At 43.5% G+C, this 268,182-nt stretch overlaps 3 protein-coding genes and 2 non-coding genes across 7 annotated transcripts; 2 read left to right on the forward strand and 3 right to left on the reverse strand.

Moving 5' to 3' along the window:
• The first annotated feature begins 49,183 nt into the window (after positions 1 to 49,183).
• LYN (LYN proto-oncogene, Src family tyrosine kinase) lies at positions 49,184 to 186,797 on the forward strand. Of its 2 annotated transcripts, none has more exons than XM_025394508.1 (13): positions 49,184 to 49,468; positions 114,530 to 114,666; positions 119,060 to 119,105; positions 120,237 to 120,342; positions 123,059 to 123,157; positions 123,281 to 123,384; positions 124,563 to 124,712; positions 126,443 to 126,595; positions 139,705 to 139,887; positions 142,704 to 142,780; positions 171,893 to 172,046; positions 175,082 to 175,213; positions 185,303 to 186,797. In XM_025394508.1, the coding sequence occupies exons 2-13, from the start codon at positions 114,535 to 114,537 to the stop codon at positions 185,503 to 185,505; spliced, it is 1,539 nt and encodes a 512-aa protein (XP_025250293.1). In that variant the 5' UTR covers positions 49,184 to 49,468; positions 114,530 to 114,534; the 3' UTR covers positions 185,506 to 186,797. The 2 variants fall into 2 exon arrangements, with proteins under 2 accessions (XP_025250293.1, XP_025250294.1); XM_025394509.1 differs by having other exon boundaries at positions 49,198 to 49,468; positions 114,530 to 114,603.
• On the reverse strand, positions 72,679 to 72,811 carry LOC112630870. Its single transcript, XR_003120998.1, has one exon. It is a non-coding gene; the product is annotated as a small nucleolar RNA SNORA1 (small nucleolar RNA).
• A 54,923-nt stretch (positions 186,798 to 241,720) lies between the features above and the next one.
• On the reverse strand, positions 241,721 to 243,246 carry RPS20 (ribosomal protein S20). 2 transcript variants are annotated; one of them, XM_025393249.1, is made up of 4 exons: positions 243,049 to 243,246; positions 242,728 to 242,827; positions 242,361 to 242,434; positions 241,721 to 241,939 (listed from the first exon to the last, which is right to left on the reverse strand). In XM_025393249.1, the coding sequence occupies exons 1-4, from the start codon at positions 243,049 to 243,051 to the stop codon at positions 241,757 to 241,759; spliced, it is 360 nt and encodes a 119-aa protein (XP_025249034.1). In that variant the 5' UTR covers positions 243,052 to 243,246; the 3' UTR covers positions 241,721 to 241,756. The 2 variants fall into 2 exon arrangements, with proteins under 2 accessions (XP_025249034.1, XP_025249035.1); XM_025393250.1 differs by having other exon boundaries at positions 242,922 to 243,172.
• On the reverse strand, positions 242,502 to 242,568 carry LOC112630906. Its single transcript, XR_003121028.1, has one exon. It is a non-coding gene; the product is annotated as a small nucleolar RNA U54 (small nucleolar RNA).
• On the forward strand, positions 243,050 to 243,933 carry LOC112630160. Its single transcript, XM_025394329.1, has 2 exons — positions 243,050 to 243,540; positions 243,667 to 243,933. The coding sequence occupies exons 1-2, from the start codon at positions 243,050 to 243,052 to the stop codon at positions 243,719 to 243,721; spliced, it is 546 nt and encodes a 181-aa protein (XP_025250114.1). The 3' UTR covers positions 243,722 to 243,933.
• Positions 243,934 to 268,182: the final 24,249 nt, after the last annotated feature.

Consider the following 268,182-nt stretch of genomic DNA (forward strand, 5'->3'; position numbering starts at 1 on the left):
ACTCCATCTCAAATAAAATAAATTTAATTTAATTTAATTTAATTTAATTTAATTTAATTTAAATGCATAGAATAAAAGCCTAGAGGCCGGGCACAGTGGCTCACATCTGTAATCCAAGCACTTTGGGAGGCCGAGGCAGATGGATCATGAGGTCAGGAGTTCTACACCAGCCTGACCAACATGATCATACCCCATCTCTACTAAAAATAAAAAAATTAGCCAGACGTGGTGACGGGTGCCTGTAATCCCACCTACTTGGGAGGCTGAGGCAGGAGAATCACTTGAATCCGAGAGGTGGAGGTTGCAGTGAGCAGAGATAGCGCCATTGCCCTCCAGCCTGGGCAACAGAGGGAGACTCCGTCTCAAAAATAAATAAATAAATAAATAAGAATAAAAGCCTAGAATTACAGAGCAATCCCACTATATCAAAGTGGCTGTGAAAATGTCAAGAAAATATTGGTGGTATAATAAATGTGTGCTTTTTCATTAACACATTAACATCTACTGGAGGGTCTACTAGTACTACAATTTCAGTGGTGGTATTGCAGCAGCTAGAATATTACATTAAAATATCTACCTTTCTGTCAGTGGCAAAGCACAGATACTGCTAAAAGCTTTTTTTGTTTGATGTGTTGACATCCACGTTCACAGACCGCCTAAATCCTGTCCATGATCCTCTTAGTGGTTTGCAGTTTCCAGGTGAAGAGCCCCCTCTTAGAGAGGTCGCTCTAACACAGAAGAATTAGACCAGACAAGAAGCAGGGAGACCATATGCACCTTGAGGGGTCTGTCCCCCAAACCTGGGGACAGAGGGGAGGGGCAGATTTGAGAGAGGTTCTAGAGGCAGAGCTCACAGGACAGAGGCAAATTAGCATCAGCCCCATGGGCAATGCCTTACTCTTCCCAAACCATTATCAGTTTCTTGAAACCCGGTAAAACAAAGTTATCTTTTCAGCAAGAGAAAATAGGTTTATTCTCAAGCTTTGAATGGGATAGGCATTCTGTAATTAAGTGAGATCACTTGAGGTCAGGAGTCTGAGACCAGCCTGGCCAACATGATGAAAACCCATCTCTACCAAAAATATAAAAATTAGCTGGGTATGGTGGCACCTGCCAGTAGTCCCAGATACTCGGGAGGCTGAGGCAGGAGAATTGCTTGAACCAGGGAGGTGGAGGTTGCAGTAGAACCAAGATTCCACCACTGCATTCCAGCATGGGTGACAAAGTAAGACTCCATCTCCAAAAAAAATAAAAATAAAAAGCACATTAATGGGAATCATCTATATCTGCACTGTCTGATAGGGATATAATGTGAACCACAAATGTAACTTTGAATTTTCAAGTAGTCACATTTTAAAAGTTAAAACAAGTGAAATTAATTTTAATAATACATTTAACGCTACCCAAAATATCATTTCAACATGAAATCAATATAAACAATTATTGAGAGATTTTTACTGATCTTTTAAAATAAATTTTCGATATCCACTATGGGTTTTTTTGTTTTGTTTTGTTTTTGTTTTTGAAACGGAGTCTCACCCGTCACCCAGGCTGGATTGCAATGGCGTGGTCTGGGCTCACTGCTACCTCGGCCTCCCAGGTGCAAGCCATTCTTCTGCCCTCAGCTTCCCAAGTAGCTGGGATTACAGCGTGCACCATTACACCCAGCTAGTTATTTATTTATTTATTTATTTATTTTTGTATTATTAGTAGAGAGGGGGTTTCTCCATGTTGGCCAGGCTGGTCTCAAACTCCTGACCTCAGGTGATCCGCCCACCTCGGCTTCCCAAAGTGCTGGGATTACAGGCGTGAACTACTGAGAGGTGACAATGTGCTAGTAGCCCTCACTCTCAGCACCTCCTCAGCCTCAGCGTCCACTCTGGCGGTGCCTGAGGAGCCCTTCAGCCCACCAGGGCACTGTGGGAGCCCCTCTCTGGGCTGGCCGAGGCCGCAGCCACCTCCCTCGGCTTGCGGGGAGGTGTGGAGGGAGAGGCGCGGGCGGGAACCAGGGTTGTGCCAGGCACCCACAGTCCAGTGTGAGCTTCGGCCGGCGCGCACGAGGCGGGCCGCACACTCGGAGCGGCTGGCAGGTGCCGCCCGCCCAGGGCAGTGAGGGACTTAGCAACCGGGCCAGCAGCTGCAGTGGGGGCACAGGGTCCTCCAGCGGTGCCGTCTCCCCGGCCCTCAGCTGCCTCCCCGAGGGCAGGGATCCGGACCTGCAGCCTGCCATTCCCGACCCTCCCCCTCCCCGCCCCCGCGGTGGGCTCCAGGGCGGCCAGGGCCTCCGGGAGGAGCACCACCCCCTGCTCCACCGCGCTCCGTCCCATCAACCACCCAGGGGCTGAGGAGTGCGGGTGCACGGCGTGGGACTGGCAGGCAGCTCCCACCGTCGCCAGGTGTGGGATCCACTAGGTGAAGCCAGCTGGTCTCCTGAGTCTAGTGGGGACTTGGAGAACTTTTAGGTCTAGCTCTCTGTGTCTAGATAAAGGATTGTAAACGCACCAATCAGCACTCTGTGTCTAGCTCAGGGTTTGTAAACACACCAATCAGCACTCTGTCTAGCTAACCTAGTGGGGACTTGGAGAACTTTTATGTCTAGATAGAGGATTGTAAATGCACCATCAGCACTCTGTTAAAACAGACCAATCAGCTCTCTGTAAAATGGACCAATCAGCAGGATGTGGGTGGGGTCAGATAAGAGAATAAAAGCAGGCTGCCCGAGCCAACTGTGGCAACCCGGTAGGGTGCATTTCCACACTGTGGAAGGTATGTTCTTTTGCTCTTTGCAGTAAGCATTGCTGCTCACTCTTTGGGTCCATGCTGCCTTTATGAGCTCTAACACGGTGAAGGTCTGCAGCTTCAATCCTGAAGCCAGATGAGACTACAAACCCGCTGGGAAGAACGAGCAACTCCAGATCCGTCACCTTTGAGAGGTGTAACACTGACTGTGAGGTTCTGCAGTTTCACTCCCGTCAGCAAGACCACAAACCCACCAGAAGGAAGAAATTCCAGACACATCTGAACGTCTGAAGAAACAAACTCCAGACACACCATCTTTAAGAACTATAACACTCACCTCGAGGGTCTGCGGCTTCACTGAAGTCAGTGAGACCAAGAACCCACCAATTCCGGACACACTACCGCGACCGGGCCTTTTTTTTTTTTTTTTTTTTTTTTTTTTTTTGCACCACAGACTCTCCTTTTGTTGCCCAGCTAGAGTGCAGTGGCACAATCTTGGCGCACTGCAACCTCTGCCTCTCAGGTTCAAGTGATTCTCCTGCCTCAGCCTCCTGAGTAGCTGGGATTACAGGCAAGCACCACCAAGCCTGGCTAATTTTTGTATTTTTAGTAGAGACGGTTTCGCCATGTTTGGTCAGGCTGGTCTCAAACTCCTGACCTTGAGTGATCTACCTGCCTCGGCTTCCCAAAGTGCTGGAATTACAGGCGTGAGCCACCACATCCGGCCAATATGAACTATGCATTTTAAATTTAACAGCACATTTCAGTTTATACCAGCTACATTTCAAATTTTCACCAGCCACATGTAGCTATTGCTAAAGAATTCCATTTAGATAACGCAGATCTAAATTTTTGGAGAACAAAGAGCATACTATTTTGCACTTTGCAACTTTTGCTATTTTATAATTAAAGCTACAATGCTTAGGAATCTGGACTTCATCCTTAGGTGATAGGGAGCCACAGGATTTTAACCCAGAAAGTGAAACTACCAAATTTGCATTTTATAGCATAGAGGATGAAACACTGTAGATCCTCCTTAGACCTAGAAATATGGAGATCAGTCTTTTCATGTATTTAAAGTAAGAGTTTAGGAAGTCCTAAATTAGGGTTGCAACAATGCCCAGTTTACTCCAGTCCCAACTGAAGTTAATTCATGATTTTTTTAATCCTTCAAATAATTGAGAATTATGTGCCTGACATTTAAAATAGTAAATGTATATGCCAAAGGTTTTGTTAAACAGTAGTTTCCTCATCTGCAGTTTCGCTTTCCACAGTTTCAGTCTCCTCAGTCAGTCACGGTCGGAACATAGGTGAGTACAGTACAATAAGATACTTTGAGAGAGAGACCACATTCTGAAAACTTTTATTACAGTATGTGTTATAATTGTTCTATTTATTATTAGCTATTGCTCTTGATCTCTTCAAATTAAACTTTATCATAGATGTGTATGTAAAGGAGAAAACCATATATAGGGCTCTCCAAGGTTTCAGGCATCCACTATGGTTCTTGGAACTTATCTCCCACAGATAAGGGGAACTACTATAATTGTTACAGCCACTCCTTTTTGGGCCTAGACTGGATATGGGTCTTGGATGAAGTGTGCCTGAGTGTGCTGGGGTCCTAATTACCCTTTTCAGACCTTGAAATTACCCTTTTCAGACCACTCTTGGCTCCCCTGGGGTCTCTCATGTTTGTTTGAGGTAACCAAGGACAGAGTAGGACAATATAGATGTGCTGAAGACTAGCAAATGCTAGTCTATTGTGATAAATATCATTCACACACTCAGTGGTCATGCTATCACAAGTGCCTTTTGCAAAAACTATGCAAGATGGCTTAGAGCTCTTTAAAGCTCACTTCCAACCCAAGCCTGCGGTCACAGCTGGAGGATCCAAGTAGGTATCTTTTATTCTCATGCAGTTTCTTGTCTGGTGTCCCTGGCATCTGTCTGTTGCCTTGTTCCTACTCGACTCTCTATAGTGATGCATTGATCAGACTGGCTACCGAGCTGTCTATTTCCATTTAGCCTCCAGACACTGATTTGATCCATCCTGGCCTCTTGGTCTTCAGCCCTTGGTCCGGTGCAGCCTCGGTCCAACAGCCCAAATGTTCCATGGAGAGGTACAGCTAAGTAAATTTTATTGCCTCCATTCAATGTAGTGTTATGTAGTCCTTATGCAGTGTGACTATTAAGACTATGAAAACAAGATTGGGCATGGTGGCTCACGTCTGTAATATCAGCACTTTGAGAGGCTGAGGTGAGAGGATCATTTGAGACCAGCCTGGGCAACATAGCAAGACTGCCTCTACAAAAAATCAAAACTTATCTGGGCATCCTGGCTCGCACCTGTGGTCCTAGTTATTTGGGAGGCTGAGGTGGGAAGATCGCTTGAGCCCCAGAGATTGAGGCTGCAGTGAGCTGTGATCATACCACTGTCCTTCAGTCTTGGCAACAAAGTGAGACCTGGTCTCAAAAAAACAAAAAAAAGACTGTGAAAACAACATGCTTGTTTCCAAAATGTTTACAGTTCAAAAGAATCTCTAAGGCATATTCTGTGGCACAAAGTAGAGCACTCTGTGGCCCCTTTCTTATGTCTGGCTATCCCCTCATGGTTGACCAGAGTGGGTCCTGTAATTACTGTCTGCTCAGTTTTGCTCAGTTTTGCAGGGGCCATCACATCTATATTGTCCTACTCTGTCCTTGATTACCTCAAACAAACATGAGAGACCCCAGGGGAGCCAAGAGTGGTCTGAAAAGGGTAATTAGGACCCCAGCACACTCAGGCAATTTGTGCTCTTTGTGCCCCACTGCAGACTTACAACATGTATACATGTCCACAAAAGTTAACACCTGTGCTAGGAAAGATACTGTTCCTTGGAATGGCCCCATGCTCTTGTCTTAGAGAAAATGAAGACCCGTTTGAAACAACTGAGGCTCATCTCCCCAGAAATGACTTTCACACAAAGGGCTTTTAATTTTTTTTACTTTATCATCAGATTGCTAGTGATAGTAGCACCATTTGGTGTCAGAGTTCTCTCTAGAGATAAATGTTTTCTAGTTGCATTTTACCAGACAACTATAACAGGTGGGACATCATCTGATTTGAGATTTTGTATTATATGAAAATAAAACCATCACACAGTATATATAACATGAAAAGAGGCATAGAAAAAATGGACAAATTACTGCAGAGGGTATGAAAGGTAGATATTTGAACTGTCATCAGATATTCATTACTGCTTCTTAGTAATTCCATTTATGAGACATTAAAATATAATTTGCATTTTCCCAATTATTTTTTGAATTTTGCATCATTTTGAAAAATATCTTCTAAAATATTTACTAATGGATGACCTAAGTAAATGATATCTTTAACGTAAAGCATAGGACGGGCACGGTGGCTCACGCTTGTAATCCCAACACTTTGGGAGGCCAAGACGGGCAGATCATTAGAGCCCGAGAGTTCGAGACCAGCCTAGCCAACAGGGGAGCTCTCACCTCTACAAAAAATAATACAAAAAATCAGCCAAGCCTGGCCGGCCATGGTGGCTCACACCTGTAATCCCAGCACTTTGGGAGGCCAAGGCTGGCGGATCACGAGGTCAGGAGATCAAGACCATCCTGGCTAACACAGTGAAACCCCATCTCTGCTAAAAGTACAAAAACTTAGCTGGGTGTAGTGGCGGGCGCCTGTTAGTCCCAGCTACTCGGGAGGCTGAGGCAGAAGAATGGTGTGAACCCAGGAGGCGGAGCTTGCAGTGAGCCGAGATTGTGCCACTGCACTCTAGCCTGGACAACAGTGCAAGACTCCGTCTCAAATAAAACAACAAAAAAAGAAACCTTCCATTTTAATTACGTGAAAACTACCTTCTTAAGAATTTTATGATTTTTTTTTGCAAATTAGTATTTAGAGGCATTCTGTTAGAGTCGTGGTGTCTTAGAATGTGGAGAAAGGCAGAGAACAGCTGGGAATGGTGGCTCATGCCTATAATCCCAGCACTTTGGGAGGCTGAGGCGGGCAGATCACTTGAGGTCAGGAGTTTGAGACCAGCCTGGCCAACGTGGTGAAACCCTGTCTCTATGAAAAATTTTAAAATCTGCCTGGCAGTCCAGGCATGGTGGCTCATGCCTGTAATCCCAGCACTTTGGGAGGCCGAGGCAGGTGGATCACGTGAGGTCAGGAGTTCCAGACCAGCCTGGCCAACACGCTCTCTACTAAAAACACAAAAATTATCCCAGCATGGTGGCACATGCCTGTAATCCCAGCTACTTGGGAGGCTGAGGTAGGAGAATTGCTTGAACCCAGGAGGCAGAGGTTGTTGCAGTGAGCCGAGATCCTACCCTTACACTCCAGCCTCAGCAACAAGATCGAAACTCCGTCTCAAAAAAAAAAAAAAAAAAAATTAGCTAGGTGTGGTGGTGGGTGCCCATAGTCCCAGCTACTCGAGAGGCGGAGGCATAATTGCTTGAACTGAGGAGGCAGAGGATGCAGTGAGCCAAGATTGCACCACTGCACTCCAGCCTTGGGGACACAGCGAGACTCTATCTCAAAAAAAAAAAAAAAAAAAAAAAAAAAAAACCAAACAAATGAAAGAGAACAAGAAAACTGAGAGAAAAGGTAAAAGATTGAGTTACGGTGTTTTGTTATTTTGAATCTAAAACCTTCACCTTCCTGGTCACATTGCTTTAGTCATAAACAGTCCTTAATATTGGGCTTGGGGCTTTAAGACTGTAATTTGATCCAGTTTGGGCACTTACTCTATGATTTTCGACAATTAATTCAGTGTCTCTGACACTTTGCTCATGAAAATAGAATTAACAATTCCTGGCCAGGCGTGGTGGCTCACGCTTATAATCGCAGCACTTTAGGAGGCCAAGGCAGGCAGATCACGAGGTCAGAAGTTCGAGACCATCCTGGCTAACACGGTGAAACCCCGTCTCTACTAAAACATACAAAAAACTAGCCGGGCGCGGTGGTGGGCGCCTGTAGTCCCAGCTACTCGGGAGGCTGAGGCAGGAGAATGGCGTGAACCCGGGAGGCGGAGCTTGCAGTGAGCTGAGATCTGGCAACTGCACTCCAGCCTGGGCGACAGAGCGAGACTCTGTCTCAAAAAAAAAAAAAAAAAAATTAGGCCGGGTGCAGTGGCTCACACCTGTAATCCCAGCACTTTGGGAGGCCAAGGTGGGCGGATCATGAGGTCAAGAGATCAAGACTATCCTGACCAACATAGCGAAACCCTGTCTCTACTAAAAATACAAAAATTAGCTGGGCATGGTGGCGCACACCTGTAGTCCCAGCTACTTGGGAGGCTGAGGCAGAAGAATCACTTGAACCCAGGAGGCAGAGGTTGCAGTGAGTCAGGATTGCGCCACTGCACTCCAGCCTGGCGACAGAGTGAGACTCCATCAAAAAAAAAAAATCCCACTTTACAAAATTATCAGGAGGATAAATTAAGAGACTGTGTACTATGGTGCTTAAAAACTTTAGAGTCATCGGCCAGGCGTGGTGGCTTACGCCTGTAATCCCAACACCTTGGGAGACCAAGATGGGTGGATCACTTGAGGTCATAAGTTCAAGACCAGCCTGGTCAATATGGTGAAACCCCATCTGTACTAAAAATACAAAAATTAGCTGAGTGTGGTGGCGCATGATTGTAATCCCAGCTACTTGGGAGGCTGCAGTGGGAGGCTGCAGTGAGCCACGATCGCTCCACTGCACTCCAGCCTAAGTGACAGAATGAGACTCTATCAAAAACAAACAAACAAACAAACAACTTTAGAGTCATTAATACCTGTGTTTGTGGTTCAGTGTCTCCCTGAACCTCCTCTGCTTAAACTGTGACATGGTAATGATGCTGTACTGGCATGGAAGTGCTAAGAAAACACAGCTTATTGTTCCTATTACTTCCTAAACAACTTTTAAGAAATGGGGGCCAGGAGCGGTGGCTCATGCCTGTAATCCTAGCACTCTGGGAGGCCAAGGCAGGGGGATCATGAGGTCAGGAATTCAAGACCAGCGTGACCAACATGGTGAAACCCCATCTGTACTAAAGATAAAAAAAAATTAGCCGAGCATGGTGGCATGCTCCTGTAATCTCAGCTGTTCAGGAGGCTGAGGCAGGAGAGTCCCTTGAACCCGGGAGGTGGAGGTTGCAGTGAGCTGAAATTGCACCATTGCACTCCAGCCTGGGCAACAAGGCAAGACTCTGTCTCAAAAAAAAAAAAAAAGAGAAAAGAAAGAAATGGGACTCAGTGCAGAGCCAATATGAAGGACAGTTCAGGGCCCCATCCATGGACTTGTTCATGAATAGCTCCCCCACCTAGGAAACCTGCTAGTTACCACTGTACACTCAGGGTAGACGAGCTCCAGGTGTGGTCGCTGCATCATGCCCTCAAGTAGAAATGTTAAAACATTCATTGGTATGTGCTGCTGCTTTTTTAGTTTCACTACCGGAAAAGCCTGCTTGGATGGAAAGATTTCATTTGCTATGCTTTCTGCCTTTGCGTCTGGGTAGCATCGCAGGCAGGTGTTCCTTCACTCAAAACATGTTGTGGCCCTTGTTGAAAGCTGTCATGCAACAGGCAGCCAGTGCAGCCAGGGGACCCAGCAGGTCCAGACTCACCCATGGCCATCGCCAGTCTCTAGAAATACTTACAACAAGAAGCTTCGTCCTGTGGCTGGCATGCCATATCTTTTATACCTTGCACCAAGCAACCGTCCTTCCTTTTCTTGTAACCAAGCCAAAGATAGAAGTAAATATTTCTAATTTCTCAGTTCTAAGTCAGGAATTAGCCAACTATGGCCCACAGTCTGAGTCATTGCCCAACAGTTTTTGGATGGCCAGCAAGTTAAGAATGATTTTCACATTTATAAAAGGTTGAGACTAGGCGTGGTGGCTCACACCTGTAATCTCAGCACTTTGGGAGGCCAAGGCGGGTGGATCACCTGAGGTCAGGAGTTCAAGACCAGCTCCTGGCCAACATGGCGAAACCCCATCTCTACTAAAAATACGAAAAGTAGTCGGGTGTGTTGGCACATGCCTGTAATCTCAGCTACTCGGGAAACTGAGGCAGGAGAATCGCTTGAACCTGGGAGGCGGAGGTTGCAGTGAGCCGTGATTGCTCCATTGTGCTCTAGCCTGGGCAAGAAGAGCAAAACTTCATTGAAAAGAAAAAAAACTGAGGCTAGGTGTGGTGGCTCACGCCTGTAATCCCAGCACTTTGGGAGGCTGAGGCGGGTGGATCACAAGGTCAGGAGTTCGAGGCCAGCCTGATCAGCATGGTGAAACCCTGCATGTACTAAAAATACAAAAATTAGCCAGGCATGGTAGCGCTTGCCTATAATCCCAGCTACTTGGAAGGCTGAGGCAGGAGAATCACTTGAATCCGGGAGGTGGAGGTTGCAGTGAGCCAAGATCATGCCACTGCACTTCAGCCTGGGACAGAGCGAGACTCCATCTCAAAATAAAGAAACAAATAAATAAAAGTAAAATAAAATAAATAAATAAATGTTCATTGAGAACTCTTTTGAGTCAAGAGTTGAAAAAGGCCTAGATATCCCAAAGCCATGATTTTTTTTTTTTTTTTTAAATCTTACCCATTCAGGCCACACGTGGTGGCTCATGCCTATAATCCCAGCACTTTGGGAGGCTGAGACAGGCGGATCATTTGAGGCCAGGAGTTCGAGACCAGCCTGACCAACATGGTGAAACCCCGTTTCTCCTAAAAATACAAAAATTAGCCGGGTCTGGTGGTGGATGCCTGTAGTCCCAGCTAACTGGGAGGCTGAGGCAGAAGAATCGCTTGAACCCAGGAGGTGGGGGTTGCAGGGAGCCAAGATCACATCATTGCACTCCAGCCCGGGTGACAGAACCAGACTCCATCTCAAAAAAAAAAAAAAAAAAAAATAGGCCGGGCACGGTAGCTCACACTTGTAATCCCAGCACTTTGGGAGGTGGAGGCGGGTGAATCACGAGGTCAGGAGATCGAGACCATCCTGGCTGTCATGGTGAAACCCCGTCTCTACTAAAAATATAAAAAAAAATTAGCCAGGCGTGGTGGCGGGTGCCTGTAGTCCCAGCTGCTCGGGAGGCTGAAGCAGGACAATGGTGTGAACCCAGGAGGCGGGGTTTGCAGTGAGTGGAGATCGTGCCACTGCACTCCAGCCTGGGTGACACAGCGAGACTCCGTCTCAAAAAAATGAAATAAAATAAAAATAATAACAATAATAATCTTACCCATTTAAAGTCTGAGAATAGGTTGAGATCATTTTGGCCCCAGGACCTCTAATATTCACTTTACTGGATAAAACTGTGTGGGCTGGGTTTTGGGAGAGCACTAGCTGTCCTGAGAGAAACTTCTGAGGGAACCAGCTAGTAGATGGCTCAGTTAGTCTTTCACCCCTATACCCAGGTTGGACGATGGATTTGCAGGACAGGACTGCAATGGACCTCCACCAGAGTGTCCTCTGGCTTCGCCCTTCTCAGGCATAGTTCACCATCTTTGGGGTCCTAACACATGCACCTGTGCTTCACTCCCCTATACCAATTTCCCAACAAAACCATGAATTTTTAAATAGATGGTGGTTCATCCACATGGAGCAACACTATGTAGAAGTACTGTAGAGATGCTATGTAAAACTCAATGGAGAACTTCTGTGCGATCATTATGACAATCTGGCAGAAATGGATTTCTGGATATATCAATCTATTGGTCCCCAGTTTAAGGCCACCTCCTCTATTAAGAGGTTCCACGCCTCTCCTACCCTTCGGATAAGCATTTGTAGTCTGTGGCTGTAGTTACCACAGCCCATTCGTGGGCAAAAATCTCCACAGCCCATGGGGCCTCCTCATTCCAGAGGAATAAGGGAGGGAGAGAGGGAAAAGATAAAAATAATTAAGTTGCAATAAACATACGGTTTTTCACAAGAGAAGTAGTTTATTCAAATGATGATTTAAATATTTTTATTCAATTTGAATAGTTAATACAATATCCTGTAGACATAAAAATAAACCAGGAATTTTATTGAATTTATTTAAATAGAAGATAGCCAAATTTGTAGCACTAGTACAAACAGCATGAATTTGTAGTCAGCCTGTCACCAGAAGAACCCAAGAAGGATTGCATGTTTGGATCTTTCTGTAAGAAAACTCCTCTAACAGCATCGAAACTCTGGTTTGGTAATGATTATGCGCTGAATTCTGTCTCCCCAAACATTCTATTTGTCGAAATCCTGACCCTCAGGACCTCAGAATGTGACTGTATTTGGAGACAGGGTCTTTAGAGAGGTAATTAAGTTAAAATGGGGTCATGAGGTGAGCACTAATCCCATATAAGTGATGTCCTTATAAGGAGAGGAAATTTGGATAAAGGGGGAGCTACTGGAGCCCACAGAGGAAAGACCCTGCAAAGACAGAGAAAAGATGGCCATAAGCCAAGGAGGGAAGTGTCAGGAGAAACCTGTCCTGCTAACACGTTGAGCTGAGACTTCTGGCCTCCAGAGCTGTGAGAAAATTAATTTCTGATGTTTGAACCACCCCGTCTGTGCTACTTTATTATGGCACTCCTAGCAGACTAATGCAGTAATTAATCATTTGCTAGGGAGAGACCTCTTCCATTGTTCTTTCATAATTTGACATGAGTACCATTAAAAACTTCAAATGTGTTTTGTGTGGTTTTTCTCAACTAGATGGTAAGGTTCTTGAAGGTGTTGAACATAAACCAATTAGCTCAGTGTCTTGAGTAGAACTCACTAGATGTTTATTGATTAAATTCAATGACAAGATATGTAGCCTGGTTCTGTGAAAAAGAAGAAGTGAGAAAAGAGGGGAAAGTTAGTTGGGGGTAGACAGTGACATTTCTATGTGAGTGCTCCTTTCAGTTAATATTTAATGAAAGATTGAAATGGTGCTTTAAGGGTTTACAAAGTGACGTTCACAGACCTGATCTCATTCACACTTCACAACCCCGTCATTGGCTACATTTTGCTGAGGAGGAAACTGAGCTCAGAGCTGTTGCCTCCCAGGCGTGGTCACACAGGACCAGAGGTGCCTTAGAACTAGGGCATAGGTTGGCTCCTCTGTGGGATTCAAATGCTCTCCTGCTAAACCACATTCACTGAGCTCACCCCCGCTCTCCTTAAACACCAAGCTGAAGAGGATTCACAAATCGTGCACTCTCTGAAAATAAGAAAATAAGAAAAATTAAACTGAAAATAAGAAAAATTAAATATATCAAAAAATGTGTCCACTTACATTTTTTTTAAAAAAACCCTTTTTTACCTTCATGGACATAATGCCCTGATTATCATATAAATATATAAATACAAAACCTCTGGAACTGAAATGCTGAAAATTTAGTATAAGCTTACATGAAAGCTAAGAGGCTGTGGTCCCACATACAGCTATAACTGTTATAAAACTCTGTTCTGGTTTCTGATCATCCACTTCTTTGTATAGACTCCATGCCTCCACTTTGGTAAATACAAATAACCTGATCAAGCAACAGATCTTGAGCAGAAACTCTGTCCAGAATTTACTCCATGACCTTCTATAATGTGAAATTCATTCTTGTGCATAATAAGTGCTTTTTAGTTGAAGAATCTCTCATTAAAAGACAAATCCTTCTTGAAATAAAAACTCTCATCAATATCAAATAACAGTTGAAGTTAGCTAACAGCTGGTTAAGAGCAAAGCCCTAAGAGAACAGGATAGGCACCTTCAGCAAGAACATTGGTAGAGGAATGGTAGGGGTAAACTGTAAGGCAAGCAAAACGGAAAAAGAGCAAAAGAGAAGGGTATGAAGGAGTCCTGTTACCGTACAATGTCTCTGGTTGGGCTTTGAGAGCCATATACATTTGCAATCACTTTTCTTCACACATCTGGGTGTGATAAGAACGTAAAGCATCTATTCCACTCTGGTTTTGAACTCCTAATGTTAACCTGGAGGATGGGTAGAGGAGGCTGGCATGACAAGACAGGGAAAGGAGCAAGACAGCCCTTTGTAAGACTCCGGACCTCGTGCTAGCACAGGAGAGAGGTCGCTGCAATTAAAAAAACAAAGTATGTGCATGTTTTAAAATTCGGGTAAAGAAATTAAGCTCTGGTACTGATATTGTGCACTTACTGCAAGTTCTCAGAGTTTCTCGGGGCAGTTTTTCTTTTTCCATTCGCGGTTTTCCGGCCACGGTCAGGGTGGCTGTGCACTTAGTTACTTGGCTGAAACGTTCTCACTTCTCTCTTCCCCGGGCTTCCTCCTGAGTGACCAGCTGGCTAACAGCTGGCCCGTTCTCAGCAGACCTGCTAAGGCACTCTTTATGCGAAGGCCAGAGGGCGGGCAGCCCCCAGCTTTCCTGGGTCCCTCCCGCCTTTCTTTGGGGCTGCAAGCCCTCTTTTCTCTCATCACAAACTCAGTAAACAAATGAGAGTAGCTGCTAAACACTTTTAGTCAGGAAGGATTTATATGCTAATTAAGGGATTTTTTTTCCCCTCCAATAGTTAAGTGTTTGGGAAAATAAAATTAGATCTCCGCCTCCTTGGAAGCCCCCACACCCACCCGAGACACTGAGAAGACCTATCTCCACTTCCCTCCCCACTCAGGGTTGGGTGATGCAAACTAAAAACAATGCCGAAGACAGAGAACACTCTAAATATAACTGCCCAAGGGGTTCACCTTGCCCGCTGCCTAGACAGAGCCGATTCATCAAGACAGGGGAATTGCAATAGGGAAAGAGTAATTCACGCAGAGCTGGCTGTGCCGGAGACCCGAGTTTTATTATTACTCAAATCAGTCTCCCTGAGCATTCAGCCAGTAGAGTTTTTAAGGATAACTTGGTAGGTGGAGGGAAGCCAGTGAGCCAGGAGTGCTGATTGGTCAGGGATGAAATCATAGGGGGCCCAAGCTGTCTTCTTGCATTGAGTCAGTTCCTGCGTAGGGGCCACAAGATCAGAGGAGCCAGTTTATCAACCTGGGTGGTGCCAGCTGATCCATCAAGTGCAGGGTCTGCAAAATATCTCAAGCACTGATCTTAGGAGCAGTTTAGGGAGAGTCAGAATCTTGTAGCCTCCAGCTGCGTGACTCCTAAACCATAATTTCTAATCCTGTGGCTAATGTTAGTCTAGTCCCCAGGCAAGAAGGAGGTCTGTTTTGGGAAAGGGCTGTTGCGGTCTCGTTTAAACTATAGATCACAGTCAGGAGTTTAAGAACAGCCGGGCCAACATGGAGAAACCCCCTCCCTACTAAAAATACAAAAAAAAAACGGGCGTGGTGATGTGCGCCTGTAATCCCAGCCATTCAGGAGGCTGAGGCAGAATTGCTTGAACCCAGGAGGTGGAGGTTGCAATGAGCAGAGATTGCGCCACTGCACTCCAGCCTGGGCAACACAGCAAGACTCTGCCTCTTAAAAAAAAAAAAAAAGGCCGGGCCCAGTGGCTCATGCCCGTAATCCTAGCACTTTGGCAGGCAGAGGCAGGTGGATTGCCTGAGCTCAGGAGTTTGAGTTCAGCCTGGGCAACATGGCAAAACCCTGTCTCTACTAAAAATAAAAAAAAAACTTGGCCAGGTGTGGTGGTGCGTGCTTGTACTCCCAGCTACTTGGGAGGCTGATTCAGGATAATGGCTTGAATCTGGGAGGTGGAGGTTGCAGTGAGTTGAGATCATGCCACTGCACTCCAGCCTGGGCGACAGAGCGAGACACTGTCTCCAAATAAATAAATAAACAAACTATAAACTACAAACTACAACCTTTCTCCCAAAATTAGTTCAGCCTATGCCCAGGAATTAACAAAGACAGCTTGGAGGTTAGAAGCAAGATGGAGTTGGTTAAGTTAGAGCTCTTTCACTGCCTCAGTTATAATTTTGCAAAGGCGGTTTCGTAACCTTCAGGAAGATAGCTGATGCTTTTAAAGAACTTTCAAATTCGTTGCCCCCCACCCATCATTGCATTGCTTTGTCTTGTTTGTAATTTGGATGACCTTATGGTTATTATTAAGTTACCTTTTGGCCGGGCGCAGTGCCTCATGCTTGTAATCCCAGCACTTTGGGAGGCTAAAGCTGGAGGATCACTTGAGCTCAGGAGTTCAAAACTAGCCTGGCCAACATGGCGAAACCCTGTCTCTAAAAAAAATACAAAAATTAGCCAAGCATTGTCCCAGGAGGCTGAGGTGGGAGGATCCCCTGAGCCCGGGAGGTTGGGGCTGCAGTGAGCTGTGATTACACCACTGAACTCCAGCCTAGGTGACAGTGAGAGACCCTGTCTCAAAAAAATAAATAAATAAAAATCAAAAATAAATTACCTTTTAGATTTCCAGCTTCAGTCTCTAGCACCTGATCTTAAGTACCCTGTGTCTTTTTTTTTTTTTTTTTTTTTGAGACAGAGTCTTGCTCTGTCGCCCAGGCTGGAGTGCGGTGGCGCGATCTCGGCTCACTGCAAGCTCCGCCTCCCGGGTTCACGCCATTCTCCTGCCTCAGCCTCCCGAGTAGCTGGGACTACAGGCGCCCGCCACCACGCCCGGCTAGTTTTTTGTATTTTTAGTAGAGATGGGGCTTCACGGTGTTAGCCAGGATGGTCTCGATCTCCTGACCTCGTGATCCGCCCGCCTCGGCCTCCCAAAGTGCTGGGATTACAGGTGTGACCCACCGGGCTTGGCCAGTACCTCGTGTCTTAAAACAAAAATCCTGCCGGGCGCGGTGGCTCAAGCCTGTAATCCCAGCACTTTGGGAGGCCGAGACGGGCGGATCACGAGGTCAGGAGATCGAGACCATCCTGGCTAACATGGTGAAACCCCGTCTCTACTAAAAAATACAAAAAACTAGCCGGGCGCGGTGGCGGGCGCCTGTAGTCCCAGCTACTCGGAAGGCTGAGGCAGGAGAATGGCGTGAACCCGGGAGGCGGAGCTTGCAGTGAGCAGAGATCCGGCCACTGCACTCCAGCCTGGGCGGCAGAGCGAGACTCCGTCTCAAAAAAAAAAAAAAAAATCCAAAAATGCTCTTCAACTTCTAGCTTAAAAGTTTCTACTATATTCTGTAATTACCCTACCTTTATCTTTCTAACCTCACCAAAAATATGTTATGTACCTCTCTAGGTATATCTGCAATGCAATAGCACACTTACCTTATTTTTACTTTATCTAAGGTGCACTTTTATTTTATTTATTTATTTATTTATTTATTTAGACAGTCTCTGTCGCCCAGGCTAGAGTGCAGTGGCATGATCCTGGCACACTGCAACCTCTGCCTCCTGGGTTCAAGCAATTCTCCTGCCTTAGCCTCCTGAGTAGCTGGGATTACAGGTGTGCACCACCATGTCTGGCTAACTTTTTTTTACATGTTTAGTAGAGTCAGGGTTTCACCATGTTGGCCAGGCCAGTCTCGAACTTCTGACCTCAAGTGATCTGTCTGTCTCAGTCTCTCAAAGTGCTGGGATTACAGGCGTGAGCCACCACACCCAGCCCTAACGTGCACATTTAACCCTAAAACTCTCCGGGACCTTCTGTTGGTGGATGAAGTGCTGTCCACCCAGATACAGTGAGAGTCATCTTTGTGTCCCCAACACCTAGCAAGGTACCTAGAACAAAGTTGACCTCATGAAAGGCGCTGAGTGAATGAAGTCCTCTGAGCAAAAACTCAAAGTGTCTGAGGGCTGTGAAAAATGATCCCATATCCCTTTCCATTCAGCATCTGTCTCCATGTGCATATGTAAAATATTTTACAGATAAGAAGTGGACACTTTTTTTCAAAATTAAAGTAAAACCTATATACATCTACACATACACGTGAAATGTGTAGCAATGTGTTTAAACAAAGGGGTAATTACATAGTCTGAATTCTTAATCTCCCAGCCTCAGGCTGAGTCATGAGGAATCAGGGCAGGGTTGGAGAGATAGTGAGGAGGAAGATAGTGACTCTAACTGCCATGCACTCTCCAGAGAACCCTCTGATGGCTTCAAGGGACAGGGTGGAGGCCCCCTGAGATAAGTGTAGGTTTCTGAATGCCTTTCATGCAACTTCTCCTCCTTCCAGTGATCTCGCTGATTGCTGTTTTTGGTCTCAGACCATAGGACGATTTCAAAGGGAAACCCCAGTGGGATATCACGGTATCCCCGGCCATCCCTGCCAACTTCCCATTGTAACTCGATGAACGAGTCTCTGTTGTTCCCCATGAATGTGAACTCAGGGGAGTTCTGCAGAACAAAGAGAGGAGAAAAACTCCACAAACCAAGAGGAGCTTCCCCTGGGGAGAAGGGAAGGGCATGGTCAGAACCCGCGCTCTTCTCTGAGGTTTGCAGGAAAGCTCATTGACAGACCTGCATGCAAGTCCCGGTGCTGAAGTCAAAAGGGCAGGAGGTCTCCATTTGCTTTGCTAGTGACTGGGTGCTCTTCACTGGATTGGAACTTCTGAGCAAGCTGCCTCAGTTCTCAATTGCTGTTTTCCAAAAAAAGTGCTCTAATCCCAAGGCCTGCTCCCCAGAAGCACTTTAAATGGCTGTTTACAGTTTATGACATTTTCAAATGCCTGGTCTGCAATGAAGTTTGGACAAAAGGATTTTCTTTCTCAGGATTGTATTTTTTGTTTGTTTTGTTTTTACACACTAAATTACCTGTGAGCCTATTTTTGATTACCAGGGGAGTGTCAAAAGCTTTGCTCAAACAACTGATTAGTATAATTATTTCCTTTACTGCCAGGTCACCCTGTGTTCATTCACACTGAATGGTCCAGAAAAGCCCAGGGGGCTGCTCTGCCTGTCAAGAGGGTTTCTTTTATTGTAATTATTATTATTGTTGTTGTTTGTGTTTCTTTTGAGACAGAGTCTCACTCTGTTGCCCAGGCTGGAGTACAGTGGCACAATCTCAGCTCACTGCAACCTCTGCCTCCCAGGTTCAACTTGGGCTGCAGTGAACCCAGGTTGTGCCATTGCACTCCAGCCTGGGTGACAAAGCGAGACTCCGTCTCAAAAAAAAAGGAAAAGAAGCAGGGGAAATTAATTTCACTGTACCATATATTTACTCCCAAACACCTAAAATATTATTATGAAATGTGTAATTAATATAATAATAATCTTTTTGTTTTTGTAGAGATGGAGTCCCACTATGTTGCCCAGGCTAATCTTGAACTCCTGAGCTCCAGCGATCCCCCTGCCTCAACCTCTCAAAGTATTGGGATTACAGACGTGAGCTACTATGCCTGGCTAAGAATTATTAATATTCATATATTTTACACTCATTTTTTGTACCATTACTTCAAATCGAGTGTGTGTTTTCTTTTTTTTTTCTCTCTTTTGAGATGGAATTTCAATCTTGTTGCCCAGGCTGGAGTGCAATGGCATGATCTTGGCTCACTGCAACCTCTGCCTCCTGGGTTCAAGCAATTCTCCTACCTCAGCCTCCCAAGTAGCTGGGATTACAGGCATGCGCCACCACACCTGGCTAATTTTTTTGGTATTTTTAGTAGAAACTGGGTTTCTACAGGCTGGTCTCAAACTCCTGACCTCAGGTGATCTGCCCGTCTCAGCCTCCTAAAGTGCTGGGATTACAGGCATGAGCCACCGCGGCTGGCTCCAAGTGTGTGTTTTTGTCTTGGACTGGCCACATATTGCCCTTAGCCGCATGTGGCTTTAGCTGTCCTTCCAGGCAGGCTATTCCGGGGGCAGAGGTGACCATCCCTGTAACCCCGAGCTTCCAGCTCCTCTTCTGGAAGCAGAAAGCAGAGACTATGTCATTAGTACTATCAGAAGCCTGGTTCTTTGGACTGTAGTTACTTTTTTTTTTTTTTTTTTGACAGGCTCTTGCTCAAGGCTGGAGTGCAGTGGCGTGATCATAGCTCACTGCGGCCTCCAACTCCTGGGTTCAGGGGATCTGCATACCACAGCATCCCAAAGCTCTGGAATTAAAGGCGTGACCTCTGCGTCTGGCCTGTAGTTACTCTTTAAGTAGTTCCTTCTTTGGTTGCCCTCCTTTTTGTTTTATAAATGCCAGGCTGCTGTGTTGTCCTGAGTAAATCTTGGGAGTTCATTGTATGAACTTTTCATGGGAATACTTCAAATAATGTAGAGAGAAGCAGCCTCGGACTGGAGACATGCTGGGTCGGTGAGGAGGGAATCCCAGAGAGACGCACAGGATTCTGAGCTTCACTGGAGGATTTGTGACCCCTGCCTACTTGGGGCTCTTCCAGCATTTTCAGTGGAAACCCAGGAAAGCAGCCGAATCAACGCACTTCCAGGAGATCAGGTAAGTGGGACGTGGAAATAGAGGAACATGGAGAGAAAGGGGAATAAAATAAATGGTCATTGATGGAAGATAAAAATACAGAAACAGCAAGCTTATTAGTAATACAAAGCCAGTAGAAGCCACATGCTGGGACTGCCGCTCAATGTGGCACAAGTAATTCAGAGTGTGCTACAAACCACTGGAAAGAAAAGAGAAAGGTAGATCAATAATTACAATAAGGCTGGGTGCGGTGGCTGACACCTGTAATCTCAGCACTTTGGGAGGCAGAGGCAGGTGGATCACAAGGTCAGGAGTTCGAGACCAGCCTGGCCAATATGGTGAAACCCCGTCTCTACAAAAAATTAAAAATTAGCTGGGCAAGGTGGCACATGCCTGTAGTCCCAGCTACTTTGGAGGCTGAGGTAGGAGAATCACTTGAGCCCAGGAGTTCGGGGCTGCAGTGAGCTATGATTACACTACTATACTCCAGCCTGGTAGCCGGGGTGACAGAGCAAGACTCTGTCTCAAAAAATTGGAAGAAAAGAAAAGAACATGAAAAATGGTATGTGTGGCTGGTGGTATATTTCTGTTGGATGTTGCTGCTCAAACAATGGCCTTATCTCCTGCCTGGCAGATACCTTCTTCAGCAACTTGCCTACTTCCTGGAACCACAGAGTCAAAAATCCTCTGATTGCACCCCCCATCTCCCCCAGTCCGTTCTACTCTTCATTCAGAGGCAGTCATCTCATTCACAGCCAATCAGATGGATGGCAGTGATCGGCTACAGTCTACAGGGGAGGAATGGTCTGCCCCTTACAGGCCAGCTTCACTGTTCTGTAATCTCCAAAGCCCTACCATGAGGATTGTAACATCTCCTCCCCACACCCAAACTCCATATCCCTTTCAGGTCTTTTCTGAGGAAAATGCAACATCCAGGATGATCGTTTATTGCTGGATAGTTAAGGACCCCATTCTACCGACACAGCCTGTGCGTGTCTACATAGAAGAGCCACAGGGCCTCGGCACATCCTTTGGCACAGAGCTTAGGAGAGCAATGGTGACCTCAAGGAGCAGGCATCTCAGTTCTAGCCTTGTCTGAATTTCTGTCTAGTTTGAATTGTTTTCATTTTTCAAATTATTTTTAGAGACAGGGTCTCACTCTGTCACACAGGCTGGAGTGCAGTGGGTGGATCATAGCTCACTGCAGCCTCAAACTCCCAGGCTCAAGCAATCCTCCCACCTCAGTCTCCCAAAGAGCTGAAATTACAGGCATGAGCCTCCACATCTGGGCTATCTAATTCATATTTTTTTGGTGCAAATAAAGGGGGAAAATTAACTTCACATTCTTTTGGTGCCCATAAAGTGTAATCTTTTTACTATGACTTGCCCATGGGATAAGACTTTCTCTACCTTTTAGGGGGTTAGAATGATTGATAAATGATAAGAGACAGGGAGATAACTGACATGCTCTTAGGACAACAAGCTCTTAGGATGCATCTACATGATGGTGAACAGTTGGGTGTCTGGGAACAACTGAATGGTCCATTTTGTCTACCAAAACATCTGATTAAATATTTCCTTGCCGGGCATGGTGACTCATGCCTATAATCCCAGCACTTTGGGAGGCCAAGGCAGGTAAGTCACCTGAGGTCAGGAGTTCAAGACCAGCCTGGCCAACGTGGTGAACCCTGTCTCTACTAAAAACATAAAAATTAGCCAGGCATCATGGTGGGCACCTGTAATCCCAGCTACTTGGGAGGCTAAGGCAGGAGAATCACTTGAACCTGGGAGGCAGAGGGTGCAGTGAGCCAAGATTGTGCCATTGCAATCCAGTCTGGGCAACAAGAGCGAAACTCCATCTTAAAAAAAAAAAAAAAAAAAGCTTTCTTTTTAAAAGTATTTATTTATTTATTGTTCTTTTCTACAGAGGAGGTCTCCCTATGTTATCCAGGCTGGTCTCGAACTCCTGGGCTCAAGTGATCCACCTGCCTTGACCTCCCAAAATGCTGGGATTATAAAGGTGAGCCACCACGTCTGATTAAATGTTTGAACTTTTCATTTACCTATTTGGACCTGGTATAAAGACAGCTGTAGATTTATTAAAGTGGTATAGTCTGAAAAGACTGTAGGAAACTAGATTTATACCGACCACAGACAGCGCAGCACAGGCCAAGGCAGTTCCTGGTCATAGAAGCGTGAGGAAACAGACAGCAACACCCAAATACAGATGGCTTCTGATAATTGACCGGCCCCTTTCCAAGTGGCAAAAAGTTATTTCCGGAATGGAGCACAAAGCAAACCATCTGCTAAGGTTTTGGGAGAGGCTGCAGTTGGTCATACATGGAGAAGAACACAGCGTCCAATCCAGAGCCCTCTCCCCACCACCTGCTTTATTAAAGGGCTCTCACACTTGGGGCCATCATGTACCTGTTCTAATTGCCCAGGGCCAGGGACCAAACAACTATGGAACAGACCATATTCCCCAGGCCCCTGAAATGATCCAAGCCAGCCAATCCTAAGCCTGCTTACCCTGCAGAGTCCTTCCCATGGAAAGCACAGTAAAGTGGATTAGGCCCAGCTCAAGTTCAGCCACAGAACCTACTAGAGGTCTCCCAACCCCCAGGCTGACAGCAGGGTGGGGGTAGGGTAGGGGTGGGGTGAGGGTGGGGTAGGGGTGGGGTGGGGATGTGGAATCTCCAGGAAAATGTGGAAGTCTCTTGGAGGAACTGGTTCCTCAGTGGGGAGCCCGCAGGATGGCTGCAGTGACAGAGGGAGGTCTGCCAGCCAGCCCTCTCTTGCTCCGTTTGTCTTCAGGACATGCTACCTTGCTGTCTGTTTTCAGTCACCACAGGGCTGTAGCTTTTCCCCAAAAAGTGTTTCAAGGAATAGTGTCTCACATTCCTAGTTCCATAATCACACACGTCCTGCAACAGTTAGATGAGGCAAATTAGACAAGGATCATAACACCTAGCAAGTGGCTGTTTAATTTTGCAAAGGCTTGAAGGCAGTGAAGCTTTTCCAATATTTTTTAAAACCTGTATCCCAGGTGTAAAGTTCTGTTTTGAAATGATTGAAAGGTCAAACTGAACTTTAGTTTTGTAGAGACAAATTCTCACTATGTTGGCTTGCCCAGGCTGGTCTCAAACTTCTGGGCTCAAGTGATCCTCCTGCCTCAGCCTCCCAAAGCATTAGGATTACAGGCGTGAGCCACTGTGCCCAGCCTGAACTGACCTTTATAAACATAAACCATGCCTTGCCAGGTCAGACAGGCGGACATCTCCCTCACTGGCAGGGTCTGCCCCTGGTGGCTGCATTCCCTTCTCCTTTGGCCTGCCCCTCAGCACATTTCACATGTGGGGGCAAAACCCAAGGGATAGAAGAATAAGCCATAAAATACAAAAATATATGTATGCTGAAACAATATACCTTCATTCTAGATATTCTTTTTTTTTTTTTTAAAGTAGAGACAGGGTCTTGGTATGTTGCCCAGGCTGGTCTTGAACTCCTAGGCTCAAGAGATCCTCCTGCCCCAGCATACCAAAGTGCTAGGATTACAGGCGTGAGCCCCCTTGGCTGGCCTAGATTTGCTGATTTTTAAATTCGAGGTAATGCTTTCCCTCCCTTGCTTCCCACCTTCTATTTCCCTTCTTTCTGCCCCTCCCTGCTTTGCTTATGGCCTGTGCACCTGCACAGGCTGCCTGGTGCGTAACCCAGCTTTGGCATCACCTTCAAATATTCATGCATCTCCACACTTCCTGCATAGTTCATTATGGTTCTAGCTTCCATGAATGCCTCTAAAGTGACAAAATCATCTATCCACACCCCGCCCCTCATACAACATTCCACTCATCAGTTTCTCTCATCCTTGGTATCTCCGAGGGTGGCAGAAGGGCCTGTGATTAGCTGTCTTACATGTCCCAACCTACGGTCATCTTTGAACAGTAACCGACCAGGGAGCAGGGTCCCAGCCAGATGGCTTTCTGACCCCGGGGTTCCTTTTCTTTCCCATTCATCATCTTGGGGTGCCCTTCCTTCTTCTCCCCCTTCTTTCCCAGTCCACAACCATCCTCAGGACCCATGGAGGATTGGTCACTGGGAACGGAACATGATGTCCTTCCCTGGGCACCCTTTCCCTTCCTCCTCCTGTCAGCCTCAAAGCTGGCCTCATGGCAGCCCTCCCTGCTCGACAGAGATTCTGTTCCACAGCACATGCAAGAAACGCCACTGCAGCTCCTGTGATACGATGACCAGATGTGACAGAAAGTTCCAATTAAAATGTTTCTTTTAAAATTTTATTTACGAGCAGGTATGGTGGCGCACACCTGTAATCCCAGAACTTTGGGAGGCCAAGGCAGGCAGATCACCTTAGTTCAGAGGTTAGAGACCAGCCTGGCCAACATGGAGAAACTCTGTCTCTACCAAAAATATAAAAATTAGCTGAGTGTGGTGGCACACGCCTGTAGTCCCAGCTATTGGGAGGCTGAGGCAGGAGAATCACTTGAACCTGGGAGGCAGAGGTTGTAGTGATCCGAGATCATGACACTGCACTCCAGCCTGGGCGACAGGGTGAGATTCCATCTCCAAAAGAAAATAATAAAATAAAATTTTATTATTTATTTATTTATTTATTTATTTATTTATTTATTGAGACAGGGTCTTACTCTGTTGCCCAGGTTAGCATGATCATAGCTCAATGCAGCCTGAAACTCCTGGGCTCACTAATGTAAAATTTTCTGTTTGCAAATGCTAACTCTCATTTGAGAAATTACGGTCACTTGTCCAGTACAGAGCAGAATGAAAGGCTGCTATTAACACCTGTAAGATTAAATCTGATTTTGTACTTTTTAGGGTCTAAGTAAATGTCCAGTGGCAAAAGAAGAAAGAGGGAGAATCAGAGTTACATTTGACCTCTTGTACTTGCTAAAGAATCTTTTTTTTTTTTTTTGAGATGGAGTTTTGCTCTTGTTGCCCAGGCTGGAGTGCAATGGCACAATCTCGGCTCACTGCAATCTCTGCCTCCTGGGTTCAAGCGTTTCTCCTGCCTCAGCCTCCTGAGTAACTGGGACTACAGGCATGCGCCACCACACCCGGCTAATTTTGTATTTTTAGTAGAGATGGGGTGTCTCCATGTTGGTCAGGCTGGTCTCAGACTCCCAGCTTCAGATGATCTGCCCACCTCAGCCTCCCAAAGTGCTGGGATTACAGGCGTGAGCCACCACGCCCAGCCTAGAGAATCTTGAAAAACTAAGTAGACTGTGATTTAGGAGAAAACCCCAAGCTGTGACACCAAACTGTCCACCACATGAACAGAGAGAACAGAAACTGGTCAGGAGCTAACCACACATAGTGAACAGCAAGACCTTTTTTTTGTTTTTCTTTTGAGACTGAGTCTTACTCTGTCGCCCAGGCTAGAGTGTAGTGGTGCAGTCGCGGCTTACTGTAACCTCCGCCTCCCGGGTTCAAGCGATTCTCCTGCCTCAGCCGCTGGAGTAGCTGACACTACAGGCATGTGCCATCATGCTTGGCTAATTTTTATATTTTTTAGTAGAGACGAGTTTTCACCGTGTTGGCCAGGGTAGTCTCAATCTCCTGACCTCGTGATCTGCTCACCTCAGCCTCCCAAAGTGCTGAAATTACAGGTATGAGCCACCGCACCCGGCCTGACCCTTTCTCTTTCTCACTGATGCAGTCACTCTTTAGTTCAACCCTTATTGCGTTCATGCTATGTGCTCGAAAGTTCTGAACCCTTGGGGAACGCAGAGTGAACAAGACATTCTCCTTGAACAAGACATTCTCCTTGCCCTCCAGAAGTTAAATATAGCAGGGACAGTGGGTACAGTTGGAAATCATTCTCTTGTTTCTTTTTCTTTTCTTTTCTTTCTTTTTTTTCTTTTTTTTCTTTTTTTTTAGATGGAGTCTTACTCTGTTGCCTGGTTAATTTTCATATTTTTAGTAGAGATGGTTTCACCATGTTGGCCAGGCTGGTCTCAAACTCCTGACCTCAGGTGATCTGCCTGCCTTGGCCTCCCAAAGTGCTGGGATTACAGGCATGAGTGATCACGCCCGGCATTTGACTAATTTTTCTTTTTTGGCACGATCTTGGCTCACTGCAACCTCCTCCTCCAGGTTCCAAGCCATTCTCCTGCCTCAGCCTCCTGAGTAGCTGGGATTACAAATGCACGCCACCACACCCAGCTAATTTTCGTATTTTTAGTACAGACACAGTTTCACCATGTTGGTCAGGCTGGTCTTGAACTCCTGACTTTGTGATCTGACCGCCTTGGCCTCCCAAAGTGCTGGGATTATAGGCTTGAGCCACCACACCTGGCCTAATTAAAAAATTTTTTTTGCAGAGCTGGGGTCTTGCTATGTTGACCAAGGTGGCCTCAAACTCCTGGACTCAAGTGATTCTCCCACCTTGGCCTCCCAGAACACATTATAAGCATGAGCCACTGCACCTAGCCAAAAAACTCTTTGTCTCCTGATCTGTTGGCCTCATTATACCTAAATAAAAATAAAATCTGGCCAGGTGCAGTTGCTCATACCTGTAATCCCAGAACTTTAGGAGGCTGAGGTGGGAGGACTGCTTGAGTCCAGGAGTTGGAGACCAGCCTGGGCAACATGGCAAAACCCCATCTCTACAAAAAATACAAAAATTAGCCAGGCATGGTGGAGCATGCCTTTGAGTCCCAGCTACTCAGGAGGCTGAGGCTAGATCACTTGAGCCTGGGAAGCAGAGGCTGCAGTGAGCCATGATTATGTTACTGCACTCCAGCTTAGGAGACAGAGGGGGCTCTGTCTCTAAATAAATAAATAAATAAATAAATCCTATTTTAAAGCACTATCACCCTTTAATATTTTCTCTACAATTTCTACAAAATCACAGAACAAGGATAAAAATTGGGAAATTAACATTCATGTCTTACTTCCATCTAACCTTCAGATACCCTTTAGGTTTTGCTAGTTGTCCCAACCATGTCCTTTAGAGCAATACCTCCAGACCAGAGTCAGGCACTGCATTAAGGGAAGATCTCTTTAGTATCATTTAGACTGGGACAGTTCCTGGGACCTTGACCCTTTGGGAGATTACAGATCAGTTATTTTGCAGAAAGTCCCTCACTCAGGCCTGTCTTTTGCTTCTTCTTATTATTGACTCAGGCTCTGCTTCCTTGGTGATGCTGTGTCTTTCTGTGTGTCCTAGAAGATCGTAGCAATACCAGTTTGTCTGATTATTTTGACCCCTTGAAATTGATGTCTGCCAGGTTTTTCCACTGAACGTTTAACTCTTTTCCCATTTATAATACGTATTTTCTGAAGAGAAGCTTTGAAACTAGGTAAGTATTCTGTTCCTCATCAAGCTTCCCATTTAAATGTCAGCACAGGCCAGGCGTGGTGGCTCATGCCTGTAATCCCAGCACTTTGGGAGGCCAAGACGGGAAGATCACTGGAGACCAGGAGTTGGAGACCAGCCTGGGCAACATAGCGAGACACCCCGTCTCTACTGAAAAAAAAAAAAAAAAAAATTAGCCAGGCATGGTGCTGTGTGCCTGCAGTCCCATCTACTCCAGAGATTGAGGCATGAAAATCACTTGAACCCGGGAGGTGGAGGTTGCAGTGAGCCAAGATGGCGCCACTGTACTCCAGCCTGGGTGACAGAGCAAAACTCTGTCTCTAAACAAACAAACAAACAAACAAATAAATAAATGTAAATGTCGGCGTAGACTTATGGTTTGTATTTTCTTCTGCAGATTACAATCTATTTTAATTTGCTACTTTCATTATTTTATAATTTAACCAAAGCTGGTTAAATTGACCCAGCTTTGGCAAGTGGGAGCTTTTATAGGGTGGCCCTGGTATGCTTTTGGGACTGTTCCCATCATGTTTTGAGCACTCACTTTCAGCCTCAACAAGGTGTTCCAAGCTCATCTTGTACCTTCCTGGTCTCAGCCCTAGCATTGGCCTCTTCCCCAGGGAGTCCTGTATCTTCTTAGAAGTCAAGACCTGGGCACTGGTGTTCATTTTGATTGAGGTGCTGCATCTCCTAGGGCCTACTTGTGAGCAGAGGGAGTGTCTGTACATGCACTACATTTACAGTTATGGCTCCATCTGTGTATTTCTCCCTAATGTGATTTTTATCCTGGAAGAAGGACATGATAGGGGAGATGCTGCCACTGGGTTTGGAATCCTGCGCATTGAGTTCTTTCCTGTTTTTTTGTCTGTTTATGGGTTGGTTGGCATACTGGTTTCTAGGGCTGCCACATCAAAGTATCACAGACTGGGCCATTTCTCCAAATATAGTCATATTCCGAGGTACTAGGGGTTAGACTTCAACATAGGAATTTTAGTCAGACATTACTCAGCCTATAACATTTGGTTTACCAGAAAAATCAGCACGCAATTTGGCAAAAGTCTGTGTGTTCTAAATCAAGAGGATTTAGGCTTAAAAGAAACAAACAATAACAAAAATTAAGAAACAAACAAGATCATGATTCCCATGCACCCCGGTGAGTGAGGAGCCCAGTCTAAACTGTGCAGTGGGCCGAGCTCACCCTCAATTCATGACCTCTTTCCCTTCCAGGACACCCCCAGGCCAGCGGAGGCTTTATTTACCATAGTATGTATAATGTGGTTATAGTCAACTTATAATTTTAAATTTTGCTTTTAGCCAGGCGCGGTAGCTCACGCCTGTAATCCCAGCACATTGGGAGGCTGAAGCAGGCAGATCGCTTGAGCTCAGGAGTTTGAGACGAACCTGGGCAACTGAAAATAAAAAAATTAGTTGGGCATGGTGGCGCACACCTGTAGTCCCAGTTACTTGGGGGGCTGAGGTGGGAGGATTGCTTGAGCCCAGGAGGTAGAGGTTGCAGTGAGCCATGATCACACCACTGCACTCCAGCCTGGGCAAAAGAGTGAAACTCTGTCTCAAAAAATATAAATAAATAAACAAATAAATAAATAAATAAATTTACTTTTACTATCCTGAAAAGTGTCCTTTTAGAATTTGTTAATTTATTAAAAATTTATTATTTGACCCTAAAGCTAAGCAGATACAGTACTGAGAGAGTTCAAGTTCTCAAAAATTGTCTTTCTTGTTGCACAGTATTGCCAGTTCTACATTTAATCCAAAGTTTCACTTTTTAAAAAACATTTAAACCAGATCAGAAACAACATTTCTTCTTCATTTATTTTCATCTCACTTTTTTTAGAAACTACTATTCAATAGACTGAAACATGTCAGCAACCTCAAAGTCAACCAGAAAGTTATTTTTAGAAAAAAATTATCTTCTAATGAATTTATAGCTTCATTTGATGGTTAACCAGATACTTTGTTTTTTTTCTTTCCTAGTCTCTCTTTTCTCCTTGTGTCACGCTGTTTGAAAAAGACCAAAGAGTATTCCCTCCCTCTTGGGTTTCTGTATCCTAAGGAGGCAATATGTAGGGTAGAGAATGTTACCCTATAACATTATGTTACATAATGTTATAAAGGCAGCTGCAGAGGTGTCTTGTTTGGGGATGTCACCACATTTATTTGCATTTCACACTGGATAATACAAGTCTGGAAGTGTGTTATTTCATCTTCTGGCCAAGGCTAATTTTTGTTTGTCAGGACAGATTTTTCACAAAGTTTCTGTGCATCAGGTCAGCTGACTAGGCTGGGGGTGGGGTGGGATGGGGGAGTGCTCAGTGGACAAGCTGGGCTGTGAGCTGCGCTCCCACCTGCCAGCTGTGTTGTTAGGGGCAAGTGGCTCAATCTCATCTACATTTCATTTCCTCTGCTGCTAAACAAGGATCATTTCTACCTGTCAGAGCACTTGGCACACAGCAAACATTCAACAAGAACTTCATGTTGAATAAATATGGGAATGAAAAAGAGATAATGTGTGCAAATCCTTAGGCACCTTGCCTCTAGGATGCACCAACTTCTGCAAGAATACTCATTAGCCCAGGAGAGGAATTGGGATAAAAGACAGGTGAAAAAAAGAAATGTGTGGCAAAATGTATTATTCCTGTGTATAGGTATACAGTGTGTCTCACTCAGTTGAGGCTGCTATAACAAATGACCATATACTGGGAAGTTTAAAAACAACAAAAATTAATTTCTCACTGTTCCGGAGGCTGAAGGTCTGAGATCAAGGAGTGTCTGAGATCAAAGGTCAGGTTCTGGTAAGGGCCCTCTTCTGGGTTGCAGACTTCAGTCTTCTTGCTGTGTCCTCACTTGGCAGAAAGAGGGAGAGAGAGAGCTCTGAGGTCTCTCTCTTTTCTTTTCTTTTCTTCTTTTCTTTCTTTCTTTCTTTTTTTTCTGAAGCAAAGTCTTGTTCTGGTCACCAAGGTGGGAGTGCAGTGGCACAATCATGGCTCACTGCAACCTCGACCTCCTGGGCTCAAGCAATCCTCTTGCCTCATTTTATGATTTTTCTGTAGAGCCAAGGTCTCACTATGTTGCCCAGGCTGGGCTTGAACTCCTGGGATCAAGCAATCCTTCTGCCTCGGCCTCCCAAAGTACTGGGATTACAGGAGTGAACCACTGCACATAGTGAGGTTTCTTCCATCAGGGCACTAATCCCATTGATGAGGGCTCCACCCTCATTACCTAATCACCTTCCCAGGCCCCACCTCCTAATACCATTACACTGGGGTTAGGATTTTAATATATGAGCTTTGAGGCAACACAAACATTCAGTCCATAACAATAGGTAAAAGAGAAAGTAACTGCTATAAGAGCATAAGGTAGAAATCAGAGGAACTACAGCCCGTTTCCTATGGACAAACACTCCCCTATCCTTATCCTGATACGACAGGTCACACAGCTGTCATTCTTTCTTTCTATTTCATTTTGCACACAGGGCTGATGTGGAGTTGTGGAGCTGGGCTCTTTGTTGTGCAGATGTATTTGCATTTCCTCCCCCCATCAGTGAGCCGCCCCTCACCTGCCATGGCTGGAAGACAAAGTCTGAGTGGACAACACTCCACCCAAGATGGGCAGCCAGTGCCATCCCACGTGAATAGAAGGGCATTTCCTTCCCTTCCGGAGTTCCTCAAGTATGCATTATGTTGAGAGTATTATTCCATGCAGACTGGAGGCATTCAGACTCTGAGGCTGAATTAGACACAGTAGGAATGGTTTGAAAGGTTGAAAACAGAATGCAAAGTTCCTTTCTCTACCCAAGTGAAGCATTCCTTGCAAGTCCCTGTATTTTATCCTCTTCCCTTCTACCTCCTCTCCTTCTCCTTGGAGAAGTTCCCATGAGCCAAGCTACAGTAAGTCCTTTATGTGTAGCATGTAATTTAATCCTCAGGCCATATGAACCCCAACCCCATGAAATCCAAACCCTCAATGCCCAGGAATAGTGCAACCCTAGTGATGCCTCATGACAATTCTGATAATCAGTCCCCTCCCTGCCCCTGCCAGCCACCAGCAGTGACTCTCCACTGCTCATTAAATGGCATGTCAACTCCTTGCCTCGGTATGGAAGACTGCACAATCTGGCCTCCCAACTGTCACCTTTATTTTCTAATTTCACCTCAATCCCTTCCCATGGCTGGCCCACTTTTCAAAACTTCTTTCCCAGACATTACACTCTACACACACACACACACACACACACACACACACACACACATCCCTACACACATACACTGGTATCTGCATGCACTCAAACCTACATACACTCATATAACACCTCCCACATACATCCTTGCATGCCAACACTCCTGCATACACACAAACACCCTTACACACAACACAGCCCTGCACACACACACCCTTATTCACACAGGTATTCTACACACACCTATCTGTGTGTATATATCCCTGTACACACACTCCATACACACAGCTCTGCACACATACCTGTATTTGCACACAAAATACCATATACCTACACACATACAAATACCATCCCTACACACCTAAACACATACTCTACATACACACACATACCTGTACAGATACACACAAACACACACACACACAAATATGCCAATATTTGTTTGCATAAGGATGAAAAATGGAAGAAACGAGGGCCAAATATTATCATTTAACAATCCCAGTGACTAAGGGAAGCCTTTCTTTGTTAAATTGTTGGTTTCTTTTTGTTTTTTTAAGACTTGTTTGGCAATAAACGTACACTGAAAGGAAAAAGATCATTTGAGCTAACGTAATTGGGAAGCATTTATGCAGAGGAGACATTTTAGGCTTCCTGAATAAGATGGTGTAAACCAATATTAAAAAAACAAGAACGAGGCTGGGCACAGTGGCTCACATCTGTAATCCCAGCACTTTGGGAGGCCAAGGTGGGCAGATCACTTGAGGTCACTAGTTTGAGACCAGCCTGGCCAATAGGCAAAACCCTGTCTCTACTAAAAATAAAAAAATTAGCCAGGCGTGGTGGCATGTGCCTGTAATCCCAGCTACTTGGGAGGCTGAGGCAGGAGAATCACTTGAACCTGGGAGGTGGAGGTTGCAGTGAGCCGAGATCGCACCACAGCACTTCAGCCTGGGTGACAGAATGAGATTACCTTTCAAAAAAAAAAAAGAAAGAAATAAATAAAGAAAGAAAGAAAGGGAAGAGGGAAGGGGAGGGGAGAGGGAAGGGATGGAAGAGGAGGGGAGGGGAAGGGAGGAGAGGGGAGGGGAGGGAAGAAAGCAGCCCAGTACAATGGCTCACACCTGTAATCCCAGCATTTCACAGGAGGATCACTTGAAGTCAGGAGTTTGAGACCAGTCTGGGCAACATAGGGAGACACTATCTCTACAAAAAAACCAAAACAACTACCACAAAATAAATTAAATTTAAAGTAAACAAAAATAGCTGGGTGTGGTGGTGCACACCTGTAGTCCCAGCTACTCGGCAGGCTGAGGCCAGACGATCGCTTGAGCCTGGGAGTTGGAAGCTGCAGTGAGCTATGACTGCACCACTGCACTCCAGTCTGGGCAAAAGAGCAAGGTCCTGTCTCAGAAAAAAAAAAAAAAAAAGAGGAAGAGAACAGATATATGTGTTCTTCATTTTATTTTGTTGTTTTTTTTTAAGGATTCAGAAAATTGAATGCATGGAATTTGTTTTGCTTTATCACAATGAGAAAGTGTTGCCATCCCTTTTCATGTGAAGCTGCTCTTCTTACTATTATTAGATTACTGGTGAGTTTTTGCAATGCATCACTTTTGTATGGCTCAAGGCTAAAGAGGTTTTTCAATAGAGCGAGTGCTACCCCGACTTTGCCAAACAATGGTAAAATAAATCAATTTAATCAAGGGACATCTTCCTCATATCATTTATTATCATCTACTTAAGAAGGGGTAATTACCAGAGTTTCTGAGAGTTCTGAGACAAGGCTTGACTGGATGCTGTGTATACTTTCTGAGTTATCATTGCATAGAATTAACTTCTCACTTCAAAAAGAATTATAGCAGACACCTTTGTATTTGGACAAATATAGCTTGTTATCCTCAAATCTATGTGTTTAATATTTATGAAGAGAAAAGTACCATGCACAATAAAACCATTTCCGACATGTCAAGTTTTATAGTGAGTCACAGGTCTGTCTACTCAGATAAATGCAACAGGACATCCTGTAGTCGCTATGCAGTTTTTCCAATGCTTCTAATTTTTTCTTTTGGCCCTGCAAGAGATGCAAAGGCAACCACACTTTAGCCAAAGACTAAAACATTATACTTAGAGTTGCAATTTTGCACAAAAAGAAATAATTTTAAAGGCACTGTTGAAGGATACTATTTCTGATAAAATGCCTGCAAACTAGATTTTTATTTTAGAGTATAAATCTTCTTTTTATTGATTTTTGTTCATTTGTACTCTCTTCACCTCTCACTCCCACTCTTTATTATTATTATTATTATTATTACTATTGAGATAGGGTCTCACTCTGTCACCCAGGATGGAGTGCAGCGGCATGATCTCAGCTTACTGCAACCTCTGCCTCCTGGGTTCAAGCAATTCTCCTGCCTCAGCCTCCTGAGTAGCTGGAACTACAGGTGCACACCACCACGCTTGGCTAATTTTTGTATTTTTAATAGAGATGGGGTTGGTTTCACCATGTTGGCCAGGCTGGTCTCGAACTCCTGACCTCAGGTGATCCTCTCACCTCGGCCTCCCAAAGTGCTGGGATTACAGGAGTGAGCTACCGCGCCCAGCTTCACACCCACTCGACATTGGTTTTGGCTATTCCTTTTTGTTTTTAATGGGAAAATAGGTACTTCTCTAAAAAGCTAAAAGGTATATACTTTGCTTTTGGTAACATGTTATTTTACTCAGAGTTCTCATATCAATTTTGAAATGATTTTCTATTTCTTCCCAATAGAATGGTGAGAGAATCATCAGATAAATAAGCAACAGCTTACTGGGCTACCAGTCAAAATGGTAGAGGATTTGCAAGAATAGGACAAAAGTCAGCTAATATGTACAGAAAGAAGAAATACCTAACAAATTAATGAATTATTATTTTGGTTTTGCTTAAAGAACTAAATTTGTGGTTTCTTTAGCTACTGATGATGACAGAGACTATTAGAAAACACTAACAAATTAGATTGCACTTCACTTTCACAAGTGTTCTCAAATTTCTTAAGCATTTTATTTCATACCAGAAAGTTACATTTACCACTCTAATCCATAGGATAAAGGATGAATACATAATCTGTTCACTGTGATTAAACATTTGACTGTAGATATTAATATATTACACAGAGGCAATACAGGAATTGAGAATTATTTTTCCTGACAATTACTGGCTGTGTGATATTTGGCAGGTTACTTCTCTGAGCTTTACTTCCTCATCTGCGACCTAGGAATTAACAATACCAATTACAAATCATTGTGTGAGAAGGAAATACAACAACACAGAGCAAGTATTGTGGTTGGCAGGTAATGAAAAAAAGCAAGCATGTGGTGACCGGAGGATCATCAGCTCTGGGGTCAAAAAGGCATTGGTGGCTCACGCCTGTACGCCCAGCACTTCAGAAGGCCAAGGTGGTAGGACAGCTTGAGCCCAGGAGCTTGAGACCAGCTTGAGCAACACAGCAAGACCCAGCCTCTACCAAAATTAGTCAGGCATGGTGGCACATGCATGTAGTCCTAGCTACTTAGGAACCTGAGCAGGAGGATTGCTTGAGCCTAGGAGTTGAAGGTTGCAGTGAACCAGTCACCATGTCATTGCACTCCAGCCTGTGCAGCAGAGCAAGATCCTGTGTGTCTTTCTCTCTCTCTCTCTCTTCTCTCTCTTTTTTTTTTTTTTTTGAGTCAGAGTCTCACTGTGTCACCCAGGCTGGAGTGCAGTGGCATGATCACAGCTTACTGCAGCCTCAACCTCCCAGGCTCAAGTAGTTCTCCCACCTCAGCCTCCTGGGTAGCTGGACTGCAGGAGCACGCTAACGTGCCTAGCTAATGTTTTGTATTTTTAGTAGAGACAGGGTTTCACCATGTTGCCCAGGCTGGGATCCTGTCGCTTTAAAAAAAAAAAAAAAAAAAAAAAAAGCTGGGGCGGTGCCTCATGCCTGTAATCCCAGCACTTTGGGAGGCCGAGGCAATGGATCATGAGGTCAGGAGTTCAAGACCAGCCTGGCTAACATGGTGAAATCCTGTCTCTACTAAAAATGCAAAACTGAGCCAGGCGTGGTGGCACACACCTGTAATCCCAGCTACTCGGGAGGCTGAGACAGGAGAATCGCTTGAATGCAGGAGGCAGAGGTTGCAGTGAGCTGAGATCTCACCATTACACTCTAGCCTGGGTGACAGGGCGAGACTCTGTCTCAAAAAAAAAAAAAAAAAAAAGGCTATATTCCATCCCAGAACCACAGATTTGCTAGTTTAATGATATTAGATGAGGATATTTTACATCTCTGCACCTCGATTTCTTTATAGTGAGAATAAACATAAAACGAGCATGTGAAGCACCCAGTATCCTCCCAGTTGTGGCGGCAGCCGCTGTGCTCCTTCTCCTGTACTTTCTTGGCTCTCTGGTTCTCTAGTTATGACATTAAAGTGAAAAATGGCAACAAAACTTGACTATTTTTATTGGAAAGAAAAAAATAAATTGTTGTATTATACAGATTATTTCAGTCTGTAAGAGGAATCACAGTATCCCCCCAATTAGATCACAGCTTCATACAGATGAAGCTTATATTAAAAAGAGGTGATATCTAAGAGGTTTGTGTGGCAAATGCAGAATAATTATTACAGAAAGGATCCCTGACATTTGTAGCTTCCTTTCTTCCTTTCTTTCTTTCCTTCTTTCTTTTCTTTCTTTCTTCTTTTTTTTTTTTTTTCAGAGTCTTGCTCTGACACCCAGGCTAGAGTACAGTGTCGTGACCTCGGCTCACTGTAACCTCCACTTCCTGGACTCAAGTGATCCTCCCACCCCAGTCACCCGAGAAGCTTGCACTACAGGCCTGTGCCACCACACCTGGCTAATTTTTCTGTTTTTAGTAGACATGGGTTTTGCCATGTTGCCCAGCCTGGTCTTGAACTTCTGGGCTTAAGGGATCCTCCCACCTCAGCCTCCTGAGTACAAATACTGGGATTACAGACGTGAACCACAGAGCCTGGCTGATATTTGTAGCTTTCACTTATGTCCATTTTATCACCAACCCTATAGCTAGTTATTAGCCATTTCAACATTGTTTATGTTGGCTAGGCCACAGTTCGATTAGTACAATGCCAGGCATGCAAAATGTGTAAATTAATGAAAAAGCTGGAAACAATCCAATTTTCTGAAAACATGTAGTCTCTTGGAATTCTCTGCTTCTTGACAGAAGAACTTTGCCAATTACTGCCTTGGACTTAAAACCTACTGCTCAGAAATTTAGTCTGAAGCCTCCAGCTGTTTCCAATAGAGCCTTCTCAGGCGCTCCCATTTCTTATTCCTGTTTCCATACTTAAGTGACACATATATCATCACACATGAATGTATATGTGTATATCTACATATACATATATAGTATAGCCTCTTTAATTCATTTTAATACATTGTCCTAAAATTTGAATTTTTTCCCCTGAATCTGTGTTTAGCCTAAGGTATTTGATTACTATCGTTTATTTGATTAGTTCTCAATCATTTCCTGAGCCCATCTCTCTGGGACGACTTTCTCTTAGGGTTGAAAACTGGGTACTGCCAAAGGGATAAGTTACAATTGAAAAATACTCTCCTACAACTATTTATACTTTATCAGAAATGTACCTTATTCAGCTATATATTTTAGCAGTATTCTAAGTTTTCAGGTTCAGATCACAAAATGTTCTTAAAGGAACTTTAGAAGATGTCATGTTAGTTTTCTAGTCCCTGTAAGATCTTCTTTTGTTTAGCACAGGTATCTAGTTGGAATGGCTCATAAAAGATGGTGGAGGTTTAAGTTTCTTCATCCTGGCAATCTTCTTGCCACTGCTTTTGTATGCAGATGCCCCTCAAGTGCTTTTCCTTATTGAAAAGCAGCTTCCGAATTGGCCTAAGCAAAATTACTGCTTTACACTGCCCAATTCATTGCTCCAGGGCACAGTGAATCATTTTCTTAGGTAAAATTCCCTAAACTGGCAATGAAAGCCCTCACACTCAGTGTTCCTCTAAGAAGTATAGCATTTGAGACCTGGAGGTTACTACGGATGCCATCTGGACCAACCCCTCCTCTTAAAAATGAGCAAATCTGGGTTTCATAGCTAATACATGGTGGAGCTAGGGCCAGCACTGACATCTTATAATTCCTATACAACATTCTTTTTTTTTTTTTTTTTTTTTTGAGACGGCGTCTCGCTCTGTCGCCCAGGCTGGAGTGCAGTGGCGCAATCTCGGCTCACTGCAAGCTCCGCCTCCCGGGTTCACGCCATTCTCCGGCCTCAGCCTCCCGAGTAGCTGGGACTACAGGCGCCCGCCACTGCGCCCGGCTAATTTTTTCTATTTTTAGTAGAGACAGGGTTTCACCATGGTCTCGATCTCCTGACCTTGTGATCCACCCGCCTCGGCCTTCCAAAGTGCTGGGATTACAGGCGTGAGCCACCGCGCCCGGCCCCTATACAACATTCTTTTACTCAAAGAAAGGTTATTTTTGTGGCTGACTGACACCCTAGAGAACTTAGGCTTTAATCAATTTGTAAAACCATAAAATTACTTTGTTTATAAAATTAATCTTTAATACACTGAAAAATGCATTCATCTAACAGACATTCACTGGACATCTTTTGTGCCTGGCACCGAGCCAGGCACAGGAATGTAAAGATGGGCAAGGGTCTGTCCTCAACTTTAAAAGCTCAGGATCCTCTTGAATGTGCCTGTGAAACCCAGACTTGGGATGTGGCCATGTGCCATGTGCATGTGAGGTAAAGAAATGACAGATGAGGTGGTTCGTCTTTGAACGATGGCACAGAGACTGCTGGGAAGCACCCTGGTTCTGGCTCAGGAGGCCTGAATTGAGGTGCAGCTTCTCATTCACCAGCTGTGTGACCTTGAGCAAGTCTTATCATTTCATCTGTAAAATGAGGGACATTGTAGCCACACTGGTGTGGCTTTGAGGATTAAATGACATACATGTAATGCCCCTTGGATGATACCTATCACACAATAAATATTAGTTACTTTCTCCCTTGTTGAAAAACTGAGTGGAAATCACATCCACCCTCTCAGCCTTGTAGATTTATCAAGATTATTGAAATAATACATTCTAAAATAATTTGTAAAATATTAGTCCCTTTTGCCCCAATATTATTACAACCACCATCTTACTCCTTGTTTCTTTCCAGTCCAAGCATTCCAACCACTTAAACAAACTCCATCTGTGCGGCCCCAACCAGCCTTAAAGCCCACCAAGACCAGAAAAAGTAACAGGTAGGAGTTTAAACCAAGTCAGAAGCTGTGTTTCTATGTTCCTGACTGCATCTCTATTGGTCCAGTTAATTTTTCATTTACTAAGCTCCAACACAGATTACATAGTAATCGCATTTCATCTTCAGTCTACTTTTGTTAAGATTTTATTTTTGTTTTGTTTCTCAGGGAGCTGATTCAAAGACTGGCCTATATTTATAATAAAAATAAATTTAGCATTAAGCACAATACTTTTGTACTATGTTGAACCATGTACATTTGCCAATGTTCAATCATTTTTAACCTGTAAAAATGGCAGTGGTGGTGCTTGCCCTGAGCCGAATGAGCTGAGTCCCTGAGGCATGTCATCGAAGCTCTTGGAATCTCAGGTTCTCATGCCCAACAAGAGAGCTGGCACGAATGTGTTCCATTCCTGGAGCTTACAAGAAGAAGCCCGGCCCCATTCGCTACATCATAAAGGGCCCTGCTCTGCGTAGGCCCTCCTGTCAGGAGAGGAGTCTGTGGATTTGTGTTCTTCTGGAGCTCATGAACCTTCTTCCCAGGCCATGCTCTATGCACCACAAACCCCAAAGTCCCTGACCATGTGTTTGTGGGCTGACCAGGTATTTTGTAGATGAGATTAACATTTAATACAGTAAATATTAAATAAGGCAGATTACCCTGCATAACATGGTACAATCCAATCAGCTGAAGGTTTTAAGAGAAAAAGACTGAGGTTCTATGAAGAAGAGGGAATTCTGTCAGTAGACTGCCTCTGAACTTGAGTTGCAACATCAACTCAGCCTTGGGTCTCCAGCTTGCTAGCCTGCCTGGTAGATGCCAGACTCACTACCCCCAAAATCACATGAGTCACTTCCTTAGAATAAATCTCTCTTTTGAATAGACAGATAGATACAGAGATATCTCCTATGGATTCTGTTTCTTTGGAGAGCCTTAACTAATACAAAGGTACATTTAAGGCTGGGCAGTGGCTCATGCTTGTAATCCCAGCACTTTGGGAGGCTGAGGCAGGCAGATCACTTGAGCCCAGGAGTTGAAGACTAGCCTGGGCAAAATGGTGAAACCCAGTTTCTGCAAAAAATACAAAAATTAGCTGGGCCTAGTGATGTGTGACATGCACCTGTAGTCCCAGCTACTTGGGAGGCTGAGGTGGGAGAATCACTTAAGCTCAGGAGGTTGAGGCCGCAGTGAGCAGTGATTGCACCACTGTACTCCAGCCTGGGCAGCGGGCGTGAGATTCCATCTAAAAAAAAAAAAGGGTACATTGTCCAAGTAGAATGATAGACCATATTTTATTTAATATTTTGTTACTTGAAGGCTGGTCGTGATGGCTCATGCCTGTACCCAGCATTTTGGGAGGCCAAGGCGGGTGAATAACCTGAGGTCAGGAGTTCAAGGCCAGCCTGCTAAACATGGTGACACCCCATCTCTACTAAAAATACAAAAATTAGCAGGACATAGTGGCAGGCGTAATCCCAGCTACTCAGGAAGCTGAGGCAGGAGAATCGAACCCAGGTGGTGGAGGTTGCAGTGAGCTTAGATCATGCAGAATGAAACTCCGTCTCAAAAAAAAAAAAAAACAAAAAAAAAACCAAAAAAACAAAAAAGAACAACAACAACAAAACCTTTGCCACTTGATATACATAGATGAGACACATGGTATTTGGACCTCCATTTTCACTCTCACAAATTGCCCGCAAGTATTAGGGTTGAGCCTGAATATTCCTACAGTTCCCACTTTATGGAATACACAGGACCTATGTATGAGTGCTCTCAAGGTAGTTAATATCCCAGAAAGCTCCAGAAGAATCTGTACAATGGAAGGAGATGAGGAGAGGGAGCATGGCAGCACAGTAGAAAGGCCACAGGCCTAGCCAGTTAAGCCCATAGTCAGATCTTGACTCGATCACTCACTAGCTGTGAGTAACCTGTATGATCTTGTGAAACTTTCTTAACCCTTCTGTGACTCAGTTGCATTGAAAGTAAGACAGGGTTAATAGCACGTTCCACAAAGATTACTGTGAGAATTATGTGTGCGTATAAAATGTACAGAAGTGACTTGCCCAGCCCCTGAGGCAGACTGAAGACTCAATCACCATTAGCAGGTTTTTCACCACAAACCAAGCAAAATATTGCTTCTCTGGGTTCCAACACAGTAGGCGTTTCCCCTTACACCATACTAACCTTTCATTTAGCAAACTCGCTCTGAGTACCTTCTGCTTATGTGCACTGCACTGAATGCTTAGGGTAACAAACAATAATCAAAACGAAACCAAACAGACAGGCCCAGATCCTCATTCAGGAGTTCACCATCTGGTATTAAGAACTCTGTGTAGATAAATAACAATACTAGAATAAAGGTATAAACTGACAAGTGTCAACAAGAACTAGACATCACTTTCCATGAGATCCTTCCTTCCTTCCTTCCTTCCTTCTCTCTCTTTTTTTTTCTCTCTCTCTCTTTTATTTATTTATTTATTTTTGAGCCAGAGTCTCACTGTGTCACCCAGGCTGGAGTGCAGTGGCATGATCTCGGCTCATTGCAACCTCTGCCTCCCGGGTTCAAGGGATTCTCTTACCTCAGCCTCCTGAGTAGCTGGGATTACAGGCATGTGCCACCAAGTCCGAATAAGTTTTGCATTTTTTAGTAGAGATGGGGTTTCACCATGTTGGCCAGACTGGTCTCGAACTCCTGACCTCAAGTGATCCACCTGCCTCGGCCTCCCAAAATGGTGGGATTATAGGTGTGAGCCACAGCACCCGGCCTTTTGTATTTTTTGTAGAGATGGAGTTTTGCCATATTGCCGAGGCTGGTCTCCAATTCCTGAGCTCAAGGAATCCTCCTGCCTCTGCCACCCAAAGTGCTGAGATTACAGGTGTAAGTCATTGTGCCTGACCTTTCTGTGGGATTTCAAGGAAGGAAGAGATGTGCTGTGTCTGCAGAAGGCCTCCTTGGTGAGGTGGCATTTACACTGTCCCTGAAAGATGGGTAAGACCCAGCTGTGTGAGGATGGAGGTCAAGAAAGGCAGTGAGTGAAAACAAAGGCATAAAGGTGTCTGTTGTTGTGGCTTGAGCCACCCCAAAATACTCTCAATATTGTGTATACTCATAATATTAGCCAACCTCCTACTCCTCCTTCCACCTCCTCCTCCACCTCACACCATCACTTTTCTCCTTAGATTGGGAACACTGGGCCACTTGGCTACCTTCCCAGCACCTGTGAGAGCTAGATGTGGCTCATTTTATAGATGAGCAAACAGAGTCCTGTTGAGTATAGTTTTTCCAGTAATCACAGGTACAGAAAGAACCTCTTCTGACATCCTTGGGTCATGTAAGCAAGCAAATCAGGTTCAAAATCATATTAGTTTAGTCAAAACTCTTGCTGGGTTGGAAGGCAAATGAATATAGCTCCCTTTCTGACTTTAGGAGTGCAAGTTTTTCCATTTATAATTTTGCATCCTGTCCACAATCTGATCTGAAGAATCCCTAACTAAGAACCAAATACTATATGTCATAGGACAGTTGTATTTTTAGGATAGTAGTATTCTTGGAGATTAACAGTAACTAATCAAGATAAACAGGACTTCCGAGGAACAGACACATATAAACCATTCAGATCAATGAAAGGACGTGCCCAGAGTCAGAGAAAACCACAGCCCACCCTGGGATGAGCTTTACCTTATAGAGGGTGGCTGAGATTTTACTGAGTCACCTGGAGCAATGCTCTGCATTTTCTGGACTTTTCTGGAGGTGGAAGTAAGAAATGGAAAGTGACTATAATGAAGCCATCAAGGTGTCCTTAGCACTGTTGTTGGGCACATGATACTATGGGTCTGGGAAAACCAGCCGACGAAGTTCATATTAAAGCATACCTACACCTTTTCACCTATAATTCAAGATGTCTTATGGGGTATGAACGTCCAGCATTTCTGAATTTAGTTTAGGGTGACGATGAAACAACAATCAGCTTGGTGGCTCTGAGAGGTCTCTATCGATTTCTGTGAAATATCTCTTGTCTTACAGCAATGCTGGCCACATACAAGAAGTGGTAATAACTACATCATGCTATGAGGCTTAAGAACTAGGAGGGATTCAGTCAATGCCTCCGACCAAGCCAAAAACTAGAAGCAGCATTTGAAGTTTATTCAGAGGCAACATACATAGACAGGCTGGGTGCAATGGTGCATGCCTATAATCCCAGCATTTTGGGAGGCCAAGACAGGTGGATCATTTAAGGTCAGGAGTCAGAGACCAGCCTGGCCAACAGGTGAAACCCCATCTCTACTAAAAATACAAAAATTAGCTGTGTATAATGGTGCATGCCTGTCATCCCAGCTACTCATGAGACTGAGGCTGGAGAGTCACGTGAGCCTGAGAGGTGAGGTGAGGGTTACAGAGAGCCAAGAGCACTCCAACCTGGGTAACAGAGTGAGACTCCATCTCAAAACCAAACACACACACACACACACACACACACACACAAAACCCCATAGGCCAGGCACGGTGGCTCAAGCCTGTAATGCCAGCACTTTGGGAGGCCGAGACGAGTGGATCACGAGGTCAGGAGATCGAGACCATCCTGGCTAACACGGTGAAACCTCGTCTCTACTAAAAATACAAAAAACTAGCCAGGCGAGGTGGTGGGCGCCTGTAGTCCCAGCTACTCGGGAAGCTGAGGCAGGAGAATGGCTTAAACCCGGGAGGCGGAGCTTGCAGTGAGGTGAGATCCGGCCACTGCACTCCAGCCTGGGCGACAGAGCGAGACTCCGTCTCAAAAAAAACAGAAAAAAACAAAAAAAACCCATAGACAGAAACTGAACATCCAAGATGGCTACCAAACCAGATGCATACATACATGAAAACAATACAACATCAAACAAGGCAGACGATGTTACCAGAACATAAAATCATTATCAGTATTACACAAACATCCTCATTTGGCTCCATCATCATCTGATGGCTGCTACCAAACTGCTTTTGTATAATTGAATATGGGACCCCATCTTGTTCCTGGCACATAGGAGGTGATGAGTGAATGGAAACATAGTCTGGCTCACATGGTCAAGGAATAAATGAGAGGCAATGGTCCTGACTGGACCCTGAAGGGTCCCTGATAGTTCATCATGAAAGGTTACTTTGGACAAGCTCCATCCCCATAGAGTGATGTAAAGCTCAATGAAGGAGGCTGGGTTTGCCCTCATACTGGGAAAGGAGTGTAGGCACCTACATGTGTCACTTCCATGCTCACGATTTAAACTATTTTGCTGTCAGCCAGGTGCAGTGGCTCACACTTGTAATCCTAGCACTTTGGGAGGCCAAGGCGGGCAGATCACCTGAGGTTAGGAGTTTGAGACCAGCCTGACCAACATGGTGAAACCCTGTCTCACTAAAGATAAAAAATTAGCCAGGAATAGTGGGGCACACCTGTAATCCCAGCTACTTGGGAGGCTGAGGCAGGAGAATTGCTTGAACCTGAGAGGCAGAAGTTGCAGTGAGCTGAGATCGTGCCATTGCACTCCAGCCTGGGCAAAAAGAGTGAAACTCCATCTCAAAAAATAATAATTGTAATCCCAGCACTTTGGGAAGCCAAGGCAGGTGGGTCACAAGGTCTGGAGTTAGAGAACATCCTGGCTAACATGGTGAAACCCTGTCTCTACTGAAAATACAAAAAAATTAGCCTGGGCGTGGTGGTACACACCTGTAATCCCAGCTACTTGGGAGGCTGAGGCAGGAGAATTGCTTGAACCCGAGAGGCGGAGGTTGTGGTGAGCTGAGCTCGTGCCATTGCACTCCAGTCTGGGTGACAGAGTGAGACTCTGTCTAAAATAAATAAATAAATAAATAAATAAATAAATAAATAAAGCACATGTGCGCACACACACACAAAACAAAACCAAAAAAACTCCACTATTTTTCTGTGATGCCTATGCCAGTGGCCAAGGCAGCAGCACATCAGCGAGCACAGTTCCAGGAGCTCTGCTAGTGCCAGGTGGCAGTGATGCATGACATTCCTGCCCATTCTCAGCTGTCTTGCGGTGTATGAACATTCAGCATTTCTGAATTAAGTTTAGGGTGATGATGAAACAACGGCCAGCTTGGTGGCTCTGAGAGGTCTCTATTCACATTAATAGCTGTGTTTTCTCTTTGACAGCTGGTCCCAGGTGCAGCTTTCAGCAAATCCATCACCTGGGTATATGAGTTGGGACAAAAACATGCTTAGCCCCTTCATGGAGATTGATCTTGACATCACTGTGCTACAAGGAGCTTTGTGAGACTGGGTTCAGCTCAAAAAGTTGCCAAACCTACTTGACCATACATACTTTCTCCATGTAATACCTGTTAATAATGGATAAGCATTTTTTAAAAATCTGCCTGTGGCAATTTATGTATAATAATATTTTATACAGTTGTTAAAATTTTTTCGTAGCCTAAAATAATTCTTAGCAATTTTTCTGTTTTTCTTTATTAATTTCCTTGTATCTATAATCACTTGTGCTAAAGTCACCCATTTTCCCCAGTAATACAGGTTTAATATTCTCAATCCTTACCACTTTACCCTCACACATAGGCACATATCCTGGCTACTTTTTTTTTTTTTTTTGGAAACCGAGTCTCACTCTGTTGTCCATGCTGGAGTGCAGTGGCGTGATCTCAGCTCACTGCAACCTCCGACTCCTGGGTTCAAGCAATTCTCTTGCCTCAGCCTCCCAAGTAACTGGGACTACAGGTGTGAACCAACACGCCCAGCTAATTTTTGTATTTTTAGTAGAGACACAGTTCACCATGTTGGCCAGGTTGGTCTCAAACTCCTGACCTCAGGTGATCCACCCGCGTCAGGCTCCCAAAGTGCTGGGATTACAGGTGTGAGCCACTGCACCCAGCCACATGCTACTCTCTTAAAGACAGAGGAGCTGGGGGCGTGAGGGCTTGAGGAAGGTGGACATTGTTCAGAGAGGTGAGCTCCAGGCTAGGGGAGGGCAGAGCACACTCCACCAGTGGTTCCCAAACGTGGCTGCTCATTGGAACCACCTGGCAAGGTTTTCAGTCTCTGATAATTGGGGTTCCCCTCACCATCCCCATCCTCCAAAGACTGATTTAACTGGTCTAGGTAGAGCCTGGGCACGGAGATATTTTAGCAGCTCAGGTGATTCTAATGTGCCACCAGGGTTGAGCACCATTACTCTGTATTATTTGCTACTTGGTAGTTAGGTCTGTGGCTAAGTTTGCAAGAGTTGGATGTAAGAAGAGTAGAAGAGGCAGCAGAGGCAACCCACACAGTGGCAGTGGGATGGGTTGCAGCACAGATGATTTGGTGGACCGCATGAACAGGTGAGCAGCATGACCACTCGTGGCCTTAAGCGCCATGACCACGCCTGAGATGATGATGGCGGTGCTAATGAAGAAGTTTCTAGGGGTCAGATATTTCATTTTCCCACAATGGATGATGGGATGCTCTTGTATGCTGTCGTGTCCCATTATTTGCGGTAGTTACGTTCTATAGTCACTGTGAACACTGCATTAGCGAATACCGAGTCACCGCTTCTTAGGTTCCTGTGAGTCTCTGGACATAACATTTTCATTACATTATGATTAATACATAACCATACATGGTGTGTGTTTCTGTTTAATGGACACCTTATTTAATATATGGCTGATTCATTACATTGAGTTCACAGCCAATAGCATAGTAGCTCCTACCTGCAGGACGGTTCTCCAGCGGGCACACCACAGCCTCTGGTGCTTAGCAACAACAGATAGCACTTTAGTAAGCTCTACGCTTGGGACCATTTATTTTTTATTTTTATTTTTTTTTTTATGGGGAGGGGGATCTCACGATATTGCCCAGGCTGGTCTTGAACTCCTGAGCTCAAGCAATCCTCCCACCTCGGCCTCCCAAAGTGCTGGTATTATAGGCATGAGCCACTGCGCCCGGTCACTTGGGGGCCATTTTAAACAGCAAAATCACCAATGAAAAGCACAGAAGTGTGGAAAGCATAAACTAAATGGACAGCAAAAAGGATACAAGAAGGCAGAGAATCGCCTTGTCCCACTATAGCCGGGAGGGTGTGTGGGGGGCAAATCAAGATTTTTACTGCTCTGGGATGTGCGTGGCTATGAGTGACTAGGAAAACACCTCGAGCATTGATTTTGGGGTTACAAATAAATTTTAGCAAGTGGATAAATTCACAAACATGGTATCTGCAAAAATGAGGATACACTGTACGTAACATATTTCCAATACTTCCTTCTCTTGTCCCGACCATGGTATTCCTTCCTTTCTTCAAAGACCCACCTACTCTGTCAAGGAGCCTTAGTTGATTTGCACCCTGCCTCTGATCACTGCCTTCTGTACTCAATTGAGAGAAAACAGGTGAGATAAATCAGTCAATCAATCAATTAACCAATCAATCAATACTAATGAAGTATTTTAAATAACCCAACATAATTTCTGGGAGGTGCTTAGCATAATTTGTTGCGAAGCATAGTTTCTGGAATAGATAAATATAAAAAGCAGTGCCTTCCCAAAAGGAGTTTACCAGTAGTTGAGGAGAAAAGGCTAACATGGGCAAACAATGCTTAAAATTACCTAGGTCTAGCTTAAAAGAATGTTGCACACCATAAATGCTACAGATGCTTTAAAAAGTTGCCTATCAATAGGAGCTTTAAATAAAACTTTCCTGAGAAATAGAACTTTTATGGGATGTTAAGAAGGAAAGACAGATACGGAGAATGATTGAATGAAGTATTCAGCAAGTATAAATGCAGCCTAAGAAGTGGAAATTAGCATCGTATTTTTTTTTTCCAAATAAGAATGAAGAGATGAACTTAGTGAGGACACTTTCGTGAGGAGTTAGGGAGTTGGGGAGCTGGTGCAAGCTCAGGTCTGCCTGATGATGCTTTGTTCCTTACCCTGAGAGATGTCTTACCAAAAACACTGACAGATATTCCTGATAGATTAACCAATACCAAACGTTTTGAATCCTATTCTTATTAGCCACACACATTTAGCCAGGATCTGAAGGATTCCTCAGCAGCAGCAGATACTTTAATGTAGGGTGAATATATTTGAGAGGTCATTCTTAAGAAAAGTCCAGGCAAGAGGCCCTCAGGTAGTGAATTATTCCATAGGATTTTTTTTTTTTTTTTTTTTTTTTTTTTTTTTTTTTTTCATTTTTCCATTTTTCTCCATAGGATTCTTGACAGGTTTCAATTACACACCTTCCCATGGGTAACCCACCCCTTCTCTTCAGCAGTAAACTAACGACTACCTACCAGTGAACATCACAGGTATAAACCACCTTTCTTTTTTTCTTTGAAGGAATTAGTATGCAAACTTTAGTACTCCTTTCCTAGTAACAAATGACTGCTGTATCACATTGTGTCACAAGGCAGCTGCTTTGACTTATTGCTCTGTAGCTGGGGCCAGCCTCTTCAGAACATTGTTAATGAGAGAAAGGAAGTGCTTTGGGCAGTGTCTGGCCCATCAGGCCCTCTGTAAATGTTTGCTATTAATGCAAAGACCAAGTCTCCCACAGTGTCCAATTTGTTTCCTTGTAAATTTTTCAAGGTACTGCAATGCTGGGATCCCAGTGAACAGAATCTGGCGTAGAAGAAGTGGGTATCCACTGACCGAGCCTAATCTTACATCTTGGATTTGTAAGTGGCATTTGTTGAGTTGAACATGAGCTTAAGGACGCGGTCACACATTCTTTCAGCAAACACTGGTCAGGCACCTGCTACCTGCAAGCACTGCCCTGCATGCTGGGATGCAGCTGTAGTAGGAATGAAATAACGGCAGCATTCCTGCATGCGGCCAGTGCGTGCCCTGTACAGAAAGGTACACGAGATAGGCATCCTTACATCCATTGTCCTGGGAGGAAACTGAGGCTTTGAGAAACGGAGAACCTGCCGGGACCTTTGACTCCATGTCATCCCCTTCCACATCAATGCCCTGAACAGCCTCCTGTACACCCTTAAGGAACTTACCCGTATGATTATTAAGAACTCAACGAGACCCCGAGCATCACCTCGGCATATCGCGCGCGTCCTTTCTCTAGAGAACCCCAAATGTTGGAAGGCATCAGAGCGCACCTCCTCCGCTCCCGGGAGCACCCCCTTCCTAACACCTTGGGGATGGGTCGGAAGGAAAGGAAAGGAGACGCGAGAGGTATCGTCGATGTGCCTGCGAAGCCCAGGCTCCTCCGGAGATCCTTCCGTCCGTCCCTACAGTAGAAGGCTGGCCCAGGCTGTTCCACTCCCCGGAGCTGCAGACTGAGTCGCCAGGTTTCTGTGCCTTCAAAGCCCTGCGCGACGGCCACACCAAACACCCAAACCTTGGGCAGGGACCAAACGGTCACTTCCCCGCCCTCCGGGCTCGATATGCAAATCCGAGCACCAGGAAGTAGCTGGGACCTCTCGACCGAGCCCAGAGACAGCCAGTTCCTCTCCCGCCGCGCCGGGCCGCGCTGCCGCTCGCTCCCCGGCCGTGGCGCCTCCGGGCCCGACGCGCTGCAGCCTCCATCCCGCGGCAAGCGGGGCGGCCGCGCCAACCCCGGCCCCGCGCCAGCAGCCCCTCGCCGCGCGTCCCGCGTTCCCGGCCAGCAGCCTCCCGCTACGCAGGTCCTGCTGGGCCGCCCCGTCGCGCCCCCTGCTCTGAACTCAAGTCACCGTGGAGCTCCGCCACCCCGAAACTTTCACCGCGAGCGGGTGAGTCCTCTGCGCGAACCCAAGTGTGGGCGCGGGCACGCGGGCCGTGGGTGCAGGGGCCGCGGCTGTGCCACTAGCCAGAGTCCGGGCGCAGGGTCGACTCGGGGCCGGGGGCATCGGCGCGGCCCGCGGCGGCTTCCTGGCCGCACAGCCTCCGGGCCTCGGCGGCGAAGGCTCTCAGATGTCTTCAGCCGGCGGGTGACCGGGCCCGGGGGAGCCAGGGTGCGGGGACCGAGGCTCCGCAGGTGTCAGCGGCTGAGCCGCGCAGGGGAGTGCTGGGAGGTGCGGGCGCGGGGGCGGGCTCACCGCGGGTCCTTCCCGGCGAGGGCCCGAGGGCCGGCTGCTGTCCCCGCTCCGGCCGCTCCGCGCGCACGGCGGCGAAGCCCGTGCCCTTGCGGAGCGGGCGCGCGGCAGGGATACTGGAGACAACTCCTCGGATTGTGCAATCTGGTCTCCCCTCTGGACCCTGGGTCCCCTGGAAGTGGGAGATGGGGCTCGGCCGGCACCCTCTCGAGGCCCGCTTACAGCTGCCCTCCCTGGTGGCCCGGGGCAGGAGCGTGACGTCGAGGGTCTGCGGCGGAGGCTGGAGCTCACCCTCCCGCTGCGGCGCCTCTCGGCCTGCGGAGGAGCAGTCCGGTGCTTTTGCCGGCTGAGAGGAAGCGAGAGTTATTTTAAGAATTCAGGGGTTGCCTTTCCTTCGCCTTGGGGGAAGGGCCTAAGAGTCAGTTCCCACTTTCCTGCATTCTCTGGGCCCATGGTGGCATCTTTTGCTTGCGGTGCATTCGTAACTTTCCAACAGCCTGCCTGTCGTGTGAACTAGTGGTTGTATCTTCACTTCTTTGTATATCCGTGTGTGTTAATTATCCCAAATTCGCCCTTCTTCGCCGGCTCAGAATCCAGGCCTTGCACTTTTCTGGCTGTATATTTAGGGGACCGATTATTGAAATTCCCTGTTTGGGTTTCTTCATCTTTGAGAGAGCATATATACCTCAGGGACTGTTTAGTACACACAGAGACCCTAGTACATACCAAACATTTCATAAACGATGTTACTGTTATTTATTGCAGTGACTTCTATTCATATAAACGAGGCTTCTTGGTTCTTTGCAGCCTGGTGATATTGAACCTAAGACTACCATGTCTGATTTAGCCATCTGACCTTATTAGTAAATCTGCTTAATAAATACATGAGGGATTTGCTGTCCCAAAGCAGGGCCCAGTAGTCTGACTTGCCCTAAAGAACTAGCCAATAAACTGGTGGGCTACAGGGATGTTTTCTCTCTACAGCCAACAGCTAAAGCCATGCCCTGGGGAATAGGCACTGCAAGAGCCTAGGTCTTACTAAGCCCTTCTCTGTAAGAGTAAGCTTTGTTGGGAAAGGGTGGGATCCAGTTAGTCCCTCCATTCTCATTTGGAGGTAAGCAGGTAAGTGCTTTGAGACCTGAAGAAATTTCATTAGATCATAGAGTCTTTGGTGACTGGGTCTCTTTGGATGTGAATGTGTGGCCCTTTTGCTGAGTGAAGGATAGAGGGCAGCAGATGTAAGGGGAGAGAAAATTGGAGCCAGGAAACTTGGGTTTTGGCCTCTTCCATCATTTAATATACTGTGATTTGGGATAAACCACTTGGGTCATTTATTTAGCCAACATTTCCTTTATAGCAGCAGTCAGAGTTATATTGATTTGTCTGTAGGTTGATAGTCTGTATTCACCATTACAGTGGAAGCTCCATGAAAACCGCTTCATCTGTCTTGTCCAAAATGATAGCCCCAGTGCCTGGCACATAGTAGGTGCTCAGTTTGAGATTACTTGGAAGAAGGAATGAAGGCCTCCTGTGAGCTTGCCCTATGCAAAACTGAGGACATAGGGAGATGAAGAAATAGAGCTGGTCCCTAAAGTGTTTGAAGCCTACTGGCCCTTTCTGTTGTGGTTTCTAAAACGGGGATTTGAGAGGCTTTGTTGATTGTAAAGTTACCCAGCACTGAGTTACCCACATTTAGTGTTCTAAATGAAGAGTCTCCACTCAGCACCGCTCTTCTCTACTTATCACTGGAAGAGAAGTCCTGATGTGGGGTGGTTAAGATGTTTCCTGCAAAGGTAGTTGGCCCAATCCAGAAGACCCACATTATTTTAGAGTCATTGGTGTTACCAAGGTAGGTGGAAACTTTGTAATCCCGCCCCAGCCCCACCCCTCCAATAGCTTTCTTTTAGCAGAAAAGTGGTCCAGCACTGTTCAATGACTTTGAAAGCCTTTTACTTCTATCTGTAGTATTTGTTTTTAGAAATAAATCACCAAAAACATCTGAGATTCCAGTTGGTTCACATGACTATGTGTTGTAACTTAACAAAATTAAATCATATTATTAATGTACAAACCCATACTAACTTTATAAATAAGGCTACAATGTATCCATGCCCACAGCAGGGAACGTTGTTATAAGCTCACTCCTACTGATGATCTCAGTGATGCATGGATGAGTGTTAACATTGAAAGGCCACCACAATCATTAGTCAGCAATGATCAATGTCATATTGACAGCAGAGATAACCTCAGACCTTTTCTGGCTCTTCCTAGCGATGATGGTGAAAGTGTTAGCACCTTTCATTAGTTCAGGGCTCTGAAGTCTTCCTGAACTCGAATTTCATTTGAACCTCTTGTGGCTCCTATAGGATGGAGAAGGACAGATAAAGAAAAAGATTCAGGGGGTTGTCTAAGGTCACGGGCTTGGTTAAGTGGTACCATTAGGCGTAGTAGGTATGTTTTTTGACTCTTTCTACTTGTCCACCTTTGGACTTGTAGTGGGTGCTCAATTACAAATGCCTCTCAACTTACGATGATGCTGTGTCTCAATAAACCCAATCGTAAGTTGAAAATACTGAAAGTAGAAGATGCATTTAATACACTTAACCTACTAAACATCATAGATTAGTCTAACCTACCTTAAACATGGTCGAAACACTCACATTAGGCTACCGTTGGGCAAAATCATCTGACACAAAGCCTATTTTATAATAAAGTGTTGAATAGCTCATGTAATTTATTGAATACTGTATTAAAAGTGAAAAATGAAATTGTTGTATGGGTACTTGAAGTACACTTTTTACTGAATGCCTAATGCTTTTGCACCATTGTAAAGTTGAAAAATCGTTAAGTTGCGGACCATCTGTGCTTAAAAGCAAATAAATAGTTCATTTAACAAGCATTTTAAAAATGAAATCACGAGTTAATTTTCTTTTATCACTTGGTAATTTTCTGAACTAAGTGGCTAACTGCTCAGGACACAGCAGATGCACCATCAAGCTGAGCACTTAAAGCTATCTTCTAGAAATGAATTTCTGTGCTTTTTAGCACTGTTTCTTGCTTGGGGGTGGGAAAGAGTGGTCTCCAGTAACTGCTAAGATGACACCTATACTGGCTGCTATCCGAGCAGCTCTAGTGACTGTCTTGGGGGCAATCAGTTGCTTATTGGTTAATTACCTGAGTAATACTTTGCAAAGGACTTTCCCCTACCTCTGCTGGAAGTGTCTCCCTGTAAACTTTACCAGCCTCCTGTATGGTTGTTTTATCAGTGAGAGCATCATTCAAGTGAAAATATAAATTAAGGAGACAGGGCTCATAGGACGCACATGAAAACACCTGATCATTTTGAGTACCTGCTATGTGCAAGGCACTGTTCTAGGCCAACAATATAGATATACATTGCCTCCCATCTTTTAAGGCTGATAATGCAGAGAAGAACATGGAAGAGGAAGTTGGGGTTTTTTTCCAGTCAGAAATACTGAAAGATTTCTTACAGCTGCCTGGTTTCCTGATACTTAAATTGTGAAACTTTGAGTTCACTCCATTATCATTTCTAAAATTTATTTTGAATAAGTTCCCTTTCGGGGGAAACACCCACGTGTAGAAAATGGTATGGAAATCTGCCAATGGAGGGATTAGAAATTTTGTAACAGTTAGTTTAAAGACTTGAAGCTTATGAGGTTTTTGTTGTTGTTGTTTTGTTTGTTTCTTCTTTTTTGAGATGGAGACTCACTCTGTCGCCCAGCCTGGAGTGCAATGGTGCAATCTCAGCTCACTGCAATCTCCACCTCCTGGGTTCAAGCAATCCTCCCTGCCTTTGCCTCCCAAGTAGTTGGGATTACTTACAAGCATATGCCACCACACCCAGCTAATTTTTGTATTTTCTGTAGAAATGGGGTTTCACCATGTTGGCCAGGCTGGTCTTGAACTCCTGACCCCAAGTGATCCTCCCACCTCGGCCTCACAAAGTGCTGGGATTACAGGTGTGAGCTACTGCGCCTGGCCTCTCTGGGGTATCTTTGGCTTAAGTTAATTGGAAGGGCTCTCTTTATTTTTTATTATGCCTCCCACTGAAGAGACAGAGTTTTTGCTCCTGTCACCCAGGCTGGAGTGCTTTGGTGCGATCTCAGTTCACTGCACCTCCATCTCCCGGATTCAAGTGATTCTCCTGCCTCAGCCTCCCTAGTAACTGTGATTACAGGTGCCCACCACCACGCCTGGCTAATTTTCGTATTTTTAATAGAGATGGGGTTTCACCATGTTGGCCAGGCTGATCTCGAACTCCTGACCTTAGGTGATCTGCCTGCCTCGGCCTCCCAAACTGCTGGAATTACAGGTGTGAACCACCGTGCCTGGCCCTCTCTTGTAATTTAGAAGAGCAAGTTTAAATAATTATTTGGGATGATGTATTAAAAAGCCTCATCCATGGTGACAAGAGCAGGGCCCTGTAGTAGCCTTTGTTGTTTATCTTCTTCATCCTGTTCTGTACTTCATTTTCTCTCATTACTGAATTAGCTGGCAGCATTCCTTATTTGCCACAGAGCTATTTCTTGAAAGCTGTATTTACACTCAGGGTATAGTTTTCCTTGGTATAGAACTCTTCCATGGCATTGCTTTTTCACTGGGCTTTATTAACCCTCAGGCTTCCAGTATCCCTTCTTCTGCTCTCCCCAGTTCTTTCCCTATCATCTTACAAAGCCTTCTGCAACCAGGAATTGGCATGAGCTGACCGTGTAGGGGAAGAGATTGTCAGTTAATCTCATTATTGTGAATGCTCAGTGTTCAGAATGCTGCTACTTAAATGACATCCTATAGAACTGCATGAATTGGGATACATTTAAAGAACCATTTCAGTGGCTGTTTCTTGATAGTTGAGGCTCTGCTTTTGGGTTGTAGAACACTGGGAAGAAGTCTTCATAACTCAGAGAATTTTTTAGTTGGTCTCATTTCCTTTCTACAGTCCATGCTTCAGACAAACTTACGTATTGCTTGCCTGCCCACACCTTTCTGTGAGCATCTGAAATCTCACTCACTCCTCTTTATTGACACCAGACCATACTGGTTGGAAGCTTCTTTCTAGTCCCCGCCTTCCTGTCTCCGTTGGTAAAACACCTGGTGGAGAGGTCTTCGGTCGGTCTTTGGGCCTACCCTTGGGCGCTGGTACAGTGAGACTGGGGAGATGGGTGTGTGTTCATTCTACCTCCCACTGAAGCAATGATGTCATGTTGGTGTTTGTGCGTCTGGGTGCCCCCACTCTTCCTGTAAATGTTAACCCCCACAGAGGTGAGGGGAATGGAGAAGCTTGTCTCAGAGAGGCTCTCTGGAGAGGGAGGACCACTTCTGCTTTCCAGGGGGAAGCTGTGTCACGGAGAGCAGAACTGTAGCCCGATGCTGGACGGAGAAGGCCCCAGAGGAGGCAGGCAAGGAAGTGATACTTCCTCCTCCCCAGGCCCCAGGCCGGCCTGGGTCATTTGCCTGCAGCCCCACCTTCCTTACCACCCAAGGCTGCGTTTTCCTCGGGGTTCTTTCTACCCTCTGCTGCCTTCTGAATTTTCAGTTTGCCCTTAAGTGAGGGGTGGGGTAGGGGTGGGAGAGAGGAGGAGTCTGGAGTCATAGTGCAGAGCCTGCTTTGAAAGCCCACCCTGGCCATGCCTGACTTTTTCAGCAATGGAAAAAATGTACATTTTGAAATTCCCCGTCATGGAAAGTATTATGAAACTCTTGGGTAGATGTTTAGAAATCTTTAAATGTTCAGGCTACATAATAATTTTTAAATACTAACTATAATAATTCAGGACTATTTAAAAAATTGTTAAATTCCTTGTTAAATTCTTGGGATAGAACAGTGGCTGTCAAACATCTTCTTTTTCTTTTTTTTTTTTTTTGAGATGGAGTCTCGCTGTCACCCAGGCTGTAGTGCAGCGGTGCGATCTCCACTCACTGCAACCTCCACCTCCCAGGTTCAAGGGATTCTGCTGCCTCAGCCTCCCGAGTAGCTGGGATTACAGGCGTGCGCCACCACGCCCGGCTAATTTTTGTATTTTTAGTAGAGACGGGTTTCACCATGTTGGTCAGGCTGGTCTCGAACACCTGACCTCAGGTGATCTGCCCATCTCGGCCTCCCAAAGTGCTGGGACTACAGGCATGAGCCACGGTGCCCACCTGTTAAACTTATTTGACCACAACCCATAGCAAGAAACATTTTACCATGTGCTCAATAAGCATCTATCTGTAGACAAAACAAAATAGAAAAAGGAAAATACAATCTGGTGGAAGAGCCCCTCCCCTTAACTTGCTAGGGAATGTGGCCTGGAGCAGCTTTTCTGAGGTAGGCTTGGCCAACTCCATTAGAGTTTGTTCTTTGTTTGTTCTGATGCATAATAGATATACATAGTTTCAGGGCACATGTGATAATTTAATACATTCTTGTAATTTGTAAAGATTAAATCAGTGTATTTGAGATAGCCATCACCGTAAATATTTGTTTTCTTTTTAAATGCTAGAATCTTTTGAATTCTTCTAGCTGTTTTGAAATGCACGATAGTTAATTGTGAACTCTAGTCACCCTGCTAGGTCTTACTTCTTCTATCAAACAGTATGTTTGTATCCATTAATCAACATTTTTTCATCCCCCCCTTCCAATGCACAGAGGTGGGCAGTCCAGCAGGGAGGTTTATTAAACAAACACAAATTAAGTCACATTCATATAATGGGATGCTTTGTAAATATCTTAAAAGATAAAACGTTCAATTACAGTTACTAATATGAAAAACATTTTTTCAAAAGCCGAACAGGGCCAGGAGCAGTGGCTCTTGCCTGTAATTCCAGCACTTGGGGAGGGTGAGGCAGGAGGATTGCTTGGGCTCAGGAGTTCAAAATCAGCCTGTGCAACCCGGTGAGACCCTGTCTCAAACAAACAAACAACAACAAAAGAGCTGAACACAAACTAGTAGATGACATGTTACCATTTCTGAAATAAAATATTCATATATGGACACATCATCTATAAGCTCTGCATTTAAAACAATTTTTTTTTTTTTTTTTTTTTTTGAGACGGAGTCTTGCTCTGTCGCCGGGGCTGGAGTACAGTGGCCGGATCTCAGCTCACTGCAAGCTCCGCCTCCCGAGTTTACGCCATTCTCCTGCCTCAGCCTCCCAACTAGCTGGGACTACAGGCGCCCGTCACCTCGCCCGGCTAGTTTTTTGTATTTTTTTTTTAGTAGAGACGGGGTTTCACCGTGTTAGCCAGGATGGTCTCGATCTCCTGACCTCGTGATCTGCCCGTCTCGGCCTCCCAAAGTGCTGGGATTACAGGCTTGAGCCACCGCGCCCGGCCTTCAAACAATTTTTATACTACGGTCTTAATAGTGATTATTTCTGGTTGACAGTTGAATGCTGTTTTTTCTTTTATATATATATATATATATATATATTTTTTTTTTTTCCTGAGACAGAGTCTTGCTGCGTCATCCAGGCTGGAGTGTGATGGTGTGATCTCGGCTCACTGCAACCTCCCCCTCCCGGGTTCAAGTGATTCCTGTGCTTCAGCCTCCTGAGTAGCTGGGATTACAGGCACACACCACCACGTCCAGCTACTTTTTTTATTTTTAGTACAGATGGGGTTTTGCTCTGTTGGCCAGGTTGGTCTCGAGCTTCTGGCCTCAAGTTATCCGGCTGCCTCAGCCTCCCCAAATCCTGGGATTATAGGCATAAGTCATTGTGCCTAGCTCCTTATATGATTTTAAAATGTCAGGATATAAGCAGCAATGGAATGAAGCCAGTGGGACTGCAGAGGGCAGGTGGGAGCAGACAGGAACTTTGGAGCTAGAGTGGCTTGAAGGATGCTTGATGGATATAATTGTAAGAGTTCTGTCTCAGGAGAGCTGATGTGCTGTAAATGTAGTAAATAGACTATTTTCTTAAAGAACCTTCCACTGCTATGTTTAGTATTCAGTTTAGCAAACTTTTCCTGGGTAGCTACTGGGAGTCCCGCAGTGTTAGGAGTTGGGGTACAAGCCTGCTGTGTTGGTGGGAATCCTGAAGGGAGTCAGCCACACACCCTGGAAGAAGGGGCTTTCCTGAGAAAGGACAGCCCAACTGGGCATTACTGGAGCTTGTTCCAGAGAGGCAGTGGGAGGCTCCACCGGCAGGCTTGGAGGGTGCTTGGCCCTAATACTAAATGTTGGACTTCATGGCATCAATGAAGGAGAATCATTGGAGCCTTTTAGTATGAAGCTAAGTTTTTTGTCCATCACAGCCATCTTCTTGCCTAGACTCTTTTACAATATGGCATTTGTGACATAGCCAAGAGTGAAGACACATTGAACACTGACTTAATGCTTTGAGTAGGTGGAGAGTTGAATGACTCAAAGCTACTTCTCTAGAGATTAATTTGAAGCTAGAAAGTAACATTTATTTCTGTTTTCTGTGACAGCAATAGGCTTAAGCTTGTAATCGTTATCCACAAGAAGGTACTTGATACCTCCCCTAAGTGACCTGGAGAGTGACAGATACAGTAATGGGCACAATCCCTGGTTTTTTGTTGTTTTTAAGACAGAGTCTCACTCTGTCACCCAGGCTGGAGTGCAGTGGCGTGATTTCACTCACCAGGGATTTGGCCACCACACCTAGCCAAATACCTGGTTTTAAGCAAAATTTTAATATGGAGTTTATGGTTGTTAGTATAATGAAATGCGGCACCATAGCCGTTGATTTTTGTCTTTCAGAACCACACTGGCTTTTTGTATTGTTTCAAATTTGATAGATGCCCAATGTATATAACAAAATTTTTCCCTCATGTGTATTTATTTATTTGTTTGTTTATGTGTTTGTTTTGAGATGGGGTCTTGCTCTGTCGCCCAGGCTGAAGTGCAGTGGTGCAATCTCAGCTCACTGCATCCTCCGCCTCCTGGACCCAAGCCATCCTCTCACCTCAGTCCTGGGTAGCTAGGATTACAGACCCCGCCACCAGGCCTGCCTAATTTTTGTGTTTTTTTGGGAGGCCAAGGCGGGAGGATAACTTGAGCTCAGGAGTTTGAGACCAGGCTGCAATCCCAGGCTGGAGTGCAGTGGTGCAGTCGTAGCTCACTGCACCCTTGACCTCCTGGACAAAAGCCATCTTCCCACTTCAGCCTCCCAAGTAGCTGGGACTACAGGTGTGTGCCACTATGCCTGGCTTATTTTTTATAGAGATGGGGTTTGACCATGTTGGCCAGCCTGGTCTCAAACTCCTAAGCTCAAGGGATCCACCCACCTCAGCCTACCAAAGTGCTGGGATTACAGGCGTGAGCCACCGCAGCCAGCCCATGTATGTTTATCGAGTGGTGTATGTTAGTCATGATAGTGGGTGGTTTGGGGAAATACCAACATAAGTAAATGGGAGGTTTCTATCCTAGAGGAATTTGTTGTGCTCTGTTCTCTCTGGATTGTTCACAAACCAGAATGCTGATCAATGACTTTGCTGGGGTTGTGGGTGGGCAACTTGCTCAGGAGATCCCTGGCACCCAAATGAGAGCCCAGAAATCACTCTGAATGGTCAAAAGTAAGGCAGGGTAGGGCGGTAGAGCACAGGGTGTCGAATTAATTGCATGTGAGGGCTGAAATCCCAGGTCTGTCCCTTCCTAACTGTGGGCTGCTGCTGGCAAGGTGCTGGCCTTGCTAGCCTCAGAGTTCTCACGTTTAAACCTCAGCAGTTTGTTGTGAGTGTTCTAGGTTACAGTGGATTCCAAACTAGCCACAAGTGAAGCACATAGGTAAATGGTAGTCAGTGGTATTGTTATCAAAAGGAAGTTGCTTAGCTGGGTACAGCTAAGCAGCTGGGTGCAGCTCATACCTATAATCCCAGCACTTTGGGAGCCTGAGACGGGCGGATTGCTTAAAGCCAGGAGTTCAAGGCCAGACTGGGCAATAAAGTGAGAACCTGTCTCTATGGAAAAAAAAATAAGAATAAATAAAAACAAATAAAAATTACTCAGAGTGCCGTGATGTGAGCCTATAGTCTCAACTACTCAGGAGACTGAGGCAGGAGGATTGCTTGAGCCCAGGAGATTGAGGCTGCAGTGAGCAATGGTTACGCCACCACACTCCATCCTGGGTGACAGAGCAACAGCCTGTTTGTAGAATAATAATAACAATAATAAGAAAGTTGCTTAGGATGGCTACTATAAAAAATGAGAAATCATGATGAAATCATGTCATGTTGAAAAAGAACACAAAAACAAAAATCAGAAAATAACAAGTGGTGCCAAGGATGTGGAGAAACTGGAATCCTGTGCATTGTTGGTGGGAGTGTAAAATGCTACAGCTATGATGGAAAATCATATGGTAGTTCCTCAAAAAGTTAAACATAGAATTGCTATGTGATGCAGCAATGCTACTTCTGGGCATGTACCCCAAAGAACTGAATGTGGGGTCTCAGAGATGTTTGTATACTTGGGTTCATAGTAACATTATTCACAATAGCCAAGAATTAGAAGTAACTCATGTTCATCAATGGATGAAACAAAATGTGGTTTATACGTACATTGGAATTTTTTTTTCTTTTTTTGAAACAGGGTTTTACTCTGTCACCCAGGCTAGAATGCAGTGGAGCCATTACAGCTCACTACAGACTTGACTTCCTGGGCTCAGGTGATCCTCCCACCTCAGCCTCTTGAGTAGCTGGGACTACAGGTGCATGCCACCATGCCTGGCTAATTTTTTGTATTTTTTGTAGAAATAACGTTTTGCCATGTTGTCCAGGCTAATCTTGAACTCCTGGGCTCAAGTAATCTACCTGCTGTGGCCTCCCAAAGTGCTGGGATTGCAGGCATGAACCACCGTGCCCAGCCATACAATGGAATGTTATTCAGCCTTTAAAAAAAAGAAATGCTGGCTGGGCGCGGTGGCTCATGCCTGTAATCCCAGCACTTTGGGAGGCTGAGGTGGGCAGATCACCTGAGGTCGGCAGTTTGGCACCAGCCTGACCAACATGGAGAAACCCCATCTCTACTAAAAATACAAAATTAGTCGAACATGGTGGCGCATGCCTTTAATCCCAGCTACTCGGGAGGCTGAGGCAGAAGAATCACCTGAACCCGGGAGGCAGAGGTTGCAGTGAGCCGAGATCCTGCCACTGCACTCCAGCCAGCCAGGGCAACAAGAGTGAAACTCCATCTCAAAAAAAAAAAAAAAAAAAAAAAGGAAATGTTGACACATGGTACAACAAGGACAAAACTTGAGGACATCATGCTAAGTGAAATAAGCCAGACACAAAAGGACAAATACTGTATGAGTCCACTAATATGAAGTTCCTCAAATAGTCAAATTCATAGAGACAGAAAACAGAATGGTGTCTTCCAGGGACTTGATGGGGGAAGGAATGGGAAGTTACTGCTTAATGGATACAGAGTTTCAGTTTTACAAGATGAAGAGAGTTCTGGAGATGGATGGTGTGATAGTTATACAAGAATATGAATGTACTTAATGCCACTGAGTTATACACTTAAAATAGTTATGATATAAATTTTATATTGTGTTTATTTTACCACAACTTTAAAGAATGAAAAAAAAGTTGCTTGATGACAGAAATGTGTATAAATAGACAGAGGTGTCCTTGGGGATATTTCATTAAGTTTGATAAATTGCCCTTCTTCTGGCTGGGTATTTACCTACCAAGCAGGTGGGTGTTCACTTTTTTGGCAGAGAGGGGACAGGATCTTTACTCTTTGTCATTTAATACATTGCCACGTGGATTGCTGGCTGACAGTATATTGAAATGGCTGTGATGTGGGAGAGGGAATGATAATGGAGAAATTTACAAAGGCAGAGATCGTGGATTACAAAGTAAGGAGAAACTTCTAACAATCAAAGCTGCCTGCATGGGTCCTGGAGAAGGGTCCTTCTCCATCATTAAACGTTTGTCAGCAAAGGCTAAGAGATTCTTACAAGACCTTTTAGAAAAGGTTGCATTAAGGCAGGGCATGGTGGCTCACATCTGTAATCCCAGCACTTTAGGAGGCTGAGGCGGGCGGATCACGAGGCCAGGAGTTCAATACCAGCCTGGTCAACATAGTGAAACCCATCTCTTCTAAAAATACAAAAATTAGCCAGGTGTTGTGGCACGCACCTGTAGTCCCAGCTACTTGGGAGGCTGAGGCAGGAGAATCACTTGAACCCAGGAGGCAGAGGTTGCATTGAGCCGAGACCACACCATGGGACTCCTGCCTGGGCGACAGAGCAAGACTCCATCTCCAAAAAAAAAAAAAAAAGAAAGAAAGAAAGTTGCATTAGATGGCTGTAAAAGGTGCTTTCTGATTTGATGATACGGTTATGTTAATATTTCTAGCCATGCACTCATTGACTCTAAATTATATAATAAGAAAATATCTTTTTTTTTTTTGAAGCAGGGTCTTGCTCTGTCACCCAAGATGGAGTGCAGTGACACCATCATAGTTCATTGCAGCCTTGAACTCCTGGGCTCAAATGTTCCTCCCATCTCGGGATCCCAAATTCCTGGGATTACAAGCATGAGCCATTGTGCCTTGCCAAAGAAAGAATATTTCTGACAGAGTTCTTTCTAACAGGATTCGAGGGAATTTTTCAACAAGTTTTCCCAATGCGGGAGTGTGTGTGTATGTGTGTGTGTGGGTGTGTGTGTTTAAAATTTAAGTATAACACTTACGTAGAAAAGTGCAGAAAACAGAAGAATCTAGCCAAATGCAGAGTCTTGTGTAACCACCCCCAAGATCAAAAAGCAGAATGATGTTGACCCTCCCCCAAGCAGTACTCCCCTGAAAGGCATCTGCCATTCTGCTTCTAGTTTTTGTTTAGTTTCCAATGTAGGCTTTTAAACAATAAATTGTAGGGAATTGAAAAGCAGTACAAAGCCATTTGGTTTGGCAAATAAACAGATTTTCAAGCTGTGGGTTTGGCTACCACCGGCATCTCTCTGTGTGTGGAATTTACTTGCAATTCAACTGGAGAGCAAGACCTCTTCCTGTTTTACCCTGGCAATTCAGTTGCTAAAATTCTCACACATGAGTTTGATCTGAGCCTTATTTAAATACCTTTTTATTCATCCATTAATTAGTAAAATTAGTTGGCACAAGCCATATATAGCTGGTTTTTCTGCACATCCAAGTAAATTTATAAATGCAAATATGTGGGTGTGATAAGGGTAGTTTCCACTGACCCACATGTAATCAAACATCCTGTTATATGACACAGTGCCAGTCTGTGCATAGGCATTTGAAAGTACTGACTGGGTTTGTGAATTCAGTGATGCTATTCTTCAGTAAAATAAGGACTCGTTTTTCTGATGTTAAGGAACACAGCACCTTTGTTACGGACTGTTATTTCAACTTCTGCTTCATGTAGTTTTGATATTTATTTTTGTTGGGGGTGACAGAGAGAGGCATAATTGACCTGTGGCAATTGTTAATCCATGAAGTCATGCTTCACTTATGCATCATTCAGAAAACAGTTCTTGGATACTCACTACTCTTGAATATGCATGCATATGACTTGCAGTCAAAGCCATGAGTTCTCAATAACAAAACTGTTCCAGATATACTCAGAAAGTTAAAATGCTTAAAAAAACTAGGAGTATACTTTTTTAAAGAAAATTTTCCTGGTCGGGCACAGTGGCTCACGTCTGTAATCCCAGCACTTTGGGAGGCCGAGGTGGGTAGATCACGAGGTCAGGAGATCGAGACCATCCTGGCTAATACAGTGAAACCCCGTCTCTACTAAAAATGCAAAAAATTAGCCGGGCGTGCTGGCGGGCGCCTGTAGTCCCAGCTACTCAGGAGGCTGAGGCAGGAGAATGGCGTGAACCCGGGAGGCGGAGCTTGCAGTGAGCTGAGATCCGGCCACTGCACTCCAGCCTGGGTGACAGAGCGAGACTCTGTCTCAAAAAAAAAAAAAAGAAAAAAGAAAATTTTCCTTTTATTTTTGTTGCTGTTTTGTTTTGTTTTTTAGAAGCAAGGTCTCACTATGTTGCCCAGGCTAGAGTGCACTGGCCATTCACAGGCACGATTATCACTCACACGCTACGGTCCTGAGCTCCTAGGCTCAAGCAATCCTCCTACCTCAGCTTCTCGAGTAGCTGGGACTAGAGGCATGTGCCACTGCACCTGGCTTAGAGTATAAATTTTTGTGTCACACAAGATATGAAGGACATGCACAGGCACTGGACCCATCTGTGGGTTTATCTTTCTGTGGGACCCACTAAGGGACCCATCTTTCTGTGAAAAAGTCACAAGTGAAGTCTGGGCCATGCAGGGAATAACCATACCCCAGGAGAACATGCTGAGCCTGTAGTTTGCCTGTCTGCATCCCCGATACCCCCCAGATTATTTTTATTTTATTTTTTACTTTTTATTATTTTAGACAGGGTCTTGCTCTGTTGCGGAGACTGGAGTGCAGTGGCATGGTCATGGCTCCTGCAGCCTCCACCTCCTGGGCTTAAGTGATCCTCCCACCTCAGCCTCCTGAGTAGCTGGGACTACAGGTACATGCCACTGTGCCAGATTAACTTTTTTAATTTTTTTTTTTTTTTTTTTTGAGACAGTGGTCGCTCTGTCACCCAAACTGAAGTGCAGTGGCTCAATCTTGGCTCACTGCAGCCTCAACCTCCTGGGCTCCAGTGATCCTCCCAGCTTAGCTTGCCAAGTAGCAGGGACTACAGGCATGTGCCACTACACCTGGCTAATTTTTTTTTTTTTTTTGACGGAGTCTCACTCTGTTGCCCAGGCTGGAGTGCATTGGTGCTATCTTGGCTCAATGCAACCTCTGCCTTGTGGGTTCCAGCGATTCTCCTGCTTCAGCCTCCTGAGTAGCTAGGATTACAGGTGCCTGCCACCATACCCAGCTAATTTTTTTGTATTTTTAGTAGAGACAGGGTTTCACCATGTTGGCCAGGCTGGTGTCAAACTCCTAATCTCAGGTGATCCACCTGCCTCAGCCTCCCAAAATTCTGGGATTACAGGCATGAGCCACCACGCCTGGCCTGCCTGGCTAATTTTTGTATTTCTTGTCGAGATGGGGTTTTGCCATGTTGCCCAGGCTGGTTTCAATCTCCTGTGCTCAAGTGATCCACCCACGTGCTTCAGTCTCCCAAAGTGCTGGGATTACAGGCATGAGCCACAGTGCCAAGCCTAAAATTTTTTGTATAGATAGGGATCTCACTGTGTTGTCCAGGCTGGTCTTGAACTCCTGGGCTCAAGTGATCTTCCCACCTGCTTCAGCCTCCCAAAGTGCTGGGATTACAGACGTGAACCACTGCAGCCAGCCCCAAAACCTCTAGTTTAATTTCCTCCAGCCACAGTTCCTGATGCTTGGCATCTCTGCATTTTAACTGTCTCTGTTAGCAACGGCTGGATACTACAGAGGATTTGAACAAAGAGTGAATCTTGGGAATGGAGAGAATATTGGACCAAAGAGACTGGCCAGAGCAGAGCAGTTTCCAAGTGAAGAAGTGAGTCCCTCAGTTGGAAATAAAGTAGGAAGAGATGGGGAAGTAACTTGACTGAATTCCTTACTAATCTTGGTGAAGAATATAGGTATGGATTAGTAACACTGTAGTAGCTAATGAAAAATATTCCAGGTTGTGAACTTTGGGGTGTCTGAGGAGCAGCATGATGTCATAGTCACAAACTGAGAGTCAGGAATTGGTTTCTGGGCTAGGTGTGGTGGCTCACACCTGTAGTCTCAGCACTGAGGGAGGCCAAGGCAGGAGGATCACTTGAGGCCAGGAATTCAAGACCAGCATGGGCATCATAGTGAGACCTCATCTCTACAATTTTTTCTTTTCTTTTCTTTTCTTTTCTTTTTTTTTTTAAGGAATTGCCTTCTAGTCAATGCTTTGTCAAATACCAGTCTTGGGACATTAGATGAAGTTCCTTAAGCTCTTCAGGCCTCATTTTTCTAATACATAAAACAGTAATAACAGATTTTTGTTTGGTATCTCATCCAGTTGTTTCAAGGATTAAATGGGGTAATGTACCTGGGAGTTCCTTGAAGAGTCTAATTTTCTCCCCAGTTTTGGCTGTTGTTTTGGATTAAACTGTACTACCCTGAGCCTTTTCTTGATTTTGGAGGATCCCTGCCCACTCCCCACTCATGGTACCCCTGGCCTGTTTCAGTCGATTCACTCATGCATCATCACCAGTCGTGTGGGGAAGTGGAAATTTGGTGTACATACCAGGTGCACTTTCATTCTTCTGAAGATGTTATGACAAACAGCAAAGAGAACACCTTTTCTCTTATCATTAGATCATCCTTAAGCATCTCGTGAGGGGTAAAGCAAAAAAAAAAAAAAAAGTTTTAGCTAGATGTGGTGGCATGCCCCTGTCATCCTAGCTGCTCTGGAGGCTGAAGCAAGAGGTCCCTCGAGTCCAGGAGTTGGAGGCTGCAGTGAGCTATGATTATGCCACTGCACTCCAGCCTGGGTAACAGAGCAAGACTCTCATCTCTGAAAAAGAAACAACAACATCAAAGAAACAAAAGCAAGTTTATAAATAAAGAAACAGAATAGCAGGGACATGGATGAAGCTGGAAACCATCATTCTCAGCAAACTAACATAAGAACAGAAAACCAAACACCACATATTCTCACTCATAAGTGGGAGCTGAACAATGAGAACACATGGACACAGGGAGGAGAACGTCACACACCGGGGCCTGTCAGGGAGCGGGCGGCCTAGAGGAGAGATGGCATTAGGAGAAATACCTAATATAGATGACGGGATGGTAGGTGCAGGAAACCACCATGGCTCGTGTATACCTATGTAACAAACCTGCATGTTCTGCACATGTATCTTAGAAATTAAAGTATAATAATTTAAAAAAAAAAAAGAAACAAAGAATAAAAACCATGCCTAATTTAGTAAGAGAGGCATTCCCTGCAAGCTCCTCACCTTCGTTTATTTATTTATTTATTTAGATACAGAGTCTCTCTCTGTCACCCAGGTTGGAGTGCAGTGGCGTGATCTCGGCTCACCGCAACCTCTGCCTTCCAGGTTCAAGCGATTCTCCCTACCTCAGCCTCCTGAGTTGCTGGGACTACAGGTGCCCGCCATCACGCCCAGCTAATTTTTATATTTTTAGTAGAGACGGGGTTTCGCCATGTTGGCCAGGATGGTCTCAATCTCCTGACCTTAGGTGATCCTCCCGCCTTGGCCTCCCAAAGTGCTGGGATTACAGGCATGAGCTACGATGCCCGGCCTAACCTTCATGTAAATGATGAGGAAATAACTGCAATGGAGTGAGCTGGTTGGAGAACCATGTTACTCACCCGAACACCGACTTTATGCAGGTTCACTGTCCACAGGTATCTTCTGATTGATCACATTACAATCTTGACCTACTTTCTCCTGATAACGAGCTGAAAATCAAGCAATAGTACATTAGAACTTTGATTCATGTGACTCCTATCATGCCATATAAATGAAAATTCAGAGTTTAGATTAAGAACAGTAAACCTTTCTCTGTTGTACATTAAAAGGTACTCCCCTCCTCCTCCCCATAATAAGCTACATGCTTCTGAAAGTTTTACCAAGACTTGAGATCAGGAGATCAGGAAGAAGCATTCTGACGCTGAGCACACCTCCGACTTTGCACATGGTGGTTTCGAGGAGTTGACTGCACAAGACCCCCAGAGTCTAATACCAGTTCTGTCTTACTGATCAAATTTGCCTTTTCTACCTCAATTTTTCCTCTATTTTAACGGAAAACTTACTACTTCATATGTATCTAAAATATTTCAAAATCTTTAGTAAAGGGATATAAGCACTCTTAGCCATCAGAATAACTTTTAAGGTCAGGCGCAGTTGCTCACACCGGTAATCCTAGCACTTTGGGAGGCCAAGGCAGGAAGATCACTTGAGTGCAGAAGTTTGAGACCATCCTAGGCAACATAGTGAGACCTCATCTCTATAGGAAATTTAAAAAATTAGCCAAGAGTGGTGGCACGGACCTGTATTCCCAGCTACTTAGGAGGCTGAGTTGGGAGGATTGCTTGAGCCTGAGGGGTGGAGGCGGCAGTGAGTCGAGATCGCGCCACTGCTCTCCAGCCTGGGTGACAGTGAGACCCTGTCTCACAAACAGTGACAACAACAACAATAAAATCTTTTAAAGATTAGTAAGCAATTTTTTTCTTTGGAAAAAATTAAAATGAAAATAGATTTTAATAAAACTTTTTAAAAAATCAACTGTAAAATTTTGCTGTACAGCTCTATGAATTTTAATACGTGTGTGGATTCATTGAATTATTTTCATAATAAGAATACAGAAAAGTTCTGTCACCCCCCTAAAAAAAACCTTTCTTGTGCCAACCCCACCCCAATGCCTGGCAACTGCTGACCTGTTGTTTGTCCCCATAGTTTTGTGTTTTCTGTAATGTCATATAAATAGATTCATACCGTATGTGATCATTTTATTGTGTTTTATAATAACAACTTTATTTTTACTTTTAATTTTGTTTTGAGACAGACTCTCACTCTGTCACCCAGCCTGGAGTGCAGTAGCACAATCTCGGCTCACTGCAGCCTTTGCCTTCCGTGTTCAAGCAATCCTCCCATCTCAGCCTCCCAGGTAGCTGAGACCACAGGCACGTGCAACCATGCCTAGCTAATTTTTGTATTTTTAGTAGAGACAAAGTCTTGCCATGTTGCCCAGGCTGGTCTTGAACTCCTGGACTCAAGTGATCCACCTGCCTTGGCCTCCCAAAGTGTTGAGATTATAGGTGTGAGCCATCACACCGAGCCGAATAATAGCTTTATGGAGATTTAATTCACGTATTGTATAATTCACTCAAAGTATACAATCCAGTGATTTTAGTATGTTCACAGAGTTGTGCAATCATCACCACAATCAATTTTAGAACATTTTTAATATACGAAAAGAAATTCTGTACCCTTTAGCCCTCACTACTCTCTTGCCCTTGTTCTAGGCAGTCACTAATCTATTTCTATCTCTATAATAAATTCCAGGAAACTGGTTTTAATGATTTCCTTTTTTAAAATAGACAGTTTCTTGTTCTGTTGCCTGGAGTGCAGTGGCACAATCACGGATCACTGTAGCCTCTGACCTTCTGGGCTCAGGTGATCCTCCTGCCTCAGCCTCCTGAGTAACTAGGACCACCGGTGTTACACCACTGTGCCGGGCTAATTTTTAAATTTTTTTTTAAGGATGAGGTCTCCATATATTGCCCAAAATGTTGGGATTACAGGCATGAAACACTGCGCTCAGCTAAGTTTCTTTCTTAGTTGGAAGAGTTTTACAATAATGCCGGAACAATTACTACTTGTTTTACTTTACAGGCAATAATTACCTTTCACAGAAAATATAGTAAAAATAGCAATCCTTTATTAAATATTTGTCTTCTGTTAGGTAGTCAATTCCTTAAAAGGTGTAATATTGATATTCTTGTTATTGATAAGGAAACAGATGCTTAGGGATAATAAATATTATACTTACCTAACTACTAAGTAAATGGAACCCAAGTCAGCCTGACTCCTAAACTGATGTGTTTGTTTTATTTAACTTTGAAAGGTTATTTCTAAAAACTCACAATTATAATATGTGGAACATAATGTCCTTGATTTTAGTTTATCAAGCAGACTTTATACATTAACTTAAATGTAAACACAGGAATAAGATCACTTCTGGGAAATATGTAATAAATATAATGCAGGGAACATTTATTGAGTATACACGGTATGTCATTCATTCTTCTAAACACTCCTCAAGATCGTATTCAGCCAATCCTCATAACAACTGTGTGAAATTGGTACAGTTATCATCCCTTTTCTTTTCTTTCTTTCTTTTTTTTTTTTTGAGACAGGGTCTCACACTGTTACCCAGGCTGGAGTGCAGTGGGCATGATCTCAGCTCACTGCAACCTCTGCCTCCCGGGTTCAAGCAATTCTCCTGTCTCAGCTTCCCAAGTAGCTGGGATTACAGGTGCATGCCACCATACTCGGCTAATTTTTTTGTATTTTAGTAGAGATGGGGTTTCACCGCGTTGCCCAGGCTGGTCTCGGATGCCTGAGCTCAGGCAATCCACCTGCCTCGGCCTCCCAAAGTGCTAGGATTACAGGCATGAGCCACCGTGCACAGCCTTATCATCGCTTTTCTGCAGATAAGTAAAGATTAATTACCTTGCCAGTGTCATGTCCCTGTACGAGGTGGAGCTGGAACTTGGACCCAGGATGTTTGGCTCAAGCTTAACTCTCCTGCTCCAGGAATCTAATGTGCCGCCACTTTGACTTGAGGAAGACAAGAACTCAGACACTGAAAACCAGTCAGCACGGCCAAAACAAGAGAGGCCCCGGTTCTGCCAACTTGGTGCAGTTTTTACTGTAACCATAGCTTGGAACAATGAAGAAGAAAAAAAATTCATTGGAATTGCAATGAATATGTAAACATTACATCAAGTTTAAAGCATGATGAGTGTCAAGCCAGTTGAGCTTTTCTGCATTAACTTCAGCTGACAACTTAGTTTATATCTATTATAAGTGTCAGTATTTGTTGGGGGAAAAATAATTTTCCTCCTTTTTATTTTTAATTTTTTTTTAGAGATAGGATTTCATTATGTTGCCCAGGCTGAAGTACAGTGATGTGATCATTGGTCACTGCAGCCTTGAACTCCTTGGCTCAAGTGATCCTCTTGCCTTAGCCTCCCGAGTAGCTAAGACTTCAGAGTCACATCACCATGCTCAGCTAATTTTTTTTTTTTTTGGTGGAGATAGGGTCTTACTATGTTGCCCAGGATAGTCTCGAACTCGTGGCCTCAAATAGTCCTCCAGTCTTGGCCTCCAAAACTATTGGGATTATAAGTGTGAGCCATTGTGCCCAGCTTAATTTTCTTCTTTTGCCAAAGCAAAGCTACCAATTTATTTTATATCTAAGATTTAATTATGTTTGGATTAAACCTTTTCTTCAGTATGTATCTCATACTTTTCTTTTGCTAAACACTTGCGTTTTTTCCCACATTAAGGAGAGTAGCTCTTGGAAATCTTATATTCTCCTAACTCTTTACCTTAAAATGCTGCTACAAAACCTTGGACATTGAAAAGTTGTTAAGGTTCTAGTTGAGAGTTTACTAACAACAAAAAGGAGGATAATTGGCAAAGAAGATGTGGATTGAGTGAGCCACAGAGCCCCTTTCCTGTTCTGGTTTCTTGGTGGCATTTGCAGCAGTGCCTCTATGATGCCTGAGCAAAACTAGTTTATTGGGAAGTGATGGAAGCCATACTGCCAGTGCTTTTGCTCAGTCAGCACTTGGGCCCTTCATGGCTGTGTGTCTCATATGATGTTCCTAATACTTTTTTTTCCTCTCCCTCCCCCCATAATACTTTATAAATAGATATTTCCACTTCTGAATATTCTCTGATTAGAATAGCAGTTACAAAATGGATAAGACTTCACCTCGTCCTTTAAAACAGGAAAACTGATCGAATTCCCCCACCTCGTTTCATTACTGAGGCTGTCAGATGATCCTTTAAGCAAAACCCCAGTTTTCTCTTGTCTGATGAAGTCAGTGTTAAGTGGAGGTGTTTTTACATTGACTTTAATATGAAAGGAACTGTTTGATTGAACTGTTTAATCTCAAGGCCAGGCCTTGGACGACTTCTTGGACTCATGCATGGGATTCTTCTTTTGCACACCTGTGACCTCCCTGGAACTACTTCTGGTGGTTTCCCTGGACTTAGTAGTATCCCCAAAACCTGGCAGCCTAGGGCCTGGCGCCAGGCAGAGGAATGTATTGCTCCCGCTCTCTGGGGTCGGGTAGGGCTGGGGGAGGTCCTGAATGAATATTTTCAGTGCTGATTCAGAAAGAGCATGGGGCGTACACTTAAGGAAACCCTACCTGGGAGCTACAGCAGCACTGCTCTATCCTAGGCTGACCACTTCAGACCTTTCCAACGCAGAGCTGGATGTGGCTAGAAACCGGCTCCCAGCTGAATAGCTTGTGCTGAGTCATTATCAAGTTGCATTTCCTGGCTCAATCAAAGATAAATAGAGAAGAACCTAAAGCAAAAATGACATTTGGACTGTGATTTGGGTTAATATACTACCTCAGGACAGCAATGGAGTCATGACTGCACAAACACAGGAAAGGATCTGGTTGCCGAAGCCAAGTGAGTCAGTAATGATGTATTATCATTCTAAAAAACCTAACAGTGTACTTTCTTTTTTTTTCTTTTTCTTTTTTTTGAGAAGAGTTTCGCTCTTGTTGCCCAGACTGGACTGCAATGGCACGATCTTGGCTCACCGCAAGCTCCGCCTCCCAGGTTCAAGCAATTCTCTCACCTCAGCCTCATGAGTAGCTGGGATTGCAGGCATGCGGCACCACGCTTGGCTAATTTTGTATTTTTAGTAGAGACAGGGTTTCTCCATGTTGGTCAGGCTGGTCTGGAACTCCCGACCTCAGGTGATCCGCCCACTTTGGCCTCCCAAAGTGCTGGGATGATAGGCATGAGCCATCGCACCTGGCCATAACAGTGTACTTTCTTTCTTTCTTTCTTTCTTTTTTTTGAGACGGAGTTTTGCTCTGTAGCCCAGGCTGGAGTGCAGTGGCGTGATCTCGGATCTCGGCTCACTGCAACTTCCGCCCTCCAGATTCAAGGAATTCTCCTGCCTCAGCCTCCCAAGTAGCTGGAATTACAGGTGTGCTCCACAACGCCCAGCTATTTTTTTTTCTAGAAGTTGAATTGTACAAAGTACACTTGTATTTTGACACCTGATCCAAAACACAGTCATGCACCACATTACAATGTTTCAGTCAATATATAACATACGGAAAAAAAAAAAAAGTAGTCCTATGAGACAAGAACTGAAAATTCCTTATTACTTAAATGTTATTTTGTTTCTAATACTGAAAAGTCAACATTTTTCTCCTACATGTTTTACTCATAAGCATGGCAAAATGTTACAGGTCTCATTGTCACCACTGCAATATGCATACTGTGATGGAAGCATAACCTGTCTCAGTTTAGCCACATTAACTATTTTTGGACACCATGATCAACAATGCCCATTCTCATCTAGAATGAGGCTTTTTTTCTGAAACGGAGCCTCTCTCTCTGTCACCCAGGCTGGAGTGCAGTGGTGCGATCTCCGCTCACTGCAACCTCTACCTCCTGGGTTCCAGCAATTCTCCTGCCTCAGCCGCCTGAGTAGCTGGGACTACAGGCACGTGCCACCACACCTGGCTAATTTTGTATTTTTTAGTAGAGACAGTGTTTCACCATATTGGCCAGGCTGGTCTCGAACTCCTGACTTCGTGATCCGCTCGCTTCAACCTCCCAGAGTGCTGGGATTACAAGTGTGAGCCACTGCGCCCGGCCTACGCCCAGCTAATTTTTATATTTTTGGTAGAGATGGGGTTTCACTATGTTGGCCAGGCTGGTCTCGAACTCCTGACCTCAAGTGATTCGCCCGCCTCGGCCTCCCAAAGTGCTGGGATTACAGGCGTGAGCCACTGCACCGGGCCTGGTACTTTCTTGAATGGGAAGTTGTCTTCATTGTGAGCAGCTCTTCTTTGAGGTGTTTATTTAAAGTATTCAAAAGAACAGAGATTCCAGTAGGGAACAATGAAAATATTAAGGCTTCTGTATCATGCCCTGTGAGGGAAAGTAGACAAAGACGAAATAAACTTCAACAAGAGACTAATAAATTACTTGAGTGCTTTTGATTAGCAATTTTTCATGAGCTGAATAGGTTGAAAGTTTGCTGCTTTCCTAAGTTTTCCCTTTAACATCAGGGATAACTCATTTCCCGGAAGGACAGTTTTCACTGTAAGCTCTTTCTGTTTCTATGTTGATAATCTAATTTGAATAATTTAGGTTTATTGAGACCTTCCTTTTGAAAGTAACTTGTTACCTATGTATGATTAACCTGGCTATTATTCTAAATGTAGAATTTAAAGTGTTTTATCCAGGCTGGGCATGATAGCTCACATCTGTAATCCCAGCACTATGGGAGGCCAAGATAGGAGGATTACTTGAGCCCAGGAGTTTGACACTAGCCTGGGCAACATAGAGACCCTATCTTTACAGAAAATAAAAAGAAATTAGTCAGGCATGCCGGCATGCCCCATAGTCCCAGCTAGCTACTTGGGAGACTGAGATGGGAGGATCTGCTTGAGCCTCAGAGGTCGCAGCTGCATTGGGCTGTGATTGTGCCATTACAACAGAGTAAGACAGTGTCTAAAAAAAGAAAAGTGTTTTATCATTTATATAGAGCTTGGAGTTTCAAACATAAAGTAGAATTACTTTATCACTTGTAAAAAATTTGTTCTCTGAAGTTGATAAACAATGAGGTAGAATGACTCCTGAAATAAAAAAAAAAGAAAATAATAGCAGGACTTTTACAGATAAATCTGAAATAAGTACACTGAACAATTTTTTAAATAAAATATACCCTGAAGCTAATACTTTGTAAATACTACCATTTTCTTTATGGCTATAGTGTAACCAAATTCAAGAGTAAGTAACTCAATTATTTGACTGTCGGGTTGATGGAATGAAAATAAATTTCTTAGAATATGATATGAAATATGATATGAAATTCAACTTTACTAAACTTTACTGAACACCAGCAAATGTATTTACAATCCTGGGTTCTATTTGTCAATCACAGCTCACCCTTTTTTCTGAGCAAAAGATTGGCAGTGGATAAATTCCAGTCCCCACTCTTTAATAGGGCTGGAATTGTTATGCCACACAAGATAATCACAAGATAATTTCTGTATGTGTTACCCTGCAGATCTGCACCTATAAAAGATAAAGACATGGCCAGGCACGGTGACTCAGCGTATAATCCCAGCTACTCGGGAGGCTGAGGCAGGAGAATTGCTTGAGCCTGGGAAGTGGAGTTTGCAGTGAGCCAAGATCGCGCCACTGCTCTCCAGCCTTGTAACAGAGGGAGACTCCGTCTCAAAAAAAAAAAAAAAAAAAAAAAAAAAAAGATAAAGAAACATAGATGGTTTCCATTGCTATGATTTCAATTCTAAGGTGGAGCTCAGGGTTTGACAAGGTTCCCTGCCTTGTTGGACTGTGCATTTTACCCTTTCTCAAAAGCAGGTAAGGTTGTAGTGTGGGATGTCACCAGTGGTTCTCAACCCTGGCTACTATTAGAATCAGTGGGGAGCATTTAAACCTCCTCATGCCCAAGCTGTTCCCTAACCAATGAAATGGGAATGGTAGAGGACCCAGGCATCAGTATTTTTTAGAGTTCCCCGGGTGATTCTGCTTGTGTACCAAGGATGAGAATCATTTTACTAGATTCAGCTATGTGGGAGTCTTTGGGCTATTTTAGAAAACATGGTGATCTGGCTGGGTGTGGTGGCTCATGCCTGAAATCCCTGCACTTTGGGAGGCTGAGGCAGGTGGACCACCTGAGGTCAGGAGTTCAAGGCCAGCCTGGCCAACATGGTGAAACCACATCTCTACTAAAAATACAAAAAATTAGCCAGGCATGGTGGCAGGCACCTGTAATTCCAGCTACTCTGGAAGCTGAGCAGGAGAATTACTTGAACCTGGGAGGTGGAGGTTGCAGTGAGCCGAGGTCGTGCCATTGCACTCCAGCCTGGGCAATAAGAGCGAAACTACATCTAAGAAAGAAAGAAAGAAAGAGAGAGAGAGAGAGAAAGAAAGAAAAAAGAAAACATGGTGATCAGTGAATTAAGGTGGCCCTGTTAGTATCCAGTCAGTTCCCACCTGAATGTCAGATGTCCTGGAGTGCTGAGATGTGTCCAGAATTGCTAGCTACCCAGCTAGAAAAGCTACCGCAAGCTCATCTTGAGAAAAGGAAACTACAAAGGTCCCAGTTTAGAGGATAGATAGTTTCCCAGGGTTGGAGTCCTTTCTTTTCCTAGTCACCCCCAAACACTTAAGAGGCCTATGGGGTGGGCAGGGGAGCAGGGAGAGCCTCACTCCTCTGCCATCTGTTGGGAGAGCCTCACTCACCAAAACCCCATTGCCTTTCCTGTGTCATATGCATCATGTGAGTGCATGGAGCTTCCCTTGCTCCAGGGACTTCCCGTTCAGGCCTGGAGCGTCTCCCATGCAAAGAGCCCACTCCTCTGTTCCTGGGGCACACCTCTGGCAGTCCCAGAGCTCGCCCATTCACCCTGACTTGTGGAAAGAAGCCCATGGTGAGAAAGGGGCATGTAGTTGGAAACCACCAAGTGCAGCATGGTTCTACATAACTCGCAGCTTTCAGTGGTTCGATGGTGTTCTTTTTCTTTCTTTTTCCGTAGAGTAGTTCATCTGATATGTGCAGATATGCAGCACCTGTTTAGTTAGAGGGCTGGGATGGTGAGGTCGCCCTGTAAACTCTGGGCAAATTATTCCATTTCTGAGTCATCTTTTGCCATCTGTTAGAATTTCTTATCAGGATTTAATAGGGGTTAGTTGTGAAAGAGTACATGAAAATGCTTTGATAAAAAAGAAAATAAGTGGGCCAGGCACAGTGGCTCATGCCTGTAATACCAGTACTTTGGGAGGTTGAGGTGGGAGGACTGCTTGAGGCCAAGAATTTGTTTTTTTGTTTTGTTTTGTTTTGTTTTGTTTTTTGACAGAGTTTCAATGTGTCGCCCAGACTGGAGTCCAATGGTGTGATCTCGGTTCACTGCAGCCTCCACCTCCTGGGTTCAAGTGATTCACCTGCCTCAGCCTCCCAAGTAGCTGAGATTACACGCGCCTACACCACGCCTGGCTAATTTTTGTGTTTTTAGTAGAGACGGAGTTTCACCATGTTGCCCAGGCTAGTCTTGAACTCCTCACCTCAGGTAATCCACCTGTCTCGGCCTCCCAAAGTACTGGGATTACAGGCGTGAGCCACCGCGCCTGGCTGAGGTCAAGAATTTGAGATCAACTTGGGCAACATAGCAAGACCCAGTCTCTACCAAAAAAAAAAAAAAAGAGAAAAAAAAGAGAGAGAGAGAGGAGAGAGACAGAGAAAATAAATGAAATGAACCCCATTTAAACAACAGTTGAGCTGAGGTGTCAGCCTCCAGATGGAGGAAGAAGGAACAGCTCTCCTGTAAGCTGAGAGTCCTGTCCTTAATAACCCTGTCCTATTGATTTTTCCTCTTCCTGGATCATGAATGCTTGCTCAGTGAACCATTGCCATCCCTTACAAAACAGACTGACCAAATGCTGGCAAGGATCAGGAAGATGAGTATAAACAGGTATAGCCACTTGCAGGAAACCTTTTGGTCATTTCTTAGAAAATCCACATACACCTGCCTCATGACCAAGGAATTCCACTTCTAGGTATTAATCCAAAAGAAAGAAAAACATAGGTCCACGAAAAGACATGTACAGTTCTATATATGGCAGCTTTATTCATAATATTATACAACTCTGGAAATATCTCAGATGTCCATTATCAGAAGAGTGGTTCAAAACATTTTGATATATTCATAAAATGGGATACTACTCAACCAAAAAATGAGACACTGATATATTAAACACTGATTGAATCTCAAAAACTTTTTTTTCACCTATAATGTGTTCTTTGATAAACATTATTTTCAATAAAATAAGTCAAACAGATGAGAATATGCACTTCATTTCTGTGAAGTTCAGGAACAGTGGTCATGAGAGGGGATGCCTTAGAAAGGAGCACAGTGGGCCTGCGAGGTGGCAAGGAAACTCTGTGTCTGGTTTTGGAAGGTGATTACGTGGGCACATACATCTATCAGAACTGATGTCAGCACAGTTAGGATCTTTATCTTTCATTGTAGGTGCCTTTTTTTTGGTGGAAAATCAAAATTGGTTGGGCATAGTGGTTCACGCCTGTAATCCCAGCACTTTGGGAGGCCCAGGTGGAAGGACTGCTTGAGCCCAGGAATTGAAGACCAGCCTAGGCAACATAGGGAGACCCTGTTTCTACAAAAATAAAAAAATTAACAGGGTTTGGTGGTGCACACCTGTGCTCCCAGCTACTAGGGAGGCTGAGGTGGGAGGATTGCTTGGACCTGGGAGGTTGAGGCTGCAGTGAGCTGTGATACGGCCACTGCACTCCAGCCTGGGTGACAGAGTGAGACCCTGTTTCACATAAATAAGTAAGTAGTTAAAATAAATAAACACAACTTTTAAAAAATGCATATTTTAAAAATGCATATTTAAATTAAATATTTAATACTGTTGCAAACAGTTTATTACCTTAGCAGATCGTAAGGGTTGAAACCAAAACTTCAAGTTTTACTTCTTTAGAAACTCCAGCAGTTCTAATGAATAAAGAGGATTATAAAATCCTGGGAGGGATTAGCATATGCTGCTTGAGGACCTGGTCACACTGCTCGTTAGCCATGCCATGGATGATTTGCAGGCAGCCCATTTTTTCCTCCTAAGCTTGAAAGCTAAAGATAGAATTAAAGGTGATAAGGGCATCAATTCCCAGACAGCTAAGCTGTTTAAACTATTTATTTATTTATTTATTTATTTATTTATTTGAGACGGAGTCTCACTGTTTCACCCAAGCTGGAGTGCAGTGGTACAATCTCGACTCACTGCAACCTCCACCTCCCAGGTTCAAGTGATTCTCCTGCCTTGGCCTCCCAAGTAGCTGGGATTACAGGTGCCCCCCTCCCCCCCACCATGCCCTGCTAATTTTTGTATTTTTAGTAGAGTCAGGGTTTCACCATGTTGACCAGGATGGTCTCGAACTCCTGATCTCAAGTGATCTGCCCACCTCAGCCTCCCAAAGTGTTGGGATTCCAGGCCTAAGCCACCACACCCAGGCTGTTTAAACCATTTATAATTGCACATTCCTTTTTAGACATAATTTTCTTTCTTTTTTACTTATACAATATTAAAAGGTACAGGTGCAGTTTTGTTACATGGATATATTACACAGTGGTGAAGTCTGGGCCTTTAGTGTAACCATCATCTGAGTAGCACACATTGTACCCACTAAGTAATTTCTCTCTTACACCTTTCCCATCCTCTTACCCTTCAAAATCTCCATTGCCTGTCGTTCCACATTTTGTGTCCATGTGTGCGATTATTTAGCTCCCACTTATAAGTGAGAACATGCAGTATTATCTTAAGTGAAACAATTTATAAAGTCAAATACTGCATGTTCTCACTTATAAGTGGGAGCTAAATAATCTACACACATGGACAATGTGTGACGTTGAGGATTTTTTTCATATGCTTGCTGGCTATTTGTATGTATTTTTTTGAAAAACATGTATTCTTGTTCTTTACTCACTTTTTAATGGGGTTGTTTGTGTGTGTGTTTGTGTTTGCTTTTTTTTTTTTGAGTTGTTTGAGTTCCTTGTAAATTCTGCCTGTTAGTCCTCTGTTGAATGCATAGTTTGCAAATATTTTCTCCCATTCTACAGGTTGTCTGTTCATTCCTGTTGAGTATTTCTTTAGATGTGCAAAGCTTTTTAGTTTAAGTAAATCTCATTTGTCAACTTTTGTTTTTGTTGCCTGTGCTTTCGAGGTCTTAGTCATGAATTTTTTGCCTAGACCAATGTCCGGAAGTGTTCTCCCTAGATTTTCTTCTAGTATTTTTATGCTTTCAGGTCATACATTTAAGTCTTTAATTCATCTTGAGTTGATTTTTGTATATGGTAAGAGATATGGAGTCCAGTTTCATTCTTCTGCATATGGCAACCAGTTTTTGTAGTGTAGCAGGATGGGAGGCAGACAAAACTCCTCAAACACCGAGTTAAAGAAGGAAGGGGTTTATTCGGCCAGGGGCATCGGCAAGACTTCTGTCTCAAGAGCCAAGCTCCCCGAGTGAGAAATTCCTGTCCCTTTTAAGGGCTCACAACTCTAAGGCGGTGCGTGTGAGAGGGTTGTGATTGATTGAGCAAGCAGTGGGTACATGAGTTGGGGGCTGAATGCACCAGTAATTAGATTGGAACAAAACAAGATAGGGATTTTCACAATGCATTTCTTTCTTTTTTTTTTTTTTTTTTCTGAGATGAGTCTCGCTGTGTCGCCCAGGCTGGAGTGCAGTGGCCGGATCTCAGCTCACTGCAAGCTCCACCTCCCAGGTTCCTGCCATTCTCCTGCCTCAGCCTCCCGACTAGCTGGGACTACGGGCACCTGCCACCACGCCCAGCTAGTTTTTTGTATTTTTTAGTAGAGACGGGGTTTCACCATGTTAGCCAGGGTGGTCTCGACCTCCTGACCTCGTGATCTGCCCATCTCGGCCTCTCAAAGTGCTGGGATTACAGGCTTGAGCCACCGCGCCAGGCCTTCACAGTGCATTTCTATACAATGTCTGTAATCTATAGATAACATAACTGATTAGGTCGGGGTCAATCTTTAACTACCAGGCCCAGGGTGCAGCGCCGGGCTGTCTGCCTGTGGATTTCATTTCTGCCTTTAGTTTTTACTTCTTCTTTCTTTGGAGGCAGAAATTGGGCATAAGATGATATGAGGGGTGGTCTCCTCCCTTATTGGCACCATTTATTGAAAAGGATATCCTTTTCCCAGTGTATGTTTTTGTTGACTTTGTCAAAGATCAGTTGGCTGTAGATTTCTGGCTTTATTTCTGGGTTCTCTATTCTGTCCCATTGATCTGTGTATCTATTTTTATGCCAGTGCCATGCTGTTTTGGTGACTATATCCTTGCAGAATAATTCGAAGTCAAGTAATATGATGCCTCCAGCTTTGCTCCTTCTGGACAGGATTGCTTTGGCTATTTGTGCTCTCTTTTGGTTCCATATGAATTTTGGGGTTGTCAGACATAATTTTCTTTTTCTTTTTTTTTTTTTTTTTGAGGCGGAGTCTCACTCTGTCGCCCAGGCTGGAGTGCAGTGGTGCGATCTCGGCTCACTGCAAGCTCTGCTTCCCGGGTTCACGCCATTCTCCAGCCTCAGCCTCCTGAGTAGCTGGGACTACGCTCCCACCACCGCGCCCGGCTAATTATTTTTTTTGTATTTTTAGTGGAGATGGGGTTTCACCGTGTTAGTCAGGATGATCTCGATCTCCTGACCTCGTGATCCGCCCGCCTCAGCCTCCCAAAGTGCAGGAATTACAGGCGTGAGCCACCACATCCGGCCTGACATAATTTTCAAGATATGTTCAGGTTTCATTTTTGTTCTTTAATTTTATGTATTTTCTTCCCAATAACGCTATAAGCTTAAGTCAAAAATTGTTTTGCTTATAGCTAAAGAGTCCCTGCTTTCAGCCTGCCTTGTGATTTTTGTCTTGTTGCAGTTGAATTAGGTTTGTGGCATCTCTGCTTTTTGTAGTGTTTGTATCAACACCTTGTTTTTTTGGCTTTTTACTGACTTTTTTTTTTTTTTTGAGACAGAGTCTCGCTCTGACACCCAGACTGGAGTGCAGTGGCACAATCTCAGCTCACTGCAACCTCTGCTTCCCAGGTTCAAGTGATTCTCCTGCCTCAGTCGACTGAGTAGCTGGGACTACAGGCGCCCACCACCATGTCCAGCTAACATATATATATATATATAATTTTATTTTTTTAGTAGAGACAAGGTTTCACCATGCTTGTCAGGCTGGTCTCAAACTCCTGACCTCAAGTGATCCGCCCACCTCGGCCTCCTAAAGTGTTGGGATTATGGGCATAAGCCACTGCACCCGACTGGCTTTTTACTAAATTTTAAAAATTACAAGGTTAAAATACAATGAAACACTCAAGTAATTGCATCAACCATCTCTTTTGTACAGACTGAGATTACTCTCCTGGTGACCCTGAACTCGTAGGGGCAGCAGGCGGAAATGTGCATTCACTACTTGGTGGAAAGAAGTCTGAATTGGGGAAGTATTTATACGTATGTGAAATTCCAGTGTACTAGGGTGTCCTGTATTTTATCTGGTAACCCTGAGGGCAGTCCTGTGAGCTGTGGGGCACCTGCCCTGGAGACTGTGGCAGGGAGTCAAAGCGACATGAGTTGGGGATAGGTTTTGCATGTCTGTGGAAAGGCCTTCCTGATGAATTTGATTTGAAGATTGAGAAACAGAGGAATCAAGGGCGACTTCTTGGTTTTAAACTTCAGCACCTGGTGCCCTTTACTGAGATGGAGAAGATGGGAGAAGAGTGGGTTGCGAGTGTGTTGTGATATGGACAGGTCTTATTGACGGGGTGTGGTGGGCGTCCAAATGGAGATGTGGAAGTTTGATTCTGAGTGAGCTCAAGATCATCGTGGTGTGTTCTACCACATCCCTTCTAGCCCTCTCCCCGCTTTCTCCCATCTAGTGTTCCCTTGCTCAAATGGAAGGAGAGAGGCACAACTTAGAGCACAGTGTAACTGGGGCAAGCTACCTTCGAGATAATCATAATCATTTAAACACCAGATAGACTGCTACAAGAAAAGAAATGATGGTAAAAATAAATGTACTTCAACGGAATTTGACTAAAGAATATTTCATTGTGTAACAGATTTCTGTGTGCCCCTTTTGCAATGTATCTCTTAGGATGTGTTGCTAGGCATAATGAAACAAAATGTTTTTCCCAATGAAGTGGTTATTTTGCAATGAAAGCCAGTCAAGGAAAGAAATCAGGCTTGAATACTCCTAGTCACAACCTTTATATAAAATCTAACACTACGGTTAGACCATATCACGCCTGCACCTAAGTAGTTTTGGAAATTTTAACCCAAATAAGAAATTCTTGGCTGGGCATGGTGGCTTCTGCCTGTAATCCCAGCACTTTGGGAGGTCGAGGCAAGCGGATCACCTAAGGTCAGGAGTTTGAGACCAGCCTGGCCAACATGGCGAAACCCCGTCACTACTAAAAATACAAAAAATTAGCTGGGCATGGTGGCACACGCCTGTAATCCCAGCAACTCAGGAGACTGAGGCAGGAGAATCGCTTGAACCTGGGAGACAGAGGTTGCAGTGAGCCGAGATTACGCCACTGCATTCCAGCCTGGGTGACAGAGTGAGACTCCATCCAAAAGAAAAAAAAAAAATAGAAAAGAAAAGAAATTCTTTCATTATAAGAAAAAAAGAAATACACATAAGCACAGTTACAATGTTATATTTCCTGATTAAAAATATATCTTTTTTAATGGACTACAAATATTATAATTTCTCTTAAAATGGCCTTTATGTAAAAAGTTTATTCTCCTTGACTTTACTTTTATATGATAATGAAATTTCATAATTAAATCTATATTTTATATTATCAATATTTAACCACTAGAAGAATTGATGATGCTACTTATTAAAAATGACAAATGATGTAACAGAGTTAGTGGGAAGTCAGCCTGTTGAAACCATTTTACTAGGTAAGTATTTTGATTACAAAGGGGTTGAATATAAAATGGCCTCATATTAAAAAAACATTTTGCAAAAATCAAAACTGGATATATCCCATGACTGTTTCCTTTCCCCCAGCCCCTCTGTTAAAATCTTTTAGCAAAAAAGTTTTACCAAATAATTCGCATTGAAATTTAAATAGTTTTAAAGTTTGCTATGTTGCTTTCTTTCCAAAGGTATTCAGATTTTAGTAGGGGACAAAAGTGTACCCTAAGTCAAGTGAGTATAAGAATTACCTATATTGTTTGCTACAAATGCAAATGCCCACAGCCCCCATGTAAAGTGTCATTCAGGGGCTGCCTGCTGCAGGGCGCAAGAATCTGTATTTTTAACAGGTACTCTGGTCATTCTTGGAACTGGCAAATCTAGAAAACACCAGCTGGAATAAAATGATTAAAGTTGTGCTTGCCGAATTTCAACTACTTTAAAGGTACCAGTGGTGGAGGAGAAATAATTGCACATAAATTATTTTATTAATGAAATGATTTAGCAAAGTGTAAACGCCTGTAATGGGCTTGGCAGTGTCCTGGGTGCTGAAGGTACTGAGTGGAATAGGACATGAGACAAGTGCTCTACCTGAAATAAGCACAGACGTGGAAGAAGGGACGTGTAGTTTTGTCTGGGGATTCAGCACAGTTTTTACAGAGGATGTGGTCTGTGAAATGGGTGACTTGAAACATGAAGGAGGCTGCTTATGGGGTGGGTTATTCTGGGAAGCAAGCAGGTGCAAGGGCACCAGAAGGTATGAAGGGCCTTGGAGTACTAGGCTTCCTTGTGGCCAGGAGAGAGTATGAGAAGAAATGAGCAGCTTATGAAACCAGGAAGACAGGTTATTGTGGAGGAGTGACTTGCTAAGCTCTATCAGATGAGCAACGAGCAAGGAAACAGGGGAGAGATAAAATCATGACTGCTTTTGGAAAGATAAGTGGACTAGCATGCAGCATGGAGAATGACGAGGTGGAGGGTTGTTGGCGGGGGTGTGTGTGTGTGTGTGTGTGTGTGCGCGCGCGTGCACGTATGACAGAGAGAGAAAGAAGAGGGACTATGAATGGCATGGGATATAAGAGAAAGGCAGGCCAGGTCAGAGGGTTTTTAGGATGGCCGGTGAGGTCCAGGAGGGTCTGGAGGTCAGCCACAGGGTGGAGAAGAGGTTGAGGACTCAGGCACTAATCTAAGGGGAAGGGAGACACTGTGTTCTAAGGCGGCCAGCCCTGCTGCTCCCTGTAAGCACTTTACGTATTTGACATGAAATATACTGAGGCGGCCCCCATGCTTTAGGGTGCAAATGCTCCCCTAAGGTGAGAGTGGAAGAAGAGAAAAGGAGAAGGCTCTTATTTGCTCATATGAGCTGTGTAGAGTTCCTTCAGAGCTCAGAGAGGCACTGTGCAGTAATCAAGCCAGGTCAGCTGCTGGGACTAGGGGCCCGGGTAGGTCACAGCCCTGCCGGCCGGCCGCATGCCTTCTAGGATCAGCCCAATCTCTGGAACCTTTCCTGAGGTCTCCATTTTCAGGAATTTTGTTGGGAACCCAGATAACAGAATGGCCATAGTTGGTGATTATGTTCCTCCTACCTCTTTTCCATCAGCCTCCCTCACCTTCCCCTTCCAGACATGAGAAAACACTGTTTCACTACAACATCCAGTAGATTTACCTAACTGGTAAAATAAGAAAGGCCAAGGAAGTTGCTATTCTCTTCACTCCCACCTATCCTGTTCATTTTGTTTGTAACAGTGGAGCCAAGTTTCAAACAAATGTAGAAAAGGTGAGCAGTGCTAATGATGTGTTTCGGATGGGATTCAGGGACAACTCAACTTGAAATTGCCTCTTAGCCATCGGTTTGTGTGCCTGGGGGTTCACCTGCTTTGAATTAGGTTAATTTAATAATTGCCAATTAGACTGGGAGAGTACAAATGGTTTTGTTAGATTAAAAAGTTACATTTTATAATACTTATTGTATTAACCATGGGCTGATGACGCTGCTTGTACTCTGTGTTAAAGCCTTATCTATTATCTGTCCTTCCTTTTGAAAATCTCTTTTATTTCAGTTTCCATCAGTGTGTTGCAACTGTCCAATCTCTCTGGCATTCTAGAATGGATGCTGCCTGCCTTCCGTATTGCAACTCATAAGGTTCTTTGCCTGATGTTTTGTGAACATACACACTGCAATTCCAGATACCATTAAGCCTCTGCTATCCAGGTTTATTTACATTAACTATAGTTTTTTAAAATGTATTTTATTAAACTCAGTTTTTTAAAAAAACAAATACTTCTTGAAACCAGAACCAAACAAAGAAGAAGTATTTGAGGTCCTGGATCTTTAAATTTTATGATCTTGGACCTGGCTCACACCTGTAATCCCAACACTTTGGGAAGCTGAGGCGGGTGGATCACCTGAGGTCAGGTGTTTGAGACTAGCCTGGTCAACATGGTGAAACCCTGTCTCTACTACAAATACAAAAAATTAGCTGGGCATCGTGGCAAATGCCTGTAATCCCAGCTACTCCAGAGGCTGAGGCAGGAGGATCTCTTGAACCCGGGAGGCGGAGGTTGCAGTGAGCTGAGATTGTGCCATTGCACTCCAGCCTGAGCGACAAGAGCAAGACTCCATCTCAAAAAATAATGAAAAAAAAAAAAAGTAAATTCTCCTTACATATAAAACATATGAAGCAGTGCTGCCACAGAGAGAGAGAAAGAGAAGGAGAGAGAGAGAGAGAGAAGAAGAGAGGAAGAGAGAAAGAGAGAGAGAGACATCGAGGATAAGAGAGAACAAAGATTATGATTTCTGAAAAAAAGGAATGGATATTCAATAAGCATGTACTTACTATACACCATAAGCTCTAAGATATGACATGAGTATGTTTTCTATTTTAATACCTCTAAACTCACAATTAATGGCATCTTAATATTTTAAAGGGTAGCCATTGTTTTAAAAGCATATAAAATAATGGTATAAAAATTACAGCTATCTTAAGTTCAGTAAATATAGAACTTTGAGTAAGTCAATTTGATAATTCCCCTTTATGGTAAATTATCTCGTGATAGTTTCATGTTTAAATCTTCAGAAAAAAATTTTATTGAGTTGATCATTGGCTTAAAAATGGTAGTATTTTATTGGTTTTACAGAAACACTTATTTTGTTTTTTGAGGGGAAAGTGAATATTGAGGGAAAATAATGACTGTGTTCAATGTTATGCTTGTAACATCAGTAAACCGCATCTGATGAGGCTGTTTCCTATTGTCTACTGTTAAACGGTCCTGTTTTCTAACTTAAAAATAGTGCTTCTAAGGCTAAACCTTCAGTTTCTTCTGGACTCTGTCAGGTTACTTTGGGTGATTTTGAAAGATTTCCATACATAATACTGCTCTGGAAGGGTGCGTGTGAATATGGTTCACAAAAGCAGTGAAAACATGTACCTACACCGAGGACAGCGATGTGGGCTACAATACGACAACTGTTTTAGATGGCCAGCCTGTGTTTGACGATGATTCCCGAGTGCCAGACGCGAAGGAAGATATAAATCCCTCACCATGTCCTGAATTCCACAGTGCCTCTCCCTCCTCCCCTGGGAGTGGAGCCCAGGCTGACCTCTCTCTGGCTCCATCCTGGAAATGCGTGTGGGAAGGGCAGCATTGCTCTTTACCCCATGCCTAATACTGCAATGGCACCTTAGGCTGTGTGTGTCACACAGAAAAATAAAACATCAGATTTTTGTTAATTTTGGGTGATGAGTGAGGTCAGGGAGAGTTATTATTTTGAGACTGCTATATTTTTTCTCTTTTTAAAAAACAGATGGGGGCGAGGTGGCGGGCGCCTGTAGTCCCAGCTACTCGGGTGGCTGAGGCAGGAGAATGTCATGAACCCGGGAGGCGGAGCTTGCAGTGAGCCGAGATCGCGCCACTGCACTCCAGCCTGGGCCACAGAGTGAGACTCCGTCTCAAAAAAAAAAAAAAACAAAAAAAACAGATGGGGCTGGGCACAATGGCTTACACCTGTAATCCCAGCACTTTGGGAGGCTGAGGCAGGTGGATTATTTGAGGCCAGGAGTTCAAGACCACCCAGGCCAACATGGTGAAATCCCATCTCTACTAAAAATACAACAATTAACCAGGCGCCGTGGTGCATGCCAGTAATCCCAACTACTCAGGAGGCCGAGGCACAAGAATCACCTGATCCCAGGAGACAGAGGCTGCAGTGAGCCGAGATCACACTACTGCACTCCAGCCTGGGTGATAGAGTGAGACTCTGTCTCAAAAAAAAAAAAAAAAAGAAAAAAAGAGAGAGAGAACGAAAGATGGGATCTTGCGCTGTCACCCAGGCTGGAGTACAGTGGTATGATTGTAGCTCACTGCAGCCTTGAACCCCTAGGCTCAAGTGATTGTCCTGCCTCAGCCTTCCAAGTAGCTGGGACTACAGGCATACACCACCACACCTAGCTAATTTTTATTTTTTGTAGAGACAGGGTCTTGCTATGTTGCCCAGGCTGATTTTGAACTTTTGGGCTAAACTGGTCCTCCTGCCTCAGCCTCTCACAGTGCTGGAGTTGTAGGTATGAACCACCAAAAACTGCTGTTTAAAAGTGTTTATATTCTGGATACACTAACAGCATTTCGTCCAACTTGTGGAGTGGAGAGAGTGGGGGAGGGGAGGATAGTGCTAATGAACTGTGACAGGGGCTAGAAAGAAGAAAAGAAGAAAGTTCCCTAAATAAGCTTCTACTGGGTGTCCTCCCTTCACATGGAGCCAGGGCCTTGCCTTTTAGGCACTTACTCTTCCAGTGTCTATTTTATAATATGTTCAAGAAGGATCCCAGAATCAGAGATTCATAGAATTAGAGTTAAAAGGGATAGATATTTTGTTTGACCCAGAAAAAGTTAAGGAATATGCTTGAGATATTCAGTGGCAGAGGCTGGAATAGATATTCCCAAATCTCCTGATGTGAAGTTTTGTGTTTGTCAAACATGACTGTGTAAAAGATTAATTTAAATGTAATGACGTGTTGTATTCATAGAAGTTCTTTGGGTTTCTGTGGAAACCTCCTCTTGCTAGCTTAAACAGAAATGGGGGTTTTATTGGAAGGAAGCTGAGATATTGCACCAAACTGCACAAAATTGAATGAAGAGCTGACTAAGCAAGGCTGCATTGAGAAGGAACCAGGGTGGTCTGGGCTGTGGTAGCGGCAGCAGCAGCTTGCAGATCTCCCACCGCTGATGCTGCTCGACTCAGACAGCTCTCCACACTCTGCTGTCTGTCTCTGGCTCAGACAGGACCCTTTGTGTGGCTGTTTCCTTCCACAAGGCCTCAGTGGGAGCAAGCCAGCCTCCCACAGGCCTCTCAGACAGACCACCCCCTTCCTCCCTCTCCTGTTAACCTGCTTTTATTTCCTTAATTGCACTTATCACCATGCAGAAGCCTATGTGTGTGTTCCCCTGTGGAGATGTAAAAACACTGATGCCCAGGCCTGACTCCCAGAGACTCTGATTAAACTGGTCTGGGCTATGGAGCCGGGACATGTGCATTTTTCTTACAAGTTCTAATGTGCAACCAGGATTAAGAATCATTGCCTTCTGCATCGACAGGACAAATCAAAATGTGCAGCAACATACATGTTCAAGTGAATCAAGAAGACAGATCTGGAAACAATTGTTAAGGAATAATAATGCATTTGTCTATCACCACACATAAGTGATGCTGACCAGAGCACTCCCAGATTGAGTGGTGCCAGGTGCTCGGTTGAACCTTACTATGGCCTTGTGGGGTAGGGAGCAGTGTCCTCATTGTCCGTATTAGTCACTGAGGCGGAGGGATTCAGGCTCAGTGTATGCCCACAGTTCTTGGGCAAATCCCACCACCAGGTCAGCCAACTACACGGGGATTCTGACCGGCTCCTGATGGGTGCCCATGACGGGCTGTGCAAAAGTGGTGGTGAGATTTCTCCACCTTCATGGAGGTGTGGTACCCAGGGGAGGTGGACTTCAGCAGCAAGAATGGGCTGGGTGCAGTGGCTCGTACCTGTATCTCAGTACTTTGGGAGTCCGAGGCGGAGAATTGCATGAGCTCAGTTGTTCGAGACCATGGGAGACCCTGTCTCTACAAAAAAAAAAAAAAAAAAGATAGTAGTTAGACACTCCCAACAGGCAGGACTATTGAATGTTGGGCGGTGTCACCAGGAGATAACACATTTTAAGCAGAAATAATAGGGAAGAAAGAGGATCTCAATTATTTCAAGGAAAGCAGAACTTGCTGGGCTTTTGGGGCTAATTAAAGGAAATGGGAAAAATGAACATGTGTGAGAATCTAAACCTAACAGTAGTTTATTGAAAAGAAGAGAAAGAGTGGAGAGGGAAATGAAGTTTTGATTTTTGCCTTTTTAGGAAATTGAGATATAATTTAGTGTTTGTACTTTAAGTTAGTGTAGAGTTTGAGTGAGAAGAGTGAGGAACATAAATATGAATGCTCTGTCCCTATAGTGCTTTTCACAGAAATAATGGAATAGAATAGGCTTCACTGCCGCGTCTGGAAACCCTCCCTCTGTCAGGGTGATTTAGAAATTGACTGATTTTACCATGGAGGGGATGGGATGGGCCACAGGCTGGGGTTTGAAGAAAGAATCTATAATCCTTTTGGTCTTAACCATTAGGCAAATTTAGCTTCCTGGTCTCAGAAAGAAAAAACACACCCACAAAAAGAAAAACCCATGCCCGTGGGAACAAGTAACTTCCTCCTCCTGGGGCTGCTTGAAAACCCTAATCTTCCTCTCACCAGGCCAAGTCCCTTCCCTTCTCAGCGGGAGGCTGGCTGGGGCATCCAAGAAGCCACAACGGGCCCTGGGGAGGGAGAATGCGCACGTCTGGGTGAGCGGTTGAACGTGCATTGGCTGAGGTGTGAGGCTCGGGAAACCGCTCTCCAGGCAAAGACACTGCTTGGAGGCAGCGTCTTTATAATTCTTTGTACCTGGGAAAGTGAAGGGTTGGGCGGGGGGAGTGTGCGGAGGGGGGCGGGGAGGGTGCTTTGTCACGTGGCCCCCCTCTTTGCTTCTTTGTCTGTCCTCCAACTTAACATGCCTTGAGGCTGAAAAACAGAATTCCTCATTTTTTACTCAGTGACAAAATCAGAGAAAAAAGTCAATGCCAATTGAAAAAGACATATCTGCAAACACAGAACTAATTTTTCTGCCAAATATGTGAGCATGGGCTGTAAATATAGTAAAATAATTCAGCAGATGAATTGTGGGAAGGCCAGTGTCAGGTGGGGAAGAATCTGAAACCTGGACCACCAGAATTTCAGTAAAGTGAAGAGAGGGCTATTTTTGAGGTGGAGCTGGGGGAGTTGGGGACGCATCAGACATTATCTGGAGTGCTGTGAAAATTACACTGCTTTATTTTTTAGCAGGATTCCCATTCATAAAGCCTCTTTAGCAATTTTTGTTTAACAATTTTGTTCATGCAGAATGTCACAGGAGCTTTTCTTAAGTGTGATCATGTCACTATAACCTGGCTTTCCTTGTTTTGGAGGACAGGGAGGGATAATGGGAAGGAACACATTGTTTACTTTCTCTGGAAGAGCATTTAACATATGCTATTTCATTTAATCCTTATGGTGACCCTGATGGAGGACTATTATCTACACTTCACAGATGAGGAAAATGAAGTTTAACGAAGTAACTTGCTGATGTTTATATGTCTATTAATAAATGAAGAACAAGGATAGAACCAATTTCCCCTCATTCCAAAGCCCTTTGCTACTTTACTTCAGGAATTTTTTTTTTTTTTTTTTTTTTTTTTTTTTTTTTTTTTTAGACAGAGTCTCACTCTGTTGCCCAGACTGGAGTGCAGTGGCACAAATCTCGGCTCACTGCAAACTCTGCCCCTCCCCCGCACCCTTCTCCACCCCTGCACCAGGTTCCAGCAATTCTCCTGCCTCAGCTGGGATTACAGGCACGTGCCACCACGCCTGGCTAATTTTTGTATTTTTAGTAGAGACAGTGTTTTGCCATGTTGGCTAGGCTGGTCTTGAACTCCTGATCTCAGGTGATCTGCCCGCCTCGGCCTCCCAAAGTGCTGGGATTATAGGTATGAACCACCATGCCCAGCCAGGAAAATTTTTAAGTAAAAGATTTTCAGCCCACATTCATTGAATGATCTCAGATTCTCAGATAATGGGGGACATTTTGTTTATTTTCATGGTCTTGATATGTCTGAAACAAAAACAATTTTGGGAGTTAACATTTATTAATCATCTATTATAAACCAAATACATTGTACCTAATAATTAAAATATATTCCACTTACGGAATTGCTGCCAACCACAAACTATGGAATAAGCCCATGGAATTTCTAAGTTCACTTTAATTCAACACATGGCGCTTTGTTGCTGGCTCGGTAACCAGATAGCCCACTGTGTATGTTTTATTGAAGCAAGTTGTCTACAAAGAAGCGGGATAGACGGTGTCTGTCCTCAAGGGGTTTACAGTCTATCGAGGAGACAGCTATACACACATTAATGGATAGACAGCTCTAGAGTTACATAACAGATATAAAGTTGTACTATACAAGAGTTGTCCTGGGGCTTGGGACGAAATTCCAAATTGATTGTGGAGAGAAGAAATCCGAGGAGAGAAGGATGTGGGCTGCTGGAGACCAGGCAAGATGGGTTTTGAGTTACGTTTGGAAGACAGGTGAGATTTGTGTAAATGGGTAGGAGTGCATGAGCCAAGATGAGACGGCAGGTGATGCCACCATGCCAATTAGGAGTCTTACATTTGGAGTAACACAGGTGATGGTGAGGCAGGTTGAGGCCGGCCTGGGAGAGGCGGGGGGTGGGGCAGGTTGAATATTTCAGATTTTGTCCTGTTGGCAGGGGTGTTGATAGCAGTATTACAAATGATGGTATATTAGTAATAATAATGTTTAAAATTTATTGAGCATTTACTCCACTGGATACTCTTTATTCTACAGATATTTATGGAGCATTTACAAGTGCAGAACAATGTTTCTTGCACTGATAATACAAGGCTGTGCAAAACTGACAGGAATCCCTGCTCTTGTGGAGCTTACAGTAACAGAAGAGAGATGGACAGATGATAAAATAGGTACATTCTTCTGTGGGTGCTGTAGGGAAGCATAAGGACAGGAGTGGGTAGAGAATGAATGGATAAGGGAGATCACAGTTTTCTTTATTTTTATTTTTTCTTTGGGCAGAGTCTTACTCTGTCACTCAGTCTGGAGTGCAGTGGCATAAACACAGCTCACTGCAGCCTCAAACTCCCAGGCACAAGTGATCTTCTCACCTCAGCCTCCTGAGTAGCTGGGACTACAGGCGTGTGCCACCATGCCCAGCTAATGTGTTTAGATTTTTTATAGAGAGGGGGTCTCACTGTGTTACACAAGCTAGCCTCGAACTCCTGGGCTCAAGCGCTTCTCCCGCCTCAGCCTCCCCAAGTGCTGGGATTATAGGCATGAGCCACCACACCTGACTGACATCACAATTTTAAAGCCTGGTTCTGTGTGTGCCAGTGTATTAACTTATCTAATCGGGTAAATAATAGGTAGAAGACAGTCTCTGAAGAATTTTGAATATAGGCTGGGTGTGCTGGCTCACACTTGTAATCGGAGCACTTTGGGAGGCCGAGGTGGGTGAACTCTCAAGAGTTCAAGACCAGCCTGGCCAACATGGTGAAACCCGGTTTCAACTAAAAATACAAAATTAGCTGGGAGTGGTGGCACACGCCTGTAATCCCAGCTACTGGGGGAGCTGTGGCAGGTGAATCACTGGAACCTGGCAGGCGGAGGCTGCAGTGAGCTGAGATTGTGCCACTGCACTCCAGCCTGGCCAAAAAGAGCGAAATTCCATCCAAAAAAAAAAAAAGGAATTTTGAATATAAAGTAACGTGATGAAAATGGAATTCATAAAGATGAGTGTAGCAAAACGGGAGGGTGCCAGCTGGGAGGCAACCTCAGCAACCTGGGATGGTTAGACGTAGCAGGGCTGTTGTAGCAATTAATATTAGGTAGGGTTTAGGAGAGAAAGGAGACCAATCTAGGGAAAAGATATCAAAATTCACTATCTGCTCCATGCCTTTCCTGAGCCTAGAATCCAAGTGCAATTATATCGCAAAACTGACAGGGCTTGAGGGAGGGTGGACCTAATGAGTAAAATGTGACATGAAAGTGACAAGATGATGAGGGTTTCAGCCTCGGGTGACTGGGATGGTGAGAAAAAACAATTTTTGATAAGGAAGATGGAAATTCAATAGAATTGTCTGTCATACTATTTAAGTAATTTAAAAATTTTTTGAAACAAATCGGGGGTGGCCTCTAAGGTACTGATCCTTTCCGAGAGTCAGTAGTTTCTCCTAATGGCAGTGTGGGCAAGGTGAGAGGTAAAGCCGGTGGGTCCCGGTGCCAGGAGACCTGCTTCCCCTTCCCAGCACATCTGCCAGTTTCCACCTCTCTTTCAAGCTACACCTGCTTTGTCCTAACCTGCCTTCCACTGCTTCCCACTTCTTACTTGCTCACAGATTCCCCAATGTGCTTGCTTCACAGTACTCTGAGTGTCTGTGATTTTTTCAAGGCAACCTGAGAGCGGAAGAAATGCAGGAGAGTTTCAGTTAGTGAGTATTAGGTCAAACAACTGTTTTGTTTTTTTTTTTGAGACAGGGTCTTGCTCTGTCCCCCCAGACTGGAGTCAGTGGCACAATCTCAGCTCACGGCAACCTCTGCCTCCCGGGTTCGAGCGATTCTCCTGCCTCGGCCTCTTGAGTAGCTGGGATTACAGGTGCCTGCTGCCACACCCAGCTGATTTTTGTATTTTTAGTAGTGACGAGGTTTCACCATGTTGGTCAGGCTGGTCTCGAACTTCTGACCTCAAGTGATCTGCCCACCTTGGCCTCCCAATTGTTGGTATAACAGGCTTGAGCCACTGTGCCCAGCCAAGGTCAAACAACTTAATAAATGTTTGTTATAATGACTTAGTGCCATTTGAATATACATATATATATATTTCAATGTATATATATACATTGAAAGAAAAAAAATGTTTTTATATTATTCTTAAATGACCGCAGTTATTCTCAAATGGGATATGTACACCCTGCTGCACAACTTCTCCAACCTTAGAATCATATTGGACACCCACTTTCTCACTTTCTGCCCCATTTTGATTTTTCAGGTGGTACTTGTTTATTTTTTTTATTTTTTATTTTTTTAATGATAGCAACCACAGAAAACCCAGTTTTACAAATATGTGATGCTGTTGAAAGGAAGGTAGCATGATCTAATGTTGAAACAGTACTACCTTGAGTGAGTAGCTCTCACGATGTGTGAGAGATGTCATTGTGTTTCCCTTGAAAATTTGAAATATCCCAGGGCACCCCTGTGACTTCACCATGGCACCCTGGAGGGTCTCAAAACACAGTTTGGGAATTATGGTACAGGCCTGTTCTATACCATCTGTTTTCTTTCTCCTCAATTTTATGGCACTTCTTGGCATCCTCGTTTTTTTTTTTTTCTTTCTTTTTTTGAGATGGAGTCTCGCTGTATCATCCAGGCTGCAGTGCAATGGTGTGATCTTGACTCTCTGCAACCTCCACCTCCTGGGTTCAAGCATTCTCCTGCCTCAGCCTCCCCAGTAGCTGGGATTGCAGGCGTCCACACACCATGCCCAGCTAATTTTTGTATTTTTAGTAGAAACTGGGTTTCACCATTTTGGCCAGGCTGGTCTTGAACTCCTGACCTCAGTTAATCCACCTGCCTTGGCCTTCGAAAGTGTTGGGATTACAGGCGTGAGCCACCGCGCCCAGCCGCATCCTCATTTTTAAGAAAATAACTGGATCCAGCCATGACCTTCCGTTTCCTCTTTTTCACCTTTAAACTCCTAGAGTGAGTTTACAGTGACTCTCCAGTTCACTTCTAGTATCATATACTGCAGATGCGTCACTTGATAAGTCACTGCTTTGGCTTCAAGCTTAATTCCTTGATGCCAGAGGAACTTAGTTCCAAAGAATGGTTTCCTTGTTTGTTTGTTTGTTTGTTTGTTTGTTTGTTTTTTGAGACGAGTCTCTCTCTGTCGCCCAGGCTGCAGTGCAGTGGTGCGATCTCGGCTCATGGCAACCTGCGCCTCCCGAGTTCAAGCGATTTTCCTGCCTCAGGCTCCTGAGTAGCTGGGATTATAGGCACCCACCACCATGCCTGGCTAATTTTTGTATTTTTAGTAGAGACGGGATTTCACCATGTTGGCCAGGCTGGGGTGATCTGCTTGCTTCAGCCTCCCAAAGTGTTGGAATTACAGGCGTGAGCCACCGCGCCTGGCCTCCTTTTTTTCGTTCGTTTTGAGACAGGTTCTTATTCTGGTTGCCCAGGCTGGAGTGCAGAGGTGCAATCACCGCTCACGGCAGCCTCAAACTCCTGGGCTCAAGCAATCCTCCCACCTCAGCCTCTCGAGTAGCTGGGACCAAAGGCATACACCACCATGCCTGGCTAATTTTTAAATTTTCTGTCGTAGAGACGAGTCTCATTATGTTGCCCAGGCTGGTCTCGTACTCCTGGGCTCAAGCAATCCTCCCGCCTCACCTCCGAAAGTGCTGGCATTACAGGTCCGAGCCACTGCGCTCCGCCAGAATGTTTTCCAATTCTCATTCCACCATGTTTCTTTTGCGTTAAAAATCCTTGGCTAGGTTTTTTATCAAAAGTCATTGGCTGACTTTTGACCTTCGTACTTTACCACAAGCTCATGGATGTGCCAGGCCTTAAAGGAGAAGGGCTTTCTATGTCTTTGTCTTCTGTAAACCCATTTAAACTCCACCATAGCCGTAGGGAGATGGGCGTTATCATTACCCTTTTCATGGATGAGGAAGCAGGCCGGTGGTAACGCCAAGGCATCAGAATGGAACGGAAACACCACCTATGTGGACACAGGACAGAGGTGCTGCCTGTCCACAGTTATGGCCAGGTTCCTGAGGACACCCTGGACGCTGGTGACTGGTATAAATAAGTGTCTTGCTGTGTTTGATTTTTAATTTTTACAACTATAGTTTTATAAAAGTAAATCATTATAGCTCATTGTGGACACTTTAGCAATGAAGAAAAAGAAAAACCAACTCACCACAGAAGCATAAAAGTGTTTGTGTAAGCATTTTTGATTCAGTTTAATTTGATTTTAGTATTGCTTCCAAATATTTTTATTATGTAATCATAATGTATATAAAACTTTTTATCTTGTTTTACAAAAATTAAATTATAAGCATTTTTTATTTAATTATGCAATTCTTTTAGCCATCCTTAAGAAATTAATTTTTCTCACTTTCAAGGTGATTCTTGCACATAATTTAAAAACCAAATAACTACAAAGCTTTAACATAAAACAGCAGATTCCTGCCCTATCTTCCTGAAGCCCCTCCCACGTAGATTTACCCGGAGATCCAACCACTTTCTTGTCTTCAACTCAATGGCTCTGCGATATCCATTGAATGGCATCATGCAGTTTATGTACCTGCTGCTCATCCTGTGTTTACTTAATTGAGTTATTGAATGATTGATTGAGAGCAATGGTTCTGCAGGATTACTAAATGCTGATAAAGGCCTGTTCACTATGCATGTATAGATGTGTAAGTTCAGAGCCAAATTATCAGATGTACTTTGCCTTGCCATTTTTATAAGCCTAATTTAACTGTACATTTCATTTATCATAAATGGCTCTAGGTAGATTAGGAGTAACGACTTTATTATTAAACATTAATAGATCTCCCAGCTCTTATCAGTTGTTTTCCAAACCTAAAATTGAAGAAGTTTGGGAGTTAAGCCAAGAAGATCTAATGAAATTCTATTGTATTTTAAATTATAATTATTAAAACAGAGCAGGTAACAGCCTGCCCTTGATAATTGTAAAGACTACTGGGTGTTAAGAAGAGGCACATTATGTGGATACATGCAACTTCTCGTAGAATATTTTCAGACAGCCCTCTTTTTAAAAATGGAGGATCCCTTTTCTGAAATACTGATTCCCAAGCGTGTGGATTGGTGTCTGTATTGCCATAATATACTTTAAAAAAAATTAATAGGCTTTATTTTTTAGAGCAGTTTTACATTTGTCTATTTTTTACTGCTCCTCGTGGAGCCCGGCTAACTCCTAGGCAGTGCACCCAGAGTTGCAGTTTTAGATTTAGATAAATTAGGCAGAAAATACAGATAATTGCCATCTAGCCATCACTGACTTCCTACCCTCAACCAGCTTATTATTAACATATAATTAACTCCTATTATGAACATGTTACATTACTGTGGTACATTTGTTATCACTGATAAGCCAATGTTGATATGTTAATTAAAATCTACAGTTTTCGTTAGGATTCACTCTTGGTGTAGTACATTTCATGGATTTTGACAAGTGTATAATGACATATATTCACCATTACAGTCATATAGAATAGTTTCACTGCCTTAAAAATCCCCCGTTCTTCACATGTTTATTCCCCTGTTCCCCAAACCTCTGGCAACCACTGATCTTTTTAGTGTCTCCACAGTTTTACCTTTTCCAGAGTGTCATACAGTTGGAATCACACAGTATGTAGCCTTTTCAGATTGGCTTCTTTCACTTAGTAATATGCATTTAAGGTTCCTCTATGTCCTTTCATGGTTGATAGCTTATTTCTTTTAAGCACTGAATAGTGTTCTGTTGTCTGGATATAAAATGGATAAACATTTTATTTATCCATTCACCTAATGAAGGTCATCTCAGTAGCTTCCAAGTTTTGTCAATTAGGAATAAAGCTGCTGGCCAGGTGCAGTAGCTCACATCTCTAATCCCAGCACTCTGGGAGGCTGAGGCAGGCGGATCACTTGTAGTCAGGAGTTCGAGACCAGCCTGGCCAACATGGTGAAACCCTGTCTCTATTAAAAATACAAAAATTAGCTGGTATGGTGGCAGGTGCCTGTAATGCCCAGCTACCCAGGAGGCTGAGGCAGGAGAATTTTTTGAACCTGGGAGGCGGAGGTTATGGTGAGCCAAGATCATACCACTGTAACCCTGCCTGGGTGACAGAGTGAGACTCTGTCCCAAGGCGGGGGGGCAGGAGGGAAGGAATAAAGCTGCTATAAACATCTGTGTGCAGGTTTTTGTGTGTACATACATTTTCAACTCACTTGAGTGAAAATCGAGGGGCACAGTTGTTGGATCATATGGTAAGAGTATTGTTTAGTTTTATAAGAAACCGCAAGACTGTCTTCCAGAATGGTTGGGTCATTTTACTTTCCCCAGCAATGAATTGGAGTATCTGTTGCTCTACATCTTTGCCAGCATTTGGTGTATGTAGTCAGTGTTTTAGATTTTTGTTGTTTAATAGGTATATAGTGGTAAAGTATATCTCATTGTTGCTTTGTTTGTTTTGTTTTGTTTGAGACAGAATCTCACTCTGTTGCCCAGGCTGGAGAGCAGTGGTGCAATCTCAGCTTACTGCAACCTCCGCCTCCTGAGTTCAAGCGATTCTCATGCCTCAGCCTCAAGAGTTACTGGGACTACAGGCACGTGCCATCACACCCGGCTAATTTTTGAATTTTTAGTAGAGACAGGGTTTCACCATGTTGGCCAGGCTGGTCTCCAACTCCTGACCTCAGGTGATCCACCCACCTTGGCCTCCCAAAGTGCCGGGATTACAGGCATGAGCCACCACGCCGGGCCCATTGTTGCTTTAATTTGCAATTCCCAGGTGACATAAGATATGGAGCATCTTTTCATGTACCTATTTGTCATCTGTAGATCTTCTTTGGTGAGGTTTCTATTCAGATCTGTTGTCCATTTTAAAAATCAGGTTGTTTTCTTATTATTGATTTTAAGAGTTCTTTGTCTATTTCAGATACCATTCCTTTATTAGATGTGTATTTTGCAAAGATTTTCTTTTAATCTGTGGCTTGTCTTTTTATTTTCTTGAGAAAGTGTCTTTCACAGAGCAGAAGTTTTAGATTTTAATGAAGTTCAATATATAATTTTTTCTTTCATGGATCATTTTTTCTTTCATGATCATGGATCATTTTGATGTTGTATGTAAAATGTCATCACCAAACCCAAGGTCATCTAGCTTTTCTCCTATGTTATCTCCTAAGAGTTTTATAGTTTTGTATTTTTCCTTTAGGTCTGTGATTCATTTTGAGTTGACTTTCATAAAAGATGTAAGATCTGGATCTAGATTATTTATTTACATATTTATTTACTTACATGTGGATATACAGTTGTTCCAGTACCACTTATTGAAAAAAATATCCTTTCAGTGTTGAATTGTCTTTGCTGTTTTTGAAAGATCAGTTGACTATATTTGTGTGATTCTATTTCTGGACTGTTTATTCTATTCATATGTACTGAGTGTTTTTGTTCTTTCAGTGAAGATAAACTCTGTTAGTAGCTAATCTTGGTTTGACTTTGACTCTTAGTTTCCTCATGAGAAGCCAGGATCCACAGAATAGATCATTCTTACTGTTTCTTCCATCTTTATTGCATGAGATTAATTTGTGTCTAAGAATACAGTTGGAATGATGCTTTTCTCAAAGAAAGTCTCTGGGTTTATTCCAACAGATACCAGATCTGTGTACGTGTCTTTGTGTCTGTCTGTGTGTGTACAGGCATAGTGGCAGACATCTCTTTAGACATGATTTCTGGTTATGTTCTTTATATTTTATAACAGGATATTAAACTTACCATTCATGAATGAGTAAGAAAGCATATTATTTTGCTCCAATCTGTAACAGAAAATATTAATAATTGAGTTATTACCAGCAATTAAAACATCAGATTTCCTGGCATGAAGCTTTCATAAGGGGACATTTGGCAATGTTTGGAGACATTTTTGGTTGCCACAACTGGTAGCTGGGAGACCTGGAGAGGTGCTACTGGCATCCAGTGGGTAAAGGCCAAGGATGCTGCTAAGTATCCTAGAATACACAGAACAGCCCCCTAGAACAAATACTTTTCTGACTTGAAATGTCAGTAGTGTTGAGGTTGAGAAACCCTGTTGTAGAGAAGCAGATTTATTTATATCCATGGATATGTTTTCCTCTTTGCCTTGTCCTGTAGATCAGGCATCCCCAGCCCCTGGGCCATGGACTGGTACTGGTCTATGGCCTGTTAGGAACCGGGCCACACCTGGAGGTGAACAGTAGTTAAGCAAGCGTTACTGCCTGAGCTCTGCCTCCTGTCAGATCAGCGCCATAGTAGATTGTCACAGGGGCGCAAACCCCATTGTGAACTGCGCCTGCGAGGGATCTAGGTTGTGTGCTCCTTGCGAAACAGTTTCATCCCGAAACCACTGGCCCCCACCCAACCCCCCTCTGTGGAAAATTGCCTTCCATGAAACCAGTCGCTGGTGCTAAAAAGGTTGGGGACCGCTGCTCTAGCTAACCTAGACTCCTGATGATTTCCCATCTATAGCTAATAAGCAGCAGAAGCTTATGGTGTGATACAACATTCCACTTCTTTTAGGTGTCACGAGCTGAGTTTCACTTTTTGTAATTTCATAGTAATTTCTATTTGGTTACATGCATTTAGATAAGCTGACAACTCTTAAAGTGGGACATAAATACACTATGATGTATATTTCTGAATATGGGTGACTGGATTGTTGATCATAGAAATCTGAATCTGGAAACAAAGTTGATGTTTAATAACTCTCCTTGGTTGGTTGGATATACATAGTTCAGACTCTGCTTTGAATGTCCCCTTCTGGTCCTTTAAATGATCTATTTCCCTACCTTACATAAGTTTCCATGAGCTCATCTTGTTTTCATAGTGTTCCCTTTTATTGTTAAGAGAAACAAAACCAAAAAACCCCACTTGTTTCAGCAATGCCCTGTTGTGAAATTGCTCAACTAAGAGTTATGCAAATGGGGATGCGGCACGTGGTGGAGGCTTCTTGCAGCATGTTGATGGGGGACCAAGACCTGGTCTTGCCTCTTCCTCCTCCCCCAACTGGCTTCATTCCAGTCATACCAGCTCCTGCTGTGGCCCTCAGCTCATCCCAGGACCTTGACAGGGCCTGTTTCTTTTACCTCACACTGTAGCCCCAAGCTCTTAGGCTCCAGTAATCCTCCCAGCTTGGCCTCCAGTGCTCTGGGATTAGAGGTGTGAGCTCCCATGCGTGGCCCCTCTCTAAGTTCTTTACTCCCACAGACAATTAGAGTTTGAAGGACCTTAGGCCATGGGTTCAGATTATCTTATTTTGCTTCAAAATTTTAAAAACTTTTTTATTTTTCTATGTTATATACACATATATATGTGTATATATGTTTTATACATAACTTGTATATGTTACTTTATATATAGTAAAATATATTATTTTTAAATATATACAACTTGTACATAGCATATATTATATGTAATGTATCCTATACATAACCTGTATGTTGTACATAAATATGTATATTGTTTACCTATTATACTATACATACATATGTAACTTGTCTATATGTTATGTATTATAATAAAATACATTGTATACTTGTATATATACATAATTTGTACACAATGGAAAACATTTTTAAAATTTTAGCCTAAGGGGAACTGAGCACAAAATCTAAGGGCCTCCAAACTCTGATTTTATACATCTATAAAATTATATGTGTGTACATAAAATATACCTTTTTAAATAAGCTATATGTGATGGGAAAATTAAAAATTTGCAAGGGCAAAACTAAAAATAGCTGTAAATGAGCATTGTGGTAGTTCAGCATATTTGTTTTCAGACTTTTTTTCTATTCATTTGTACCTTTTCCCCTCACAAAATGCTATCATGCTATATATACTGTTTTTACATTTTTCATTGAAATATATTTTGAATATCTTTTTATGTCAATAAATATATATGTATTATAATTTAATGGTCACATAGTATTCTTCTGTGTTGAGGTATCATGTTCTACATCAACTTTCCAAAAGCCATTTACCAGAAGGGCAATTTGATGATTTCTCAAATGTTACACTGTACCAGAAGACTTGTTTCTTTTAACTACTTGAGTATTATTTTTATTTTAAAAACTTTATGCATTTTTAATGTGCTTCTGCTAGTTCTTCAAATGACATGTCAACATTGTTTCTGCAATTAGAAAAAATAAAATTTAAATTTAAATTTATCAGCCTCAAAAAGAAATTGTAAGTGACCAAAGCATTTCCAACACATATGACATGCTTAAACTTTAGTTTCTGAGAAGGTGAAATTAGGATGTGTTAACCTGGCAGCTGTTTGCAAAACCATTTGAGATGAAAGGATAGAACCATCCTGAAATATGGAAGGGAAGTGTCCCTGTGCATAGGGATACCAGAAAGAAGCAGAAGACTTGAATCTCAAATGTAATAAAAGATGACATTAAGGTTGAAGAATTTTAAAAAATTAAAATCCTAAAAATGTATGGAGAGGCAAAGCAAGAAGTGAATTCAGAAACTACAGAAACAACCATATCTCACATTAAACTTAAGCTACTAATTACTAGTAACAGGTTAATATAGTCCTAAGAAGACTCAATAATCCTTAGCTTTTTAACAAATAGAACATTCATCAAAAGAAATCTTCAAAATCTTTTAAAATGATTATATATATATACACACACATATATGTATGTATGTGTATATATATTAGATGTGTGTGTGTGTGTGTGTATATATATGTATATAAAATTTTTTTTTTTTTTGAGATGGAGCCTCACGCTGTTGCCCAGCCTGGAGTGCAGTGGCGCCATCTCGGCTCACTGCAGCCTCCGCTTCCTGGGTTCAAGCAATTCTCCTGCCTCAGCTCCCAAGTAACTGGGATCACAAGCACGCACCGCCATGCCTGGCTAATTTTTGTATTTTTAGTAGAGACAGGGTTTCGCCATGTTGGCCAGGCTTGTCTCAAACTCCTAGCCTCAGGTGATCCTCCTGCCCCGGCCTCCCAAAGTGCTGGGATTACAGGCATGAGCCACTGCACCAGGTCTAAAACAATTATATTTGATTAAATATACTACTCAGATACTACACAGCCATAAAAAAGAATGAAAATCATGTCCTGGGCAGCAATACGGATGCAGCTGGAAGCCATTATCCTAAGTGAATTAATGCAGGAACAGAAAACCAAATTGCAGGCTCTCACTTATGAGTGGGAGGTAGGCATTGAATACATATGGATATAAAGATGGGAGCAATAGACACGGGAGACGACTAAAGTAGGGGAGGGAGAAGGGAGACATTCACTAAAAAACTATTGGGTGCTATGCTCACTACCTGGATGTTGGGATCATCCGGACCCCAAACCTCAGCATCTTGCAATATACCCATGTAACACACCTGCACACATACTCCTGAACCTAAAATAAAAGTTGAAATTGTTTTTTAAAAAGAATTATTATACTCTTAAGCTATGAAAGCACCACAACTAATACAAACTGTTATAAACTTAAGCTGTTAAAACTATCCCATCTAATATGAAATTACATAAATGTGAATAATTAAAAGGTACAAATTTTGGTGAACTGATCATCTTGTGAGTTGAAAACCCTCACAGAACTGGCTTTGGTGATGTGACTTTTGAGAGCTGATCTGCATTTATTTAACCGCTGACCTATAATCTGGCAAACAAGCCTGTTTCTCTATAGTATTCCAAACAGTCCCACCATAAGTATTCTCTTGTATAGAGCTTCGTGTAGCCCCCAGTTATTTTCTTATAAGTAATTTATTTCAAGAAGTGGTCATATTGGGTTAAGAAGTGCATGCATTCTAACGGACTTTAATATGTAGTGTCAAGTTAAAGATTGTATCACTTACCCTCTCATGCCAAGCCCAATGATTTCATTTTATGGAGCGGTAGTTAGAGTCCAGAGAAAAGAGTGGTTTTGTCGATAATTACAGGACTGTCAAGGCTGGACTCCACAGACCGGCTTCCTGAGTTCACCACTGTCTCATTGTCCTCTCCGCACTCCCTTCAGGCAGAGCCACATTTCCCTTTCAGTTTCTCTGCTCTAGATGCCAATCTTCCAGGTATTTGACCCTCATCTACCTCTTTAATTGTCTTGCAATTCTTTTCTGGAAACACTCTAATAAATGCAGTGATTAAAACTGTACCCAGTGCTGCTACCCCTTCATGTCGTGGATGACTACATGACCCCTGGGTCTACCTACGGCTGTGCTTATGTCTTGTGGCAGACAATAAAGAAGGAGCTTCAGCCAGACACAGTGGCTCACACCTGTAATCCCAGCACTTTGGGAGGCCAAGGTGGGTGGATCACAAGGTCAGGAGTTTGAGACCGGCCTGGCCAACATGGTGAAACCCCGTCTTACTAAAAGTACAAAAATTAGCCAGGCATGGTGGCAGGCACCTGTAGTCCTAGCTACTCAAGAGGCTGAGGCAGGAGAATCGCTTGAACCCAGAAGATGGAGGTTGTAGTGAGCCGAGATTACGCCATTGCACTCCAGCCTGGGCGATAGAACGAGATCTGTCTCAAAAAAAAAAAAAAAAGAAGGGGCTTCAAACCAGGTAAACACAGCAAACAGACGATAAAATGTGTTGGATTTGAATCACAAAGGCATAAACAAAATTAATAAACAGGAAACCACTGAATATGTATATACAACCTTTGTCAATTAAATATTTTAAAATTTAAGGCTGGGTATGGTGGCTCATGCCTGTAATCCCAGAATTTTGGGAAGCCCAGGTGGGAGGATTGCTTGAGCCCAGGAGTTTGAGACCAGTCCTAGCAACATAGCAAAATCCTGCCTCTACAAAAAATAAAAAAAATTTGGCAGGCATAGTGGCACACGCCTGTGGTCTCAGCTACTCGGGAGTCTGAGGTGGAGGGCTGAGGTGGGAGGATCACTGGATCCTGGGAGGTTGAGGCTGCAGTGAACTGTGTTTGCACCACTGCACTCCAGCCTGGGCAACAGAGTGAGAGAAATTTTTTTTGTTGTTAAATTTTAAAAATGAATAAAATAGAGAAATCAGCCATACTGTATTATCTCTCTCTTTTTGGGGGATAGGGGACATTTTAGATTAATTTTGTATTGATAAAATTTGTATACCATAAAAGTCAACCCTTTAAAGTATCCAATTCAGTGGTTTTTAGACTTCTCTTAACATTGTATACTGTCACCACTTTTTCCAGAATCCACTGTATTTTATGTGTAGCAAATATATACACTGTAATTCAGCTGTGCAGAAAAAGAAAAACCACTTTAGATTTTGTGGCTATTCTCTTCTCAGCCTTCTGGATAGCAGCAGGTGAGAAAACAGCTTAAGTTTGCCAATAGGGTTTGAATCTTTTCCAGTGTAGTCTGTCTTCCATCATGACTGTTTCTTCTTCTTGCCCGCTACTCCTTTCCAATCTGGTGTTTAGGTAGGTACAGGGTTGCTGCTGTGCTATTTGGTAGAAAGAAGCCATGGGTTCTCTCCATAGTCTGTGTATGCCGTTCACCAGCCTGCTAAGATTTGACTGGGCACTGCTGATTCGAGGGATGTTAAATGCACATCCACCGTGCAAGTGCATGCAAGTGGGAAACTTGTGGATCCCCTGGAAACCCTGACAGGCAGAATGAGGGGAGCCCTGAGACAGCATCTGGCTGTTTTATCTTGACACCCCTTTCCTCAGTGCTCAACCCTGCATGAGACATGAAGGGAAGAGCCAACTCCTTCCTCAGACCCAGAAACATCCCTCCCGTGTCAAGAGAGGTGCACCCTGTAACTGGCTAGCTGGTCTTAAGCCCACTTCCCACCTCCCCTTTCGCAGTTGACCCTTAATAGTCAAAGTGGATGAAGGCTGGCAGGCACCTTGGACACAGGTTCTATCCCAGTCTTTACTCTTTCCAACACTCCTTCAGATACCTCTTTCTCACTTCTCATAAGTCATATCCTCCTCCCTTCTAGGGGGAGCCTGATGGCTCAACTTAGTCACAGACAGGAGCTGACACCTAACCACAGAAGCAGCTCTGTGGTGGAGGTGATGCCCACACCATGGACGCAAGCAGCTCCATGGGCCATGGTCATAGCCTGGAGGTGACGCCCACACCATGGAGGCAGCTCTGTGATCTGAGGGATCCCAGCACCAAAACAGCATTGCCTTAATTGCCCCCAAACACTGTTTCTATTACACATGACATTTAAACCTTAGGGAGTTAAGTTCATAATGTTAGGTTGCCTAAAGAAAAAAACAATAACAAAAGCAAACCGAAAAAGCCTTAAGTAGGGCCTTACGTTGCAGGCTGGTCAGATAGAGAAAGCCGTGGTATGGACCTTGGCCAGCCTGGGCTACCAGCTCACCAACTGTGCCCACCCTGGCTGCCGGGAGATTTTACTGAGGAAAAATATTGGAGAATGTATGAAAATAATGACCATGGTATGAAAGGGGAAAAATCTTAGTTGTTTAAATAAAGACAGTCTGGCTAGGCCCTTTTCAGTTGTCTCTCTTTTAAAAGTGATTTAGGTGCTGGGCGCAGTGGCTCACGCCTATGATCCCAGCACTTTGGGAGCCCGAGGCGGGAGGATCACCTGAGATTAGGAGTTGGAGACCAGCCTGGCCAACATGGTGAAACCCTGTCTCTACCAAAAATACAAAAATTAGCCAGGCATGGTGGCAGACGCCTGTAGTCCCCGCTACTTGCTACTCAGGAGGCTGAGGCAGGAGAATTGCTTGAAGCCAGGAGGTGGAGGTTGCAGTGAGCCGAGATCGCGCCACTGCACTCCAGCCTGGGCAACAGAGGGAGACTCCATCCTAAAAAAAAAAAAAGAAAGAAAGAAACAGACTTTGGGAAAATTAACACAAGACTGAGCTGCTTGAGTTGGGAATTAATGGGGTTGGTGGTGGAGCTTAGTGCTAGTGCACTCTCCAAGTCTCTCCAACACTGCTGAAGCTGCCAACCAGGCTATTGTGTCCCCATGTCACTTTGATAAGCAGTTTGGAGAAAGTATTCAACTCTTCTGAAGACTTTGTTTCTTTGATCTGAGTCTCCTTTCCGAAAGTAAAGTAAGAAGGACAATTAAAGCGTATCTAAAGGTTTCTGTGTTGGTGGGCAAAGTAAATCTCTTGAATTATAGAACTGATACTGGAATGCAAGTGTGTAGGGGACATACTTTTAGGGACAAATTCCTATAAATGATGCTTGAACCAGGCTTGGACCTAATTTGAAACTTAAGGTCACTTTTGTTTCAGATAGGCACTGCCCATCTCTATTTCCCCAGGCTTCCTTTCTCTTCCTGTTGTCTTTCTAAGCTCTCTAATTCAGAAAACTCTTGGAGTTGGAGCTCCCTCCATAGAGAGGCAGCAAGACCTTGCATCAGTAAAGAACTACAGCTTTTAGGCTGGGCACGGTGGCTCATGCCTGTAATCCCAGCACTTTGGGAGGCTGACGCGGGAGGATCACCTGAGGTCAGGAGTTTGAGACCAGCCTGGCCAATATGGTGAAACCCTGTCTCTACTAAAAACACAAAAATTAGCCGGGTGTGGTGGTAGGCACCTGTAATCTCAGCTACTTGGGAGGCTGAGGCAGAAGAATTGCTTGAGCCCGGGAGGCAGAGTTTGCAGTGAGCCGAGATCACACCATTGTGCTCCATCCTGGGTGACAGAGTGAGACTCCATCTCAAAAAACAAACAAACAAAAAAGAAGTGCAGCTTTTAGATAGAAGGAATAGCTTCTAGGTTCTACAGCACTGTAGGGTGACTATAATTAAACACAATGTATTATATATTCCAAATAGCTGGAAGAGCAAATTTTGAATGTTCGCAGCACAAAGAAATAATAAATTAAAAATAATAAAAGCAACAAAAAGAGAAAAAGTGCAGCTTTGAAGCCAGACCAAGTTCCAGTCGTACCTGAGACCTTTGATTACTTAGCACAGGTTCATCTCTGGGTTTTACTTTCCTCATACACAAAGTACCAAGGACAAAGTAGGCACATACGTGTTTATCCCTTTTCTACCCCCACGTATTTTGTCTCTGACCCTCATAGACATTTATAGCTACTCTGTTTGCTTTAGATGTGTGACCAGCTGATATTGCAAAGTCAGGCAATAAACTCAGCAGTTGAGTTCAGCAATCCAACTCCATAGTCCTTACTTCACAATATTTTGTGAATTGTATCGTGTCTTCTTTAGGAATTTCAATAGAAAATTTCTATACAGGATCTTTTACCTCACAAGTGGACTTTAGAACTTAACCAACAAGGTGGTGGATGTCCTCTTAGATTTTTTTCCTGTGGACATTAAATATACATACATATATATGGGTTGTGTACATATATTAGGTTGGTGCAAAAGTAATTGGCAAAAACCAAAATTACTTTTGCCTCAGCCTAATTTAAATATGTATATATAATTTTTTCAATCAGTAATTCTTGATTGTTTAAGAATGTCCAAATACACAAATCTATCTTTTTAACCCACTCATAATGTGTCACTTTGTTCTAACTTAAAGAACTAACCCCTCATGAGGACATCTAGATTGTCTCTACTATAAGTCATGCTAGTGGGAACATCCTTGTGCCCCAGTGCAGTGTATCTAAAGAACAGATTTCGAGAAGTGGAATTCCAATGCAAGATTGCATCTTTGTTGAGCAACTGGATAATGGTAAGGCATTGCTAGATTTTTACCAGAGGCGGTAACTAGGAGTTATAGTTCATCACCCTACTGCCTCTGGTAAGAGTGATTTTATGAAACCAAAACCCTACTGCCTCTGGTAAGAGTGAGTTTTGTTTTGTTTTATTGATGGAGTCTTGCTGTGTCACCCAGGCTGGAGTGCAGTGGCACGGTCTTGGCTTACTGCAGCCTCTGCCTCACAGGCTCAAGCGATTCTCCTGCCTCAGGCTCCTGAAAAGCTGGGACTACAGGCAAGTGCCACCACGCCCGGCTAATTTTTGTATTTTTAGTAGAGACAGAGTTTCATCATGTTAGCCAGGCCGGTCTCGAACCCCTGACCTCAGATGATCCACCTGCCTCAGCCTCCCAAAGTTCTGGGATTACAGTTGTGAACCACCACACCTGGCCAAGGTAAGAGTGATTTTTAAAAACCAAAAAATTATCCCAGAGTCTGGGAATAAAATAAAAGAGGGATTAAGATCACTCTTCTAATATTCTAAGGCTCTTAAATGAAGATGAGCCACCCCTAATGGGTATTCGTTCCAATGAAAGAAAGACTTTTTAGAAAGAGATATCTCCAGCCTCACATTTTCTGGATGGGTCAGTGGATGTTGCTTTGTAGTCAAAAGGCTGCCTGGCCGTTTGTGTCTCTTTAGACCATATTGTAAAACTTTTGCAGTGAACAGCCTAGAGTTGTATTTGCATGTCAAAGCCTCAGTTACTATCTTGTTTTAACCAGAAGTCTCTACCCATAAAATATGTCTTTATTTACTGTTCAAAATATGGTTTTGAAGGCACTGCTGACTACATCATCCACAGCACTTGATATAAAGTGCATTATAAGCAAACTTGGAATTCCTGTTGGGGACACACATTCCCATCAGGAGCCTGGTCTGCTTCCTCTCTCCTGCTGTGACTCACGGTGTCCCTGGCCCTTCCTGCCAGAACACCCAGGGCAAATGTGCAGGTCAGTTACAGCAGACCTGTTCCCCACAATGTTACCACATTCGCATTCTTCTCATTGCCTTGGCTCTGGTTTTCTGGTTTTATTTTATTAACTTCATTATTGACTCTTTAGTGGTAAAACATTTTAAAGCTTTTTTCTCTGAGAAAGAGATAGCCTGTAAAAATAATCTGTTTGGCATTGTTAATAAATAGATGAAACATGCATTTCAAAATAGCCATTGTGGTAAGAGCCCAGGCTGTAGACCTGGCTTCTTAGACTTGAGAGCGCATTCCTGTGTGAGTCCTAGTCCCACCTCTCCCAGCTGTGCTGTGCGCCAGTCATTTAACCTTTCTGAGCCTCAGTTTTCTCCTCTGTAAAGTCATCTGGCCATATGGTTTCTTCAAGGATTAAATGAGATGCTCAGTACATTATAAATGTGTAATAGAAGAATACTAAGGTGGAAATCATTGTACAGTGTAGCTCATATCACTTGGAACATGTAACCACTCTCAGTTTTTGTCAGGAGTATATTGTGTTTTCTACATTTCTGGTACTTTCATACAGCATAAGGAATTGCAAGACCTGTTCTGAGTTTGGGTTGCTCATCCCCATGTCACATGGAGGACCTCTCTGGAGGTTTCTGGTGGGAGAGTATCTGAATGGGGGACCCCACACACTTTGTGAGCAGAGATTGGCGCTGCCTGAGCAGTGAGGCCATGCTAACTCTCCACATGGCTTTAATTTTTTTCATTTACAGTACATACATTTGATGTTAAATTATCCATGACAACGGCAGGGAGAAAATAAGCATAAATAAATGACCATCTATCGATCTTCCTGTCTTGGATGTCGCCACCCCACCCACATCCACCCGCTTTTTGTTTCCATCCTTCCTCTTGCCAAGACCACTGCCCTTGTACGATCGCCTCCATCTTTTCCTCTGTCCCCTTTGGAGGCTAGGGGATGGATTTCCTTACAGTAGCTCGCTCTCCCCCAAACACTTCCTACAGACTTTCTGCTCAGAAATAGAGATCTCAACATGTCATTTCACAGTTGGAAAAATGTTCTGCCAATCCCAGCTACTCCAGAAGCTGAGGCAGGAGGATCCCTTGAGTTCAGGAGTTCAAGACCAGCCTGGACAACACAGGAAGACCCCCCTCTCCCCTTCTCAAAAGAAAAAGAAGAGAAAGAAAGGAAGGAAGGAAAAGAACAGAAAAGGAAAAGGAAAAGGTTCCGAGGCTCCCTGCTGAATGCAGTAAAGCCAGCACTACCTGGCATGCCACCTCAGTTAGCCTCCAGCCACGCGCTTTGCTAACGCATCCCCTGCCTTCCTGTGCACGACTGGGGTTTCTACCATCTTGATTTTTTTTTTTTTTTTGGCGTACAGTTGTCCATCAGATCCTCTTATTTTCTACCCTCCAACTTTTATTTTGACAATTTCAAATCTACAGAAAAAGAGATCACTTTCTTTAGAATCACTAATTTTTAAGACATTTTGATACATTTGTCCCTTCCTTTTCTCCCTTCTCATTTTGGCTGAAGTGTTGAAAGTTGCAGACACCATGACCCCTCACCCCCACCCGCCTCAGTTGCATCTGATGCACACTGGATGTTCTCCTGAATAACTACAGTACCATCATATTGCGCTTATAAAACACAACAACAGTTCCCTGATATCATAATCTCATGTGTAAGTCAATTTCAACTTCCCCAGTTGTCACGTATCACAGCTGTGTGTCCCCCTCAAGCCCCCAAGATTCCATCAAGGTTAGTACCTTGTCTCTTGGGTCTTCTCTGATATGGAATGGTTCCATCCCTCCCTCTAGCTGGAGTATCCAGGCAAGTTTTCTGTAGAAAATGGCACATTATGAATTTTTCTGATTATCTTGTTCCTCTCTTCCCTGTATTTCCCATAAACTAGAAGTTATTTTAGAGGTTTCTGTCTGTTTTAGAACAACAGACCCAGGTGGGTTTTGCCTCCTTTCCTTCTCCTCTCTCACCATAGTCAGGAGGGGTATTGATGGGCATGTGGGAGTCCCAAGCCCACCAGCCACAGCTCCTCCATCCTTTCTTTTTATTTTTTTAGACCAAGTCTGGCTCTGTCACCCAGGCTGGAGTGCAGTGGTGTGATCTCTGCTCACTGCAACCTCTGCCTCCTGGGTTCAAGTGATTCTCCTGCCTCAGCCTCCCGAGTAGCTGGGACTACCGGCGCCCATCACCATGCCGGCTAATTTTTTGTATTTTTAGTAGAGACTGGGTTTCACCATGTTGGCCAGGCTGGTCCCGAACTCCTGACCTCACGATCTGCCCACCTCGGCCTCCCAAAGTGCGTTTATTCTTACTCTTTGAGCACCTGCGTGGAGCGGGGCTGTTTTAGGTTCTGGGGGTACTGCAGTGAGCAAAGTAGACGGAAGCTGTCCCAGCCAGCTTAGATGCTAGCTTAGGGAGCTGACCCTAAATAAACTGATACATGATGGAATGTGGGTGGTAACCAGACAAGAGTGAGACCTGTCTGGGGCGATAACATTCCTGTAGGATCTGAGAGAGAGAGAGAGAGACAGACAGAGAGAGAGAGAGAGAGAGAGAGAGAGAGATGGAGCGAGGGGACGCTGAAGCAAGCAACGAGGGCAGGGGAACCGCAAGGACGCGGTGGGGCAGCGCCGCCCGCCCGGGCGTGCTGGGGGATTCCCTGTGCCCTGGTTGCAGCGCGGCTCGGTCAGGAGCTGGATGGAGCGGCCCGGTGCTCTGTGGTTTGGCCGCACCCATGCAGGGCGCCTGCCCGGGAGCTCACGGTGTGCACAGGGTCCTCGCGCTGCTATTAACCTATTTGCCCATTTATAAAGCATGATTTTAAGGGATGATGAGTTAAACACCGCTTTTTCGGGGAGGGTGGCGGGGCGTGGGAGGGATGAGACTGGTGAAAAAAGAACTCCCATACTTAACTTAGAGATCAACTCTAAACCCATGGCCGTTTCAGAAACTTTAGCCTATGAAAAAAATGTGCTGTTTTGAATCAAAAAAGTACTTGCTTCCCCTTTATTTTGGGAACTGCAGCTCGCTAGTTTCAGAAAGAGGTGTGGCTGCTCTTTAGAGGCTTCATACCTCAACTAATGAAATGATAAACAAGTCGAAGTTCCTGGACCAACTGGAAGCCTTCAGGACAACGCAGGCCTGGGCACGTGGCAGCGCTGTGGGAGAGAGAGGGCCGAGTTCCCAGAAGAACTCTTGAGGTTTCTTAGCACAATTCCTCCCCCACGAGGTATTGCCTAATCACACCACTTCTCCCCCTTCCCCAAACTCCTGTCATCTCTGCTTCCTCTAGACTTAACTCTAAGCCCTAGGCCGTGAGCACAGATTTGGCAGTGCTTCAGAATTACACATCACATGGGGAGCACCATGCTCCCACTGTGCCCCAAAAGAGTTTCCCGGACAGTGTCCAGAGAATCTATTCGGTGAGAACCACCTTCTAATGAAGTTCATGAGATTTTTCTTTTTTTTCTTTTTCTTTTTCTTTTTTTTTTTTTTTTTTTTTTTTGAGGCGGAATCTTGCTCTGTCGCCCAGGCTGGATTCCAGTGGTGTGATCTTGGCTCACTGCAACCTCCACTTCCCGGGTTCAAGCAGTTCTCCTGCCTCAGCCTCCTGAGTAGCTGGGACTACAGGCGCGCACCACCCCGCCCAGCTAATTTTTGTATTTTTAATAGAGACGGGGTTTCACCATGTTGGCCAGGATGGTCTCCATCTCTTGACTTTGTGATCCGCCCGCCTCGGCCTCACAAGGTGCTGGGATTACAGGCGTGAGCCACCGCGCCCGGCTGTTTTGCTTTTAGTGCATAGATTTGACCCCAAGGCTATACTGTAAGACAAGAACAGTGTCTGATTCAAATGTTCAAAATGGTGATTTTTGCCGTCCCCAGAGTGCGTGTGTAGTGCTCAGCCGTCCTGCGTTAATGGAATCACTGGATGACAGAGTTGGTGTTTAGATGTGCACCATGTGTTGTTCTGCACTGGTCAGGCACTAGCCCCCTTCTTGCCATGGTGGCGTTCCTCCACAGTCCTAGCATGGCTTGCAGAGGCCATCATTTTGCTTTTACCTTCACTAGTACTCCTGGTTTCCTGACTCAAGTAGCTTACTGGGTAGCCCTACTGGATTTGATCATCTGAATGTTTTCATAAGCATCTTCTCTCCCGTAACTGTGTTTCCTCATTTCATTTCCAGTCTTGAGGGAAGTCAGGCCATCTTCCTAGACCCCTAGCTATGTTTGGCTGGAACTGGGTTCTATAGGTTCTAGCTCTTCATCACCTGACCTTAAAGCCTCAAGGCCCCCCACCCCACTCCACCTTGCACACTGCAGATCGGGTGTGTCACTTGTCTTCAGAGTAAAAAATCAACCACTCAGCATCGCATCCAGCATGTGCCTCCCTCTCTGGCCCTGACCCCTGACCTTCCCTACCTGCTCATTGACTACAGTGTTTAGTGTTGTAGATAGAGCTCATTTTCTGGAGAGATCAGGTTGATCTAGCTCTCGGAAGGGGCCGTGTTATCTTGAGCTGATAGTGGTTGCATATGAAGTTTCTTCTTCCTGGAATCTCTTTGCTGACTTTGCAACCTGGCTGCCATCCCTCCCATTTCAACTCACAGAGCATTTCCTTTAGGAAGCTTTCCCTGACCACCTCCTTTTCCTCTTGCCTGAATTACATGTCCTTTCTTAGATCCTGTGGGTCCTCTGTCATCGAGTCTTTACACATCTTTGCCACAAGAATATGAACAGAGTTAGAGCTGAATTTGGTCTGGGTGATGGAAAATTAATGCTCAATAAATATTTGTTGAGTGAATTAATGGACAGGCAAACCTATTTGGGAATAGTATTCACATTTGAGTTTATTAATCTATATATGATAAAGAATAAAAGTATATTTTTTTCTACTCTTTAATGGAGAGATTTTGATGACTTGAAGCAGTTCTAGAATGGTAAAACAATGTTGTTGCTTTTATATTTCAACAGGAAATATGGGATGTATAAAATCAAAAGGGAAAGACAGCTTGAATGACGATGGAGTAGATTTGAAGACTCAACCAGTACGTAATACTGAAAGAACTATTTATGTGAGAGATCCAACGTCCAATAAACAGCAAAGGCCAGTAAGTAGATAGTCTCAGGGGAGAATTCCCACAGCAAGATCAAAGCATGGCTGCATAATTTAAACACCAATCTGTAATATGTGCATGCAAAAAAATCCCACTGATTACTTGGTCCTCAAATAATTTTTGATATGCTTTGTAACTTAGTCCTTTGAAGAACGTATAAACATTTTAGGGATAACTAGGCCACTCATTGTGCAATAAAGGGGCCTTTGGTCACATTCTTATGTGTGAAGAAAGCCATCTTTCATATTACTGGTGCAAAGACCCCACTATATATATATAGGTTTGTGTGACTCAAGATATGTAGTGAGAGGCTGGGCGTGGTGTCTCACGCTTGTAATCCCAGCACTTTGGGAGACTGAGGTGGGCGGATCACTAGGTTAGGAGTTTGAGACCATCCTGGCCAACACAGCGAAACCCTGTCTCTACTAAAAATACAAAAATTAGCTGTACATGGTGGCGGGCAACTGTAATCCCAGCTACGCGGGAGGCTGGGGCAGGAGAATCGCTTGAACATGGGAAGTGGAGGTTGTAGTGAGCCAAGATAATAGCACCACTGCACTCCAGCCTGGGTGACAGAACAAGACTCTGTCTCAAAAAAAAAAAAAAGATATGTAGTGAGATTAGCTCAGTGGTTTAGAAGCAAAAGGAAATGCGGGATGCAAGTCAGAAACTAAAATAGGAACTAATGTGTCTTTTGTTGTATCATACATTATCCTGTCTTGTCATTCCTTCAATTAATTCAAAATAGTACAGATCCTGAAGTTGTCATCTTTTATTTTAGTGAATTAAAATATTAAGGAAAAACACCTCTAATTCTGCCCCCTAACCTTAGAGAAATAGCTGGACTAGAAATATTTTATGAGTGATGTGCTATTTGGTGTATTTTGGAAATATTTGGCAAAGAAAGAAATAACATCGCATTTTATGGAAAGGAAGAACAGAATTTTGAACAACTATAACCTGAAATCTACTTCATTTCAAAGCTTATATCTTTTATATATGTATTCTCTCACTCTATACATATATATTGCCCATAGCCTGCTTTCTATGGAATTCTGCAGCATTTAAGCTGGAAACAGCTTATTCCAGATTAGCCCAAATGCCATTATTGAGAATTTCTGGGCCAGGCTCGGTGGTTCATGCCTGTACTTTGGGAGGTCACGAGGTCAGGAGTTTGAGACCAGCCTGGCCAACATGGTGAAACCTCGGCTCTACTAAAAGTACAAAAATTAGCTGGGCATGGTGGTGTGCACCTGTAGTCCCCACTACTCAGGGGACTGAGGTGGAAGAGTTGCTTGAACCTGGAAGGCAGAGGTTGCAGTGAGCTGAGATCACCACACTGCACTCCAGCCTGGGTGACAGAGTGAGACTCTGTCTTTAAAAAAAAAAGCATTTTTATAGTTTCTCTAGTCTGACATGTATTTAAATACTCAGGTGTTTTAGAAATATATTCCCATTATCAAGGCTTTCCGCCTGCCCTCCCCTCACTGTGTCCCCATTATCCTGAAGGTAGGAAATATCTTTTATATATCAAAGTCACATGTCATTGCTGAGACGAAGAAATCAACATCGGTCTTCTTAAGAAATGGAGATAGGCCAGGCACAGTGGCTTATGCTGTAATCCCAGCACTTTGGGAGGCCGAGGCGGGTGGATCACCTGAGGTCAGGAGTTCAAAACCAGCCTGACCAATATGGTGAAACCCCGTCTCTACTAAAAATACAAAAATTAGCTAGGCATGGTGGCACATACCTGTAATCCCAGCTACTCAGGAGGCTGAGGCAGGAGAATTGTTTGAACAAGGACTCGGGAGGCAGAGGTTGCAGTGAGCCAAGATTGCACCACTGCACTCCAGCCTGTGCTACAGAGCGAGAGTCTCCAAAAAAAAAAAAAAGGAAGTGGAGATAAAGAGTGGATGTATCATGCTATTAAGTTATCATACATTATGTTTCTGGATAAATTAGCATTGTAATTTTATGTATAGAAAATATATGTACTTATGTAACAAACCTGCACGTTATGCACATGTACCCTAGAACTTAAAGTATAATAATAAAAAAAAAAAAAGGAAAAGCAAAGTCATTACTGTGAAAAAAAAAGAAAAAAGAAAATATATATATACTTAAAGTGTATAAGAATAATACATTTAAATGTGTGATAAATATAAATATAAAATTAAAAAACTTATTACAGATTACAGGCAGTGAAAAAAGATTACATAAGTATATACAGATATCGAACCGTATAATATATAAATATGACTAATAGTGAAATAAGAGAAATTAGAGTCACAAATAGTTTTCTTATAGACATCAGAGTTCTCAAAAAAGGATCTGATTTTTCTCATACCATATGCCATAGATTTTATATGTTTTAAAACACAAGTTTTTTTCATTTTGCCTCTATTTATTTATTTATTTATTTAGAGGCAGAGATTTGCTCTTGTTGCCCAGGCTGGAGTACAATGGCACCATCTCAGCTCACTGCAGCCTCCTCCTGAGTTCAAGCGATTCTCCTGCCTCAGCCTCCCGAGTAGCTGGGAGTATAGGCATGCACCACCACACCTGGCTAATTTTTGTATTTTTAGTAGAGACAGGGTTTCACCATGTTGGCCAGGCTGGTCTAGAACTCCTGACTTCAGGTGATCTACCCACCTCGGCCTCTCAAAGTGTTGGGATTACAGGTGTGAGCTACCACGCCCAGCCTGTTTTTTGTTTTTACATGAACAAAGATGTCCTTTATTCAGAAAAGTAGAGGAGAATAGTGTACAAACCCATGCACCATTTTTTTCCTCTTGTTCAAAGTAAAGGGGATTAAAAATCAAGTTTGAAAGCAGAAGTAGTAACTGTGCTTGAAGTCTTTCAATTCCCTCCTGTATACCGTAAGTATTTCAGTTTTTCCCTTCTGTGGTCACAGATGCCCTCGCCTCATGAACCAGTTAGGTTGGCCTTATTCCATGGCCATAACCAACACTCTCAACCCTGGCCAGATATGCCAAACTGCATGCTATGGATTGATTAAAAAGGGAATCTGATGAGAAGGTGAGGTAGAGTTGATGCAAATTCAACAACATTCTAGAAAAAGCCATTTTAAGGAAAAATCTAGAGCAGTGGTATATGTGTTGCATATATGTGTTTTGGTCTTATAAAAAGCATATTAAAATGTTTGTAAGTTAAGGGCTTTTTGAGATTTGAAAAATCAGCTTGCTGCTTTTAAAATGATGTAATTAGTTTCTGGTTTTCTAGTTATTTCCTCTAAATCACATAAAAGAGATCATATATCCAAATTATGCAAATCTGAATGACTAAAAAATCAACATAAAACTTCCTGACATAAACATTTGAAGGATAGTATGCAGCCATGGGTTTTTCTCGTACCACAATGTAGTAATTTTCCCTGCCTCACTGAACTGGAGATTTTATGGGCTTTCATCAGAAATTTAAATTTCAGTACAAACTGTTTTGGTCCCATTCTATGAAGCCACTTTAATCAAAGAGAAACAGAAAAGTTACATGGCTTGTGGTATAGGCCTCTAACAGCATCTATCTTACAAGAGGCCCAGAGGCCTCACAGAGCCTCACGCGGCACTGTGAGAAAAAGGAATTTGATTTTAAAGGTAATTGAGGTGGACTTTTGTGCCACCAAATCCTTTCCAATAACTCACCTCCCCACTGAAATAACAGGGGATGCCATCTGTCCCTGCGATGGAGTCAGGGTCAGCCCAAGAAAGCCTGGATGGGATGGGACTTGCTCTCAGCCTCCAGGGACAGAGACCTGATCATGCAATTTTATACAGCTGGGGAAGCCTTGGATGGGCAGTCCCGGGCCGGGACGGCAACTCCACCAAGTCACCAGGGTCCCGCCACTTCCGTCTCCATCCTCCTGCCGCTGATTGTTTGGTTTCTATGTGAAGACTCCAGCCTTCACTTGTTTCTAGGGGGAGAGAAAGAGGCAAGGGAAAAGGGGAGCTGACAGCGAAGCCCTGTCCAACTGATCTGCGGACCAAAACTCCCTCCGCCCTCTGCCCAGGGCTAGAGAGTTTGGAAGCACACTCATTGAGCTGGGCAAACTGCCACCCCAGATAATATTAGGGTTCTGTCACCAAATAAGAGGAGGAGCTAGCATGAGGTGAGCACCTAGCAGCCCCTGCCCAGAACCTTGCTCCCTTCCTGCCACCCACAGCAAGTGGTAAAGGGCCCTGTCACTGGCTGAGCAGGGCAGGATGCACCTCGACAGGTTTTTCCCTCTGTGCTCCTGTTCTTTCTAACTTAATAAATGAGCCCATCCTAACAGCATCTGCTACTGTTACAAAAATCGTATATGCAACATGAATGTGAGTAAGAAAAGCTAACCAGTGTTTTTTTTTCTCTAACAAATATTCTCTCATAGGTTCCAGAATCTCAGCTTTTACCTGGACAGAGGTTTCAAGCTAAAGGTATGGTTTCCTAGCAACATAGTTAAAATTTTTTTTTCTTTACTATTAGAGCTTCTATAAAGTGATTGTCCTAAATGTTTTATTTTTTTATGGTGGGACGTATATAACATAAAAATTTACCCTCATAACTATTTTTAAGTATACACTTCTGCGGCATTTTGTACATTCACATTGTTGTACAACCAGTACCACCCTCCATCTCCAGAACGCATCTTCTCAAACTGAAACTGCATACCCATTAAACAATAAGTCCCCATTGCCTCCTCCCCCAGCCACTGGCAACCTCTGCTCTTTGTGTCTTTATGAATTTCACTACTCTAGGTACCTCCTAGAAGTGGAATCATACAGTAATTGACCTTTTGTGTTTGGATTATTTCACTTAGTGTGATATCCTCAAGGTTCATCCATGCTGTAGAAACTGTTAGAGTTTATTTCCTTCTAAGGGTGAATATTTCCTTGTAAGTATATGCCCTGGCCAGGCGCGGTGGCTCACACCTGTAATCCCAGCACTTTGGGAGTCCAAGGCAGGTGGATCACCTGTGGTCAGGAGTTTGAGACCAGCCTGGTCAACATGGTGAAACCCCATCTCTACTAAAAACACAAAAAATTAGCCGGGTGTGGTAGTGGGCACCTGTAATCCCAGCTACTGAGGAGGCTGAGGCAGGAGAATCACTTGAACCCAGGAGGTGGAGGTTGCAGTGAACTGAGATTGCACCATTGTACTCCAGCTTGGGTGACAAGACTGAGAGTCCGTCACAAAAAAAAAAAAAAAAAAAAAAAAAAGCCCCATGATGTTTATCCATTCCTCCATCAACGGACGTTTGCATTATTTCCACATTTTGGCTATTTGAAATAATCCTGCTATGAACATGGGTGTATCATTTCTTAAATATAGAGTTATATTATAGTTTTAGTTTTAAGTGATTTGCAATAATGAATACTGGACACAGTGTATACAGCAAGCTACTCTCTGTGAGCGTGCAGACCCTGAGCCCACTAGGCAGGAAGCACACGTCCTTCTTCCAGTCGCCCCTCTCTTAGTGCTTCCTCTCATCCTTTGCACCCCATGAGGTTTGTTAAAATGCTTCTGCTGATGGATTCCTACATATGTTCTCTTGTGTTCATTTTTAGATCCAGAGGAACAAGGAGACATTGTGGTAGCCTTGTACCCGTATGATGGCATCCACCCGGACGACTTGTCTTTCAAGAAAGGAGAGAAGATGAAAGTCCTGGAGGAGTAAGTGCTCTCAAGCATGCCACGGCTGCTCCTTTCCTCAGGCCACTGAGCCCTGCAGGCTGTCCCCTTGTCTTGCTTCTGGTGCTACAGCCATAGCCTAGCTCCCTTCCTGTAATGGGCATGAGGCCTCCTTGCTATCCACAGGGAGTGGGCAGTGGAAGGAATACAGCCAAAGGGATTTTCCTTTTAAGTCCGTCTGTGAGCGCTCTGCAGGGGGGTTCCCTTTGAAGACAGATGCTGGTTTTTCTTTAAAACAATTTTTTTTTAGATGGGATCTCTCTCTGTCATCCAGACTAGAATGCAGTGGCATGATCATAGCTCACTGCAGCCTTGAACTCCTAGGCTCAAGCAATCCTCTCACCTTAGCCTCCTGAGAAGCTAGGACTACAGGCGTGTGCCACCATGCCTGGCTAATTTTTAAAATTTTTGTAGAGATGGGATCTTGATATGTTGCCCCGGCTGGTCTTGAACTCCTGCTGTCAAGCAATTCTCCTGCCTTAGCCTCCCAAAGTGCTGGGATTACAGGTGGGAGCCACCACACCTAGCCTGGTTTCTTTCTTTATCCACTCTTGCCACCTTAAGAAATTTGGGTCTGTGTGGCCCATGCATGATATTTGAAATGGCACTTTTCTTTTGTTATATTACTCATGTTTAGACTGGGTTCATGGGCCCAGCCTAGTTTGAGTTCTAAGGGTGCTGAGCTACAGTAGCCGTGTTGGAAAATTCTCGACTCAGCAGCCACCATGCTTTTGTGAGGATGCCTGAGGGTCATCATCTCCTCGACCCCCTCTTGCTGACTCAGACATGTGGCAGTGTCAGACCATAGGCATGCAGGACAGTGCTCAGAATAAGAAACTCCAGTTGCTTTAATTCTAGCTTGTTTTTCTTACTAATCTTGCATTAAATGTCGTTATGACCTGCCAAATAGGGTTTGAGGGGGAGACCCCCTTATTAAGGACAAGGTGTTCCGTGGTTGACAGCAATGTTGCTTATGGGTTGAACATGAACTTAAGCCTGATCCTGGCCCTGCCACTTGATAGCTGTATGACCTTGACAAGACCGTTAAACTTTTGTACCTTGGTTTCTTTACTTATAAAATGGGAATGACAGTACCTAGATCATGGGGTTGATGTGAGCATGATGCATGTGTATAAACATAAGCAAAGAGGAGGCAGAGCTTAGTATTAGTTCTAGTTGTCTTCATGCCGTACAGACAAGGATCCTGTCTGTGTGTGGAATTTATAGAGGAGTGCAGTTAAGGCTCAAAGGGACCCATTCCTTCCCCCATTACCGGCTTACCTGCTTGCTTCTTCCAGTGCTGGTCCCTTCCTCCTCCCTGGCTCCATGCCTACCTTTCTGCTGAGGACTCAAGCATGGTGATGAGGCTCACTTGCTTGGAATTGTCTTATGGTTTTCTTTTTTTCATGGTGTCCATCTCTATGATAACTAGATGTTTGAACAAAGGAGTTTATAATGCATGAACTATGGACCAGTATTCCCTTGACTGTCATTTCTATAAGGCTTTGAAAGCATTTCTTAGCTATCCTGGGGCAAGTTACAAACCTTTTGCTTCTGTGAGATGGGAGCCATTTGTACCAACTCTTCTTTGTGCACCCCTGATCCCAGTGGCACGTGCTTTAGTTGTAAGTCTGTTTTTCTTTGCTTCTGTCTCTAAACATATTTTAATTCCATCACGAAGAGTGAATTTTCCCACTGGATTCTGGGGTTCCAGAGATGTTCTCCACCCACCTTCACCCTCCTAAACAAATATCTTGAGACAATTGCTATTATAGCTGTTGAGTCTTGGATATAAACACTTTTTTCCTTTTATTTTTAGTTGACATGGAATAATTATATGGGATACAGAGTGATATTTTGATACATGTATGCAGTGTGTACGGATCAAATCAGCATAATTAGCATATCCATCACCTTGAACATTTATTATTTCTTTGTGTTGTGAACATTCAAAACCCTCACTCCCGGCTTCTTTTCTTTCTCTCTCTCTCTTTTTGATAGCTTTATTGAGAATTCACAATACCACACAATTCACCCATTTAAAGTGTACAATTCAGTGATTTTTTTAGTGTAGTCACAGAATTGTACAACCATCACCACAATCCGTTGTAGAACATTTTAAATACCCCAAAAGGAAACCCTGGACTCCTTAGCTGTCACTTCTACTCTCCCATTCTCTCCAGCCCTAGGAAACTACAAATCTACTTTTTATCTGTGAAGACTGACCTATTCTGGATATTTCACACACATGGAATCATATAATATGTGGTCCTTTGTGGCTGCCTTCTTTTATTTAGCATAATGTTTTCAAAGTTCGTCCCTGTTGTAGCATCTCTCAGCACTCCGTTCCTTTCACTGCTGAGTAATATTCCACTGGATGGATATTCCAGATTTTGTCCATTCATCAGTTGATAGGCATTTTGGTTGTTTCTACTTTTTGCTTTTACAAATAATGATGCTTTGCACATTCATGTACAGGTTTTTGTGTGGATGTTATGGTGTCATCTTTCTTGGGTATAGGTCAAGGAGTGTAATTGCTGGGTCCTGTGGTAACTCCATGTTTTCTCTATTTTTAATTTTTTAATTGATACGTAATATCTGTACATAAATACATATTTATGGGATATCTGTGATATTTTGATACATGCATGGAATATGTAATCTTCTAGCTTCTTTTTGATGCGTATTTCTATTCTAGGCATGGAGAATGGTGGAAAGCAAAGTCCCTTTTAACAAAAAAAGAAGGCTTCATCCCCAGCAACTATGTGGCCAAACTCAACACCTTAGAAACAGAAGAGTGAGTCCTCATGTGTTGTCATCTTGGTGGCTTTGTTTGCCACATTGGATTTCTTGTTAATATTCTTCACCTTTTTCTTGCTCTGGAACATAATATGCATGAAATGTTGAAATGTCTTCACAGGTGGTTTTTCAAGGATATAACCAGGAAGGATGCAGAGAGGCAGCTTTTGGCACCAGGAAATAGTGCTGGTGCTTTCCTTATTAGAGAAAGTGAAACGTTAAAAGGTAGGAAATGGTTCAAGGCCTCTTTTAAAACACTATTTAGGAAATTATTTTTAGAAACTATTCTAGAATTACTCAAGGGGAAAAAAGGATATAGTATGCTCTGGTAGTAAAAGTTTTATAGTTTGATAAAAAATAACAAACTCCAATCGTTAGTTGTGCTACCAAAAGTAATATACTTGAGTGTGGTGGCTCACACCTGTAATCCTAACATTTTGGAAGGCCGAGGCAAGAGGATCACTTGAGTCCAGTCGTTGGAGACCAGCCTGGGCAACATAGCAAGACCCCATCTCTACAAGAAATAAAAAACTAGTCAGGCCTGGCAGTGCATGCCTATAGTCCCAGCTACTCTGGAGGCTGAGGTAGGAAGATCACCTGAACCCAAGGAAGGTAGGCTGCAGTGAGCTGTGATCATGCCACTGCACTCCTAGCTAGCCTGAGTGACAGAGTGAGGCACTGTCTCAAAAAAAAAGAAAAGAAAAAAGTACGGTAGAAAGCACACATGATTGTGGCCAGTTCTTAGCATGCTTTGTTTGCTGAGCCTTTTGCATTATTATTTAGAATAAATCCTGAAATTTTAAGACAAAGAAAATTAGGCTGGGCATGGTGGCTCAGGCCTGTAATCCCAATGCTTTGGGAGGCTGAGACATGAGAGTCACTTGAACCCAGCAGTTTGATACCAGCCTGGGCAACATAGCAAGAGCCTGTCTCTATAAGAAATTTAAAAATTAGCCAGGTGTGGTGGTGCATGATTGTAGTCTCAGCTACTGCAGAGGTTGGGGTAGAAAGATCATTTAAACCCAGGAGGTCAAGGCAGCAGTTAGCTATGATTGTGCCACTGTACTCCAGCCTGGGTGACAGAGCAAGAACCTGTGAAACAAAAAAAAAGAAAAAGAAAATCAAAATAACTTAAAAATTTTTTAATGTAGCTAAATAATAATTTTTAAAAATTATCATGAAGAAAGAAAATGGTATGTTGGCAAGCTACACAGCAAACAAAACGTGACTTCATTTGTCAAGTAGAATTTTTACAGGACTTTTAAAATTGTGCATTTTATACAACCTTCATATATATATATATATTGCATATTTTTAATCACAAAATGTGTACTGCAGTTGTTGTATAATGCAAATCTTATTTGTGAGTTATAAATATTTACTTATACCTTTCCCACCCATAGGAAGCTTCTCTCTGTCTGTCAGAGACTTTGACCCTGTGCATGGGGATGTTATTAAGCACTACAAAATTAGAAGTCTGGATAATGGGGGCTATTACATCTCTCCACGAATCACTTTTCCCTGTATTAGCGACATGATTAAACATTACCAAAGTAAGTAAAAACTGAACGTTCAACAAGACAAAATATATTTGTTATGATATATATAAGACGTCACACGCTATTTTTATATTAAAACTCTTTAGGCATCATATTTCTCTTAGATACAGTTGCAGGTCATATTCTATAAATGATTCTAAATTAATCTATAGTTAGGACAGGCACAGTGGCTCACGCCTGTAATCCAAGCACTTTGGGAGGCCAAGGCAGGTGGATCCCTTGAGGTCAGGAGTTCGAGACCAGCCTGGCCAACATGGTGATATCCCATCTCTACCAGAAAAAAAAAAAAATTAGCCAGGCATAGTGGTATGTGCCTGTAGTCTCAGCTACTCGGGAGGCTGAGGCAGGAGAATCACTTAAACACAGGAGGCAGAGATTGCAGTGAGCTGAAATCACCCCACTGCACTCCAGCCTGGGTGACAGAGCAAGACTCTGTTTCAAAAAACAAATAATAAAATAAAAGTAATTAATTCATCTATAGTTAAATACACAAAGTAAAATTTGATCCTTGTGATCCTCCCAGTCCTTCCCACCTAGTAGTACATGCTGTTTGACATTCAGTGTTACAAAATTACTAAGAGAAAAATATATGTTATCTTTGCATACATTTTTACAACACATCTGAATATCTGGGATAGGAATGCAGATTTGCAGATCTGTGTTTGCGTGTGTGTGTGTGTGTGTGTGTGTGTAAAAGTAATATATATTCTTGGTAAAGTCAAACAGAAATAACACTACCACTGAAATATTTAGAAGTGGCAGGTCAATGTCCCTGTCTCCAGTGCCACTTTGCAGCCCTGCAAAGCCTGGGCCTGAAACTCTGGGTCCCTTTGCTGTGTGACTGGAGTCAGTTGAGTGGTTGTTGCCCCGGCTCCTTTCTATGACCTGCTCGAAAGGAATGCATATTATAGGTTTGCTTGAGTCCCAAAACATGGAGAGAGCAACGTGCTTCCGATTTTGTAGATTCCTGCCTCCCTCTGCCCTCCCATTCCTGTGTGCATCCTGCACGTGCTGAGAGCTTGTGGTGCTCTGGCTCTGTTCTGGGGCCTAGGGTCCAGTGGTGACATGACCGACTCCCCACTATGGTACCCCGTGAAGCTTAATGTAGGCTCAGTAATCTGAAATCACATTTTATTAAGTGTGACAACCTGTCAGCCTGTGGTTGTCTGTTGGCTTTGTTATTTTTGTTCATGTATGTTAGCAGCGCTGATGAATACAATCAAGTATGTTTTCAATGGTTTTTCTTATACAGATTTCAGGCTGGTGGCTCACGCCTATAATCCCAGCACTTTGGGAGGCCGAGGCGGATGGATCACTTGAGGTCAGGAGTTCGTGACCAGCCTGGCCAACGTAGTGAAACTCTGTCTCTACTAAAAAATATAAAAATTAGCTGGGCATAGTGGCAGGCTCCTGTAATCCCAGCTACTTGGGAGGCTGAGGCAGAAGAATTGCTTGAAACCGGGAGGCGGAGGTTGCAGTGAGCTGAGATCGCCCATTGCACTCCGGCCTTGGCAACAAGAGTGAAACTTCATCTCAAAAAAAAGAAAAATAAACAAAAAACCCCACAAATTTAAAAAGTCACAATTATGTGAAGGGTGCATTTTAGTTCACAGACTGTGGCAGGTTGGACACTATAAGGCTCCTAGTTGAAACTCTTCTTTATAGACACAGGTGAAGTCCAAAGTATAGCATTTCTTAACCTTAATTTTTCCCTTTCAAATTAGAGCAGCCAGATGGCTTGTGCAGAAGATTGGAGAAGGCTTGTATTAGTCCCAAGCCACAGAAGCCATGGGATAAAGATGCCTGGGAGATCCCCCGGGAGTCCATCAAGTTGGTGAAAAGGCTCGGCGCTGGGCAGTTTGGGGAAGTCTGGATGGGTAAGTGCGTGGCTCGGGGGACTATGTCCTTCTAGAGATCGTGATAGAAGAAGTAAAGGCTCAAGCCAATTTCAATCAGCTTCTGAGCCAGACACTAAATTATGTCAGAGGCATCGTTTATTTTGTTTTCCTGTGTCCGTCGGGGTTGAGAACTGGCCTGCAAAATCTATTTACTTCAGCTCTTGCTCTTTCTTGCGACTTAGTAATTCTTTTAATGTTTGTAAGGAGGGGAGTAATGGGTATTTATCTTGAGCATCTGCCCATTTCTTCATGATTCCCTCATCGCCAGATTCTCTGGATGCACAGTTCAAGCGCAAGAAATTTGCTTCCATCTCTGGGAAAGGTTATCTTAGGGCTGGAACCCATTGGCTTAATAGAAAGCCTCAATGTATTATAATTTGAGGGTCACCAAGAAAGTTTCTGAGGTTCTCAAAGTCACATCCTGAATAAATCGTTTCTTACCATTAAGTATTGCCTTCTCAGGCTGGCAAGAAGTGCAGCAAGATTATAGCAGTGGCTTTTTCCAGGGGATTCTTTTCATCTACCTACTTTTAAAAAAGTTTTATAGTGGGCTGAGAACAGCGGCTCATGCCTGTAATCCCAGCACTTTGGGAGGCCGAGGCAGGAAGATTGCTTGATCCTAGGAGGCCGAGAACAGCCTGAGCAACATAGGGAGACCCCAACTCTACAAATAAAGAAATTAGCCAGTTGCCATGGTGTGTGCCTGTAGTTCCAGCTACTTGGGAGGCTGAGGTGGGAGGATCACTTGAGCCAAGGAGGTCGAGGCTGTAGTGGACTGAGATGGCACTCCTGTACTCCAGCCTGGGTGACACAGTGAGACCCTGCCTCTAAATAAATAAATAAATAAATAAATAAATAAATAAATAAATAAATGTTTTCATAGTGAATGCGAATATCTTTAGTGATAAGAGGTTTTTAGAACAAAAATGCTAAAGCATAACATTCTTTTAATGGTTCTAATGGAATGTGTGGTTATTTCTGGAAAGGGTAACATGTTAGGTCACACACATCTGACTGGGTCACTTTTTCTGTGTCAGCTTTGTGGAGTGAAAGCAACTGTGATTTCTAAATGAAAGGGGCAGATGGCTTTTAAACACTCTCCAGCCCCGGCAGAGCAGAAGCTGCAGCCACGTGGGCATGTCACCTCTGCATCCAGGTTTTCCCTCTGCAGTCTTGGCCCCTGGGATCACAGCCTTGCTCACTTTCTCCTGTTGGCCCCTCTTGAGCCGAAGTGTCTTTTAAACACAGCACATACTGAGCCAGCCTATCATTAATTCTTACTGCACTGTAAGTCTTTCTGCACATATTTGCAGAATTCAGGTAAACTGTAATTACATGATTTCACATTCTCCGTTTGGATTGGCACGTGTCAGAACTGGTTGGCAGTACAAATCAGGTCCTCCGTTTCTGTTCCACTCAGCAGATTCATGGGTGTGAGTGCTCACCCTGAATGTTGTCTCTTCCCAGGCACACTCTATTGTCTAAGTTGGAACATCTTCCTCCTCATTTCTCTATGTGCTCTTTTTTTAATTAACATGAAATTCACATGACGTAATTAATCATTTAAAACGAACAATTCAGTGACATTTAGTACATTCACAATATTGTGCAGCCACCACCTCCATCTACTTTCAAAATGTTTTCATCATCCCAAAAGGAAACAATGTACCCAATAAACAATCACTCTTCATTTCTCCCAACACTCAGCCCCTGGCAGCCACCATTGTTTCTGTCTCTATGAATTTAACCACTCTAGGTACCTCGTATAAGCGGAATCATTTATTTGTCCTTTTGTGTCTGGCGTATGTCACCTAGCATAATGTTTTCAAGGTCATCCATGTTGTAGAACGTATTAGAATTTTCTTGTTTTATGGCTGAGTAATATTCCATTGCATGACTATACCAGAGTTTGTTTATCTACTTATCCATTAGTGGACCTTTCAGTTGTTTTTACCTTTTGACTGTTATGAATAATGCTATATGAACGTTCACATACAAATTATTGTGTGGACACATTTTCATTTCTCTAGTGTATAAACCTAGGAGTTCAATTGCTGGGGCGTGTGGTAAGCCTCTGTTGAACTTTTTGAAGAACCACAAAACTGTTATCTGCTCATTAAAAAAATGACTTGGCTTCTTTTTTCCTCCGATGATGTTTATTTATTTTTTTTTTTCCAAATCTACAGAATGGAGCAGGAATAGTATAATGAATATTGTATACCCTTCACGTAGATTCACCAGTTGTTAATATTGTCCTAATTTTCTTATTCTTTTTTATTTACGTACACATACATAGATGTTATTATTGTCGTTGACCACCTGAGACTAAGTGCAGATGTGACTTGCTGAGTTTTGTGAAGAGTGTCTAAGCACCTAAGCAGTGCTGTGTTCTCAGTGCACCTGTCAGGAGGCATAGTATTAGCTGGTCCTATTCTTAATGATGTTCTATTTGATTTTGTCTACAGTGATCCACCATCACTTTTATTTAAAGTGATCCAAAAGTTTAAATGGACCATTTAAATTTAGTTTCTCCATGGCAACTTTTTACTCCCTTTTGTAATAAATAAATGCTCTGTGGGAAGTTTCTTTAAGATTGTGTAAAAAGAACTTTCTCCAAGTGGTTTCAGCAGGATCTGCGAATTCTCTTCCCTCTTAGAAGCCGCCACTTCTCTATAAAGCTTCAGTCCTTTCTGTCCTCCTCCCTCGCTCTTTGAACATGTCTGTTCCAACCCCACTGGCTCACATCAAGAACAAGGGACTTCTGCCTTCTCTTCCTCGCTTCCCCGTCTGTTCACTGAGAGTATTGGCAGGAAAACCAGGATCACAATCGCAGTTAATTGTGCTCTTAGTCCATCTGAGTACTTACTGTGACTTTGCGTGGGGAGAAGGAGGAGAAGACAGGAGGAAGGGACAAAAGAGTGCACAGGCTCTACGTGCCCTGCTCTAAGTGTATTTGCATTGACATTCTCACATACTCATTGCTGTAGCACTGCGAATGAGACAGGCGTTTCTGTGATCATTGAGATCACAGAATCAGATAAGCAACTTACTCAAGGTCATGCAAGGCAGTGAGAGAGGCAGGCTGCTCTGGCATCTGGGAACCCTGGACTCAATTATTTGCTATACTGTTTCTAACTTAATTTGACTTCCCTAGCCTCAGTTTCCACATCAGTGAAATGGACAAACTCCTATCTTATCAGTTGTTCAAAGGAAGAATGAGATTATGCACCTAGGATGTTTCCCAGAGTCTGACTCCATGTGCCCTATTTTTATTATCATCACTTTTTTGTATTTGATTCTAGTTATTGGAAGCTATATTTTGATGCCTTTTCCCCAATTTTAATCATAAAATAGAACTATAAATAATCCAATTAGACTTTCCTATGGATATTTGCTGGCAAAGTAATTAACATGTCTGTCATGAAAAGAAATGTAGAGGGAGGTTAACCAGGATGTACTGGTTCACCCTAAATCAGTAGCCCTGCATATAAAGTGATAGCTTGGAATTTTGTTCCAACCTCTCCTATTCAGCTGCAAAGCCAGGATAAAGCATCAAATTGCATGCTGTTTGCACCTGAGAGATAAGTACAGTGAACCAAGTACATTCAAATCCAACTGCTTGAGTGAATTATTTCTCAATAACACTGTTTTTAAAGATGCAGTTGTTGGCAAGGCACAGTGACTCATGTAATCCTGGCACTTCGGGAAGCCGAGGCAGGTAGATCGCCTGAGCTCAGAAGTTCGAGACCAGCCTGAACAACATGGTGAAACCTTGACTCTACCAGAAATACAAAGAAAATTAGTTGAGCGTGATGGTGTTGCACCTGTGTTTCCATCTACTCAGGAGGCTGAGGTGGGAGGATCGCTTGAGCCTGGGAGGTGGAGGTTGCAGTGAGCTGAGATTGCACCACTGCACTCCAAGCTGGGTGACAGAGTGAAACCCCATTTCAAAAAATAAATAAATAAATATGCAGTGGCTGCCAGCCTGGATGCCTGGCATCAAAAGTGCTGCTGTCAGCTGTGGTGTCAGTGCATCTGCCAGGGGGTGCCTGGTGAGGCTGGGGGCAAGAAGTCAGGATCTAGGCAGCCTGGGGCGCACACCTCAGCAGACCTGCTTACATCCCCTGTTCTGTCGTAAGGTGCAAGTCTGCACTAAAATTGTGCACCTGGAGCTTAAGAACATTGGTCCTTTCTGGGATTGGGAAAACCTCCTTTCTTCTAATTCCAGATACGTCAAATCCCCCTATTTCTCTTCCTTTCCTGCACACAACCTTGATTTTAGATAACTTTTGCTTATCATATATCCAGGTGGTGCCTGGGAGAAACAAGTTTAGAAGAGAGGAGAATGGGGTGTTGGAAAGTATGTGATTGTTCTATGCAAATTGTTACTTTTTAGACTGTCTGAAACAGGGTAAAAATCTTGAGAAAATACATCACTTGAATAGATTTGCTCATTCTGTTTTTAAAAATTGTGGTAAAATACACATGACATAAAATTTGCTTTTTAGCGATGTTTAGGTGTACAGTTCAGTAGGTTAAATACATCTACATTGTTATGCGAACAATCTCCATACTCTCTTTTCATCTGATAAAACTGAAAGACTGTACTCTTTAACACCAACTTCCTGATCCCTTCTCCCTCCAGCTTCTGGCAACCACAATGCTAGTTTCTGTCTCTATGAATTTGACTACCTTAGGTACCTCAAATAATTAGAATCATACAGTGAAAAGACTCTGCATGTGTCAGAATTTCTTTGCTTTTTAAGGCTGAATGATATTCCTTTATATGCATATGTAACATTTTGTTTATTCATCTGTTGATGGACAATTAGGTTGTTTCTACGTTTTGGCTATTGTGAATATGCCACTGTGAACATGGGTGCACAGATACCTCTCTGAGACCTTATTTTCCATTCCTTTGAGTATAAATCCAGTAGTGGAATTGCTGGATCCTGTAATTCTATCTTTAAAATTTTGAGGCACTGCCATATTGTTTTCTATATTAGCTACACCATTTTACATTCCCACTGACAGTGTATAAGTGTTCCGTTTCTCCACAGCCTCACCAACAGTTGTTATTTTCTGTTTTGGGGATTCTTTTTGTTGGCTGGTTGGCTTTTTTGATAGTTGTCATTTTAATAGATGTGAGATGGTATCTTACTGTGGTTTTGATTTGTGTTTTCCTGATAATTAGTGACCAAGCATCTTTTCATGTCCTTCCTGGTCATTTCTACATCTTCTTTGGAGAAACTTATGTTCAAGTCCTTTCCTCACTTTTTAAATTGTGTTTTTTACTTGATTTACTAATAATGTTTTAAATGACAGAGGCAGTAGAGCCTCATCTAAAGTGGGGTTTAATGGAACCTGTCTCAAAAGGATTGCATAACAATTGAAAGAAATTGTGCAGGTAAGTTCAACTGACAGCATTCAAAGTGCTGTTATTAAATAATATCTTTAGAAAGAAAATGTGTCATATTAGTGCAAAGGCTATATAGTAGAGGAAAGAAATTGCCCAGGGTTTCCCCACTAAATAGAAGTTTTTTGTATTTTTGCTTTTTAATTTTTTTAATTTTGAGATAACTGTGGATTTATATGTCATTGTAAGAAATAATACAAAAAGGATAACATATGTCCACACAGAAACTTGTACATGAGTGTTCATAGTAGCATTATTTGTAATAGCCAAAAAGTACAAACAACCCAAATGTCCATCAGATGATGAATGGGTCAATAAAATGTGGTATATTCATACAATGGAGTATTTGGCAATAAAAAAAAAAATGACCTGGTATGCTTCAACATGGATGCCATGTTGTTTTATGGATGACGTATAACAACACTATGTTAAGTGAAAGAAATAAGTCCAAAGGAGCACATATTATACCGTTCCATTTATATGCAATGTCCAGAATAGGCAAATCTAGAGTTAGAAAGTAGATGACTGGTTGCCTAGGGCTGGGGGGCTGGGAGTATGGTAGGAGTGACTGCTAATGAGCATGGGATTTCTTTTTGGAGTCATGACAACATTCTAAAGCTGATTGTGGTGATGATTGTACAATTCTGAATATGCAAATAACTGATGAACTATATACTTTAAATGGGTAAATGGCATGGTATATTAATTATATTTCAATAAAGCGGGCAAATATATAAAAGAAATGATACAGAGAGATCCCATATACCATTTACCCAGTTTCCCCCAGTAGTAACATCTTGTAAAACTATAGTACAACATCACTACCAGGATATTGGCATTGATCAGTGTTCATTTTTTACTTGTGCTTTTCTTCCGGTCTTATTTATTTATTTATTTATTTTTTTGAGACAGAGTCTTGTTCCATCGCCCAGGCTGGAGTGCAGTGGCGCGATCTCGGCTCACTACAAGCCCCGCCCCCCGGGTTCAATGCCATTCTGCTGCCTCAGCCTCCCGAGTAGCTGGGACTACACTCACCTGCCACCGCGCCCGGCTAATTTTTCGTATTTTTAGTAGAGACAGGGTTTCACCGTGGTCTCTATCTCCTGACCTCGTGATCCACCCGCCTGGGCCTCCCAAAGTGCTGGGATTACAGGCGTGAGCCACTGCGCCTGGCCTTCTTCCAGTCTTATGTTGAATGGAGGAAGGAAGGAAAAGAAGGGAAGGCGAAGAAAAGAAAATAGAAGAGAAAAAAATAGAAAATTTTGACTTGGGATCTTTTGCTTATAGGGACTGAGTTTGCCTGTCAGTCAGGGAGCTCCTTCTTCACTCCGGAAATAATTTAAATACGTTGAATACCCATAGCAGAGGAATATTGGGAATACAACCAAAAGAGTTGTGATTGGTGATTTTATATTACAAACTGGCTGAAGGATACCCCCTCTCCCAATTTTGAGCTGCCAGAATTTAGTTTTCTCTTATCCTTTTTAGTTTCTCAAAGGATAAGCAGGCCAGCTTTTCTCATTGATAGAAAAATAACAATTAAAATTCTATCACTATTAACCAAGTAAGTTAATATTTTTATTAAACATAAGGAATTGTTCACGGACAACCCGTTTCATTTTATGGTCTGCATTTTTTTGGCCTGAAATGCAGTGAACAAATACTAGGAAGTGACCTGTTCTTTGGGGGAAGGGGCTGGGTGGGGATAAAAGAAAGAGGTGTCTCTGCTTCAAGCTGTTTCCTCTTGTTTGTGTGATCCTTGTGACATCTGACTTGGGTGACATGCTTCCTCTGCGGATTGTCCTATTCCCAGGGAATCAGCTGGGCAGCTAGGCTAAGGACGATGTTTCCTCTGACTGCTTGGTCTATGAAGAGACCCTGAGGAAGGAAGGAAACTTATTTTAAATTGAATTTTGCTCGATAAATTCTCATTTGAACCAACTGCCTTGAGATTAATCACCAACCCACTTCCAAAATCAACTGCATGCATTTTTTAAAAGCCACTCTCCCTTTTGCGGTACGTGGGCACTTTTTAGCCAGCCAGTCACAGCCGGTACTAGAGCGCTCTCAAGATGCCACATCAGATTTCTTTAACTGTGGCAAAGTGGCACTCCACAAGACACTTTTTACTAGCTCAAAAAGATTTTTTTAACGTAATTTTTCATCCATATTGACAACCCAAATCTCCATGACTAGGTTAATTTGAACCTTCAAACTACCAGAGAGTATCTTGGAAAACTGTGATTTGATCCTTAGCACTGAATAAAAATCATGCCTTTAACAGAGGGATGAAAACCACCCTATTGTTTCAATGTCACGGCCCTAAGAGATCATCTGGGAGCTGCTGCCATTCTTGGACCATGTTTGACACAGCTGCTTTATCTACCACTCACCTCAAACTCCTTATCAGTATTTAAAATATCTGCAGCTGCAATATTTCCTGATAACTTTCCCCCCGACCTTGGAAAGCGTTTTTTTTTTTTCCGTCATCCTTTACTCATACTTTTCTATTGTATAAGAGTCTCCATGAGCTCCATTGTTTTTATGATGGCAAGAGGGAAATGGTTTAGTTTCTTTAACTTTTATTGCTATGTAATGTAACAAGCAAGCAGAAAATGCAAACACAAATATCTAATTTCACAAATAATTACAAAGCAAAAACTGGTGTGCGGACCTCTGAAAGGAAACTTGCTAGCCCCAGAAGCCCCCACCCTCCACCCATGCCCTCCCACCCACACCCTACCTGTCCCCCAGACACAACAGCTATTCCAACCTTCCTGATGGTTTCCTGACTTTTCTTAATTTTACCACTTTTGTATATGGGGATGTATGTATCCCCCAAAAACATAGCTCAGTTTTGCCTGTTTTTGTACTTTATATGAATGCATTTTACCAAATATGCTCTTTTATGTCTTGCCTCTTTTACTCAACGGGTTGGTGAGATGCATCCATGCTTTTGGGTGTGGCTACAGTTCATTCATCTTCATTCCATATGGTGTTGGTGAGATGCATCCATGCTTTTTTGTGTGGCTACAGTTCATTCATCTTCATTCCATATCATGTTTGTGAGATGCATCCGTGCTTTTGAGTGTGGCTACAGTTCATTCATCTTCATCCCATGTCGTGTTGGTGAGATGTATCCATGCTTTTGGGTGTGGTTACAGTTCATTCATCTTCATGCCATATGATGTTGGTGAAGTGCATCTGTGCTTTTGGGTGTGGCTACAATTCATTCATGTTCAGTCCCTATGGTCGGTGAGATGCATCCGTGCTTTTGGGTGTGGCTATAGTTCATTCATCTTCATCCCATGTCATGTTGGTGAGATGTATCCATGCTTTTGGGTGTGGCTACAGTTCATTCATCTTCATGCCATATGGTGTTGGTGAGGTACATCAGTGCTTTTGGGTGTGTCTACAATTCATTCATCTTCAGTTCCTATGGTCGGTGAGATGCATCCGTGCTTTTGGGTGTGGCTATAGTTCATTCATCTTCATCCCATGTTGTGTTTGTGAGATGCATCTGTGGCTATGGTTCATTCATCTTCATTCCATATGGTGTTGGTGAGATGCATCCATGCTTTTGGGTGTGGCTATGGTTTATTCATCTTTATGCTATATTGTGTTGTGCTGCATGTGTTTTCAAGATATGTGATCGTTTATCCATTTATTTCACCATTTACTGATGAAATTGGAGTTCGTGTTAGTCCATTTTGCTGTGCTAAAGGAATACCTGAGACTGGGTAACTTATAAAGAAAAAGTTTATTTGGCTCACAGTTCTGCAGATTGTACAAGAAACATGGCACCTGTCTCTGCTTCTGGTGAAGCCTCGGGAAGCTTCCATTCAAAAAGGAAGGCAAAACGGGGCGAGCATGTCACACAGTGAGAGCAAGAGAGTGACCAAAAGAGGTGCCATGCTTTTAGACAACCAGCTCTCTTGTGAACTAATAGAGCGAGAACTCACTCTTTACCACGGGGATGGCCCCAAGCCATTCATGAGGGATTCATTCCCATGACCCAAATACCTCCCTCCAGGCCCCACCTCCAACACTGGGGAACAAATTTCACCATGAGATTTGGAGAGGACAAACATCCAGACTATATCAGAGTTGTTCCCAGTTTGGGCTGCTATGAACAATGTGCTGCATATTTTTGTGCTGGTCCAAGCATGCGTGAGTTTCTCTAGGGTGAGTGGGAGTGGATTTGCTGGATCATAAGGTGTATGAATCTTCAGCTCTTCTAAGTTATTGCCAACTTATTTTTCAAAGTGCCGGTCCCAGCTTAGATTCTCACCAGCAATATGCCAGTCCCCATGTCCCCTTTCCCGACTAGCAGAGCTGTACTTAGAGAGATGTGGGCCCCAAGGCAGCACAGGCCGTAGGTGGTTACCCAGAAGGAATTATGCGCTCAGCATCCTTCACGGGCACCTTGGATGTTGTCACAGAAGTTCTGCAATTGAATTTCAGTGATGCTCAGCAAAGAACACAGAATGGGGCCTAGGGCAGCTGCCCCAGAGTCCCTCCCAAGGGGCAGGTGCTCAGCAGCACTTGATATTGCCAGACTTTAAAATTTTTTGCTAAGCTTGGCAGTGGTTTCTCATGACTTTATTTGCATTTCTCTGGTTACTAAGAAGATTGAGTACTTTTCACATGTTTATTAGTCATATGAATTTCTTCTGTTGAAATGCCCATCCAAGCCTTTGCCTATTTCTTCTGATTTTTCTTATTGATTTGTGAGAATCCTTTATATGTTCTGGATGCCAGTTCCTGGCAGTTATATGTATCATATATTTTATGTATTTTCATATATTTTATATCATGTATTTTCCTGTTGTGATTTGCTATGGATATGCTCATGTAACTTAGGGTTAGAGTTAGGGCTGGCTAGGGTTAGGGTTTATAAACTTTAAAAAAATTATAATAAACCCTTTTTGATTTAAATGTAATATTAAAAGTCTTTTGTTGGTGGAATGCACTTTAAAATAACTCTTAAGATCTACAGAAAATACCATATTGCTTGTAATTATGCATTTAGATGGCAGAACAATTTAATATATTCATAATTCCATTATTTTAGGTAGGTGGTGGCTTTTTAAAAGGACCTAGGATGTTTTTTGTCAGCTTTCTGTTACTATCTTCTCCATATGTTCTAATACTTATTTTATACTGCATTCTTCTACTTCTTTTCTTTCTTTTGTTTTAGAAATGGGAATCTCACTGTATTGCCCAGGTTGGTCTTGAACTCCTGGGCTCAAGCGATCCTCCTGCCCCTCAAAGTGCTGGGATTACAGGCATGAGCCACCTTGTCTAGCCTTATTTTTCTATAGAGCACTGCAAGCTCCTAAGTATTAACCAAAGTGGAGTACAAAATAAAACATTTAATAGAGGAATCAGTCTTCATGACCAGAAGAAACATCACTGGACAGGTTGACTGCTAGCTATAAATGAACTTTTTCTTACTTGTTTGAAGGCTTGGAAAGAGATGTATAATACATTTCTTTATTATTTAAAAAAATCATTTTATTAAAAAGTACATACTTGACTGGGCACAGTGGCTCATGCCTACAATCCCAGCACTTTGGGAGACCAAGGTGGGCAGATCAGCTGAAGTCAGGAGTTCGAGACCAGCCTGGCCAACATGGCAAAACCCTGTCTCTCCTGAAAAAAAGAAAGAGAAGAGAAGAGAAAAGAAAAGAGTACATACTCCTTGACAAATACAATCAGAATAGAAAAGAACAAGAGAAAGCAGAAGTCACTCCAAATTCTACCAGCCAGGGATAATCACTGCTGTTTTACTCAGCAGGCTTCCAGTCATCTTTCTATGCTATTCACATACAGATACTCTTGCACCCTAAAAAGGGGACCGTCCACTCCATGTCACCTTTCCTTAGGGCAGGTGCTATCCAGCTGTTGTGCACCAGGCAGCAGGAACCTGCAAGGAGATTTGCAGTGGCACCACCAGCTGCTACTCCCTTCCCCACTTTTTTTTTTTTTTTTTTTACATTTCAAGAGAAAGGTGGAAACAGAAGAGAGGACAGAAAGGAAGAATATGATTATTAATATTTCTGCTTTGCCAAATTACTGAGAAAAGGCTTTCCCAAGAGAAAGTCAGGGTTAAAGTGCTCAATCCCAGTCCCAGAAGGGTGGTGCCTCAGGGGGACCATACTAAGGAGTCAGTATTGCCCAGAGCGTGTTCCATGCAGTGTCAGAGGCTACTTGAACAAGTGTTCTGAGATCAAGAAAGTGTGGGAAATGCTGGGGTGAACAAAGGCAGGCTTTTCCCCTGAAGTCCTCCCAGGGCACCTGCTGCATCTCCTGGGTGGGGGCTGAGTGGAGGGAGGGGCTCCCTGTCCTTTCAGTGGGGGATCCTTTTTCACTAACAGTCACCCAAGTCCAGTTGTCTGCAAATTTTGGGAAGTGCTTGTTTGACTCTAGTATATTGTACTTTAAAGATAGTATATGTAAGTAATTTTTATAAAGAACACCTGTTTTAAAGAAAATTTGGTAAATAGTTAAAAGATATGGTAAGCAAAATTAAAATCACTCATAATTGCACCATTGGAAATAACCAGCATTTGGTGTATTTTGGTGTATTTTCTTCCAGACCATTGTTTATATGTGTGTGTCTGTGTATCTATAAAATACGTCTGCATTTTAAAATGGGGATTATAATGTGAGTGTATGCCTGTGTGTGTATGTATATGTATGTAAGGGATTATAGCATATAGAGAGTTTTGGGGGTTTTTTTGGTCTTGAATAAAGAACATTTTATTATTAGAGAAAAATATTAGTCCTCGGCTGGGCGCAGTGGCTCACGCTTGTAATCCCAGCACTTTGGGAGGCCAAGGCTGGCGGATCACTTGAGGTCAAGAGTTTGAGACTAGCCTGGCCAGCATGGTGAAACCCCGTCTCTACTAAAAATGCAAAAATTAGCCAGGTGTGGTGGTGGGCATCTGTAAACCCAGCTACTCGGGAGGCTGAGGCATGAGAATCACTTGAAACCAGGAGGTGGAGGTTGCAGTGAGCCAAGATCGTGCCACGGCACTCCAGCCTGGACGACAGAGCAAGACTTAGTCTAAAAATAAATCAATCAATAAATAGAGGACAAATATTAGTCCTCATGGTACAGTGCCAATAAAAACGTTTTTTACTATTATTTCATAGAAATCTTTTGATTTTTGAATAATTTAAACATTTTTTGGTAAAGAAAATTCCTAGATACTTTTCATCTAGCCTCCCTAATTTTATCACTACATAGTGTTTTAACTCAGGCTTTTTCTATCTGTAATTAAATTTTCTGCTAACTCTGCATCTACAAAGTGAAGTTTTAAATTTTTTTTTTTTTTGAGACGGAGTTGCACTCTGTCACCCAGGCTGGAGTGCAGTGGTATGATCTCAGCTCACCGCAACCTCCACCTCCCTGGTTCAAGTAATTCTCTTGTCTCAGCTTCCTAAGTAGCTGGAATTACAGGCGCCCACCACCACGCCCAGCTAATTTTTGTTTTTTTAGTAGAGACGGGGTTTCACCATTTTAGCCAGGCTGGTTTTGAACACCTGACCTCAGGTGACCCACCCGCCTCAGCCTCCCAAAGTGCTGGGATTACAGGCATGAGCCATTGCCCCCAGCTAAATTTTCTGTTTTATAAAGCATACCCATCTTCTTTTTTCTTCCTAGGTTACTATAACAACAGTACCAAGGTGGCTGTGAAAACCCTGAAGCCGGGCACTATGTCTGTGCAAGCCTTCCTGGAAGAAGCCAACCTCATGAAGACTCTGCAGCATGATAAGCTCGTGAGGCTGTACGCTGTGGTCACCAGGGAGGAGCCCATTTACATTATCACCGAGTACATGGCCAAGGGTGAGTTCCTCTCACTGCCCAGAGCTTGCAAGGGCTTCAAACTCAAAAAGTAAAATGTGTAAGTGTTCAGAGTCACTCAAATAGTTTAATTATCAAACAGTATACACACTACTGAAAAATCAGGAAATATGGGAGGACAAAGCAGTTTATAAACCTAATCACCGGAAGTAATCCCATGTCACAGAATTGAAGTCTAATCCTCCTGTTTTCTCTGTGTCTACCTGCATGTACCTATTGCCCCGAGGATAGTACCCCATATCTAGTCACCCCCAATGAATATTTATCAAATGAATTACTATGTATTTCAAAAAGGAATATTTTTTGTCATATGCTTAAAATGTGAGTTCCCAGAATTCTAATACTACAGATTTAGTACAGATTATTCAGTACCAAATTCCTCTTTCTTTTGGTTTTTTTGTTTTTGTTTTTGTTTTTTGGAGACGTCTCACACTGTTGCCCGGGCTTAAGTACAGTGGTGCAATCTCTGCTTACGGCAACCTCTGCCTCCCAGGTTCAAGCAATTCTTCTGCCTCAACCTCCCTAGTAGCTAGGACTACAGGCACATGCTGCCATGCCCAGCTAATTTTTTGTATTTTTAGTGGAGATGGGGTTTCGCCACGTTGGCCAGGCTGATCTCGAACTCCTGAGCTCAGGCAATCTGCCCGCCACGGCCTCCCAAAGTGCTAGGATTACAGGCATGAGCACCCAGCCTCTTTTTGCTCCTTAGCGTTATCTAATATTCATTTTCCTTTCCAGCATTATCTAAATGTTCAGGGTGTCACTTTTAAATATTAACGTTTTTTAAAACTTGTGGAGGTTAAAGTCCTGTGTAATCACAGAATTGCAGGAGAATAGACTTCAAGCAATCAATTTTTCTTCTACTGTGATCACCTTCATATAGAAGACTTCGAATCAACATCCTTCTTCCTGTGTTCCCCTCCAGTTCAGGAAACATGCTAATAAACTGCCAAATTATTTTTTTAAAAGTCCTCAGAAGTAATGAAGAAACATAAGCAATGATCCAGGATTAACAATCATTTCATGCACAATGGAGATGATAGTATGATGTCATAGCTGAATAGATTCAAAAGATGGATATTATATTTTCTTATTTAATATCTGTGAGTATTTCAAAATATCAGTCACTCAGAGTCCTTCCAAACAAGGACATTGTTTGTTTGTTTTAAAGCAAACAAACCAATTAGCTCTTGTGGCTTGGGTTGCTATAGCTCAGAATTCAGGCTCAGAGCCGGACACCTAATAGGAGTTCAGTAAATATTGTTGAATTAATTAACTTAGAATATTCTTAATGATAGATGTTAATATGAGTTTTCCTATGTAACAATGCCATATATATATATATATATATATTTTGAGACAGAGTCTCTCTCTATCATCCAGGCTGGAGTGCAGTGACACTATCTCAGCTCACTGCAACCTCTGCCTCCCAGGTTCCAGCGATTCTCCTGCCTCAGCCTCCTGAGTAGCTGAGATAACAGGTGCTTGCAACCATGCCCAGCTAATTTTTGTATTTTTTAGTAGAGACAGGATTTCACCATGTTGGCCAGGCTGGTCTTGAACTCCTGACCTCAGGTGATCCACCTGCCTTGGCTTCCCAAAGTGCTGGGATTATAGGCGTGAGCCACCAAGCCTGGCCAACAATGCCTAATATTTACTGAGCACTTACTATATACCAGACTGCTCTTGGTGCTTTCTATGGGTGATCTCACTTAGTCTTTTCAGCAACCTGAGGGCTAAGTACTATTGTTCTGTGTCATGGATGAGATTGCATAATGTTTACTGAGCATTTGCTACCTGCCAACCATCATGGTATGTGCTTTGGATGCAACATTTGATTCCAACCTCCCCAAAACTCTAATATAGCCTCTAGTACATGCCCATTTTACAGAGACCTAGATGAGGTAAACAACTTGACCAAGGCTACCCGTGAGGCTGGTACTTAAAGTTCTAGGGGAAAAACAGGTCTTGTTTTAGAGATGAAGCCGTGGAGGTTGGAGAGTTTGCTCAGCAGCACACTCCTTCTTAGGTAGGTTCCACTTTTTTCCAAAGCGCAGTTCACTCATCAAATACTCATTGAGGCCAGGCGTGGTGGCTCACACCTGTAATCCCAGCACTTTGGGAGGCCAAGGTGGGAGGATTGCTTGAGTCCAGGAATTTGAGACCAGCCTGGGCAACATGGTGAAATCCTATCTCTACAAAAAAATAAAAGAATTAGCTGGATGTGATGGCATGTACCCTCAGCTACATGGGAGGCTGAAAGTGGAAGGATTGCTTGAGCTTGGGAGGCTGATGCTACAGTGAGCTGTAATCATGCCACTGCACTCCAGCCTGGGTGGCAGAGTAAGACCCTGTCTCAAAAAACATTCATTGAGCACCTACAGTGTGTGCCAAGTTCTGTGCTTTTTGCTGGATACAGATGGGAGTGAACCTGGCTAAGTGTCTGCAGAGGGTAGGCCTTCCAGTGAGCTCGCTAAAGATTGGGAGGCTGCAGTGAGTGGATCATGGTGGCAAGTACTCTGAAATGCATGGTTCTCAGACACCTGTAGTGAGAAAAGTGGTATCCGCCCACATTCTCACCTGGAGCACATGCCATGTTTCACATCAGGTCAAAGGTAACAGATTAGAGGGGACTGGGTTTGACCAATGCCGGGAAAAGGCTTTATTTAACCATAGAGAATTGCAAAGCCAATCATATTGTGGGGGGTTCCCCTGTAATAATAATGATGATGTGAATTTTGTTTGGATTTTTTCTTGCGTGTTTGAACTGCACTAACTTGTTCTTTCTTTCTCCATAGGCAGTTTGCTGGATTTCCTGAAGAGCGATGAAGGTGGCAAAGTGCTGCTTCCAAAGCTCATTGACTTTTCTGCTCAGGTAACATATTCAGAAAGCCCCATGTGCATGTGCATTTGCAAAGACTTCCCTGCGTCAAATTCATGAAGGAGTTATTGCTCCAGGGAGAAGGAATTTCTGTTGAATGTTTCCCAGCAGCAGTTATGAGAAAAAGACCTTCCATGGTACAATTCTTGGAGATAGTAATAGGAGATTCACATGGATTGTGTGCACGTGTTGAGTTTTGACCTGAATATCATCTTCTATAAGCCGAGTCAACCTCTTTATGTTCATTTCACAAGTCACAGAATCAGTGCAGTTGAATCAATCGCTTTCTCAGCATTTGGGAGAGGCAGTTCCATACTATGTAAGCACCGCAGCTTTTAAATGATGCATACGTTTTATTTAAGTTACGAATAGAATGTATGCATACTTTTAAGTCTTCCGTATTCTTGAAAACAGAGGAACTATGTCCCTTTCCTGCTACACTTCTTCTCGCTCGTTCTCATTGGATGTGCCATCAGGATTCTGTGAAATATTCGTTTGTACTATTTTTAGAACTAGTCTAGGAGTTGCCTGTTTATTTACTTTGGAATAACATGTTTCCTGAAGTGTATTTAAGAGCAGAAGCAGGTTATCCAGAAGCCCCGCCATGTGCCCAAAATATCAAGGAAATGCACACTTGAATGATGCCAGCTGCTGACTTTTACTACTTTCATTGTGTCCATTAGTCATGTTCATTAATTTGCTTGCTTGTTTTTCAGTATTGGCAATGGGTGGTTTCATGAAGCCCAGTGTATGTAGCAAGAGATTTATAGAAGTTCTAGGGAAGGCTGGTCCCTGTAGTTTTACTCCCACTTCTTCCCTCACACCCTCTTTTGGTTAGGAAATTGCTACAGCCTTCTTGGGAATATGAGATCCAAGGAATGCATGAGTACAGAGGTGAAGCACCTCACATAAGGTAGGGCTGGACACAGGTTCTGTAATAGAGCATCGTGGGCTAAGCTGGCATTCAGAACCTGGAGACTGGAGTTTGTGTCCTGGTTCTGCCACTCGATAGCCATACCGCTTCAATTTTGGAAGCCCTTTACCTATTTGGGCTACTTTATTCACCTATAAAACAGAAAGGTCATTCCTACTGTAAGGAGATGTTGTTGAGGGTCACATCAAACACAGATGTTGTTGTGTCACGTGCTTGGCACGGGCACAAGCACCTCAGAGCCTGCTGGTGGAAGCTGGGAAAACCCAAGGGAGGGCAGTGCCCATCCTTCCAGTAAAGGTGTGTGATGGGTGAGTCACACTGCTCAGGCATCCTCTCCACCTCCGGGACTCGACAAGCCTAACAGGTTCCTCATCTGAGTTAGAAATTCAAGTGTGCCCTGAAATGCCAACATCTAATAAGAAAGAAGCATAATTGCTGTGGTGGAACAGAGGGGTAAGGAAAGGACCCAGCAGCCCTCCCTTTTTAACCCTGTCCTCAAAGTCTATGCTGGCCCCTGGGATGCTCCATGGGATTCCAAGGTTTCCAGAACTATAGTTTGAAAACCACGTCTCTGCAGTAGGAGGAATAAGCGGGGTTGGGCACAGCTCTAGAACCTGTGTAGAAAACAGATCAGGAAATGGAGAAAGCAGAAGGTCTGATAAACTTGGGTCATACTTACACGGATCAATGAGGCCCTCTACTCAGGTGGTGATTTAGGTGTCCCCATGGGTCAAGAGACTTGAGGAGTGTAACAAAGGTTTGTCACACTTGGACAGGGCTATGGAACATTGGGACACACGGCCTGGAGGGCCTGAGTGGTCACAGCCATTCCATCTGCTGGGGGTCTGATCTGTGCCCACAGTTCTTTAGGACAGAAATTACACACATTTGGGTACGTACTATACCCAGACAATGACTTTATTTTGTCACATGGGTATTTTGTATTGGGTTTTGCATGGCTTATCTCATAAGACTTTATCTTGACATAGTCGAAACTTTTAAGGTTCAAGTCAAGGCCTCTATGCTGAGTCTTTAATTTAGTGAATTACTACCATTACCTCAAAGAGTAATTTTTCTAACCTAGAAATGAATAGGGGGAGAAGTTACTTTCTAGACCTTCGTAGCTTATGAGGAAGGTTACCACAGAGTCTGGCATTGACTATGACCATTGTGCTGTGGATTCCAGGGGCTTCCGTTGACTCTCCTGTCAACTCTGATGGGGCTGAGGCCCCTTGGTGATAGGAGGGGCTGGGGGCAATAAAGGCCAGCACCACTGGTCTCCACCCAAGCCAGTTTACCAAATCCAGCCCGTGCCAGGTGAGCTCACGTTCACAGGTCTAGGGTCTCTTTCCTAGCAGTGGCCCCTTGGTGGAACCCATGGAACATCTGGCTCAAGTGCATGAACTGCTCAGTGTCACTGGAAGAGTCACGGGTCAGCAGCAGCCGGCAGGACCCTAAGTGTGTTCATTCAGCACAAAATTCATTTTCTTTACAACTAAGCACTGGCTCCTTTTGAGTTCATCTTTGCTCAAGCTGCAAACCTCACTCAGACTCTTTCCCAGCCCTTCCCTCAAGGTGGCGCTGGTGAGACCACCTGTTCTCCATCCTTAATCATTATCTGCTTCTTGTACCTGTGGCTTTTCTTATTATAATACAGATAATTTGAGAAGGGGGTCTTACCCTTGGCAACAAGGAGTAGGGCGTGTACGCTTCAGCTTCAGCCTGAAATCCCATACCTTCCACTTCCACTTTCTGCTCACTGCGCCTGCTCCCTTGTCCTCCCGGAATGCCCTCACTGATGACCACTGCTGCCCAGTGCTCCTCCTCCTCCTTCACACACCTTTCTGAAATGATCTGTCTGTGCCAAGAAGGCCATCTCTGCATTATCTTACCTTTCCTTCTCTATCATGTGCCACTAATTAACTCTATCACTTTTCCATAGTGAATATCATGACAAGAGTAAGTATTATTAAAGTTGCCCAAGGGTGACAGAGATAGCTGGTGCCCAGATACTTCGATAATCCAACCTTTTCTATACCTTACCCCCACTTTACTCTTTAGGGTGGGAATTTAGGGATAAAGCAGAAGAGGAATTACAGAAGTCCATTTGCTGTGTTAGCTCTAACTAAACAGTTAGTATGCTATGCGATAATGATGTGGCTTGCTGTCTTCCATAACCCTCGTCAATAGCATCAGAGTTGGGAAATTTAAGGTTCACAGGGGGTAGTTAAATTCAGCAGATTTTCACAATGAAAGATTGGTCATTGGGAGTAGAAATAACCCAGTTTACTTAATCCCAGCCCTAGATGAATAAGGGAAACTGTGAGGGGCAGAGTTGGGACTTTTCCCACCGTCTATATCTGGCCTCTTCTTCCCGCTCCCCACTACCCACTTCCCCATGCCCTACTCTCCCGTCCATATTCCCCTGTTGCCCATTGAGACAGGAAGTGGCTAGTGCACATGACAGTCTCACAGTTCGTGTGAGAGCTGATTTCATCACTTCCTGTCGCAGGATGAGTTCTGAAAGACTTGTCTTAGCCCAAGTGTAATAATCCACACTCTCCAACAATCCGTAGCCCATTCAACGTAGATCAAGAAATCCTGACTAGAGCAGCTTTACCCATTGCTTTTCTCTTTGTATTAAATTAAGCAATTTAGTGCTTTTTGTGCTGAAATAGGAAAATACCTCTTTGCAAAGGAAGTTTGATACTTTCAGAGCAGAGAGACTTTGCATAATTCCCTTCCAGCTTTTAGGCCCCATGTCAGAGAAGAAAAAATGAGCTTGGAAAGACAAGGGGTTAAAACCAGTGGGGATTTCCTTCATCAGAAGCCGAGATGGAATCATAGACTTGTCAAACTGAGAGGAAAAAGAAGTGAAAAATTTACAGTTGCAGTTTGGAGAGCAAATAAATCATCTTGTAATCCAGACCAAGTGAATCAAAGCATTTATTACTCTTTGGTGGCAGTATCTCAAGTGCAAAAATTACTAAAAATGAAACAATTGTTTGTGAGTTAAATGTCAGTAAAAACTGCAAAATCAAGCCAAGAAAAGTGGCATGCACCTATGGTCTCAGCTACTTGGGAGGCTGAAACGGGAGGATTGCTTGAGGCCAGAAATTCAGGACCAGCCTGGACAACATGGCAAGAATCTACAAAACAAAGCAAAACAAAAAAATTGCAAAATCAGAGTTGTTGTTATTATCATGGCAACAAGTAACATTTATTTTAGCTTCTTCTGGTTGATGCGACACTTACACCTCCATTATCTAATTTGAACCCAACAGCCTTGAAAGCATATATTTTGTTGTTTAGTACCTCTTACAGATAATGAGGTGAACTTGGACTTGTCTGAGGTTACTGAGCTAGTATGCAGAATTGCTGGGACTTGATCCGGGACTTCTGACTCAAGATGACTGATTCTTTCCTCTGCAGCCTGCTGTTGTCTCATGGTTACAGTTGCTGCTATGGTCATTTTGCACTCAACACTACTGTGATATGCATTTTCCCTGTTATGGATTTTGACCATCAAAATTAATATTTTCTTTAGAGTTTTCCACCTCAAAAGTCTTTATTGCCAAGGTAGAGGTTATGCTCAAGGTATATTTTGCCCCCAGTATTAAATTTAAAGCCACATTTTAAAATGGAAATTGGTAAAATGAGGAAGGTAGGAAAACTCTGTCTAGGAAGTTCTCGACCTTTTTGAGTAGGAGGGCCTTTTAACAGCAGAGCTTTCTGAGCACATCCTCATAGTTGTAGCTACTGAGTGAGAAAACAGTGTATAGATTTGGAATCCCTTGTAATATCTCTTGGTTGAAACTTACCAGTATGTTGGTGGTAAATCAGGCTTGAAGGGTCTAGAGGGGCAAGTTTCTGGAATATTTGCCAATACCATCCAAAGTGAGTCTCTTCTTCTGTCTCTTTGTCTGGAACGTAAGAGATGTGTTAGATGCTCATATTCCACCTCAAGGCTATAATCTCAGTAAATCATCTGCTTTATCTTCAAAGCTTTTTTTAGTAATAACCTTTGATTGATAGTGTCCTCATGTTTAGTTCACTTAAACTGGAGAGAGAGTTGCATTGAGATGTCGAGTCAGATGTGATGGCAAGTAGAAGCCGCAGGTGATTGACGTGGTTTGTGGTTTAACCAGGAGGCCAGATCCACTCCCCACTCCACATATAATCTCCCCTCCACGTGGAAATTCTCATACATGACTCTTACTGAGGCCTACACACTCCCAATCACTCTTTCAAGCGCAAGAGCCTCCTTAGAGAGAAAAACAGCCAGCACTGAAGAAGGCATTCATGAATTTCATAGAGGAATCTGAGCCGGGTGCTGCTCTGGATACAGGGGCCACATAGTGGTCAGGATGTGGTGGTCCCTGAGTGGGCATCACTTGGAGCTTTCTCAGTATACAAATGTTAACACAACTGGTGATTAGCTCTTTCTCAGAATTTGAGAAATGTTGCTGTGATTTTTTAAATGGAGCCTAGATGATGTTAATGATGGAGAAATCAGAGCCAAGAACCGGAAAACCTGCTTCTGCGTGGGGAAAATCACTTTGTGGGCCCCAGTGTCCTCATCTTTGAGATGGGAGGCACGGATTAGGTTTCCCACAGCCTCAGCTCTAATATTCCGTGACTAGGGACCTCTCCTTCTATTTAGACTATCTATGTAAATTGTCACCAAAAGCTTCAACTAATGATTCTGAGGCTATGCAGATGACATTGATATAAGATTTTAACATTGCTCTAAATAAAGGAATACAAATATATCACGTTAATGCAGTACCCACATGTTGGGCACTTAAATGCTCTATTTGTCTTTTCTGAATAATGAGTGTTATGTTTTCAGCTTAAACGTTGACCATGAAAACTTAGAAAATGGACAAATGAAACTAGAGTTACTGTCAGAATTGCAAAAGTGGATCATACGCAGTTTCCTTCTGAAAAAGCCAAAGGAATAGGAAACTGTCATTTAAAAATAGTATAAAACAGGAACTCTTTTTTTGTTGTTGTTAAGGTAGGGATGGGGCTGTTTTGCATATTTAAGCAAGAGGAATCAAGACTGGCTGTTAAAATAGCAAATAAGGCAGAATTTATTTTTGTTTTAAATTTGATTGGGAAGCTTTGGGTTAGTATATGTCGAAGGTGGTGGCGCTTTTGGCCTGCAGGCAAGATCTGTCTCTTATCTTAATGTTACTTTGACCAGAGGTGGCAATTTCTGGTGAGTGCTTACTGTAAGTCACAAAATACTATTCTCTTTGGGTACTCATCGTGGAAGCTTGCAAGGCTAGAATTGAACTGAAGTGGTTTAGGAGTGGGCAGAGTTTATCACCAGCTGGTCACAGTTGAAAAGTGGAGATGAAAGCAGTTTGAAATTAACCGGGCTTGGTGGTGCGTGCCTGTAATCCCAGCTACTCCGAAGGCTGAGGTAGGAGAATCACTTGAACTCAGGAGGCAGAGGTTGCAGTGAGCCAAGATCACGCCACTGCACTCCAGCCTGAGTGACAGAGTGAGACTCCATCTCAAAAAAGAAAAAAAAAAAGAAAAAGAAAAAAAAAGAAAGGAAGGAAGGAAAGAAAGCATTTTGAAGGGAGCAGTGGAGGGTAAATTCCAGCTGACCTTTGTCTCCAGCACATGGCTTGCTCTCCCTGAGCCCCCCTCACCCTTTTGGTGTGGCCCCCTCCCTTTCACCCACACACCTGTCCTGAGCACAGCCAGGCACTGTGTCAGGAGGGATGAGCAAAGGGCACATGGTATGGAATTGGGGGCAGGTAAGTTGCAGGAAAAGACAGGGTACAGCCCCGGGATACGGCAAGGGCTGTCAGAGCAGGCACCACATGCTACTTTCAGAATACATGGAGGAGAATGGAGCGTAGTAGGGTGGGCTAACAGGCGGAAGGTGGGCTTTCTGGAAGAGGTGACCCTGAGAGCCAAGATTAGCCCTGCTAGCTTGGGAAGAGGTGTGGATGCAGGGATGGGTCTTCAGTTGTAGGAACCTGGTGCATAAGGGCACAGAAAAGGAGTACATGGGGGTGCAAGTGGGGGTATATGAAGAGAACAACTTGGGGGGCACTCTGAGAGACATGGACCTTAAGGAAACTAGGCCCAGCACAGTGGCTCATGGCTGTAATCCCAGCACTTTGGGAAGCCGAGGTGGGTGGATCACCTGAGGTCAGCAGTTCGAGACCAGCCTGGCCAACATGGTGAAACCCTGTCTCTACTAAAAATACAGAAGTTAGCTGGGTGTGGTGGTGTGTGCCTGTAGTCCCAGCTACTGAGGAGGCTGAGGCAGGAGAATCGCTTGAACTGAGAAGGCGGAGCCAAGATCGTGCTGCTGCACTCCAACCTGGGCAACAAGAGCAAAACTCCATCTCAAAAAAAAAAAAAAAAACACTAGACCTGTTCACTCTGAGTTGTGGAAGAGTAAACTGTTTTGTAGATAACTCTAAGTTTAAAAAATGTATCTGTACAAAATAAAAATGCTTGTACTCAGCAAATAGTTTCAACAGGACTTACAGTTTTACCCTTTTAGTCAAAGTATGCCTTTTAGTCATTAGTGGATGCTTTTTGTACTTACTGTAATATATATTCATGTTACCTCTGTTCTCCTTCAACACACCAAGGTGTTCTTTATAGAAATAGGTCTGTTTTGACTATTGGAGAATCACAGAGTTCTCAGCTTTTCATGCTCCTAAGATTCTGTTTTATTACTGTTTTTGTTGCTGTTTTTGTTTTGTTTTTTAAAACTGAGACCAGGAAGGGTGGGATGGAAAAGGAATAGGAGAGTTTGCGTTCTAGCCCAGAGCTCGTCTCTGCCGGGCACATGCCTGTAATCCCAGCACTTTGGGAGGCTGAAGTGTGAGGGTTGCTTGAGGCCAGGAGTTTGAGCCCAGCCTGGGCAACACAGTGAGACTCCTATCTTTACCAAAAAAAAAAAAAAAAATTTAGCCAGGCGTGATGGTCGTGCCTGTAATCCCAGCTACTCAGGATCCTGAGACGAGAGGATCAATTGAACCTGGGAAGTTGAGGCTCAAGTGAGCTATGATCACGCCCACTGCACTCCAGCCTAGGTGACAGAGCAAGACCCTGCCTCTAAAAAAACAAAACAAAAGCAAACAGAGCTCGCGTCTAAAGGGTACACCCTGAAATGGACAGGACTTATTCCGAACTTTTTCAAATCAGAGCTAGATTCTTAGGCCCTCTGCCCACCCCTTCACTAAAGCCAAGAAGCACCCGAAGGAGTTCAGCCCAAGTCCGGAGATAATTAAACCTCTCAACCAAGTGGCTTTCCTGGTGCTGCCCCTGAAGCAGGTGTGAGGCCTGAGTTATGAAACTGAGGTGAGTTGCCTGGGGATAATGGGGATCGACTGAGCATTTCAGCAGCAATGTGATAGGATGAGACTTGTGCTTTAAAAATTGCCCCAGCGACCGTATACAAAAATGATTAGAAGGGGTGAAAGCTAGAGTCCAGGGATGAGGGAGGGAGGATGGGCCTGAGCGAGGTCAGTGTCCCCTATCACAGGCACATAGAAATAGAGAAGGAATGTGCGTGGGGCAACTGAGGGCTGCCATTGCGGGCACGGGGTTGAGGTGGCTGATGAAATTAGCTTTGCTATACTGGGTTTGAAGTGCCATGAAACATCAGCTACAGATGGGCAGCTAGCACGGACAGGTGTTTTAGTATAGGGGTCTGGGGCTAGAGGCTTCAGGGAGGCTGGCGCCGCAGACAGTCATATAAATAGGGGTTGGATGAGGTCCCCTAGAGAGTGTGGGAAGGGACAGAGGATATCCCCAGACAGACCCCAAAGAAAGGGTTGAGAGGGTCAAAATCAGAGAGTAAGCTGGGGACACCAGACGCACAGTAGCCTGTAAGGAGGAGGTGGGGTTGCAGTGCAGGTGACAGGGAGTTCTGACGCGCAGTCAGAGAACAGGGAAACTGCCACGGGACTTTGCGACAGGGAAGTCTTTGAGAACCTAACCAGACCCTTCCCAGTGACACGGTTTGGGTGGAAGCCAAGCCCTCGGCCTCTCTCCCTCTTCCTGATTCCTAGAACCCTGTTCTCTGCCTGCACAGCCTTCTCCCTAGCCCTGGCTGACTCCCCTTCCTCTTTTGCTTTCTCCTCTGCTGCTGCTTTTCTCTCCATGCCTCCCTGACCACTTAGTACACCTCATTCTTGAAAAAAATGTGATTTCTCTTTGTACTTAAATGGAACCATGCACTTTTCATTCTTTTTTTTTTTTTTTTTTTTTTTTTGAGACAGTTTCACTCTCGTCACCCAGGCTGGAGTGCAATAGCACGATCTCGGCTCACCGCATCCTCCGCCTCCCAGGCTCAAGCAATTCTCCTGCCTCAGCCTGTGAGTAGCTGGGATCACAAATGTGTGCCACGCCCAGCTAATTTTTGTATTATTAGTAGAGATAAGGTTTACCATGTTGGCCAGACTGGTCCTGAACTCCTGACCTCAGGTGATCCGCCCACCTCGGCCTCCCAAAGTGCTGGGATTACAGGTGTGAGCAACCACGCCCAGCCTCATTCTTATTTTTTAAAGTAGGTTCATACCGGCCTTCTTCTGTGATGGAATAAAATGAAATAAAATTATTGAGAGAGGAACTTAAATTATTGATTTTTAAAAATACATAGTTTTGTAGACTTCTGTAGAAACATAGCATTCTTTGCCCACCCTCGAAGCACGTGCTGGAAGCGTTTGTGTCTGTAGCTATGCAGCTTGTGGGGCTTTGTGAAACACAATGAGAAGCATTTAAAAACTGAGTCACCAAAAGTAGCCCTTGCCCCCAATTAAGACCGGTTTGACTTAAATGTGTATTCTGAGGTCAGTTTGGTGCCTGGAATGCGTTTCCCCAGGTTTCACTGAGGTGCGGATCTCAGGCCTCCACCCAGCGCAGCTCTGCAGATCTCACCCTGATTCTGTGTCACCCCAGGAAATGATGTGTCTGGGTTCCTTGGTGTGGTTTCTAAGGCAGCTCCTCTCTGCCCAGCAGCAGCCTGACACCCTGCCCAAGGCTTAGAGGGATGCCACAGCGTCTCCAGGGCTGCCAGAGGGCCACCTACCCTGGTGCGGAAGACCCCAACAGAGCTCCTGCCACAGTTGCTGCCTCCTGGCCTCATCCCCTCCCCACAGCAAGACCTGTTCCTTGGAGATGAGGCCTGCAGCTGACAGCCCTCCAGAGGCCCTGCCTCAGTAGGGCTCAGAGCCCATGTGCACAGGCGGCATTCCACCTAGGCAGGCCACAGTCCCCGGGAAGTGGCCACACAGGGTCCCCCTGAGCCATAGCTTTGTCAGTCAATGGTCTGCCCAGCCCTCCTCACTCATAAGCAAGTCCTCTCATTTCTTCTTCCAAGATAGATCTCCCTCCTCCAGGTCACCATTGTCTCTCATCTGCACTATTGCAGTTGCTACTTTTTGTTTTTTGAGACAGGGTCTCTCTAGGTTATCCAGGCTGGAGTGCAGTGGCCATTCACAGGCATGATGCCACTACTCCTAAGCACAGGAGTTTTGACCTGCTCCGCTTCTGACCTGGGCCGGTTCGCTCCTTCTTAACCAACCTAGAGGTCCTCCACTCCCAGGGGTCACCATATTGATTCCGAGCTTAGTGCAGACACCAGATGGGCATAGCACACTGCATCCCAGAGCTCCTGGGCTCAAGCCATCCTCCCGCTTCAGCCTCCCAAGTAGCTGGGATTACAGGCACACACCATCGTGCCCCACAGTTTCTTCTTTTTTTTTTTTTTTTTTTTTTTTTTTTGAGACGGAGTCTTGCTCTGTCACCCAGGCTGGAGTGCAGTGGCCCCATCTCGGCTCACTGCAAGCTCCGCCTCCTGGGTTCACGCCATTCTCCTGCCTCAGCCTCCTGTGTAGCTGGGACTACAGGTGCACGCCACCACACCCGGCTAATTTTTTTTTTTTTTGTATTTTTAGTAGAGACGGGGTTTCGCCGTGTTAGCCAGGATGGTCTCGATCTCCTGACCTCGTGATCCGCCTGTCTCAGCCTCCCAAAGTGCTGGGATTACAGGCGTGAGCCACTGCGCCCGGCCCCACAGTTGCTTCTGAACTGGTGTTGTCCAGCTTGGCAAACAGAAGAAATCCAAGGTATACAGTCAAATTTGGATTTTGGATAAACAATAGCTTTTAACAGAAGGGTGCCCATTTGTCTTCCCAGGCAGCCCTGCTCCTAATGGGCCTCCCTCCTGTCTCTTTGGCTACCCTCTTTCCAGGGTCCAAAAAGTAGGCAGGGACAATTGGATGGTTTTAAAATTTTTGCCTTTTTAAAATTGTGGTGGTAAAATAAACACACATTACACCATTTTAACCATGTCTAAGTCTATGGTTGTTGGCAGTAAGAACATTCACATTGTTGTGAAACCATCACCAACATCCACCTGCGGAACTCTTTCATCTTCCCAGAGAGCAACTCTACGCCCACTCAATGCCAGCTTCCCACAGCCACTTGCTAGCCCCTGGCCACCCCCGTGCTGTTCTCAGTCTCTGTGAATCTTATAGACTGGATGGTTTTGCATCCCTGCTTAGCTCGTTCAGTGGGTTCCCACTACCCCCACAGAGACTCCCAGCACCTGTGCCTGTGACTGATACCTCAGCACTGAGCCCACCACACTCTTCCCTATCCCAGTGCCTCTCCAGAGCCCACTTCCTGGAAGCTGCTACCTTTTGTTCTGAGCCACACCACACCTCTTATCAAAAGACGCCTTCCTTGGCCTCCTTCTGAAGCAGTTCTATCCCAACTCCTGCTTACTCCATTCTCCTCAGTCTCGGTCCCCACCCATTTCTTCCATAGCATGTACTGCAATTTGAATGTTTTGATAAGTTCTTGTTTACCTTTTTATCCCCAGCACTTAGTGCAGTGCCTTATATACAGTAGATGCTCAAAAATGCTTGTTGGATGACTATATTGGCCACTTAAAATGGGATTGACTATATTCGGTTTAAAACAAATTGTTTATTCTCTGTTTCATACAGCTCTGAATGAGTAACTGGAAGAACATATTTTTTGTGTGTTTAAAAAATTTTTTTAAATGTAGAGATAGGGTCTCACTATGTTGTTCAGGCTGGTCTTGAGCTCCTGGGTTCAAGCAATCCTCCCACCTCGGCCTCCCAAAGTATTGGGATTATAGGTGTGAGCCACCGTGCCCTGCCGGAACACATGTTTTTAAAAAGGTTTTCTGGCCGGGCGCGGTAGTTCACACCTGTAATCCCAGCACTTTGGGAGGCCGAGGCGGGCGGATCACGAGGTCAGGAGATCGAGACCATCCTGGCTAACACGGTGAAACCCCTTCTCTACTAAAAAATACAAAGAATTAGCCAGGCGTGGTGGCGGGCACCTGTAGTCCCAGCTACTTGGGAGTCTGAGGCAGGAGAATGACATGAACTCAGGAGGTGGAGCTTGCAGTGAGCCTAAATCACGCCACTGCACTCCAGCCTGGTCAGGTGACAGAGCAAGAGTCTGTCTCAAAAAAAAAAAGTTTTCTGAGTCATTATTCAGGTGTATTTAACCGTAAAGTATTTTCTTCTTCCCCTTCCTCTATCTATGGGTTTACTTTCCTGCACAAAACTTACCTCATTGGTTGAAGTAAAAGTGAGAAAAGAAGAAGGATGTAGAATATAAGTATCTGGGCCTGTGGGAAAAACAAAGTGCCCCTTTGTTTCACATTCCTTGTGGCGTAAAGAACACCAGGAGGAATGAGAAACTATAAGTGAAGTATTTGACATTGAAGCCAATGGCAGATGCATTCCGCTTAATTTGGAGGGAAAAAAAAAAACCCACAACTGAACAGGTTTGTCCTCCCCCAGTGTCATGCAGGGCCTCTCATGGCCTCTCCCTGGGCACTGAACAGAGCCGTTTCTCAGCACCTGTTGGCAGAGGTTGATGCTGGAGTTCCCAGGGTGATGGGCTGGCAGATTCTTCACAAAGTCAGGATTTCCAGCTCTTGTTCATTATCCACCCGGCGCCCCCAGTGTCTGTAACATCATTACCTGGCAATGTTAGATGTTACAGAGCCAACTACTTGCATGGTTATTAAGATTACATTTATACTTCAGGTTAAGTATCTTATTCAAAATGCTTAGGTCCAGAAGTGCTTCAGATTTGGGTTTTTTTTTTTTTTTTTTTAAATCCTTGGATTTTGGAATATTTGCACTATACTTACTGATTAACCATTTCAAAAAGTTTTGAATCTTGGAGCAATTTGGATTTTGGGTTTTTGGATTAGGTATGTTCAACCTATAGTATTGTCAATGGGACCAATGGCGTGCTGAAGTATCTTTGATGCATTACAAGGAGCTGTACGGCTCGATCTTCTTTACCATTTCCAGACCTTCTACCTCCCCAACCCAGGACCCCCAGCTTTGGAGTCCACGCCATCAGACTGTGCCAGTCTAACTCACCTCTCAGCTGTGGTCCTTGGATCCCTGACCACTCCTCCTCCTTGCTGTTCTCAGCTACGGCTGGCTTGCTGTTCCCAGCACAGCCCTGTCATCATTCCATCATTTGTAGCCATCCCCACCTTCAAATGCCAGCTTATCTGTGTCTTGACTTCCTCCCCTCCAAGACTCCATCCTCTCCCCTCGAGCCACTCTGCAGGCTGACCAGTTCCGCTGCCCTTTGCTTCATTTGATCGTTTCCACTTCAGCCATCACCTCCCTTCTGTCTGCTCACCCTCCAGTGCTCCAGCCCCTACAGCCTCAGCCTTTTGCCAGTACTTCCCGTCCCTTGAACCTGCCTGTCCCTACCTCCCCTCCGCTCCTGCTTCTCTTCTCTCCTCCTCTAGCTTGGAGACACTCATTACCCCTCCCCCATGTCATATGCACCTGGCAAAATCCCAGCCCTATGGAAGTCCGACCCTTCACCTATTTTACCCCCACATCCACACAACAGCTGTGACCTGCACTGAGGTACCTAGCAGCTTTCTGCATTTCCAGTTCAAGAGCACCAGCCTGAGGAGCCTCGTGAACCCCAACATGTGCCCAGTCCACTCCCTCTCACTGCCTGCTAGAAACAATGGCCCATCTTCCCCTTCTCTGCCCTCAAACCTTCCCCTGCATGCCTCTCTCTCTGTGGATTCCCTGCTGTCTCTTTCCCTGAGACAGGAGAAGCTGTCAGTCAAGAGCCCCAACATGCACCGGGTCCTGTGCTCTCTTGCTGCTTCAAGACATTGTTCTAGAAATTCCGCATTAGCATTTTCCCTCACTTCTGCACTTTCTGTAGAAATCAAAGTAAAGCCTTCACTTTCCCCTACATCCCTCTCCAGCTACTTCAGCCTCCAGATGTCTCCTCCCCCAATGACAAAAGTGCTTGCAGGACTATGCTGTTTCCCCAGTTCTCCCCCACCCACCCTCTCTTGAACCTCCCACCACTCGACCCTAGCAGTGCAAGTCAACAGTGACCCTCAGGACACTACATCCAAAGGGCACCCATCTCTCAGCGTCTTCCTAGGTGTCTACCAGCAGGGTCTGCTGCCGTGGGTCTCACTCCTCCATGGCACGTTTTCCTTACTTGGCTTCTGGGACACTGTTCTCTGCTTTTCCTTCCCCCTCACCAGCCAGCTCCTCATTTGCCCAGTAGTTAAACCTTGCAATGTCCCAGAACTCAGTCTTTCAGCCTCTTTTTTCTCCACACTAAGTCTCCTAAGTGATTCCACTGAAAGCATTGTATTCGTTTCCTGGGGTTGTCAGGGGGCTTAAAACAACAGAAATGTATTTTCCTACAGTCCTGGAAGCCAGAAGTCTGGAATGAAGGTGTAGGCAGGGCTGTGCTCCCAGGTTCTTGGGAAGAATCCTTCTGTGCCTCTTCCAGCTCCTGGCAGCTCCAGTGTTCCATTCCATGTCTTGTTGGCCGCACTGCTCATCTTCCCGCCTGTGTCTTCCTGTGGCCTTCTCTGCGTCTCTGTGTCTCAGACCTTCCTCTGCCATTCTCTCATAAAGATACCAGTGGTTGGATTTAGGACCCACCCTAAGTCCAGGGTGGGATTTCATTTTGAGATCCTTAATTAAATCTGGAAAGACTCTATTTCCAAATAAGGCCACATTCTGAGGTCCTGAGTGGTCGTGAGTTTGCGGGGGACATTAGTTAATCCAGCACAACTGTCTAGACTCCGGCCACTCCAAAGCTTCTAGCTCCAGCCCAAACTGCTCCAGTGAGCCCCTGCTGGCTCAGCATCTGCCCAAAGATGTGCGTTGGGCATGCCAAACTCAACGCACCCCAGCTCAGTGCCTATTATCCCCTTTTCCAAAACCTGTACCAGCTGCCATCTTCTCCCTTTTGTTGATGGCAGCTCTGTCCTTGGAGTTGTCAGGTCCCAACACTCAAAGTCATTCTTGACTCTCTTCCTCTTACATTGCATATCCAATTCCTCAGCAAGTCTGGGGTTCCACCCTCAAAGTAGATTCACCTTCCTCACTCCTGCACATGGTCACTCTGACCCAACTTGAATACCCACTCAAAGTGAGTAATCTAGGAGCCGGCCGTCTACTCCTGTGCTCAGCTGTGGCTCCCCCCAGCCCAGTGGTCACACAGCAGTCAGAGCAATGCTTTGAGGCATAAAACAGATAACCCCCTCACTCTCGGCCCTCCAGTTCCTTTTGGCCTCACTCAGAATGCAAGGGGAAGCCCCCATAATGGCCGTTTGCCTGCGGTGTGTGTCAGTCATGATGTAGATTTGCTTTCAGAAGTTACTCCTTTTCATGCATTTTTTATTGTTTTCTTTGTTTGGAAATCTATGTTTCAGGTTTTCATATGCTTATCATTAAACTCACCTTGGATTCTTGTTTAAAATCTGCAGGTGTCTAGATAGGTCCCTCTCCCTGTTCGCAGTCATTAAAGACTAGGGCCCTGAATAAGCCGCAGGGGTCCTGTGGGCTTCGATAGTCAGGAACCACTGTTGTTGAGAAGTTGCTGAACCGAGCGAGTGATCGTTTTTCTAGGTCACGCATCTTGCAAGGGAATGCTGCTTTTCCCCATTAGAAAGCTGCAGTGCTGGGGAGGAACTGTATTCCTCTCACTGCTCTAAGTGAGTGAAGCCCAGTAATGGTTTGCCCAAATCACTAGGCATGAACAAATCCTACCTGGTGAGCAAAATGCTTGACCTTGCTTATTCCTCAGCTTCAGCCCTTGCAGCTACCCCCACCCACTCTTGCCCCCACATCCTTAGGAAAAGGAAAATGCAGGAGCAGCCACAGAGAGCAGATGTCACAGACTTCCCTCACAAACACGGTATTTTGAAAACGCACTTCAAAGGGGTTGAAATATAAATAAAGATGATAGCAAATCTGTTTCGGGTATACTTGGAATTTCTTAGATCTTGTTACAGATTTCCTTTAAGTTTGTCACGGGACAAATAAGTCAGGAATTGTTTTCGGAGCCCAGGCGCTGTCTTTGCACTGGAATTCTTTTCAGAATAATACACGTCAAGTTCTTTTTTTTTTTTTGAGACGGAGTCTGGCTGTGTCGCCCAGGCTGGAGTGCAGTGGCCAGATCTCAGCTCACTGCAAGCTCCGCCTCCCGGGTTCACGCCATTCTCCTGCCTCAGCCTCCCGAGTAGCTGGGACTACAGGCGCCCGCCACGTCGCCTGGCTAGTTTTTTGTATTTTTTTTTTTAGTAAAGACGGGGTTTCAACGTGTTAGCCAGGATCGTCTCTATCTCCTGACCTCGTGATCCGCCCATCTCGGCCTCCCAAAGTGCTGGGATTACAGGCTTGAGCCACCACGCCCAGCCTACGTCAAGTTCTTTAAGGTATTTTGTCTTAGTTGAAATATAGCACAGCTGCCTGCTATGTATTTTCTTCTTCTCAGGTATCTGACATGATGTATATTCATGTGCTGAATTATTACTTTCTGTCTTCCCCCATTAAAAGTAAACTCTGAAGGCAAGGACTGTGTTTAGTGGACCTGCAACTGGGTGGCGCTTGTGGGATACAGACAGGACTGTGTGTGGTTGGATGGAAGGGGATGTCAGTTCTCGTTAGCTAATAGAGATACCTTGACCTTCAGTCTTTTAATATACTAAGGGTGGCTGGGTTCAGTGACTCATGTCTGTAATCCCAACATTTTGGGAGGCTGAGGCAGGAGGATCACTTGAACCCAGGAGTTCAAGACCAGCCTGGGCAATATAGTGAGACCTCATCTCTACAAAAAAAAAAAAAAAACTGTGTGTGGCAGTGAGCACCTGTGGTCCCAGTTACTCAGGAGGCTGAGATGGGAAGATTGCTTAAGTCCTGGAGGTTGAGGCTGCAGTGAGTTGTGATCCTGCCACTGCTCTCCACCCTGGGCATCACAGTGAGAACCTGTCTCAAAAAAAAAAAAAAAAAAAAAAAAACCCCACCAAAAACACCAAAAACAAAAAAAAAAAAAAAATCCTACCTTATATATATACTAAGGGAGTAGTCATGGCATAGCATCCTAGTGACATTACAAATAGCAGCCGTATCCCTTTATATTCCTGCCAGCAGTGTGCGAGATTTCCAGTTTCTCCACATCCTCACTAACACTTGTTATTTTCTGGGTTTTGATAATATCCATCTTCAGGGTAGTACAGTGAGTTTTGAAATATCCAACCCAATGACATAGTCCAGTGAGTTTTTGCAAGAGAAAGTAAACGGGTATTCATTGACAAACTTTTCTTCCTGTTTTCTAAAGAAGGTAATTCTGTTTCGTGGACACTTAATGATTTAAATATGGGTATTTGGTGAAGCTGTCATTTTGAAAATCATCTCTCCCCAAGGCATTGCGGGTCCTTGCATGCTGATGGATTGACTAGATTTTGAGCAGTCACAGAAATCTCCACCAGCCCTAAGCTTGGATATGCCAAGCACTGCCTCATCTTTTAGCTATGAAGGTAGTCTACAGACTGCAAGCTTTAACTTGACTGTTTGTTATGATTATTATTATTTTAGAGACAGAATCTCTTTCTGTTGTCCTAGGCTACAGAGCAGTGGATGTGATCATAGCTCACTGCAGCCTCAAACTCATAGGCTCAGGCAATCCTCCTGCCTCAGCTTCCTAGGTAGCTGGGACTACAAGCATGTGCCACTACACTCGGCTAATTTGTAATTTTTTTGTAGAGATGGGGTCTTGCTATGTTGTCCAGGCTGTTCTGAACTCATGCGATCTTTCCTGCGTGTCCTCACAAAGCATTGGGGTTACAGGTGGGAGCCGCCATATTTGGCCTAAGTTGACCACTTTTTAAATTATCTGGTTTTCTTATTTCTTTTTGCCTCCTTTTTTTCCACTGCCAACTTGGTGAGCATTGTATTTTTAGAATAGAATAAAAAGAATCTTTTCTTGCCAGGCGCAGTGGCTTATGCCTGTAATTTCAGCACTTTGGGAGGCCGAGGCAGGCAGATCGCCTGAGATCAGGAGTTCGAGACCACACTGGGGAACATGATGAAATCCCGTCTCTACTAAAATACAAAAAGTCAACTGGGTGTGGTAGCACATAGGTCCCAGCTACTGGGGAGGCTGAGGCACAAGAATTGCTTGAGCCCCAGAGGCGGAGGTTACAGTGAGCCAAGATCGGATTGGGCCACTGCACTTCAGCTTGGGCTACAGAGTGAGACTTCATCTAAAAAATAACAAAATTATATATATATTCTGTTTATTTTTTTATTTTCAGACAGAGTCTCACTCTGTTGCCCAGGCTGGAGTGCAGTGGTGCAATCTTGTCTTGTAACCTCTGCCTCCTGGGTTCAAGCCGCAGCTTCCTGAATAGCTGGGGTTATGGGTGCCCGCCACCACACCTAGCCAAGTTTTATATTTTAGTGGAGACAGGGTTTCACCACGTTGGCCCTCGAACTTCTAGCCTCAAGTGATCCACCCACCTCAGCCTCCCAAAGTGCTGGGATTACAGGCATGAGCTACCATGGCCGGCTCAAATCTTTCTTTTTAAAGGAAGGAACCAGTGTGCATGAATGCTTAAGAGCACAGACTCTTAAGCTTGGACCAGCCAGGCTCAGGCTGGAATTCTGACCTTTCTAGGGAAATTGTAGCCTCTCCAAGACTCCGCTTCGTCCTTATTACTATGAATATAACCTACTTTATGGGCTTGTTTTAATGATTAACATGCCTAGCAAGTGCCTGGGCAAGTAGTAGCTAATACATGGTAGCTATCATCATCATCATCAAGGTATAGATTTCACTATTTCTTAGCAGTTATACTTGGAAGAGGAGACTATTATGATAATCAAATAAAGCTAAAATAAAATTTCCAAGAAATTTTGATCCCAAAAAAGTAGAGTACAAACAAGAATGCATGAGCTCTCTGTTACATCCCTTTCCTCCATCCAAATTATGGATTGAAGATTAGAGGGATCTAGTGTTGGGGAATCAATGAATATTAACAAGTAGAAAAGTGTTTCTGTGACAACTGTTGAGAAGCATAAAACAAATGCTGTCATATTTGCAATACAGACAAGATGTGTTCTTAAACTTTCTTTTTGCCAACTCCCTGGTGTGCGTGTGTGTGTTTACATTCTATTTTCTGTTGTTATTAAATGGTCTTTTTAGGTCAGTTTGGGATTGATTCCAGGGGCTTCCTGTTACAAAAAATCCTTTAGAGAGACTGTAGGTTTTACTCAATTGCTACTTATTTTTCAGTTCCAACTTATTAATATTGTTATTTTATAGGCTTTCTAGGGCTTTTGAACATCATTAATTATGTGAATTCTTTTTCTCAAGCATAAAAAGACAATACATCCTTAGAGAGTAAAGCAAACAGTGCCTACTAAAACAGGTGAAGCACCAGGAAAATCAGATCTTCGCTTTTCCTACTTTTTGACAGGTTTCTCATTTAATTTTTCTCACTGCTTGTCTAGATGACAAATGTTTTCCAAGCAGCCAGTTCTAAGACAGGTTGCATTTTCAGTTCCAGTTTCTCATTTAGGCTGGAATTTCCTGGGGGTAGATTTTAGCTTTGCTTGAGAGATCACATTCAGCCCCTCAGTAAGGTTCCTTTGATCCCTTTTTTCCCTCGGTCATCTGACAGAAATGGGGGTTCTTCTCATTAAAGTGGGGAAAAAAAAAAAAAAAACCTCACCGAGCAAGATAGCCTTCCTTGTCTTTGCCAATTTCTCAAAAAGCAATAGTAATTAGGATGAACAGAAGAGCACTAAAGCAAGATTTCCAGAGTGAGGTCATCCACACAACACTTCATTATTTGTCCAAAGCATTGCTCATGTTCTCTGGTGGTAGCAGCCGGGTATGTATGCTGAGCAAACAGTCCACAGGGCACATGCCCAGCAAGGCTGGTGATGGTTCAGAGCCTGTGCCTCGGGTGGGAGAGAGCTTGCTGGAAGCCGGTTTCACTGTGTGGGGTGCTGGGGTTGACAGATTTCTCATTGGGCCTTTGAGAAAAGCAGGAAAAGATGAATGACCTGGATGGTCATCACTAGGAAGCTACTAGGCAGGGGCATTATTTGAGCTCTGCTTGGGTTTGTAAAACATAATTGAGATTTCCCTCTCCATCAAATCTGCATAAAAGAAGTCCATCTGATATATTACCTAGGGCCTTGGTGGTTAGGAATTTCCCATTTCTGTCGTGGCCACAGGCAACCCCCTTCTCAGTGGGTGTATTTGATGACACAAAGCCACAGTCTTTCATGAGGGAGAGCCCAGTTGCCTTTTCTCGAGGCGGTCCAGGCAGGTGCATGTGGATGGGGCTTGCTGAGCCTACTCACATGGGCACTCCCCATTCAGGAAATAGCAACTTGGACTTTCTGCTTTAACATTGTTAGAGGAGAGGGAATTTAAATGAGTGCATTCCACTCAAATGTTTTCTAAAACTTTGGTCTGATTTAACCGGACCAAAAACTATCTGAGATAGGTCTCGATCAATTTAGAGGTTTGTTTTGCCAAGGTTGAGGACCGTGGCTCATGACATAGCCACCAGAGATCCTGGGAACATGTGTCCAAGGTGGCTGGGATACAGCTTGATCTTACACATTTTAGGGAGACAGTGGTTATAAGCAAAGACATAAATCAGTACACATAAGGTGTACATGGGTTCAGCCCAGGAAGGCGGGACATCTTGAAGCTGGCAGGGGAGGCTGCCAGGCCATAGGTGGATTCAAAAATCTCCTGATTAGCCAGGCACAGTGGCTCATGCCTGTAATCCCAGTACTTCGGGAGACTGAGGTGGGTGGATCACCTGAGGTCAGGAGTTTGACACCAGCCTGGCCAATGTGGCAAAACACTGTCTCTACTAAAAATATAAAAATTAGCCAGGCATGGTGGCGGGCACCTGTAATCCCAGCTACTCAGGAGGCTGAGGCAGGAGAATCTCTTGAACCCAGGAGGTGGAGGTTGCAGTGAACTGAGACCGTGCCACTGCGCTCCAGCCTGGGTGATAGAGCGAGACTCTGCCTCAAAAAAAAAAAAAAAAAAAAAAAAGGTCCTGATTGTCCATTGGTTGGAGGAGTTAAGTTTTGTCTGAAGAGTTGTAGTAAGCTTGAGTTAAGGTATGGGAAGTGGTGGTTGTAGAAGCAAAGGTTCTTGTTATGTAGATGAAGCCTTCAGGTAGCAGACCTCAGAGAGAACAGATGTGAATGTCTCTTATGGGACCTTAAAAGGTGTCAGTTAAATCTCTCCCGGATCAGGAAAAGACCTGGAAAGGGAATGGGATTCTCTACAGAATATGAATTTCCCCTGTAAGTGATGACTTTGCAGGGCCATTTCAAAATATGTCAAAGAAATATATATTAAGGTAAAATAATTTGATCTTCTTTAGAACCTGTTATCTATCATGTGATGATATACTAAAGTCTGGTTGGAATTTAGTATCTTGTTGCTACAAAGAGTCTGTTCTATTAGTCTCAAGATCTCTATTTTCATGTAAATGCTGGTCATTGATGTCTACACTCCAAAAGGAAGAAGGGCACAATGAGTCATGTCCAATTCCCCCTTCTCATCATGGCCTGAACTAGTTTTTCAGGTTTCTTTGAAATCCCCTGGGCCAAAAGGAGGGTCTACCCAGTTGGTTAAGAGGCTTAGAATTTTAATTTTGGTTTACATATTTTGAACGTCATACCCTGGGGAAAAGTTATTTGCAAAGTAAATAGGACTCTAAATTTTGTATTCTGTCCCCACCCTGCCCAGCATAAGTGTCTATGTAAGTGTGTCTGTGTGTGTGTGAAATCGTACTAGAGATGTGAATATACCAACAAATAGAGACACGCTGGCAGCACTACCATGTCGACTTAAGCAGCTGTGTCCCTAGTGACCTCTGAGATGCTGCTTGGGGTCTGAGGTCTATCCCTGTTCCCACTCTGCCACCAACCCTGACAGCTAGGTTGCCTCCACCTGGAGGAAGTGGCACCTTTTCTCACCTGTTGTGGCCCCAAGGGTGTCTCTGTTGAAGGGTTGACACTTCCTGTTTCACACCAGCAGTGGGGGAGAAAGTCCTGCCCCTTTGGGGTCAGAACGTTGGGTAAGACCTAACTTCTGTCTTTCTCTGGTCCACGTGTGCCTCTAGCTGCCTCAAAGACCTGACTTGTGGAAGGCATCTGTTCAGCTGATTGGCAGTGGAGGAAGAGGCAGACACTTGGTTACTAACTCCTTTTCTTCTCATTGTACATTAGAAAGGCCATTCTGGATGACTGGAAGTCTATCTATCCAGCCAAACAAGATAAGGCTGCCCGTTAACTCAGTAAATATTATTATTAATATGTTCTGTGTACCTAGACTTTTCACTGTGTACAAGATACCGAGAGTTTCACCAGAACCCTCCACCCCCAGGATTTGCTCTCTGACCCAGTAGTTCTGTGCCTCCTCCCAGGACAGCAATGGCCTCGGCACGGTGTTCTGTGTCATTGGCTTCAGGCACAGGCATTTTCAGGAAACAGTTGCCTTGCTCCACGCTCAGAGTTTTGGTCATAGTGCACCCCCACAGGCTCCCTTATCCCTGTGCTCAGTAAACCGCTTTTTAAAAATGAAAATGAAAAACACAGAAACAGCAAAGGTAGAAAATACCATCATATGTTTTCACTGAAGGCAAAAAAAGGAACTAAAAAATGTGCGTTAGCCATGCTATTTGAGCCAAAGAGCATGCGAAACATCAGCACATCTCAGCTTAAGTCAAGAGTACGGAAACCTCACTGACATCGTCTCTTTACATGATTAGTCTCATTCTTGGTAATGGGGATATTTTTTATTTCAGACTTCCAGTAGCTTCACGCATCAACTTTCTAAGACAGAGTTAGACATCAGCACCAGATGAAAGAGGCAGTTTAAATTAGTTCTTTGGTGTCAGCAGGTGGTTCAGAAAGTTGGTGTTTTCTTGTCTTTGTTCACCCCTGGGCCTGACCTTATGATGAAGAGAATCACGTGGCCTAAGATGAAGAGAATCTCCTCATTTGATTTAGAACCAAAAGATTGTATCGGTTTCCCAAGCCCTGTGAGTAATAGCTCCAGGCCCAGAGCCATGATAGGGAGGGAGAGGAACTGGGGCCTGACACTGTATCCCCTGCCTCCAAGCCATGAGGCCCACAGAGTCCTGACCTAAGTTGCAGGAGAAACAAGCTCAAGCCATGTGTTCCGAACAGTCGATGGGCTAGGAATTCTTCCAAGGTATTTCGAGAACTTTCCTCACCTGCCCCTTCCCTCACCCCATCTCCATAATGGAGCCTCCTCCTCCCTGGCCTGGGCTCCTTATGCTGGCTCCACACGTCTTAATCCTTTTGTTACGCTGAGTTGCATCCGGACTTCCTCTCCAACCATTATGAGGGTAACAGTCCACCTCTGAGGTTGCTCAAAGGCAATATCTTGAGACTAAGATTTTATTGCAATCCTGAAATAGCTTAAGCTTTCAAGCCTATGATCTAGTGCTGTGCTTCTCAAACTTTAAGCTCTGGAGGCTGGGAAATCCAAGATCAAGGCACCAGTAGATACAGTGCCTGGCGAGGTAATTCTTTCTGTGTCCTTACATGGAAGAAGGTGGAAAGGCAAAAAAGGGTCAAACTCTGTGTGAAGCCTCTTTTATAAGGGCCTTAATCCAATTCATAAGGGAGGATCTCTCATGACCCAATCACCTCCTAAAGGCCCCACCTCTTAGTGTGATTGCCTTGGAGATTAAGTTTCAACATGAATTTAGAGGGACACGTTCAGATCATAGCATCATGCATTTGCAATCGGGGTAAGATTGCCCCCAAGGGAGCAAAAATTGATCCCTTAGGGGTGAGAAAATCTTAGATACTACAATAGTTTGTGGCCCTCCAAAGTTACCTAATACAACCTTCTTTCCTCATACTTAATTTCTCCTGTTAAGGATGCCTTAACTTTAAATTTTAATTTTAATTCAGTAATTCTTCCTGGAGGAATGATAATGGAAAAAAAGTTTGAGAAACAATGTTCTAGATAGAGACAACCTAAACAAAACTTTGCATGTACTTCCTGAAATGGGAACCAGAACTTGGCCTGGGGAGAGCTTGTGATTCCCTTTCTGAGGGGTGAAATTTGGACTTAACAACAATGAGAAGTCTCTTTTTATCTTCTTAGAGAAGAAATACTCTCTCAATGAAATCTTTGGGTTCCAGAAGCATTTAGTTAACTCTTGGTACTGAGCTCTCTTGTGGGTCTGACATTCTGGAGTGTGGTGTTAGGAACGTGGACTTTGAGGTCAGACACACCTGGTGTAAATGGGAGCATTCCCCTTCACTCTGCGGCTTTCAACTGGTTCTTTAATTTCTCAAAGCCTCATTTGCATCTGTACAACGGAAGTAAAACCTACCTGGTCAATTTGCTATTAAGATGAAACATGAATTGAGTGTAAAGGATGTGAAGCAGTGTTTGGTGTATAGTAGTGTTCAATTAGTGGGGGGGGAAATGGTGGTTATTAATATCCATCTACCTACCCACCTACATATCATCGTCATCTTAGTAAAATGTATGTGGGCAAAAAACAACAAAACAGTCTTCTGAATCAAACACATCCTCTTCTCATCAAGCATGATCAACTCTATGTAACTCCCACAGAAGTCAGGCTTTCCAACCTGCTGGAACAATAGGAAGTGGGAGTCCCTGGGGACAGCTGAGCCTTGCTTTATGTATTTATGTGACAGCTCTTTCTGCAGTGCTGAACGCTACATGGCCCTGGAAGAGGAAGAAGGTATTCCATGAAAAGTTGACCCTACATTCAATTAGCCAAAGGAGTCTCCGATTTCTTCCTGCTGTTTGAAATAGAGCTGGATTTACTTTAGCTGTAGTAAATAGACCGACTTCAACAACAACAATTAAGGTTTTTAAAAAAAGAAACCAAGGAAGAACAATACACAAAGACCAGGGAAAGAATAAAGAGAATGAATTAATTTTATGTAAGAGGAGAGTTGTGATATTTATGATCTGAAAAGCAAATCATATCTGAGAGCTTTTATTTTGCTCCCATATTCATTATTTATTCTACTTGGCTAATGCTATTGTTTCAAATCTTGCCTTGGTGAACGCTTTTATTACCATTTAGAATCTGAGCTCCTTAAAGCACTCTGGCATGGAAAAGAAGGCCAAAATACACTAGGCTTGTTGCAAGTCTGTTATTATTTCTGAGAATCATTTTTTAAAAAGCACTCAGATTTATGCAAATACGGGATGTAGGTAGGTGTGACAAAAGCCTTACTAACAAGTCCCTGGAGTGCTTTTTGTAATGAGTTGATCATCAAAATCTGTTCCCGAGAAGGAGCGCCATGTGTGTCCTTGTTGCTGTGTGGAAGGCTGGGTCCCTGCCACCGCGCCCACCTGTGTGGCCAATCAACAGCCTTGGGAGAGGGGCCAGCACAAGGTTCCTGGTTGCTATTGTCAACTGCGGTTTCAGGCCCAATTTGGGACTTCAGCCAGCTTTGGCTTCTTTGGGTTCTTGGCCTAGTTTATATATAATTATTGGAATGTTAGGTAGATAAGTGTCTAAGAACTAAGAATTTTTAAAGGCTGCACTACCATGGAGTGGAGCCGGGAGGCTGGAACAGAGTCAGCTGTGACTGCTCAATTGCTGCTCTCTCATCTGGGCTCCCGTAACCAACTCTAGTCTGTTTGAGCCAGGCATGGTGGCTCTATCGCCAAAAGCCTACTTGGTTATAATCATACACTCCTTTCTTTCACACATGCTCAGCCTGATCTTCGCTCTCCACTTTTCCCAGTGTTACTGGCCCTTTCTAACAAGTCTTGTTGAACTTGGGTTACCAGCAGACAAAAGGAAACAGAGGCAGGGCTCCTCTCTCCCAGCCGCCACCAAAATTGCCACCCCGTGTCATCCGTTTCAGTAGTGCCCACTCTAGAAGGAGCTATCCTGAACTTTCTGACGCCCTCACCATGCCACTCCCTGCTGTTTCTGGGCAGCAGAGGCTTCCTAGAGCAAGTCAGACTCGGAGGAGCTCTGCCCTTACCTGATTGTCACCACTGCCCACCTTCTGTTGACTTCCCAAAGAGGCTGTTTGAATCTTTTCCAGGGTCAGGTAAAAGTTGTGCATCTCCCCAGTGCTCAGAGTTTGTGACAGTTGGGAGAAAGGCAGGGGACACGAGGTCACTGCTCTCCGAACCTGCCCTGTCCTTTTCCTGCTATCCGTGTGGTTTCTGCCCTGCTCAGCCCCTGTCCTACTTCTCAATTTCCTCATGAAATCAAGCCTCCTGCTGTGCTCAGTGCCGGGATGCAGGAATGCGCATGCCCTACACCTTCCTTGGGTTCATGTTCCTGTAGAAATTGTGGACAAGTAGTCAGGTGAGGAGCAGGGAGCGCTGGGGACGCACGCACACCTGGCAGGAGAGGGTGTGCCAGGCATGGCTTCCGGGAGAAGTGAAATCTCAGCTGAGACCGGCAGACTGCTTAGATCGGGTGAAAGGGGCAGGGAGGGAATGAACGTTCCACACAGAGGCAGGGGGTGTAGAAGCACAAAGGAGGGGGTCATGGTGAGGAAGTGGAAGGTTGAGCGGGGGCCGGGTCATACAGGGCCTTGGCAGCAGTGCAAAGGAGCTTGGACCACATTCTTTGTTTCCACTCAGAAGCGAAATACTGGACTGAACAGTCTTTGAGACGGATGTAGGCCACACTGATTATTTTACTTGAGATTTTTGTGACCATGAGAATGTCATCTGCCAAATCCCTGCAGTAGTGGGCTAACAAGATAGTATTCTGGTCATATGAAAACCCCAGTCCATTTCCCTAAGGACTTACTTTGTCTCTGATAAGAGATTTGGTGACAAGTTTGAAGGTTCCAATGTGTACAAGTGAGAATAGAAAAGATATTTTCAGCCCTGGTGGTGTTTATCGACTGGCCAACATGACAACACTGAGAGCATTAAACAGCATAAAAATAATGACAAAGCTATGATCAGCAGCTACAGATGGTTTTTGTACACATTGACCATCTAGGGCAAGTAAAGGGGAGTTCAGGGAAGGCCCACGGAGCAGAAGGTGAGGCCAGGGATTGGCCTAGAGGGGAAGGAAAGGCAGACCCAATACTAAGGAGCTAATCTTTTGCTAAGCAACGTGGTCTGCAACTGGCTGCCGGAATTGCTTGATCACCAGAGATGCTATATCAGATGACTGGGGAAAGTCAGATCCTCCAAGCTGAGCCATCTGCAATTGAAGGTAGAATCTGGCAGAATACATTCATTCCTGCGTGAAAAGTTCGAATCAGAGTTTTCTCTAACTGCTTACCAGATACACTACTACTTGGCTTTCTTTCCTTCTTGCCCTTTTTCTTGCTTCTTACTTCCCTCCCTTCTTTCTCTCTCCTTTCTTATTTCCTTCCTTCGTTTCCTTGTTCCTTCCTTCTTTCCTTGCTTGCTTTCTTCCATCCTTCCTTCCCTCCTTCCTTTACTTTATTCCTTCCTTCTCCTTAACATTATAATTTGGTAATGTCTTCCTTAAAAACCTGACTTTGGAACAATACTACACTTTCTATTCAGCAACGAGTAGTAGTTTTGCCTCCCTATGTTATTGTTGTGTTTAAATCCTGGATTCTTTCCTGCTGTCATACTTTGTCATGAGAGTGAATCTTGCTGGGTGTGGTGGCTCATGCCTGTAATTTCAGCACTTTGGGAGGCTGAGGCGAGTAGATCACCTGAGGCCAAGAGTTCGAGACCAGCCTGGTGAAACCCCATCTCTACTAAAAATACAAAAATTAGCCAGGTGTGGTGGCACATGCCTGTAATCCCAGCTACTCGGGAGGCTGAGTCAGGAGAATCACTTGAACCTAGGAAGCTGGAGGTTGCAGTGAGCTGATATCGCACGACTGCACTCCAGCCTGGGGGACACAGTGAGACTATCTCAAAAAAAAAAAAAAAAAAAGAATGAATCTTTCTGATTATCCTGGAGGGAATATGCAGAGAGAACTTGGAGAACCAGTTCCATGGGCTGTTGATTAACCTGACAGAAAGGACATCCTGTTCTTGATAACTCAATAATTTATTTGTATTAGCATGTCACTTTCTCTAACTCTATTTTTAGAGTTGGTTCGGGCTGCCATAATAAAATTCCATAGACTGGGTGGCTTAAATAAGAGACATTTATTTCCCACAGTTCTGGGAGCAAGGAAAGCCCTGGCAGGTTTCGTGTCTGATGAGGGGCCATTTCCTGGTTCATAGATGGCACCATATAGCTGTGTCCTCACATGGTGGAACGGGCAAGGCAGCTCTCTGGGGTCTCTTTTACAAGGGCACTAATCCCATTCGTGAGGGCTCCACCCTCATGATCTAATCACCTGCCAGGGCCCTACCTCCTAATAACTATTGCCCCCGGGTCAGGATTGCAACATTTGAACTTTGGGATAGGGGGCAGGGAATGGGACACAAACATTCAGACTGTACTATCAGTTTTCTGATTTGAAAAACTGGCATAATGACATCTATATATTTACGTGGATGAATTTAGCAGGGTCTTAAAAAGATTCTTCACACATTAGAAAATGTTAAGACTTGTTGCTAATTTTTTTTTTTTTTAAGGATGACCGTTATTGGAGATTTGGCGGGGGGTGGTCAGTTATTTTAGAAAGGGCTCAAATGGTGATTGCCATTACCCACTACCCACTGTCTTCAAAACCTGAATGATCGAAATAGTATACATGAAAATATTTCAGGAATTCATAAGTTTTCTGGTCTTCCTTGATGGCCCTTTCCAGTCATCTCCCCTACATATGAAAATGAGAGCCTATTTCTGTTTTCAGATTGCAGAGGGAATGGCGTACATCGAGCGGAAGAACTACATTCACCGGGACCTGCGAGCAGCTAATGTCCTGGTCTCCGAGTCACTCATGTGCAAAATTGCAGATTTTGGCCTTGCTAGAGTAATTGAAGATAATGAGTACACAGCAAGGGAAGGTATGTTCCAGTAACGATCTTTAGATGTTTTATTATTGTGTTTTATTTTGTTTTTGTCTGTTTTTGACAAAGCAATTGCAATAGTCATCATTAAGAAAAACTTATTTGGTACAACATTTAAGCTGTACCATAATTGTCTGCTTACGGTTCTATTCTAATAGTTTCTAGAAAGTACTCTCTTGATTAACTCCACATGACACTTTTGTTAGGCTTACAAATGCTATCAGTTGTATTTCAATTAAGCAATACAAAACACAAATAGATTCAGCAAGATCAAGATTCTTGTTTATTTTACATTGTTAAAGTTTTCACTCAAACAATGAATATATGGGGCTGTGGAGGAAATATTTGTAACATTAATTCTATGTTCTTTATTCCAGCCTTTTAATTACAAATTAAAACATGAACATTATCATACACACAGAACTAAATATAATGCAAAAAATCTACTTCTTTATTTTCCTACATTCTGTATTATATATGGGAATCAAAAATGCACAGAGAGGCCTAAGTTTCCCAGCTTGTGGCACACTGTCCGGGAGCCGAGCACGGTCGGGACTGCACAGGCCTTTCTTGGGCTAGGATTGCCGGTGCGGTTATGACTGAGGATTCTTATGCTCTCACCCATGAGAGCTGAGCCAATATGTTTGCAGTGCTCACTCTCTTCTGGAAGAAACAAGCACTTTCTTGAAATTCCTGAGCATTGCTGAGCAAGGATTATTATTATTTTATTTTATTTTTTTGAGACGGAGTTTTGCTCTTGTTGCCCAGGCTGGAGTGCAATGGCGTGATCTCGGCTCACTGCAACCTCTGCATCCTGGGTTCAAGGGATTCTTCTGCCTCAGCCTTCCGAGTAGCTGGGATTACAGGCGTGCGCCACCACACCTGGCTAATTTTGTATTTTTAGTAGAGGGGGTTTTTTCCATGTTGGTCAGGCTGGTCTTGAACTCCCGACCTCAGGTGATCCACCTGCCTCAGCCTCCCAAGTGCTGGGATTACAAGTGTGAGCCACTGCACCTGGCAAGATTATTATTATTTTTAAATGACGTGTTTGTTATTTCTGGAAGAGGTAATAAGCAGATTGATTTGATTTGTTGAACATCTCCTGCTTCCATCATGTGTAGGATGGTTCCCTTCCTGCCTCAAGCATATGTTCTCGAAAGTGGATTAACTTATCCTTGACCTCAATGATTATCTCTAGCAAAAAGGCAGGCAAAGGAGAATGATCTAAAGAAAAGGAGTTAAAAAAATAATAGCTAAGGCCGGGCGCAGTGACTCACGCCTGTAATCCCAGCACTTTAGGAGGCCGAGATGGGCGGATCACGAGGTCAGGAGACCGAGACCATCCTGGCTAACACGGTGAAACCCTGTCTCTACTAGAAATACAAATAATTAGCTGGGCGTGATGGCGGGCACCTGTAGTCCCAACTACTTGGGAGGCTGAGGCAGGAGAATGACATGAACCTGGAGGCGGAGCTTAGAGTGAGCAGAGATTGCTCTACTACACTCCAGCCTGGGCGACAGAGCAAGCCTCTGCCTCAAAAAATAAAAATAAAAAATAATAATAGCTAAAATGTATTGAGCATTTATGATGTGTAAATGGGCTTTTCATACATTATTTCATTTATCTTTACAATAATCCCATATGATAGATGTTAATATTATCATCACTATTCCCAATTTACAGAGGAGGAAACTGAGAGATTCTGCAAGTTTTTGAGGTCCCACAGTAAGTGATAGAGCTAAGATTCAAAGCCAGGAAATCTAACTTCAAAGTATCTGAACTAGAATTGGTTACACTGGTTTTATTGAATCTAACAAGCTGAGAGTTTCACAAAAATAACTGTTCTCAGGCAAAGACCATGGCTTAGTGCAGAGCGCATGTTCTAGATCTAACAGCATCCTCTTCCTGGCATATCTCAGGATGACAATAATGATGCTTACCTTCATTGGTAAGTACCATTCATTGGTACCTTCATTACCATACTTGATTGGTGTTTACACTGTGCCAAGCCCACAGATCAACCCATTTAATCCTCACAGCAACCTAGGAAGGTTTTGTTGTTTCCTCAGTTTACACATGGAAGCACCAAAGCTGCACAAAGACAGCAAGTGACTTGCCAGGATCACACCAAGCAGAAAACAGCAGATGCGGGATTCAAACCAGGGCTGTGGGGTGCCCAAGCCAAGCTCCAGCCATGGTCCTGCCTGCTGTCTCTGCACACTGCTGCTCCAGGCAGGCAGGGGGTAATGCAGGAATGTGTGCCATTGCCTCGCATACAACAGACACCCAGGAGATTCTCTACTGTCCTTACTGTTCTTACTCCAATTTCTAGTTTGTGTTGGGGACCAAAAAAATTTTAAGCCAAGGCATAATAAAGGCAAAAATTTTTTTTTAAGTGGTAGGTAGAAGCCCCTAGCCTTCCAGGGTGCCAGAGTAACAGCCTGTGCCTGAGTCCCTGCCTTCCTCAAGGGGACCCTGCATGTCCCCTTGGGCTGGGTCTGCCTGTCCCCGGTCAGTTGGCCTCACCAGCTCCTTGTGAGAAATGTAGTTTCATCACGAACTCATTCTGTATTTTATACTATGTGTATGTGTTACTTATTCAAAATAAATAATTGAAATTTAAAAAAAAAGAAATCAAAAGAAGAAAGAATGGTCTGGGTGCAGTGGCTCATGCCTGTAATCCCAGCACTTTGGAAGGTCAAGACGTGCAGATCAGCTGAGGTTAGGAGTTGAAGACCAGCCTGGCCAACATGGTGAAACCCCATCTCTACTAAAAATACAAAAATTAGCTGGCCGTGGTGGCAGGTGCCTTTAACCCCAGCTACTTGGGACGCTAAGGCAGGAGCATTGCTTGAACCTGGGAGGTGGAGGTTGCAGTGAGCTGAGATCACACCATTATATTCCAGCCTGGGTGACAAGAGTGAAACGCCGCCTCAAAAAAAAAAAAGAAAAGAAAGTGTGGGGTCACATGTTCATGACTTTTTGTTTAAGCTTAAGTACCCAAGTAAGAACCACATATCTTCTTCCTTAGGTGCTAAGTTCCCTATTAAGTGGACGGCTCCAGAAGCAATCAACTTTGGATGTTTCACTATTAAGTCTGATGTGTGGTCCTTTGGAATCCTCCTATACGAAATCGTCACCTATGGGAAAATTCCCTACCCAGGTATGGTTTACTTAGCTATTTACAATCAAGTGGTATAAATGAGAAAAAGTCAGGTTGCATGAAGGCATTAAAAAGTAATAATAACTTCATCTACCCGATAGCAAAGAATAAGTGCTTTGAGCCAGAACTTGATTGTCATGGGCCGGGAGTGGTGGATCACGCCTGTAATCCCAGCACTTTGGGAGGCCAAGGCAGGCGGATCACCTGAGGTCAGGAGTCTGAGACCAGCCTGACCAACATGGAGAAACCCCGTCTCTACTAAAAGTACAAAATTAGCCAGGCATGGTGGCGCACGCCTGTAATCCCAGCTACTCGGGAGGCTGAGGCAGGAGAATTGCTTGAACCCGGGAGGTGGAGGTTGTAATGAGCTGAGATCGCGCCATTGTACTCCAGCCTTGGCAACAGAGTGAGACTCTGTCTCAAAAAAAAAAAAAAAAAAAAAGACTTGATTTTTATTTTCACTATCTTTAGCATAAATTGTTCTAAAAGTGCTTAGACACTTCTTTGCCTTCTTATTTTATTGAATGTGTGTTCTTTTTCTGCACTGATTAATTCCACCACATACTAGAATGTTCCTGGCATGGTTGTTGGTATTGAGATGAGGATGGATAGACTCAGGGGCTCCTCCAAGGCAGTCCCCCTGACGGAGGAGGAAACCCATATGGAGACGAGGATTTCCAATGCTTCACAATTGGTTTTGTAATAAGTGCCCTGGAGTCTCTCTCTCTTCAGGAAATAACTACCTTTGTTTATCAGTGCAAGGCCCTTCTGCTCTTTAACATACTGGTATCAGTGAGGGCATCATTCAGTATTTATTTCCAGATTCCTAACACCTGAAGCCTGCAGAGCCAGATTCTGTCCATCCCTCCCTTTTTCCATGGTCTGTGCTGGCATGGTTAAGAAGAGGGATTTCGGCCAGGCGCGGTGGCACACACCTGTAATCCCAGCACTTTGGGAGGCCGTGGTGGGCGAATCACGAGGTCAGGAGTTCAAGACCAGCCTGGCCAACATGGTGAAACCCCGTCACTACTAAAAATACAAAAAATCAGCTGGGCGTAGTGTTGGGCACCTGTAATCCCAGCTACTCGGGAGGCTGAGGCAGGAGAATCACTTGAACCCAGGAGGCCAAGGTTGCAGTGAGCTGAGATCACTGTCTGCCCTGGCGACAGAGTGAGACGCCGTCTCAAAAAAAAAAAAACAAAAAAAAACAAGAAGAGGGATTTCTCCCAGAGCTTTCATATTTTCATTCATGTTTGACTATTAACAAAATGTTTGCATGAGGGGAATTTAAAATTAAGTTTTTAATATTTAAATCATTCTCTTCTTCAAAAAATATTTGAGTATGCTAGGCACTCTCAGCTGCTAGGATGCCATGGTATCTGCCCATGTCCTTCAGAGTGAATGCTGTAGTGGAGAGAGACTGATGGTTGTCAAACACACAGCCAGCCTCTAGGATGGTGAGAGTGGTGTGGAGCCTGCATGGAGTGGCTTAGGGATTGGCAAGTACTCACAGAAGGGGGTGGGGAGCTGCTGGTTTTATTCCATGGTCCTGGCAGCAGCAGGGACTCAGAGATGTGAGGGAGGGAGCCTTGGGCTCTCTGAGGTCTGCATGTCCCCATGGGGAGAGCAGCCAGAGCATGGACTTGACCAACAGGAGCAGGAGGCCAGCGTGGTTTGGGCCTCTGTGAGTATTTGATGGATGGATGGGTGAATGAATGAATGAATGAATGACTCACCTAGGCCATTTGATCTCTAGACAGTCAGTGGATGAGAAAGCAGAAGGCTGTGGAGCTGGGGGTTAGAGTGGCTCAGGGAGAGACTTACTGGCCATGTGAGAGCAGTCCCTCTTACTCTGCTGAGATGCAAGCCAGGGAAGGCTTTTAGACAAAGCAGCCACACAGTCTGCATGCTCCCATCACTACTGCTGCATGTGGGGATGAGCCACAGAGAAACTGGGGCAGGGACCAGCTGGCAGCTGAAAGCCTTTGGGTGGTGTCTGCCTGCACAGTGGACCGGCAGTCCCAGGAAATCCCTTTAGTGCCAGCATTTCATCTTCCAGCTGCTCTAGACACTGAGGTTAATGAATTAATATTGCTGCAAAATAGGAAACATATTTCTAATCAGCCCTGATGTCTGATGTTACATATGTCTATCTCCATCTATGCCTACATGTCTTTCTACAATCTGTAGAGAAAGATTATATAGTCAGATTAGGTATATAATCTGACACCTGATAAAATAAACATATAATATCATAAAAGAATGTTCTGTGATACATGTGGTGTGCTGCATGTGACGTGCCGCCACGGCCCCTGAGGCTTGAGAAGGTGATTGAACCCCTCGCTGGTGGCAAAGCTGCTCTGAGCCCCAGATCCGTGTGCCTCTCAAGACCCCTCAGCTGATGTGAGCAATGCCCAGGGTTTGGAAATATTTGGGGTGAAAAGTCATTTTTTTAAAAAAAGGACCAGCCAGGCGGGCGGCTCACACGTGTAATCCTAGCACTTTGGGAGGCTGAGGCAGGTGGATCACCTGAGGTCAGGAGTTCAAGACCAGCCTGGCCAACATGGCAAAACCCCATCTCTACTAAAAATATAAAAATTAGGCCGGGTGCTGTGGCTCACGCCTGTAATCCCAACACTTTGGGAGGCTAAGGCAGGTGGATCACAAGGTCAGGAGGTCAAGACCATCCTGGCTAATACGGTGAAACCCCGACTCTACTAAAAATACAAAAAATTAGCCAGGGGTGGTGGCAGGCGCCTGTAGTCCTAGCTACTCGGGAGGCTGAGGCAGGAGAATGGCATGAACCTAGGAGGCGGAGCTTGCAGTGAGCTGAGATCGCACCACTGCACTCCAGCCTGGGTGACAGAGTGAGACTCTGTCTCAAATATATATATATATAAATAAATAACTAAAAATAAAAATTAGCCAGGCATGGTGGCACACGCCTGTAATCCCAGCTACTCAGGAGGCTGAGGAAGGAGAATCACTTGAACCCAGGAGGTAGAGGTTGCAGTGAGCTACCATTACGTTTATAAACATAAGCAATCCTATTTACTTCACATGAGAGGACTTGATTCATAGAGAGCATAGAAATTGGTAAACATTGCCAAAACATGCCATTTTCCACACTGTTGTAAAACTGCGTATGGGAGAGAATCTACTGATTAATGGAATTATCTGAAAGTATTTTCTTTACCCAGTAAACTGCTGGCTATGTTTTGTTTGTTTTTAAAGTACTTTAGAAGCTATACAGGCCAGGTATGGTGGCTGATGCCTGTAATCCCAACTTGGGTGGATCACTTGAGGCCAGGAGTTCGAGACCAGCGTGGACAACATGGCAAAACCCTGTCTCTACAAAAAATACAAAAAAGTTTAGCCTGGCGTGGTGGCGAACGCCTGTAATCCTAGCTACTTGAGAAGTTGAGGCAGAGAATCACTTGAATGCTTGAACCCCGGAGACAGAGGCTGTAGTGAGCCGAGAAGCGCCACTGTACTCCAGCCTGAGCGACAAAGCAAGACTCTGTCTCAAAAAAAAAAAAAAAAAAAAAGAAGAAGAAGAAGCCATATCATATACTTAGCTTTGTAAAATAAAAAGGAAATAAAAGAAAGCAGGGAAAACAAAAAAGAAAAAAGAAAGTCACATACAAAGCAAACACATTTTTAGAGGAGAAAGAAAGACTAATATAATATACCAAAATGTTGTTAACCTTGGGTCAAGAGATAATAGATTATATTAATTTTCTTCTTGATGAATTTCTGAAATTTCTAATTTTTTTACAGTGATATTTTTATTAAATATTTTATTCTTATCTAAGTAATATATGCACATTTAAAAAGTAGTACAGAAAGACTTTTTTTTTTTTGAGACAGTCTCGCTCCGTCACCCAGACTGGAGTGCAGTGGTGCGATCTCGGCTCACTGCAACCTCCACCTCCTGGGTTCAAACAATCCTCCTGCCTCAACCTCCCAAGTCACTGGGACTACAGGTGTTCACCACCACGCCCAGCTAATTTTTGTATTTTTAGTAGGGATGGGGTTTCACCATATTGGCCAGGCTGGTCTTGAACTCCTGACCTCAGGTGATCCACCCACCTCATCCTCCCAGCAGGAATTACAGGCATGGGCCACCGCACCTGGTCACAAAAAGACTTCTAATGAAAAATTGCCCCACACCTGCAGGAGCTCCTCAAAGGAATCTACTTTCAGGAATTTTGATTCCTTATTCTAGCATTTGCTGCATATAGTTCTAAATATTCTACTCATAACTTTTATCTCTTAAGTTTTTTCCACTTATTATTAGAGAAGAATATGGCCACATACTTTTATTTTTCATTTATTTGTTTATTTGACAGGGTCTTGCTCTGTCACCTGGGCTGGAGTGCAGTGGCATGATCATAGCTCACTGCAGCCTTTAACTCCTGAGCTCAAGTGATCCTCCCGCCTAAGCCTCCTGAGTAGCTGGGACTACAGGCGCATGCCACAACACCCAGCTAATTTATAAATTTTTTGTAGAGACAGGGTCTCACTATGTTGCCCAGGCTGGTTTCTAACTCCTGGGTCAAGTGATCCTCCCTCCTCAACCTCCCAAAGTGCTGGAATTACAGGTGTGAGCCACCATGCCTGACCAGCCATATGGTGTTAAATTCAAGAGATACAAAGAGGTATAAGCTGAAAGATCCTCCACTCTATTCCCAGCCACACAATTCTCTCCCCATAGGCAACCAGTGTTCTCAGTTTCTACTCTAGAGACATCCTATAAGGAGAGTCATACAGTTTTGCCCTAGTGTCTGGTTTATTTCACTCAGCATAACCCTCAAGGTCCGTGAATGGTGTGGTCCATGTCTTCAGCCTCTCTCCTCACTCCTGGTCTTCCATACCATGCTTTCCCCACCTCCACTTGGGCCCAGCATTCCCTGCATGAAGCTTCTCCATTGTTTCTCCTAGCATTCACCTGGGCACTGCCAAGTGGGCTCCAGGTACTGTCCTGCCCTCGGCGCTGGCCTCCCTCCCTCGTGGTGTGTGCTGGCCACACAGTGTGCACCTTCCCGGGGTGAGTTGGGATGGGCCATCTTGCCTGTTGTCAGTGCCCCTCTCTGCAGGCATGATGGTTGCACTTTCTTCCTCTTGGCTCAGACCACTTCTTCCTCTGGCTGCCAGGTGTCTCTTAGCATCATCAGAGATGGAGTTTAAGTTTCTATTTCTTGTTCTCTTTTTTGTTTTGGGATGAATTACAGGAAAAAAAAAAAAAGTGGGGAGGAGGCAAAAGATCTTTACTTCATTATCTTAAAACCAAAACTATGATTATATTTCTCTATAAATTTTATACAGAAAAAAAGAGGGGTCTGGCTGGGCATGGTGGCTCATGCCTGTAATCCCAGCACTTTGGGAGGCCGAAGCAGGTGGATTTCTTGAGGCCAGGAATTTGAGACCAGCCTGGACAACATAGCAAGACCCTGCCTCTACAAAATAATTTAAAAATTACCAGGGTATGGTGGTATGCACCTGTAGTCTCAGCATCTCAGGAGGCTGAGGTGGGAGGATCACCGAGCCCAGGGAGTTTGAGGCTGCAGTGAGCTATGATCACACCATGTACTCCAGCCTGGGCAACAGAGTGAGATCCTGTCCCAAAAAAAAGGTGGGGGTGTCTTGTTGGGTCCTGATTGGGGTCTTGTTTTGCTTTGTTTATACAAAGCGAAAGGTTTGAAAGTGAAAAAATTTTCTGAAGCATCATGTCTTTTCTGGCTGTTTCTGACTGGATATATCTAGCATCTTAATGCCAGCTGAATGAGAATTAAAAAATGTGTCCTGCCACAAACACTCACCGTGATCACAAGCAAAACTCAGAAAATAATAATAGTAATAATAATTTGCCCTTTTGAAAGGAGTGTGATTGGGTGGGAGACTGTAGTCCCAGGGTATCTGGCTCTTCCTGATACACACGTGCAGGGGCCCTGTGTGACTGAAGATTGTCATAGTTTGTGGTGCAGCTGGGCTCCTCCCTGTCGCTAGCTGTCTGTTCCTTTTCTCTGCTGTGCCACATTTTTCTCTTTCTTCTGCTCCTTTACCAACTTGTAGTCTCTGCTGATTTCTACCCACTCCAGATGCCACCCCCTGCTCCCCACCACCTCCTTCTAGTGAGGACACTGTCCCGACTGGGCTGTGTGTCATTTGAGGACAACGCTCTGTCTTAACTATCTCTGCATGTCTCAGAGCTCAGTGCTAGTTTATGACCCGCAGTGAGGACTCAGTAAGTGCTTGTCGAAAGGAGGAAGGATGGAGAATGAAACTGTGTTCACCAGCCAATGCCAATGGGTGATCACCAGCCAATGCCAATGGGTGTTTACTTTTTTTAACTTAGCAACAGGCCAACGCCAACTATCACATGTAACCTTAGGGTCTGGTTGAGGTCCCTCTCCTCTTCTATTTCTTTCTTTCACAAGACTTGTCATTTAATACCGGATGTCATTTGTTGCTTTACTTGTACATAAAAAGATAGGCTTCCGATTCCATTCTTCCAGTTCTTCTTATCAAGTCGAATTCCCCGAACAGGGTGGAGCATGTCCAGCCTTTACCAGCATCATTGAGAGTCCTTCAGAGCTAGGAGAACATACTGGAACCAGGAAGAAAAAAACCTGCTGTGGGGCTAGGGTGACCTAGAAAGCTTTATCTTCTGCTGTGGCTGCATTCTGACCTTTTATGCAAATGAAGTTTCTCCAGGAAGGAAGTGAAAGAGATATTCCAAACTGAGTTTGCAGGTCCAGTTGCTATTTATACTATACTGGATGTTAGTCCTCCCACCACGATCCCAGAATTTCAACCAAGAAAGTAGAAGTATACACAGATCTTTCTCCTGAAATTTATCCAAGTGAGCTTGGCTAGTTAAAAGAACCAGAGCAATGCTGAGGTCGTATCATTTTACAGAGACTAAAACTTCCAAATAAAGAGGATGATACAAATCTGTCTTTGGCTTTGAGCAATGAGAATCAAATGAAGTCTTTTAGTTAGAAAATTCTAGTCACATAAATATTTGAAGATAGACTCAGAATTAGACTTAGGAAAATTGATTTGCTGTATAAATAATTCTCAAGAGATCTGAATCATTATAAAGTTTGTGTGGATCTTTCAATTTCAAAAACAAGGGCTCTTCCAAGACAGAAATGATCATGTCTTCTTTCAGGGGTTTAAATTCAGGAAAGGTCACTGTGTCCTTAGATGAAAAAAGGTAAGTTGAAGGCAGAGGATCTCAAAGTTCACTGGCCATAAGGCATTGTGAGAAATACACAGAAACCTACTCTGTATATAAAGCAAATGTTTCATAAAACCATATTGACCTTTCCTATGTGCAGTGCTTTCTGACCTTTTCTGTTTTATTCTGTTATAATTCATTTTTTAAAATACTGGTAGTTGGCTGGATGCGGTGGCTCCTGCTTTTAATCCAGCACTTTGGGAGGCCAAGATGGGCAGATCACTTGAGGTCAGGAGTTTGAGACCAGCGTGGCCAACATGGTGAAACCCTGTCTCTACTAAAAATATAAAAATTAGCCTGGCATAGTAGTGGGCACCTGTAATCCCAGCTACTTGGGAGGCTGAGGCAGGAGAATCACTTGAACCTGGGAGGGGGAGGTTGCAGTGAGGCGAGATTTCACCACTGCACTCCAGCCTGGGTGAAAGAGGGTGACTCTGCCTAAAAAAAAAAAAAAAAAAAAAAAAAACTAGTAGTACCCTAAAAAAATCAATTTGTTGATCCCAAATTGTTGATCCCAAATGCGGATAGTGCCGCGCAATTTGGAAAACACTGATTAGAGAATACATTCAAAACAAGGTTCTGTTTCAAATCTGGTAAAAACCATTTCCCCTAAAGCTGCCACTTATTTCGAATCCTTCCAGTGACCACGGATGGTAAAATATACAGCTTTGAAAAAGAGATAGCTATGGAAAGGAAATTAGTTGTGATGAATGCAGCCCCTCTCATGTGCCAGAAATTGTATATACTTTGCGTGAAATACAGTCTTCTCTAGAGTTCACATCCTACAGAACAGGGTATCCACAAAATATGCAAAACATACAGGTGTGGATAGGTACTGCTAGATAAGGATATAATTAAAGGATTAATCTCCTTTATCATGCAGGAAAATGTTATTATTATAATCTTTTTTACCCCTTGAAGCTATTCTCAGGATCAAAGATTGACAGTTCAGTTTCTGAATTACTCTGAGACATTTGACCACATTTAAAAATCCTCTATTACCAGGCCTTTTGCAGAGCTCTAGAGGAGTAATGAGCACCTTACTTCTCTCCTGGAGGTCAAGAATATGCAAATCCAGAGTCAGAGTGAGCTGTCACTCTGGCCAGGTACTGCAGATTGGAACAATTTACTGTGTCTGTGAAGTAGCTCCACTTGAGACTATGATTGGGGTTCAGTTTTCCTCCTCAATTAATATCTTGCTCTTAAAAGACAGTGACATCCACGAGATATGTAGTACAAACTACAGACAAGTGTCCTTCAGATTAACTGAACCATCATTATTTTCCAAATTAATCCCTACGTTTTTAACTATTTGGCAAGCATGTAATCAATTGGTCGGGCTGACTTAAGGATGTTGACTTTAAGTAAATGAAAATACCAATTATTAAATGAAAAGCCAATTTTTGAAAAATGTCTGTATAAAATAATATATGGTAAAATTTGTTTTTAATATAAATACACTACAGGTTGAAGCTGAAAGAATGCTACCCCGCAAACGTAATTAAAGTTAAGAGTTAGGATTGAATTTAGGGCCGGGCGCGGTGGCTCAAGCCTGTAATCCCAGCACTTTGGGAGGCCGAGACGGGCGGATCACGAGGTCAGGAGATCGAGACCATCCTGGCGAACATGGTGAAACCCCGTCTCTACTAAAAAATAAAAAAAAAAAACTAGCCGGGCGAGGTGGCGGGCGCCTGTAGTCCCAGCTACTCGGGAGGCTGAGGCAGGAGAATGGCGTGAACCCGGGAGGCGGAGCTTGCAGTGAGCTGAGATCCGGCCACTGCACTCCAGCCTGGGCGACAGAGCCAGACTCCGTCTCAAAAAAAAAAAAAAAGGATTGAATTTAGGTGACTTATGTGAAATGTCAGGCAAGTCCAATATCCTTTTGTTATTAAAGAGAACTTGGCTGTGGCTCCTACTTAACAGATTTTGGCAAACTGAATGCTGTCTTGATCCCCTCCATACTAAAATTTATTTATTGAGTTGCTTGCAGAAATTTCCTTAGCTTCTGTATTAGTTGGCAAGGGCTGCCATAACAATACAACACACTGGGTAATTTAAACAACAGACATCTATTTTTCCAGGGTTCTGGAGTTTCAAAGTCCAAGGTCTAGGTGCTGGCCGGGTTGGTTTCTCCCAAGCGAGGCCTCTCTCCTGGACTTTTAGATGGCCGCCTTCTCCCTGTGTCTTCACATGGCCTTTCCCCTGTACTAGTCTGTGTTCTAATCTCCTCTTATAAGAATATTAGTCATATTGGATTAAGACCCACCCAAATGGCCTCATTTTATTTTATTTTATTTATTTTTGAGATGGAGTTTTGCTCTTGTTGCCCAGGCTGGAGTACAATGGCACGATCTCGGCTCACCGCAACCTCCACCTCCTGGGTTCAAGGGATTCTCCTGCCTCAGCCTTCCCTAGTAGCTGGGATTACAGGCATGCGCCACCATGCCCAGCTAATTTTGTGGGTTTTAGTAGAGATGGGGTTTCTCCATGTTAGTCAGGCTGGTCTCAAACTCCTGACCTCAGGTGATCCCCCCACCTCAGCCTCCCAGAGTGCTGGGATTGCAGGCATAAGCTACCGCGCCTGGCCATCATTTTAACTTGGTTACCTCTATGAAGGCTTTATCCCTAAATATGGTGCAGTCAATTCTAAGGTGTACTGAGGGCTAGGACTTCAACCTAGGAATTTTGGGAGGATGCCGTTCAACCCCTAACAGCTTCAGTAAAGCTTGTTTCAATCATGGTTACAGGACGTCAGGAGCAAAAAACCACTGCAGTACTTGACCCTCTGCCAGCTTTCTAAACGGCATGATTTTTCTTTTTTGTTTTTGTTTTTCCCACCCTAGGGAGAACTAATGCCGACGTGATGACCGCCCTGTCCCAGGGCTACAGGATGCCCCGTGTGGAGAACTGCCCAGATGAGCTCTATGACATTATGAAAATGTGCTGGAAAGAAAAGGCAGAAGAGAGACCAACATTTGATTACTTACAGAGCGTCCTGGATGATTTCTACACAGCCACGGAAGGGCAGTACCAGCAGCAGCCTTAGAGCACAGGGAAACCCGTCCGTCTGGCAGGGGTGGCTGCCTCATTTAGAGAGGAAAAGTAACCATCACTGGTTGCACTTATTATTTCATGTGCTGGGATCTTCCGCCGTGCCTGGATCCTGAAATAGAGGCTCAATTACTCAGGAAGAACACCCTCTGCATGGGAAAGTATTCTGTACTCTTAGATGGATGCTTCACCCAGTTGCAACTTGTACTTGTCCTCAGCAGCTGGTAATCTTACTCTCCTTGACAACGTCTGAGTGCAGCCTTTTGAGAAGAAAACACCTATTCCCTCCAAAAATACACCCAGCTAGCTCTATGTTTACAAATGGACATAGGACTTAAAGTTTCAGAGACCATTGCAATGAATCCCCAATAATATCAGAACTAAACTCATTTATAAAGCTAAAATAACCAGATACATAGCATGACATTTCTTTGTATTTTTCTCTATGCTTTGGCTTACTTGTTAAAAAAAAAAAAAAAAAATTACTAATCCAACCTGTTAGATTTTGCAGGTGAAGTCAGCAGCTTAAAAATGTCTTTTCCAGATTTCGATGTGTTTTTTTTTTCCCTACCTCCCAAAATCTGAGACTGTTAAACATTTTTCTCCCATGAACACTGCTCAGACCTGCTAGACATGCCACAGGAGTGGCGCGCACATCTCTGTCTCTTCCAGCAGGAAGAGCCCGTGAGCACACACAGCTGCCGTGCCGTGCAGTGTGCACCCGAGGGCACCGGGCTCACCTGGACCTCCCAGGAAAGGGAGAAGAGCCTCAGAAACTGCTCTGTGTTTAGAAGGAATATTTTTAAGGGTCCAGCTTTTTCATTTCCACAATTTCCTATATCCAGATTTGTTTTTGACAGTGTAGTTTGGAAGAACTAAGATTCTAATCTCTGAAGAACCTTATAGGGCCTTCTAAAACATAAGAGTTTCCTTTGTTGCTTCAAAGATTTGAACATTATGTTAAAGATCAAGTATTAATTTTAGTTGTACTCTAGAAAGTTAAAGTGCCACATTTGGGGCTATTTTTATGATTCAGCAATCTTTTCTAAATTGTGTAGCATGTGTATGAGACTATTTATACCTAAGGATATGAAGGAACGTAAGTGACTAGGAGGCTCTAGTGAGCCGTGGTGGCGGGAGGTTCAAGCCGTTTTGTTTACTAAATTTTTCTCCTGTAAGCTTTGAATGGAAACTTCTGTATCACATTATGTGTTTCACTTATGCTGTCGTGTATATACCTAATATTTCTATTTTTGATTTTATTTTAATACACCTCGTCCAATAACATCTCAAGCTTTTTATTTGTGTTTACATTTTCAGCTGTGGTCAGTGTAAAAACTGGTCATTAGTTGGGGGTGGGGTGGTTAGAAGTGATTCAATAGAGCTACATACTTTAAACTTGCCCAAGTTCTACCCCCTTCCTTTGAGCATTTCAGATTGGAGAACCAAGGCGTTGATCACCTCAACATCTGAACATCCGTTTATGGGGGCCAGATAGAATTTGTTTTCAAATAGGCTTAACAGGCATCATTAAAATTTCATTCTGTGTGTTTTGTTTAGGCTTGAGGTGCTTAGAAGATGGGATAAAATATTCTACTTTTCTCTAAATTTTAACTTCGTTTCCTATGTGATTTTTTTTAAATGTCCTTTCTAAAATATTCTAAAATTATTGATTCACAAGTGCCATGTTCACAACGATAGAATATTATCATTACATAATGTCTGCACAGTTGGTCCCTGGATTCATGGTGGTAAGTTTTCTGTGTACACCCCCTGATCGCATTTTATTTCAGAACCACAAGTATTACCCAATATGTTACATGGAGTGGAACTATAAAGAATCCCTAAGGCAAAAAGAAGTCTCTAGAAAATGACTAAAGTTTTTTTTTTAGCATAACAAATTTATTTAAAGAAAATTATTAAATTTGTCTTCACCTTGTTTTGCTTCTCCCACTTCCTCCTTCCTCTTCTTACCATTTTCCACTTGACTTTCCCTCTCAATCAAGCATGTGATCCTTCCCTCCATGTGGGCCTGTCACCAGCTTGGGCCTCATCTCTGGTGTCCATCATGTGTGGAAGTCACATGTTCCCTTGATGAACAGCACACACAGTCTCTTTCCTTAGCTATAGGTTTCCAGCCTCCCTGTGACAGACAGGCATAATGAGGGGCTGAGTAGGTGTTTGTAGCATTTTAGGGTCTCCAATGGTGTGCAAAATGGCTCATGTCATCACACCTCAGGTTATTGTACAGAACTGGAAAGACAGAATCCGTACTCCCTACCTCCAAGGTTCTGACTTAGCTGTTGTGCAGTGGGGGATGTATGTCAGTCTATTTTAAAAGCTTCCCCAGTCAACTAGACTTAGTGGCTCATGCCTGTAATCTCAGCACTTTGGGAGGCTAAGGCAGGAGGATTGCTTCAGCTCAGGAGTTAGACACCAGCCTGAGCAATATAGCAAGTCCCTGCCTCTACAAAAAATTTTAAAAATTAGCTAAGTGTGGTAGCACACACCTGTGGTCCCGGCTACTTGGGAGGCCGAGGTGGGAGGTTTGCTTGAGCCCAGGAAGTCGAGGCTGCAGTGAGCCATGGTCGCACGACTGCACTCCAGCCTGGGTAAGAGTGAGACCCTGTCTCAAAAAAAAAACAAAAAAACAAAAACCAGAACCAAAAATCCCTTCCCTGGTGAATATAATGTATGCTCAGTCTTGAGAGTTACCACTTGGTTTGACCCATATTGCAAAGCCCAGCCTTCTTTTTTCTCAGATGGTTTCATTTCTCAAAGGGGAGTGGAAGAGAAGGAAGGAGGAAAAAAACGTGCCTTCCTTCCGGTGAACACGAAGCTCACTGAACCTAAAGGAGATTCACAGGCTGGAAACCGGTGTCCTTAGTAATAGGGGCCACATGGGGCTTCCGTGGCTCCTCCAGGCATCCCTCCCGAGGTTCTGCAGAATCCCCTTGCAGAAAGTACTTCTGATGAGCCACTGGGAATGTGTACTGTCCAAGCCCCGTTCTAGGGGAAATTCACTGCCACAGAAGCCAGCAACCCTAGCTGTCCCAAGGTGCATAAAAGGATAATAAATAAAAGGAGGGAATTAATTTTGTTGCCTACACCAGGGATAGATCAAGGGCACTGAGAGCATTATAAGTATAAACTCATTTCCATGTCAGCTTGTGGGGTCGGCTTTCTCTCTCTCTGTTTTGTTGTTGTTGTTTTGTTTTGTTTTGTTTTGTTTTGAGACAGAGTCTCACTTTGTCATGCAGGCTGGTGTTGCAGTGGTGTGATCTCAGCTCACTGCAACCTCCCCCTCTCTGGATGGAGCGATTCTCCTGTCCTAGCCTCCCTAGTAGCTGGGACTACAGGTCGCCTGGCTAATTTTTGTATTTTTGGTAGAGATGGGGTTTCACCATGTTAACAAGGCTGGTCCCGAACTCCTGACTTCAGGCAATCCGCCTGCCTCGGCTGCCCAAAGTGCTGGAATTACAAGCCTGAGCCACTGTGCCCAGCCAGGGTCTGCTTTCTCTTTATTTCCCTTCCTCTCACAAACTACATCCAGGGGCGGTAGCTGCTAAAAAGGACCCAATTCTGCAACCTCAGCTTCTGACACCTTCAAATAAATTAAATATTGGTCCTAGGGCTCATTCCCCAGTTCTTCTGTCTGTCACTGCCAGGTTCTACAGCTGGTTCTCGGACGTCTCCTGCTTCCTCACACCTCTCAGATGAGATCAAACTGCCCAGCTTTCCTCTTAGCATCTTCCTTTCTTTTCCACTTCTGCTTGGTGGAAGAGAGATTGGAGTTCTCTATTCCCTATATTTTAACGCCACAGATATTTTAGATTAGGTGAAGTCTTGCTGTTCTTCCTGATGGAAATGGTAATTATAAACATACAAAGATACCCACATGCACATCCTTTACTCAGGGCCCTCTTGTGCTTTGGCAAATTATAAAAATTATCTCTAACTCACACAACAACCCGGGAAGATCTGGACAATGCTATCGCTGTTTCACAGCTGAGGGATCGGGAGCGTTTAAAGCCACAGAAGGAACAGATTGGCTTCACTTCATATTGTTTCCGTGTGAAATAAAACCAGCGAAACACCTTTGTGTAGAATATTCCTGACTCAGTTGAGTGTTCTGAGTAGGCAAGGGTATTACTTTCAAGATGCACTACTTGAGCCCACACAGATGGGAGGGGAAAATTTTCCTTAAGTAATTTTATTTGGGAAGAAAAGTAATGCAAGAATTTAACTTAACCATTCACACTTTTAAAGACAATTTCTAGAGACTACACTTCAGAATAAAATGTTTTGGCCAGGTACGGTGGCTCACACCTATAATCCCAACACTTTGGGAAGCTAAATCAGGACGATCACTTGAGGCCAGGAGTTTGAGACCAGCCAGGACAACATCATGAGACCCTGTCTCTACAAAAAAAAAAAAAAGAAAGAAAGAAAAAAATAGTTAAGTTTCAATAACATTTATGTTCCATTTCATAACATGAATATGTACTAAAGCTGATAAAAATTTTATCCCAAAAAGTTTTAACTTGATAGATAAGTAAGAGGAAAGCCTTCCAATTTAATTTCCTCTATTAAATACTTCAAGTCAGAGTGCCAAAAAGTGTCACAGAATTCCCAAGATGGCCACAGATATTCACGGATCTTGAATATTTCTCTTTAAGGGGGAAATGACAGGGAATCGTGGCGGCCTCTATCTCTAGGTCTTTGGAAGGCCTTTAGAAATAATCTAGATTGGCCAATGTTCAATGTTAATGCAGAATTTTAGAAATAAAAAAGGCCTTAATCTACAGCCCCAAAAGTAGATACCATGTCACACAGCAAGAAAATGATCTGTGGTTTTTTTTTGTTGTTGTTGTTAGACTTAAGCTGGGCTTTGATAATAGGTCCTTTATCCCTTATCTACCACCCTTAGGGTCAGGTATGTTTTTGATTTCAGGTTTTTTAAAAAAAGATTAGGGCCTGGGGGCGGTGGCTCACGCTTGTAATCCCAGCACTTCAGGAGGCCGAGGCTGGTGGATCACCTAAGGTCAGGAGTTCGAGACCAGCCTGGAAAACATGATGAAACCCCATCTCTGTTAAAAAATACAAAAAAAATTAACTGGGCATGGTGATGCATGCCTGTAATCCCAGCTACTCAGGAGGCTGAGGCAGGAGGATCGCTTGAACTCGGGAGGCGGAGGTTGCTGTGAGCTGAGATCATGCCACTGTACTCCAGCCTGGATGACAGAACAAGGTTTCGTCTTGAAATAAATAAATAAATAAAAATAAAAACAAATAAAAAAATTAATACAGTGAGTATATTGAATATTTGGTGGTAAAGCCTCAGTGAACACTGAGGAAGAAATCTTTTTTGTTGTTTTGTTTTGTTTTGAGATGGAGTCTTACTCTGTCGCCCAGGCTTGAGTGCAGTGGCATGATCTCAGCTCACAGCAACCTCTGCCTCCCGGGTTCAAGCGATCCTCCTGCCTCAGCCTTCCGAGTAGCTGGGATTCCAGGCATGTGCCACCATGCCCAGCTAATTTTGTATTTTTTAGTAGAGATGGGGTTTCACCATGTTGGCCAGGCTGGTCTTGAACTCCTGACCTCAGGTGATCCACCTGCCTCAGCTTCCCAAAGTGCTGAGATTACAGGCATGATCCAGCACGCCCAGCCGAGGAAGAAATCTTTAATCAAAACATATCTGCATAAAAATGCCTGAATGTTCACACTAAGTGGAATGACTATAGCCTATAAATAGCTTCAGCTCAGGTTTTGCCACCAAATGAGTTCTTAAAAGATCTTTTGGATTGTAGCATCTTTTGGATTTCAGCATTATGGATAAGGGCATGTGGACCTGCACCCCAACAGCTTGAAGAATATGCAAGACCTTTTAGTCTCATGGGTGGATTTGATTCAAACGGAGGACATCCAGATTGTGATCCAGAAAAACCCATTTTATGTATCCACATTCAAATATGCAAAAACATGTATGCTGCTAATCATATCTGTATGCTATTAACCATATAATCTCTGATCAAATACTGCCCTGGCATAGTCTGAGATGTAGCAGTCTAGGTGGAGGGTGAATCTGGTGGTTTCAGCTGACCACAAGAGAGCACAGCGTGGTATGGGAGCTCAGACCACGAAGAAGCGCAGTCCTGGGCTACATTACGAGTGCTGAAAGGCCACGTGCACGAAGAGATGCTCCTCTGTCACATGGAAGTCAGACCACACAGGAGCTAAATGACTGCTGTAAAGACCCGATCTCCAATTGCAGTCACACTCGGAAGCACTGAAGCTGAAGACTTTGATGTATGAATTGTGGGGACACATTCAGCCCACAACACCCAGTCTCTCAGAAAACAGAGGCAGCCAGAGCACATCAGACTGTGCCAGAGCGTGAGGACGCCAAGCTTTCCCCAACTCAGCCCTAGCCTCCTGTGGGGACAGTTCACAGCCTGGTCACTGCCACGGCCCCTTTTGCAGCCCAGCCACAGGCCCTGGGCCTGGCTGGCCCATGTGAGCCTCCCTGAACCTGGGTTTACTGAAGACTTGCCCTGCCTGGTTTGGGGACCGTTGCATCTCAACTCAGAAAAATGATTTGAGGCCAGGCACGGTGGCTCACGCCTGTAATCCCAGCACTTTGGGAGGCCGAGGTGGGTGGATCACCTGAGGTCAGCAGTTCAAGACCAGCCTGACCAACATGGTGAAACCCCATCTCTAAAAAATACAAAAATTACCCAGGCATGATGGCAGGTACCTGTAATCCCAGCTACTGGGGAGGCTGAGGGAGAATCGCTTGAACCCAGGAGGTGGAGGTTGCAATGAGCCACGATCACGCCATTGCACTCAAGCCTGGGCAACAGAACAAGACTCCATCTCAAAAAACAAAAAATAAAAGATTGGTGAGTGCCCATTGGACTCTGTTGTTCCTAGCAAGTCGAAAGGGGTATCACTAAAATCACTGCGAACACTGGGTAGTGATACAGTTTACAAGAAGGAAATATGATTGTGGAGGCCAGTGCGGTGGTGCGGCCTCACTGGCTGTTTCGTGGAGGCTGAAAACCAGGACAGTTTAAGCCAGAGAGAGAAGCAAGAGAGGGGCAGCGTCACCTCAAATACTCCTTTGGCTCCCTGAGCAGGTGCCCCGCTGGGCCTGTCAGCTCCTCAGGCAGCAGGACGCCAGCTTCTTCTGGGGATGGGATGGTGGAGTCACAACTGTGCGAGGGTTGTGCCACCCCCTTGATAGCCACTCACCTTTCTTCCGGTCATGGAAAAACACTAGGTACACATGTGTGTCAGTCACATTCTTGCACCTACATAGGCAGAGGTAGTAATTACTGTCCCGAGTGATCACCTTCCATTACGCCATTATTCCAATGGGCATGTAAATATTCCAGGCTTTTTTTTTTTTTTTTTTTTTTTAACATAAAATGATTTCGGGAGCCAGAACTCTTTGCTATGATTTTCTGGCACAATTCTCAGAGACTGTGTATTTTGTTGTCAGTGTTTTCGTTTAAAATCATTTACCTTTCCTAAAGAAACCAGAACTCTTGGACAGGAAATAGGAGTGAATTGTTCTCAATTATGGAAAATGTATAACAATAGAATGCCATAATTTCATGTATCAGTTTATTCAGTCAACTAATATTTATTTATTGGCCAGGCAAAGTGGCTCACGCCTATAATCCCAGTACTATGGGAGGCCGAGGCAGGTGGGTCACTTGAGCCCAGAAATTTGAGACCAGCCTGAGGAACATAGAGAAACCCCATCTATACTTTAAAAAAAAAAAAAAAATCACAAAAATTAGCCAGGCATGGCGGTGCACGTCTATAATCCTAGCTACTTGGGAGGCTGAGGCACGAGAATCGCTTGAACCCAGGAGGTGGAGGTTGCAAAGACCCGAGATCATCCCACTCCACTCCAGCCTGGTGACAGAGAGAGACCACATCTCAAAAAAAAAAAGAAAAAAAAGTATTTATTATCTAAAATAGAGACAGGATCTCACTATGTTGCCCAGGTTGGAATGCAGTAGCTCTTTACGCGTGAGATCCCACTACTGACCAGTACGGCAGTTTTGACTTGCTCCGTTTCCAACTTAGGCTGGTTCATCTCTTGTTAGGGAACCTGTTGGTCTCCTATTCCCAGGAGGACATGAAATTGATGACAAACAGTGCAGACAACTGATAGGCATAGCACACTACAACCCAGAATTGCTGGACTCAAGTGATCCTCCTCCCTCAGCCTCCCAAGTAGCTGGAACTACAAGCAGACCACTACACCCAGCTATTTATTTTATTTTATTATTATTATTATTTTTGAGATGGAGTCTCACTCTTGCTGCCCAGGCTGGAGTGCAATGGCACAATCTCGGCTCACTGCAACCTCCACCTCCCGAGTTCAAGTGATTCTCCTGCCTCAGCCTCCCCAGTAGTATGAGCCACCACGCCTGGCTAATTTTTATATTTTTAGTAGAGATGGGTTTCACCATCTTGGCCAGGTTGGTCTTGAACTCCTGACCTCAGGTGATCCACCCACCTCAGCCTCCCAAAGTGCTGGAATTACGGTGTGAGCCACCACGCCCGGTCCCCAGCTATTTATTTTTAAGACAGGTTCTCATTCTGTCATCCAGACTGGAGTGCAGTGGCACAATCGTACCACATTGCAGCCTCGAACTTCTGGGCTCAAGCAATCCTCCTACCTCAGCCTCCCAAAGCACTGGGATTACAGTTGTGAGCCCCTGTCCCCAGCTTATATTCATTGATGACCTACTGTGTGCCAAGCCCTGTGCTGGGTGGTAGGGCTAGTTGGAATGTACAGTGATTTAGGGTATAATAATCTGTTTTGGTCAATGATGATGGTCTCGTAAGATTACAAAGGACCTGAAAAATAGCCGTCATAATGTCTATCTTACCTGTTTGTGGCAATGCTGCTATGAACAAACCTACTGCACGGCCAGTCATATGAAAGTACAGTGTGGCTGGGTGCAGTGGCTCACGCCTATATCCCAGCACTTTGGGAGGCTGAGGTGGGCAGATCACGAGGTCAGGAGTTCGAGACCAGCCTGACCAACATGGTGAAACCCCGTCTCTACTAAAAATACAAAAATTAGCCTGGCAAGGTGGCACACGCCTGTAATCCCAGCTACTTAGAAGGCTGAGGCAGGAGAATCGCTTGAACCCGGGAGGTGGAGGTTGCAGTGAGCCAAGATCATGCCACTGCACTCCAGCCTGGGTGACAAGGGGAGACTTTGTCTCAAAAAAAAAAAAAAAGAAAGAAAGTACAGTGCATAGGATTGTGCACAGCACATAATACTTGATAATGATAATAAACAACAGCTCCTGCTTTCTGTATTTACTGTACTATACTTTTTATTGTTATTTTATTTTATTTTTTGAGACAGAGTCTCACTCTCTCATCCAGGCTGGAATGCAGTGGCGCCATCTTGGCTCACTGTAACCTCTGCCTCCCGGGTTCAAGCAATTCTCCTGCCTCAACCTCCTGAGTAGCTGGGATTACAGGCACCTGCCACCACACCCAGCTAATTTTTGTATTTTTAGTAGAGACAGTGTTTCACCGTGTTGGCCAGGCTGGTCTCGAACTCCTGACCTCAATTGATCCACCTGCCTCAGCCTCCCAAAGTCCTGGGATTACAGGTGTGAGCCACTGCACCCAGCCTTTATCATTACTCTAGAACGTACTCCTTCTCCCTCAGGCAGGTCCTCCAGGAGGTGTCCAGAAACAGCACTGTTATCACAGGAGATGACAGCTACATGCTTGTCCTTCCAGTGAAACAAGATGTGGAGGTGGAAGACAGTGGTATTGATGATTCCCGACCCAGTGCAGGCCTAGGATAATGTATGTGTTTGTTTCTTCTTGTTAAAAAACAAGAAGGTTTAAAAGGTTAAAACTTTTTTTAAAAATAATTTAAAAATAGAAAAAGCTTATAGCATAAGGATACAAAGAAAATATTTTTGTACAGCTGTACAATGTGTTTATGTTTTAAGCTAGGAGCTATCACAAAAGAGTCAAAGAGTTTAAAATTTTAAGTTTATAAATTTAAAAAGTTAGAGTAAACTAGAGCTAATTTATTATTGAATAAATTGCTTTCATAAATGTAGTGTAGCCTAAGTGTGCAGTGTTTATAAAGTTTACAGTGGTGCACAGTAATGTCCTAGGTCTTCACATTCACTCACAACTCACTCACTGACTCACCCAGAGCAACTTCCATCCTGCAAGCTCCATTCGTGGTAAGTGCCCTAGACAGGTGTACCATTTTTTATCTTTTACGCCATATCTTTACTGGACCTTTTCTATATTTCAAGATGTTTAGATACACAATCATTTACCATTGTGTTACGGTTGCCTACAGTATTCAGTACAGTAGCCTGAGGTACAGCTTTGCAACTTAGGAGCTATAGGCTGTACCATATAGCCTAGGTGTACAGTAGGCAGGACCATCTAGGCTTGTGTAAGTACACTCTATGATATTCACATGACAAAATCACCTAATGACACATTTCTTAGAACGTATCCATGTGACACATGACTGTATTTTAAAGACTACCTAGGCACAAACATCACCCCCCGCCCCCCCCCCCCACACACACATACACACAAAATCCCACAGTGATTTATGTTATTTAGCTCTCCGAACAGCAGCTTCCCATCTGTCTTTAAAAATATTCTAACCAGGCCGGGCCCGGTGGCTCACACCTGTAATCCCAGCACTTTGGGAGGTTAAGGAGGATGGATCACCTGAAGTCAGGAGCTCGAGACCAGCCTGGCCAACATGGTGAATCCCCGTCTCTACTAAAAATACAAAAATTAGCTAGATGTGCTAGCACACGCCTATAATCCCAGCTACTTGGTAGGCTGAGGCGGGAGAATCGCTTGAACTCGGGAGGCGAAGGTTACAGTCAGCCAAGATTGTGCTACTGCACTCCAACCTAGGTGACAGAGTGAGATTCTGTCTTAAAATATATATATATACACATATATATATATTTCATATATAAAAGATATATATATATTTCATATATAAAAGATACATATATATGTTGGAACCATATTCTACATTCTCTGCAGTCTTGGTAGGAAATAAAGGAAAAGGAAGTATGAAAAACATAAAAACTAGATAATTAGATTAAAACTGTCAACTCCAAAGAGTCAGATAAAAATACTTTTCTTCTTCTTAATTAATAAAGTCACAAAGCATTCCTTTAGGAAGTGAATTCACAGATATACAAACTTCCAGGCAAGTGCTATGGACTAAAACAACAGGGCCTTCTTTCTAGGACACAGCCTAAGCCTGAGGCTGAGGAAGAAGGAAAAACCGCCGCAGCTCCTCACAGAGGAGAACCTGAGGGGGATGATTTTCCCCCAGACGCACATCCTAAACCAACATTTAACAACAAGCATGAGATTGAAAGTCTTATATAGGTCAGGTGCGGTGGCTCAGGCCTGTAATCCCAGAACTTTGGGAGGCTGAGGTGGGGGGGATCACTTGAGGTCAGGAGTTCGAGACCAGCCTGGTCAACATAGTAAAACCCCGTCTTTACTAAAATTACAAAAATTAGCCGGACTTGGGAATGGGTGCCTGTAATCCCAGCTACTTGGGAGGCTGAGGTGTGAGAATTGCTTGAACCTGGGAGGCGGAGGCTGCAGTGAGCAGAGATTGTGCCACTGCACTCCAGCCTGGGCAACAGAGTGAGACTCTGTCTCAAAAATAATAATAATAATAAATAGAATAAAATAAAATAAAATATTATGTAAATATAAATGTAAAACTCCACAAGGAACTCCCATGTTGTTACACCAAGGAATGCCAAACAAGGACTGGACTGATCTTTAAGAAAAGAATACTTTTTATACTTAAAAAAGTCAGAAAGAAATCTGTTTTCATTTCTTTGATATACCAGCTCCTATCCAATGTACAAGTTTAGCTTCCAGAGTTCTTGGAACTCGATCTCAGCTCACTGCAACCTCCACCTCCCAGGTTCAAGTGATTATCTCACCTCAGCCCCCCAAGTAGCTGGGATTACAGCTGCACTACCACCATGCCCAGCTAATTTTTGTATTCCTAATCGAGACGGGGGTTTCACCATGTTACCCAGGCTGGTCTCGAGCTCCTGACCCCAAGTGATCCTCCCGCCTTGCCCTCCCAAAGTGTTGGGAGTCCAGGTGTGAGCTACCGCGCCCGGCCTCTCTGGTGTTTTCAGGCATACATGTTAACTTTGTAATGAACATTCTGGACAGCCAGGCAGAGATCACAGGGAGAAAGGGAATTCTCAGTGAAGACTGACACTGGCCTCCGCTGTTCTGCCCACCTGAGAGAGCTGTGGAGAGGCTCGGCGACCCGTGCTGCACAGGACATTGGTTATTTTCCTGTTGTCTTTTGTTGAACTGTGTTGAATTAAATCAGCTGCACAAATTTCCTTGAGTCTCAGCATAGCAGATGAGAATGGGAGCTGAGAAGGGCAGTGCTCAGGCTTTGAATTAGACTTTCTAGTAAGTGTTATTTCTCTCTCTTTTTTTTTTTTTTTTTTTTGAGACAGAGTCTCGCTCTGTCGCCCAGGCTGGAGTACAGTGGCTGGATCTCAGCTCACTGCAAGCTTCGCCTCCCGGGTTCACGCCACTCTCCTGCCTCAGCCTCCCGAGTAGCTGGGACTACAGATGCTGGCCACCTCGCCTGGCTAGTTTTTTGTATTTTTTTGTAGAGACAGCGTTTCACCGTGTTGGCCAGGATGGTCTCAATCTCCTGACCTCGTGATCCACCCGTCTCGGCCTCCCAAAGTGTTGGGATTACAGGCTTGAGCCACCGCGCCCGGCCTAGAAGTGTTATTTCTCATTAATCAGCTGGTTTTGTTTAGATTCTCAACCACTGACCCTTTGCTTATTTGCATAGACTGGACAATATCCTTCCCTTTCTTTCCTTGGGTTAGTCTCATACAACTTACCCCATTTGTAAAATTTAACTATGAATCCAAAGGTTTAAAAAATTGGTGCTATTATTGGACCCAGCTCACCTTCTACAAATCTTAAATATGCAAAATAATGTACAACTGCTTAAATAACTCTAGGCTCAGATGTAGTAATTGCATCACTATTTATGATTCAAAAATATTGAAACACAGCCAGGCACAGTGGCTCACGCCTGTAATCCCAGTACTTTGGGAGGCCGAAGCAAGAGGATCGCTTGAGCCCAGGAGTTTGAGACCTGCCTGAGAAACAAAGTGAGACCCCATCTCTATAAAAAATTAAAATTAAAAAAAATTAGCCAGGCATGGTGGCACATACCTGTGATCTTAGCTACTCAGGAGGCTGAGGTGGGAGAATTGCTTGAGCCTGGAAGGCAGAGGTTGCAGTAAGCCGTGATCACACCACTGCACTTCAGAGTGGGTGACAGAGAGAGGCTCTGTCTCAAAAAAAAAAAAAAAAGAAAAAAACTGAAATTCTCTAAATGGTTGATTCATCCAATCACTATGTAGTAAAAGTCAGCTATGTGTCCAGAATCATGCAATGTACTGAGGATACTTAAGGGCCAATGTTAGTCAATTATAAAGGGAAGGTTAATTGAACTATGTAGAATATTTTATATAAATGTAAGAAAGTGGAAAAATGTTCATAGTATATTGTTAAACAGAAATAATCAGAATACACATTATTTAGAAAAAATAATTGGACCTATTTTTAAAATAAAGTTAAAAAGTATGCCAAGTAATACAAATGAAAACAGAAAATAAGAGAAGAAAAATAAAACATTTCGAGGGAACGCACTGAAATAATAACAAATATTTTTCTTCTTCCTTTCATATATCTTTCAATTTTCATTATTATATAGCCCTTTAGTAATGGAAAAGAGAAATGCTCATACAGCAATAGGGCCAAATTCTATTTGTAGACTAAACAAAAACTGTTTATTAAAAAGTAAAAAACTGTTTATTAAAAAGAAACAAAAATCCACGATGATAGGGATTTGTCAGTGGGACACAGGATGGGACACAGGAGCCAAGTAAAAGAGTCTCCAGGGGCCAAACGTAGAACAGTTTGAGTAACAAGATAAATAAAATAGTATTGGATTATAATACAGAGTGTAAAATAAATATCCACGAGTCCACACTAGTATAAATAAATAAATAAATAAATCAATGGGAGAGAAGAGAAAAATTTCCCATGCAGAAGAATTCAAATAATTTATGTAGATATTTCACCCTCAAGGAGCTGAAGCATAGCTCCCTGCTCCTTACATGCTCACTGTGCAAACCGGCTTCCTTCCAGTGTGGAGTGAGGGAGGACGGTAACTGTGCGGTGGAGAAACCCGCAAACGCTTCCCCAGCCAGGGGATCAAGGTCAACATCAACAGTGATCTGTCACGTGGATACTATGCACCCTTGACATGATGTGATAAAGACACACTTTACCTCTGTCACCTTCATCCTGTAACCTCTCGCTAATCATGAGAAAAACATCAAGCTCCAATAGAGGGGCATACATACCCAACCAGTAGCTCTCAAAACCAGCAAAGTCATCAAAAACAGTCTGAGAAACTGCCCCTACTGGGAAGAGCCTAGGGAGACATGATTGATGACTCAAATGTAATGTGGGATCCTGAGACAGAAAAAGGACAATAGGTAAAAACTAAGATGGTCTGAATAAAGTGTGGACTTCAGTTAATAATAATGAATGAGGCCAGCCACTGGGGAACACGCCTGTAATCCCAGCACTTTGGGAAGCCGAAGCAGGAGGATGGCTTGAGACCAGGAGTTTGAGATCAGCATGGGCAACAAAGTGAGACCCCCACCTCTACAAAAAAAATTTTTTTAATTAGCCAATGGCACATGCCTGTAGTCTCAGCTACTTGGGAGGCTAAGGTGGGAGGATTGCTTTGGCCCAGGAAGTTGAGGCTGCAGTGAACCATGATGATGCCACTGCACTCCAGCCTGGGTGACAGAGCACTAAACCCAGTCTCAAAAAAAAAAAAAAAAAAAAAAAAAAAAAAACTCTTGGTATGCAATTCTAGTCAATTCCTTCGAGGAACAGTGCCACCTAGTGCTCTGTCACATAAATGACCGACGGTGGTTCTGGTTACATGACTTTCCACGGCCGTACATTACCTTAAGCCCTCCTCAAAAGTGAAAAGAATAATGATTCGAAAATGTGTTTCCCTCCATCCTCCCCAGAAAGCATTCATAATTTCAAATAACTGCTGGGTAATTACATTTATATTACTTGGATTTATTCACAACCTCATCCTAGAATCTTTGTTTATAAAATATCTATTTCTATTTTCAAAAATCCAGTACAAAATAATGTGAATCAGAAACACAAGCTCACAAAAAAGTAATAGAGTAATAGCATATTATAAATTAATACAGTAACTTTTTTATCTTTTATTTTTATTTATTTATTTATTAAAATAGAGATGGGAGCCTCTCTATGTTGACCAGGCTGGTCTCAAACTCCTGGCCACAAGCGATCCCTTCATCTCAGCCTCCCAAAGTGCTAAGATTACAGGCATGAGCCACCGGGCCCCACTGAGTCAATTTTTTAAAGTTACAAAATAGCTTAAGCTTTATAAGATAGTTGATCTCAATTACAAAAGTCAGTTCTAGAAACTGTAAAGCTACGACAAGTTAACATTGTTATTTAACTTTAATCCAACACTCACATAAAGTTCCCTTGCTTAATAACTGCATGGTTATTTTAATATCAGATTGTTATTTATAAAGTTAAGCCTTTATTAATAAACAGTAAGAGGAAAATGAATTTGATCAAAGTCTAAAACAGGCAAATGAAAAAAATCAAATGATTAGCTAATATATATTGTTTATTGAACCTGAATAATTTTCAAAATATGTCATGAAAGAAAGAAACGCAGCTGAAATAACTGGCACCTGGCAATTGCAAATTACCAATGTAGCCAATGTAGCAGTTGCTTACAACATAAATGGCAAGAATTGGCCTTTTCCCCTTATTTCCTATACACTTGGCAATATGGAATTTTAAAAAACCCACTCTAGTTAATTTGAGTGCCACTTCTTGCCCTCTTCTGACCACAGTGGCATACTGAGATAGGCCCTTAAAGAGATTATCTCTGGCCGGGCTGGTGGCTCAGCACTGGTAATCCCAGCACTTTAGGAGGCTGAGGCAGGAGGATCATCTGAGGTCAGGAGTTCAAAACCAGCCTGGCCAACATGGTGAAACCCCATCTCTACTAAAAATACAAAAAGTAGCTGGGCATGGGGGCAGGTGTCTGTAATCCCAGCTACTCAGGAGGCTGAGGCAGGAGAATCACTTGAACCCAGGAGGTGGAGGTTGCAGTGAGCCAAGATCATACTACCACTGTACTCCAGCCTGGGCGACAGAGCAAGACTCCGTGTCAAAAAAAAAAAAAAAAAAAAAGAAAGAGAGAGATTATCTCCATCACACTTTGGACTAAGAGGTGTACCCATGTGTAGGAAATCATCTTCAAATAAGTTTTTTTTAATTATTATTGGGTTTTTTTTTTTTCCAGATTTCACTAATAGTTGGTAGAGAGCCTAAAGGCATTGCTAGCAGTGTGTCAAGGTTATTCTAGGTGTTTTGGTTTGGCTCTTCACATAATAATTTATTTTAGATTGAAGCTTTAAAAAGTTTTCCTGAAAGCAAGAAACCTACTGCCCAACTTAAATAATGACATGTGTCTGCTAATAATTTGCGCTATTAGCTGACATCTTTGTCCTGGAAATATTAAAACTATTCAGGTAATATACAAAAATCAGTAGCATTTCTATATGCCAACAGCCAGTAATCTGAAAAAGAAATCGAAGAAACAATCCAATTTACAACAGCTACAAAAAAATAAAATGCCTAGCCAGGCTTGATGGCTCACGCCTGTAATCCCAGCACCTTGGGAGGCTGAGGTTGGCGGATCACCTGAGGTCGGGAGTTGGAGACCATCCCGGTCAACTTGGTGAAACCCCATCTCTACTAAAAATACAAAAAATTAGCCGGACATGGTGGCAGACGCCTGCAGCCCCAGTTACTCGGGAAGCTGAGGCAGGAGAATCGCTTGAACCCAAGAGACAGAGGTTGCGGTGAGCCAAGATCATGCCATTGCACTAGAAAACATTGATGAAACAAGTTGAAGACGACACAGAATGATGGAAAAGTATCCCATGCTCATGAATTGCAAGAATTAATATTGTTTAAATGTTTATACTACCTAAAACGGTCTACAGATTTAACGCAATCCCTATCAAAATACCAATTACATTCTCCCTGGAAATAGAAAAAAAAATCCTAAAATTCATAGGATCACAAGATTCCAGCTAGCCAAAGCAATCCTAAGCAAAATGAAAAGCTGGAGGCATCACATTACCTGACTTCAAGATATGCTGCAAAGCTAGAGTAATCAAAACAGCATGGAACTGGCATAAAAACAGACACATATACCAATGGAACCAAACAGAGAACACAGAAATAAATCCACACATTTACAGCCAGCTCATTTTTGACAAAGACACCAAGAATATATGTTGGGGAAAGGACAGTATCTTCAATAAATAGTGTCGATGAAACTGGATATCCATATGCAGAAGAATGAAATGAGACCCCCTAACTCTCACTATATACAAAAACCAAATGAAAATAGATTCAAGACTTAAATGTAAGACCTGAAACTATGAAACTACTGAAAAAAAATTGGAGAAACTCTTCAGTACATGGGTCTATGCAAAGATTTATTGCGTAAGACCTCAAAAGCACAGGTGACCAAAGCACACATTGACAAATGAGATTACATCAAGCTAAAAAGATTCTGTACAACAAAGGAAACAATGAACAAGGTGAAGAGGCAACCCACAGAATGGGAGAAAATGTTTGCAAACTACCCATCCAACAAAGGATTAATAAGCAGAATATATAAGGAACTCAACTCAATAGCAAAGAAACAAATAATCTAATTTTAAAATGGGCAAATGATCTGAGCAGATATTTTTCAAAAGAAGACATACAGGCCAGGCGCGGTGGCTCACACCTGTAATTCCAGCACTTTGGGAGGCGGGCGGATCACAAAGTCAGGAATTCGAGACCAGCCGGACCAACACGCTGAAACCCTGTCTCTACTAAAAATTAGCTGGGCGTGGTGGCGCGTGCCTGAAATCCCAGCTACTCAGGAGGCTGAGGCAGGAGAATCACTTGAACCCAGGAAGCAGAGGTTGCGGTGAGCTGAGATCGTGCCATTGCACTCCAGCCTGGGCAACAGAGTGAGACTCTGTCTCAAAAAAAAAAAAAAAAAAAAAAAGACATACAAATGGCCAGTAGGTATATGAAAAAATGCTCCACTAATCACCAGTGAAATGCAAATCAAAGTCACAATAAGATATCATTTCACCCCAGTTAAAATGGTATTATAAAAAAAAAAAGTAATAAATGCTGGCAAGGATGCAGAGAAAAGGGAAGCCTTGTACCCTGCTGATGGAAATGTAAGTTAATACAACCACAATGGAAAACAGTATGAAGGCTCCTCAAAAAACTAAAAATAGAGTTACCAGCAATCCCACTGCTAGGTATATACCCCAAAGAAAGGAAATCCATGTATCGAAGAGATGTCTGCACTCCCATGTTTATTGCAGCACTATTCACAGTAGCCAAGATATGGAAGCAACTTAAGTATCCATCAACAGATGAATGGATAATGAAAACGTGGTACATGTGCACAATGAAATATTATTCAGCCATAACAAACAATGAAATTCTGTCATTTTCAGCAACATAGATGAAACTGGAGGACATCATGTTAAGTGAAATAAGCCACGCACAGAAAGACAAATATCACATGTTCTCACTTGTACATGGGGTTAAAAACAAAATAATCTCGTGGAGGTGGTGAATAGAATGGTGAAGGAGAGTGGGGAAGTGGAGGAAGAGGAGTTGGTTAAAGGGTACAAAAATCTATTGATATGGAAAGGGTAATTTCCAGTGTTCATCAGCACAATACGGTGACTAAGTATTACCACAGTACAAGAATGTGGACAAAGTTGATTTGACAGGCAAACATGATGATTACTGGAAATTTTTCCTCTCCAACTATGCCCTTGCCCTGAACCCCTTCTTACCTGGAGCTTGCCACTCACTCTCCCCATTCAGGGTGACTCCCACCCCACCCAGATCCACCCTGAAATCAGGACTGCAAAGAGGCACCCCTGAGCCAGGTGCCTTTCCATTGTCCACAGCGCCAGAGGAATGACGCTTCGTTCTCCAGGTCTTGTCTTATTCATGATAACATTTACCAGAAGGTATAAACAAAGCTGGTTTTCCTTGATATATAAAGAGAAAGCTGAATAGTCTTCCTGGTGATAGAAATGAACAAAAAGTGAAGCCATCTGAGAAAGTGATGCCTCTGACTGAGGAAATAAGGGCATGGGAAAGTCAGTTGTCTGGCTGGGCAATGTCTTTGACATGCAGTAGGAATCTGCACAAACCAAGAAGCAATTGACAAATCTTTTACCACAAGGCTCTAAACAGTGCAAACGACAGGTAAAACTGCTAAAAAGGCTACACACAGGACACAGGTGACCTGCAACAGAGCTATCAGGCAGAAGGCCCTGTTTGTACCAATGCTCCAGACAAGTCCCCAGGGACACAGATCTAAGGGCTTCCTCCTACCAACTTCTCCCGGGGCACAATTCTTTTAAGTCCTTCCAGAAACATTTTCCTTTTCACAACATGAACACATCAGAACAACTATCAACACTCGATCACACTGCTCTCCCTCCTGAGCTAAAGCAGGTCCAGGTATAAACTGGAGCCAATACCTGACAGAGCCCACAACTGCCCGAGGTACAAGAAACACTCCCGAGACTGACCCTCTAGGCCCCAGAAGGAGAATAGAGCCTGGGTTTTATGATGACCAAAGATAGAGAACTTTTGTTTTACAGTAACACAGGTTTTATGAGTATAAAGAGTTTGCTTTTTTTCCCTCAAAGTCCAGGACACGGTAAAGAAAAGACAGGGACTATTTGTGTGTTATCAGGCTAATAAAAGCATGGGCAATGGTGCATTTCTGTGGAACCAGTGTTGTAAATGCTCTGTACTCTGATGGTTTCCACTGATTTCAGGGTTTCCAGACCTTGAGACCTGTTGGTGTCAAGAGTGTTGGCACGTGGAGAAGAGAATGAAACAAGCCTCCAATGCATGCAACAGAGAGGCAGTTTTTCTGGGCTGGGAAAGGTGTACAGGACGGAAAGGAAAAATGTTGTGAGATGGAGATAGACTCCACAGCCAAGTTCCGCAGAAATAGAAAACAACGAAGTGTACTGGTCGGGACTTCAAGAAGAAAGGCCTGAGAGAATTGGCATTTTGCTGTGCCAAGTTGTGCTTACTAAGAACAGTGAGTGGGTCCTTGGTGAGGAAGACAGAATTAATCTCACCAGAGAGCAGAGCCAGCAAAGCGCCAGGAGAGCTGCCAGGCCATGAGGAGATACAGCAGCGAGCCCAAGGGGCACACCACAGGGCTCCCTGCAGTGACGCGTGGGCTCCGTGGGACTCTCCAGTCACCGTCCACCAAGGGCAGAGGTGACATTTGTTGTTACTGCATTTTGTTGGTTACACCCCATCTCTAAAGTGGGGATAAAGCCATCTACCTCAGAAGGCCATACTCAGGGGCCAGTGCATGTGAAGATATTTAACACAGGGCCTGACACAGAACAGTCACTCAAAAAAGATTGTAAATTTCATATCTAAGAAAGTGATGATAAGGATACTTGCAAGTGACTAATGCCAGGCTATAATTGTCATGAGTAGGTCTTCCTTATTTTGTTATATGTTTGTGTGTCTGTATACATAGATTATTTCTTTCCTCTCTTGTTCCCTTATCATGTAACATAAGATGCAGTGACTTTAGGCCAGGCACAGTGGTTCACACCTGTAATCCCAGCTCTTTGGGAGACCAAGGTGGGTGGATCACCTGAGGTCAGGAGTTCGAGACCAGCCTGGCCAACATGGCAAAACCTCTTCTCTACTAAAAATGCAAAACTCAGCAAGGCGTCATGGTGCTCACCTGTAATCCCAGCTACTTGAGATGCTGAGGCAGGAGAATTGGTTCAATCCGGCAGGCAGAGGTTGCAGTGAGCTGAGATCATGACACTGAGATCATGCCACTGCACTCCAGGCTGGATGACAGAGTGAGACTCTGCCTCAGTTAAAAAAAAAAAAAAATTAAGGCCGGGTGTGGTGGATCACGCCTGTAATCCCAACACTTTAGGAGGCCGAGGTGGGCAGATCATGAGGTCAGGAGTTCGAGATCAGCCTGAAAAACACGGTGAAACCCTGTCTCTACTAAAAATACAAAAATTAGCAGGGCGTGGTGGCAGCGCCTGTAATCCCAGCTACTCAGGAGGCTGAAGCAGGAGAATCACTTGAAACTGGGGGATGGGGGGATGGAGGTTGCAGTGAGCTGAGATTGCACCACTGCACTCCATCCTGGGTGACAGAGCGAGACTCTGTCTCAAAAATAAATAAATAAATAAATGTATTGACTTTATGTCAATATGTAAGTATTGTTAATTTTATGTCATAGCATTTAATTTATGAAATATCAGGAGAAGAGTAAACATCACTCTAGGACTTTGCCTCCTCCTCCTAGGAAGGAGTTAGCGTGTTTCTCCTGGTACACAGTGGAGTTGCATCACGTTACACCCAAGTATGACCTTGTTACTGTCTTTATTTGGAGATGGTTTATCGTTTAAGGAGATGGTTTATCGTTTAAGGAGACGATAAGAAGTGGACAAGAGAAGGACTGAGCTGGTTAACTTTCTGTGTCCACTTGACTGGGCTGAGGGAAGCTCAGATCGTGGGGAAAACCATATTTCTGGGTGTGTCTGTGAGGAGCTTTAGAAAGGCTGGTACTCGCATGGGGAAAGCTGAGTGAAGAAGCTCCCGCTCACAGCTTGGGTGGGCATCACCGATACACTGGGGGCCCGAACAGAGCAAAAGGCAGAGGAAGGTGCATTGGCTTTCTCTTCTTGAGCTGGGACATCCATCTCCTCCTGCCCTCAGAGATGGAGCTCCTGGTTCTTGGGGCTTCAGAGTCCGAGACTGAAACTGGAAACCTCAGAACACCTACGATTGCAGACGGCAGGTCATGGGACTTCTCGGCTTCATAACTGTGTGAGACAATTCCCAGAATAAACGTGTGTGGAGGGGTGTGTGTGTATTTATATACACACCTTACTGGTTCTGTTTCTTTGAAGGACTCTGACTAATACAGCAACCAGTAGGCATATTTTATCAGGTGGGGCTCCAGCCAAGTGAAATATGACCTCCCCCATTTCCCACAGGGCAACCAAGCACCCTTAGGCCATGGCATGGGGAGCACTTTCTACTCCTCACCTGCATCTTACGCCCAGGCAGCTCCCTGTCATCTCCTCTCTTCTTTGCAGAATGTACCGGGGATACCCAAGAATGAATTCCTCTGAATGGTGCCACCGCTGAGTCCACGCTTTGGGCTTTTGGCCTCTGAAACAGGATTCTCCTCAGCTCTCACTTCTTGCTCTCTCCAAAGATGAATACAAGGCCCTTTCTACTTTAAAGATTTCTTATCATAGAGGAACAAAAATGATGAAATAGTCACAAACTCCTGACATAGTGACTGCTGCTCTGTAGTGCCCAAATTCTGAGTCAACAGAGAAAAGGTCCAGTGGACCTGGGCTGTCCCTTTGTGTCCCCTGAGAGAGTGAGCTTTCAACAAGTACACCTCCCTTCTCTGTCAACATCAGAAGGTGAGGTGCATTTATTGGAATTTTCTTTGCAAAATGTTTATAAGGGTCAAGAGCAGTGGTTGATGCTTACAATCCCAGCATTTTGGGAGGCCAAGGCGGGTGGATCACTGGAGCTCAGAAACCAGCTTGGGCAACATGGGGAAACCTCCCCTCTACAGAAAATACAAAAATTAGCCAAGTGCAGTGGCATGTGCCTGTAGTCGCAGCTACTTGGGAAGCTTAGGTGGGAGGATCAATTGAGCCCCAGAGGCAGAGTGAGCCAAAATCCCACCTAGTGAGACAAGATCACACCACTAGTGTGATCCAGCCTGGGTGACAGAGCCAGACCCTGTCTCAAAAAAAAAAAAAAAAAAAAAAAAAAAGGATATTTATGAAAGGACATATGGTCATATCCTTTTATAAATCAACTTGTAAGTCAATTTAAAAATAAGTAAAATTTATAGACAGCAAAAGTGTTTCCTTATGAATGAAGTATGATTTCAGTTGTAATGAAACTCCTCACCATTTTGATGTTTGTTGAACAATAATTTCAGAAATTATTCACTGGTTTTACAAAATGTCACACATAACTGAAGTTATAAAGCTGTCCCTTAAGAATTGGGTAGATTTAAAACATTACAGCATTGTGATGACTTTCAATGCCATGGGTAGGTGGGTTGAGGTCCCAGAGATTTATAATGGAATGAGGTCTGGAGTGTGACTCCCTACAAGTGTGCACACATTCCACTGACTGCTCGGGCAGATTCCTGACCCAGGGTTATGTTATTAAATTTTCAGGGAAAAAAAAATCCCCTCAGGAATCTCTTCAAAGTTGAAATTAAATTGTGCAATGATCTAAATGTGCTCTAATAAATGTTATACCAATCCTGAATCCCTGAGTTTCATAAAAACATAGAAAGGTAGATAGTGCTGTGAGTGAATTCTGGGGGCTGAGGAACTAGAGACATTTCAAAGAAACAGGATGGGTGGAGAGGGAGAGGGGACCTTGAGAGCTGGTCTAAAACCCCACTCCCAGTGAGGGGCCAGCGAGTGCCAGCACAGGACACCGTAGTCTCCGATCCCAGCAAAACGGCGCATGAGAAGGAAAGCCTGAGCACCCTATTTAGAGAATGTGGGAAATGGAGCCAGGGGTGTTGGTCTGATTCCCTTGGTTCTTGGGCAGATCCAGTGAGGAGGAGGAGAAAGATGACCTCAATTCCAGATTGATTTCGTTACTACAGTGTATTGGAGACACCCTCCACAGCACCCTGGGAGCCTCAAGGGAGAAAGAGAAAAAATAAGCAAAGCAGTTGGCTCCACTGAGTGGGGCTTCTTCTCTTTGGTCAAATCCAGGACATTGGACCATGGATTTCCAACAAAGGAATCCACAGCCCAGGAGATGCAGGGAGGCAATTACAGACAGGCAGTTCTGTTTGCTCCCCATGGCTCTCCCAGCTGTTTTCACGTGAGGGCATTTTCACTTTTTATTATTGATTACATACACAATCCGATATTTTGACATGTCTGTGCCATCATGTCACTGCAACTATGATCAATGTGTAGAATGTTTCCATCATCCCAAAGAGTTCCTCCCTGTTTCTTTCCACCTTCCACCCTCACCCCACTCCAGGCAACCGTCCCTCTATCTTCCGTGCTGTATTTTTGCCTTTTCTAAAATTTTGCAGACATGGAATCATATGGTGCAGACTTTTTGCTTCGTTTTTAGGGAAAAATTACTTGGGGGTTCACCTGTCCTTTCCTGGGTCCCTGTGGCCCTCAGATTTCATCACGGTTCTGGCAACCCTACCCTCGTGGTTGCAAAAGCCCCCCAGTCACGTTGCCAGCTGGCTGCCCTGCAGGGTCAGAGCAGACAGGAGTCTTGCATGTTCTTCAGAAGGGACCCCTAGAAGACTTCTAGGACTCTCTCAGCATAACTTGGACAACTCTTCTCTCTGCCTTTTCAAAGATCTCCCTCCCAGCCTGGCATGAGGAGGGAAAGAAAAGAGTGATGATGTCCAGGCACAGCAAACTCCATCCTGGCCTGAGGATTTCGCAGAGGTGACAGAGGCACTGAAAGCCACCATCAGGTTACATGAAGTGAGTGTGTTGGGCGGAGGGAATAAAACACCAGTGCAAAGTTGGGTTTGTCTGTATCCTCCCGAAATCGCACAACAACTTACATTCTCATTGAACAAAGCATCTTTTTGAAAGACTTGTCCTGAGTGAAGAGAGTGGGAGGAAAATTCTTCCTCAGGATTAAGTCCATGATGAGGCAGAAGAGGCTGAACAGGAGAGAGTGGTATCATCTGAAGAGTGCTTTGACAGACAGGCCAGAGGCCAGGCTCAGCCAATGACAGGCTCCCGCCTCGACCTCTGAAAGTGTGGAAAACTCAATCTGGGCTGAGATGGGTGCAGCCCATGGGTGCCCCAGAGCCATGCGAAGGCCTAGAGAGAACGGCTCCTGACAAAATCAGATGGACCTTCTTTCAAGAAGAATCAGCAGAGTCAGAAAGCAAGAAGGTTGGGTTTTGTTCTCATCTTTTCTAGGGAAGGGGATAGAAATCAACAGGTGCAGTTCATCCGCTCTATGTCAGGAACTATGCTAAGTGCTTTATGATGAGAACTTATCTATGTTCTCATCAAATTAAAGAAAAAAATAGTTTTTCCATTTTTTTAACTGTTTATTTTTCTTTTTCTTTAAAGACTGGGTTTCTCTCTGTTGCCCAGGCTGGAGTGCAGTGGTACAATCAGAGCTCACTGCCGCCCCCATCTCCCAGACTCAGGCTCCAGCTTCAGCCTCCCAAGTAGCTGGGACCATGGGTGTGAGCCACCATGCCCAGCTAATTTTTATGTTTTTTCATAGAGACAGGGTCTCGCTATGTTGCCCAGGCTGTTCTTGAACTCCTGGGTTCAAGCGATCCTCCTGCATTGGTTCCAAAAGTGCTGGGAATATGGGTGTGAGCCACTGCCACTGGTCCTTTTTCTTTTCTCTTTTTTTTTAAGAAGGGAACAGCTGACATGGCAATGAAAAGACTTTTATTTTTTTTTTTAAAGTGAAAGTGGAATAATAAAGAAGGGATGAGAAAAGCTAACCGTTTATCAATATGGGCTGCAGGCTCATAGCAGGCAAGCTCTTACACTCTGCTTTGTTTTGACCAGATCAGCTCTATAGGATGGATTGATGAACAATAGAATTTTTACATTCAATTAAGGAAGGTAGAGCTTTTTCCAGGGTACTTATAGATAAAAGGATATCCAAGAGTCCAAGGTTAGCCTCACCAGTCACTCCCAGAATCACACAAGAGAGAACCATCTTAAGCCAATTAAGCCAAGAACAGCCATAAGTCATACATTTCTGTGGACATTTCCGTCACATACAGTTGACCCTTGAACAACACAGGTTTACACTGCAAAGGTCCAAAATATATTGCTTGCCAGTGTATTGGTGTGTGCCTGTAACCCCAGCTACTTCGGAGGCCAAGGCAGGGGGATTGCTTGAGGCCAGGAATTCTAGACCAGCCTGGGCAACATAACGACACACTGCATCTCTTTCTCATTCCTTTCTTTCTTTCCCCTTTTTTTTTTTTTTTTTTTGAGATGAAGTCTCAATCTTGTCACCCAGACTGGAGTGCAGTGGCACTATCTCGGCTCACTGCAACCTCTGCCTCCTGAGTTCAAGCAATTCTCCTGCCTCAGCCTCCTGAGCAGCTGGGATTACAGGCACCCACCACCATGCCCGGCTAAGTTTTGTATTTTCAGTAGAGACAGGGTTTCACCATGTTGGCCAGGCTGGTCTCAAACTCCTGACCTCGTGATCTGCCCACCTCAGCCTCTCAAAGTGCTGGGATTACAGGCATGAGCCACTGTGTCCGGCCGTCTGTCTTTCTTTTCTTTTCTTTTCTTTTCTTTTCTTTTCTTTTCTTTTCTTTTCTTCCTTCCTTTCTTTCTTTCTTTCTTTCTTTCTTTCTTTCTTTCTTTCTTTCTTTCTTTCTTTTCTTTCTTTCTTTCTTTCTTTCTTCTCTCTCTCTTTCTTTCTTTCTTTTCTTTCCTTCTTTGTTTCTCTCTGTATATATCTAGATATATGTGTATATATGTACATATTTAGAGAGAGAGATAATTTTCATATATATATGAAAATTTTTTTGAGATTTGTGAAAATTTGAAAAACTCAAAGATGAACCTCATAGCCTAGAAATATCAAAAAATTAAGAAAAACTGCCAGGAACAGTGGCTCACGCCTGTAATCCCAGCACTTAGGGAGGCCAAGGTGGGCAGATCACGAGGTCAGGAGTTTGAGACCAGTCTGACCAACAGGGTGAAACCCCATCTCTACTAAAAATACAAAAATTAGCCAGGCGTGGTGGCGCACGCCTGTAATCCCAACTATTCAGGAGACTGAGGCAAGAGAATTGCTTGAACCTGGGAGGCAGAGGTTGCAGTGAGCCGAGATTGCAATAGAGTGAGACTCCATCTCAAAAAAAAAAAAAAATTTAAGAAAAACATAGGTATGTCATGAATGCATAAAATGCATGTAGATAGTATTCGATTTTATTATTTGCTACCATAAAATATACACAAATCTATTATAAAAATCTATCAAAACTTACATGCACATGCTTACAGACCATACACAGCACCATTTACAGTTGAGAGAAATGTAAACAAATGTAAAGATACTGTATTAAATCATAAATATATAAAATTAACTACAGTACATGCTGTACTACTCTAATAATTTCATAGCCACCTTCTGTTGCTATTGCATTGAGCTCAAGTGTGTGAGTATCCACTTAAAATGCCCTGTCCCGCTAATCGTCTTCCCATGAGCAGTCTCTCCAGTAAATTGCATGCAGCAGTAAAAAGTGATCTCTCGTGGTTCTCTTGTCTTTTTTATCCTGTTTAGTGCAAAACTGTAAGCCTTGAATAACACAATGGGACCCATACAAAATGCCACTAGTGATGATGTAAATGATCCCAAGAAGCAGACAAAAGTGATGATATTACAAGAAAAAGCTGAATTGCTTGATATGTACCATAGATTGAGGTCTGCAGCTGCAGTTGTAGGCCATTTTAGACAAACAATTCATCTTATAAGCACACAAGATAAACTTAGATCAAGTACTGTAAATGTATTTTCTCATTTTTATGATTATTTTTCTTTTCTTTTTTTTTTTAGAGACAGGGTCTCAGTCTGTTGCTCCGACTGGAGTGCAGTGGCTATTTATAGGCATGATCATACCACGGGAACATCAACTCCTGGGCTCAAACAGCAATTACTTTTACACCAACCTAATAAAATGGTTAGTATCTTTGGTCTCACCTGAATGTATAAATGATGGCCTAATGGTTTGTGGACAGGGCCACGGGGTATGCACCTTCTATGTAGTATATAGGATTGGGGAACCTCCTAGTTCTAAGACATAAAACTTCTGTCCTGGCTGGGTGAGGTGGCTCATGCCTATAATCCCAGCACTTTGGGAGGCCGAGGCAGGAGGATCACCTGAGGTCAGGAGTTCTAGATCAGCCAGGCCTACATGGTGAAACCCTGTCTCTACTAAAAATACAAAAATTAGCAGGGCATGGTGGCAGGCACCTGTAATCCTAGCTACTCGAGGGGCTGAGGCAGGAGAATTGCTTGAAACTGGGAGGCGGAGGCTGCAGTGAGCCAAGATCACTCAACTGCACTCCAGCCTGGGTGACAGAGTGAGACTCTTGTTTCCAAAAAAAAAAAAAAAATCTGTCCTTATGTAGCGTTTACAACCATATACATTTTTGCTTAATTTCTTCTTGCTTAATTTCTGTATAAATTTTTGCTTAATTTCTTCTTCAGTGCCTTCTCGGTTTTGTTTGTTTTTTGTTTTTTGTTTTTTGTTTTTGAGACAGGGGCCTCGCTGTGGCTCAGGCTGGAGTGCAGTGGCACTAGCTGGGTTCACTGCAACATCCACTTCCCAGCCTCAAGGGATCCTCCCACCTCGGCCTCCCGCGTAGTTAGGACTACAAGAGTGCTCCACCATGCCCAGCTAATTTTTTATTTTTATTTTTTGTATAGAGAGGCCTCTCTATTTTGCCAAGTCTAAAAAAAACCCAAAAACTTGTTTTACTGAATGTTACTAGACTCTTTGCTATGGCTACTTTAAAATAAAAACTTGTAACACTTCTCTAAACTTGTTAATGCCAATACTCTCGGTTTTCTAGTCAGAATTCAAACAGTAAGACCTCTTGTAATTATTCATAGAGCATAATAACATCACCGCTATTAATTGTGGTTTTTTTCTTTTTATTTTCCTTTTTTGAGACAGGGTCTGTCTCTGTTACCCAGGCTGGAGTGCAGTGGTGCAGTCTCAGCTCACTGTAACCTCCACCTCCTGGGTTCAAGCGATTCCCGCGCTTCAGTCTGCCGAGAATTATAGGCGTGCACCACCAGGCCTGGCTAATTTTTGTATTTTTAGTAGAGACAGGGTTTCACCATGTTGGCCAGGCTGGTCTCAAACTCCTGGACTCAAGCGATCCACCCGCCTTGGCCTCCCATAGTGCTGGGATTACAGGTACGAGCCACCGTGCTGGCCACTAATTGTGTTTTATAGCCAGAAGAGAAAATAGGCATCACATCCACTTGGGATCATGGAAAAATGATTTATCTTCAATATAATCATAGAATTCTGGAATTTCAAAGCTGAGAGGGACTTCTGAGGTCATTTAGTTTAAACCTTCATACAGCAGGTATCTGAGTCCCAGAGAGGTTAAATGATTTGCTGAAGGACCAACCTGAGGGAAGAACAGGAACTGGAACCCATGTCTTTCAATACCAGATCTCGTGATCCAAAAACTCCATGTTGCATGTTTGATTACAAATATATAATCACAGTTTGAATGCTGCTGCTATATTATCGACACGTACTTCAATGCTCTCTCATTCTACCAGGATGTAATTATCAGGATCTGCCTCTGTTGGGCATCTTTCCTTTTGTTCATTGATTTCACAGTCCGTCACTTGGTAATATTATTGATAATATTCTCCATTCCCTTGTCATTTCTTTCACCATTGCTATAATGTAGTAAACCCCAATCTTGGATTCATACAACAATTTGCTTTCCATGTGTCTGAATCTTTTTTTTTTTTTTTTTTTTTTTGAGACGGAGTTTCACTGTTACCCAGGCTGGAGTGCAATGGGCAATGGCATGATCTCGGCTCACTGCAACCTCTGTCTTCCAGTTTCAAGTGATTCTCCTGCCTCAGCCTCCTGAGTAGCTGGGATTAGCCACCATCATGCCTGCCTAATTTTTGTATTTTTAGTAGAGACAGGGTTTCACCATGTTGGCCAGGCTGGTCTTGAACCCCTGACCTCATGATCTGCCCTCCTTGGCCTCCCAAAGTGCTGGCATTACAGGCATGAGCCACCGCGACCGGTCTTTTTTTTTTTTTTTTTTTCTGAGACGGAGTCTCGGTCTGTCACCTAGGCTGGAGTGAGGTGGCGCGATCTCGGCTCACTGCAACCTCCACCTCCCGGGTTCAAGCAATTCTCATGCCTCAGCCTCCTTAGTAGCTGGGATTAGCTGCCATCATGCCTGCCTAATTTTTGTATTTTTAGTAGAGACGGGGTTTCATCATGTTGGCCAGGTTGGTCTTCAACTCCTGACCTCAGGTGATTCACTTACCTCAGCCTCCCAAAGTGCTGGGATTGCAGGCATGAGCCACTGCGCCCAGCCGCCCTGTGTCTAAATCTTGATCACCAAGGGCAACTGGAGAAAAAAAATAACAAAGTTGCTCATATTGGTGCCACGGTAAAAACGAGGTCATATATCCCAGTAATCTTTCTGTTTTCTGATCAGTTCTATATCGCTCCTGTTCACCCCCAAGCTTTTTCAAACTTCTTGCATGCTCTGGCAATCTTAGATCCCACCAGACCCCTCCTAATTTAGTATCTGAGGTTTTCTCTTATTCACAGAGACACTGGGAATCACATAGGAGAACTTTCTGAACTCTGGGCATAAACAAGTGAACTGACCTGCCACAGGCCTTGTCCTGACCTCATTCCTTCTAGTTACAACCAGAAAGGGATTGTGGTATCCCCCTCCTCTCCTAGCTCATCCCCCTGCCAACTTAGATTCCATCCCCACCACATTCTCAGGAGGCTCACTCCGTTAATCTCCACACTGTTCACCTCTTGTCTCCCAACTCCCTCCTTCTCAACAGCATTTTTTTTTTTTTTTGAGACAGAGTCTCACTCTGTCACCCAGGCTGGAGTACAGTGGTGCGATCTCAGCTCACAGCAACCTCCACTTCCTGGGTTCAAGTGATTCTTCTGCCTCAGCCTCCCAAGTAGCTGGGATTACAGGTGCCCACCACTGCACCCGGCTAATTTTTGTATTTTTAGTAGAGAAGCTTTCACCATGTTGGCCAGACTAGTCTTGAACTCCTGACCTCGAGTGATCCACCCATCTCAGCCTCCCAAATTGCTGGGATTACAAGCGTAAGCCACCATGTCCGGTTCCCCATCAGCATTTAAACAGTTAAAACCTCATCTGAAAAACACAAACCTTGCATTGCTGCCTTCCAGCTTTTGCCTTTTTTTTTTTTTAATTAATTTACTTTCAGAGATGGGAGTCTTGCTATGTTGCCCAGGCTGGCCTTGAAGTCCTGGGCTTGAGCAATCCTCCCACCTCAGTCTGCCAAGTAATTGGAATTATAGGAGAGCCACCACGCCCGGCCTCTTGCTCTATCTCTTATCTCCTCTAGAGCCAAACGTTCCAAAGGATTTCTTTGTGCACTCTCTCTCCATTCTCTCAGCTTCCTCCCACTCTCAGTCTTCTTCTGTCTGCCTCCCATCCCCACACCTCTTTGACATTATCTCTGTACAAATTATTGCTAAATTTAAGACTCTTATTTGTGTTGCACTTTATCTGACCCAGTTGATACCTTGTTCATCTTGAAATATGTCCCTTGGCTTCCCTCATTCCGCAATCCCTTAGTTTTTCTCCGTTACACTTATGCATTTGTTTCCTCTCAGGACTGGTGTCCTGCAGGGCTTCGTTCAGCCCATCTTCTCATCTTATTCGACACAAGCCTCCAGGGCCTCTTGTCCATCCTCCGTACCGCCATTATCATCCTTGTGCAAGGTCCCCATACCTGCATCACTCTTCATTTATCTGTCTTCCTCAGATTCAACTGATTTCCAAATATAGTAGATTATACTTCTGAAAACATCTCATAGTGATAGTGCTTTCTCTATCCCAACGCCCACTATTTTAGTTCAAGTTGCATTCAGCTCTGGCCTGAACTCCTGTGATGGTCTCCCCAACTTCAGGCTTCTCTCTCCCTTCCAACTTCAGGCTTCTCTCTCCCTTCCAACTTCAGGCTTCTCTCTCCCTTCCAACTTCAGGCTTCTCTCTCCCTTCCAACTTCAGGTTTCTCTTCTCTCTCTCTCTCTCTCTCTTCCTTTAGCCTTTTTTTTTTTTTCTTTTTTTTTTTTTTTTAACAGAGACAGAGTCTTTCTCCTTTGTCCAGGCTGGAGTGCAGTAGTGTGATCTCAGCTTGCTGCAACCTCCACCTCCAGGGTTCAAGCGACTCTCATGCCTCAGCCTCCTGAGTAGCTAGGATTACAGGCGAGTGCCACCACGTCTGGCTAATCTTTGTATTTTTAGTAGAGATAGGGTTTCGTCATGTTGCCCAGGCTGGCCTTGAACTCCTGACCTCAGGCAATCCGCCCGCCTCGGCCTCCCAAATTGCTGGGATTGCAGGCATGAGCCACTCCTCTTTAATAAGGGTGTGAACTCCATTCCTGAAGACTACACCCTCATGACCCAATCATCTCCCAAAGGCCTCATCTCCATTATAATACCATCATCTTGGGGGTTAGGATCTCAACATAGGGGTTTTGGAGGAACACAAACATTCAGTCTGTTGCAGAGTACCAGATAAATAAATTGTGCTCTAATCATACAATGGAATCCTGGGTAATCACTGAAAAAGAATAGTTCTATAAACACAAAAATAAGATTTTTCCAAGATACATTAAGTGAAAAAAAGCAGTGTATAGACAGTGCTATAATTTGAGTGTGATACAAGCCTCACGGGCTATTTCCGTAGTGGGCAGTTGCATTTCACTCTGAATTTAGCTATGCCCCATGCTCAGCTCAGACTAAGCCTAGTCCACAAGACTAGGGCCGCTTTTGCCATCACTTCATTTTTTTAGGAGTTGCAAGAGTAACATCTCAGCCCGTTTCATTCCCTCTGAGAATCCATTGAAAGTTTTGGATCTTCTATGCAGTAAAATCAGTCATTTTTATCTATCATCTCAAAGTGAATTAACTGAAGTCCATCCACAATTTATAGAGATCCAAAGATCCTAAGTTACAAGCCTTTTGTCAAACAAGAGCTCAAGGTACAGTACCATACAGAATACAAAGAAAGTGACCAGGCACAGTGGCTCATGCCTGTAATCCTGGCACTTTGGGAGGCCGAGGCAGGCATATCACCTGAGGTTGGGAGTTCGAGACCAGCCTGATCAACACGGAGAAACCCCATCTCTACTTTTTTTTTTTCTTTTTTTTTTTTGAGACGGAGTCTTGCTCTGTCTCCCAGGCTGGAGTGCAGTGGCACGATCATGGCTCACTGCAAGCTCTGCCTCCCAGGTTCACGCCATTCTCCTGCCTCAGCCTCCCTAGTAGCTGGGGCTACAGGCACCCACCAACAAGCCTGGCTGATTTTTTGTATTTTTAGTAGAGAAGGGGTTTCACCGTTTTAGCTAGGATGGTCTCCATCTCCTGACCTCATATCCGCCCGCCTTGGCCTCCCAAAGTGCTGGGATTACAGGCGTGAGCCACTGCGCCCAGCCTCATCTCTACTAAAAATACAAAATTAGCCGGGCATGGTGGCGCATACCTGTAGTCCTAGCTACTCGGGAGGCTGAGGCAGGAGAATCGCTTGAACCTGAGAGGCGGATGTTGAGGTGAGCCGAGATCATACCATTGCACTCCAGCCTGGGCAACAAGAGCGAAACTCTGTCTCAAATAAAAAAAAAGAATACTAAGAAAGCCTATGGCTGGGCCTGGATGGTCGTGAACACTCTCCTGAGTTGAGTGGCTGTGCAGCCCCAGATATGCCCTCAAAGCCTTGCCCTCAAGGCTGACCAGGGACCTCCATGGGTTCTAGTCCACTCCACTCCTACTTGCTCTACTGCTCCATTCCGTTTGAGAGCTAGGGTAATCCGCTAGGCATTATGTCATTGCAGAAGATGGCCTTTAGAGGTTTTCCTGAAGTAAGAAAATAATAGCTAGATTAGCATATCTTTAAATGAGTTCAAGGGCTTCTCCTGGTGCAGTGGCCCTTAAGGACACGATGGTCTTCAAGCACAGTGCAGCAGTGCAAGTTCAGAGGATCCGCTAGCCTATACACACGTAATTATTAGTATACTCTATTTAACAAAGCAGGGAAAAGTATAGCGCATTTCAGAAGCGTTCCACTGGGAATTGATAAAAACAAAGCTTTGGAAATTATGGGATTAAACTTTGATTGTCTGAAAAATTATTTTTCAGAATGCAATATTCCCTACTTGAGGTGTTTATCTATTTAACTATTGATTATTCAGATGATTTACATTAAACTCATGAGACCGAACTTGTTTATAACTTGACCGATACAAATTACTATATGATTACATAGTAAATATTACAAAATACAGAGGAAACTTAGAAATTATAAAGAATGAAAAATATTTAATTTGTCTTAGCAACTGCATCTGGCCTAGGAAAGCAAATGATTGCATTTTGTCTCTCTCAGCAGGCCCGCATCTATCCCTAGATTTCAAGCTAGTTGATTGCCTTAAGATCTCAGCTTGGCAAGGCGTGGTGGCTCACACCTGTAATCCCAGTACTTTGGGAGGCCAAGTCAGACGAATCACTTGAGACCAGCAGTCAGAGACCAGCCTGGCAACATAACAAAACCCCATCTCTACTAAAAATACAAAACTTAGCTGGGTGTGGTGGTGCACACCTGTGGTCCCAGCTACTCAGGAGGCTGAGGCAGGAGAATCACTTGAACTCAGGAGGCAGAGGCTTTGTGTGCTGAGGTCACGCCACTGCACTCCCACCTGGGCAACAGAGCGAGACTTTATCTCAAAACAACAACAGCATGGTTGGATGTGGTGGCTCATGCTTATAATCCCAGAACTTTGGGAGGCCGAGGCGGGCAGATCGCTTGAGGTCGGGAGTTCAAGACCAGCCTGGTCAACATGGCGAAACCCTGTCTCCACTAAACATACAAGAATTAGTGTGATGGCGATCGCCTGTAATCCCAGCTACTCAGGAGGCTGAGGCATGAGAATTGCTTGAACCGGGGAAGCGGAGGTTGCAGTGAGCTGAGATCACACCATTGCACTCCAGCCTGGGCGACAGAGCAAGACTCCATCTCAAAAAAAAACAAAACAAAACAAAACAAAACCGAAAACCAACAACAACAAACCAACCTCAGCTCCACTGTGGGTTCAAGAAAAGTCACAAACTTGCAGTTCGTTCAGGTGAAGGTGATTCCCTTTCTAGTTCTGTATATTGTGAGCAGAAACTAGAAGTCTCTATTACAGAAGTTTAAACAGAAAAGTTACATGATCTGATTTAAATATGTGAAAGATAATTTTAGCCTCCATTGAAAACACAGAATGAGCCTGGGGATGGGGGCAAGGGTGAAAGCAGGAAGACCAGCAAAGAAGCCATTGCAACAGCCCAGGCAGGAGGCTCTGGAGGAGCGGACTAGTCGTTGCAATACCACAAAGGAATTCCTGTGGGAATGAACAGTTTGCCATTGCACAATATAAACCCACATTTCAGAATCTCTTGCTACTTTAAATGTATGTATACAATAATTTACGGATTTCATTTCAGTTCGAACAAAGTAGATAGAATATAATTTTTGTGTACACACACGTTTAAGATATGTGGCTTCTGTGTGTGTTTTTAATAATCATAGTCAAACATGACTTTTTCTTTTTGAGACAGGGTCTCGCTGTGTCATCCACGCTGGAGTACAGTGGCATGATCTCGGCTCACTTCAACCTCCACCTCCTGGGTTCAAGAGATTCTCATGCCTCAGCCTCCGGATTAGCTGGAAGTACAAGCGCATGCCACTACGCCTAGCTAATTTTTGTATATTTAGTAGAGATAGGGTTTCGCCATGTTGTCCAGGCTGGTCTGGAATTCCTGGCCTCAAGTGATCCACCAGCCTGGGCCTCCCAGCAAGACCTTGTCTTGAAAAAAAAAGTCTTGGTTGACTAAAAGCACACACAGAATTCACGTGTCTTAAACATGCGTGTGTATACAAAAGTGATATTCTAATGACCTTGTTCAAACTGAAATGAAATCAGTAAATTATTGTATAAATACATTTAAAGTAGTAAGAGATTCTGAAATGTGGATTTATATTCTGTAATGGCAAACTGTCCGTTCCCACAGGAGTCCTTTTATGATTATTGCAACTACTAGTCCATTCCTCCAAATCCCAAAGTGCTGGCATTACAGGCCTGAGCCACCATGCCCAGCCCCTTTTCCTTTTCTTTTTCTTCCCCTTCCCTTCCCTCCGTCAGCAATTCAGCCCCTGCATGCGACCATCCTTACAGGGCAGTAAGGAGCCGCAGTGGCCCTGCTGCAGTGTCAGAGCCTGAGCTGGCCCAAGTGGATATCTGTGGAAGGGGCTCCCAGGTGCAGGCTGCTGGTGCCCCAGGGGGTAAAAAGGGTGCCTATATGGGAAAAGGGGACAAAGAGTCAGCCTTGAGTGAGGGGCTAGAGCCTGAGTGGTGCCAGGACGGGGTCCAAGTGGGGCAGTGCCTTGTCATCTCCTAAAGTGTCAAGGCCAGGAAAATCAAAGGCAGGCGGAAGAGCTCTTCTGAGCCAAATGAGACCAAAGAGACCTGTTAACTCAGTGTGATGCTTGGTTCTCATCTGGATCCTTGCACTCTAAAGGCAAGTCAAAGACAATTGGTGAAATTGAATAAGGAGGACTAGGTGCAATGTGTCATTGTAATATTCCTAATTTTTATGTTTGCATTAGGGTTGGAACGGAGAATGCATGTTTGTGTAAAAATATATGTTGAAGTGTTTGGGACGATGGAGCATCATGTTAGCAACTTATACATAATGGCTGAGAAAAATGTTCCGTGTACTGTTCTTTCAGCTTTTATGTAAATTTGAGATTGTTTTGAAAGAAAAATAAAAAGAAGAATCTTTAAAGAACTTGTGCTTGTCAAGATTATTTTCTGGCATTGTGGTAACTGAACTGTGATAAATCAGGCTCACAGCTTTTATAGCACTGGTTTATTTCTCTTCCCTCATTTTTTTTTTTTTTTTCTGAGACAGAGTCTTGCTCTGTCACCCAGGCTAGAGTGCAGTGGTGTGATCTCAGCTCACTACAACATCCACCTCCCAGGTTCAAATGATTCTCCTGCCTCAGCCTCCCAAGTAGCTAGGATTACAGGCCCCCGCCAACACGCCCAGCTAATTTTTGTATTTTTAGTAGAGACAGGGTTTCACCATGTTGGCCAGGCTGGCCTTGAACTCCCGACCTCAGGTAATCCACCCATCTCAGCCTCCCAAAGTGCTGGGAATACAGGCGTGAGCCACCATGCCCGGCCTCTTTCCTCAATTTTAAGAGACAAAATACTTTCTGCTCCTGTGAGTTTTCCCTTATTTTCTTTAAAGCAAAGCTTAATGGATTTGTCTTCGAAAAAGATTCAAGCTCACAGTGTGACTCTTGGAGATGAAAACACTTGAGACTTCATTAATACACAAAGTGATAAATCTCAAGTGAACAAATAATAAGAAATATATAATTTTAAAACATCTGACAAATCACTTATAGGAAAACAATGCACAGTTCTTTTTTTAATTGCAGTTTTGTTAGAACTATGTCTTATGCTAAATATGTTATTATGGGCTTTTTGTTGAACTTAAATAGGTAGAGTTCTCACTTTCCCCAGGCTTTCGCTGAAATATTATGAGAATGCAATTATTAATACAAATAAAAGGAAACAGATGTTTGGAATTTATTTCATTGAGTGTTTCTTTGCCAGATTGTTTCTCTCGCTTCTATTAGTTGGACGTATGATGAATTCATTTCAGTGGCTACCAAGGTGCCTGAGTGTCTTCTCAGGGATACACACAGTTATTCAAATAGAGAAAAATTTAGTTTTTATTAACCACCTACTGAACTGCAAAAGCAGTCACTCCAGGTTGATTTCTTTTTTTTTTTTTTTTTTTTTTGAGACCGAGTCTCGCTCTGTCGCCCAGGCTGGGGTGCAGTGGCCGGATCTCAGCTCACTGCAAGCTCCGCCTCCCGGGTTCACGCCATTCTCCTGCCTCAGCCTCCCGAGTAGCTGGGACTACAGGCGCCCACCACCTCGCCCGGCTAGTTTTTTGTATTTTTAGTAGAGACGGGGTTTCACCATGTTAGCCAGGATGATCTCAATCTCCTGACCTTGTGATCCGCCCGTCTCGGCCTCCCAAAGTGCTGGGATTACAGGCTTGAGCCACGGCGCCCGGCCTCCAGGTTGATTTCTAAGCAGAAAGAAAAAATGTAACCTTCTTGTGTTCAGGGAATGCTGTACCAGATATGAGCAAGACAAGAAATTCAAGGCATTGCATTTTCAGATACATTTTGTTTCTAAGTTCAAATTCATTGATTTTCTTTCTTTCTTTTTTTTTTTTTTTCTTTTTGAGACAAGAGTTTTCTTCTTGTCACCCAGGCTGGAGTGCAGTGGTGCAAACTCGGCTCACTGCAACCTCCAGCCTGGGTTCAAGAGATTCTCCTGCCTCGGCCTCCCAAGTTACTGGGATTACAGGCATGCACCACTATGCCCGGCTAATTATTGTATTTTTGCTAGAGATGGGGTTTCGCCATGTTGGCCAGGCTGGTCTCGAACTCCTGACCTCAAGTGATCTACCCGCCTTAGCCACCCAAAGTGCTGGGATTACAGACGTGAGCCACCTGGCCCAGCCTCATTTTCAAATACTTACATAGCTCATACTCTCTGCCAAGCACTGTCCTTGGTAACATTAAAAATATTAGCTCATTTACTCTTCAAGCAGTTCCATGAGGCATTATTTTATAGATGAGAAAACTGAGGTACAAGATTGTAAGTAACATAGGCAAAGTCTCAGCTGAGAAACAGCAGAGCCAAATTTGAAATCCACATAGTCTGGCTCAGGAGCCTCTACCCTTAAGCACTGTGCTACCCTCCCTCTCTTCATAATGAGAAGGGTCCTAGAGGAGTTATCTACATAAAAGAGACACTTGAGAAACTTTAAGAATCAATTAAATCTCAGCCTAGAATTGCAGACTCAATTGCTTTCTCTCTGCCTGGAGACCTCATGAAATTCTTGCAGAGGAAAACCAAGGAATAAATCAGTAACAAAGAGAATGGATACAGACTTGTGATTTCAACAACTGTCTGGAATTCAAAAGTTGTGGAAGGCCTGGTAAAAGATGAAACAGAGCGAAGGAGGCCACACCCGAGGACGTGCTCAGATTGGGTTGTGGTGGTGGGAACTGCTTTTCCTGGTGAAAGATGAAACAGAGCGAAGGAGGCCACACCTGAGGATGTGCTCAGATTGGGTTGTGGGGGTGGGAACTGCTTTTCCTGGGGCTCTGGCAGTCCTAGGTGGGGATAAGTCTGGTGCAGAATGTAGGAGTTAGAAGGAGGCTGAAAACAGGGGCTTACATTAAGATTTAGCAGTGTGTTAATGAAATACCTATGCCAGGTAGCCTGTGCCACAAGCCCCAGCCTCACCATGGTTAAAGGAAGCTGTACCCATTTATAAGTTGAAAAAACCCTGGGAAGGGCTAAGTGTCAAGTGTGAGGATTATTGCTCTTCATTTTAGTATTTTCGTGATGTCTGTTGTGAGGGATCCTCCATATAGCTTCCTACAGGTGTACCCAAAAGGGAAGTCCATGCAAATCCTAATGTCGGAGGAGGACACATAAGAGAACCTGGTATAGCTACATAAGGACAGGGAAAATCCAAACCTGTTCCTAGAAAGAAAAATTTAATTTTAATGCTTCATTATAAATAAAAGAAATCCAAGATTCCCAGAAATATAGGGAAAACAGTAGCTTTAGAGAGAAAAGCCAAATGAGACAACTGCTCCTGAAGAATCAAAGCTAATCCTAAAACAGGCATTCCTTGCTTTTCAAAGTTCTGATAAGCATGAATTTCAATTATAATAGTCTAGGTAAATAATACCTGTCCTTCAACAACACATTTCAAACATCAGTTAGCATGGTATATTAATTATGAGTAACTGCATAAAGTACAAATTTCATGGCTAGCCTTTCAGTCCACAAATCACTAAGTAAATAACATACACACAACGATCAGTGATCAATCATGATCATGTCACTTCTTTCAAAGTCTGGTCGTCACACATCTGTCATTCAGTTCTCATGGAGACTGCAAAGATAGAAAAGCATGTAGTTGTGTTACCTCCTTATCTCCCAGTGATAAACCCACATAACATTTCACAAAAATGAACAGAACAGGGAACTGGACAACAAAGACAAAAGCATACCGAAGAAACAAAAAGTGATAATGCTGGAAGTGAAATTTAAATCAAATGTAAATGGAGTTTAGGAAAAATAGTTGACCACGAGCATGTGGATACTACTAACATCTGAGAAATTCTAGATGTGTAGCCAGAGGAACTTAGTGAAGGCAGATTTATTGACATGAATGAGGAAAGTTGTTGTGATGAAAAGAATGAAAATGCCCCAGAAGAGGCCGGGTGTGGTGGCTCACGCCTGTAATCCCAGCACTTCGGGAGGCTGAGGCGGGTGGATCATCTGAAGTCAGGAGTTTGAGACCAGCCTGGCCAACATGGTGAAACCCCATCTCTTTTTTTTTTTTTTTTTTTTTTTGAGACGGAGTCTCGCTCTGTAGCCCAGGCTGGAGTGCAGTGGCCGGATCTCAGCTCACTGCAAGCTCCGCCTCCCGGGTTCACGCCATTCTCCTGCCTCAGCCTCCCGAGTAGCTGGGATTACAGGCGCCCGCCACCTCGCCCGGCTATTTTTTGTATTTCTCAGTAGAGACGGGGTTTCACCGTGTTAGCCAGGATGGTCTCGATCTCCTGACCTCGTGATCCGCCCATCTCGGCCTCCCAAAGTGCTGGGATTACAGGCTTGAGCCACCGCGCCCGGCCGTGAAACCCCATCTCTACCAAAAAAAAAAAAAAAATACAAAAATTAGCTAGGAGTGGTGGCACATGCCTGTAATCCCAGCTATTCAGGAGACTGAGGCAGGAGAATTGCTTGAACACGGGAAGCAGAGGTCGCAGTGAGCCGAGATCGCACTGCTACACTGCAGCCTGGGCAACAGAGCAAGACTCTGTCTCTAAAAAAAAAAAAGAAAATGACCCAGAAGAAGTGACACTATCAACAAACTTTATATTAATGAAAATCTAGAAATATTTCATGACATTGAAAGCACAAAGGATAAAATGTTGGAAGCTGATTCAAAATTCATAGTATGATGGTTCATCAAGGCATGGAAAAAAATTCTTTTTTTTTTTTTTTTTTTTTTTTTTGAATTCCAGGCTGGAGTGCAATGGTTTGGTCTTGGCTCACTGCAACCTCCACCTCCTGGGTTCAAGGAATTTTCCCACCTCAGCCTCCCAAGTAGATGGGATCACAGGCACACATCACCATGCCCAGCCAATTTTTGTATTTTTAGTAGAGACAGGATTTCACTGTGTTGGCCAGGCTGGTCTCAAACTCCTGACCTCAGGTGATCCACCCGCCTTGGCCTCCCAAAGTGCTGGGATTACAGGCATGAGCCACCGCGCCTGGCCTAAAAAATTCTTATAAGTTATACGATGAGTAAAGAAAGCAAACACTGTTCAAATAACAACTGAATTTTTTAAAGAAAGAAATATAATGCTTTAATTCTCAATATTGCTAACGTATTAGATGACAGTGTGTTAAATATTAGTTTTACTTTTTTATTATTTTCCATTTCCCTTTACATTGATAACTCACAGTAAGAGACTTTTTTAACTATTATTATACTTTAAGTTCTAGGGTACATGTGCACAATGTGTAGGTTTGTTACATATGTATACATGTGCCATGTTGGTGTGCTGCACCCATTAACTTGTCATTTACATTAAGTGTATCTCCTAATGCTATCCCTCCCCCCTCCCAGTAAGAGGATTTTTAATGTTTTCACAAAATTTTTACAGGTCATAGAACAATAAAAAATTTCCCTATTATTATGATCCTTTTGCATATTCTCAGCTTGTATGGTTCTTTTTTTTGCTTTTGTTTTTGTTTTTGAGACAGAGTTTCACACTTGTCACCCAGGCTGGAGTGCAGTGGTGTGATCTCGGCTCACCACAACCTCTCCCTCCTGGGTTCAAGTGATTCTCCTGCCTTAGCCTCCCAAGTAGCTGGGACTACCATGCCCGACTAATTTTTGTATTTTTAGTAGAGACAGGGTTTCACTATGTTGGCCAGGCTGGTCTCGAACTCCTGACCTCGTGATCCACCCGCCTCGGCCTCCCGAAGTGCTGGGATTACAGGCGTGAGCCACCGTGCCTGGCTGTATAGTTATCTTCTTTGGTCTCATACTACTGAGTAAAATGAGGATTGTCTGTACCTATATGCCTTCTTATATGGAAAGAAACTACTAGATTAAAAAGAGATTTAAGAAACATCAACCTATTCGATCTTGATTCAAACAAATAAGAAGTAAAAACACTCAAGGAAATTTGAACACTATTGGATATTTCATGATATTAAAAATTGTTGAGGGCCAGGCGCAGTGGCTCATGCCTGTAATCCCAGAACTTTGGGAGGCTGAGGTGGGTGGATAACCTGCGGTCTGGAGTTTGAGGCCAGCCTGGCCAGCATGGCGAAACCCTGTCTCTACTCAAAATACAAAAATTAGCCAGGCATGGTGGCACACGCCTATAATCCATTACTTGGGAGGCTGAGGCAGGAGAATTGCTTAAACCTGAGAGGCGAAGGTTGCAGTGAGCTAAGATCACACCACTGCACTCCAGCCTGAGCACAAAGCAAGACTCCGTCTCAAAAAAAAAAAAAAAAAAAAAAATTGTTGACCCTGCACAGGGGCTCATGCCTGTAATCCCAGCACTTTGGGAGACCACAGTGGGAGGATAGCTTGAGCGCCAGAGTTTGAGACCAGTCTGGGCAACATAATGAGACACCCATCTCTTAAAAAAAAAAAAAAAAAAAAAAAATTAGCTGGGCATAGTGGCACACGCCTGAGGTCCCAGCTACTTAGGAGGCCTGGGAGGTTGACGCTGCAATCAGCTATGATCATGCTATTGTACTCCAGGCTGGGAAACAGAGCAAGACCCCGATCTCATTTAAAAAAATAATAATAAGAAGAAGAATTGTTACTGTTAGCTTTTATAATGATATGCAATTATGTTTTTAAAACAGTCCTTCGAGACAGGCGCGGTGGCTCACACTTGTAATCCCAGTACTTTGGGAGGCCGAGACAGGTGGATCACTTGAGGACAGAAGTTCAAGAGCAGCCTGGCCAACATGGTGAAACCCCATCTCTACTAAAAATACAAAACAGTTAGCCGGGCGTGGTAGCAGGCACCTGTAATCCCAGCTACTCAGGAGGCTGAGGCAGGGGAATCACCCGAACCCAGGAGGCAGAGATTGCAGTGAGCCGAGATCACAACATTGCAATCCAGCCTGGGCAACAAGAGTGAAACTATGTCTCAAAAAAAAAAAAAAAAAAAGTCATTAGAGCGATAATAGCAAGGTGGCAGAATAGGAAACCCCAGTCCCGTTTTCCCAAGGAGACACCAACTTAACAATAATATGCAGACCAAATTGCCTTTGTGACAGCTCCAGAAACCAAAGAGGTCGCAGCACTCAGGTGCGTACAAAGCCAAGATGAACTTCATCAAAGTGGGTAGGAAAATGTCTTACATTTTGCCAACCCTAACCCCTCTCCATTCCCAATGCAACATGGAGTGGAAGAAAACTCACAACTCCCAGCCAAGGGATAAAGAAGAATGAAACATGAGCACAACATCCTGGCTTTCTGGGGGCCGTCCAACAGACTGGTTTCTGCCTTGCCTGACTCAGTGAACTCAGAGCAGAAGACGCATAGTTTGGATGATAGGTTGGGGACCACTGAACAAAACTAAGTGTCACATGAGTTGCTACAGGAAAGCTACAGTACTGAAGACAGACACCAGAGGGAGTAAGAGATCATGAACTCCTGAGAAAACAGGGGCAAGCTTTTTAACTAGAACATTACACACATACACAGACACACACACGTGCGGTAGCTCATGCCTGTAATCCTAACACTATAATCCTAACACTTTGGCAGGCCAAGGCAGAAGGATGGCTTGAGCTCAGGAGTTTTGAGACCAGCCTGGGCAACATAGTGAGAACTTGTCTCTAAAAATAAAAAATAAGTAAAAGAAAATTACACACACAGGCCCAGAGAAAATGCATCCCCGGCTGGGCATGGTAGCACGTGCCTGTAGTCAAAAATCAGCCGGGCATGGTGGCGCATGCCTGTAGTCCCAGCTACTCGGGGGTGCTGAGGCAGAAGAATCTCTTGAACCTGGGAGGCAGAGGTTGTAGTGAGCAGAGATCATGCCACTGCAGTCTAGCCTGGGCAACAGAATGAGACTTCATCTCAAAAAAGAAATAAATCCGTCTCAAATAAATAAATAAATAAATAAATAAATAAATAAATAAATAATAAAGAAAGAAAATGCATCCCCAAGAAAAGTTTGAGAAGTCACCCACCATCTATGGTCAGGCTTCTTGTGGAGATCTCCTATATGAAGCCAGTCCATATGGACTGGAAGAGACAATCCCAACAAGATGTCACAAGACATACAAAAGAGGGAAACATAGCTGATATGGTTCGGATGTTTGTCCCCTCCAAATCTCATGTTGAAATGTGAATGTGATTACCAGCGTTGGAGGTGGGGCCTGGTAGGAGGTGACTGAATCATGGCAGTGGATCCTTCATGGATGGTTTAGCACTATCCCCTTGGTTATAAGTGATTTCTCACTCTGAATTCACATGACATCTAGTTGTTTAAAAGTGTGTGGCACCTCTCCCCTTGTTCTCTTGCTCCCACTTTTGCCATGTGATGTGCTTGCTCCCACTTTGCCTTCCACCATGATTAAGTTTCCTGAGGCCTTCACCAGAAGCAGATGCTGGATCCATGCTGGTACAGCCTGCAGAACCATGAGCCAATTAAACTTCTTTGCTATATAAATTACCCAGCCCCAGGTGTTTCTTTACAGCAACACAGAAGCAGACCAACACAATGGCCCAATAAAATGAACAAAATAAATCTTCAGCAAGCAACTCTAAAGAAGTGGAGAACTATGAATTAGCTGATAAACAATTAAAAATAATCATTATAGAGAAGCTCAATTAGCTAAAAGAGAACACAAATAGACAACTAAACAAAGTCAGAAAGACAATGCATGAATAAAATGAGAATATCAATAATCAATAAAGAAATGAAATCTATAAAAAAGAAAAACAATCTGGAGTAGAAAAATAGCTGAACTGAAAAATTCACCAGCAGACAAATATGTAACAAAGTAGTTTTTGTAAGTGATTGAAGTTAAGTTGTATCAGTTTAAAATACATTATTGTAACTTTAAGATGTTTTATATAATCCTCATAGTAACTACAAAGAAAATACTTATAGAAGCTACACACAAGGAAAAGAGGAGGGAATCAAAGCATGTCACTACAAAAATTAATGAGGCTGAGCGAGGTGGCTCACACCTGTAATCTCAGCACTTTAGGGGGCTGAGGTGGTCAGATCACTTGAGGTCAGGAGTTAGAGACCAGCTCAGCTAACATGGTGAAACCCCGTCTCTACTAAAAACAAAAAATTAACCAGGCATGGTGGTGCATGCCTGTAATCCCAGCTACTCTGGAGGCTGAGGCAGGAGAATCACTTGAAGCCAGGAGGTGGAGGTTGCAGTGAGCCGAGATCGTGCCACTGCACTCCAGCTCGGGCAACAAGAGCGAAACTCCATCTCAAAAATAAATAAATAAATAAATAATAAATTAATGAAACACAAAGGAAGGCAGTACAAGAGGAAAGAGAAAAAATAGTTACAAGATACACAGAAAACAACAAAATGGCAATAGTAAGTCATTCATTAACTGTAATTAATTTAAATATAAATGAATTAAACTCCCCAATCAAAAGACACAGATTGGTTGAATGAATTAAAAAAAAAAAAAGCAAGATCCAACTGTATGCTTTCACATAAGAGATACAATTTTACACTTTAGATCTAGGATGCACATAGGCTGAAAGTGAAAAAATGGAAAAAGATAGTCCATGCAAATGGTAACCAAAAGAGAGCAGAGGTGGCCATTCTACTGTCAGACAAAGTAGACTAAGTCATCCAGACAGAAGACCAATGAGGAAACAAGACTTGACCATTATAGACCAATTAGACCTGATAGACATATAGAGAACACTCCATCCAACAAGAGCAGAATACACATTCTTCTCAAGTGCAGAGATCACTCTCCAGAATAAATCACAGGTTAGGCCACAGAACAAGTCTTAACAAATTTAAGAAGACGGAAATCATACAAAGTATCGTTTCCAACCACAATAGAATGAAACTAGAAATCAGCAGCAGAAGGAAAATGGAAAATCCCCACACATGTGGAAATTAAACAGCAAACTATTAAACAACCAATGAGTCAAAGAAGAAACCACAAGAGGCCGGGCGCAGTGGCTCATGCCTGTAATCCCAGGACTTTGGGAGGCTGAGGTGGGTAGATGACCTCAGATCAGGAGTTTGAGACCAGCCTGGCCAACATGGTGAAACCCCATTTCTAAGCCAGGCACGGTGGCTCACACCTGTGATCGCAGCACTTTGGGAGGCTGAGGCAGGCAGATCACTTGAGATCAGGAGTTCGAGACCAGCCTGGCTAACACTGAAACCCCGTCTCTATTAAAAATATAAAAAATTAGCCGGGTGTGGTAGCGGGAGCCTGTAATCCCAGCTACTCGGGAGGCTGAGGCTGGAGAATTGCTTGAACCCAGGAGGCAGAGGTTGTAGTGAGCCAAGATTGCACTACTGCACTCCAGCCTGGGCATCAGAGTGAGACTCTGCCTCAAAAAAAAAAAAAAAAAAAGAAAAAAGAAAGAAAATCACAAGAGAAATTACAAAATATCTTGAGACAAATGAAAATGAAAATATAATATATCAAAACTTATGGGATGCAGTGAAAGCATTATCAAGAAGGAAGATTATAGCTGTAAATGCTTACATTAAAAAAGAAGAAACAGGCCAGGTGTGGTGCCTCATGCCTGTAATCCCAGATCTTTGGGAGGCCAAGGTAGGAGAATTGCTTAAAACCAGGAGTTCAAGACCAGCCTGGCAACATAGTGAGAACCCATCTCTACAAAAAATAATAATAAATGAAAAATAGCCAGACATAGTGGCCCTGTAGTTCTAGTTGCTCAGGAGGCTGAGGTAGTAAGATTGCTTGAGCCCAGGAGTTCAAGGTTGCAGTGAGCTGTGATCCTTCCACTGCACTCCATCTGGGGTGACAGAGCCATACTGTATCTCTAAGAAAAGAGAAGGAGAAATGGCCAAAAGAAACAACCTAATTTTATACCTCAAGAAAACCTTTTAAACCTTAAGAAAAAGGAGAAAAAATGAAACCCAAAGTTAGTAAAAAAGAGAAGAAAATAACTAAGATTAGAACAGAGATATAAATGAAATTTTAAAATGAAACTAAGGGTTGGTTTTTTGAAAAGGTCAAAAAATTGGCAAACTCTTAGCTAGATTAACCAAGATAAAAGAGAGAAGATAACTAAAATTAGAAATGCCATATGGGACATTATAAATGATGCTACAGAAATTAAAAGGATTTACAAGAATACAATGAACAATTATGCACCAGCAAATTCGGTAATCTAGAAGAAATGGACACATTCCTAGAAATATACAGCATACCAGAACTAATTCATGAAGAAATAAAAAACCCAAACAGACTTACGACTAGTAAGGAAATTGAATCAGCAACCAAAAACCTCCCAACAAAGAAAACCCCAGGACCAGAGGATTTCACAGTTGAATTCTACAAAACATTTTAAGGAGAATTAAGATTTTAAAACATTCAATAAACTAGGATAGAAGGAAACTACCTCAACGTAATACAAACTATATATGAAAAGCTTACAGCTAATATTACACTCAATAGTAAACAATTGAAAGCTGTTCCTCTAAGATCAGGAACAAGGCAAGGATGGCTCACTCTTGCAACTTCTATGAACATAGTGGTGGAAGTCCTAGGTAGTTCAATTACCCAAGAAAGAGAAATAAAATACATCCAAACTGAAAGGAAAGAAGTAAGTTATCTTTATTCACAGACAACACAGTATTATATCACAAAAGATTGAAAACTAATGAACAAATTCAGCAAAATTGCAGCACACAAAATTAATACAAATATCAGGTGCATTTCTATACACTAACAGTAAATAATCTGGCAAGTAAACTAAGAAAACAATCCAATTTTTTTTTTCTTTTTTTTTCGTAATGAGCTGGAGTCTCACTCTGTCACCCAGGCTGGAGTGCAATGGTGTGATCTCAGCTCACTGCAAACTCCACCTCTTGGGTTCAAGCAATTCTCTGCCTCAGCCTCCTGAATAGCTGGGATTGCAGGCACCTGCCACCACACCCACCTAATTTTTTTGTATTTTTTAGTAGAGATGGGGTTTCACCATCTTGGCCAGGTTGGTATTGAACTCCTGACCTCATGAGCCCCCTGCCTCAACCTCCCAAAATGCTGGCATTACAGGTGTGAGCCACCGCGCCCGGCAACAATCCAATTTTCAATAGTACCAAAAAGAATAAAATGCGTAGGAATAAACTTAACCAAGGAGGTGAAAGACTCATACACTGAAAACCACAAAATATTGCTAAAAGAAATAAAAGAAGATTCAAATAAATGTAAAGACATCCTATGTTTATGGATTAGAATACTGAATATTGTTAAGATGTTAATACTACCCAAAGAGATCTATCTGCAGATTCAACACAATTCCTATCAAAGTACAAATGGTATTTTTGCAGAAATAGAAAAATGTATCTGTAAATTCACGTGGACTCTCAAGGGGTAACAAACAGCCAAAACAGTTTTGAAAACGAATAGGATTGGAGGACTCACACTTCTGATTTCAAAACATATTATAAAGCCACAATAATTAAAGCTCTTGTAGGCAGCATGAGCATAACAACAAATAGGCCAGTGGAATAAGATAGAGAGTCCAGGAATAAATCATTGTGTATGTGGTAAAATTGTCTTTAGCAGGGGTTCCAAGTCCACTGAATGGAGAAAGAACAGTCTCTTCAACAAATGGTGTTGGGAAAACTGTATATCTACAGGCAAAAGCCATAAAGTGGAACCCTTACAGGATACACAAAAATTACGTGTTTTTTTTTTTTTTTTTTTTTTTTTTTGAGGTGGAGTCTCGCTGTTTTGCCCAGGCTGGAGTGCACTGGCGGGATCTCAGCTCACTGCAAGCTCCGCCTCCTGGGTTCACGCCATTTTCCTGCCTCAGCCTCCCGAGTAGCTGGGACTACAGGTGCCCGCCACCTCGCCGGGCTAGTTCTTTTTGTATTTTTTAGTAGAGACGGGGTTTCACTGTGTTAGCCAGGATGGTCTCGATCTCCTGATATCGTGATCCGCCCGTCTCGGCCTCCCAAAGTGCTGGGATTACAGGCTTGAGCCACCGTGCCCGGCTGATTATGCTTACCTTACACAATATACAAAAATAAACTCAAAATGGATTAAAAACCAAACGGTAAGACCTAAAATTATCAAACTTCTAGAAAAAAACATAGAGGAAAGGCTTCATAACATGGGATTTGGCAATGATTTGTTAGATATGATGTCAAAAACATAGGCAACGAAATCAAAGATTTTAAAGTTTGATGTAATTACATTATATCAAACTTTAAAACTTTTGTCCATGAAAGTACATAGCCAAGAGAGTAAAAAGGCAACCTACAAAACGAAAGAAAATACTTGCAAATCATCTACGTGATAAGGGATTAATATCCAGAAAATATAAAGAACTCATACAACTCACAAAAACAAAAATAACCCACTTTAAAAAAATGGGCAAATAGCCAGGCGCAGTGGCTCATGCCTGTAATTTCAGCACTTTGGGAGGCCAAGGCGGGTGGATCACCTAAGGTCAGGAGTTTGAGACCAGCCTGGCCAACATGGTGAAACCTCGTCTCTACTAAAAATACAAAAAATTACCTGGGTGTGGTGGTGCATGCCTGTAATCCTAGCTGCTCAGGAGGCTGAGGCAGGAGAATCGCTTAAACCGCAGGAGGTGGAGGTTGCGGTGAGCCGAGATCGCACCATTGCACTCCAGCCTAAGCAACAAGAGCAAAACTCCGTCTCAAAAAAAAGGAAAAGAACAGAAAAGGGCAAAGGACTTGAATAGGTAGTTCTATAAAGAAGATATAGAAATGACCAACAAGCTTGCTAAAAGCAGTAGCTCACGCCTTTAATCCTAGCATTTTGGGAGGCAGAGGTAGGCAGATCACGAGGTCAGGAGTTCAAGACCAGCCTGGCCACCATTGTGAACCCTGTCTCTACTAAAAATATAAAAGTTAGCTGGGCATGGTGGCATGTGCCTGTAATTCCAGCTACTTGGGAGACTGAGGCAGGAGAATTGCTTGAACCCATGGGGCAGAGGTTGCAGTGAGCCAAGATCGTGCCACTGCATTCCAGCCTGGGTGACAAAGACTCTGTCTCAAAAAAAAAAAAAAAAAAAGAAAGAAAGAAAGAAAAGAAAGAAATGGCCAACAAGCATATAAAAAGATGCTCAACTTCATTAATCATTACAGAAGTACAAATCAAAACCACAATGAGATATCACTTCACACACATTAGGATGGCTACTATAAAAAAAAAAAAAAATGAAGTGTTGGTGAGGATTTGGAGAAACTGGATCCCCTGATGGGAATGCAAAATGGTGCAACAGTATGGAGATTCCTTAAAAAATGTAAAATAGAAATACCGTATGATCCAGCAATCTCACTTGGTATATATCCAAAATAATTCAAGGCAAAATCTCAAATACATATTTGCATACTCATGTTCATTATAGCATTATTCACAATAGCCAAGAGGTGGGAACAATCTCAATGTTCAACAGATGAATGAATTTCTTAAAAGCAGTATATATACATATATTGAGATATCATTCAGCCTTAAAAAAGAAGAAAAATCCTGCCACATGATACGGCATGGGTCAAACTTGAAGACATTAAGCTAAATAAAATGTCAGTCACAAAAAGACACATATTATATGATTCCACTCACATGAAGTATCAAGTAATCAAACTCATAGAAAAAGAAAGTAAAATTGTGGTTGCCAAGGGTTCAGAGTGAAAAAAAAAAAAAGGGAGTTAGTGATTAATGGGTAAGAGGTTCAGTTTCACAAGATAAAAAGACTTCTGGATATTTGTTGCACAACAGTATAATTAATGCTACAGAACTGTTAAAAAGAGTCTTTATCTTTCAGATTTAGATACTAGAAAATGTATGAGTAAAATATGATGTCTGAAATTTGCTTCCAAATAATCTGAAGGCTGGTTGAAGAAGGTGGTGGAGTCACACATGAAATAAAACTGGTATTGACAATCTTTAAAACTGAGTGGCTTTATTATACCATTCTCTCTCTACTTTTGTGTATGTTTGGAATTTTCCATCATAAAGGAGTTTTTAAAAACCCAAGATAATCAAAATGAAAAATAATCAATAGAAGTGCTGGATAACAAAGTCAAGGAAATATCACAGAATGTACAATTTAAAGGATTTGCCGAGGTGTGTGGATCACCTGAGCTCAGGAGTTTAAGACTAGCCTGGCTAACATGGCATAATCCCGTCTCTACATAAAATACAAAAATCAGCTGGGGACGCTGGTGCACACCTATAATCTCAGCTACTCAGGAGGCTGAGACAGGAGAATTGCTTGAACCCAGGAGGCAGAGGTTGCAGTGAGCTGAGATCACACCACTGCACTCCAGCCTGGGTGACAGAGCAAGACTCTGTCTAAAAAAAAAAAAAAAAAAAAAAAAATTAAGAGAAGTTATGAAAGAAAGGTGAGAGACACACAAGACCTTCAGAAGGTCAGCAATCAATAGGAGTCCCAGAAAGAAAAGAGACAAATGGAGGGTAGGGCTAAAATAATGAGCGATTTTTTTTTGTACATCAGATATATATTGTACTGACTCCTGGGAGGAATACAAATGTGCACAGTTGCTTGAAAGCCTCAATTTGATAGTGTTTCTTAAAATTAAACATTTCCATATTCTCTGGTGAAAATATCTTTTTTATTTGAGACAGAGTCTCGGTCTGTCGCCCGGGCTGGAAACCTTCGCCTCCCAGGTTCAAGCGGTTCTCGTGCCTCAGCCTCCCGAGTAGCTGGGACTACAGGCATGCCCAGCTAATTTTGTATTTTTTAGTAGAGACGGGGTTTCACCATGTTGGTCAGGCTGGTCTCGAACTCCTGACCTCAGATGATCCATGGGGTGAGTTCTTTTTAAGTTAATTTAGAAAGATATGCACAATATGTAAGGCAAAAATAAGTAAATAAAGAGCAGTTTACAGAACAAACAGTATAGAAGGATTTGGTTTAATTTTCATCTCCACAAATTAAAGGAAGAGTTTTTCTATGAAAGTGAAATATGCTATTATTCTTAGGATGAAGGAAATAAGGATTGATTTTGTGCCTCTGACTTACTTTTTCTTTTTTTTTTTCTTTTTTTTTTTTTTTGTGAGATTGAGTTTAGCTCTATTGCCCAGGCTGGAGTGCAGTGGCTCATTGCGACCTCTGCCTCCCAGGTTCAAGAGATTCTCCTGCTTCAGCATCCCAAGTAGCTGGGATTACAGGTGCTTGCCACCACGCCTGGCTAATTTTTGTATTTTTAGCAGAGGCGGGGTTTCACCATGTTGGCCAGGCTGGTCTTGAACTCCTGACCTCAGGTGATCCAACCACCTTGGCCTCCCAATGTGTTGAGATTACTGAGCCACCCCACCCAGTCGTAGTTCCTCTTACTTTCAAAAGATAAAATTTCAGTTGCATCGACTGAAGTACAATTAAACAAAAAAAGAACACATTTCAGCTTTGGCCATTTCTCCACGTAAACCTGCTTGGTCACTATTTTGGCAGAGGAGAATACAGTTAAAAAGGACATGTCCCAGGGGATTCAAATACACTTCTCAAAGTGTACTGCTGGCCCTCCATATCCATGGGTTCTGCATCTGTAGATTCGATCAATTGTAGGTCAGAAATATTCAGAAAAAAAATTGTCTCTACTGCACATGTACAGACGTTCTTTTTCTTGTCATTATTCCCTAAATACAGCAGAACAACTACTTACATACCATTTACATTGTATTAGGTATTACAAGTAATCTAGAGATGACAAATTATACAGGAGGATGCCATAGATTATATGCAAATACTATGCCATTTTGTATCAGGGACTTGAGCTTCCTCAATTTTGGTATTCAAGAGAGGTACTGAACTGATCCCACACAGACACCTAGGAAACACTGTAATTCAATGCAGTATCATGGGTCAGCTAGAGCACATCCTGTGCCAGTAAGAGAAATCTATTCCCTTAACAAGTTAGTCTTGGTTTGTTTGGAAAATGTCTCCCAGAGGGACAGTGAACAACCATATATGCATTTGAGATAGATACTATTAGTATGCTCATTTGGCACATGACTGAGGCTCAAAGTCAAGTAACTTGATAAAGTCTCCATAACCAACTAACTAATTTTGGAGCCATCTGTCTGACTGTATGGCTAGAGATTCTACTTCTATACTCTTGCCTGTTCATTTTATATCCAGAGCATACACACAGGCACTCTACCGATGTCATGCGAAGAAATCTAATCCAGTCTGGGTATAGTGGCTCTCACCTATAACCCTAGCACTTTGGGAGACCGAGAAGGGTGGATCGCCTGAGCACAGGAGTTTGAAACCAGCCTGGGCAACATGGCGAGACCCCATCTCCACAAAAAAAATTAGCCGGGCCAGGCGTCCTGGTGCGAGCCTGTAGTCCCACCTACCTGAGGTTGAGGCAGGAGGATCGGTTGAGCCAGGGAGTTCAAGTGAGCCATGATCGCACTACTGCACTCCAACCTGGGTGACAGAGCAAAACTGTCTCAAATTAAAAAAAAAAAAAAAACTCTGACCCAGCAATGAACAGCTATGGTGGTTTGTTCCCTTGGTTATTGCTAGTTTACATTTCTACACCAGAAGCAGGGCTCTGCAAATCCAAATAAAGCAAACACTGGAGAGATACCCTATTTTCAACCTTCCTAACTCCCCATCCATACAAGACAGCCTGTAACTTGCATAGAATTATTGGCATCATTACCACTATTTAATCTACCCTTAATTCCCTATATTCAAAGGCCCTGCAGTTTTATTTCCATGCAGGTATTTTTAAGTGTTTGAGAAATTGAAGATAACAGCAGTTTCAAATATTTAAGTGCTATTTTAGCTGTAATACAGGTTCTCAATTACATATAGCTTTAATTCAACACTTTCACCATTGTGAAAGTTCACAATTTAGGGAAAGCCATGAAGCTGTCCTTCCACTACTGATTTACTGAAGCATATTTTTCACAGTATATGTTCTCTGGACTTTAGTGACATTGCTTTCAGAATTATTTCCTCAATCAGTTCTCAAGACACGTGTGCTCCAAAGACTGCTATGCTGCATTAAAAGTTCTTAGGTATTTCTGTCTGGGGGCCACATATGAACAGGTATTCCATTTTAAAATGGTCTTATTAACTGCTACCTAAACAGCTCCCAAAGATAAACTGGTTTAAATTTAGCAATGTGGCATAATTCATTCCAGACTCAGTTCCATTCAAATCCTTGATGTTAATTGGGTTTGTCTTCTTGAGATCCGAAGTAGACTCAAAAAGAATTGGATATTGGGTCACAGTAGGGCAGGGGCAAGGGGTGACTCCAGTGTTTGAACTGAGACTTCAGTGGACAATGGATTGAGACACGGAAGACACAACAGAGCTTCTGGGAGGGAAGATTTCATTTTAGACACATGAGCTTTTCAGCTGTGAGTTGCAGGTCCCTAGTACGCAGCTGGTTGTATACAGATATCTCAATTGAAGGTCAATTTGAAGAGTTCAGTGTGAAAGTTTAGGCCCAAATCCAAACTTGAATTACCCAACTTTGATCCTATTAAAAATCTCAAAAATTTTCTGAAGGCAATCTTAACAGTTTATAGATGTTTTATTTTTCCAAAATAAATCTACAGAAACTTTCCCCAATACATTTAGCAAATGTGTAAGGGTATATGATTATAAATTCTAGGCTGGGTGAGTGCTCACTCCTGTAACACCAGCACTTTGGGAAGCTAATGCAGGCTGATGGGTTTTGAGTCTAAGAGTTCTAGACCAGCTTGGGAAACAAGGCAAAACCTCACCTCTACAAAAAACAATTAGCTGCGCATAGTAGCCACATGCCTGTTAAGTCCCGGTTACTAGGCAATTTGAGGTGGATGGCATGAGCCCAGGTCAAAGCTGCAGTGATCACACCACTGCACTCCAGCCTGGACCACAGAGTGAGACTGTCTCAAAAACTGAAAATGTAAGTATTTTTAAAAAATATGAAAGTGAAAATGGGCCGGGTATGGTGGCCCATGCCTCTAATCCCAGCACTCTGGGAGGCCAGCCAGGGGGATCACCTGAGGTCGGGAGTTTGAGACCAGCCTGACCAACAGGGCAAAACCCCGTCTCTACTATAAATACAAAAATTAACCAGGCATGGTGGCAGGCCCTTGTAATCCCAACTACTTGGGAGGCTGAGGCAGGAGAATTGCTTTAACCCGTGAGGCAGAGGTTGCAGTGAGCCAGGATCGCACCATTGCACTCCAGTCTGGGCCACAGCGCAAGATGCCGTGAAACTTTCACATTAAAATATAAAACACTGAAAATATAAGTATCTTAAAACTAAGTTTTAGTTCCTAAAACCCTAAAACTTAGTTTTAGTCCTGCCTCTACCAATTAATTCTTTTTTAAAGACGATAAGCTTGGTTCATTTAAAAATATTAGTTACTCATTTTCAGCACTTGCCTACTAGTGCACTAGCCTCTCAGTCATGGCTGTGTATTACAAACGCCCCAGATCAATCAGAATTCCTAGGGTATGCCAATGTTATAAACTGACAGTGTCCAATACAACTGGTCAGGTCTCTCAGTATTATGTAGTTAACGGAATTCAGTTTTCAAATGACTCAAACGACGATGAAAACAAGATAGACCATTCTAAGATACCCATATATTCCACCTGAACACTGGAAGTCTCATAGTACACTTTTATATTCCTAAAATCTGCTAGTATTCCGAATAAACACCAACAAAAGTTAACAACTGGTAATCAATTTATTAAAATAGTTGACTTAAGCATCTGCAATGGTGACTTCCACCTCAACTCCTGGCTCAATACTGATGGAAGTAATCTGCTTAACAATCTCAGAAGGACTGTGCAAGTCAATGAGTCGCTTGTGGATTCTCATCTGGAAACGATCCCATGTCTTAGAACCTTCACCACAAGGAGTTTTTCTTGTAGTGATTCTCAAAGTCTGCAGCAAAAGACAAAGGAAACCAAGTGTTTATGGCTTTATACTTATCCCTAGAACATCTGGAAAAACACTTTTAATCATCTCATTAGTTTCCCTTTGGCATGATTCCTATTTACACTAACAGATTTTCAGGTACCACGGGTTGAAAATGCCAGGTCTGTTTTCACTGTAGTACGACACCACCCTTAGAGCTTGCGCCTGTTAAGCACCAAACCACACCAAGAACACAACAGCAATAATTAAACGATCATATCTAAACATTAGATACTTACTAGGAACCGAAATCTACCACCAATTTCAATACGCGTTTGTAGATAACATCAGGGTTAACAATTTTGGCAGCCAAACCTCTTAAAGAACCTGAATTTACACAACATCCGGAAGCAACTCTCCTACTTCCTGCCCCTCCGATTTACTTTACCTTGGTAGGCATTCGAACTGGTCCTTTCACTTTCAGGTTCTTTTCCTTCGCGCCTCTGATCAAGTCAGCACACACTGCAGGAAATGAAGAGACCTCTCAGTACAATCAAAACAATTAAAATCGGCTTAAGACCTTCACTTCTACTGGCTCAGAATAGCGTATAAAACTATCACCGTTATTCAACACAGTAGGTACCTCCTCATCGCCAGCTGTATGACAATGAAAGCAGTTTTAGGCCAAGCTTTACCTTTTTAAAGTAAGCAACTTGTCACTTCAGTTCTTGGAGTCCACCTTGTACACTAACATTAACGAGTAAAGCTCGGCGCTTTTTGTCCAATTCCCGCCCCCACCGCACGACTGCACTGACCCTTTTCCAGGGATTTAACGTTGCGGCTCGTTAGGGTGATTCGAATTCGGTGAATTGCCACCTCCGGCTCCACGGGTGTTTTTCCGGTATCCTTAAAAGCCTATTGTTAGACACATGAGAAAGAACAATAAGCCAAAAATGGTCTGCCACTTCTGGAGAAAGGCAGTTTCCGGAAGCTTCCCGCGTTCCCCCACCATTTCAGACGCGCCTTTCCGCCCCTACACGGAAAGCATCTGCCCTACAGGAGCACGAGCTCCAAACCGGAGTCCCCCCGGCGCCCGAGCCCTGCGTTGAGCAGCCCGCCGCCGACTGCCGCCTCACCATGCCTGCTGCGCGGCTTCCTGACCGACTTGTTCCTCGGCGAGAGCGAACAGCGGTGAGTCAGGAGCAGGAGCGTGCGAATCAAAGATCCGCAACTCCTACGACCGCGTCTTCCTCAAAAAGAAAGGGGTGGGACTTGAGCAATCCTTATATAGCACGCTTACATCCGGGTCCCACACGCCCCGGAACAGGAAATATCCCGGACCCTAGAGGCGGTCGCACAAGGCCGAGCTGGAGCACTCGAGGAGTTGGCAGGAAAGGCACGGCTGCGTGCGCCCCCTGTCCGCAAGGAGGAACCAAAGTCCCGCAGGGTGGGGTCCGCGCCTGCGCGGAGAAGGCCACCCGGCCGAGAGAACAGGCGAGACGGAAACCTGAGAAACTCCTGTCTGGTGCACCTAACCCTCTCCCTCGTAAAGTGCACAGGAACTCTGGTTTTTACGTTGCAAATTTTGCTTTCTACACAGACCATACCACTCGTTCTCTGAGGATGAGGTAACTTCTCTGAGTTTAGCTGACATGAGCAATGGCAGAAATGCTTCTCGTAAACTGGACACCTTACGATAGAATTAGTAAGCACTTATTTTTCATAGCCTGAAACGTCGTTTTGTGATATTTCAGCTCCTGGCTTCCCAGTCCAGCAGAAGTATCTACATCTATTTCTGGAAGGACCTGAACTTGGCTTCTCGTCCCTCTGGAAAGTGAGGCGAAAATGCCAGGCTGCGCAGCTACCCTGAGGCCCGGCCTGGTACCTGGCTAGCCACCCAGTCCTGATACGTCATCTCCTTTCTGTTGGATAAAGTCATTGGATAAGATCCCCCAGGGTCTTGTTAATACTGAACATCTGTTCATAATCACATAAGTGACCAAATATAGTGGAAAACCCGAATGGTCAACTGGGCTGAGCATTGGGAGAGAGCGCAGGATGAGCTCACCTACACCTGAGCAAGAAGCTGGGGATAATACATGAAAATCATTGAGATGGTTTTTGATACAGGGCAGAAGGAAGAGTAAAATGATCTCATACTACTTTCCACCTAAAGTTCTGAGCCAAAAGAGTTATTTGCTCAAACACTTCGAACTGGGGAGGGACAGAGCTCTGATGCCTCCCTCCAGGCCTGTTTTTGTTGTAGCTATTGTTGTTTTTTGTGTGTTTGTTTTTGAGACGGAGTTTCCCTCTTGTTGCCCAGGCTGGAGTGCCACGGCGCCATCTCGGCTCACCGCAACCTCCGCCTTCTGGGTTCAAGCGATTCTCCTGCCTCAGCCTCCCGAGTAGCTGGGATTACAGGCATGCGCCACCATGCACGACCAATTTTGTTTTGTTTTGTTTTGTTTTTTAGTAGAGACGGGGTTTCTCCATGCTGGTCAGGCTGGTTTTGAACTCAGGATCTCAGGTCATCTGCCTGCCTCCGTCTCCCAAAGTGTTGGGATTATAGGCGTGAGCCACAGCGCTCGGCCCATCAGGGCTCTTTCTTGAGGTTTTGTCTTCTGTTACTTGGTAGAAAATTATTTTTGAAACTTTAATCAGATAATAGCATTGTCTTATTTGGTGATAACTGGAACATAACTAATAACTGGGTTTCTTTGGCTCACGATACATATGAGGGTTTTGTTTTTGCTGCCATTTTAACAATTACTTTAAATTTTCAAATTTGGATGTTTTCCAGTTCCATTTTTTGGGTTTTTTGTTTGTTTGTTTGTTTGTTTTTTGAGATGGAGTCTCGCTCTGTCGCCCAGGCTGGAGTGCAGTGGCACGCTTTTTGCTCAAGCGATTCAAGCGATTCTCCTGCCTCAGCCTCCCGAGTAGCTGGGACTACAGGCGCGTACCACCACTCTCAGCTAATTTTTTGTATTTTTACTAGAGACGGTGTTTCACCGTGTTAGCCAGGATGGTCTCAATCTCCTGAACTCGTTATCCGCCCATCTGGGCCTCCCAAAGTGCTGGGATTACAGGTGTGAGCCACCTAGCCCGGCCCTAGTTCAGTTATTTTTAAATGTAATCCATTGTCTGTAAGTACTCTTTTAGTAGAATTTTTAGCAGAAAATCTGAAAGCCTGCATTCTTATTGTGCTAGCTGTAACCTAATTGAGACTTCATAACTTAGAGGTTTAACTTATTGGAATGGCTATGTGCAACAAATAGACAAAAGCTCCCTGCTCCCTGGGGTGTGGTCAGTCACCACTGTAGTACTGCCTGGAGGTGACTGTGCATCTTTTAAGTGAACATATGCAGCAGCATTCATGTTTTCTAATGCTCAAAGATGACTGGAAATTCAATGAAGGAATTTTATTGAGAAGTACAATTGTAATTTTTGTACAAGTGTGATTTTTTTTTTTTGTTTGGATAACAAATCTGGTACATCTTTTTCTTAGGCTTACCTCATCCTTTAAGTATTTGAGGAACTGGTGAACAAGTTAACTACTTTGATCATAAATAAGGAAATTTCATTATAGAGAAAAGCAAAATGTGGCTCAGCAGGTATGTGAAAAATGGCTGATGTGACTAGAACTAAGGAAACAAATGGTTAAGTTAATATTAGACAAAAGTAATGGAAATTTTTTATTTTTTATTTTGGAAAACAGTATGGAGGGTCCTCAAAAAATTAAAAATGGAACTTCCATATGAACCAGCCATCCCACTTCTGGGTATATACCCAAAAAAAATGAAATTGGTATCTTGAAGAGATACCTGCACTTTATTGCAGCATTATTTACAGTAGCTAAGGTCAGGAAATGACCTAGGTGTCCAGCAACAGATGAATGGATCTTTTTTTTTTTTTTTTTTTTTTTTTTTTTTTTTTGAGACGGAGTCTTACTCTGTTGCTCAGGCTGAAGGGCAGTGGTGCAATCTCGGCTCACTGCAACCTCCATCTCCTGGGTTCAAGCAATCCTCCTGCCTCAGCCTCCCAAGTAGCTGGACATTCAGGCGGGCACCACCATGTCTGGCTAATTTTTGTATTTTTAGTAGAAACAGGGTTTCACCATGTTGGCCAGGCTAGTCTCGAACTCCTGACCTCAGGTTATCTGCCCACCTCGACCTTCCAAAGTGCTGGGATTACAGGCGTGAGCCACCGTGCCCAGCCTGAATGGATCAATATTATTCAGCCTCAAAAAAGAAGGAAATTCTGGCTGGGAATGGTGGCTCACACCTGTAATCCTAGCTTTATGGGAGCCCGAGGCAGGTAGATCACCTGGAGTCAGAAGCTCGAGATTGGCCTGGCCAACATGGTGAAAGCCTGTCTCTACTAAAGATAAATATACTGTGTGAGTTCACTTATATGTGGAGTCAAAAAAAAAGTCAAATTTGTAGAAACAGACAGTAGACTACTACAGTCAGGAGGTGGGATCTAGTAGGGTTTGGGAATTTTAAAGTTTATTAGTTTAAGTTTCAAACACTTTGCCATATTTTTCTCTTGAAAACCAATAGCTTCTCTGGCCCCCAATTTCTCTTTAAAATGTTATATTTGGGCTCACGCCTGTAATCTCAGTACTTTGGGAGGTCGAGGTGTGTGGATCACCTGACATCAGGAGTTCGAGACCAGCCTGACCAATGTGGTAAAACCCTGTCTCTACTAAAATACAAAAATTAGCTGGGCATGGTAGCGGGTGCCTGTAATCTCAGCTACTCAGGAGGCTGAGGCAGGAGAATCGCTTGAACCCAGGAGGCGGAGGTTGCAGTGAGCCGAGATCACGCCATGGAATCCAGCCTGGGCAACAAGAGCAAAACTCTGTCTCAAAAAAAAAAAAAAAAAAAAAAGTTATGTTTGAATACTAAATGTGAGCTATCCATTGGAGAAAAAAGTAACAACAATAAGCCAAAAATAAGAAGAAAATACATAACTCCATCATTCAATGTATGTTTCTTTTCTTTTTTGAGAAGGAGTCAGTCTCACTCTGTTGCCCAGGCTGGAGTGCAGTGGTACGATCTCAGCTCATTGCAACCTCTGCCTCCCAGGTTCAAGTGATTCTCCTGCCTCAGCCTCCTGAGTTGCTGGGATTACAGTTACCCGCCACCATGTCCGGCTAACTTTTGTATTTCAGGTGAGACAGTGTTTCGCCATGTTGGTTAGGTTGGTCTCGAACTCCTGACCTCAGGTGATCCACCGGCCTCGGCCTCTCAAAGTGCTGGGATTACAGGCATGAGCCACTGTGCCTGGCCAACATGTCTTTTAATGACGGTGTTATCATGAATTGTATGAATGGTTCTTTTAGGATTTGTTGAACCTGTCTTCTGTTTTTAGGCAGTTAGGCTTGTTTTCCCATTTTTCAGTCTTATAAACAATATCATGAGGTAAATTCTGGTAGATCAGGGTTTCTCAGTCTCAGCACAATTGACATTTTGGGGGCTGGATAATTCTTTGCTTTGAGGGACTGTCCTATGCATTTAGGAGGTTTGGTGACATCTCTGGCCTCTATATTCACTAGGTGTTGGAGCAACCCCACTCCTCCACTGGTGACAATCAAACATGCCTCCAGACATTGTCAACAGTCCCTGTGGGTAAAAATCATGCCTGGTTGACAGCCACTATTGTAGGTGAATATTTTAGCTCCTACTTAAAGCCTTAGGTCAATTACTAAATAACTTATCCTCTGATGGCTTAATCAAAGAATAAGCACATTCCCTCTGGGAAGGTTGTACCCAAATAGATGTTTCCTCCAACAGCCGAAGAGGATTTCAGTGTGAAAAACATTGAATTAGATATCAGGTTCATTTTAACTTTTGAAATATTCCTAAGAACTTTATGAAATTTGTGTTTTCAATATCTCTATCTATAGCCTTTCTTTACTAATTTTTGCAGATCTTTTAAAATTATCTTGTAAAGACTTTTACTGCAGGTATTTGTGTGGGTCTGTGGATGGCCATCTACTGGTCTTTCACTGCAATGACAGTGTCATCCTACTTTTTCCAAAAGGAAATTTATGGCAGTCAAAAACTACTGAATTCATGGTACACATGCAGAAATGTCTGAATCACATTTAAAAAGGCAAATTGTTGAATGAATGTGGATGAGTCGGTTTAGACACAACAGTAGTCCCCGCCTTATCCCTGGTTTCACTTTCTGAGGTTTCAGTTACCTGCAGCACAGTTCAGTAAGATACTTTGAAATCAGAGAGGCCGGGCGCGGTGGCTCAAGCCTGTAATCCCAGCACTTTGGGAGGCCGAGACGGGTGGATCACGAGGTCAGAAGATCGAGACCATCCTGGCGAACACGGTGAAACCCCGTCTCTACTAAAAAATACAAAAAACTAGCCGGGCGAGATGGCGGGCGCCTGTAGTCCCAGTTACTTGGGAGGCTGAGGCAGGAGAATGGCGTAAACCCGGGAGGTGGAGCTTGCAGTGAGCTGAGATCCGGCCACTGCACTCCAGCCTGGGCGACAGAGCGAGACTCCGTCTCAAAAAAAAAAAAAAAAAAAAAAAAAGAAATCAGAGAGACCACATTCATGTAACTTTTATTACAGTATATGACTACCACTGTCCTATTTTATTATTAAAATATAATAAAATAATATTAATCTCTTGGTGTACCTAACTTATAAATTAAACTTTATCATAGGTGTGTATGTACAGGAACAAATGTAGTATGTATACAGTTTGGTTCTATCTGTGGTTTCAGGCACCCAGGGTGTCTTGGCACCAGCTCTGTGGATAAGGAGGAACTCCTGTACTTTATCTGTGGAATTTAAAAATCTAAATACAACATTTGTATGTTAAACTTCTTCAGTCTGAAATGCTTTCAGGCATCTACTGGGGGGCTTGGCACTACCTCTGTGGTTAAGGGGGAACTCCTGTATTTTGTTTGCAGAATTTTTTATCTAAATACATATTTTTTTATATTAAACTTCTTCCGTCTGAAATTTAAGAATAAAAACCAGAGAGAGTATGTGAAGATTTAGAACAGTACTCAGCATATGAGAGTAGCCAGCACCAGGCCAGGTGTGGTGACTCATGCTTGTAGTCCTAGCTAGTGTTTGGATCAAAGCAGTCCAACTCTAGAGCCTGCACTCTTAGCCTCTGTACTGTCAGTGTACGTTAGCAGTCATCTTTTTTTTTTTTTTTTTTTTTTTTTTGAGACGGAGTCTTGCTCTGTCGTCCAGGCTAGAGTGCGGTGGCGCAATCTTGGCTCACTGCAAGCTGTGCCTCCCGGGTTCACGCCATTCTCCTGCCTCAGCCTCCCGAGTAGCTGGGACTACAGGTGCCCGCCACCATGCCCGGCTAGTTTTTTGTATTTTTAGTAGAGATGGTGTTTCACCATGTTAGCCAGAATGGTCTCGATCTCCTGACCTTGTGACCTGCCCGCCTCAGCCTCCCAAAGTGCTGGGATTACAGGCGTGAGCCACCACGTCCGCTGTTAGCAAGTCATCTTTATCATTTGCGGTGGCAGTATGTCTGAGAGATACAAAATCCTGTTGTGTTAAAGAACATGGCATAGAAGGGCTTTATACATTTCCCTATAGCTGAGGTTAGAAATTTTACACTTGATCTTAGCCAAAAGGCTGAGAAGCGATGAGGTTAGAAATTTTATTGAGCTACTATTGTGTGCATTGTAAGGTAGAATGCCCATTTTAATGTTCTCATCCTTTCATTTGAAGTTCCATAGATACCAACGCCATTCAACCCTATTTGCTCATTAAAATCATTTTACTAAAGTGACCAAAAGAACAGAACTAGGGATACAATAACATCTTTCAACAGAGAATGATTCATATGGAACATATGATAGATTGGTAATTTACAATCATATTTAATGGCAGAGCTCATGGAATTCTCTGTGGGGGTGGGAACTGAATGTCCTGCCCACAGGCCTCACTAGTGCCCCCTGTCTCCTCTCTTTGTCCTGCTCCCCAGCCTGCATAAAATCTGAAAAGTCACTGGTCTCCTCCTGTCCCAGCTAGAGCTGCTTCCTAGCTCTAGCAGAGGACCTGCAGAAGATTTCCACGACACAGTTTGTGATCCTGACACCATGTGGGAAAGCTAGGGATATGTGATTTGCCAGTCACTTCTGCTGGGCTTGTGCTTTTCATGTTGTACAGAATTAATACAACTCTTTAGGAAATATTTCTACTATTTGCCTTCCTTTGTGAGAAGACTGGACTTTATGGCTGTCCCCACATACTAACTCTGCTGTGTTGCTTTTGTGCTTTGGACTGATTCAAAAATGGCCCCAAGAGTCCCCACCTCCTGCTTTTCATGCCCTTGTGAAAACTCCTTCTCCGAGTGTGAGAAACCGTGACTGCTCCCAAACATTAGAATTTGGCAACAGTACTGGGATGTCACTTCCACAAATAGATTAAATAAGATCCTGATTTCTGTATTGCCAGTGGACTCTCCCTTGCCAGCCTTGAGGAAGGAGCAGCCATGTTGGAGGCTGCCCTTTGGAGAAGCCCATGTGGCAAGGACATGAGGGCGGCTGGTGGCCCAGCCAGAAAGGAGCTGAGGCTCTCAGCCCAACAGCCTGAAAAGAACTGAAGTTACACCCACAATGACATGACTTTGGAAGCAGATCCTTGAGTCTTCAGATGAGACCTCAGAACTGGCCAACACCTTGATTGAAGCCCTAATGAGAGACCCTGAAGCAGGGGGCCCTCCTAAGCCATGCCTGGATTCGTGACTCGCAGGAACTGTGAGGTAATGCATGTATGCTGGTTGCTAAATTTGTGGTAATTTGTTACTTTAATACTGAGGAAATCAGATTACAATAAGAAAGAAATCAGATTACAATAAGAAAGAAAGAGAAAGAAAGAGAAGGAAAGAAAAAGAAAGGAAAGGAAGAGAAAGAGAAAGAGAAAGAAGAAAGAGAAAGGAAAGGAAAAGAAAGAGAAAGAGAAAGAAGAAAGAGAAAAGAAAGAAAAGGAAAGAAAGAGAAAAAGAAAAAGAAAGAAAGAAAGAAAGGAAAGAAAGAAAGAAAGAAAGAGAAAGAAAGAAAGAAAAGAAAAGAAAAGAAAAAAGAAAAAGAAAGGGAGGGAGGGAAGGAAGGAAGGAAAAAGAAAAGAATAATTGAAAAAGAACACAAATGAAAAATCATCATGCCCTAATAGAGAAATGAACAAAAATCTTGAAAAGTCAATTCATAATAAAGAATATGCTTTTAGGAGACAAATATGAAAAACAGGAAAATGTGATCTCACAAGTACTTGAAGAATTGCAAATTTAAGGTATCTTTTTTTGAAACACCCATACATACACAATTCTTAATTTGAATAAAGTTGTGGTAAAAGAAGATCTTGCCACTGCTAATGACAATATAAATTATTAAAGCTTTTTGGAAAATAACTGCAGTTTGGCAGTGTATCAAGAACCTCAAAAATATTTCTATTCACTGATTCAGTAATTCTGCTTCTGGACATCCATCCTATGAAATACTACAGAATAAGAATTTATTTTATTTTATTATTTTATTTTATTTTTAATTTTAATTTTTGGTTTGAGACGGAGTCTCGGTCTGTCGCCCAGGCTGGAGTGCGGTGGCGCCATCTCGGCTCACTGCAAGCTCCACCTCCCGGGTTCACGCCATTCTCCTGCCTCAGCCTCCCGAGTAGCCGGGACTACAGGCGCCCGCCACCACGCCCGGCTAATTTTTTGTATTTTTAGTAGAGACGGGGTTTCACCATGTTAGCCAGGATGGTCTCAATCTCCTGACCTCGTGATCCACCCGCCTCGGCCTCCCAAAGTGTTGGGATTACAGGCGTGAGCCACTGACCCCGGCCTCATTGTGTGTTTATGAATTGGAAGATGGAATCTCGCTCTTGTCGCCCAGGCTGTAGTACAATGGCCGATTTTGGCTCACTGCAACCTCTGCCCTCCGGGTTCAAGCAATTCTGCTGCCTTAGCCTCCCAAGTAGCTGGGATTACAGGCGCCCGCCACCACGCATGACTAATTTTTGTACTTTTAGTAAAAACAGAGTTTCACCATGTTGGCCAGGCTGGTCACCAAGTCCTGATCTCAGGTGATCTGCCCGCCTTGGCTTCCCAAAGTGTTGGGGTTACAGGCGTGAGCCACTGTGCCCAGCCGGAAGGCTTAATATTGTAACAATGTACATACTACCCAAAGCAACCTGTAGATTCAGTGGAATCCTATTTCAGAATCTAAATGTCTTTCTTGCAGAAATAAAAAAAAATTACCCTAAAATTCATATGGAATATCAAAAGATCTTTAATAGCCAAAACAATTTTGAAAAGAAAGAACAAAGTTAAATGACTCACACTTCCTGATTTCAAAGTATATTACAAAGTCATAGTAATCAAAACAGTGTAGTACTGGCATGAAAACAGACAAATAGACCAAAGGAATAAAATAGAGCCCAGAAATAAACTCTTGTGTATATGGTCAAATGATCTTCAACAAATATGTTTCATTTAGTTCTTTTTATTATTTCTTTCTTTACCAAAGTAACTTAAGCAAACACAAAAGTCATATCATTTTATTTCTTCACCCTTCTGTTAGCATCTCTAAAATATAGACACTTTCTTACATAACCATAATGTCATTATCACTCTTAATTAACAATTTTTCACTAATATCAAATGATTTATCAATAATCAAATTTCCCTAATTGCCTCAAAATATGTTTTATGGTTGTTTTGTTTACATCAAAATCTAAATAAGATGCACACATTTCTTTTAGGTGTTCTTTTAATCTAGATTCCTCCCCCCACCCAATTGTTTGTTTGCCTGTTTGCAGGAACTAGGTTCATTTTCTTTTTTCTTATGGTTTTTTTTTGTGTGTGTGTGACGGAATCTTGCTCTGTCGCCCAGGCTGGAGTACAGTGGCATGATCTCGGCTCGCTGCAACCTCTGCCTCTTGGGTTCAAGTGATTCTCCTGCCTCAGCCTCCCGAGTAGTTGGGACTACAGGCACAAGCCACCACTCCCAAGTAATGCATTTTTAGTAGAGATGGGGTTTTGCCATGTTGGTCAGGCTGGTCTTGAATTCCTGACCTCAGGTGATTCGTCCACGTTGGCCTCTCAAAGTACTGGGATTACAAATGTGAGCCACCTCACCTGGCCAAACCAGGTTTATTTTCTATTAAATGTCCTATATACTGGGTTTGCCTATTGGCTTCTGGGCTAGTCCCTTTGCGTTGCTGTAAAGGAACACCTGAGGGTAGGTAATTCATAAAGAAAAGAGGTTTATTTGGCTCACAGGTCTGCAGGCTGTATAGGAAGTATAGCTCCAGTATCTGCTTCCAGGGAGGGCTTAGGAAGCTTCCACTCATGACTGAAGGCAAAGAGAAGCTGGCATCCCATGGTGAGAGAGGAAGCAAGAGCTAGGAAGGGGGTGCCAACCCCCGTTTTTTGTTGTTTTTTTTTTTTTGAGATAGAATCTTGCTCTGTAGTCCAGGTTGGAGTGCAGTGGCCTCATCTCGGCTCACTGCAACCTCCCCCTCCTGGGTTCAAGCAATTCTTCTGCCTCAGCCTCCCAAGTAGCTGGGACTACAGGTGCCCACCACCACGCCCAGCTAAGTTTTGTATTTTTAGTAGAGAAGGGGGTTTCAATATGTTGGCCAGGCTGGTCTTGAACTCCTGACCTCAGGTGATCCACCCACCTTGGCCTCCCAAAATGCTGGGATTATAGGCATGAGCCACCGTACCTGGCTACCAGCCTTTTTTAAATAACCAGATATCACATGAACTCAAAGAACTCACTCATTACCATGAGGATGGCTCCAAGCTATTTGTGAGGGATCCACTCCCATAACCCAAGCACCTCCCACTAGGCTCACTTCCAACATTGGGGGTCACATTTCAACATGAGATTTGGAGGGGACAAAACGTCCAAACTTTGTCAGCTTCTTTGTGGTGACATTGAAATCTTTCTGTTATCCCCCCTATTCCCTGTGAGGGGAATTTGATTTTAGAGACTTGACTAAGTTCAGGTTCAACATTTAGGGGAAGAATCCTTCATATGTGGTGCTGTGTGCCTAACCTCAGGAAGAATACATTAGTTTTTCCGCCTTCAGAGATAATGAGATGGATCAAGGGGTTCCGTAAATCTGTCCATTGTAAGGGCATCCTCCAGCTTTCTCTCATGTAATGGTTCCATCCATTACATATCACCTGACTCAACTATTTAGGACTTACAAAATGAGGCAATCCTAATTTTATCATTCCTATCCTATTTAGTATTTGAAAATCTGTTAAAAAAAAAACAAACAAATAAACAAAAAAAAACTTCTTCCACATAAAATAGAGTTATTTGTTGGATATGCAGTATGTACAAGAAAGTTAGAGTAGCCAGGCGTGGTGGCTCATGCCTGTAATCCCAGCACTTTGGGAAGGCTGAGGCGGGTGGATCACCTGAGGCCAGGAGTTCGAGATCAGCCTGACCAACATGGAGAAACTCTGTCTCTACAAAAAATTAGCAGGGCATGGCAGTGCAGGCCTATAATTCCAGCTACTCGGGAGGCTGAGGCAGGAGAATCGTTTGAACTCAGGAGGCGGAGGTTGCTGTGCGCCGAGATTGTGCCATTGCACTCCAGCCAGGGCAACAAGAGCGAAACTTCGTCTCAAAAAAAAAAAAAAAAAAAAGAAAGAAAGAAAGTTAGGGTAAATACTAATTTTTTCCTTTTAATTATCAAATTTCAGAGTAAGGAATTGGTGTCCTAGTTATTTACTGTGGCATCCAATGAGCTATTAGAGTTATTCTTCTCTTTTTGATCTCATTCTATCATAAATTTATTTGTCTTTTATATATTCAATATCTATCAATTCTAGTCTTAATTCTTTTTGATGCTTAAATGGTTTCATAATTGTCTAATGGTAGTTTCTTTATATTGTCCCCTGTTCTTTGGACATAATCCATAAATCTTCCTTGCTTTTTGACACAACAATATGTCCCTAACTCATCTTATAAATTCCTACCCAAATTTAGAATCAAGCATTCCTCCAGGGAGCCCTGATGTTTTTAGTGGGAAATGCTATTTAGAGACTCCAATCCAGACACAAGTTGTGCTCATTGCTATTGGGTTATCATTACCCCTAGGCCTCTTCAGTGGACAGAACCAGGAAATGTCTACTTGTGAAATTTTAAAATAAAATAATCTAGTAAATATGTGCAGTATGTGAATATACCACAATAAAGCTGTTAAAAACAAAAACAAAAATAAATGCACATCAATGGGCTCAATTTCAATCACTATTTTAAGTCAACACTGGTAAGATAAAGATAATCATGTTTTAAACAGAAAAGCACATACATATAGCACACTCCTATGCACCACTCAGAGTTTAGCCATCAACTGTTGATGAAGTTTTTTTCATACATAAGACAGAACAATAAATTCTAAGATTTACAAAAAATACGGTAGAAACGATTAGGTAAACATCTAGAAAAAATAATTTGAATCTCCTAATATCTTACACCAGGATACTTGTCAGATCAATGAAATCAATGTAGACAATGAAAACTCAGATGTACCATAACAAAACTATGCTGATTTTTTAAAAAATGAAGTTGTGAGAGACAAAGATGACCCAAAACCCAAAGCAGAAAAGAGTATTTAATTTGACAACAACAAAAATAAAATTTCTTGATAGTAACAATCATGATGAACAACTGACAAATTAAAGACAGACTGACAGACTGAAGTAAAATTTCTGCAACTCTGATCACAGATTAAGAGCTAATTTTCGGCCAGGTGTGGTGGCTCATGCCTGTAATTCCAGCACTTTGGGAGGCCGAGGCAGGAGGATTAGGAGGTCAGGAGATCTAGACCATCCTGGCTAACACTGTGAAACCCCGTCTCTACTAAAAATACAAAAATTTAGCTGAGTGTGGTGGCAAACGCCTGTAGCCCCAGCTACTCAGGAGGCTGAGGCAGGAGAATTGCTTGAACCCGGGAGGTGGAGGTTGCAGTGAGCCGAGATCATAACACTGTACTCCAGGCTGGGTGACAGAGTGAGACTCCGTCTCAAAAAAAAAAAAAAAAAAAAAGCTAACTTCCATAACAGAGAGCGCTTACCAAATCAATGAGTTGAAATATCAATAACCTAATAGAAAAAAACTGGTACAAGATATGAACAGACAATTCACAGAAAAGGAAATATAAATGACTCTTAAATAAATGAAATGATGGTTAATTCACTCTGAGTAATAGAAACACAACTTTGGGTGGTTGGGTGGTTGCTAAAATTAGTGGCAAGCAGTAAAAGCAATGACGTTTGCTAAATCTCTTTTTTTTTTAAACAGTGTTTCTCTCTTGTTGCCCAGGCTGCAGTGCAATGGCATGATCTTGGTTCACTGCAACCTCCACTTCCCAGGTTCAAGCGATTCTCCTGCCTCAGCCTCCCAAGTAGCTGGGATTATAGTCACCTACCACCATGCCCAGATAATTTTTTGTATTTTTAGTAGAGACAGGGTTTCACCATGTTGGCCAGGTTGGTCTCAAACTCCTGACCTCAGGTGATCCACCCATCTTGGCCTCCCAAAGTGCTGAGATTACAGGCATGAGTCACCACACCTGGTCAGATTTTGCTAAATCTTGATTCTTGCCCTTTTAGTAATCTATGTGATCAAATGGGAAGAACACATACAGTGCTTGCTGCAAGCTGTTTTATGGTTGTTTGGAGGAAAAGCACTCGTGACCTGAGTTGCAAGCTGAACCAGCCTCTTTTTTCATGGAACACCATAAAAAAGTCTTTTTTTTTTTTTTTTTTTCCCTATTACTGGTTCGAATTATGTTGTATCAAAGCATCTTTTCCCATCCCTTAATAAAAATCTAGGAAGAAATCTATTATTATACTTTCTGGTAACTTTAGATTATTACAACCCAGTCCAGTTCAGTTTAAAACCCTAAAGTGGTATCCAGTTCAATGCTTTCCTTTCCACTATCATTGGTTACACTTGTGGCTTGAGTAAATAGACTGTATAATTTAAAATAGAAACTGGGACACACTTGAGTGAACGTCAGCACTAATAATAGTAATGATACCTTGGTCATGTGCTGAGGCTACCCTGGCCATATTGGATGAATGGTCACCCTAGGTGGAAGGACTTGAAATAGGGAAAATGGAGCTTCCTCTGCTATTTCAAAACTCTCCCCCTGTGGATCCTAAACCTAACTCTAGTGCTGGGGAGCAGGAAGGAGGGACAGAGAAGGCAGAAGGCATCTCACATGTCTAGCAGTATGTTGGTGGTGGGGAGCTACCGTTGGATCTGTTCAATTCCATGCCTTGCCTTTCAAAGTTGGGAGATCATCTGATTGATCACCCTCCTCTCACAAAGGAGGAAATGGGGACCCATGGAGATGATGACTCTTGTGAGGGGCATGCCTAATAAGGGGCTGAGCCTGCACTCCAGCACGTCATCCAACTTCTCCCCAGGGTCCCCTAAGGCAGCTTCTCTTGCATGCGCCCATCACAGCCAGGACCAGGATGAGGCTTTGGGCTTAGTAGTTAAGGGGGTGGCAAGAAACCCAGTAACAGAGGTAAATAATATTGGAATGCATTCTCTTAAACATCAAAATCAAAGCAAAACAAGCTATGAGAAGCAAAAACACAATTTTAAATGAAGACGGAATCAGTATTACTCACTTTTCCTTTTTCCTCAGTTTTCAGTAACCACAGTGCACACAACTTAGATATCTAATGTCCATCTTGGACTGAACACATCTAAGACAGAACTCTCTGGCTGGGTGCAGTGGCTCATGCCTGTAATCCCAGCACTTTGGGAAGCCAAGGAGGGTGGATCAAGAGGTCAAGAGATCAAGACCATCCTGGCCAACATGGTGAAACCTCGTTGCTACTAAAAATACAAAAATTAGCTGGGCGGGGTGGCGGGCGCCTGTAGTCCCAGCTACTCAGGAGGCTGAGGCAGGAGAATCACTTGAACCTGGGAGGTGGAGCTTGCAGTGAGCCGAGATCGCGCCACTGCACTCCAGCCTGGAGCAAGACTCGGTCTCAAAAAAAAAAAAAAGACAGAACCCTCCATTTGCCACCCCCAACCTGTCCCAGCTTCAGGCCTCCCCATCTTGGTAAATGGCCTGGTTAATCAGGCTCAAAACCCAAAAGTCACTGTTGATTCCTCCTGTTTCCTCACTATGCACATCCAACCCATTAGCAAAGCATACAGAATACATATCCAAACAATGTTTCCAATCTCTAGTTATCTCTACCTTCAAGGTTTCCACTTTTGTGCCCCTCACCAAGATCACCCCTCACCTACATCCCTGCAAAAGGCTACTACCTTCTTGTTTTCATTCTTATCCTCCTATAGTCCATCTCTTTAAAATGTAAACCAGGCCAGACGTGTTGGCTCACACCTATAATCCATCACTTTGGGAGGCCAAGGCGGGCAGATCACTGGAGGCCAGGAGTTTAAGACCAGCCTGGCCAACATGGTGAAATCTTGTCTCTACCAAAAAAAAAAAAAAAAAAAAAAAAAAGTAGCCAGGCATGGTGGCACACATCTGTAGTTCCAGCTACTTAGGAGGCTGAGGCAGGAGAATTGCTTGAACCTGGGAGGTGGAGGTTGTAGTGAGCAGAGATCGCACCATTACACTCCAGCCTGGGTGAGACAGTGAGACTTCATCTCAAAACAAATAAATAAAAATTAAAATTAAATATAATCACATCCCCCACTCACCCTGCCAAAAATCCTTAGTGTCACTCAAATGACATGTCCTAGTCCTCACATCCAAAACCTATGAATATTTAGAAATATGGTCTTTGCACAGTGTGTTGTTGTGTTGTTTTGTACTATGTTATGTTGTTTAGAGATAGGCTCTCCCTCTCTCACTCAGGCTGGAGTACAGTGGTGCAATCATAGCTCACTGCAGCCTTAAACTCCTGGACTCAAGGGACCCTCCTGCCTCAGCCTCCTGAGTAGCTGGCCTGGAAATATGATCTTTGCAAATCTAATTGGGTTAGGGATCTCAGAATGAGTTCAGTCTTAGATGTAGGTTGGGCCCCAAATCCAGTGACTAGTGTCCTTAGAGAGGAGGGAGAGATTTGACACAGACACACACGGAAAAGGCCCTGTGATGACGAAAGCACAGATTGCAGTGATGTGTCTACAAGCCAAGGAATGCCAGGTGTTGCCAGCAGCCAGCAGACACTAGGAGAGCAGCACGAAACAGATTATCCCTCAGAAGGGTTCAGAAGGCTCAACCTTGCCAACACCTCCATTTTGTATTTCTGGCCTCCACAACTCTGAGGGAATAAATTTCTGTTGTTTCAAGTAACCAAGTTTGTGGTAATTTTTTACAGTAGTCCTAGGAAACTAGTACAGGCATCTTCCCACTGTACTTAGAATAAAATGCAAGCCCCTAATCCTACTTCACAAGGTACTACATTACCTGGCCCCTGACTTCTTTCTTTCTCATCTCCTTCCCCTCCTCTCACTCACTGTGCTGAACTGCATTGGCCTTCTCTGTTCTGCAAACACAGCAAGCTCACCTCCACCCAGGGACTTTGCATCTGCTCTTTCCTCTTTAGGGAGCCCCTCCCCCAGATTACTGCATGGCCGGTTCCTCCTGGTTATTCCGCCTCTCCTCTAATACCTCCTCCTCTGTAGACATTTGTTATTTTCTTCTGTTACACAGCTGAAAAGGCGAGATGCTCACTTCCCCAGACTCCCTTGCAGCTTGGCCTTGACTACATGAGCTAGGCTTTACACGTCACAAGCTGGCATAAAGAAATAGGAACACTGGACTGCAGGCTGATGGTGTAAGAACTCACCCTTGGAGTTCCTTCTTCCTGCCTTTCTGGAACATTGTTTACCTGCCAGCAGCATGGAGGCTGCACTTCCTCTTAAACATCAGGTGCAGAGTCGTCCTCCAGTTTGTTCATCTCTGGCGACATCATGGTAGGCTGGGGGGTGACCTCAGAGTCGTTTCAATACCTCTGGTACAGCTCTTTTAAAGCCAAATTCTTAATCACAATCTGAGCTTCTTCACTGTTAACTTCTTGGTCACCTGAAACCCACTTAAAGTTTAGCGATTGCCTTTTTTTCTAGTTCTTTTAATAAGAGTATTATTTTCACAGACATGTCACCCGAAACTCACTTAAAGTTTAGCGATTGCCTTTTTTTCTAGTTCTTTTAGTAAGACTATTATTTTCACAGACATGTATGGGCTGGCTACGGCGTCTAGGCAGGGTTCCAGGCACTGGGAATACAATGAAAGACAAGACACGGACAGGCGTGTTGGCTCATGCCTGTAATGCCAGCACTTTGGGAGGCCAAAGCAGGCAGATCACCTGAGGTCAGGAGTTCAAGACCAGCCTGGCCAACATGGTGAAACTTCATCTCTATTAAAAATACAAAAATTAGCTGGGCGTGGTGGCAGGTGCCTGTAATCCCAGTACTCCAGAGGCTGAGGCAGGAGAATCACTTGAACCTGGGAGGTGTTCACTGCAAGAGCATAGGCAAAGCAGAAGTACCGTCGAATCACACATTGCCCAGGTCCCTTTGAGAGTCCATTATACAGCAGTCCCCCTCTTTGTCCTTTCGCTTTCCATGGTTACAGTTACCTGCAGCCTGAAAATATTAAATGGAAAACTCCAGAAATAAACGATTTGTCAGTTTTAAATCGCATGCCATCTTGAGTAGCGTGATCATCGGCCGGGCTTGGTGGCTCATGTCTATAATGGCAGCCGAGGTGGGTGGATCACCTAAGGTCAGGAGTTCGAGACCAGCCTGGCCAAGATGGTGAAACCCTGTCTCTACTAAAAATGCAAAAATTAGCTGGGTATGGTGGTGGTGGTGGTGGGGGGGGGCGCCTGTAATCCCAGCTACTCGGGAGGCTGAAGCAGGAGAATCGCCTGAACCATGGAGGTGGAGGTTACAGTGAGCCAAGATCATGCCATTGCACTCCAGCCTGGACGACAGAGTGAGACTCTGTCTCAAAAAAAAAAAAAAAAAAAAAAACCATACTGCTCTGTCCCTCTCGGAACATGAATCTTCCCTCTGCCCTGCGTCTCACGCTGTCCACAGTCCCCACCCATTAGTGACTTAGTAGCCGACTTGGGTGTCAGATCAACTGTGGTGGTAGCACAGTGCTTGTGTTTAAGTAACCCTCATTTTACTTAATAATGGCCCCAAAGAACAAGAGTAGTGATGCTGGCAATTCAGACATGCCAAAGAGAAGGCAAATATATGCCAAAGAGAAGTTGTTAATCTCTTACTGTACCTCATTTATAAATTAAACTTTATCATATGTATGTATACATGGGTGAAAAAACACAGTGTATACAGAGCTCAGTCCTATCCTTGGTTTCAGGCATCCACTGAGGTCCTAACTTAAACCTCCTTGGATAAGGGGGGATTACTGTAATCTGATTTCCTCAGTATTAAAGTAACACTTTAATTTCTCTCTCTCTCTTTCTTTTTCTTTCTTTCTTTCTTTCTTTCTCTCTTTCTTTTTCTTTCCTTCCCTCCCTCCCTTCCTTCCTTTCTCTTTCCTTTCTTTTCCTTTCTCTCTCTTTCTTTCTTTCTCTTTCTTTCTTTTTCTTTTCTTTCTTTCTTTCTTTCTTTTCTTTCTTTCTTTCTTTCTTTCTTTCTTTCTTTCTTTCTTTCTTTCTTTCTTTCTTTCTTTCTTTCTCCCTTCTTTCTTTTTTCTTTTCTTTCTTTCTTTCTCTTTCTTTTCTTTCTTCTTTTTGTTTTCTTGAGACAGGGTCTTGCTCTGTCGCCCAGGCTGGAGTGCAGTGGTGCAATCTCAGCTCACTGCAACCTCCACCTCCCAGGTTCAAGCGATTCTCCTGCCTCAGCCTCCCAAGTAGTTGGGATTACAGGCACGTGCCACTACGCCAGGCTAATTTTATATTTTTAGTAGAGACGGGGTTTTGCCATGTTGGCCAGGCTGGTTTCAAACTCCTGATCTCAAGTGATCCACCTGCCTCGGCCTTCCAAAGTGCTGGGATTACAGGCGTGAGCTACCGATCCCAGCCATGTATGTGTTCTTTATGTAATAAAAATATTGACCTGTTGTCACATTTTGACCAAATATTTTTCTCCACCCATTGTCTGTAGTTTATTCATATTTTAATAATCAGAAGTTACCATTTTTTGTAATTAAATCTGGCAATCTCCTTCATAGTTTTTTCATTGTTTTTAAGTTTCTTTGTTCATTTAATAACTTTTCAATTCTATATATGCTCTTTAATCCATCTGGAAGCGATTTTGGTGTGTGGTATGTAAAGTATTTGTTGAAAAAACATATAATTTTAGTAAAACCAATGGTGGAAGGCCAAACGCTCCTTGCAAACAGGAAACATGTTTTATTCACTCTTGGGTTTCCCTGACTTTCCCAAGCAGAAGAATCACTAAAGGCAGCTTTTGTTTCCTCAGGCTCCAGCAGCCTAAGCTGCATTCAGGAAACATGGGTCTCCACTCCCTCCATCTGCTCTTTCTGCTGGAAGACACTAAGCACCTGTCCCCTTGCTGGTGTCATGACATCTCCCAGGGGTTGCTGGTCTCTTGTCCCTTGTAGACATCTTCACCCATGAGCTTCTGTAGAAGCACGGAAACGGCTACCTTTCCGGGGGCTGCCCAGCCTTGAGCCAGCAGCGCCCCCTGGCGCCTTTTTCATTTTAATTGTTCACACAATGCTCCACTCTCTCCACTGGTCGCTTTTCCTGGAAGGCACCTCAAAAGATCTGCTTCAGTCGCTGGGGTAGTTTAGGCTAATTTGCTCTGACATTGCTCTTAGGGTAAATTGCTTCTTCATTTGAACAGCTCCTCCTCAGTTAAGGAGAAGCCATTATTTCTTGGTTGCCTTTTTCTTTTTTAGATATGGAGAGGTAGAGGGATTGTGGTTGGAGGCCGACTATTAGCCCCAATCTTTTTTTTTTTTTTGAGACAGGGTTTCGCTCTATCGCCCAGGCTGGAGTACAGTGGCCTGATCTCAGTTCATGGCACCCTCCACCTCCTGGGATCAAGCGATTCTCCTACTTTAACCTCCCAAGTAACTGGGATTACAGGCATGTGCCACCATGCCCGGCTAATTTTTGTCTTTTTGATAAAGACGGGATTTCACCATGTTGCTCAGGCTGGTCTTGAACTCCTGACCTCAACTGATCTGCTCCCCTCAGCCTGCTGGGATTACAGGTGTGAGCCACCGCGTCCCTCCCAGGAAGTCTTTGAAGCTTTGTACAAATAAAATCCCAATGAGGATTTCCTGCTGTTCACACTAATGCCTGAACTTGTGAGTTAGAACTACAGGTCTTAGCCGGGTGCGGTGGCTTACGCCTGTAATCTCAGCAGTTTGGGAGGCTGAGGCTGGCGGATCATCTGAGGTCAGGAGTTCGAGACCAGTGTGGTCAACATGGAGAAATGCTGTCTCAAGTAAAATACAAAAATTAGCTGGGCATGGTGGCAGTCCCAGGTACTTGGGAGGCTGAGGCAGGAGACTCAATTGAACCCGGGAGGCGGAGGTTGGAGTGTGGCGAGATGGCGCCATTGCACTCCAGCCTGGGCGACAGTGAGAGATTCTGTCTCAAAAAGAAAAGAAAAAACCATAAAACTTTAAAATGGAATTTTTGTCACTAAGGAGGAATCTATAAAAGAAGATGGGGGAGAGTTCAAATAAATGAAACCTAGAAGTAGTCCTCAAATCTAATTAAAGCCAACACTGGAGATTAGTCCTGTTAGAAAAGAGAAAAACAAATTGTTGAATGTATCTGCATTATTTTCTCTCCTACCACCCTGGCAGAGGTACTGAGTACCAGAATGGCCAAAACATAGTGGCAAGAGAGCCAGCAGGGAAAATCCTGAACAATCCACTAATTGCATACTCAAGCCTACATTCAATTGACTCTATTCAGAAACAGAATTGTCCTAGCTATGGGTTTATCCTAGCTCAAGTTAAAAGAGCAGGAAATTATGAAATAATTATGGAAAGATATAATAGACACTTAATCTATTATTAAGTATCTATTAAGATACAGTAGACACTTAATAATAGACCATCTACCATAGTAGACTAGCATGACCCTTGTCACAACATTCACTTGAATATGAGAGAAGGCAGGTTATTTTTCTTTCTTTTTAAACAATTTATTCTTCAGATTGTTTTGTGGCAGAATTAAAATTTCTTAAGGCCTTAAAGTAAAGACTACTCAACATTGGACAAATGTTTGCTCAGACTGACTGTACAATATGTTCTAATATGGTTCACCATTTCTGAAAGTGGGAAAATCTACTTCCAGTTCTTCAGTCAGGGAAATTCTGTAACTTGACCCCTCTGTGAGGGGATGTGCTTCTGGCATTGGTTGCCATTATTCTGTCAAGTTTTTTTTTTCCCTTCTGTTTAAATTTCTCCTGGCTGCACTCTATTATTCCATAGACCTTTAGGTTTTCCCTCTTTGTAATTTGATGCCCTATTCAGCAGTATTCAGGAAGCTGTCTTGCTTTAGTTTAGTCCTTCTCAACTGCTTCTGCTTTCCTTAGCTGAATGTGTGGCTTGTTTCATCTTTTCAGTTTTCCCCTTTCATGGGAGCTTGTATTATTTCAATGTTCTTTATAAGGAAAGTATACATTTCACGTGAGTTGATTCACATATATCAAGGTAATAAAAAGAAGTAAGGTATTTGATACTGTTTGCTTTAAAAAACATACCCATACATACATTTTCCTCTTTTAATTCTTTAAATTTAGTTTTAATTTTCATCAGTTGTCCGTGAATATCAGTTAAAGAGTCAAATAGCTACACTCCAATTATTGCATAGAAAAGCTGACCTCTAGGGTGCCACACCAGTTCTTAGAGTCTCCCAACCACGCTCAACTCCTTTGTGCTGTTGGTTTTGTTACTTAACTTCATCCCTCTAAATATAGCATGCTTATATGACTACTTCATCATTATTATTATTACTATTATTATAGTTTTCGGCATTATCTATTGACATTCCTCTTTGGAAAATGAGGATTTACTTTTTTTCCACTCCTATCCCCAGTACATCTGGTCACAATTCCCCTCCATCTTTCCATCATAGTTAAGTTATAACTTTGATTAGATCAATATATGATGTTACAGTATTACATCTATGTAAAGCCTTTTGGGATTGTTCCATTCCCTAGGCAATGTTTGCTTTCCTTTTGTTGCCCAACTTTTTGTTTCTCCTAAAGTTAATAAACTTTTTGTTTCATTTGCTTTGTTTTCTCTATACTCATCATTAAGTTAACCCCCAACTTGCCTCAAGTTCTGGAAATGTTCTTTCAGTCCACTCAAACACAGGGATTCATTAGTTTTATCTTCAGTCTTTGGACCTGCTCTAATCTGTACTGGTGCACAACTGACAGCTCATGGTCTTTATTTGCCATTATCTTTGGGGATTCCTTTTGTTTCTTTATTGAGTCCTGTTTATTGCCTGGTTCCTGTTTTCTTCTTTCCTGAATTATGTTCTTGCTTTGGTGGAATGAACCCCCTCAAGTAACTTCCTGGAAAAGGGTACACAGATATAAATTTTTGAGACCTGACATGTCTGAAAAGGTCTTTAGTCAACTTGCACATACAATCAATAGTTTGTCTGGGTATAGAATTCTAAGTTGAAAGTGATTTTTGCTTAGGATTTTGGAAGCAATGCTCTCCAGTGTCTTTTAGTGTTCTTATCTTTTGTATGTGACTTGTTTTTGCTTTTACATTCTGGAAACTTTTAGGACTTTGCTATTGTCTCCACTATTTCAAACTTTCATGATTATATAGTTTCTCATAGTCTGTTTTCATTCATTGTTTGGGCAATCAGTACATCCTTTCAAACGGAAAACATTTGTTTCTTAAATGGTTCTTTAATAGTTTTCTTCTGTTTTTCATATTTTCTCTCCTGGAACTTCTGTTAGTTAGATGTTGGACTTCTCAGATTGATCCTCCAATTGTCTTGTTTTTGCTATTTTCAATCTTTTACTTTTCCTCTACTTTCTGAGATATTTCCTTACCTTTATGTATCAATTTTTCTAACGAATTATTTATTTATATTATAGTGTTAACTTCCAAGAGCTCTTTACTATTTCCTAGCTTTAAAAAAATACTATGTTTGTTTCACATAGTCAACATTCCTTTTACATATCTCCAAGGATGGTTAAGATTTTAAAAATCTTCCTCTTTAATATTAAAGCCTTTACTCAGAAATAAATTAGGCTGGTTGCTTCTATTTAAGAGTAAGGTGGGCTGGGCACGGTGACTCATGCCTGTAATCCCAGCACTTTGGGAGGCCGAGGCAGGCAGATCACAAGGTTAGGAGTTTGAGACCAGACTGGCCAAAATGGTGAAACCCTGTCTCTACTAAAAATACAAAAATTACCCGGGCATGGTGGCAGCACCTGTAAACTCAGCTACTCAGGCGGCTGAGGCAGGAGAATCATTTGAATCCAGGAGGCAGAGGTCACAGTGAGCCAAGATCACACCATTGCACTTCAGCCTGGGTGACAGGGCGAGACTCCATCACACACACACACACACACACACACACACACACACACACACACAAAGTAAGGCATTAAAAGCTGATTGCTAACTCTGCACATGTGGACGGACCTTTAAGAATGAAAGCTTCGCCGGGCGCGGTGGCTCAAGCCTGTAATCCCAGCACTTTGGGAGGCCGAGACGGGCGGATCACGAGGTCAGGAGATCGAGACCATCCTGGCTAACACGGTGAAACCCCGTCTCTACTAAAAAATGCAAAACACTAGCCGGGCGAGGTGGCGGGCGCCTGTAGTCCCAGCTACTCGGGAGGCTGAGGCAGGAGAACGGCGTAAACCTGGGAGGCGGAGCTTGCAGTGAGCTGAGATTCGGCCACTGCACTCCAGCCTGGGCGACAGAGCAAGACTCCATCTCAAAAAAAAAAAAAAAAAAAAAAAAAGAATGAAAGCTTCACTGTCAGTTATTCTACTGTTTTACTGGGGAGTATCCATCATCAGTATCTTTATGTCTATTTTCTTGGACTATTCATGTTTTCCTGCCTGGAGGGTGTTAGCTTGGTTGCCAGATCCTGTGAATTTAAACTTAAATAAGTATCTATAAAAATCTTAAGTTCAATTTAGTATTGTATGATCTCTTCAATACTAGACTGTAATATCAAATCTTGGGTATATGTATGTTTTTGCTTTTCCCCAGTGTTCCTGGCATGATGCTAAGGATATAGTGGGTGATGAAATATATGCTTGCTGAATATGGGAATAAGATTTATTTTATGATCAGATTTTTTTTTTTTTTTTTGAGATGGAGTCTCGCTGTGTCACCCAGGCTGGTGTGCAGTGGCACGATCTTGGCTCACTGCAACCTCCGCTTCCTGGGTTCCGGGGATTCTCCTGCCTCAGCCTCCTGAGTATCTGGGATTACAGGCACCACCACCATGCCTGGCTAATTTTTGTATTTTTAGTAGAGATGGGGTTTCACCATGTTGGTCAGGTGGTCTCGAACTCCTGACCTCGTGATCTGCCTCCCTTGGCCTCCCGAAGAGTCTGTAATCGCTGCTGGGATTACAGGCGTGACCCACCGCACCTGGCCATGATCAGATTTATGTGAAGGAAAGGAATAAGTATACACTTAACTATTTCCTTTTCAGCATGGGGCACTGACATAGTTTGGGTATTTGTCCCCACACAAATCTTATGTTAAAATGTAATCACCAATGTTGGAGGTAAGGCCTGGTAGGAGGTGTTTGGATCATGGATCCCTCATGAATGGTTTGGACCATCGTCTTGGTGATAAGTGAGCTGTTGCTCTGAGTTCACACAAGAGCTGTTCATTTAAAAGTGTGTGGCACCTCCTCCACACTCTCTCACTTGCTTCTGCTTTCACCGCTTGAAGGGCCTGCTCTCTCTTCTGCCATGATTGTAAGCTTCCGGAGGCCTCCCTAGAAGCTAAACACATGCCTGCACCGTGCTTCCTGTAAAGCCTGCAGAGCCGTGAGCCAGCCAGACCTCTTTTCTTATAAATTACCCAGTCTCAGGCATTTATTTATAGTAATGCAAGAATGGCCTAATTCAGGCATCACATTATATTTCTCATGTAACTTCTTTTTCTCAATTACACTATTCTAATATTTGTACCAAGTAATGCCTTAGACACTAATTTTCTTTTTTTAATGGAATAGATAAAATAAGTTGTTTAAATATTTAAAATAATGAAAGTGAAAGTAGGGTATTTCCTGCCACCATCACTATCCCAGGTGGCGGAGTGTAACGATTAAGGACCTAGGTTCTGTCCT

This window comes from Theropithecus gelada, chromosome 8 (genome assembly GCF_003255815.1).
Source record: "Theropithecus gelada isolate Dixy chromosome 8, Tgel_1.0, whole genome shotgun sequence".
In the NCBI taxonomy this organism is placed as follows: domain Eukaryota; kingdom Metazoa; phylum Chordata; class Mammalia; order Primates; family Cercopithecidae; genus Theropithecus; species Theropithecus gelada.

Excerpts from the sequence above, each read along its gene's own strand:
- LYN (XM_025394508.1), top strand. The coding sequence starts at position 114,535 with ATGGGATGTATAAAATCAAAAGGGAAAGACAGCTTGAATGACGATGGA. Across the intron at positions 123,385-124,562 it reads AGAAAGTGAAACGTTAAAAG|GAAGCTTCTCTCTGTCTGTC; the intron begins GTAGGAAATGGT and ends TCCCACCCATAG. Across the intron at positions 124,713-126,442 it reads CATGATTAAACATTACCAAA|AGCAGCCAGATGGCTTGTGC; the intron begins GTAAGTAAAAAC and ends CTTTCAAATTAG.
- LOC112630160 (XM_025394329.1), top strand. The coding sequence starts at position 243,050 with ATGCCTGCTGCGCGGCTTCCTGACCGACTTGTTCCTCGGCGAGAGCGA. Across the intron at positions 243,541-243,666 it reads ACTCGTTCTCTGAGGATGAG|CTCCTGGCTTCCCAGTCCAG; the intron begins GTAACTTCTCTG and ends GTGATATTTCAG.
- RPS20 (XM_025393249.1), bottom strand. Across the intron at positions 242,435-242,727 it reads CGTTAAATCCCTGGAAAAGG|TGTGTGCTGACTTGATCAGA; the intron begins GTCAGTGCAGTC and ends CATTTCCTGCAG. Across the intron at positions 241,940-242,360 it reads CAGTTCGAATGCCTACCAAG|ACTTTGAGAATCACTACAAG; the intron begins GTAAAGTAAATC and ends CTTTTGCTGCAG.